Source organism: Xyrauchen texanus, chromosome 38 (genome assembly GCF_025860055.1).
Source record: "Xyrauchen texanus isolate HMW12.3.18 chromosome 38, RBS_HiC_50CHRs, whole genome shotgun sequence".
Classification (NCBI taxonomy): Eukaryota; Metazoa; Chordata; class Actinopteri; order Cypriniformes; family Catostomidae; genus Xyrauchen; species Xyrauchen texanus.
The window spans coordinates 19166274-19454631 of NC_068313.1; the positions used below are offsets into that span (position 1 = coordinate 19166274).

General features: G+C 38.5%; 6 protein-coding genes across 8 annotated transcripts in view; 2 read left to right on the forward strand and 4 right to left on the reverse strand.

The window, feature by feature from the left end:
• Positions 1-90222: 90222 nt before the first annotated feature.
• On the reverse strand, positions 90223-185772 carry LOC127631455 (sortilin-related receptor-like). The gene is made up of 48 exons (XM_052109567.1): positions 185488-185772; positions 165403-165519; positions 160634-160762; positions 158926-159087; positions 158580-158647; positions 149309-149489; positions 135783-135884; positions 135469-135638; positions 132532-132724; positions 131905-132022; positions 129036-129109; positions 128830-128918; positions 128561-128739; positions 128072-128258; positions 124795-124923; positions 123400-123485; positions 120787-120959; positions 115616-115747; positions 115441-115532; positions 114385-114631; positions 114117-114255; positions 112578-112751; positions 112099-112212; positions 111886-112008; positions 111440-111559; positions 111210-111335; positions 110713-110823; positions 110253-110384; positions 109709-109840; positions 107837-107971; positions 107431-107583; positions 107179-107340; positions 105222-105350; positions 104543-104669; positions 104274-104443; positions 102365-102477; positions 102173-102277; positions 100457-100523; positions 100270-100346; positions 100094-100181; positions 99811-99995; positions 94810-94929; positions 94551-94715; positions 94192-94366; positions 93717-93823; positions 93415-93613; positions 93061-93273; positions 90223-92304 (listed from the first exon to the last, which is right to left on the reverse strand). Exons 1-48 carry the CDS (start codon positions 185770-185772, stop codon positions 92234-92236), a joined length of 6645 nt encoding a protein of 2214 aa, XP_051965527.1. The 3' UTR covers positions 90223-92233.
• Positions 185773-193765: 7993 nt separating this feature from the next.
• LOC127631451 (carotenoid-cleaving dioxygenase, mitochondrial-like) lies at positions 193766-221070 on the reverse strand. 2 transcript variants are annotated; one of them, XM_052109561.1, is made up of 12 exons: positions 196486-196522; positions 196186-196378; positions 195881-196092; positions 195688-195803; positions 195498-195600; positions 195274-195402; positions 195017-195162; positions 194742-194909; positions 194483-194620; positions 194194-194376; positions 193987-194097; positions 193766-193882 (listed from the first exon to the last, which is right to left on the reverse strand). In XM_052109561.1, exons 1-12 carry the CDS (start codon positions 196520-196522, stop codon positions 193766-193768), a joined length of 1653 nt encoding a protein of 550 aa, XP_051965521.1. The 2 variants fall into 2 exon arrangements, with proteins under 2 accessions (XP_051965521.1, XP_051965520.1); XM_052109560.1 differs by lacking the exons at positions 193766-193882; positions 193987-194097; positions 194194-194376; ... (7 more) ...; positions 196186-196378; positions 196486-196522 and adding exons at positions 217155-217553; positions 217658-217768; positions 218694-218876; ... (7 more) ...; positions 220702-220894; positions 221003-221070.
• Positions 221071-231667: 10597 nt separating this feature from the next.
• LOC127631454 (succinate dehydrogenase [ubiquinone] cytochrome b small subunit B, mitochondrial-like) lies at positions 231668-235577 on the reverse strand. Its single transcript, XM_052109564.1, has 4 exons — positions 235447-235577; positions 234835-234945; positions 234083-234230; positions 231668-232578 (listed from the first exon to the last, which is right to left on the reverse strand). Exons 1-4 carry the CDS (start codon positions 235493-235495, stop codon positions 232413-232415), a joined length of 474 nt encoding a protein of 157 aa, XP_051965524.1. The 5' UTR covers positions 235496-235577; the 3' UTR covers positions 231668-232412.
• Positions 235578-238748: 3171 nt separating this feature from the next.
• LOC127631456 (L-amino-acid oxidase-like) lies at positions 238749-244132 on the reverse strand. The gene is made up of 6 exons (XM_052109568.1): positions 243923-244132; positions 243047-243159; positions 241675-241876; positions 241381-241449; positions 241143-241279; positions 238749-239929 (listed from the first exon to the last, which is right to left on the reverse strand). The coding sequence occupies exons 1-6, from the start codon at positions 244130-244132 to the stop codon at positions 239161-239163; spliced, it is 1500 nt and encodes a 499-aa protein (XP_051965528.1). The 3' UTR covers positions 238749-239160.
• Positions 244133-255772: 11640 nt separating this feature from the next.
• Positions 255773-261792, forward strand: LOC127631452 (uncharacterized protein NKAPD1-like). Of its 2 annotated transcripts, none has more exons than XM_052109562.1 (6): positions 255773-255848; positions 256452-256530; positions 256614-256690; positions 256808-256951; positions 257199-257252; positions 259990-261792. In XM_052109562.1, the coding sequence occupies exons 2-6, from the start codon at positions 256462-256464 to the stop codon at positions 260408-260410; spliced, it is 765 nt and encodes a 254-aa protein (XP_051965522.1). In that variant the 5' UTR covers positions 255773-255848; positions 256452-256461; the 3' UTR covers positions 260411-261792. The 2 variants fall into 2 exon arrangements, with proteins under 2 accessions (XP_051965522.1, XP_051965523.1); XM_052109563.1 differs by having other exon boundaries at positions 255776-255848; positions 256424-256530.
• Positions 261793-281329: 19537 nt separating this feature from the next.
• Positions 281330-288358, forward strand: part of LOC127631450 (serine/threonine-protein phosphatase 2A 65 kDa regulatory subunit A beta isoform-like) — a 26516-nt gene continuing 19487 nt past the window's right edge. Inside the window, exons 1-8 of the mRNA XM_052109559.1 lie at positions 281330-281456; positions 281957-282047; positions 282394-282494; positions 282581-282813; positions 282903-283050; positions 284218-284373; positions 284486-284600; positions 284694-284764. Coding sequence (XP_051965519.1) covers positions 281379-281456; positions 281957-282047; positions 282394-282494; positions 282581-282813; positions 282903-283050; positions 284218-284373; positions 284486-284600; positions 284694-284764 — 993 coding nt within the window. The 5' untranslated portion in view covers positions 281330-281378. The remainder of the gene's footprint in view (positions 281457-281956; positions 282048-282393; positions 282495-282580; positions 282814-282902; positions 283051-284217; positions 284374-284485; positions 284601-284693; positions 284765-288358) is intronic.

Here is a 288358-nt window from a genome sequence, read left to right on the forward strand (position 1 = left end):
ATGAGAACACTCAGCTCAAACATTCTTACATGGCAGATTAGAGGGACGATGATGAATTTCACAGCTGAGTTTCGAGATTGCACAAATAACCTCAGACCAACCAGCCTGCTCAAGATGAATGAATAGCTCTGATATACTCCACTTCCCTTAAGGAATGACTTTAGTTTTCTGCAAGAGACCCTGATGAGAGTGGAAGAGGCTGCAGTCTGCTGTGGTGCTGTGCATTAGTACTCCGGGCAAGCTGTCAGCCCATCTCCCTGCAGTCTGGCTGGGTGTGCAGCTCTGCAGTATCTGTACATTAATGACTGCTGCTGAGAGACCACCGACTATCCATCCTAAGCAGCCTGTCCTTCACTGTCCTTGGAATTTCAGACCATAAATGAGGAAGCAAAGGAGAAAGAGCAGACTGGAAAGACTGGAGAAAATGATAGAGAGAGAGGAACTTGAATAAAGGAGAGAGGGAAGAAGAGAAAATAGATGGAATGATAGAAAGAAAGAAGTGAAGAAAATGCCCCTGTTGACCCGGCACACTGCTGTTACAGTATGCTTGTCAGACAGTACTTAATTTCGTCTGCTAATAAACAAGATTATTATTGGCTCAAAACGGATGTCCAGAGGCTAGCGAGTCCATGTTACACTAATAGATGAAGTATGAAGTGACCCTACCAATATGAGTCTGAGGTTATGTGTGACTGTTGCTCTACAATCTACATGTTGTCCATATTTGATTGTTTTTGTTTGGATTGGGTGTATATTAGGGATGTGCAAATTACATTATTTCTAAATGGACTAGTTGATGGGTTGTTTAAATGGTTGACTAATTGGTTTTAAAGGGCTAGTTCACCCAAAAATGTATGATTTACTTTCAATGCATCACAAAAGGAGATGCTAAGAAAAATGTCAGTCTCAGTCATAATTTAATTGTATTGCATCTTTTTCCCATGCTGTGAAAATGCACGTGGAGTCATTCTGCAACATTCTGCCTACCATCTCCGTTGGGCTCTCTGTGCCTGTCAACAAACTATATCCCACTCCAAGAAGTTGCATCTCTAAACGTATCTCATTTCAAGCAATGTTGCAAAACAATTAAACCTAAAATAAGAAAAATAAGAACAAATCTAGATAAACAGAGGAAGGAGCTGTTTGCCATTTAATAGAATTCACTCTATCTTCCTCTCTGTGTTTGTTGGGACATGTGTGGTATTCATGATCTTCGGAGGCATAACGAGAGCATTGTACGATTGAGAAACTATTTTGTATGCTTGTGGTTTGTGAGGCAAAACAGTCCCATGAATGCTTGTAGAATGTGGCCTGCTGACACTTCCATGCATTGAATATGCTTTAGCGGCAGGGTTCGTAATCAGGATTGCGTGCTCAGTAAAGCCATCTACATTCATGAGGATGTAATGGGTGCGTTATGAGGCATCATCTTCTTGCTCATTCACCTTTTTTTATAGCGCATTCCCTTCTGTTGCTTTTTTCATTCTGTTGTCATTCAGAGAGTGCAGTCATACAGGCGGGATAAGTCCTAATTTTCCATTACCCCTGGTTTCCTCTCAGCCTCTCCGCTCTAAAGAATTGTCTCATCCAGCTTTTGATCTTATCTCTTCAATTAGTCCTTGGCCTCCCTCCTGCTCCTCAGCTTGAGCCTGCCAAAGCAACATAAGCCATATATCTGCAAGACCCTCTCAGGATGTTACATGTGCTTCTTTTCAGAAAGATTTTACCTTTTTTTTCCTTAACTGTTTGAATGTTTGCGTTCATCTTTGTCTTAAACACATCATCATCAGTCAGCAATCTTAGCTAAAGTGGTTGAAATGTGAGACGGACTCTGCTTACAAGTCTGCGTGAAACATAATTTACCCGGCCGCATTTCCGTGTTGGAATGTGCACCCGCAGATACAGCAACGCACAAAGGTAAAAACTCTACAAATGATAAGCTTGAACAATGTGAAACCTTAGAGCAGAATATTGGGGGCACAGGTTCCAGTGCGGAAGAGTTGGGTTGGTGTGCAGGTTGCAGCAGCCCCGGGCAGGCCTCATGCTGCCTGGTCTTTGGCTGAGGTTCGGAGCAGAGAGGCACAGAGGTGGCTGTACTTGAACAATGAGTTTCTTTGTAAGTCGCTCTGGCTGAGGCAGAGATGTCTTCCCAATATGAAGTTTATCACTGTTCCTACAGAACAAGTCACTTTCTTTCTCTCTTGTGTAGACTCACCTTCTGTTTCATTATACTGCTGAAAAGACCAGCTTATACCAGCATGAATTTCAATTTCTAGTCTGGTTTATGCCTGTTAGAGAAGTTATTTAACAGAAAAACATATATATATTAAGTCAGCCTGTGTGGTCTTTCCTCTAAAGCTGGTTGAACAAGAAAGTACAGCATTGTTGACAAAGTTAAAGTGATAGTTCATGCAAAAATGAAAATTCTGTCATTTAGACAAACTTACACTGTTCCAAACCCTCATGATTAACGTTCTTCTGTGGAACACAAAATTAGATTGTATACCATAAAGCGCATCAGTCTGGTTCCAGAAGTAAAACTCCCATTGATTTTTTTTCCATAAGGGAAATTATTATTAACAATTACTGATAAACCTTGAAAGACAGACCTACCGTGAGCTCCAAGTTTTTTAATTAATTGTATATGTTTCTATTGAGTTATTTAAACTTAAATTTAAAATAAAATCTTATATGTTAGCAGAATTCCTGGTGAAGAACTACACTATCCATGATCCAGCAGAGAAAGGTTCACCAATCATAAAGTCGCAGCCATCAAAGTGCATCATACGAGCTCTTCAGCGCCCATCTATGATGGTATTGCTACACAATCAGTGCTTATATATTTGTATATACCTGAATATTTAGCAATACATTTTATATATATATATATATATATATATATATATATATATATATATATATATATATATATATATATATATGTTATGCTTATAATAGACAACATTAAATCAATAGTTTAATACTTTTCCATGGGAAATACATTTTCAGTTACAAATTTTGCAATGCTTCTTGGGATTGTAGTTAATTCCCTCATTAACCCTCTGGGGTCTGAGGGTATTTTGGGCCCTGGAGAAGTTTTGACATGCCTTGACATTTGTGCTTTTTTCAGTTGCATAAAAGCACATTAATGGCTAAAGTCTGATAACACTGTATTCAGCACAAACTGGGCTACAGTAATATGTGAGCAACATGTATGTACAGGTTTGTATTTTTGAGAAAATAATGTTTATGCATGGTTTTTGAAAAAAATAAAATTTGAAGTCACTGAAATAAGGTCATATATCAGATACTAAAAATTTGTCCACAAGACTTTTGAGAACTGGATATTTTAGCCTAGATTTTTTTGCTACAAAATGATGTGAAAATCATCCTGATCACTCATTCAAACAAAACAATATAGTACTTAAACTTTTGTAAGACACTTTTAGTGTTGATAGGTAATATGCGAGGAGGCGTGAATGATCATGAATATTCATTGTAATTCACACATGAGAGAAAAAAGATGCCTCCCCTGGGCCTATCAATGAGGGATAGAGAATGAATGTAAGAAGACTTAATGATCAAAATCAAGTTTTAAGTAAAAAGAATGAATCTGACTATATATTTTCTTTACATAAAGACTTTACTTAATTTTAGACCTACACTACTGTTAAAAGAAGTCTCTTCTTCTCACCAAGACTGGATTTATTTGATCCAAAATACAGACATAACATTGATATTCTGAACTCTTTTTACAATTTAAAAGAACAGTTTTCTATTTGAATATATTGTAAAATGCAATTTGTGATCAAAGCTGAATTTTCAGCATCATTACTGCGGTCTTTAGTGTCACATGATCCTTCAGAAATCATTATAATATTTTGATTTTCTAATATGGGCATATTTAAAGTGCATTTTACTCATTTAACCTGAACACATATTTGCAAGCACAAGCTTTGTTGATGATAATGAGGCAGCATAAACGCTAGTTAAAATATAATCTAAACCTTCATATAATTTTATATCATATTACATATCATATTTATATCATACAGCATACAATTTAAATACCTGCTTTATCTGAAACAGCATTTAAATGTAACTAAAACTTCCTTATTAGGAGTCATATTTCAAATGTCAATACACTGAATCCTGGCTGGCAAGTCTGGAAACAGTCCCACCAGTAAAATATGTACATGTTTATATAAAATAGCATGTCAACTAATGAAAACTAAATGACTTACTCATCTGAAATTGTATCCTCGGCTGGATCAAGTCTCTCTTCAAAATATAAATGTTCATCGGAGTCCCGCTCTTCTTCTGAGGAAAATGTTAACTCTTCCATACTATCCTGGAGCTTTCTGGTCTGTGTATCGTTGCAAACACGCAGAAAAAGTGAATGAAATGCGTTTACATTAAACCTCACAGTCAGGGGCGTGTACATTTGCCTTGATCGTCTCAGCACATTAGCGTATGAATCTCGCGCTCTGCTGGTGAGTGGGATCACATTACAGATAATTAGACCTGTAAAAAATTTACATCGCTTTGTTTCATACAGATTCCATTGCAGGAGAATATTTGATTTAAAAATTGAATTGTTTTATTTAAAAGTAGATATTTTAAGCTTTCTTTAGACATATGTTTCATGTTTGTGTGAAAAGCATGCATGGAGTTCAAGTTTATTTTTGTGACGTGTTTCAGAAATATGCTCGTGAACACAGAGACTGCTGAAAGCTCATCCTTTTTATTTTCTTTATTTTACAAAAGCACAAGATTTTGTTATTGTGAGTGTACACAAATAAAAGTAGACCCTTTATGGTCTCTAATGATGTCTTACACTTATCTGTATACCCAAAAATGACGGAGTATTTTAAGTTGTTTCTGCTGTAATGACGAAAATATCCAGCAGGACGCGCCGGAGCGTCTGTCGACCCCAGAGGGTTAAAGACGTTAAGTACACAGTCTTGTATCTTTGTTGTTTTGTCCGATTTTCAACAACATTTTTGCTTCAAATCAAAGTTTGTAATGTTGTGATTCTCCTCAGGGCTGTATGGTTTGGTCCATGCCTTCAAAATATTTTATAAAATGCCCAAAAAGCGAGTGGGCACTGTTTTAGGAACTGATGGCTTCAGTCATCACTTGCACTGCATCTTTTTTTCCATACAATGAACGTGAATGGAAGCTAAAAATTCTGCCTAAAATCTTTTCCATTTAAAAAAACAAATTTGGACAGAAAAACATAATAGTTTTGAAACAAAATGAGGGTCAGAAAATGATGATCGAATTAAAACTTTTGGATGAATTATCCCTTTGAGAAACTGGTGGGGACACCAGCATACTAGTGACCAGCTATGCTAGATTTTCAGCAGAAAATAACTGACTGTTTCTCTCTTGCTTTCCTTTTTCCACTTGTTTAAGCAGCCTGCCCTGCACACCGTCTGACATGACTCTTTCCCGTTGCACTTACCACCTCTCAACACAAAAATAAATAAAAAATCACATTGTGGTGGCTTGCAGCCAGTGTGTGTTACCGCACTATTACGCATCTCTTTGGGTGGGTAAAGGCAATGTCTGTATTGGCTGCCCTGGAACATACATGTACAAGTTCCATTCAGAAGTGATCATCCCTTTACCCTATTCCCCTCAATGACATCATCTTTGAGGACTGAAAGCCACTAACACTTTCATCCTGTGATCACTCGTGTGTTGCTCCCTATGTTTGTTTGTTTGTTGTGTTGCGTTCACTTGGAGTGCCATATGCGCAACCGTGAGAAGAGCCACACTTTGCCTGCTGTTCCCTAGGCTTGGCATGGCATGTTAAGCACAAACAACAACAAACACAACTTATGCACTCATCTCATCCATCCATTTTCTTTTTTAAAGCAGAGTTTCCAGGGAGAGTTTGGTGCTGTGTTCCTGCAAAGTGTCTTTTACCACCTGACAGACAATGAATGTGAGGTCATTCACAGGGTGGTGCAGTATTGGGTCTCAGATTCCTCCCGACATGCATCATCAGGTATGTGGCGTTTTTTTTTTTTTTTTTGGCGGATCTGTTTCATCGTCAGCATTGTTTAGAGACTTTTTCTTGGGCATGAGGAGACAGAAGAGCATACGATTCGGTTTCAGTCTGCTTTCTAAACTTGGCCATATGCCCCCTTGTGCCTATTAACTTACTTTCTGAGCAATGAACAGATAATACTTATCCATACAGAATATTACTTACAGTGTTACTGTGCAGAGGCTGCCTATCAGTTTAGGCCCTTTTGCATTTAGCTTGATCAGCTCTTGGTTTAAACAGCTTTTTTCTTGAGTTATTCTGTGCTATTTATTAAGACATCATGCTGTCAGGATTTGGCAGAAGTGTATTTTTATACAGCCTGTCTCTTAGCACGTATTTATACGGGTTTGTCTCCTTTGTACCACTAGTAAGTGGCATATTTCTGGAAGAAGCGCTCATCCTGACTGTGCCTCTCTCTTTTAAGCCAGGCTTAACGAAGTTATCACACACCTTCCTCCCACTGCAAAGAGACAACAGATAAAAATAGATGGCACCAATGCTAGTTAATGCCTGTCGACCCAGACACATTAATTTGCATATCTTTTATGTGTATGTTTAAGTGTTTGTGTGCATGTTTTTCTTTTTCTTTTGGTCTATTCCATCCTCGGTTTCCCTTTTTCACCCTTGTTTTTTTGCACTCTTGTGTGCATTGTGTCTTGTGTTTTGAATCCTCTTGGGGTTTGGGGGTGGGCAGTTCAGAGATCACCAATGAAAGGCAACAGCAGACAGTTGGGTAATTAAGGTTTGGGAAAAGCAAGTCTTTTCTGCCTGTATTTTCTTTCAAGCCTTTTGGAGAGTGTACCGGCTTGTCTGCTCTATCAAGGGGTAAGCATTGAGTCAGGGCTGTAGGACAGCCATCTGGCCCAAGACTACTCCTTTAGTCCTGTGGGAATGCTTTGACTTTTACTCTCTCCTGCCCAAGCCAAACCAAATCGGTGAGACAGTCATGGGCAAAAGACCTGACAAAAACCCATGGCTTTACCGATGCAGTAACATGCTGATTTTCAACACTTGGATAAGTGTCAGCCACTGTGAAAGCTCCTAATTTAATCTCAAGATTTCTCTCATTCAGTTGGTTACTGATATGCCAACAACAACTTTTACAAACTTTACTCTTACAAAAATGCTTTCTTTTGTTAGTGTAGGGACTAAAGTGTTTTTTTACTTTTGGAAAGAAAATTCAACCTGGTACTTAGGACTTTTTATTTGAAAAGATGAGAGGTTGCTGCTTCTAAGAAGGTGTTGCTAAGATACTAAAAATGGTCAGCTCAGTCCTTCATTAAGCTTTTGAATTTTTTTTTACATATATTTATTGCAAATCAGAATTATGAAATAAAGTGATATTCTGGGCTATTATAGCCTGGACTTTGTCACATAAATAAATACTCAAACAAATTCATGCAAAGTGGAAGCATGACATAATTCGGTTCCTGTTAAATGAGCTTTTTATAGTGTAAAATGTTAGGGACTGAATTTACTGTATGAAGAGAAAGAGACAAGTCCATCTCTTCAGAAACGTTTTGGCAAAATACTTCAACAGCATTTTGGTCTATGCAAAAACTCTTTGTTTTCAACATAAAAAAGTGAATGCTGAGTGTTAAGAGGGTGCTATTTATTTTAAAGCCAACTACATTGTTTGAGTTGAGCTGACTCTGGCTTGTCTGCGACGTGGCCTGGAGCGAGCTGACTCTGGCTTGGCTGCTACGTGGCCTGGAGCGAGCTGACTCTGGCTTGGCTGCGACGTGGCCTGGAGCGAGCTGACTCTGGAGCGTGGCGTGGAGCGAGCTGACTCTGGCTTGTCTGCGACGTGGCCTGGAGCGAGCTGACTCTGGCTTGGCTGCTACGTGGCCTGGAGCGAGCTGACTCTGGCTTGGCTGCTACGTGGCCTGGAGCGAGCTGACTCTGGCTTGGCTGCTACGTGGCCTGGAGCGAGCTGACTCTGGCTTGGCTGCGACGTGGCCTGGAGCGAGCTGACTCTGGCTTGGCTGCTACGTGGCCTGGAGCCGAGCTGACTCTGGCTTGGCTGCGACGTGGTCCGGAGTGAGCTGACTCTGGCTTGGCTGCGGCGTGGCCTGGAGCGAGCTGACTCTGGGCGTGGCGTGGAGCGAGCTGACTCTGGCTTGTCTGCGGCGTGGCCTGGAGCGAGCTGACTCTGGCTTGGCTGCTACGTGGCCTGGAGCGAGCTGACTCTGGCTTGGCTGCGACGTGGCCTGGAGCGAGCTGACTCTGGCTTGGCTGCGGCGTGGCCGGAGTGAGCTGACTCTGGCTTGGCTGCGACGTGGCCTGGAGCGAGCTGACTCTGAGCGTGGGCTGGAGCGAGCTGACTCTGGCTTGGCTGCGACGTGGCCTAGAGTGAGCTGACTCTGGCTTGTCTGCGACGTGGCCTGGAGCGAGCTGACTCTGGCTTGGCTGCGACGTGGCCTGGAACGAGCTGACTCTGGCTTGGCTGCGACGTGGCCTGGAGCGAGCTGACTCTGGCTTGGCTGCTACGTGGCCTGGAGCGAGCTGACTCTGGCTTGGCTGCGACGTGGCCCGGAGTGAGCTGACTCTGGCTTGGCTGCGACGTGGCCTGGAGCGAGCTGACTCTGGAGCGTGGCGTGGAGCGAGCTGACTCTGGCTTGTCTGCGACGTGGCCTGGAGCGAGCTGACTCTGGCTTGGCTGCTACGTGGCCTGGAGCGAGCTGACTCTGGCTTGGCTGCGACGTGGCCTGGAGCGAGCTGACTCTGGCTTGGCTGCGACGTGGCCCGGAGTGAGCTGACTCTGGCTTGGCTGCGACGTGGCCTGGAGCGAGCTGACTCTGGAGCGTGGGCTGGAGCGAGCTGACTCTGGCTTGGCTGCGACGTGGCCTAGAGTGAGCTGACTCTGGCTTGTCTGCGACGTGGCCTGGAGCGAGCTGACTCTGGCTTGGCTGCGACGTGGCCTGGAACGAGCTGACTCTGGCTTGGCTGCGACGTGGCCTGGAGTGAGCTGACTCTGGCTTGGCTGCGACGTGGCCTAGAGCGAACTGACTCTGGCTTGCGAGCTGACTCTCGCCTGGAGCGAGCTGACTCTGGCTTGGCTGCGACGTGGCCTGGAGCGAGCTGACTCTGGCTTGGCTGCGACGTGGCCTGGAGCGAGCTGAATCTGGCTTGGCTGCGACGTGGCTTGGAGCGAGCTGAATCTGGCTTGCGAGCTGACTCTCGCCTGGAGCGAGCTGACTCTGGCTTGCGAGCTGACTCTCGCCTGGAGCGAGCTGACTCTGGCTTGGCTGCGACGTGGCCTGGATCGAGCTGACTCTGGCTTGGCTGCGACGTGGCCTGGAGCGAGCTGACTCTGGCTTGGCTGCGACGTGGCTTGGAGCGAGCTGAATCTGGCTTGGCTGCGACGTGGCCTGGAGCGAGCTGACTCTGGTTTTTATAACAAATTTTTTACAAGTTTGTGGTCACAGGCATGGACTGAGACTCAGAGACAAAATCCTTTCTCCTCCTCCTCCTCCTCCTCCTCCTCAATGAGGACGAAGTTGGCGGTGCAGGCTCTGTAACACTTGTAGCTGGCAATGACAAACGTTTGCGGTTATGTGTATGGTCATGGATATACTGCACACTGTTTTACTGCAGTCATTAAACTTATGCCTTAGATGGTATTTCTTTTGACTCAATCACCTAAACAATGTGTTTCATGTGGTAACATCTAAATTATCTGGTTTGAAGTCAAAAATATTCTGTATTATCACTGACATGAATACAATAATTTATACCAACAAAAATAATTTTAAGGGTTTGATGAAGTAGAAATATGTTGATGTTTATAATGATGTTTTTTTTAAGGTAGTTATCAGTTGGAGTTATCACTTTTTACATTTAGTCAACAATTGAATAATTTATTTATTTTGTTCACTAACTTCTAGGCTAATATTAGACGATACGCTTCACTCAATTCAGAACTGTTATCTCAGCATCTAAGCTTAGGGGCTGTTGTATGGATATTTGTTATGAAAAGGCTTTTGTGTCCACAGTAAATAGTGATCATGGTTGTTTAGACAGAAGGTGAGTCAGAAGATTGAGTTCAAGTCTAGCCTAATTTGTGGCTGTTCTGTGTCTTTAGGCTTTGCTCACTCTGCAGGAAAAATCTGATTTATTGAGAGCTAGAGAGATTGATTGATTGATTTTCTTCGGTTGATGAATATTTCAACATCCTGTGTTGGTGCAATGAAACAAGCGTGCGTTCCATGTACTACACAGCTGAGCCCAGCGATGACAGTGAATGGCACCTTTTTCTCTGAATTGAGTGTGCATCCACAAGAAAACATACACTATCAACTGTCGGATGATGTGCGGCCTGGACAGGGCATATATAGTTTGATAGATGGATGACAGAAATTCCCAATTCAACCGTGCTACACATTTTTGCTTTGCCTGTGTCCGGAGAGCGCAAAATCTATCTCCAATGTAATTGGATTGGTTTCGGTTTGTCGAAGAGTTAACTACATTTCTAACTAACTTTTCAATAATAAAGTACCTTTTTTAAAGTTCAATATAAATATGATAATGTTTATAAACAGTGCTGGGTGGATTACTTGTGATTTTTAATCTGGTACTGATAACAAATTACATGACAAAAATACAATCAGTAATGCATTCTTTATTACTAACAAAAGATCCTCACAAAAAGAGCTGCTTATTAAATTTTTAAAAAGTGTAATGTTAAATAAACATTAAATCTCACAGCAATGAGTTTATCAACTCTGAGACATCAAGTTACTTTTAATTGCATAAAACAATAGCAATATTACGAACATTATTGACCATGAAATCACCAGCAGCAACGTTGCTAGGTCAAAGCTTTCATCTAAAAACACTGAAACACTTTTAACCCTTACTGCTTACTGATAGTTCATCACCTATTCCAAAGATGAGGTGCAAGATATTATCTTTTGAACAGCAAGAATATTCTAAAAGAGCAGAATATTTTAAAACAGAAGAGTTCCACCGAGTCACACAAGGAACAATTGGCTCAAGTTTTATGTCATTTTGTAGTTGAATTATTGTGTATCCTGCGGGCTACTGGCGTGCACAGAACAGGGGCAACAGGTGAATCAAAAAAAGGCTGTGTTTAATAAGTAAATATATAAAATGCACGTGCAGCTCCAGTGCGTTAGTGAATTGCGAATTACTATGACACATGTCAAAATTATGGGGTAAAAAAAGACCATGTCTGATAACAAATAAATAAACAAGTGTATTACCATGATGCTTTTTGATAATGATTATCAAATGATTATTTGTGATTAAAATTGTGTACAGTAAATATGGTGTATATACAAGAAAATAGTTAAATACTCAAAAAGCAAACAATTAGTTAAGCATTTATAATTACTACTCATTAAAAATGTTTCCCTTTTTTATCCTTCCGCCCCTGTCCCTGCTAAGGTCTGTGCATGTCTCTGCAGTGGACAGGACCCTTAAAGATGGCATACACTAGATCCTTCGAAGCAGTTAAGTTCAATGGGTGAGCTGAACTGGTGTAATTTCATTCTTAAAAATGAAATTATCTCTATAGATCCAGTGGTTATATGCTGAAGTAGACCGCTCTGTCTTCATCTGACTGGCTAGTAGGGAGTATGAGTTCTGAGTGCAATACACACAACCATTCCCCTCTCTTCCAAAAACACCCAAAACTTACCAAATGTATATCAGTGGCATGCTGATTTAGTTTTTTTTTTTTTAAAGACTGAAAGAAGAGAATGATTAGAAAGATCAATAAATTATTAACAATTTACTGCAGTTGCCTTGTTAATATGTAATCATGTAATCTATAAAAAGTAACTGTAGTCTGATTACGAGTATTTTAAAATGCAATGTAATCAATTAAAAGTACTTGATTTTTTGTAATCTGATTACGTACTCCAGATTACATGTCATCAGTTACTACCCAGCACTGTTTTATAATGTTATATTATTAATTTAAAATACATCCACTCAATTGTGATCCAGGCGATACCTTCTCAGGAGGACTTCCAAGCTATCCTGGGTTTAGGAGCTACTTTTAGTGCTAAAATGCAACATGAATTACTCTAAGATGAACATTTTACGAGTACTAAAAATAGAAGTTGCTCTTTAAATTCCATTGTTCAGACTACATTGATTTGAGTCAGATAGGCCAAAAAAAATCGTAATTTTTTTTCTGCCTGTGTGAAAATACAGTAGCCTCTGTAAATCAGGCAGGAGTTAGAACACCAATGACCCATCCTTTAAATGCATATTAGGGAGCTAAAGCATCTCTCTCGCTCTCTCTCTCTCTCTCTTCTCCTTTTTGGTCTGGTTAATTAAGTTTACATGTTTTACTGAACCTTACGCATTTTTAAAACACATTATCAGCAAATATGAGTGCAAGCAAAATAAGCTGTATGCACTCAGTGAGTACACAAATGCATGAAAGGACATTCATTTGAATTATATGAACAGTCAGCCTCTCTTTAAAACCTTCACTATACAGCATGTGTAATTCACACTTTTCATCCCATTAATACCAGTGCTTTACAATGAATAGCACTGAAACAAGGCTGACAGCAGTCTTCTATACATGCTGTCAATAACGTAAATAAGCTGTGGTATTAGTTAATGGGGACTGAGTACTTGCATACAAAGAAAAAAGTAGCATCTGAGTGTGTTGTGAAATGCAGATTAATGATGCCCACTTTGTTTGTGTCTCTCTGTATCCCTGTAAGATCTCTACAGTGTTGTATTGCATCTGTTCAGCTGAGAGGGAAAAAGAGTTCAAGACTGAATTCAGCTGCTTGGCTTTTACAGTCAATCACATGAGGATTCTCTGACACACAGTAGGTTTGGGGTGAAGCAGCAATGCAAGATCTAACCTAAAGATGATTGTTTGAGCCTTAAGACCTTTGGCGCTCTAGTCTCAGTGTTGCCCCCCAGATAAGTTTGAGGGATTGTCTGAGGGCATTTTCCAACTCGATCTCGAGAAGTCCTAAAAATAGAATGAGACTGCGAAATCATAATATTTGACATGCAAAATGTATGACTGTTATACAAGAAAGAGAAAAAGCTGGGTTTTGAAGTACTGTTCTGATGATTTTCCCCAAAACCCAAATCCCAATGAATGAAACGGAATGCAGGTGTCTCGAGATATGTTATGTTTCTTTCTTGTTTTTTTTACTTGACACGGGGTCTCAAATAGGCAGTGGTCTTGCACGAGACTCTGAAAAAAGTACGATGCAGTGAGTGCAACGGTTAAAGGTCTGTCCAGTGCATGTTTAGAAAGAGTAACAGTGCAGACAAATGCAAAAACATGTGAACAGCCACTAACTCACCCTATACTTTAAAACCAGCCCCAAACCTGATGGTTTGTCGGGAGCTGTTGGACTTGGTTCGGGTTGAAGTACTCTGTTGCATGTGTAGGATAACAGGATAGTGATTTTGGTATTCAAAAACAGGCCCGCCGAACGGTTAACCAAATAGCAACTATCCGTGCACCCCTCTAGTTTTCAGATCTGTAGTTTGCTTTGTTCTGAAACCACAGTAGTGTGCAAAAGTCTTAGGCACATTGTATTTTTCACAATACAAATTTGTCTTAAAATTGATATTTTATATATTCTGCTTTTAATGTATCAGTATGAAATCATTTTATTTTAGATTTCAACATTCCGTTTGCAAATAGAATTGAATATAAAAAGAACAAGGAATCCTACAACAGATGTCATGGCCCCCACAGAACCTGGATATCAACATCGAGTCAGTCTGGGATTACATGAAGAGACAGAAGCAATTGAGGCTGCCTAAATAGATAGAGGAACTGTGGCAAGGTCTCCAAGAAGCTTTGAACATCCTATCTGGTGCTGTTTTGAAGGGAAAGGTTGTCACACCAAATATTGACTTTGTATGACATTAATTGATTAATGAAAACTATTTATTGCATTATTTTGGAAGAAATCTTCACTATGTAAATATTTACACAAGGGCCTAAAACCTTTGCACAGTGCTGTATATACCAGTAAAGATTTAACTGGTACAAAATGTCACTTCTCTTCTCTGTTGCTGTTATGCTGTTGCTGTTATTCTTGCAATAAAAAGACACTTTTTATTGCAAGAATAAAAATAAGCACAGGGGTAGTATATATTGGGGTATATAGGGGATTATACTGATATACTCCCCTATATACCCCAATACTCCCATATATACCCCAATATATACTACCCCTGTGCTTATTTTTATTCTTGCAATAAAAAGTGTCTCATTCTCACAGTCAATTTGCTTAGAGCGTTCTGACTTGAAATCAATTTTACCATTGGTTTGTTACACATCTGGTTAGTTTTCATATTCTATATGTCTAAACGAACCAAACTAAGGTAAAAAAAACCCCTAAAAAACATGGTAGGTTCCCAATCAAATGCTCGAACTAGGTGTGAAAATGTCCTCCAGGACTGCAGGCACTCTGCAGCAGATTTGGTCCAGTTTTCAGTACTTTTATGTTCTTGCTAGGTATATACCGACACGAATCCCAGTTCTTATGAGTGCAGATTTCTGGTAATATGAGGGTTAGATTTAAAAGTGCACTCGTGGCTTCCTTTAAGACGAGATGTGAAGCCTATTTTAGAAGCCTTTTTAATTAATAAATTCCAGTTAATTTGGTGGTTCAATTAAATTTTATCCTTGAGAAAATCAGATAAACTAATCAACTAGTTGTCAACTCACCAATTTCGTTCAACTTCTTTATTTTGGGTGCCTGTTTTGGGGCAAACCTCTTTTAAATGCCCTAAAATTAACCATAATAGAAGGTGGTTGCTGCAGCTTGTTGTAATTAACTTAAATAATGTCTGCTAACTCTGAACCTTTGAGCAGACCTCTCTTCTCTGATGGTGCCACTAATGCTCTTACTGTGCCAGTAACACTAACCCGCCTCACACAGTCCGTACCCCTGCACCCGGCCCACTTTTTACTAAATCAATCCAAGGTGATTATTATGTTTCTCTATTTGTGAGTGTGAGAGGGAACAGGTTCACAATAGCTCCACCAGAACTGCGCTGTATGTGTGTGTCTATGTTGAAGAGGTACAAAGACTCCTTACCTCAGAGCATTGGCATTCCCTGAGCGAATAAGCAGGAGACAGAAAGAGAGAGAGAGAGGTGCACAGTGGGGGTATTCATGGGCCCTGTCCCCACGGGAAGGAACCAAGGTCGAGTATTAGACCCTATTAAAAAACAAAGCAAGCCTGCAGGGGCCTGGCACTCAGTGCATAGAGAGAGAGAGAAAAGGAAAGGCAGTGTATGTTTGGAAGCGAGAGAAGAAATTTAGGTGGGTGTCTATGTACCATTAGCCCTCTGTATTTTCTCCTTAAACAATACAAAGTTTCCTTGACATCTCATGGATAAGATGTTGGAAACAACATTCAGTCAACCTTATTAAGATATTTAAGTAGATATATGGGTGTTTCGGCAACATTGGACAATTTCAGGTCCCATGGGTTGATTTATAATAAAACTAACAGATTTAAACTTTTCTTATTGTTATATGAAGGCTAAATCAAAACTTAGAAACTCTTTACCTGGCCTTCGCTATTTAGTTTTGGAACTTTTAAAATGCATTTTATGTACAGGTTTAAAAATATTTGCCTGGTCACAAACCCAGACTTTCAATATTAAACTCTGAAATCCATAATCAAAATAAAAATGATTGTCACATTTACAAATAATAGCATTAACATGCTTAAAACTATAATAATCTAAACAAAGAGTGAAATAAAAATAAACCATTTCAATATATATTTTGTGAAAATGTTTTCTAGCATTTTTATTTTATTTATGATTGTCCCACAGTCCCAAACTATTTTGCCCCAATTACGTTTTTCCAAAAGTTAGTGTACTTGTTAACAAAGTTTACAAAATTGTCAGTGGAGAGTGTGATTGAGATAAAATATGAGGCAAGTGATGTTTGAAGAAAAGTCAAAGAAATATCACACATGTGAGTAATTTCCCACAAAACTGTAGTAATTACTGCAGTTACTATTTCTGCTATATATAGTTCTGGCACAAATAGTAAGAGTAAAGTATTATGCCATTACAAACTCAGCCACCCTTACTAACAGGTTTCACAAACACTCCCCCATCTTCCAGTGGTTGGTCAAACAGGTAGTCCTGCTCCTCTGGTCATCCTTTTGGTTAAACCAATTAATGCAGCTATGTCAGTCCGCTTGAACGGCAAAGTTGAAAGTGCCACTGAACAACAGTGTGTACACTTTTCGGAAAGTCTACCGACTAATATCTTACTTACACCTATCTCTGCATATAGAAATAGCATAGAAGAAAGTATTTTGCAAATTAAAATTAAATTACACAACACATTAAAGTTAATCTTTTATAGTCAGGTTATCCATGTGTTATACAGGATTCTGCTATGTTGTCACAGTATATCCACTGAAAATGTCAGTTTACAAAAAAGGTGATTATTTAGACAAATGCAGGCATGCGTTTTTAGATATAATACCATATAGAAACTATTTATTTTTAGCTCAATCTTGAAATATTTTACAACTCCCTCCAGCTCTTCAAAATTTTTCCATCAACTAGAAATGGAAAACATGTGTTTCTATGTAAGCGCAGCCAACATCTCCTCTCCCGTGTAGTAGTTCAGTTCTCCATGGCAACAATAGTTACTATGCATGTCTGTAACGATGAAGTAATAAATATGCCATTTTCATAGAATTATGTACTTCAATGTGAGCAGAGATTCACTGTTTAGCTAGTGAATTAGCCTTGAGCACACGTCTCACACTGAGGGCATCATCAACTTTGTGGTCCTTTTCTTCCTGTGGCTTTTTGTCAGTCCTATAGTAAAGGTAAGATTTTTAGAGGGTGGACTGGAGTAACATCTTTTCTTTTTAATTATGGTCTTTAGACTGTGTTCATGTTCAGTACATTGATATGTTATTTTCTCAAATTTTCTGTGCAGATAATCCAACACTTTTGAGTTATAATGTAAATATATATGTAGTCATAATTACTCAACATCATGTTTTTCCAAAAGCCGAATCTCAATGGCTCGTTACTTCCAGAATATAAACACACCATGTGTTTTAAACGTAGTAGTGATGTGCTCTTGATTTTTGTGAAGATACTCACTGTAATGTAATGTATCCAGCCCATAAAACAGAAACATCCTAACCCTAAAATCCTATCTTATGTTTACAAACTATGGTAATTTTAATTAGGATTCATTCACTTGTCCAATAGGAAGTTTCTGTAATACAGCCCCTGGCCAGTTACTAGAATAATGGATATTTATAATTTCTGGTGCTGTCAGCACATTAGAAGTTAGATGCTCTAGTTGTCCAGTTATTATGATAAAATGAAGGTTATATCTTGAAGTGCCTTGGCTTCCTTTAAGATGGGAAGAGGCTTTTAGTCACGATTTTGAAACTCTTTAAATTTAGTTTAGAATAATCTGTAATATATTCTAAATCTTGTTCAGCTTCATTATTTGGGGGCCTGTTTCTGACCAAACATCTCTTAAATGCCCTAAAATTAACCATAATTAAGATGATTTTAGGATCCATTCACTTGTTAGATCTTGACTTTAGACTTAAATTTCTGTTATACGGCTCCTTGAATAATGGATATTTCACTTTCTGGTACTGTCAACGCATTGGAAGTTATTTTGAGTAGTGACGTGATTTTTCTTTTAGTTATGAAACTCAAATTATAGTTCTTCCAAAGACGACAATTCTGTCACCAATGAATCACACTCATGTTGCTCCAAACTGTAGGACTTTCTTCTGTGGAACCCAAAGATGAGATGTTTGACAGAATGTCACCATTAACTTTCATTGTATGGAGAAAGAGTTGCACTGAATTTAAATGGTGACTGAGACAGAAAGAAACTGAAACAGTTTTAGAACTTCATAATGGTGATCATGATGACATCAATTATGACAGAAATTTACTTTTGAACTATCACTTAGTACAGAACAGGATGGAAATATTTTATAGTTATTTCCCTTTTGCGTGTCTCGGCTCTGGGGCCTGTTTCTGTCTCCATTGCACCTGCGCTTTCCTCTCTGGCAGGTAACCTCCTCCCCTCACATCTGGCTCTCACGCTGAAGCAGCAATTTCCCACCTCTCCTTGAATTCCTGGCATGTCTCTCCACAGGCCCGGCATCCTATGGCCTGTCTTGCTTCAGTATCGAGTAACATAAATGTCCTCAGACAATCCGTGTGCATTTACACTTACGCCGCAGCGGTGGGGCCCTAAAGCTGGCAAGGACTTATACTAGTCTGCTTCCAGCTGCAAGGCGAAGCACTCTCAGACTGTTTGTATGTACCCCCCCCCCCAATCAAATTCATTCATATCCTCCAAAATAACTCCTCCTAATTGCCCACACTGGGCACAGATGAAAGGATTTATCACAGAGATTGATTTTATGTGCACTGGGGCCGTTAGTTAAAAGAATCAATGGACTGATATTGTTGAAGTATACATTAGTGGGACAATTAGAAGCCTTGATGGAACACTCTATCTTCCTGTCTCTGCACGCTCTGACGGATCTTTTATTATCAGTTGCACAACAGCTTGATCGCATTACTGAATCGTATCACAATTCAAATTCTTAAATGTGAATCATTGTAGTGGAGCATCAAATGGAATATGCACTTCATGACACATTCTGAGATGCTACGTTGGGTAGAATCACATCATGAATGCTTGTGGCTGGCTCCACTGGGTTACTGCTGTGACCCAGTATGTTTGATGAGTGAATCACTACTGTGACATGGTTCTTGTAATCTCTCAAGGAGGAAGCGGGGTTCAGTTGAACAGTTCTCGTTATTCCTTATTTTTATACTTTTCAGTGTACACACACTAATTGATTTTCAGCACTGCTGATCACACACACATTAAAACGTGTATGTCTCTCTCTGTCCCCTCCGGTGGTCTAGATTGGCATTTAAATCCCTCTCCGCTCTCACTACACAACAGCTGTTAGACGTGATTTCCCACAGGTGTCAATCCTTACCATACTCTCTCGGCCTCGCTCTCCACAGACGTCACTCGGCCACGCTCCCATCACCACAACTACATTCTCAGGTATGCAAAAAGGATATTCAGTGTCAAGTGAAAATATGCTTGCACCATTTAAATAAAGCATTAATCCATGAGAGGCCATAAGATTACCCATGGTATAATCACTGTAATGCACAAACTCCAGTGGCATAAAGTACTCCAAAAAAAAAAAAAGAATCCCACTTGTCCCTCCTTTACTTAAAAAAACAAACAAAAAAAAAACAAAGCTAAAACCTGGGTTACAGTGAGGTACTTGGAAAAGGACGTGAATGGAAATTAATTGGAAGTTAAAACTGTAATAGTTATAGGGGAAAGCATTTGTTGTAACAAAGGGGGATCTGATGTACATTACACATACTTGTTCATTTTTATTCTGCTGTATACCAGCTGGTCAGTTCTGTTGCAGAATGATCCTCCCCAGTGCGCTCCCCGGCCTGCACCACATGTGCCAGATGTGAGGCATCTCTGTGCTCAGTAAACCCCAGACCATGTGAAGTTCATCATGTAAACAAGTTGTCCATGTGTTACTTCTTATAAATTTGTTCCCTCCCCTTTTAGGTTTATTTCTTAAGGCTACCCCATATCTGGTGACTTAAATGGCAGAGAAGAAACTTCTTTGCAGGTCTTCAGACAGATATGTGTGTCTGCTCTTGATTAGAGTGAGGCCGTGTGAGATGATCAGCTCTTTACAAGACATTTGTTTGATATACTCAGTGTAACAAATATGATGGCTTGGAAGATTATGATATTTTTTTTACATTTCAAACAACATGCATGGATTTGCTGAACTTGGCATGTTAATTATCGTCATAGGGGTTGTAAGTGTTTTCAACTCTGGGCAGATGTTTCCTTTAAACTTCCAGAAAAGGAAATCACTACAGTTTGAAATGACATAAATCTCTGTGGCTGTATTTGTGACAGTTTCCTTATTTCCTCATTTCCTTACGAGCTGCACTGTATTTCTTTGTCTTAACACTCCATTTAGTTAAAGCTAAATCGTAAAATGAGTCTTATGTTTCATAAATCAAATTATCTTCAGTTATGTTTAGTCGCTGTCATTTTGAATTATTCTTCATTTCTGTATATTTCATTTTGTCACAATGAAGAACTATGTCCGGTCCTCTCTGTTTAGAGCAAGTGGGAGCATTAGTGAGAGAAAGATGGGAGAGAAAGAGAGAGTTTGTGTGTGTTCTGTCTTTTTCTTTTGCTGCAGACAGACTGGGAATGATGTGCATGATGGGAAGCGGGTTTGTAGGGGACAGCAATGTGGCATAGGGCCAGAATCAATTGCCGGTTTAATGAGATGGCTCGATGCCAGGTTTCCATGGAGCTCACTTTTTCTGTCCTTCACTGGAGGATTTGTAAATTAAAGGGAGAGAGAAAGAAAGCTTGGGAGGGAGTCAAACAGAAAGAATAGGAGGGAGTGGGTGGTAGAGGAGTAGCAAAGGGCACAACCAAAAGAGGGGGCATGGAGCTAGACAGAGAAATGTGCAGTGATTTAGAAAAAAAGGGGGGATGAGAGAGACAGATCCTTGGAATTCTGAAGCTACTGAGAGTTTGGCACTGTGTAATATGGCGAGGGTTTGTAATATGTACTGATGTCTTTAATAAGTACAGCTTTTGGCTTGAACATTTTAGTTTTTGATGGTGAACTCAAGCTCAGGATCTCATAGGGTGCTGGGTGTGGGGATGAAAGTGAGGTCTATCAGTTCTATTGCAGAGTGCAAGCATGGAAGTTCTGATATGATATGCAATTTAAATTTTCTGCCCCCCTGAGCCAAGAATCTGTCTGATAGTCCGTAATGAAATCAGTGCAGTAAAAAGCCTCTCTTTCTCATGTGTTTTAATCTAGCAGCAAAATAACTGTAGCGATTATGTGAAAAGTGCCTAATTAGCATTATAAAACATAGTTTATTTCATGCTTAATTCACTTTGCAACTCTATTATGAGTAGCCTCACACAAGAAGCAGCTTTACTTATCATTATTATAGCTTTTGTTGCACTCCCGGGTGTACATTTTTGAATATGTACTGTAGAAAATTTGAAGTTTGAACAGTTAATGAAGGTCTATTTGATTAGAAAAAAGGCAAGTATTTTCATTTAGGATCTTAATTTTTCCATTCCAAAAGTGCTTCACTCCCAACATTCTCTGTTTGGCTATATTGAATTTACCACCAACTCTCCCACAGGAACCACAAAGTTTTTGGCATGACATATATTAATTTACATCATAGCATGTCTGTTTACTCAGACTTGGATTATTCATTTAATCTCAAGTGACAAATTTATGGCACTCATACTTTATGGCCTTTAATCTTGGCACTGATCATTTATTTTAAATTAAATAAATGTGCACAGGCTATAAGTATACATTTCCATTGTTTTAAAACTACGGCTCCACACTGGCTTTGGAAGGGGGTGTATTGGAGTGGATTTGGGGGAGTAGTGTGAATGTTGCAGCCTGATCTCATGAAAATTATGTGAATGTGCCGACATTTTTGCAAAATAATATTACAAAGTTCCTTGCATTCCACCTTTCGTATCTGTTATGTATACCTTGTCTTGTCTCACTGTTGCCCTTTGTTTGTCATTTTTGTCACTTTTGGAGTTCCTTAGTTTTTACTTTTGTCACCCTTGTAGCTCCATAGTCTCCTTGTTAGCTTTCGTGTTCTCTGTTCATTGTTTTCACCTGCCCTCGTTAGTTTGCCATTGGTTTCTGTTTATTGCCCTGTTATCTTGTTTGAGTTCTGTTTGTTCATTGGCTCCCGTTTTCCCATGTCCATGTATTGTTACCCGGTTGTTTTCACTCCCCTCTTTCAATCGTTGAATGTTGTTAAGCCTGGTATATGTTCCCTGCCCGAGTTCTCAGTTTTGTTTCATCGTGTTTAAGTTTCCTGTTTTCCCATTGTGGGTTTTTCTTTTGTGTTTATTTGTTTGTTTGTTTAATAAAGTTAAGCTGCATTTAGATCCACTCTCCTCGTCTGCCTTCGCTGCCTCCATTCGTAACAGAACGATTGACCATCACACATGTATCTAGCAGCCTATCCGGCGAATTACTGGCTCCTTTGCCTCAAGCAGGGGGACCGCCCCTTGGAGGACCACGTCCAGGATTTTCTGGAGCTGGCACACATCTCTGACTTCCCCGACCACGCCCTGGTGGCATTCTTCCGGGGTAACTTGAACGAATCTCTGAGGGAGCGGTTGCCGCTGGTGAGTCGTTGCGGGACGCTCCTCGGTTTCATGGAGGAGACCCTGTGGGTCAGCGGATCGCCGCTCACTGTGGGCATTCTGGAGGATGATGCTCCTCCCATGAAGATACTCCCCCTGTACGTCACGATTCGTCTCTCCACGCCCGTCCTGACCTACACGCTGCCAACCTCGTCCGCTTCAGAGCCGGTGTGCCTCGCATCCGCGATCCTCGAGCCAGCATGCTCAACTTCGTCTGCCCGGAGGAGGAAGAGAAGACGGGCTTCCGCCTCCCGGCCCACGCCTGCCCCGGTCTGCGAGCCAGCGCCCGCGCCTGTCACGGTGAGCGAGCCTGCGCCCGCATCAGCCACGGTCAGCAAGCTTGAGCCCTCGTCAGCCACGGTCAACGAGCCTGAGCCCTCGTCAACCCCGGTCAACCAGCCAGAGCCATTAGCCCCGATGTCAGTGAGCCAGCGCCTGACGCCTCAGCCGTCAGTGAGCCAGCGCCTGTCGCCTCAGCTGTCAGTGAGCCAGCGCCATTCGCCACCGCCAACAGTGAGCCAGCGCCTGTCGCCACCGCAGCAGTGAGCCGGCGCCTGTCGCCACCGCCAGCAGTGAGCCAGCGTCTGTAGCCTCGACCGTCCCCGAGCCAGCGCCTGTAGCCTCGACCGTCCCCGAGCCAGCGCCTGTAGCCTCGACCGTCCCTGAGCCAGCACCAGTGATCTCGACCGTCCCAGTGCCAGTAGCCATGACCGTCCAAGAGCCAGTGCCAGTAGCCATGACCATCCAAGAGCCAGTGCCCGTAGCCATGACCGTCCAAGAGCCAGTGCCAGTAGCCATGACCGTCCAAGAGCCAGTGCCCGTAGCCATGACCGTCCAAGAGCCAGCGCCTGTAGCCTCGACCGTCCCCGAGCCAGCGCCTGTAGCCTCGACCGTCCCTGAGCCAGCACCAGTGGTCTCGACCGTCCCAGTGCCAGTAGCCATGACCGTCCAAGAGCCAGTGCCAGTAGCCATGACCGTCCAAGAGCCAGTGCCAGTAGCCATGACCGTCCAAGAGCCAGTGCCAGAAGCCATGACCGTCCAAGAGTCAGCGCCTCTCGAGCCTCCCCGGGCTCCTCCTCCCGAGACTTCCAGAGCTCCGCCTTCCGAGCTTTCCAGAGCTCCGCCTTCCGAGCCTTCCAGAGCTCCACCTTCCGAGCCTTCCAGAGCTCCGCCTTCCGAGCTTTCCAGAGCTCCGCCTTCCGAGCTTCCTAGAACTCTGCCTTCCGAGCTTCCTGAGCTTTCCAGAGCTCCGCCTCCCGAGCCTTCCAGAGCTCCACCTCTCAAGCCTCTCGAGCCTTCCAGGGCTCCGCCCCTCCAGCCTCTCGAGCCTTCCAGGACTCCGCCCCTCCAGCCTCTCGAGCCTTCCAGGGCTTAGCCCCTCGAGCCTCTCGAGCCTCACAGGGCTCCGCCTCTCGAGCCTCTTGAGCCTTCCAGGGCTCCGCCTCTCTAGCCTCTCGAGCCTTCCAGGACTCCGCCCCTCAAGCCTCTCGAGCCTTCTAGGGCTCCGCCCCTCAAATCTCTCGAGCCTCCCAGGGCTCCGCCCCTCAAGTCTCTCGAGCCTTCCTGGGCTCCGCCTCCCGAGCCTCCTACGGCTCCGCCTCCAGCGCCTCCCTCGGCTCCGCCTCCTGAGACTTCCTCGGCTCCCCCTCCTGAGCCTTCCTCAGTTCCATCTCCTGAGCCTCCCTCGGCTCCACTTCCAGAGCCTTCCAGGCCTCCGCCTCTAGAGCCTCCTATGGCGCCACCTCCATCGGCTCCGCCGCCAGAGCCTTCCAGGTCTCCGCCTCTAGAGCCTCCTGCGGCACCACCTCCCTCGTCTCCGCCACCAGAGCCTTCCAGGTCTCCGCCTCTAGAGCCTCCTACGGCGCTACCTCCCTCGGCTCCGCCTCCTGAACCTTCCAGGTCTCCGCCTCCCAAGCCCCCCTCTGCTCTGCCTCCTGAGCCTCCCATGGCTCCGCCCCTGAGCCTCCAGAGCCTCCCTCAGCTCCGCCTCTTGAGCCTCCAGAGCCTCCCTCAGCTCCGCCTTCTGAACCTCCAGAACCTCCTTCAGCTCCGCCTCCTGGTCCTCCCGCAGCTCCGCCTCCTGAGCCTCCAGGGCTTCCCTCAGCTCCGCCTCCTATGGCTTCTCCGCCTCCCACAGCTACGCCTTCTACGGCTCCGCCCCCCGGACCGGTCCCTATCCTGCGGCCACCTCCCAGGTCCCCCAAGCCAATCCACATCCCGTGGTCAACTTCCTGGCCCCCAGGACCAGCCCCTGTCCTTCGACTGCCTCCCAGGCCCCCTGAACCGGTCCCTGTCCTGTGGCCACCTCCCAGGCCCCCTGACCCAGTCCCCTCTGTACCCCCCTTGGACTGCTGGTCTGCCCTCTGTGCCCCCTTGGACTTCCTGCCTGCCCTCTGTGCCCCCTTGGACTGCCTTCTTGCTCTCGTGCCCCCGGTCTGCCCGTCTGCTCCTGGTGCCTTCTTTTATTTGTTTCTTTTTATTATTTAGGATCGTCTGGAATCCGATCCTTTGAGGGGGGGCTCTGTTATGTATACCTTGTCTTGTCTCACTGTTGCCCTTTGTTTGTCATTTTTGTCACTTTTGGAGTTCCTTAGTTTTCACTTTTGTCACCCTTGTAGCTCCATAGTCTCCTTGTTAGCTTTCGTGTTCTCTGTTCATTGTTTTCACCTGCCCTCGTTAGTTTGCCATTGGTTTCTGTTTATTGCCCTGTCATCTTGTTTGAGTTCTGTTTGTTCATTGGCTCCCGTTTTCCCATGTCCATGTATTGTTACCCGGTTGTTTTCACTCCCCTCTGTCAATCGTTGAATGTTGTTAAGCCTGGTATGTGTTCCCTGCCCGAGTTCTCAGTTTTGTTTCATCGTGTTTAAGTTTCCTGTTTTCCCATTGTGGGTTTTTCCGTGTGTTTATTTGTTTGTTTGTTTAATAAAGTTAAGCTGCATTTAGATCCACTCTCCTCGTCTGCCTTCGCTGCCCCCATTCGTAACAGTATCAGTTATGTGGTGAAATGTCCACAGTGTGGCGATAAAAGTGAGTTAAGTGTTCTAAATGTTCAAGCAGATGAAGTTAAGGTTAATAATCTGTCTAGTTCTAAATAAACAAAGCCTACCTCCCTACCCCAAAATAGTGTCATAAAAAGCAAATGTGATATGAAAAAAAGATGAAGTTGTTTAAGGTTACTGTAATTCTCTATCAAGTTTAACATCAACATAACCTACCTCACTGCACCAAACATTAAACCTAACCAATATTCTATTTTAGGTGTAATCTTATTACAAAGTAATTTACTGTAGTCATAGTGTACTGCATACTATTTCAAATTCTTCTTTCAAAATCTAATCAGATTAAGGTAACTGTAATCTGATTAGATTTTGAAAGAAGAATTTGAAATTGTATGCAGTACACTATGACTACAGTAAATTACTTTGCAATTAGATTACAAATAAAACTGAACATTGGTTATAATGTACTGTATATATAATCCAAGTAATTTCACTTTCAATTAAGTTAATTTATTTACTTGGGTTATATATACATTTTTTTATAATATTCAACAGTATATGTAGAATACATTTAAAACATGATTTACGTTACTAGGTACATTTGTTTGCATTTTTGTGACAGCTGAAGGGTGTCTGCCCCCTAACGAGTCCCCCTAAAAATAGGAACTATAGATACTTTGAATTCATTTTGCAGAAAACCACAGATTTTTTTGTGAAGTGTTCTAAAAAGTAACTTAAGTCATAAGTAATGTGATTACTTTTATGATGAATTTATCAGTTAAGTCAGTAATCTGATTACAATTTTAGTAATTTGTAGTGAAGTGAAGTGAGAAAACTTACCCAACACACTGTTATAAAAAGCAAATGTGATTTGAAAACAGGTGTTTTAAGGTTACTGTAATTCTCTATCAAGGTTAAAATCAACAAAGCCAACCTCCCTACCCCAAACCTACACCTAACAGACTGTGTAATAAAAAGCATTTGTGAGATGAAATACACAATTGCTGAAGCAACCACGTCATTTTTTGGTGCTTCATTGACACTTTGGACTCACTTTTTAACTTGCATGCTCTTCATGACTTGTTACCCATTCCCTTACTTTGCATCGTGCTTGTAGTTGAGAAGTGAATGCAAATGGAAGAATATATCACCTTACAGGTAATGCTCTATAATAAAAGTGTTTAGCTGTCATTAGATAGCATTGTGTGAGAAACAGGGAACAAAAGTAAGTGTTTATGAAATGATAATCTAGTGATTATTTTTGACAGAAAACTGCTATGATACAACAATCCACGTAAATGTTATAGCTAAATTTGTAGAAATAGTAATGTGATTCTATGAGACCAGGTTGGAATGTTCAGGGCCAGCTTCCACGGTGCCAGCTGGGCCTGTGTTAGATTAGTTGTTTGTAGTATATTGACTGGCTGGTCCTGCTTGCATGTGAGTCAGGTCAGTTGAGGACACACGAGGCTGTGACCCCCTGACTCACTGTGAGAACCACAGAGGTACCAGCTGAGTCACAGTCTGTTTAACCAATTGCTTGCCTCCTGAGGGGTGGAGGGCTGCAGCGATGGTGGCAGTGATGGAACAGAGTGGATTGTGTTGCTTAAGATCATGGACAGAAACAAAGAGACTCTTCATCTCCTTTGAGTCCTACATGCACCATCTTGTATAAAGCTCGCTCTGGCTATACAAGGAAACTATCCACTTATTTGCCCAATACAATCTTAAGATGTGGATCACAGATAACATAAAGTGCAGGAGGAGATGCTTGAAATGTACCGCAAATCAGTGCCAAATTACACTAATTTGTCCGAAAGTGCTATTCTATGATGACTGGAGACTGCATTGTAATGAAAACAAAATGCCACTTTGGTGCATTTTCTTTCCCACGAGATTAACAGTAATTAACTCGTATCACTGCTGGGCAGCAGGTGATGCCACTGCCAGGGACAATAGGCTGAACGGTCACGCAAATATTTGGATGTAATTAAAAGACCGTTTATTTTGTGTTTAACCTTTGTCAGCAGTGTGGCATTCATTGATGTTCATTGATGTTATTTAAAATGCTAATATAGAATGTTATTGAAAAAGTTATAATTTATAATTTAATTTAAAATTTTCTAAAATAATTTATGTAATATATGTTTATTTCTGAGACACATTTTCCATTCTCAAGGTTGTTTTACAAGCAAAACAGTAAATTACATTAAACTGTCACATTACATTAAAAGCAAAAAGAAATTAACAAATTAATCCAACAATAGTTTAAGAGAAACAACCAAGGTTTCAATCGCAGGTGAATTGAGAAACTTTTCAATATTTTTAACATTTTTAATGGCTTTGAAACACCTTAATTTTAATTGATATGAATAGTTCCTATGATGTTAAAATTATTGGGGCTGGGCGATATATCTTAAATAATTATATCTGAATATTTTTCAGCCTATAGACAATATTCAATATATATATATATCGATAATTATGTATTTGCTCTAAAATGGCTAAAATAAAAAAATGATCAGAGGAACCATCATTTCATCCAAACAGCCATAGTAGCCAAGTAGATTCAATATTATTTTAAAGACATTAAATACAAATCTATTTAAAATAATAGTTTTTCAATAAATAAACACTAGGGAGAATGAAATCTAATATTTTTCATTGATATGCACTTTATATTTATATTTTCTCTTCAACGATACATAATAACTTAATAAAAAGCATTACATTTATGTGAATGAACAAGGAGTGCAAAGCTACTTCACTGACCTTATTTTGAAACCCCTGTTGAACATTGCCTAATACTAAATTATTACTGTGGGACATGTCGGTAGTATTATTATTATAATACAATGCTGAATTATCATTAATATTCTGATTGTTAGATTTGTGTTATACTGTACAAAAGTAATATATTTCTGTGCTGTTTACTTCACTTATACCTGGGGCTTTTATTTTGACACCGAAAGTGCTGTCGTATTTACTTCAACTTCAAAAGGAGCTTTTATTTCCACACAGAAAAGGCCATGTGTTTTTGAAAGTTTACAATGCATTTTCTGAAATGCTGTAATCTCCTCCTTTCTGTTATTCTGTTCCGCATTTGTAGATTTGCATAATATCTTGTAGCGGTTACTAATGTTTGGAATTGCACAAATGCTTGATCCTGCATTACTTTGATTTCACAATGCACGCGAACTGATCTTAGAGCGCCGCTATGTGTGTCCACACAGATCAGCGAGTCACCGGGTTATTCTGAATCACACACAGACCATGTTTATCTGTCTTTAAAACACAGCCTTTTATGGATTAATAAATATATGACTAACTCACCATTTTGATATTATTTTGATTAATTGTGTAGCCCTGAAGGATCATGATGTTAGTCTACTGATGCGCTCTTTATGAAACTTAATGGCCAAATGAAAGCACATTAAAATCATCACGATATTCATGATATTGGTAAATTTTATATTGTCAGGAAAATTATCTACATTATATCGTTAATATTTAATATATCGCCGAGCCCTACCAGTAACTGATGCATTATTTACTCGCCAAAGCCAATTTTTAATCGCATGCAGTGCTTTGTAAGTGTTTGTTTTTTCGAGTTAATATTGGACTGGCCACAATAAATCAATAGCAAAAATATGACAATTAACAAAAAAACAGCTGGAGATGGCAAACCAAAATATTAAGGGAAAAAGCTTTTAGCTGATAATTAAATGTGACCTTCACTTTATAGTTGAGAGATGATAGTTGATGATGCCCCACAATCCAAAATTGGGAGGGAAACGGTCACTCTTTGCTGCAGTTTCTGACTCTGGTTTTCTATCTGGCTGGTCAGAAGTGAGGCACAGAGACTGGTGGCACGTTTGCTTGAGGTTTTGGTTAATGCAAGGGATTGGTGGAGCAGTGCCGCAGTTGTGCGTGAGTAGAATATCAGTGAGAGAGGGAGAGGCATGGAATTTGGAGGGGTGAGACATGGTGCCATCTTAACTGAGTCTGAAGGCATATGTTTATCGCCGTCAGGCTGCACACCAGAGAGGCTGTTGCAATGTACACACAACCCCCCATAGACTGAGAGTAGAGTAGAGTAAGTGGTATTGCTTACAGTCAGCCCTCCGAGGAAATGCCACAGCATGTTCGCATAGCTTCTCCCCATCCCCTGGGAAACAGCACATAACCGGCGGGCATTCAGCTCTATTAGGGTGTCAAATGTCAGCTTTTGACGGATGAGCAGAGCCGGCATCTTGAGATTAATGTGTGAAAACTTGAGATGATGAGCCGGTTTTTCCACACTGTGACAATATAAAGCAGTGTTTCTCAACAAGGGGGCTGGGACCCACTAGAGGGCCTCTGCAAACTTCCAAGAGGGTCTCAAGATTATTTAAAATAAGTTATATTGAAATATGATAACATAATTTAAATGATGAAATTAGTTAAAATCATGATGTATATCAACAACATGTAAACTGACAGTTCCTGAAACGTCTGGAATCACAAAATTATTCATGGTAATTATTTTAATCTATTGACACTTTTAGATTCTGGGGCTTTAAAAATGGTCTTGGACAATGGGGGGCCTCGGAGTCAAAAAGGTTGAGATCCACTGATATAAAGTATTGTGTTTGGTCTTCTAACATTGGTGCTTATACTCTACAGCCACCTCCTTCCTCTGTAGAGCTGTAGTTTTGCTCAGTGGTGTTTCTTGCTCGCTCGCGTAAATGTAGGTGTGTTGCTCTGATTTATGTACGTCTACATTGCGGAGCGCTATATTTGAATACTGCTGATCCTTAGAAGATGTGCCATAACAAGAGCCTCTATTCTTAGCTGGCAAGCATCGATACTCTGTGCTGTTGGCTACGGCCCACTCACTGTCGAGGGAACCTCATGCGAGTCATGTGAGTTGTGTTTCAATTAATTCTGAAAGACATTATGACATCATGCTAGAAGTATTTTATGACATCATTAAATAAACATGGAAAGGAAAGTGTTACCATTTGGAGGATTCCCTCAACTCTCAGTCATGTACTGAAGTTGTTTGGTGAAATGGCAAGTCCACCACAAAACAATTTTGCCTCAGCAAACAATGAGTGCATTTACATGCACAATCTTACACCTATTGTATTCTTAATAAGCTTGACAATGAGTGTGATCCTGTTAATGCTTTAAACAGCTTTCCTTTATTAGGGTAATTATGCTAAGTGCAAATAATAAAATGCAACTAAGCAAATAATTGTGCATAATTTAGAGCTAAATAAATTGGATTATCGACTATAAAACAGGTAGAAAAAATGCTTTGCATATCTTTAGTTGTTGACGTAAAGGTTTGCATGTCCAATAAAATTTGACAATCAATATTTTGGTGCGAATTAATCTGTCACTTTATTAGCCCAATTAGGCATATTTGCCAACATGATCTGGTTGCTCAACATCCTTTAAAATAATGAGTGTGTTTACATGCAAACTAATACACTGATAATGACCAAAAATCTGTCTATTAAAAAAAAAAATTACATTTCAAGAAAACAATTTAAAGTGTTTACATGACCATACACATCTTATTGGATATTGCTGCTGCAAGTTAACACCATAACGCTGTATGTTCCAAATATGATACACAACATTTGAGGGTTCCTGTCTCACTCTCTGTTCAAGCTGATGAGCCAAACAACCTATGGTATGTCAGTTTTACATGTTTATGGCACCATCTAGTCATTATTTGTGAAAAAAAAGTGGTTTCAGTGTTTATATCGAACTATTTAAAATTCTGGCAGACTTGTGCGAAAAGTGATGTGATAAATGATTGTAAAGTAAAATTGATAGTTTTAATGTATAATATTGTTACTGATATTTTAAAATGAGTATTTGCTGAATATAAGCAACTTGGTTAAAATGTTATATATTATTTTATTGAAAAAGCCTGTTGAAATCCATGCAACAAATTTGATACAACAGGCTTTTGAGGTATATCTCTCAATCACCATTACATTTCATTAATGGCCACCACCACCACACACACACACAAAAAAAAAGAAATTCCCAGAGCTTTGAAAATTATGACACACTTTTCTAAGATATAATTAAAGTGTGAATTAATATTTCTGTGTATTTTCATATATGCAGCCTGCTCTGTCATTATAAAGATCTCATTATTTTACATTACAAGCTATTATGTCATCTTACCAGAAGTTTTACAATTTCCCTTTTTTAAATGTCAACATAGAGTTTGGTGCATAAAATACATATGAAAGAAATTGTTTATTGAAAAAATTATATTTTATTCATATTGTATTTGATGTGCTGAATACTGATATAATAAATCCTCAAAATTAACCATTGATATTATTATATGGTTACTATTAATAAAACCAACAATATGGATACTACTGTAATGCTGTAGCAAAACCATGGTTAATTGTATCAAAACCTTTGTTACTGACAAAAAGAACAGAAACAAACATGGTTGCTACAGTCATGGTTAATACAATATTACTACAGGAAATCCATGGTAAGTTTTCACAAGGGTATCATTTATTAACAAGGATTAAAGATAATTATCAATGTTTTAACAACTCTGAATTTTAGCCTGTAAAATGGTCACACAAGCCCATTATAATACATCATGTCTATGTTTGTTATTACTTAATGTGAATAACTCCAGATGCTGTTTTTCTGTCATTACCTCAGGAAAGCACTGCTCCCTCTTTGAACGAGCACTATGACTGAAAGGGTGAGTGCTGTCTGCTGGTGTATTTTAGCATGCCAAAAATTTGTTCTGATGGTATGCAACTATTCACTAATATAATTATTTTATCCACTACAAAGCTTATGAGATGCATTAATATTCATGTTATCTAAATAATAAGATCACTAGTTAAAAAAAAAACATTTGGTTACGTATGTAACCTCCGTTCCCCGAGGGAGGGAACGACACGTTGTGTCGGAGAAGCGACACTAGGGGTCTCTCTTGAGCACGGATATCCACCTCTGATCTATGAAAAAAGGCCAATGAGAGTTGGCAGCCGGTATTTGCATGTCCCGCCCCCGGACATACGGGTATTTAAGTGGCGCAAATACGGGAGTTCATTCAGGATTTTTCTGAGGAGCCGGAAATGGTCCGGCCACAACAGTGGCTCGGTTCAGCGACATGGCGGAGGAAAGACACAACGTGTCGTTCCCTCCCTCGGGGAACGGAGGTTACATACGTAACCAAATGTTCCCCTTCTGTCGCTCTCTCCACGTTGTGTCGGAGAAGCGACACTAGGGGACCCATTCCAATCTTGCCATGCGCTGAACCATGTACGTGAACCGCCGATACAGAGGCGAGCAGGGATTTCATCCAGTGCCGCGCATCGTCTGTACCTGGCTGCACGTACCCTTCCCCAATGCCCCATAAGAACATCGGAATCCTTCTAGTTACCCTGGAAGGGGAACAAGGCGATGTTTGCCAACATGGGAACGGGCCAGCCTGGCTGGGCCTCTTTTCTCTCTATGTTTCTCGCATAGAGCAATCACGGCCGGGGCCCTTACACGCATATAGGGAAGGGGGTCTTACCCAGACCCTGCGGAGACCACACCTGCCCTTTTTCTTGGGGAGGAAAAGTGGTAAACACGTCACACAGCCGTCTTAGGGCTCGTGTGGAAAGTATGGTGCGGTAGATCCAGCCTCGAAAGGGGGGAGTTGCTACAGCATGGCGACCGGGGCAGCTGTAACTGCCTAAGGGAGACACGGGGGTCCGCTCGTAAGGGGACAGAACCGTGGAATTACACACAGGGGGAGTCCGAGCAGGAGGCCTTACCTGTGGAGCACCTATACCAGTACAGGGTAGCCATCAGGGTACCCGCAGTGGCTTGAGTCGGCGAGTTCCTCCGCTGAACCGCGGACCCAGAGGGCTGGGGAGGAATCGACCAGGGTCCCGACTCGGAGTGGGGCGCCCTGGGAAGAAGGCGCACTACTTTACCTTGACGTCAGGAAAAGGGCGCTGGGCGCAAGCGATCAACCCGGCCGGTTGGTCTACGTGTTACCGAGTTCTATGGGCTCGGACCTGACAAAACACGAGACGCAACCAACTCGACGCGGAGGTTGTAAAACCTCGCGAAGGTGTTGGGTGTTGCCCAACCCGCGGCTCTACAGATGTCTGCTAGGGAGGTGCCCTTGGCCAGTGCCCACGAGGACGCAACACCCCTTGTTGAGTGAGCTCGGACCCGCAAGGGTAGGGGCACGGCCTGGGTGTGATAAGCCAGTGTGATGGCGTCGACAACCCAGTAGGCGAGCCTCTGTTTGGAGACGGCATTCCCTTTCTGCCATCCCCCAAAGCAGACAAAGAGCTGCTCAGAGCGTCTGGTGCTCTGTGTGCGGTCCAGGTAAATGCGCAGGGCGCGCACTGGACATAGCAATGAAAGGGCTGGGTCTGCCTCCTCCCGGGGCAGCGCTTGCCGGTTCACTACCTGATTTCGGAAGGGTGTGGTAGGAACCTTGGGCACATAGCCCGGTCGCGGTCTTAGGATCACGCCGGACCGAACTCCAGGCAAGTGTCGCTGACAGAAAACGCTTGCAGGTCCCCGACCCTCTTGATAGAGGCGAGCGCGATCAGCAGGGCCGTCTTAAGAGAGAGGGCCCTGAGTCCAATTGATTCAAGCGGCTCGAAGGGAGGTCTCTGGAGTCCTGCCAAGACTACCGAGAGATCCCAGGAGGGAACTAGGCCTGGCCGGGAGGGATTCAACCTCCGGGCGCCTCTCAGGAACCTGAGGATCAGGTCGTGCTTACCCAAAGACTTGCCGTCTACAGGATCGTGGTGGGCAGCAATGGCAGCAACATACACCTTGAGGGTGGACGGGGACAGCCTCCTGTCCAGCCTCTCCTGTAGGAACAGGAGCACTGACTTGATTGCGCATCTCTGCGGGTCTTCAGTTCGGGAAGAACACCAATCTGCGAACAAGCGCCACTTTAGGGCGTAAAGGTGCCTGGTAGAGGGGGCTCTGGCTTGGTTGATTGTATTCACAATGGTCGCCGGTAAGCCGGCTAGCTCTTCCGCATCCCGTCCAGGGACCAGACGTGGAGGTTCCAGAGGTCTGGGCACGGGTGCCAAAGCGTGCCCCGTCCCTGAGAGAAGAGGTCCTTTCTCAGGGGAATTCGCCAGGGAGGAGCTGTCGCGAGAAGTCTGAGTTCCGAGAACCAAGTACGAGTGGGCCAGTAGGGGGCCACTAACGTGACTTGCTCCTCGTCCTCCCTGACCTTGCACAGCACCGGTGCAAGAAGGCTCACAAGGCTCACCGGTGCCAGTGCATCTGTCCCGAGGGGAGCCTCTGTTAGGGCGTACCAGAGCGGACAGTGGGAGGTTTCCTGGGAGGCAAACAGGTCTACCTGGGCCTTGCCAAACCGTTCCCAAATCAGCTGGACCGACTGGGGGTGAAGCCTCCACTCCCCGCCGGACAGGCATTGTCGTGATAGCGCGTCCGCTACGATGTTGAGCTTGCCGGGGATGTGAGTGGCACGCAGCAACTTGAGTCGCTGCTGGCTCCATAGGAGGAGACGGCGGGTGAGTTGTGACATGTGGCGGGAGCGTACGCTGCCTTGGCGATTTATGTACGCCACCACCGTGGTATTGTCCGATCTCACGAGGACATGTTTGTCCCGAACTAACGGGAGGAACTTCCTGAGAGCAAGAAGGACGGTCAGCAACTCCAGGCAATTGATGTGCCAACGCAGCGGGGCCCCTTTCCAACGGCCCACTGCTGCGTGCCCGCTGCACACGGCACCCCACCCGGACCGGGAGGCGTCGGTTGTGACCAGAACTCGTCGGGACACCTGCTGCAGGGGCAATCCTGCCTGTAAAAAGCAGAGGTCTGTCCAGGGTCGGAGTGTTTTGAGGCAGGCGGGGGTGATCCTTACCCGATGCGTGCCGTGGTGCCATGCTTGTCTCGGGACTTGAGTCTGGAGCCAGTGCTGGAGTGGTCTCATATGCATCAACCCCAGCGGCACGACCGCCGCGGAGGACGCCATATGCCCCAGGAGCCTCTGGAAAAGTTTTAGAGGGACCACCGTGCCTGGCTTGAAGGAAGCGAGGCAGTCCAGCACCGACTGAGCACGCTCGCTCGTGAGACGTGCTGTCATTGAGACTGAGTCTAACTCCAACCCGAGAAAAGAGATGCTCGGAGTGAGCTTGCTCTTTTCCCAGTTGACCTGAAGCCCCAAGCGGCTGAGGTGCCGGAGCACCTGGTCTCTGTACGGATGCCGGCTACCCGTAGCGGGGCAAGGGCCGCCTCTGCAACCTTCGTGAAGACACGAGGGGACAGAGACAGGCTGAAGGGGAGGACTTTGTACTGAAACGCCTGGTCGTCGAACGCGAACCGTAAGAAGGGTCGGTGTCGTGGCAGAATTGAGACGTGGAACTACGCGTCCTTCAGGTCTACCGCTGCGAACCAATCTAGATGCTGAACACCAGCCAGAATATTTCTCTGCGTGAGCATTTTGAACGGGAGTTTTAACAAGACCCGATTGAAAACTCGCAGGTCCAGGATTGGTCGTAAGCCGCCGCCTTTCTTGGGTACAATGAAGTAAGGGCTGTAGAAACCCTTCCTCATTTCGGTTGGAGGGACGGGCTCTACCGCACCCTTGGCTAAGAGGGTCGCGATTTCCGTGCGCAGGGAACTGGCATGCTCGCCGTGTACTGCGGAAAAGCGGACGCCCCTGAAGGGGGGCGGGAGCCGGGCAAACTGAATTGCGTAACCGAGTCGAATGGTTCGGTGCAGCCAGCGTGATGCGTTGGGAAGCGAAAGCCACGCTTCCCAGCTCTGCGCTAGGGGCACCAAAGGGACGAGTATTTTGGACGTACCCGGCGGGGCCTCGCAGCGGGGCGGAACAGGTAGTGCAGCATCGGGTGGCTTCGTTGCGGCCTGAGGCTGAGGTGCTGAGAATAGACTCAAAGTACTTACCTTGCTCCGCGCACCCGGTTGGGGGCGGGTTCGTGACTGAGGAGGAGGTCTGATGCTGGCGTTCTCTGGACTCGTCTGAACCGGCCGGCCGGGGGACAGTCGTGGGCAGGCGGAAGGCGGGATCGCCGCGTCCGGCATTTGCGGGCCAGGTGACCCAGAGGCAAAGGAAATAGCTCTTTTATTGAGAATGTGGGTACCACAGCCCCCATCAGGGGGTGTGGCAAATGAAAAAACAAAGTATTCTCCTCCCGGCCCTCCACCGGGGGACGGAGCGGTCTTACCACCTCCGGAGCTAACGTCTTCGGCTCTGGGTCGGCTGTCTCAGGAACGCTTGGAAGCCTTCCGTGTCCTAGAGGGGGTTCGTGAGACAGGGGGCGTGCGCTGCCTGCGGGGTGCTCGACGCTGGGGCTGAGAGTTGGGCCCGGGTTGAGGCGGAGCAGGAGCTGGTTTCTTCGCAGGGGGACGCCCTCGGCGGGCAGACGGGGCAGGGCCCGTAGCGGCAGGTCTGCGGCGGGGCATGAAGTGAGAGATGGCAGAGAACTGTTGGGCGAAGTCCTCGACGGTGTCGCTGAAAAGGCCAATCTTAGAGACAGGTGCGTCCAGGAAGCGCTTGTCGGCCTCACGCATCTCGACCAGATTGAGCCAAAGATGGCGTTCCTGGACCACTAGGGTGGCCATCGCCTGTCCGAGTGCCTGCGCTGTGGCCTGCGTCGCTCTCAGGGTGAGGTCGGTCGCTGAGCGCAGTTCCTGCAGCACATCAGGATCAGGTCCACCCCCGTGGATGTTTCTGAGTGCTTTGGCCTGGTGGACTTGCAGGAGGGCCATTGCATGCAGGGCGGAGGCAGCGCGTCCAGCCGCACTGTAGGCCTTCGCGTTGAGTGAGGATGTTGTCCTACAGGGCTTGGATGGGAGTACGGGGCGGCCACGCCAGGAGGTAGGGCTACCGGGGCATAGATGGTACGCAACTGCCCTATCGACCTGGGGAATCGGCCTGTATCCGTGGCGCTCTCCGCCATCGAGGGTGGTGAGAGTGGAGCGGGTGGCACCTAGACGGGTGGAGAGCGGGGCGTCAGCAGTCCAGGGGAGTCCTTGGCATCAGACATCACACTGTCCGATGCAGCAGCGAGCTCATCTGCTTAGGGCTCGGGAGGATAGACAGCCGGGCCGTGAGGCGAGCCGCTATCGCCGCGAGTGTAGACGGGGACCAGCGAGCGTGTCGGGGAACGGGAGGTTCGCGGGGGGCTACCCGGCGAACGTGGGGGGCACCCGCTGCCGCCCCCAAATCGCCCCCAGCGCCAACCGCATCGTCCTCAATCCCGTGGGAAGAAGGAGCAATGCGGGGTGCAGCTGGGGTGGCTTGCTTTCTGTTGAAAGCAAGCCGCGACCGCAACGTGGTCATGGTCATGTTCTCGCAGTGAGAACATGAGCCATCCACAAACGCCGCCTCGGTGTGATCGCGGCCCAAACACACGAGACAGCGCCTGTGGCCGTCTGAAGCGGAGAGCACTCTACGCATCCAGGAACAACACAGGGGCGGAAGGGCATCTTGAAAAGACGGCGTCCTGAAAAGGACGTTCAACGCCGCTGTGTTTTGCTCTTTTAGAGAAATTACTCTTTTAATAGGAATTTACTCTTTTAATACACAGTGTGTGTGTGTGTCTGCGCTGTCGAAGCGCTCAGGGGCAACAATGCACGCCGTGCAATGTGAAGGAGAAAGCCGCTGTTGTGCGCCGTCAAGATCCAACAGCATGCAGATCGTCAGAGGAAACAGGAACGTTTAAAGTGGTGTGTAACTCGCAGCAAACTGCAGACAGACCATCGGCTCCGAAGAAATTTTCTGAATGAACTCCCGTATTTGCGCCGCTTAAATACCCGTATGTCCGGGGGCGGGACATGCAAATACCGGCTGCCAACTCTCATTGGCCTTTTTTCATAGATCAGAGGTGGATATCGGTGCTCAAGAGAGACCCCTAGTGTCGCTTCTCCGACACAACGTGGAGACAGCGACAGAAGTGGAACTTCAGTTCAATATTCTTGATACCACATCAGTATCGGAAGTATTGATACTTTAGTATCGATCCACCCATCCCTACAGTATAGGCAACATGCAGCGTATACAGAGAACAAAACTACCCTTCAGCAGACAACACAATGCAAGGATACATTCTCACATAAAAACCACAGCTTGATGGAGTGCAAATCCAAACTAAGGGATCTCAAGATGTGTTCTTCTAAGTATTAAACTATGTTTACCTTACACAGTGACCTAAAAATTGTATGTTTATGATGCAAAGCAACCAAACTGAGATGCTCCAAAAGCATCCGTCTGATGCAGGTGTACATTGATGGGTCCTTAGACAAGCCCTCATAATAATATATATATATATATATATATATATATATATATATATATATATATATAATCCCAGGAGATCAGCAGTTACAGAAATACTCAAATCAGCCCATCTGGCACCAACAATCATGCCACAGTCCAAATCACTGAGATCACATTTTTTTTCTCCATTCTGATGGTTGATATGAACATTAACTGAAGCTCCTGACCCGTATCTGAATGATTTTATGCACTTCACTGCTCCCACATGATTGTCAGATTAGATAATCGCATGGCTGATTGTTGGTGCCAGACGGGCTGGTTTGAATATTTCTGTAACTGCTGATCTCCTGGGATTTTCATGCACAATACAATACAAATTTTCAATACAAATACAAAAACATCCAGTGAGGGGCAGTTCTGTGGATGGAAACAGCTTGTTGATGAGAGAGGTCAAAAGAGATTGGCCAGACTGGTTCAAACTGACAAAGTCGACGGTAACTCCGATAACAGCTCTGTAAATTTGTGATGAGAAGAAAAGCATTCAGTTCTTATGAGGGGGGACCTGCACAATATTAGGCAGGTGGTTTTAATGTTGTGGCTGATGTATATAATCTATAAATATTTAAAGATAACTATTTATAATTATTTCATCATTATATATTGAATAATTTTTTTTAAGGTCTTTCACAGCAAATATTTATATATGCGATTGTGATGAGGACGCCCTACTCGTCACAGTGGTTAGTTGCGTATAATTTGATTAATTAATCAGAACGGCATGTAATTAATTAGATAAAAAAATTGAATCGATTGACAGACCAAATTTAGATCCATATTTATAGACCAAGGTAAGGAAGTTATCATGTCCAAACGCTTAAACATTTGGTATCTCTGAAAAGTCCAGAGAGTCAATAATACCCCAAGATTTACCACTGTAGCATGTATGGGCGAAGAGAAACTTAAATAACAAATGTCCTATACAAAAATTAATTGCTGGGCCTCATGAGGATAATGACCTTTAAATCCTGATGTATCAAATATGATTAATAATTTATTTGTATTTTTTACAATTTCTTTTATAGTTTGTCTAATTGTCTAACTAAAAACTGTTTAATGTAAAAAATTTAATAAAAAATTATAATAATTTTCTGACAATTCTTTCATATGTCAGGCTTTACAGGGTTAAAGAAAATATGTTCCAATATACATTATTTAGGGGTTCACTTGCAGCAAGTGTAAACATGGTTTGTGCAGAGCACTATATGTTTTGTATGGTAATTTATTGACTGACAAGAGCATGAAACCATTTCCTATTCTGCCTATGCCATGATAATGATTTGGAATATTGTTGGGCCTATGCAGTTATTGATAATATTAGATTTTTACCAGATCTAATATGGTATTAAACCTTTACTATATTAGGTCTCTCCCATTACCCCGATTTTACATTGTATGTAAATACCTTTACAGAAGTTCTCACTGGCTTATCCAATGTGCGAAAGTATTGTGCGATCCCTGTTTACATTTTTAAGTCAAAAGCAAGTCTTTTGTAGATGTGGTTTTCTTGCATTGTCTGTTTTTTTGAATAAGCAGATTTTTGGTAGTATTGGTGTGCATAGAAACGTACTCAATGGCATGGGGCCAATGAGACTCTTTCAGAAGCTAAACTGACCTGCAGATTAGTATTTATTTTTGGTGCAGAGAAGTCTTCCAAGAAGTATGTGTGTGTTTTCTGGAGGTGTGTGTTCGTGTGTGAGGGTGGGGGGTTTGGTTGGGCGGGCGGACGGGCGGTCGGTCGGTCGGTTTAGGAGAGGGGAGCATGAGCACTGCTGAGGAGTTGTACCTGGGCTGCTCCTCTACAGCTGGGGGAAAGAGAGGCAAGCAGAGGGGGTGAGGTTAAGGGGTGACGGGACTGGTTCACAACTCCATTGTCCATTTGCCGTATTTCCACAGTCTCTTCTTTCTTTTCTGTTTCGCTTTATTCAACAGAGTGAGTGAGTGAAAGTGAGGGAGAGGGCTAGAGAGTGAGTGAGAGAGAGTGAAAGAGAAAATCAAGCCAAATTTTTTTTAAGACTCGATCTTCTTGGCTTTCTTACAAACAGATGTTGCCTGTCGTTTGGTCGTTAAGCAGGCAATATAGAGGTTTTAGTGGGTTTGAGAGTAACTCTTTCTTATTTATGGTTTTATTGCAAGGGAAGTCGATCTGTCACAAACACAAGAATGTAATTTTTTTTCTACGATACATTTTTGTGTGTGTTCTGTAATGTATTTTACCTTATTTTTCGTTTCTTTTTCTCTTTTTTTGCACTTTTGTGGGCCACAGTGGGCATGACTCTCCAGTGCCAGTGCTACAGTGAGCGCAGTCAGTACAAAAGAGATTTTGGAAACAGTAAACAGACAGTCGGTAAGTCATTATCAACCTGCTTCGAAATAATTAAATTCTTTCTATTCAGCACATTTGTTAGCGCAGCTATTTTCTGCTTCATATCGATACTTTTTATTTTTCTGTACACAATATCTGTCATTGTTTTTATTCTAATTGTCATTGCTGTGTGCTCATGCTATGGAGCATAGGCTGATGAGGCCCTATGTATGTAGATGTTTACTGTGTTGATCTATATGAAGTTCTGTAGCCTTTGACATCTCCGTCAACTGAGGTTTAGGGTAATCTTCGCCATTCCTGATGTTTAAGAGACATCGGGTCATTCTCACCCCTGCTGACCCTTCTATTCAGCTGATTTGGAGTTGTCTTTTAACTTCTTGGCATAGCCCCACTAACATAGTTAAAGGATCTTGGCACCAACTTCAAAGTCAGTCTATTCATTTATATTCAAGTGGTGGGAAACGGAAAGGGAACACAAACTGTCAGAAGCTTTTCACCGGAGGTGCAATGCCAGTTCAAATCGACCATCAAATAATTTCACACTGAGCCACGTATTATTAATGCAGCTGGATTTGGCTTTGTGGGCCTGACTTACTTCACACATCTTTATTACACTCAGCGATGGGTTGGTTATTCATGCTCAAAGAGGGGCCTTAAACACTTGGATCAGAAATATCCGCTTTTTTAGATAAATGCTTTTTGACTTGGTGAGTCAATCTTCTAATTTATAGAAATGTAAACTATTAATATTTTCATGCAAAGGTGGAGATGGCTGCATTATTGCCTCATCCCAATAAATGGTATGTGAATAATAACATGACTTTTGAAGTCAGCCATGGAGGTTGACCAGTCATTAAAAATTGTAAACAGTTTAATAGACCATTGATAGACTATTTACTCTATATTATAGACTATAATATTGTATTTGTTTAATAGAAACTGCTATATGATGCTGTGCAAGAAAATTGTTGAATCTCTGTATACATGCATGGCAAGAAAGCAAATCATCTCACACATTTGAATGGGAGTAATGCATATGTTTGGTTTATAGATGTGATGAATGGTCTTTGACATTGCTCAGCTGTTGTCATCTGTGGATTGGACTGTCACTGCAAAATGCGGCATGCTCATAAAACCCATATAAGCAGGCTTGCCGAAAAGGGAAGAGGCCAAAGAGCTGACATGGAAAGAATTAGAAAGACACAAAATAGGAATTGCATTATCTCTACAGTGGTCTTTTTCTATTTTGGTTAAAACTCTAGACTTGGAAGTGCTTGAAGTATCTGAATGTTTCATTATGACTATTCTTGCTTGAATACGGCACAGCTATTTTGTTCATTCAAAACTGCAAAGTTTTGGTGTACATTTTTCCCTTGAGTGGGCTGATTACAGCTTACTTTAAAACTTTTTAAAGTGGTAATGTACAAGAAATTGTTTTTAGTTATTATAATGCTTAAATGATTGATCCAGCTGTTTTATTTTTCAGCTGAAGTTATGATATCAATGTTGAATGATCAAGATTTGTACAAATAATAAATGTGTGACTATATTTTCATGTTTCATGAATGATAATAGCTTTAGTAATTGAACAATTTGGTTTATATTAAAATACTAATATACAGTATAATGTAATAAAGAATAATACGTTTTTATACAAATTATTTGTTTACTGTACAATTGTGATCTCTTTGACAGCTTGAGAATTTCTATTCTCTCTTGCCTTTTTCTTTCTTTCACCTTTGGTATAGCCATTGTTCACAAAAAAAAAAAAATGCTTTTAACACATTATTTCTATATTTGACTCTTTTCTGTGCCTTCAAACAGTTTAGAAATTTGTGCCACCATTTTTAGACCCATTTTAAATCCAGAGTGTTTAAATAGAGGTAGCAACTCTTTTCTTCTAAAGATAAAATATGTTTCAGAGACTAAATAAGCTGGTACTTGCATGGTTTGTTATTAAATAATATGAAAGAAACATGCAATAGCCATAATCTAGTTTACCTGAGGCAGACACTATAATGCATGGTTCATTGATTCAAAATGAAATATAAAACTAGTTTTTAAATCCTTTAAAACAGCTGTATAACAGATACAATATGAAATGTTTGATTTAAAGTGTGACCAGGGGAAAATTGTGCAAATTATTATCTTAAATATTTGTCATATAAAATATCATAATAGCATTATTCTCTTTAAAATGGGTTATATGAACATGTGTTAGAATTATATATATAGCTATAGTATTATTGTAATTTTCATATATTTGTTAAATATTAAGGATTTGTTTTTCTTCTTTGTTTGTAAGCTTTTCAGTGTGCTGTTTACTTGGCTTTTTGATTCATAACCCACAGGAGAGCAGTGAAGACGCATTGGGAGTCATTTACAAGAATATAGTCCAGATAGCTCATTGTGTATTTGTGAATCTCAGATGATCTTGGTGAATTGGGACATTTTCTGTTGTATCCGATCAAAACAGAATGGAAGAAGCAGAGCTTTTTACTTTGGACCCATCCGTCTTCTTGATTGCTAGCTAGTTAGTAGGACCATCAAAAGGAAAATACGTTTTGTGCCTCAGTGTATGAGCTGCCTCAACATGGCAATGTAGGCCTGATTTCTAAACAGCACCTTTATTTGTTTCAAATTTATTGAGAAGAGTTATAGAATTCTTTGGCTGAACATTCGTATTCATCTATAGAAGAATGACTGAAGCTGATTGATGATTTTTTATGTGTTTTTCTTCCGGAAGAGACCTGCCTGCTGACACAAACCCGTAGATCCGAACTTGTGGTGACTGTCCACACAAGCTTGTATCTATAGGTATCTGTCTGTGTGGCCTTCACGCCTACTATTCACAGCGTCATTTTAAAACATCATTCATTTACTAGGATGGGTTTTGAATAGTTTAGTTTAGCAAAAAGGAAACCTTGAAAAAGTTAAAAAAATTCAAATTTACCATAGCGTAATGTGAAAGTTTGTCCTTGGTGTCATTGGTTTGTGTCAGATGATGGCACACCTTCACGTTTTAGTACCTTTTGAGATCCACAAAAAGTCGACAGTGTTTTTCCCTCAGGATCGCTGCGGTGCCCCCAGGGTGAGGTAGTAGGTTGTATAGTTTAGAGTAACATCAAAGGAGATAACTGTACAACCTCCTAGCTTTCCCTGAGATACACACGCTCCTGCCTCAACACCTCACCGAACACAAACCTTCATTTGTATAGCCTTTCTTACAAAGAGGCAAATAAACACCATGAATTTTAAACAAAACGTCTAGGTTACTGTTGTAACCTCCGTTCTCTGATGGAGGGAACGAGACGTTGTGTCGAATGAAGCGACACTAGGGGACTTTCTTGAAGGCCTCGGTTACCTCTGAACTTGAGAAAAGGCCAATGAGAAATTGGCAGACAGTGGGACGCTCCCCGATGCAGTGGTGAATTCATCATCCATCTAAGCTGGTCCGAGGGAGTATTCAGACTGGCCGTGAGGCGAGCCGCTCTCATCTCGAGCCTGCACGGAAGTCAACGAGCGTGCCGGGGGGTCCTACCCGAAACTGAGCCTGCTGCCATCCCCAAATCGCCTCCATCGCCAGCCAGGACGTCCTCAATCCCGTGTGAAGGAGCGACGTGGGGGGGTTGGGGGCGGCTGGAATGGCGTTCCGTTTTAGGAAGGAAAGCCCCAACCGCAACGTTGCCATGGTTAAGTTCTCGCAGTGAGAACAAGAACCATCCACAAACGCCGCCTCAGTGTGATCACGGCCCAGACACACGAGGCAGCCTCTAGGAACTAGGAACCGTCAGGAACAGAGAGATATCTACCGTATCCAGGAACTACACAGGGGCGGAAAGGCATCTTTAAAAAGACGCATCCTGAAAAGAATGTTCAATGCCAGCTGTGTGTGTGCTCTTTTAGAGAAGTAAACTCTTTTAGAAAAATATTCTCTATTCAGAAGCGCTGTCGAAACGCCCAGGGGCAAAGCTGCACTTGCGTGCAGAGAAGGAGAAAGCCGCTGATACGCACTGTAGATCCAACAGTACAATTTATCTAATTATCTAATCAGCCAATCTTGTGTCAGCAGTGCAGTGCATTAGTGGTCTTCATGGGTCCACCCTAACCCGAGGACCCGATGTTTAATATTTGCAGTGACGTGATGACTTTACCAATTGACGATTGACTCTTTTATTTAGAAAGCAAGTGGACTTTTGAAGCTGAAATAATGAGTGTATTATACATTCTGTTTCAATCAGCAAGAGAGGAACAACATGGATATTATTATACCAACTTTCTTGGTAAGCAGGATGGATGGTATGTGTCACGCTCAGGTACAGGTGAGAAGGCTACTAACATTACATTAGGTAAGATACAAAGTTTTATTTTCACAACTTGTAAATTAACTTGTTAATAGAAATTAGCTGTTGGATCTGTGCCGATCCCTCATTTAACAAATTTTTGGACCTGTGAAGACGTCTACAGTGCATAAAATAATTCAGATACAGGTCAGGAGCTTCAGTTAATGTTCACATCAACCATCAGAATGGGGAAAAATGTTATCTCAGTGATTTGGACCATGGCATGATTGTTGGTGCCAGATGGGCTGGTTTGAGTATTTCTGTAGCTGTTGATCTTCTGGGATTTCCACACACAACAGTCTCTAGAATTTACTCTGAATGCTGCCAAAAACAAAAACATCCAGTGAGTGGCAGATCTGTGGATGGAAATGCTAGTTGATGAGAGAGGTCAACAGAGAATGGCCAGACTGGTATAAACTGACAAAGTCTACGGTAACTCAGATAATAGCTCTGTACAAATGTGGTGAGAAGAATTGTAGGCTTGTTTTAGGGGTAGGGGTGGGTTTAGCAGCAAACACACACACATATATAATATTACATTGCAACAAAAATTATTGTTACTGTACATTTATCTGCCTGTTATGTTTATTTGTTGAAACGTGATAAGTTTTAATGGAAGGGGTGGGGCTAAGGGATCTAAAATATCTATGAAAAAGGACAAATTTAACTATTCAAATCATATATATTATAATATAAGATTTGTAAATATTTGTAGGTTTCTAAGGCATTAAATATGTTAAAGCGTTTATGTTTTAGATGCTATCAAGATATTGTATTGTATGTTTCAGCATCTATCCAAATGCATGTGTAAATAATATGTATGAAAATCTACAAATAATAATGAGATCAGGCTGTTGTTTTAGTATCCCATCATAAAATCACTTGTATATTATTGTACATCATCAAAACTGTATCAAATTCCATTTTATTGCATCGTTATCTATAATTGTTAAAGACGGTACTCATTTTAGAAAACAATTCAGCCGCTAATGATGCGTTACCTGATCAAATTTACTTGAAAAATCGATCTTCTTTTATTGCTAATTATTCTTAGAAACAGTGTTAATGAATCTTGAAGTTTTTCGAGCTCTCCATAGTAAGTTAATTTTATTACTCATTAAGTACCCAATTATTCAGAATCACTTTTCATATTTATTTTTCTTTTCTTCACACTGTCCAATTTTGATTCATGTACCACAGACCATTAAAAGAAGATATTGGCTGTATTTAAAAAAGCTGTTTGATGTACAGCATATATTATGCATTCTTATTGTTCATTAAACATAAATAAATGGCTGTTGCATAAATATTTAGAAAGATCTTGATGAATTGACATTGACTACAGTTTATGCTGTTATTTTCTTAGCTTTAATTGATGACTCCTGAGTGAGACCGTTGATCTGTACTGTCTAATTTTGCTCAGTTGTTGGTGTCAACATTAAGCGTTAACAATTTCAGAAGAATAGCCAAATTATAAGGAAGGGTTTGCAATACCATCTTGCAAAGAGATGTTGATGCTGTATATATAAACTTCTAATTAATACTTCTTCACTGTAAGAATTTAAGAAAAAAGCTTAGATGGAATTTTACTGAGGTTGTTGGATGGAGTTTAGTTGTCAGTTTTATGGAGGAGTGGTTTCATGGATAAAAACTCTTGGATGAAGTACAAAGAAAGACTTAAGTTTGTATTTACAGTAACACAGATACATCATGCTTAAAAACACACTTTAGATGACACTTCAGAAGTGGTGGGAGCATGCTGGTGCTGTTTTAACAGTCTCTAGAGACAGAGCAAGACTAAAGTACTGTACGTCACCTTTGATCTCCAAACAATGGAGGTTGAAATAGATTTAGCTGTTTCTATTAATGCTTACGCTACTGCTGGACCTGTCATCATCATATACTATGATAAAAGGCATATCGTCCTTAATGTAAACATATTCCTTTAATGGTGATATTAGCTGCTGTATTGCCAGATAAAATAATATTGTAAGGCTTCACAATTGGGATGAACTGAAGTAGTAGGCAGCAAGCAGATTTTGGTTATTTTCACATGTATTTCATTTTTATATTGGCTGTGGGGGATGACATTTTCTCTATAATTACAACTCAGGGGTATTCATTTGACATTTGCTCTGCAATTACAACACAGGCATTTTCTTGTTTTATTCAATCATAGTCAGCACATATTAAAATACAGAGAAGTTGTTTGCAAGTATGTAATTTTGTTTGCAACTGCACTCACAATACTGAACTGTATGACTGACTGACTATAGAAGAATAATATATATTGCCATTGTTTTTGCTCTCCCGTAATGATCCTAAGATCAGAACATAGGGATGTACATTGGCTCAGTGCACAGAGCTTGAGCAAGATTGAGTGAGATGTTATCTTACTGGCTGGACATTTCATAGGAACCCTCCCTCTCTCTCAGCCTCTGCTGGAGTTCTGGAGCAAAAGGCTGCCCCCCAATGGTGCAGCTTTTCACTACCAGCCTCTCTCTCTCTCTCTACACACACACACACACACACACACACACACACACAAACAGACAGACGTACATTTCTTAGCATCTGATTCTGAGCCCCCCTAAAAGGGCTTATGTATAATCCAACAATGTAGTTTTTTATGTTCTTTTATTTTGCTGTCTTTTTTTATCCTTTCTTTTTTGTATCTCTGTGGCAATACAGCCGCGATAGCACATTCTTATTTTGTGTGTGCATGAGTCTTTAGTCAGCCTGGAGGTCTGTGTGCTGCTTAATGTCAGCTTTAAAGCACAAATCCAAAGCAGATCAGAGTAAGATGAGAGGGTCCAGAGCTCACCAGCGTTTGTAGCTCTCAGCACCTCTCCCTGATAATCACTGGCAACGGAAAATATCTGTGACAAACAAACTGATTTTTCAGATCGGCACTCCCGCTCAGAGGCATTTCTGAATGTTCAGACACTCTCTCAAAAGCTTTGTAGCCATGTTGCCTGTCTCTCGTGCCGACATTCTGAAATACACCTATTTTACTTTAAACGGTTTTCATCCAAATGCTTTGTGAATGCCTCGTCATCTTACTATTACATATTTGTAATTGTGAGTCCATGCAAGACACTTTACAGCACATGCTCGCAGGATAAACAATGCTTACTATTTGATGCGAGTCTCTAAAAAGTCAGAGAATACCTCACAAGGTCTACTCATTTGGTAAATGATCTGCACCTTGATCAATTAAAAATCACATGCAGTAATTTTTCTGGTTGATTGTTCAGTACATACATTAATGAGTATTATCACATATTATAAGTATCACTAAATCAGGGCTTTATTTGGGTCCTAAAGAAGTGCCTTTTCCCTCATTTAAATTCCTCATTAGAACTTAACCACAATGTTTGTTATGTAAGTACTGTATGAAGCACTATAATTACACTGCTTTACTAATGGTCTTGTATTTTACTTCTCTGGAGACACTTCTGCTAAACATAGCTGAAATCATAGGGATTCACAGTGAGCACTTAGCAGACTCTCCTGCTGACTGGATTTATTGGTTGAAATACTCCACAATTTTGCAGGGATGGGCTCATAAACACTTGAGGGTTTGCCACAAGAAAAATTAAAGCCATATCCTTTTTAAATAAAACTTTAAAAATCACAATAGTCTGGTTGTTCCTAAGGCCCACACAGAGCTGATCTCATTCAGTATAATTTTAACAGCTCTGGTATTTTTACCAGCAATCTATATTAAAAAACGGTGATGGATTTAAAGCGTTGAGGGCTGGATCTAAGCTGAGATTATTCCTAACATTTTATTTTTGGGAGTGGCTGCCTCTGGGTGATTTTGTAGCTCACCAGCTCATGTTTTCATCCAGCTGTAAATCACTCTGCTCATACTACCTGTCCACATCTACCTTTTCTGTCACATGAGGAATCTCATCTTGTAAAAACACCTGCACAAGTGTCCACATCTGTTATGCTGCAACTCGAAGGCAAAGCAGTTGGGGAGCTTTTATGTGTGCATGCAAATTTCTTTCACTGATTTTTTTCTTCCCAAACATACTTTATTATCCAATATAATGTCCTGAAAAGACAAAACACAGAAACTGCACATTTTGTCAAAATTGAGTTACAGTAGAACCAAAATCAGGTCTCTTCTGAGTCTGATTTGTCATGTGACTGACTGGTTTGACTTGATGCTCTGATCAGGGCTGTACAGTGTGACAATTTTGGTCGCATTTGCGATTGAAAATTATAATATGCGTAAACACAATTTAACCCATTCATATGTGTGTGTTAAGAGTCATTACTGCCTACGAGGAGTATTGCAACAAAGAACATATACAAAATGTCTGATGTCTGTTTTATTATTACCAAATATTGGACACTTAATCTTTAGTGGATTTCCGTGGTTGTGTTGTCAGTGGCGCGTAATATTTATTCTATGCTGTGTACTAGCATTTACTGGCATTACAGCCCGTGTGCAAAAAAAGAGACCAGAAACTGACACGATCAATAAGAATTAGAAAGGTTATTCTGTTTGCCCTTAAAGTCTGTGAGCATCTAGTTGCTCAATTTCCAGAGGAGAAAACAAATATTTCATTATATCTAAAATATGACTTTGTATCATAATTGTAGTAGCAGTAGCTTAGTAGTATTAGTAGTAAATTGTAGTAGTTATAAATATATAATAGTAATAATAATTACAATAAAAAATATAACTTAAACTATTTTTACCATAATCTTCTATGTGCTCATTTCTTATTTAATTTGTGCTAATAAATGTTGTGTTCACTCGCAGCAGTGCTAACAACTAAAAAAGTAAGCATACAGCCCTGGCTCAGATTTTATAATTCACATTTTGCTGCACAATCAAAAAACGTAGAAGCCATTTTCTCAGTTACAATATTTCCGTAGTTAATGTATTTTGCTTTGTAGGACAGTGTTGTCAGATTAAGCATGCATGTGTGCCTTTGTGACAGTGTGCATGTGTGTGCATGCATTTGCGAGTGTGTGCGAGTGTCTGCTTGCTATAGGCTCTCGGCAGCAGCCGGCACTGTCAAAGGCAGTCTAATATTAGCACCTCACTGATGGCTGGCTGTATCTGGACGAAAGAGGGTGATAAATGAGGATAGCAGTGGTGAGGGGGGGGCAGGGGAAATTTAAAAGGGATAGGAACTCTGTTTTACCATGAAAAAGCCAGCCCGCATGCATGCTTCCATCTACAGCAGAGAGATATATTGCTCAATCTGCATGTGATGGCAATCATAGACTGGAAATTACGCAGAGAGCAACAGTTCCCTGGGAAAGTGTATGAGATCAAAAAGTGAGTCAAGGAAAGAAAGAATGAGGGCAGTGTGGCGCTAGTTTCTTTTCCCTCTGCTCCTGTCGTTGATTTGATCCTAGCGTTGTTGTTCGTCGCAAGCCCCCTACCTGCTTAACTCATCCCTTCCCCATCAGCTCGGGCTGCTCTCCCCCCTCTCTCTGCCCAAGCCTGGGGGAGCCAGTGGAGATTAAATGTAGACTCTATAATCCAAGCACATCATGTAGCTGTGTTTCTAGGGGCTCTTTCTTTCTACCTCACTTTCATTCTCTTTTTAAAGGATAGTGTTTATGATGTCGGGCATGTGATAGAGAACTTCTAGAGCATCAGTGTGACTAGAAATACATGCAAGACCAACATAATTTAGATATGACTTGACAAGCAACAGACTAAAAATAACAACCATTTTAAAAGAAAAAAGGTGGAAATGACTTTCTTAGCCCCTTCACTGTCTTTTTCTACACTCTTTCTCTTTACCTCCATCCATTCTCCTCCCTTTGGGTTGATACTGCAGAGAAGTGGGCCTCTGGATTTAAATGATCACAGCTGTGCGAGCAAATTAATGGATGATATTTCTCAGGGTTTTTTCTCTTTTCCCCCTCTAACTTTTTCCCCTGCTGCTCAACATGGATTTATAAAGAGAGAGAAAGAGAGAGAGAGAGAGAGAGACCAGGGGTGTCACGCTTCTACGTTTCCCCCCTCCTCTTTTCAATTTTGCATGCATCTCATTCTGCTCAACTCCGAGAGAGAGGAAGTGTCTGTGTGAGTGCTGGAAGAGAAAGCGAGAGAGACAGTGAGAGAGGGAGAAAATGAAATGTAAGACAGATTTGGAGAGTGAAAGAGAAGAAGGGGTGTGGAGAGAGAGTGCGTGAGCGGAGAGTCAGTAACGCGCTGCATTGATGCATTTGCTGCGACTCAGCTGCGCTTTTGCAGCGGCAAGTCGTTGCACGCATTTCTTGGCTGCTGCTGCAGCAGTAAGCTGCCTGTTTTCTATCATGAACTCGCGTTGGACCTGGAATAGGGATATACGTGTGAATGGACCTGCCATGGCTGAACAGTGCTGGACGAGCGAGGTGAAGTGAATGAGTGACAGTATCTGTGTAGTGTGTGTGCGTGCCTGCGTGCATGCGTGTGTGTGTGTGTTTGCACCCCCTCCTCTTCTGTAATACAGCATACTGGCATGATTTGCGGGTGTTGTGGCCCTGGCAGTTGCCCGCAGCTTGGACTCCCTCTCATCCCTACGATTTCCTTGTCGGCATGCTCTCCACCTCTGCGGCTTTTTCCAGTTAGCTGTGGACACTGAATAAAGCTGCTCTGCTCCAGTCTGACTTCAAATGCCAGCAAATCCAGTGCTGTAGTATTACCATTAATTTCTTCTACTCTCTACCTCTCCATGCTTCCATTCTTCTGGTTCGTTGTTCAGTTTCGTTTCTTGTGAACAGCCTTCCAGTCGACCTGGCCGTATGACTCTCCCTTTTTCTCAGCCTATCAAATCTACATGTTTTGTCAGTGAGTCTAGCAACAAAAGTTGAAATCTGAGATTTTTCTCTCTCTGTCTCTTTTACTCTCCCTAATTTCTTTGTCTCAAGCAGGCTGGAAGTGAACCATGATCAGCTTTATCCTCATACTCAGTTGAGCCAGGGTGAGTTTAAAGCCATTTTCTCCTCTCCCCACCCACAGCTGTAGCATCTGTTAGTGTCTTCATTACCTTTGTCTGAAGCTGCGCGTGCTGAGCTTCGTTTGGGATCATCTTGCCAGTTAGCATATTTCAGGTAGTATATCACCTCTGCAAACTAAATTATCTTCTTGGATTTTGTGCACAAGGCTGAAAATCCTTATAATGGTTTATTTCATGTAATAGTTCTGTGGTTTAGACTCAAGTAACCAGTGATGTGTGTCAGTGGGACCAGTAGTAAGTCATAGTGGCTGAGATGGAGAGCATTGATTAAAGTTTAATGCCTGGGAAGAGAGCTTATCGAGACAAGAGATGGTGAAGAGTTTACCTGGAGCCAGGGACATTTTCTCAAAGTGCCATATTGTTCGATGTTATAGACAGAGAGGGGGGAAATGGGGGGTGCTGGGGAGAGAAAATAGCGACAGAGACCTAGAGGGAGAGCTGTTTGGGGGAGGGAGAGATGGGTCAATGTTGTGTCTAGCTGAAGGTTGCACTTGTTGTGTCACAGACAGACAAACAAACAAGTGTTGGGGGAATGCACAAACGCTATGAGGAGAGCAATAAACGCTGTTATTGAATGTTTTAATGGGATCATTGCTCTACACAGATGAGGGCGACCCTGTGCTTGAATTGTTTTACAGGTTGGCGGTTGGTCTGCGAATGTGCCTTTCACAATCCCTGAGACCCTAACTTGTGACGTTTTCCTGTTATGTGCACGGGTTAGGCTCTTGGGAGCTGAGAGGGGCACTCTGTCATCAGCCTGTCTGTATCGGAAACAAAGACATTTTAGTGTTACGATCAACAGTGAAGCAAAACTGGCAGCAGAGAGGAAGCAGCTAGCCGGTGGGGGGGATATTGAAGAAATGCCGGCATAATGGTCATGTGATGCATTAGTGGGTAGAATCAGCTGAGGATTCATTGTTGGATGAGGTTAGGAAGAGATCTGATTCCTCTGCACTTTTTGATTTTTATTCATTTGATTGAAGCCATTTTCATGCAAAGTCACATACAGCCACGCCAGGGCCTTAAAAGCATGTTAAAGGAATAGTTAAGAAAATGATGTCATCATTCATTCACCCTAATGTTGTTCCAAACCTGTATGACATTTTTTTTTTCTTCTGTGAAACACAATAGGAGAAGTTGGGCAGAATGTTAGTCTCAGTCACCATTCACATTCATTGCATTGTTTTTCTCCATACTTCCATGGAAGAAAGTCTTATGGGATTGGAACAAAATTAGGGGGGTATCTGATGAGAGAATCATCATTTATGAGTGATCTATCCTTTTAAATATCATACAATATATTTATTTTGCAATGTCACATCTTGTCTTTGCCTTGCCATTTGAGAGCACCACAAAGTACTGTGGAGAGCGTCATGCTAAAAGCTCGGTACACTTGTGTTTGACCTCAGAGAGCCCTCGACTGCACACTATAGATGTGAACCTTATTTTTTGGTTTGCCGATCATGCGTATGTGCTTGTCTATTACTTGCTCTAATTTTCCTCCCAAAAGTGCCTCCGGCTATGTGGCATGGCTTTAGCATGTAGCATGGTTATGTTAATTGTGGTATGCAAGTGCTGACTGGGCCTTAGTTTTTCAGTTGAATCTATGAGCCACTGACACAGGTCTCAGAATTTTTGAATTTCAATGGAATCGTGCACTGGAACTTAAATGGCTATTTCTCCCAAAAATGAAAATTCTTTATGCATTTACTCAGTCATATGGCTTTGGAAGAACATGAGGCTGTCTTTTTTCATAGAAGCACAAAAGGAGATGTTAGGCCGAATCTTTGGACTCCCTTTGCTTTCATATGAAAAAAGTTGCAATCCAATTAAGTTGTGACTAAGGCTGTCAGTCCCTAAAATTCTGCATAAAATCTCCTTTTGTGTTCTACAAAAGAAAGTAATTTAGGTAAGGAACGAACAATATGATGGTGAGTAAATTATAAAATATGTTTCATTTTGGGTGAAATGTGCCTTTAAAGATCCGCAACAGGAAGGCATGCATCAGACAGACACCCTTACAACCAGTTGAAAAATTAGATTTTGGTGAGAAACGTATTTTAAGTGTGAATGATGAGAAATGGGGTTGCTCAAAGTTCAGCGATGCTCTTTTATGATTTGTTATTGATTTGTCCTGTTTACTGAACATTATGGCACATGTCTGGCTGCTGTTTTAAATGGTGTTTGTGGCAACAATTTAACAAAGGAATGATGCGAAACGTGACCACAGTTAAGGAGATAGTATATACTGCTGGCTCTACACAAGCACATTTACTGTAAATTTCCAGAGACAATGAGAGGCTTTACGAGATAAAGGCTCAGCCATGGTTAATGGTCGGCAAGGTGCTGCGGTGAAGGCATCGGCCGTTGCATCATACATGTAATGCTTGGTGCCATCACACCCACATTGCTGTCTGTCTTTCTCTCTCTCTACCCACCATTACACCCACAGCACAGACTTTCTTTCTTTATCTCTCGCCCTCTCTCCATCTCACTGTACCCATCATCACGAACCGCATCAACATTTTTGCAAACAAAATATAATGCTTTACGGTTTTATGTGTGATATGCGTTTTTTGTGAGCGAGAGTAAGCGGCGCAGCACTTTGTCTTGGTGTGTATCCAGGTAGCCATGCTCTCGCTCTCTAAGAGGATTTGTCTGGTACACTCTGCTTAGATTGCTTGCTGGATTTCTGATGGTAAATCATTATGCCTTTGCCACCCACATTTTTTCGAGGCTTGCTGAATTAAATGGAAAACCTTGTAGTGTCCAGTCCCCTCTATTTGCATGTATGTTTAAGTATGGCATAATGTTGTCTTTGCCACTGTCTCTGCATTGCTGATCACTGGCGTCTAGGCTGCAGCTCTATTGTTCAATCCTCTCTCTCTGCACTCACGTTGCACTCCACTGGCATTGCGTCTGGCCCACTTTTAAAGTGGACTGGTGAGCGAAAAAGGAAGCCGTACAATCATGTTTAAGGCAGATTGCGACAGGTTTACTGGCTTAGAACAAAGGCTGCTGCAGTGAGGAAGGTTGTGCAGGTGGAGTATTAGATAGCGCCATGGTGGGTGACGCCCATGGCTGAGCAGCACCAAGCCGTTTGACACATTTCTAAGCCAGACCCATTTGGGTCGGTTAGAGTCGGTCTGTTTGGTCTGCTCAGGCTACATATGCACAGTCTTGCCGATCCTGCCTGGAGTTCTGCCCCAGTTTTCTGTAGGTGCCTATATGTGTCTTTTTGCAATAATTTTTTTTAATTGTAGGATTTTTGCCTGTATTTATAGAATGTTAAGTGTTGACAAGAAACTAGGGATGAGAGAGAGGAGTGGTATCAGGACTTGACCCAAGTTGGACATGATCGTGGGTCCCCTTGTGCCAACAGATCTTATGTGGCTCTATTGCAGCTCTGGTCTAAAACAGTGAAAAGGCAACCTGTTTGTTGGGAAGAAATCATTACTCTGAGTTACCGTTCAACGTGGTTTTTGGAAGTGGAGTTTGTAAAGTGAGGTTTGTTAGTGATGAATGAGGTGGGATGGGGTGGTATTGTGGCCAGTTCTAAAATTCTAAGATAATTTTCATAAAAAAGAGGCATGATGGGAATCAGTTTTGTGGACGTTGGTGCTTAACGATATGCTATTGTGTTTTTCAAAGTGTTCATTTATTTTTAAAGAAATGTTATCATATTTTCCATGCCCACAGTTTTTGTTGGTCAATACTTTGTCCAGGTATAAATGGATGGAGAAAGAAATTCAAATTGATCCAAATCTAGTACTGAAGGGATAGTTCACCCATAAATGACAATTGTTTCATAATTTACATACCCTCATGTCATTTTTAAACCTGTATGGCTTTCATTTGTCTGTGGAACACCAAAAAAGAAGGTTAGCAGAATGTCTGAGCTGCTTTCATTCACACAATGAAAGTGGATGAGGAACATGGTCTGTCTAGCTTGTGCTTGTCTATGCTCCACGCTGTCTATGCTGTTCTAATGGATTCAATGAAGTGGGCAGATGCACAGTCAAATGAATGGGAACATATAGACAGTAGAGAGTGATGCATCTCAGTGATTCTTATCATTGCTGTATAGATGAACATATGTGTTGCTGTCACACCTAAACCCACATGCAACATTCCTGAATACTTTTACCTAGGGATATAGGGGTACTGCTAGTGAACCTATTAATAATACTGAAGAGTACAATTGTGTGTCTGTGTAAAGAGAGGAGTATTGGACTGATATATCAGCCTGGTTGATTTATCATGCCAATATTTGTCCATTTTGATATTACTGGCATTGGCTAAGATACAGTAGCACTGTCTGCTAGCCAACTAAAAGAAGAGTTAGTTCTCTCTTGTTTCAGTTCCAAGACTACCAAATTGTTTGAGTTGGGAATTGTCAGAAAATACTCATTTAATTTTAACAATGTTGTGTCTAGCTTGCATTAAATTGTAGGGGTGGAGAAAATCGTTATTTAAAAGCATTTTGATATTTTACCTCATGATAATGTACTGATATTCCCACAATAAGAATCAACATTTTAGTTAAATGTTCACATTCAGATTTTGGGTCGTCCGACGAGACGAGAATGAATACGAAACACAGACTGTACCATTAGGTAAGTGCACACTCAATTTTTTCTATTTAACCAAAACTCGGAAATTATACAGTAATTGCAGTGATAAGTCCTGTGCAGCTGAATGAGCAACAAGTGAACTAAAGATCTCAATATATCAGTTTTAAATGACTTTACACTAAACATAAAGAATCGCTAAAGCAATATTATTGTATTGTTACCCAGATTTTTATATAAAAGTGTTGCCCAGTCCGTACTGATTCCCACTCCTTTTATATTTTTGTATCATGCATATCTGCATATATGCAGGTCCCACTGTAACTGTATGTGCAGAACTCTGCAGAAAACTCTAGATGCCAGTAGTTCATAACATTCTACACATTCCCCAAATGTTCCACGTTCCTTTATTAATTGGTATTTTTGATTATGATTCCACTACCAATACTTGCAGCTCTGTTTAACAAATTTTTACATGTTTTTATTTATTTCTGAGAATTCCACAGATTTTGCCCAAGAAAATAAATACATAAATCAGCACCGAAAATACAGCAAAGGTCTACATATGCCATCTAGGTCTATGGATACCTTGCTCTTTAGATATTGGGAGCATTGGCCATTGTACCTGGTTGATGGAGAGTCACTCACGCATGTATCTATATACAGTAGAGACATAGTAGCAGCATCTCAGCTGCCTAATTCCATTTATAATGAGAGCTGAGAGAGTTAGCAGTCTGCATGGCCATTTGCGCAGACAGGCAGGCGGGCTGGCACCTCAAACCCCAGTACAGGTTAGAGCAGCTTAAGGATTACCAGCACATGTATTGGAAGATTAATCAGATCACAGGCCAAACCTTATTAAGCCAACGGGGAAATGTCAATATCAAATGTCAATGTCAATAGCGAATATCAACAGTCCTTTCTCTTTCACTCGGTCCCGCCCAGCTCAGGAATGCATCATTTGGTCAGCCATCTCTTCCTCTGACACTGTCTATCCATGGAGCTCACCGTGCACAACAGTATTCCTTTCACTGCACTTTGGTCAGTTGGTTCATGAGGAGACAGGCTGGAAATCCCCTTAGTTACTGTGGGAGTAAGCTGCTGGGTCGGCCCTGTTCTGTCTCATTTCAATGGGCTTTATTGAACTTAATAGCTGTGCTTCCTATTAGTTTGAGATGCCCTTATACTTATCTATTGTCTTTAAGCTTGTTAATTCTATACAATCACACATACACACACACACACAGTATATATATATGAAAATTCTGTCATCATTTATTCTACCTTATGTTTTTCCCTAAGACATACAAACCCATTTAACTTTCTTTCTTCTATGGACCTCAAAAGGAGAATGTTAGCCTTAGCCACCATTCACTTATATTGGAAAAAAATATGCAATGAAATCAAATGGTGGCTGAGCCTAACATTCTGTCTAACAGTATGTGTGTTCAAATGGGTTTAGAACAACATTAGGGTTAGTAAACAATGCAGAATTTTCATTTTTGTTGAACTTTCACTTTAGAAGTTTTGCCTAAATTTTCCAAAATTATGGATGCAATAAATCTAGATGTTTTCAGTATTGTTCTGTAATGTTATTTCATAGTTACTGCTTCAGTATATTATGTTAGAGATTAGTAAAAATATGCAATATGTAACACTAAGACATTGAGCATTCCTTTCCTATTCCTTAAAATGATAATCAATCTTTGCCTTAATGTACATAATTATCTGAGTAATCATGCTTGGTGACTGATTAATTTGTCATTAATAAACATGGTCTCTTTTGGCTGTGGGCCTGTTCCCTCGGGAGTCAGGGATTGTGTAGCTGTGGTGACTGTTGTCACAGCAATTTGCATGACAGTGCTTGATATTTGTTTCTCAGAGATTCCCAGGTCTCATAGTGCCGAGAAAAGCATGTGTTCTGTGTGTGTGCTGCCATCAAACGAAGCACAAAGAAACATTCAAATTATGTTTCTCACACTTCCACAAGCAACTCAAGGAAAGAATGGCCCCAGTGCTGTCTTGTATTTCAAACGGGAATGCTCATTGGTAACGGGTATTACAGATTGCCAGAGCTGTATCCTAAAGCCTCCCCAATTATATGGCACATGTCATACAAAGCGTTAATTCACATTCAATGTCTATGCGTATTAAAAATATGTTGAGCTGTCAAACATATAAGGAACGTGGGGTAGTGTTGTCATACACACACATTTTATGAGACTGGCCTGAGACGTTTTTTGTTAATTCGTTGTTTCAGGACAGAGTTCTTCCTCTCGTATCTCAATCTCATTTGATGCTGAATAAGTCTGGCATCATGCACAGCTGCATATCATTTAATAGGAGTGGAGCTGTCATGCTGCTGTGGCCAGAATAATACTGAAAATGGCTCATCAGTTCATTGTCCAAATGCCAAAGTAATCTTGTGATTTTTTAAGTTGTTATTGTAAGAAATTATTTGTTGTTGTTTTTGTTAGATAATATTAAATGAATAAGGTAGCTTTTAATTCATTTATGCAACATTCATTGTTCATTTTCAAAAATACTATTGAGAAGGAACATATTATAGTAAAGTTTCATAAAATGATATAATGCATAATTAAATAAAGTAGTTGCAAATAATAAAATTTGAAATCTCCTATGCCAGAATTTCCCTTCAAACACAAAAAATCACTTTCACTTACAATGAATATTGTCACAATGTTTTAAAGTTGATTTGTTAAATCTGAGTTAAACCCTTATTATTTTTAATGATTTTGCATTTATTAAAACAAAAGGAATTTATTTATTTGTTGTATTTAGTGTGTTTGAGTTTGTTTTACCAGCAAGTCTGTGTATTATTTATTGTTATACTGTGTATAATTCATTTAGTGTACATTTTTAGTGTACAAATTATTATATAAAGAAAAAGTTTTATTTACAATTTAGCATTTTTCCCCTTTGTTTTTCATCAAAAAAAGTCACTTCAGCAAATATTCTCAGCACTAATGTGTCCTGTTGTTAAAATAGAAAGCATCACAGTTAGGTTTGTTGGGTGCTGTGATGGCAGACTGTCACTGTCTGTGTTTGTGACTATTGACTGACCTCAACAGTGAGACAGAGGGCAGGCTGGATGTGGGCCATTGGGCTGTCCTTTCTGTCCTCTGCATATAAAACACACCAGACTTGCATCAAGAGATGCCGACTTTGCATGGACAGTGTGCCTTCTCCTTTCCTCAGCATCCAACTTGGACTGTGTCTACACAGTGCTGACTTTCCTGATCTTATATTGAGAAATCAGATGCTACCAAAACAGACAGATCTGTTGTGAGAGATTTCCATAAAACATGAGACCTAACATAATATTTGAGGGCTTTTTTTCTAGGCTTGCATTTTGAAGATTTGCACACCTACATTTCACTATTGACAAGTAGCCTACTGAATAAATTCTAATTCAAAATTTGTATTTAACAGTATTCAAACTTTTCACAATGCAAATCATTTCAAAGCAGAAACTTTATTATTTGTCTTATTTTTAACTTATTTATTATTTGTCTTATATGTATAACTGTCTTATTTATTTATAGCAGTACATGAATCTCAGGCTATTCTGTGGTTCTTGAGGTGTGTGTTTGTGTTGGTTTACCTGTAGTTTTGGGACAATTGATTGTCCCCTAAATTAAGCTAAATATGAAAAAAAATAAATGAACCCCCCCCCCCCCATTAATTAAAGGAATAGTTCACCCAAAAATGAAAATTCTCTCATCATTTACTCACCCTCATGCCATCCCAGATGTGTACGACTTAGTTCTTTCTGGAGAACGCAAATGAAGATTTTTAAAAGAATATTTCAGCTCTGTAGGTTCTCACAATGTAAGTGAATGGATGCCAAATCTTTGAAGCTCCATATAAAGGCAGCATAAAAGTTATCCATAGGACTCCAGTGCTTAAATCCATGTGTGCAGACACAATATGATCAATGTGGGTGAGAAACAGAGTAATTGTTATACTAAATTATCCTCTCCTATGCATTAAGACTGTGAATCACCAAAAACAGAAGAAGAAGAATGAGAAAGTAAAACTGAAGTGGAGGTTGACTGAGCAGGGAGGAGAATTTATAGTAAAAATTGACTTAAATATTGACATATTTCTCACCAACACTTATCATATCACTTCTGAATACATTGATTTAACCACTGGAGTCATCTGAGGTACTTTTATGTTGCCCTCATATGGATTTTGGAGCTTCAAAATTTTGGCACCGATTCACTTACATTGAATGGACCAGCAGAGCTGAAATATTCTTTTAAAAATCTTAATTTGAGTTCTGCAGAAGAAAGAAAGTCACACATCTGGGATGGCATGAGGGAGAGTAAATGATGAGAGAATTTTCATTTTTGGGTGAACTATCCCTTTAAGAAGCAGGGTTAAATTTGGGTTACGATTTGTAGCTTTATATAACAGTAGCAAGTGTGGCATGTACTTCATTTAGCCAAGATAATGTCTTTGTGTGTGTGTTCGAAAGAGGTTTTAAGTGCAGTGGGAGTCTGTACAGGTCGCAGTGAAGATGTGTTTGAGGAGAATCGGTGAGATAGCTCAGGGTTTAAGCCTGCTCTTAGTCTGCCATCTCAGTGAGGAAAGCTTCGGAAGATTATCCTCGACAGAACCAAAATAGATTGAGCCTGATTTTCTCTTTTTTTGTGTGTGCACGTTGCCATTTTTCTTTATGTCTGTCTGTCTCCTGCTGTCATTTTTGTTTTATTCTTTTTTTCACCTATCCTCACATGGCTTTTGGCCTGCTTATTGTATTATCAAGCTTCAGTGTCTTTGAGTAAGTGTACATGTAAATGTTAGCTTGTGTGACCGCACCCCATTGATTTGTGGAGAAATGGGCTCCAAACTTCAATTCGCTCCAAATCCACCATTGGCTCAGTGTTCCTTCCAAGAAGTCAGTACAAATTGTTGGGCCTCCAAACATTTTAAAAAGCATCCAGCAAATTGTACAGACAATGAAGCTGTCTTTGGTTTGGCACCCAAACAATGTGTCTTATTTATAGCTCTATTGACAATCTTAGATATTCACATAGCAAGAAATCTCAAGGCTGAATTACAGAAAATGGCATGTTGTTTTTAAAATGTCTTTTCAGACCACCATGAGTGAATGCTCCCTGAGTTTGTCAGTTTAAGACCTGGAGTGATAATAAACCCTTTGTCTGTTTGTGTATGTAATTTACGGTCCTTTTGTTTGGAATATAATGTGCTTTTGTTTCATTACTACACACAAAAACCTTTTAAGATTTGCAATAAGACTAATGTAAATCCTAATGTAGAACCTTGATGTCAGGCACCTCCTACACAAGTGACTTCAGGTCACTGATTTTTGGATATGTGTCACGTCCCATGTTCAAGAAAACAATTGCTGTAACAAAAGGCTGTTACATTTTCAGACCTGCTACAGCAGTAACTCCATAAGGAGGCTTTCTGCATAAACCTGCTGACCCTGCAGAAGAATGACATGCCCGTCTGACTGTAATAAGCCCCCTGTAGGGGCTGGATGTGGGAGCCCGACTTAACCGACTCTCTCTCACCGTCCTAAAACATTTCCAGCTGCTGGCTCTCCTCTCTGCTGGCTCTGAAATCAGTGTCAAATATCCCTACTTTGTCTTGATAGTATTAGATTTGCTAAACGCAAATTAAAATGAATGTTGAAAAATGTACAAATACTACGGCTCTCTGTGGTGGCTTTGTTTTCTTGGTTCACACGGATGAGTAAAGCCAGGTTAGTGGGCAGACAGTTATGGGGGAAGGGTTTTTTTTCTCGCCGCAGGCTTTAGTAATACTATCCATTTCAAAATTTTAATTGAGCTTCCTGCTTTGAGGGTATTTAAAGAAACTTTATAATACAGAACATGTTTGGTTTCAAGAGAACTTATGTTGAAAGAATTTGAGGATATTTTAGGTACACTGAAAAGAAAAGTTAATCTAAAAAAGTCGCTTCATGTGGTAACATCTAAATGAGCTGGTTTGATTCAAGACAAAACTATTGTTTAACATGTCTAAATCAATGTGAATACATTAGGTTACACCAACAAAACTAATGTTAAGGGTTAGATCAAGTAGAAATAGCCCCTAAAGTTAACTAATGCAGAGTGGAATAGATGATTAGCAAGGGGGAAAAATCTATCAAAAACCGCTAACCATTTCAATGTTCAAGATTTGAAATTATTTCTAATTTATAATCATTAATAATTACTAATAACAATAATTAAATCAAATAATTCTGAGAAAATGAACACCAGTCATTCCTCAAACTTTGGGATCACCAAGTAATTATAATTTGTAAGACAACATACTATATATAATCAATGGCAAAGATTAGGGGCTGTTAAGCATTTGTGCTGATTTAAGTGTTCCATTTTTGTGTTACTTAAAAGCTTTCTGTTTGTTTACGGTCACAGGGCAATCCAGGGCACCTTTGTTTTCTTTCAGAGGGGGTAATAAACCCATAACACTGTCAGCCACATTCATTTCTCTGCTTCTTGTTTTTTTTGTACTCATCATTACCGATGTTGCTTTGAACTGTTTTATTTATAATTTTTTTTGATGAATTCTGAAGAGAATCCAGGAAGCACACAGCAGGAAACGACAGCACACAGTATCTACTTCTAATTAATTATGGCTTTTATTAGCCAGTTTAATATCACTTTTTAATATTTTCAATGTGTTGCTATAGAAACTGAAAACTGTTTTTTTTTTTTAACCATAAATTGTGTATGAAAGAATATATTTTCTGTCATTTGTTTTCTTCTCTCCTCTCTGTCAAGCTTGAGGAAACTAGCGGTCAGCTATTTGCAAGTCTCTATAAACGGATACAAAGCTCATCTCAATTTAAAAGTTTCAGTACAACTTTAACTGTTTTTTTTCTCTCCTTTTCTCTCCTGCAGTACATAACAAATCATCAGAGCTGGGATTAAAATTTTGTGAAGGAGCAGCTTTTACTGCTGGAAGACTTAAGCATATTAGCTTTAAAACTAAGATGGGAGTTTCAAGTGATGTATGGCAGACTTCAAATATGTTTTAATCTGTAAGTAGGCATGGTCTTGCACAGGCTATTTATATTAGGACACAGTATTTCTTCTCGCCTGCACTAATCAATGGCTTCTCCGTCTAAACCGAGCCTGACCAGTTATTCAACAACTGCACTTCCTCTGGATTTTAAGAGTCTTCAGTGATACAGCATGTACTGATTATTAAGTGTTAATATCCTTTGTCACATAATTTTAATAAACAATGTATGTTTTAATGGTCATAATGGCACTTCTAAATCTGTGGATGCAGATATGTAACATATATGTTGGCCCTAACTAATTTGGAAACTTAATCACACCTAAAAATTTGAATTTCTCTGCATTTAAAAACAAAATATTAAACCAAGTGGCATTTATTTGGAAGATATCTTATTTGAAAGATTTTTCAAGCTAATTCATTCTCCAAAAGAAGTTTGTGCAGTCAATTTCCCTTTGTCAAACATTAGTGGAACATACCCATAGTTAATGGGTGAGTTCGGAATGACATACTACCATTACTACTTACTACTCTACCATATAGGAGTGGTGGTGGTGTGGTGGTCTAAGCACATAACTGGTAATCTGGTGATCAGAAGGATGCTGGTTCGATCCCCACAGCCACCACCATTGTGTCCTTGAGTAAGACACTTAACTCCAGGTTGCTCCGGGGGGATTGTCCCTGTAATAAGTGCACTGTAAGTCGCTTTGGATAAAAGCGTCTGCCAAATGCATAAATGTAAATGTAAATATCCGTCTATGGCTGAAATAGTAATAGTAGTATGGTAGTATGCTATTCCAAACTCAGCTAATGTGATGAACTACAACTTTAGTTACTATGCTAGAACACCTTAATGAACTTCAGGGGAACTGACTTCATACATCCACTAAATATGGCCTTATTAGAAAAGTGAAGTTAGTTCTGAGAAACGATCTAGCATCATTTATTTGCAGATGCCACTGGGTGTGATTTATTTTTTTTTATTTATTTATTTTTTTGTGCAGAAACATTCATGCATATTTGAGTGTAAAGATACTTTAGGGCCAATGTAGTTCAACAAATGCTGAGATTTATGGTATTAAACAACTAGGCCCAGACAGAACCTATTGACTTGTGACATTTTTTATCTAATTTTGGCAGGAAAACTGCATACATTTGTGGAATCCTGGAGATGAAATTACAATACTTCCTGGTGAAGAAACAACTTAAATCAGTCTAAACAACCTGTCTGATAAATGTGAATGTTTATAATAAATGGATTGGACAAGCATAATTTCAAGTTATGCTTTCTGATTCAATAGCAGAATAATGTCAGCTGCATGACCTCAAAGCAGGCTTTATATTATCATTAGTAGAAATATTGCCATTCAGAACAAAATCCAAAGGATAAATTACCTTTGTATGGCCATAACATGAAAGCAGTCTATATATATATATATATATATATAATAAGTCAAAGCCTAGAAGTAGGACAGCCCTTTCTTACAATTCTAGGGTTTTAAAACTACTTTGAACAGAGTGTCTCCTTGTGTATTGACAATCACTGTTCAAAGGCATTATGTACCATTTAATTGTGCACGCATATGCTTACAATTGCATTTTTTTCTCTTTCAGACACATTTCTGTTGGAAATTAAAATACTGCCACATAAACACTAAAGGCAGTCCTGTCAAAGTAGAATGACTGAAGTGAGGGATTTTTTTCACTTCACAATGATTTATTTGTATGTTTGGAGCTCATCGACATGACTTTATTAGTTGCCTACTACAACAGTTTATAATAAATAAAATTTAGATAGAACACAAATCTTGAAAAATAGACGTTCTCTTTGATTATGCATTGATCTACTACAGTAATATACTGTTAAATCACTGTCCCCATGATAAACCACATGCTGATTCAACTGCACTATTAATTGAAAGTGTTATAAACTGTTGGAAGTCACGCCTGCATGACTCTGAGCTGAATGTTGCTGTGTTCGTTGGAGACAGTAACGTCACTCTCCCTCATTTAAAGTGAAATGTGACAGTGTGATTTCATGCATCAAGGAGGAATCTGAATGTGTTTTCTTGGATTGGCTAAAAATAAAAGATAACAGCTCTTTCCAGATCCAGAAATAGGTTCTCTGGAATTGGATTCCAAGCCTAGCGGTACTTTCCATTTAAACAAGCAAATATGCAGGACATGCATCACCATAGTCATATTAAGAGTGCTACTTTTAAACAAAACTGGAGTCTTATCACTTCTACAAGATGAGTTCCTGACATAGAAAAGGAAGGCTCTGGATCATATACATGACATAATATAAAATAAATTAAAAAAAATATTTAATTTGAAGGCATGAAAAAAATAAATTAAATACTGTACTTAAATACTAAACTACAAAAATAGGTAACGGTTGTTGTTGCTTATATACTTATCATGCACGCATTATTATGTAAATGCCATTGGATCTGTCTATTTGCAATACTGAATCAGTAGAACTGTCTTCTAGATCATAATTATGTCATTAAAGATTTTCTAAAAATAAAATAGTTCTTGATTTGAATTTACTGCCTTATAAAACAGTTTTGCTGCTGTTTATTTTCTCTTTAATAGATCATATGATGCATAAGGACAAACAAATAACTTTTATTATAATTTTTTTATTAAAAGCAAGTGCAGGACTAATTTAGTTTTTAAATCAACTCATTTCAAGTTTATCACAAATGTTCAAATAAAGTTTAAATTTATCATAGATTATATACAGACACACAAATGTGAAATAGTTCACAGAATACAACAAAGTATTTTCCTGTTCTTTTAATGGATGATTCACCTGTAAATATTCAAGGGCATTAGAGATCTGCTCTCTTGTACCTGAATGCCAAATCCTAATGTATATCCACCAACACACACTTAGTCGATATAAGAGTGCTGTGTGTGGTAGCGGCTGTGTGACTTTGATCTGTACATTTCCCTGGTCCTTTGTCAAAAGCAGCCTGAGAGCCAGAGATATGTGTGTGTGTGTGTGTGTGTGTGTGTGTGTGTGTATGCGTGCGTGCTGCAGGAGGGGGCTCCATTGAATTGTTAAATGTGTACAGCTTTCTTCCTCTTTTCTTCCATTCCCCCCATTCACTCTCGTTTTATAATAGTTTTAATATGTGGGGAGAAAGTGAGAAAAAAAAAAATAAGTTGGAGGGGGCTCCCCTGTGTATTAATATAGGAGGCAGGTTCCCACACACAGAACAGTGTGTTAGCCAAGTGGCATTGTCGGAGTGGTGTGTTCCAGAGAGAGCTACACAATGTTGGAAGACATCGTCTGGATTCAACAGGATCTAGCCAAAGAGTTGCACATCATGTTATTGGCTAATGTGTCTGATTCTACTGAAAATACTACTGCACTAAACATGTGTGATCTTGCTATGCACGGTATATACAATAATGAGTGAAATACTGTATTTAATTCATTATTACTCACCCTAATGTTGCTCCAAAACTGTAAACATTCCTTTTTCCATGGAACACAGAAGGTGAATTTATTGCCCAAAAGTCTTGATGATTTATGGAGTGTATTAATGATTTGATTTGAGAGTGTATGACGACTAAAATTTCATTCGGTTGATCACGCAAAGTGATTTTATGGCTACAGAAGACTTCGAATATAGTGCATGAATTGTATCGATTAATTTTAGTGTGTGTGATTTTTTATTTTAACCATTTTTGTCCTTTTTTGAGCTTGACAGACCGGAGGTCTTTCACTTTCATTATATGGCACATAAACCCTGTAAAATTCACCTTGTGTGTTCCACACAAGAAAGTCATACAGGTTTGGAGTGACATTAGGGTGAACGAGACATTATGGGGTGAACTATTTCAGCTTTATTTTCTCTTTGTTCTAAAAACCATATGAGCTGAGGTTGTAAATTAAGCCTAACTCAAGTCATAATGCTGCAGACATGCTGATGGAGGGACTAACACAGCAGAGTCAGAGGAAATTACAGATGATATCGGCCAAGTTCAAATGCACTTTCCCCCCTTGTCCCTCCTTTTCCCTTCCTGTTATTCTTCTCAGCGCACAAACGGCATCAGCTAGGTATGCGTTCATTCATTGTGTATGGCAGGGGGTCTCTCACTTCAAACTGGCCCATCTAAAAGAGCATTGTGAAGTCCTATGGAGTCCCCTGAGCTGTGAGCAGAGCAGACAGGCGTGACCGGGGCGGCAGACATCAAAGTGGCTTGATTCCTGCACTTCCATCCTGCCCACACCATGCCCCACCGCCCTCTCCACCCACCCTGCCGCACCCGCCCGGAACAGCCTTCATTAGGACACTAGTACTTGCATGTCTAGTCATAGACATACCTTACAACCAGGTCCAGACATAACCTATAGACTTGATATTTTTTATTGAATTTTGGGAGGGGAAACTGCATACATTTGAGGAAACATGGTTAAATGTTTAAATGGAGATGAGCTTAGCTTGTCTACCAGGCTAATCTGGTTGGCTCATTTTAGAGTGATTTAGGACACATGTCTGCTGGTCAGGCAAGAAGACCCAACATGAAACAGGATATTGACATGATTTTTTAGAATATTTATGTACCCTGAAATCGACCCATTCTGCTGAATTACTGAAAGCATCATCCCCCATAGGACATTTTTGCATTAATTCAAACAGTGTGCTATTGATAGCATGTTGCACAGGCAATATCCAAGACAGGTTCTGGTCCCTTGGAAACCAGAAAGTTATTGCTTTCACATAAGCAATAGTGAGTGTGATTCAGAGGTTGCATTTTCACTGTAAAATGTAGTTTTTACTCCACTAATGTTTAGGGTTTTGGATACTGTTAATAAAATATCCATTATTTTTGACTGTACATAATTTACAACTAAAAATACAACTTACTATGGCCACTGGAAACTGGTTAACAGCACTCCCAACTTTGGCCACTGAAGTGGTTTGAATTTCGGTAAGCCTAGACTGATTTTAGCAACAGAAATTTTTAACTCAGAATTTAATACTCGCCGAATTAACATTATGATCAGTCTAGGAGGCCATCTGATTGATGAGTTAAACCAGCTGAACACCAGTTTGGGAGACAAGCTAGACCACCTTAAACCTGCTTAGAGCAAATTAGCCAAAATACTTAACCGAAATTGCATGGGGCAGGGAACGTGTAGAACATTACCAACGTTCAAATTCTGCAGAAATCTTAGGAGATTTGTGTGGCGTTCTTAAGGCAATCAGATGTCAAATAACAATGTTTCAACAGGTCCTTGCCATAAACAGGCTAAAAAGACTTGATGCAAGACCCCTTTGGCCTGGTCAATTATGAAGTGGAAAGTCCCAGGGTTCATTGGGGATGCCATCAGGTGAATAGGCTTCAAAACATCGCTGTGGGTGAAAGCATAGTGGGTGGTGCTCCCCAGAGAGCAAGAGGACAGGAGAGCCCCAGCTCTCATTCAGTCCTCTCTGGGTTTGCACACAGCTTCTCAAGTGGCCCATTACCTCCTTGTGGGAAGGCTAAATTGAAGCCGAAATGCGAAGAGACAATGGTGCGCAGAAACCTGTGTGAATGTAAGTATGAGCACAGCTCTTCCCCATGGCATTAATGGTGGCATAAATTACAATAAACTGCTTTGTAACACAGCGATATGGCTCTATATATCTGCTGTGAGCCGGGCCTGCCTCATTAGAGAGACCGTACACAAAGAAGGCAATCAGTCAGGAGGTACACGGCTCACTGCCACTGCTTGCATCATTAGCCATCCCACTGATACCATGTGATACATCCTTGTGCCTCAGCCACTGGCTACATCATGAAAGAGATGGGAAGCAGCCACTGAAGGCTCTGTAGGAACATTATTGGTTTATTCACTGTGCAGGTGCCAAGAATGCATCATATAGAGGGTGGTGTTATAAAAGCAAACTTCTGAAGATGGCCACCATTTGTCCATAAATGAAGTTGAAAATGGTCATTCTTCACTTTTAAAAGTAATTGTCCAAAAAAGGTGATGTGCTTGATTTTTATTTTCTCAATTAAAATCAAAATCCCCTTTCTTATTTCCCAGATTAATATGCAGAGACAACTTTAAGTGAGACAGATTTCAGGCTGATTCCTCCCAATAGTGTAAATATCATGGTGCTTTGAAAACATTGCTTTGTTTGAGCACCAACCCAACACAGCAAATTAGCTCAACCAATGGCATGGTTGTAGGTCGGGACTATCTGTCGGACCAATGGAAAATGGGGGAGTGTTCAGGAAACCTGTTTAATAACAATAGTATTTTTTGCGATTCCTTTTGACATCAATGCCGAGATATTACACACTTAAGTCAAACTTATCAAGTCAAAAAGCAATGATGAATTCTTATTTTTTTTAAATGGTTTTACAATTAAAGTGGAAGGAGGGATACTGTTTAGTGTTAAACTAAATGAGTAAATGAGCTAAATTTATTTTAATGTTGCAGACAACATTTTGTGTGCTTCATGTTCCAAATTCCATAGGATGAACTCATAACAGATTATTTATATCAAATTGGATAGAACTACAATGTTTCTTTGCCTACAGGGCCGTGAGCTAAATCGCTGCATTACCTAGCTACCCCTGTATAACAAACTGTTGCCATTAAGATAAGAACAAGTTTACCGCTGTATGAGCGCATCTGAACTCAATGCACAAAAAACGTGCAATCACATGCCACAATTCAATGAAGTGCACTGCATAAAAAAACATTTTTAGAGCACTGTTTCATAAAATGTTGTTACTTATTTTTTTTAATAATTTATGATTAATAACTTATGATTGTTTTAATGGAATTTTTGCATCTATTAGTAGGTGCTTAAAAGAGCCCTTCTTGTTGGCAGAAATAAATCCACTGATTGCTGAATACTGATGTTCTATGGTAGGTGTAAATCAGTTATGAATAATGTACTATTAAGTACAGCACAGAGTCTGTACCCCTAATTTTCATTCTTTTTTCTATTCCCTTCTCTACCCTGAACTTCCTCCTCACAAGTTCACACACCAGAAGTCCACTGTTTTCCCTGTATTTAATCAGTTTATCTTTGCTATACTGCCTTTTACCTTACATTCTCTTCCAATATATTCTGACATTTTTCACATTCATTAGTTTACATGGGTATATGGGTGTGTGTGTGTTGCCAGGGGATAATAAATCCATCCCCTGACATCAAGGTCAGAAATGTACTTTTTTATTATGGGGAAATATTTGCTCCTCAGATCTGTGCTTATTATTATCTTTGCTTATTATTTAGCCAAATTGAGAGTTCTATTACTACAATGAGTTCAAATAGTGTGATTATTATGTTATTATTATATACAAAGTTATATGTAAATTATATGTTTATTGTAGACTGTCATGACTGCTATGTTGCTTGGAACTGCACACAAGACTTTCACACACTGTTGCATTTGTGTATATGGTTGAGTGACAATAAAGGGATTTGATTTGATCGATTTGACTGTTTGCTTTGATATAAAATATTTTCACCACATAGCAATATACTGTATTATGTTCATGGTGTGAATAAAACCAGATGTTTGTTGGCTTTCTTTACGTAAGCTTATTTACATTTACCTAAGGTTACATGTGCATAACAACATGTTAATACTAATGTTTAAATATTTCTTACTAAAAATCCAAGCTTCAATCAAACATTACAATATCATACACTGAACCTATAAGTCAATTACTGATGCTAATATATTTGTGTTAGATCTAACAACATGATTTCCAGTAGAGTGATCATGCAATTTTTTCTGCACAGAGTTCAATCAACTTAAGAGAAACACCTGTACCATGAAAGAGGAGAGTTTCTCACAAGAGAGAGCCTCAACTTGAATGTGTGACTTTGTTGTGCAGTGAGGCAGTAAAATCTGAAGGCAATTACCATGGAGAGCGCACACTCCTGAACAAGCCAGCCTATGCAAGCACGTTGTGCCCCCTAATGAGGTGTGACCAGACTTTTTGAGTTGCCATGGAAACTCCCACCAAGCCACTGCAATGCCATCAAATCTTCTGTATGATAACTCCCCGGTCGCCTGTCTATAGTAACATTTAATCGCCCAAAGGGAAAGTTATATGTTGATAGTTTAGCTGTGAAGCCAGATGATGTAATATAAATTAAAGTAGGCCCTTACACATCATAAGTAGAATCAAATAAAGAAAAAAATTAACACAACATTATAAATCGAATGCAACAATAATGCAAAATGTTTGAAATGAGGCAGGAATGTATTTGCTGTACATTATATATATCTTTATATTTGCCAGAATAAATGAAAATAAATATTTGTTTTATTGTGCAAGGATATCAGTAACAAAAATATTATCTTTCAAGGTTTAAAAAAAACTGATGTTAGTCACATAAAACAATTTCTGTGATTTAAAAAAAAAAGCCTTAAGCTTGTCCTTGAGGAGCTATTTCCACCTGATCTAGCTTTTTATTTATTTATTTTTTCATGGTTGTTTTGCTGGTGTAATCTAATGTATTCAGACTGATTCAGTGATGTTAAATAATATTTTTGACTTGAATAAAACCAGTTAATGTAGCACATTTTTTAGCTTAATATTTTTTCCAGTGTAGTTTTCATTGTTTAAACCTCCTCTATTGCCTCTATTAAGTTTAAATATATATATATATTCTTTTTATTTTGACCATTTTATGTATTTCAATATCCATGGAATACCTTCTGAAACATGTCAAATAAAAGTTGTATTATTATTATTATTATTTATTTTGCATGTGTTAATAAAAAAAGAGGAAATGCTTTGACAAACACTTAATTTTCTGAACTGGAAATGAGACTTTCTTGTGCTCCTCAATTATTCAGAAATACAAAAAGAAAACTATGTGTGTGGTATGCCATTCAGTTTCATTCAAACACCCATCACTGTGGATTCATTGAACCGCACAGGAAAAAGCCCATCGGCTTTAGAGATCGAAACAAAATGGCAGAACGCTGTCTGAAAGTTACATAGGTTACAGGTCTTGAACACTGTGTTCTAGAGGCAGTGCATACCTAGCGCTGTCTGGTCACTCCTCAGTCATTTTGCCTACTAGTGGCACATTCCTTCCTCTTGGCCAGTCTTGTGTTTATTTCCAAGGAGCTGTCTTTTCCCAGGTCCCTCTTGGCCTCCGAGCGAAGGCTTTTGGCAGAGATCCACGTTGCACAAAAGGCCCGGGCATTCCAGCTGCCTGTCTCTAATCCCTGGTGTCAGCTCGTGTTAATGTTGCAGCGTGAAATCTGAAGGCGCAAAGCGGCGTGGAATATTAAAGAATCATCGTCAGAATTCCTCTGGAAAGGCAACTAGTCTACTAGTGGCATTAGTGAGGGCTGGTGTTCTGCCATCTTGGAGATGAGGGGGTTCGGAGGCCTCCGCCTGAATTGGAAGTGGCCACCACAGCGGTTTGAGGTAATGCAGAAGAGGAAATTGATGAATACTATCCTTAGAGACTTGCTCCACAATGAGAAAAAAAGAGGAGAAAGTGACTGACGCAAGACTAAAGCAGCATTTCCGTTTTTTTTCTCTCTGCCCCTTCAGCCTGAAAAAACAGACAATGGGCGAATGACACGGCTCTGTGAACGGCTGATTATCTCACATCCCTTTGCCTCATCACCCCCACCCCAAACTCCCTGGTCGCTGAATCTCAACAAACGTCATACCTTCTATTGCGAGCCTGTAATGTGTTTTATTTAGCTTTTGCTATTACTTATGTTTTATATACTTTTCTAATTATTGTCGCCTGTATTGTTCTGTTTATGGCAGGGTTGCAGGAAGAACTATATTTTGTTTCTTTTCTTAATCTCTAGGACAGCAAGGACAACCTTGACTTGGCACATGTTTTAATATTATTAAGAAATAAGCTCCAATTGACTTCTTAAAAATGTAATTTTGCAAAGCAAATACTTTAAGTGTCATCCTTCCGAAGATATTGTCCCTGATATGTAAACTAATGTTAATAATTTACCCTATGGATACTACATATTTTGCATCATAATGACCAGAACTACTGAATCTGTTTTATAATTAATATTACACACCAAAAAGTGTGTCAGAACGGCGGTGATTTGTCCATAATCACAATCGTGCTGATATTCAGTACAACAGCTTGAGTGTGATATTGCTTTTTTACATCAGTTCTATCAATAATAAGTTAAACGTGGACACAATATGACTAGTTATTTTGTTTCATTTTGCTCCACTAACGAAAACAGTTTCAAATGGAGTCAGAAAAGAATTGTGCGGAGTGTGAATTGTCCTAGGGCTGTTATACTAAACATCAGCACTCTTAAAGAACCGGAACTATAGTCTTAAAAAAGAAAGAAAAAATAAAGACATTTTTTACAATAATCTATCTTGTTAATATTACTTAGTAATTGCACATTTTATGATTTGGTCTAGTAGTTGTTTTTCCAAGATAAGCTGCTTAGGAATGCTCTCACAGTAGATTGATCACTGGAGTGCAGCTGACTTGACATTTTGTCTATACTGGCTGTGGTTTGATAGCGGGTCTGTGTGGAGGATGATAAAAGCGGGCTGCACTGGGTGGTCAGTGACACAGAGGCAGGTGGAGGGGAGCGCTGGGGCGGTAATGATATACAGGAAGCAGGACAGAGCGAGTGATCGCTGGAGATGGAGTGTGCGATGGGGGCAGAGCTGCCGCTGACTGCTTTCTGATGACTTGTCAGTTTGGGAAGGACAGGCTGTTTGTCTGTGCAGTTGGGCGGGTCTCATTATCACATCAGTGTCATCTTTTTCTGTTTTCATCCAGCAGGCAGATCATACTCCTGTGAGAGGATCACACCAGACACCCTTATAAAGGGTGGTGTGTTGATACATGTATGTTTCCTCTTTATTAATTTCCTATTTTAATCTCCTCTGTCCTTGTTAATTTTCCCTATGTACATTTCCTCTAGTTTCATGTACTTTTCATCTTTTTAAATGTTTTAAAATTCCATTCACAACCAAAAAACGTAGAACATGACTTCATTTTATCCACTGGGAATTGATTGGATAGTGAAAAATGGGCATTCCTTACCAGAATGGAGCCAGACTCGGATGTTGGTTTGCTAAAAAAATGCATAAAAAGCTTTTTGGCTATTGGTTAACATTATCCAATAGCCAGTGCAACCTAGGTAATGTTAGTGCAAAAGGAGAGTCATTTCAGAGGAAGTGAATCCCGGATTGTATTACACTTACTAAAGATAAAGTGTGTAACTTCTGCACCACTAACGTCACCAAAAATAATTTAAAAACTTAATATAAACTACAGTTTAAACTTTACACTTTGGGACAAGATTTGGTATAGACCTAAAATGAGATTGTTAGTGTTGTCAGCTGAGATCTGCTATCAGTAAAACCAATAGGACTCATTCTGAGTATCAGCTTTTATGATTGAAACAAGTTTTGTAGACGTTTGTGTTGTGTGACCTGAAGGAAATTATAAGTATTTGGACCTACTACATTTGAGACAATAAAAATAAACATATATTAGAATGGGTTTCAGAAATGGGATTTTTGCAACACAAGCTTAGTTTTTCAAACCAACAGCAAAGCTTTGAGATGCATTCACAACAGGTGTACACGGACAGATGTCTGTTGGAGCAAGACTTCCAAGTGGGCTTGGGGAGTGGGGGTGGGGCAGGGAGGGCGTTACTGGTCAGTCTGCGAGATGGTGTGCGGCTTTATCATGTTTCCCTCCGGCTCCAGTCTTTGTGTGGGATGTTAAGAGCCAGAGTCTAGATTGCCAAACTGTGTTCTTAACAGTCAGCTATCTGTCTCTCTCATCTGTGGCCTAGATGCGAGCACCATGGCACTATACAAATAAAAATGACTTGACTTGACATTGCTACCTGTTCAAAAACAAGAAAAAAGATGGGGGGGGGAGCAAGGACAAAGCTGGGAGCGAAGCAGCAGAACACAGTGTCTGTTGTGTATGGGTACGGGCTTGGCACAAACAGTGGCTTTTCTGTAAAACTATCCCGCTCCTCCCAGGACTCTGACTGGGCTCTCAATACTGCCTTTGTCCTTTCACATCACCAATGACATTGAGAAGTCAAATCAAGCAACACCTGGCCCCTCAAAGCCTCACTAGCACACGCAGTCTAGTGCTCAACCCTCTGCACTCTTGCTGCACTCTGAATAAGACTAGCACACCTCCACGGGACATATGGAGTTAATTTTATTAACCAGCTGTGGGACCGCTGGATCGAGCTTTCAGAATAGTGATTTTTAGTCCACACAACATTAGCTAATCTCATTTTCCTTGAGCTATCTCTGCTTTCTCATCTTAAAGCCAGGACATCCTGCATTATTGATGAGCACTCTTTTTAAAGCTATTAAAAGATTTGATTCCAGTATTTCTAGGGAGTCCCCATCTAAATCAAATATTCGTTGCATTCATACAGTAAAGTATGGTCACTGAGACACTTTGCAGTTAGGCTATAAGGATACCTGCATATGGAATAGCTTGTGCACTTCATGCAACTGTTGAGAATTTTCTTTCAGAAAAATAGCCGTGGACCAAGGACAAACTAAATTCAATTACAGTGGCACTTTTCACAAAAGTTATTGTAAAGCATTTTTTACTGACTGCCAGGAATGGGATAACAAGGTCAAGCAAGTGTATTAAAGTCCAAGGTTGCAAGCAGGAAAGAAATATGAAATAATAAAAAACAAATCTCTTATTTGTACAGGGATAAATTGAACAGGTGGATACAGATTCATTAGAATTATACTGTTCCAAAAACAACTGAGGAAATGCAATGGAATGTGTTGTAAAAGCAGATGTTTAGCATTTCTAACTTTTGTATTAGTCTCCGTATGTAATATCTTTATGGAATTTCTTGCACTTTTGCTCCAAATATAATAGCTCAAATTCAGGGTCACAGATGAAGTTCAGAGACAACTTTGAGTTGGAGCCCAGCCTGAATAAATTTGAATTCTATAGCAGAGAGAAATACACTGCATCTACTACATAATTACTGAATATTCCAAGTTCAGTACACTCAACAGCATTTGTGGCATAATGTTGATAACCATGAAATATAATTTCGACTCATCCTTTCTTTTCTTAAATGTATTCTATTTTTACTTATTTTTTTGGATATTTGGCCAATATTTGGATTTGAATTAAATATCTTGTTCAAACTTGTGTATTGTTTGAGACCCATGTTGTTTATATCATCGTTTTACGATAGTTTCAGGGTTTACATTATGTCGTCATGGCAACAAAGTTGTAAAATTGGATATAACTTCACGCAGAAAAGATTAGTGTGACTTTATCACACTAATGTAAACACAGATATTGTTTACATCTTGTGGCTAAACTTTTGAAACAATTAGTATTTTAACGTTTACAGATCGGCCCCATTTCAAGTGCCACACTGAAGAAAAAAAAATCTTGCTTTTGTGTGTGTGTGTGTGTGTGTGTGTGTGTGCGTGGTAATATAGATTATGCTACAAATGCTGTTGATTGAGATTAACTTGTGTAGATGCATCAACCATACAGCTTGTGAGTAACCTAATTAATATTTACTTGGAATAAAATCAAATTGTCAACAAGTTAATTGAATTGTAATTTAAAAGTTTAAAACTTTTGTCAATATTTACTCAACCCCATGTGTTTTATTTTTTTTGGCAATATAAAAATACATTTTGAAGAATGGTGATACTGTTTTTTTCCCAATAAAAGTGAATGGGGATGGAGCCTGTCTTTGTGAATGAAAAAACGATAGTCAAAAGTGTAAGTATGGTGGTGAGTGGTGGTGGCGTAGTGGCTAAAGCACAGGGCTGTTAATCAGAAGGTCACAGGTTCTAACCCCACGGCCACCACCATTGTGTCCTTGAGCAAGGCACTTAACTCTAGGTTGTTCTGGGGGATTGTCCCTGTAATAATTGCACTGTAAGTTGCTTTGGATAAAAGCGTCTGCCAAAGGCATAGATGTAAATGTAAGTATGTGATGACAAAATTTAAAATATCCCTTTAATAAATTATAATGGTGGCAAAATGCATACAAAAAGGGAATTTGGATTAATAATCTTTTATGAAAACAATGTTAATATACAATCAAATGATCCATAAATGAATGAACTAGAACTAGAATTACTTTGGAATAGAACACAGTTGCAGCACTAGAGTTTTCTTTCTTTTCTCTCTGTCTTTACTAGGTTAAAAAGTCTGCAGTAGGAAAGGGGAGAGTTAACTGCCGTTTTTAATTTGCAATCCAATCTCTTCAACAAGGAGGGGATGAAAGATAAAAGGAAACAGAAGCCCTGTTGGAGTCTGTCTACAGGAAGAGCCTGATAGAGGTGAGCCTGCAGCAGGCCCATTGGCTGAAGCGTTAGCCAATCAGAATGGCAGCCAGGCAGGGCAAAGTCAGTCTGCCTGTGGCCAACAGTCTTTCTGCGTGTCACTTCACTCTTGTTGAACACAATGTGTCAAGTATCAACTGTACACTTAATTACGATACAGTGGTGTTCAAAAGTCACATCTGGGATTCAAAATCTAATTCAAACCTAGAAATAATCAAAGTGTTAGGGTTTATGAAAATTTTGAAACAAACAAACTTGATGTTGTAGATTGATTTCAAAATCTTTAACATTCTGCACTATTTTTAGACTACTAATCGAATTTTAAGACATTGATATATCTACCCTATTTGTACAAAAGGACAGATTTCCATTTAATCACAAAGATGTTCTTTGGAACATACTCAATTCATGCTGGGATAACATGGATCCTAAGTGCAAGCCTCAAGTCAATGCCAGCTTGAATGTATACTGCCATCAATACAAAAATGTCATTCATGTAAAAATATTTCACTCAAACTTATCTATTATACCCAACATGGACATAAAAAAAAATTATTCTATACTCTATTAATTTAAAAAATGCAAATAGAAGCATTTTCACAAGTGGACTCAGACATGAATTTACATCATGTAATTTATGTCATGTGTAACATGTTCTTTGCACATTTCAGATCACGTACTCTCAGCACATTAATTATTAATGAATATAATGGCTCACTGGTGTTTCTTGTAATATGTATGCACATGAACAATATCAAAGCAAACACACACATGTCTGAGAATGTACTGTATTGAACTTGTGCAGGACTTTTTTCACAAGACTCATAGTGTATCATAGATGTCTTGGCAGGGCTTGTAGAAATTGTATAATGCAGTTCAAAGTACAGTTTTATGGTTTTTGAAAATAGCAAACACCCATGGTTAAATGGTTAAATAGCATGCAATGAAATAGGATGATTTTACTGCATTTCATCCACAAATTCCATAAAATAAGGAACCTTTAATTTTGATTTATTAAGGAGACCATTTTGGTAAATGTTTTTTGTATTGTTTTTGTTAGTCATTTGTATTAATTAACTTCCATTCAAATGCCTCTGAACACTGGAGACTGGAAATACAACTCCTATTAAGAAATATTGCATTCTGTTGGGTACCAAAGTTCAAGGTTGGTGAACTTTGACCTGCAAAGTCGTATGTCAAGAGGTTTGACCAACAGAAGACTGAAATGTCAAACATTGATTTCTTGGCTAAATACAATATATATATATATATATATATATATATATATATATATATATATATATATATATATATATATATACTGTATTTCAAAGTGGCATGTTTTTATTGTTGCAGGAAAGTGGAGTAGATAGGATATTTTAACATTTTGAATATAATATTATTTGCTACTGTGATTTATTATTTGTTAAAATTTGAAGCCCTTGAGTGTGTGGTCATATCCTGTCCGTTGTGGTGTTCAAACTAATTTCACATGCTCAAAGCCTAGTGTGACTGCCGCACATGTCTAATCCTCAATAAAGACATTTAATGGCAATTATTAAGTTACTAAGCAGGATGTACCTTTTGAGTTATTTGATTTTGACATTTGAATCCATGACACGTGCTGTCTGCTTGCCAAACTGGTGGGGGGTGCAATATGTCACCTAGAAAATTCTTTTTTGGTCTCAGGGGATAATTTTGTCAATCCTTTCTTAGAGTTACATAATCCCTCTTTCATTTATTGTGTATAATGTTGTCCAATGGCCTACTCTGCTTTGCCAAGAGGCCATCTAAAAGTGTTCCCTTCCAGCTTTGCCATGTCAAAGTAGGAGCTTTGCTTAGGGCAACAGTACACTCATTCATGTGGCAACTGAAAGTCTAGCCAGCAGACTGTGTCAGTCTGTATCACAATGCTGGAGTGAGCACACATGTCAGCTATCAGTCTCCTCTCTCTCAGGCTCTGAGTTGGCAGTGCTGAGTGAAAGGGTCAATTTGCTGCATTAATGCCATCGGAAGCTGGCGCACAATCATATGGGACAGATTCCAGAGACACTCTCTCTCTCTCCAAACACTGAACAGACCTGAGTCCACCCACAACCCCCCCCAGACACAACCTGCTCACTGCTTCAGTAATTTACTGGAATTAAGGATCAGGGGAGGCAATTTGGTGTTTTCCTAAAACTCGGAAGTTGGCAGCAAAAGCTGATAAGAAGAATGCCAGATACATTAGTGAGAACGCTGGAGAAACAGAGGCCTCGGACACAGGTGTTGTTACTAAAGATACAGGTTCCTGCTTACGTTACAGCCAAAGACACCAGTGGAAGTGAACAGTTATGCAAAAATTATGGCTGTGATTTTATCGCCAGTTCGTTCAGAAATGCATAACCTACTTCCGGACTCCAAAACAAGGTGCAGTTTGATCTTTCAGTACCCTGTTTGAGCTAACCTCGCTGAAAAGACCAGCTTTAACCAGCTCTGGTAAACTGCTAGACCAGCATAACCAGCTAGGACCACTCATGTAGGTCCATCTTGTTTATGCTTGTGTAGCTGGTGGACCAGCATTGCTATGTTGTTCATCAAAAGAAACAAAGGGCTTGTAAAAGGGCTAGCATGGTCTTTCAACTGCAAATGGCTGACCAAGGGTGGCTTGAATGTCCTTGCTGGTTTATGCTGGTTAGTGCTGATTTGGTGCTGGTCTACCTGGTCAACTAGCATAGCCATATTGTTTATCAGAAAATAATGCTGGTAATCAGCATCGTCTTTTTGATTAAGCTGATTGACCAAGGGAGACTTGAACGTCTGAACTAGTCATAGCTGGTCTAGCTGGTTAACCTGCAGCTATGTTGTTCACCAGCACAAAATTCTGGCAACCTGTATGGTATTTCCACAATAAGCTGGTTGACCAAAGGAGGCTTGAATGTCCATGATGGTTTATGCTGGTTTGATGCTGGTCTCTTTGAACGCCACTGGTATGTCTGTAACATCTGCTTCCCCACAGAAGACAGCTCAACTCTGTTGCGGAACACAATATTTATCAATAATTCTTGCACAGCACACTGACCCCATTGTCCCTTTCACACAAACCAACTAAGATGTTTGCAATGACTCTTTCTTCCCCTTTTTCACATTCACTTTTTCTGTCTCCTGTTTAATGCAAAATGTGTTGCTGCATTAATGGAATCTGAAAATAAGCAGAATTGCAGTCCACGCCACAATGGTTTGAAAAAATGTGCCCATAATGGAGTGAGGGTGTCATTTGCTACAGTGGGGTGGGGGAGATTAAGCTCCGTAAGCGAGGAAATGACAATATCTACAGTGCCCTGGCAGTGGCTGCAGTGCCGAACCAGGCGCCACCATGACTGAGCGCTGACACACAGACAGAGCAGACGAGCACTGACTTAGAGGAAATATCAATCTTCACATTCACAGAAAGCTCTACTCACACAGCCAGAGGAAATAATTATGTTTCCTATGTGTTGCTCACAATGATTCGCTAAAAGACGAAGGAAGTAATTGATCACTTGCCTACAGCTTTTTGAAGTTTAAAAAACTTTCTTCATTTCCAAATTAATATGCAGAGACATATTTAACTAAATATTTATTTAAATTTATATATTTATAATTTATTTAACTATACAGTAAATAAACTATTTGTAGGTTGATTTCACCCCAAATTATGTGAACACTGTGGCAGTATCAAAACATTGCTCAGTTTGTTTAAGCAGCCAGAAACAGCAACATTGGCTCAACTAAAGACATGAGTGTTGGTGTCTGGCAGAACTAGGCATGCAACGTATTTGGTTATATGGTATATCACGGTGATTTACATGCACAATATTGTTATCATGGGTACTTCAAAATACTGCAAATAATTCTAGATAACCTTTTAGCCAAATTGTTTAGATTTTTCACACAGAAGTCTTTATCCCAGCAACGACCCAAGATTTTATCCCAAGATTCACAACCCTGAGTGTATGCGATAGAAATGACGCATATGCACTCTGATGTAAATAAACCAGTGTGGGCTAGAAGTATGGCTAAAGGAGGAACGCAGCCAACCCTTTATCTGCATTCTATTAGTGTTGAGTCGGAAGTGTGGAAGTATTTTGGGTTCAATAATAATGCAGAGGTATTGTTGGTTGGAGATGATTTCCCTTTTGTGTAAAACGTGGCAGAAAAGTTGCATCGAAACACAGGAACACCTCCAACATGTTCGCTCATCTGCGGGACAATCATCCTATGCAATTCAGTGAGATCAAGGTAAGTTGTTACAGTTCTGGTTGATTTCCAAACTGTTTTTAAAAACTGAGACAACACTAAGAGACATCTAGCTAAGTGACAATTAAGATAAATATATATATATATATATAACTATTTACCATGATAAAAGCTTCAGAAATTATTGTGACGTGAAAATATGATACTGTCACATGCCTAGGTGGCACAATCTGTTTGTCTGACAAATGGATAATGGAGCAGTGTTCGATAAACCTGTTTAAAAACTTGGAAAAATTGTTTTGTATGCCACAGAAATGACATACTTCACCATTACATTAGTTGCTCTAACTTATGTGGTCTGTATTCATCTCTGGAAACAATTTTATTCATATCAGAAGTTTGCATGTAGCAATAATGCATAAAACTAAGTGCTAATATTAAATAAGGGACAAAAATCCAACATATTGTGAGTGTTTGTTTTGTTACATCTTATGTGCTATAAAATGCTGAAAGTAGATGGGGATCATTTTGGCATGGTTACATCCGCACTCTGTGCATTAAAAAGGTGCTAACTATACCTCCATTTGCCAGACATACTCTGTAAATATTTACAATTAATAAAAAAAATCTGCAGCCAGCCCAATAAACATTAGTTGATTGTGAAAGGCTCACTGAAGATTAATGTGCTTTTGAAAAGTGTAAATAGCAAAGAAGTCCCTTTTGGCTGTTTGTTTGAGGTTTCATGCAGAAAAGAGGATGGAGCTGGTATCAGGAGAACAGTCTATGTGCCTGGCCTTGTTTGCCTTTCTCACGCTCATCAGCAGAGCTAGTAATGTTCCAAATGTCTGGACTCATTTAGCTGAACTTAAAAGGGATGAAAATGTTTACAACAGAACACTGCTTTGCCACTTGTAAGATCTGTCAACTTATAAAATGTGTCAATGTTATTTTTCTGGAAGTAGTAGGTTGGAAACTTAATGTAAAGACCCCATGAAAACTCACCACACTCATAACACTAAAACATCTGACATTTTACAAAAAACTCACCTGAAACTCACTGGGGTTTTCTCAATTAATGTATAGGTCAGATGGAACCAGGGTCAGAAATAAACTTTTCCAATAAGGGGCAATATTTGATTTCCAGGGGGATTTTTTTTCTATTCTAACCGTATAAAATTGCCCTGTCATCCTTTTATGTAATAATTTAAACAACTCAATTTGAAAAATGGCATGTTTCAATAATCTGTACATTGCATATGTTCATTGTTGTTTTTTGCTCATTCACATACCGTATTTCCAATTTTTTTGACTATTAAATTAACAGCAGTAATGACACACAGGTGGAGGTGATTACCTTGTGAGCGGAACAAAAGAGCGTCTCCAAGGAAATGCTGATTGCTCCCCTCCCGCAGCAAAGGAAGACACACGAGGCGAACAAAAACAGATAGACATACAAAACGAACTGCCAGATAAGCCGGAAATGTGACAGCACCCCCTTCCCTAGGGACGCATCCCCTGAAGGTCCACCACGATGCTGAAAGAATTAGTTGATGAGGGCGTAATCCAGGATATCATGAGCCGGAACCTAGCATCTGTCTTTCGGCCCATAGCCCTCCCAGTCTACCAGTCAACCAGTCTTACGTCAAGAAGACGTCTAACAGAGTAAGCCGGACCCCTATCTATTAGATGAGGAGGCAGGGGAACAGAGGAGTCGGGATGAAGGGGGGAGCGGACAACAGTCTTGATTTTAGATACATGGAAGACAGGGTGAATTTTACTAAAACGGGTTGGGGGTTAATTTGAGACAAACCGCCAGCTGACGTAGCACATCAGATATAGTAAATGGTCCAATAAATTTAGGTCCCAGCTTATGTGACGAAAGTCAGAAAGGAATGTCCTGGGAGGTCAACCAGACCTTCTGTTCACACATGTAAACTGGGGACTTAGAGCAGTGATAGTCAACTAGTCTGGAGGTGGAAGCCAGACGACAAGCTAGAAGTCGCCCCAGCTGTCGGCAGAATTCTGCCCAAAACCTAGACAAAGATTGAGGTCCCATGTCAGAGACCTTGTCCGTCAGGAGGCCATGAAAACAGAAGACGTGATCAACGACTACAGCCACTGTTTCCCTCGCTGAAGGTAATTTGGGGAGGGAAATGAAATGAGCTGCCTTTGAGAACCGGTCTACTACAGTAAAAATAACTGTATTGCCATTAGAAAGGGGTAATCCAGTAACAAAATCCATGGCAATGTGAGACCAGGGTCTCGAAGGAACTGTCAGCAGCTGAAGGAGCCCCGCAGGGAGTCGACTGGAAGACTTGTAGTTAGCTAAATCTGGACAGGCCGAAATGAAACTCTGTAAATCCCACACCAATGAGGGATGAGGGCCACCAGAAACATTGCTTAACTAATGCCTGGTATGAGTAGCTCCTTGATGACAGGCTATGTTAGAAGAATGACCCAACTGGAGGATGCGAGTTCGGACCGACTCAGGAACAAACAAAAGCAGAGTGGACTTTGACTCAATATCCCAGGACACCACTGCCACCACCCTATTGGGTGGAATAATGGTATCCGGGGAAGTTGAGGTGCTCTCAGTCTCAAAAGTGCAGGACAAGATTTACCGTTCTTAAACCCGGGGCGATACGAGATAGAAAATCAAATCTGCCAAAGAAAGGTGCCAGTAAGCCTACCTGAAATTTTGTCATTTTGTGGTGCGGATGCACATAAGGTTCTTGTGGTTGGTCCAAGCCACGAATGGAACCCCTGAACCCTCCAACCAGTGATGCCACTCACCCAATGCTAATCTGACAGCCAGTTACTCCCTATTCCCGATGTCGTAGTTTAGTTCTGCAGGGGTAAGGCGATGAGAAAAGAACGTGCAGGGGTGTATCCTCTGGTCCGACAGAGACCTTTGGGACAAATTATCCCCACCCCCACCTCTGAAACATTCCACTTCCACCACATATTGACGAGACGGGTCAGGATTTACCAGAATGTGAGCTGAAACAAAGCAGCTCTTTAGCTTTTTGAAAGCAGACTATGCCTGCTGGGACCAACAGAAACAAGTTTTGGTGGAAGCTAGGTCCGTCAGAGGGGCAGCAGTCTAACTGAAATTCTGGATGAGCTGCCAATAAAAACTGGCAAATCCCAGAAACCACTTGACTGCTTTGCGAGAATCTGGGACTGGCCAATCCACAACTGCCTTTACCTTGGCCGGGATCATCCGGATACCATTGGGCGAGAGGATGAACTTCAGGAATGGAACTGACTGTGCATGAAACTCATACATCTCCACCTTGACGAACAAACTATTCTCCAGCAACCACTGCAGCACTCTCCTGAAGTGCTGGACATGGTCACATGAGTTACTAGAAAGAAATTGGATATCATCAAGATACACAAAAACGAATCGATTGATACATAATTGATGAGTGCCTGGAGACGGCCAGGGTGTTGGAAATGCTGAAAAACATGACCAAATATTCAAAACGCACCGTAGGCATTTTAAAAGCAGTCTTCTGTTCGTCCCCCTCCCTGATCTGAACAAGGTGGTAAGCATTGCGAAGGTCCAACTTTGTGTAGACAGAAGCTCCCTGCAAGAGTTTGAAGGCCAATGACATCCCTAGCAAAGCATAACGATTCTTTTTAGTACCTGCAGTGAGAGACAAGACTGCCGGCACTTCAGACAGGATGTTGGGATGCCACAAGCATCTTCAGAGCTTCACAGCTCCATCCCTGGACCTGAATCAGCAGCTGGGCTGGAGGTGGTAAGCCAGCTCAACTGTGCCCAGTGTTTGTGGAGACTTGGCTGGTGCTGATGGAGACTAGGTGACACCTCTCCTAAGCTAAACATAGCATCCAGAGTGGGGCCATTTGTAACAGTAGACACAGCAGCACTGTGTACACTTCAAAGCTTTGCCATACAAAATGGAGGCCAAAATGAGGGAGAATTTGGAAATATTAACTAAAGTAAAGCCTTTATCGAAAATTTCCTGGATGAGAATTTGTGAGGTGGGGACCCTGTTCGCTTAGCAGTCAGTGAAACAAACTGTTCCAACACAGCTGGTTTCCATGTTGCCTAGCTTTGTCCTGGCAAGCATTCACTAAATCAAGGGGAGTTTTTCAACTGAAAGGAGAAGGAGAATTAAAGGGGGTGGGGGGTTCTCTGTTTGAATGCTCTAAAATGTTGATGCCTGTTTGGCCATTTGAAATTGGTGGGATGAACTTTGGATAATGGGGTGTTTCAATCAACGGTTCCCAAACTTTTAGGTGCATGCACCCCTTTCTAATCACTGACAAATGCCAAGCACCCCATCCCCCTTTCTTGACTGAACCCCTGTGGTTGGTCTGCGCACCCCAGTTTGTGAACCGCTGCTTTAAATAATGTATGCACACTTCACTAAATTAAATCAAACCTATGCTTTAAAAAGGCCTTAGCTATCATATTTTTTTTCTTGTGAAACCAAAATGAGTCATTTCAAAGTAAACCTATGAAAAATGGTTTTCTCCATTTCTTATACTCATAAACTGAATGCCAAAACCTTTTAGACTTGCACTTAATGCCCCTTGGATGGTGTTGTGACAGCAGATCTCCCAATCACAAGAATTTATATGAAAGGGTCAAGGAAGTTATATCACTTTAGAGCCGAGAACAAACCGCCTCCAGCATTAGGCAGAGAGGAAGTCATGACCCATAAGAGAAAGGCCCAAATTGCTGTCAAAAACACTGAAGGTAATTTATATTAAGATTCAAAGCTGTGCAAGAAAAAGACAACTTTTTTTGACATCCATTTAAACTTTGGTTCTCCAACAAAGAGCATTAAGACTTACTTGTTATCGTCTTGTGCTGAACCTGCCCTTGACCTTATTTCGCCACCTGCTAGATGCCCTTTGACCCCTGGGAGGGTGAGGATCAAGAGGCTTCTGATGTTTCTGAGTTATGGTGGCTGACCTAGCTGGACTGGATGCTGCTGATCACATAAACACAGGATGTACTGGCACACAGAGAAAATCAGGTCTGTATGGAAAGAGGTCACAACTGTATTAAGGGACCGATGACCAGTAAATCTAAACCGGTACTTCCACAATATCAATGAGACCTACTGATTTTATCTGATTGGTTTTATCTAAACATATGAACAATATAAATTAGTACATACACACTGTAAATGAGCTGAATTTTTTGTAATTACTGCTGTCAATAGAATGCATAATACAATTATAAAATGTATAAACATTATTAATGTAAAATATATAAATTATTGCAAAGGTAATCTCTAAATTAAAAGTTTAAAATGCATCTTGATATGTCTGATTTCATAAATAGATACTTTTATTTTATTATTTTAAATGTGATGATATATTCTCAGATCAAAATTTTTAAAATTATCTCTTTAGCTTTTTACTATTTCCTGCTTCTCACCACAGTCATGCTTGGGTGTCAGAAATCCTACTCTATTAATTAATAAGCTGTAAGTATTGGACAGAGGAATGAGGCAAACCAAGAAAAGAAAAAAAAAATCTTAGATTAAGTGTTCCAGTGAGCTACAGTGTTTAACAATACACATAAGGACCTACATTTTAGTCAGAGGGTACAGCAAACAAGATGGACAGGGTCATTTCTACATTTTCATATCTATTTTTAGACATGGACCTTTCTGTCTGACCTTTTCTTAAAAGACACAGATCCATTACCACATTGACCCCATGTAATTGTTTGCCCCCCCTCCTCAAAAAGAAAGAAAGAAAAACAGTCAAACAGAAAGAATGTAAGACAGACAGAAAGAAAAATAGAATGTAAGACAGACAGAAAGAAAAATAGAATGACAGACAGACAGAAAGAAAAATAGAATGACAGAAAGAACGACAGACGGACAGACAGAAATAATGATAGACAGACAGAAAAAAGAGACAGCCAAGACAAAAAGAAATAATGAAAGGTAGAAAGTACAAAAATAGAATGACAGAAAGAACAACAGACAGACAAAAAAAGAAAGAATGCAAGACAGACAGAAAAGGGCAGACAGCCAGACAGAGAAAAGAAAGAACGAACAGGCAGACAGACAGAAAGAAAAAGAATGAATGCAAGACAGACAGACAGAAAAATAGAATAACAGAGAGACAGAACAACAGGCAGACAGAAAGTATGCAAGACAGACAAACGACAGAAAACGAGACAGACAGATAGAATGCATGATAGACAGACAGCAGACAGAAAAAAGATAGGCAGACAGGCAGAAACAAGAAAGAACAAAAGGCAGAAACAGAAGAACATTACCTCATGATGAAATTTTTCATGACAGCTTCAAAAATGTAGCTAAAAACTTTGAGGAACAAGAAATTCTTATAGACATTTGAAAATTCTCTCGAACCTGCAAACGAATACAGAAAAGTCTGTGCAATAAATTATAGAAATTGTGTTTTCGGTTTGCGTTCTGTTTTTATCACATAGCAAGAGAAAATTAAGAATTCAGTATAAAGGTTTGATCAGTAATCACTAGTTTCCTGTCTTCTTTTGGTTGAAATAGATCTTCCCGCCAAACCGATAATTTGACATCGAAGGCGACGTCAGACGTAAATGAATGCATGAGAGACCTCTGGTGGTGGTTTAAGGAAGTGGTATTAACAATAAATTCAAAATAAATATTTTTTTTATATATATATATATATATATATATATATATATATATATATATATATATATATATATACACATACACACACACACACATTTTCAAATGTACCGCATCATTAACGTATTTTAAACGTTCAAATGTATACGTACTTCATGGTAGTAATTGTTATAATGCCATTACAGATGTTCATCCTGTTTGTGTGAATAAGAACTGTTTACCAGATATTCACATATTACTGTAAAACAAATATCTAACTAATATTAGTTATATTAGAGAGAAATAGCAAAATTTCTCTCACGAACACACGTTAAAGCTTAGGACAAGTTTCTGATTAAATATATAGTAAGATAAAGAGCAAACAGTCTCTCAAGACTCAAGCGTTCAACTGTGAAACATCAGAGCCGCGCGCCTGATGACATCACAAATGTAAACATCGTCTCTCCATCTGTGTTGAAGGCGTGTGAGGCGAGGATAAATAAAGGACAAGTTCAAACAAACAGGGACAGCAACATGCTGTACACAAGGACGCCTCACCTCAATAAACATGTCTTATTGTGGCTCAAATAAAGTCCACACATCAGTACACACAGGGCATAGGTCCACATGCTGAAACTGGCAAATAAAGCAAACTGTTTTCCTTGGGTGTCCTAACTTTCGAAATTGCCTTTTCTATTTCAAATGATGTGTTATCAAGCATATAAATAGGTCAATTTGTGTCAAATTTGGTGGGGGAAGAAAACATTGATGTAGCTTAGTGGTTAATGATATGGACTATTCAGATCAAACCCCAAATGGGCTTTACCCCAGGTAGCTCTAGGGAGGTTGTTTCTCTAAAAGTACTAAGTTGTTTTGGATAAAAGCAGGACATAAAATGATCCTAGAACGAGAAATTGAATGTTGGTTGAGATTTTGAAATTCATCCTAATCTAAGGGGGTGTATATGATATGGTACCTTTAAGATGTGGAGGAAGGATTCAAAAGATTCTTAATTAATCCTTCATTAGTGTCTCTGACACACAAATTAACATGACTGATGTCCACTTGTGGGTATAAATTATAAGATGATCCCATTGCTTGACACGGTAAGAAGAGCCCAATTCAACAGTTTTCCACATTTATTTTATGATAAGAGGTTCATAAAACATCTCAGACGTACCACTTAAAATATTCTTATCTTTAAAACCCTCTGTAGGCAGGCGAGGGCATAGATTTATGCCCTTGCTATGCCCATGTCACTGCTCTAAAACGTTTTACATCTTATTGAGCAAAAAAAAATGTCACAAATGGATGTGAATACGAAACACAAACAATACAAAGAAAATGGTGGCTCAGAATTTACACAAGTGCTGCACTGGAACTTTAAAAACATTTTAGAGTGGTAATTCACAATACAGTATGTCGATACACACATTTACTATCACCTTATTCCATCTTTTACTTTTTAATTTTCTGTGAGCGTGTGCATGTGTGATCACATTGACGTACTGCTACATACATTACTCAGTGTGTTGTAATAAGGCAATGTGGTACTAAAAGAAACAATTTCTCTGAAAACTACCATAATTATTATTGACTCTATAGTTTTGTTTAATGTTAATAAAGAATGGAGAGGGTATTATTAATAATTAACACACACAGTTGAATGTAAACGGCCCATAAACTTAATTTACAATCCTATAATTTAGTCATTTTAGTCAAAAATGAAATTTTGTAAAAAATGACAAATCTGTCATCATTTAATAACCCTCATAGTGTTCCAAACCCCTGTGAGAAATTTTGAAGAAAATTGATGCTGCTCTTTTTTTTTTTTAATAATGAATGTGAATGGTGACTGAGGCTAAAATTCTGCCTTCGGTTTGTGTTCCTCTGAAGAAATTAAAAATAAAGTAATTTAGGTTTGGAAAAACATAAGGGTGAGTAAATCATATTTTCATATTTCATACTGACATGTTTGGGTAAATTGTTCCTTTAAAGAAAAAGGGGGTAGACTGTAACCATTTTTCTTTTATCTGGTCACTTCAATACAAGTTACAAGAAAAGAAAAAAAAGAGAAAAAATATACATTCATAAACAAATCTTTTACATAACACCCGCAATTAAGATAAAACGAAACATGGATTTAACCTCTTCACAATGTATAGGGAAGGCAAGATGGCTACTCTCACCTCTGCTTTTATGTAAGCTTGGCACAAAAGACTAGAATGAAGCCTTATGCTCGGACAAGAACTGCACAGGCTTCATTGCAATTTGGAACTACTTTACAGAGTCTCAGAAACAAACACACTGCGCTGCCTGTGGCGGTGTGACTGAAACGCTGGTACAATCTACATTAACCCAGTTCCCTGAGAACACTAAAGGACTAAAAACAATGGCAGCACACTGGATATGCAATAATATTCTTTGCTAGATAAAATGAGTCAGATAAAACAAAGTAAAATAGCAGACAAACTATGTTACAAATTTCACATTTTCAAAAAGCAGAGGGAATAAACCTATTGCAGACAGCAAAAAAATGAAATAAAAAAATAAACAAATGGATACAAAGTGTAAACAAGGTACTGTGGACAAATGCAGGTCTACTGACATAAAGTGACACAAATCGAGCTTATGTAGCAAAAATAAAATCCTGTGCAATTTGCAGTCGACAGCCTACATACCTCCTTCCCTTATCATCAGCATTCATTGTTCCATTTTTTCATCTGTACACATAAATGAGGTTTGCTTTTTACTGAATTTTTTCCTTTTTTGTGTGTTTTTTGTTTGTTTTTGCACTGATGTTGTACCCACATCTAGGTGCATATTTTGGTTTTAAGCAAATGTATTGCTCGTGTGAGAGCTTGTAGTAGAATAAGGGTCTTTTCCCTGTTCAGTGACTCAGTTAACAAACTCCTTCACAGTTTGCTTCAGTTAATGCCTACAAAGTCAAATACCCACATATATTGTATATAAAAAAATAAGTTATTGCGCATCCGAAAAAAGTGCATCTTATATTCAAAAATATCTCTTTTGCTCCATGCTTTCTTTTCTTCCTTCGTGTCCTGAAACTCAAATCCAGTCTTTCTAATGTGACGGGGGTTCGAGAGGAAGAGGGCTCATGTGAAGAAGAAGAGAAAGAGATATCCAGCTATGCAATCACCATGGGAACATCATCTGAAAAGCCACTGATCATTGGAGCATCTTCATCATCATAATCACCTGAACAAATGAGGAAAAAAAAAAAAATAACAGTCTAGTTTAGTTTTTTTTTTTTACTGTAAAAAGTAAACTGAACTAACCTGAATTGAAGAGGTCGAAACTAAATAAAAAAAAGAACTGAACTAAACTGAATAGAAGTGAACTTAATGAAACCAAAACAGAAGAAACTGAATTGAACTGAAAAATACTGAATTGAAAATAGAACAAAACTAAACTGAATTGAAGGGAACTGAACTGAACCAAACTGAACAGAACTTCAATAACCTGAATTGAACAACTGAAGTGTACTGAACTGAAGAGAACTGAATTAAACTGAATTGAAGTGAACTGAACAGAACTGAACAAAACTGAACTGAATTGAACTGAAGAGAACTTAAACTGAATTGAAGTGAACTAAATTAAAATGAAGAGAACAGAAGTGAATGAAACTGAATTGAAGTGAACTCAACCAAACAGAATAAAGAGAACTGAACTAAACTGAATAGAACAGAACTGAAAATAACTGAACGAAACTAAATTCAAGAGAACAGAATGGAATAGAACTCAATTAAAGAGAACTGAACTAAACTGAATTGAACTTAACTTTACTAAACTGAACTGAAGATAGCTGAACGAAAATGAATTGAAGAAAACTGAATTGAGGAGAACTGAATGAAAATGAATTTTGAACAAAATTTAAGTGACCTGAATTTAATTGAAAAGCAGAAAGTAGTAAAAAAACATTTTAATAGACAGGAGACATTAGTTAGATTTTACCCAGCTCATCGCCTGATGAGAAAATAGCAGAGCCCAGACGAGAGTTGTAGTGGCTGTTAGCGAAGGCTGTGAAGCTGTGCTGTAGCCGACGATGTCTGAGGTAAAGCACCACCAGACCTCCACACACACCCACTAACAGCAGGAACAACACTGGAACCACCACCGCTGCCGTGTCTCCTGATTTACCTGATTGAGCTGCAGCATCATTGGGCCCTGAAACACAACATAAAGGTGTCAGGAGCAACGCCTTGTTCCACGAATGGCCACAGAGAAACCCTTTATTTCGGAAAATAATTTTAAGAAAAATAAAAAAGCAAAATTTCAAATAAACAAACAGTTTATAAAAGCTCATGCCTGCTCCTTTCCCCAGTTCATCATATAACAGCACCGCTGACTCTCCGCACAGCTGGTTGTTGAGTAGGCAGCACGCACGCACTGAAAAAGTGTAGTTATGGCCCACTAGCAGGCTGTTGATTCTGAAGAAAGTCTCTGTGGTGTTGCCCAAACACGAAGACGAGTTGGTCACACTATCATGCGCGTACACCTCATAACCCTGAGGAGTCAGTGATCATTAGTGCTGTGGTGTGCAGTATTTCCAGTGTAATTACAGGTGTATGAGTGAGCATGTAGTATATTGAAAGGTTCAGGTCTCTAACCCTGCTCTCATTGAAGCTTTGGTCCTTCACAGCCAGACTCTTCCAGAAGAGGAACACATGGTCCTGTTCTTCTATGATCTTCAGGGCCTCAGGTGCAGGCAGAGGAACTGTGTGGATAAAATGGATTTAAAGAAAAATATAATAAAAATATTGAACATATGCACAGCAGGAACCCAAAGTCTGTGACTACTACTGAAAATGCTTCTGTTATGCATTTTGTTACATATGCAAAATTTGTTACAATTTTCTTCAGTACAAATGATATAGTCAGCATAGCAATTTCAGTGAAAAGCTGAACTGTTATTTTGTTTGTCTCCCTTGAACTTTAATGCTTTATTCAAGATGGCGTGGACTCCACAGGTTTGTGCAAAGCATATGGATCCATGTTATCCCCACATGAAAAAAATAAAAAGTTTTTTTTTTTTTGACAAAATGTTCTTTTAGACTAGAATATTATAAGACGAGAGGGCCATACCGGTGTTGAGCGTGTAGCTGGCCTCTTTGCTCATATTAAGTAGTCTGATGGTGATGCTGTATCGTCCTCCAGGCTCCAGGCCCTTCAGCATGTACTCCACTGTGTTATTCTGAGTGTTCACCTTATAGTCCCGCTCCGTTTTACGAACCGTGTCTCTCACATGCACTGCATATGTCTGATACATACACACAGAGAGATGCTTTTAACACTCAACAGTAGACTACCCTATCTAAAATTTAACTAAACAATTAAACTGTTTTATATAGAGAGTTTGGGGACCCCTGGTCAAATGTGTAAATGTATACAAACAAGCTAGTCAATTACAAGATGACAAAGGACCAGAATTTAACTCATCGTACCAGAGGACTGCCAGGAGAATCATACGGTGGCTGCCACTTCAGAGTGGCCTGTGTCTTATCCACTCGCACTTTATGCAGGTTTCGGGGTGGCAGTCGCTCATTGGGGATCATTTTCACTACGGCATATTCAGACGGAGGACCAAGGTATGGAGAGATCACCCTCACCTGAAAACCACACACACATTTAGCATCTGCACACATGCTGTTATCATGAGGACCAATGGCATACTCAAAAGTGAGGACAATGGTGGATGCTAACCAGGAAGAGGTACTGCTCATCGCTGTCTACGATGAGAGTCAGGCTGTTGGAGGTGGTGATCTGTTGGTGAGGTCTGCGGTACAGGTCCAGGAATGAGGTGGCGTAGAACAATCCATACATCTATTCGAACATATACAGTAATACACATGAACACAATCACATACTTTATATCTGATATCTACCATAATACGCACAAAAATACAAATCTCGCTACAGTAGTAACGAGTAACAACTTTATTCAGTATCCGAGTACTGTCACCACAGTTAACGGGAGACTGCTGTGAGTGATGTTAGCCTAATAAATGCATCTGTGAATTCTGTATTGAAGTAATTTCTTTACAGTAAGTCTCCACCTACCAGACCCAACCAGTAAGTGGCGATATGCACGAAGAATGTGAATTGCAAAAAACACAAAAGAAGAATCTGGAATTAAAAGTGAATGTGCCTTATATATTGACCTATTTCTCACCCACACCTATCATATCACTTCTGAAGACATGGATTAATGCATCAAAGTTCTGGCCACCACTCACATCAGCAGAGCGGAACTATTCTTCTAAAAATCTTTGTTTGTGTTCAGCAGAAGAAAGAAAGTCATACACATCTGGGATGGCACGAGGGAGAGTAAATTCTGAGAGAATTTTCATTTTAGAGTGAATATTATTATAATTTTTTGCAATATAACAATAATCCCAGTAGTTTATTTCATCAAGCACTGTTTTAGTAATTTGTATCTTTGTTCTATTGTTTTATTTGATCTATGGCTTATTTTGTGTTACTACATTCTTCATTGTATTTCTAACTGTTTGTTTTAAGTTCAAATCTTAACTAAGAAATACTGTTTAAAATGAAAAATTAATTAAACTTCTACTTTTATGTTTTAATTTGTTAATTAAAAAAGTTGTGACAGTATGAAAAATGCTAATAAAAACAAAAAAGGATTGATTTGTAAATTATATTCACCCATGTTATATTGAAAGCACTACAACTATACATTATATGATGTTTTCTTGTGAATTGTGTTTGGAAAATGTACAGAAACTTCAAATCAGATGATTAAAACACGCTCCAAAAAAGTTGGGATAGTCGAATGTTTACCACTGTGAAACATCAGCATTTCTTCTAATAAAACTTATTAAGCATTTTGGCACTGAAGACACAAGTCTTTACAGTTTAAAAAGTGGAATTTTCCCCCATTGATCCATTATGCAGGAACAATTGTACAGGGTCTTAGTTTCCATATTGTGTGCTTCATAATGCACCAAACATTCACAATTGGAGATGGTCAGGACTGCAGGAAGGCCAATCTAGCACCCGCACTCTCTGCTTACACAGCCATGCACTTGAAATCTGGGCAGTAGTAGTTTGAAGTTGTCCTGCTGGAAAATGCAGGGATGTCCCTGCATACAGTTGAAGTTGAATAACGTTTATGCATGGTTTTTGAAAATCTAAATTTTTAAGTCACTGAAATAAGGCCATATAACACATACTAAATATTTGTCCACAAAATTTTGAGAACTGGATCTTGTAGCCTAGAGTTTGCAACAAAATTATGTGAAAACCATCCTGATCACTCATTCATACAAAACAATATAGTAATTGAACTTTTGTAAGACACTTTTAGTATTAGAAAGGTAATATGTGAGGAGATGTGGACTATCATGAATATTGAGGTGATTTACACCTGAGGAGACAAAAGACCCCTCCCCTGGGCCTATCAATGAGGAATGTGACAGAAAGAGAATGAATGTGAGGAGACTTAATGATCCAAATCAAGTTTTAAGTTAAAAGAAGTAATCTGACTATACATATTCTTTACATAAAGACTTTACTTAATGTTAGACCTACACTACCATTTAAAAGAAGTCTCTTCTGCTCAACAAGACTGCATTTATTTGATCCAAAATACAGTAAAAACAGTGATATTTTGAACTATTTTTAAGTCAAGTCAGTTTTATTTGTATAGCGCCTTTCACAACACACATCGTTTCAAAGCAGCTTTACAGAAGATCAGGATTAACAGACGATAAAACTGTAATGTCTATAATGTCGATGAATCATCATTGTGTAATTAGATAAAATACGATTGTTAATCGTGTTTAAAAATTATTAAATAATAGTTGTATTAATAACTGCAGTGAGCAAGCTGTAGGCGACTGTGACAAGGAACATAAAACTCCATAAGATGTTGATTAATGGAGAAAAATAACCTTGCGAGAAACCAGACTCACTTTGGGGGCCAGTTCCCCTCTGGCTAACATCATGAATATAATGCCAATATTACTTATCTATAGTTAAAGTCATGGTTTAACATTATTAAACTAAGTAAGTGTTAAGGGTCAGTGTTTAAACAAATATTTTGTAAGAACTGTAAGATTAATGACTAATGTCTTTGAAGTCTATCCTTGATTAATTGCAGAAGTTCACAAATTGTCCTTGTTAATTGACTGATGAAGGCTTTTGTTGGCAATAGTTAGTCTATGCATTCCATTTCAAGATCGTATTTTACAATTTAAAAGAACAGTTTTCTATTTGAATATATTGTAAAATGCAATTTGTGATCATTGCTGCAGTCTTCAGTGTCACATGATCCTTCAGAAATCATAATAATATTATGATTTTCTAATATGGTCATATTTAAAGTGCATTTTACTCATTTAACCTGAACAGATATTTGCAAGCACAAGCTTCGTTGATGATAATGAGGCAGCATAAACACTAGACAAAATATAATCTAAACATTCATATTATTTTTTATATCATATTACATATCACATTTATATTATACAGCATAAAATTTAAATGCCTGCTTTAGCCGAAACAGCATTTACTTGTAACTAAAACTTGCTTATTAGGACATATTTCAAAATTCAATACTCTGAATCCTGGCTGGCAAGTCTGGAAAAAGTCCCACTAGTAAAATATGTACATGTTTATATCAATTAGCATGTCAACTAATGTAAGTAAAACAAAATGACTTAATCATCCGAAATTGTATCCTCGGCTGGATCAAGTCTCTCTTCAAAATGCAAACGTTCATCGGAGTCCCGCTCTTCTTCTGAGGAAAATGTTAAATCGAAAAATGAATGAACTAGATGCTTTTTAAGGCACAGTCGGGGGCGTTCATCATTTGCATTGATCGTCTCAGCACATAAGCGTATGAATAGTGCACTCTGCCCGTGGGTGTGATCACACTAGGGATAATTAGCTGAGCCAGAAAAAACTGCACATCGCTTTGTTTCATATAGATTACATTGCAGGAGAATATTTGTTTTAAATTTGAATTGTTTTATTTAAAAAGTAGACATTTTAAGCTTTCATTAGACATATGTTTTATGTTTGTGTGATAAGTATTTGCAGAGTTTCAGTTCATTTTTGTTACGTGTTTCAGAAATATGCTCGTGGAGACAGACGTCTGATAGCTCACCCTTTTTATTTTCTTTATTTTACAAAAGCACAAGGTTTTGATGTTATTGTGAGTGTACACAAATAAAAGTAGACACTTTATAGTCTCTAATGATGCCTTACACTTATCGTTATGCCCCAAAATGACGGAGAATATTATGTTGTTTCCCGCTGTAATGATGAAAAAATCCAGCAGGACACACCGGCTTAAATGCACAGTAAACTTAGTGTATGTAAACTTCTGACCCACTGGAACAGTGATTTAGTCAATTAAAAGTGAAACAATCTGTCTATAAACAATTGTTGGAAAAATGACTTGTGTCATGCACAAATTAGATGTCCTAAACAACTTGCCAAAACTACAGTTTGCCAATATTACATATGTGGAGTGGTTAAAAAATTTGTTTTTAATGACTTCAACCTAAATGTATGTAGACTTCAACTGTGTCTGTCTGCATTCATGGTGTTCTCACAGATGTGCGAGTTACCCATGCCACGGGCACTGACACACCCCTGGCCTATACCGACACTTGCTTTTGGATTTGATGCTAATAATAGTTTGGATGGCCCTTTTCCTCTTTGGCCTGGATAATGCGACGACTTAGTTTTTCAAAAACCTTTTAAAATGTGGACAAGACCAAAAAACACAATACCACTGTTCTACTTTCCATCTAATATAAGACCGAGCCCAGAGAAGTCGGCAGAGCTTCTGGACCGTGTTGATGTATGGCTTCTGCTTTGCATAGTAAAGTCTTAACTTGCATCTGTGGATGCAGCGACAAGTAGTGTTGGCTAACCAAGGTTTACTTAAGTTATCCCAAGCCCATGTTCATGAAATCCATTACAGATAAATGCAGTTTTTTAAGACAGTGATGTCTGAGGGATCAAAGATCATGTGCATTCAGAAATGGTTCTCGTCTCACACGTTACGCACCAAGATTTGACCATACTCCTAGAATCTTTTAACTATATTTATTTGTGAAATACCCAAACCCCTTCCAATTTGTCTATGGAGAACATTGTTCTCAAAGTCCTGGATTATTTGCTGAAGCATCTGTTGGCAAATTGATAAGTCTGGAATGATACTTGCTCTTGAAGGTCTAGGCTGTTTTTGGAGGCTGCTTATATACATGACACGATTGCCTCACCTGTTTAATGTCTCCTGTTTCACATCGCCTTGTTATTTCAACTCGTCAAATTTGCATTAGTCTTAAATTGCCCGTCTCAACTTATTTGGAGCGTATTGCAATAAGCTGATTGAAATGACTGTACATTAAAAAAAAACTATGAAATTCACAAGATAAAACATAATATATTGTGTAGTAGTAGTGTTTTCAATATAGCGAAGGGTGAATTTCATTTACAAATCACTCCTTTTTGTTTTTATTAGCATTTTTCATTCAAACTGTCCCAACTTTTTCAGAATTGGGGTTGTATTATAAATAATATGTAAACAATAAATTAATATATAATTTAAAATTAAGGAGTGTATTTATTAGAATATTCATTTTTGCAGTGGAAATAATATTCGTCCAATTCTGGTTTAATCTTTTGAAGTTTTGTTATTGTGCTCTGTATATGCCTATATAGTCTTACATCAGCCTGAGGACCGGTCCAGCTGCAGTCCACAGCGGTCTGGTTAAGTGCACGGGCCTTCAGTGAGGGCTGATCAGGTCTAGCACCTTTGGTCTTCTGGTGGGACAGAGCAGTAGGACTATCTCCATAATCTGTGTGAGCCCACACCGCCACCTCATACACCGTCCCCGCTGTCAGGTTTGAGGCTGAACAAGAAACAATAGAAATAATCACAAACACATGTAGTGTATCTCCCTGTGGAAATGCAGATGGATGTTTGATAACTGATGTCTAAGGTGTTTACCTTTCAATGTTCCTGAAACTGTGTAATTCCAGCTCTCCTTCACGTGTTCATCAAATATCCATGAAATGATGACAACGTACTCCATCACCTAAACGTGGACATGACAAAAATTAAGTTAACATCAACGGAATGGCATAAATGCAATCCACATACAGAGGCAAAGCAAACGGTCTAACCTTATAATCAGAGGTGATGGACAAACTCATAGAGTCTTCCGTGAAGCTAGTGATCTCAACAGTAGGTGGAGACAGAGCTGAAAAGAGAGATTATACAACAATTTTTAATCAAAAGCATAAATGTCCTGCAGGGGGAGGAAGCGCTCTTCGGTTAAAATTTCCATGTTGGATTTACTGCCATTATTACCTCTTTGAGGAACAATGGATTTAATTTCTGTCCAGTTTCCAACCCCTCTGCTTGTAACGGCAGCCACCTAAAAAAAATGTAACGCAACAGATTAGAATACTGTGTGATAGGAAGAACTCTTTTTAACAATAAAAGGTAATAATAAACAACAGTCGCAGCCCATTTAACTACTGTGATGTTTACAAGTAAATAGTTTTACAAGTAAGAGACACATTTAAAAAAATTAAATTTGAATTTAGGCTTCCACAGCAGAATGAAGCCAGAGAATTACTCCCACTTTTAAGGAGGCCTTTTGATCATTTAAATGTATCCCATTGGTATACAGCTTTCAAATCAGTATTTAGCATTTTTGGCAAAAATGGATGCAAAACCTACAACAGTAATTGCCTAAATCTATTGTTTAAAGGGTCAAGAAACCCCAAAACACATTTTTTGATTATTTTGACACTAGGTGTGATACTTGGTGACATCAGCTGAAAATTAAAGTCATTATAAGCCAGCATCACACTATACTCCAAACAACTTGATTTTGGCTGAGGGTGTCACATGCAGACTTTTTTGCGGAGACCTCTCTCTCTCTTCAGTCGGAGGTATGACACACTTTCCGAAACAAAATGGAGTGGTGACAAACATACTACCTCCACAACTCTCTCTCTCTAATTCACTGTCATGTGGAGCTCGCAGGAATAAAAACAGGAGTACAGCATGAGCATAAACATTTATCAGACCTGTAGCTTGCTTGATTTGCTCCGAAGCACGGGCTAAAATAGCTACAATGTTGCATTTTCTTCATGGTTCGGATCGCTTTCACAATTTTTACCTGTGTCTGTTCTGCCACTATCTAAAAGAGGGAAGCGATCGTGAAGATAGACCTATTTCCAATATGGCCACCAAAATGCTATTTCCATATTTTTATGAATTACAGTGAATTCCTCTTCTTCCAGGTGGTCTCGGGCTGGATGTTTTGGTCCAGATCAGAGTGCGATTGCCATGCTCATATATGCCTATACGAACCAAACTAAATGAGAAAATGCACCAGGTTCCAAAACAAACTTTACCTTGTGAAAATGCGTGTTTGTGCATTTATCCCATTGATGCTTGTTGTAGAACGTGTATAACCACATGCAGCTTTCAGTTTGTGAAGTTCAATAAATGATGCGCATCCGCTTTCTAATGTCATTTAATGTAGGAAAAAAAATGCAGGAAAAATGCTCGGTGACAGAATCACTTTGAATTACAATCAGAGTTTGTGATGATATGCAGCTGTGTGCGATGAATATGTTCAGATAAGCTTGACGTCAGTTCTTCAGTAAAAGAAAAAGCTCACTGGTCAATTTACGAGAACACAAAACTCCGCCTCAGTGACAGAAGGATTTTTTCTAACAGTTTTGATGTGCTTTTCAGTGGCTGGAACCATTAATTCAGCAGGAAATCCAGACAGTCATGTTATTAACAACCTCCCGTTAAGAGACACTAATGTGCACTTTGTCTCCCTCCATCTGGAGGGTAATTATGTTAATGAAGCTCACACCTGAAAATCACTGTGGAGCAAGTTACCACACTTTTTGATGAAAATTTTTAAACACCAACTTCTTTTAAATTATGTGCACTGATGAATCGTGCACAATAAGACCGGGAGCATGCAAAATGTGTAAAAGGGGCAAATTTGATTCCATGTTGACTTTAAATCAATGTGTGATTCTCATTGTGTCTCACCCTGAATCTGTAGAGCAAACTGGGCTGCAGGTTCTTCACTTGTGCAGTAGTGACAGAGCTCCGCTTAGAAAACCACTCTGCACTGTTTTTTTCACTGTACTCCACCTGTACAAAACATACATGACATGAAGTATGTATAGATTCATTCTTTAAAGAACTTCGGCTTTGAATATTTGAAGGCTTCACACTCACAATATACTCCCTGACAAGTCCGTGTGCTTTATCCGGGGGGCTCCAGGAGCACAGCACTGTCCCATCCTGTTCGTTGCCACAGCTCAGCTGCAGACCCTGTGGAGGGTCCGGCACTGCCACACAAACATATGGATTAGAAAGAACCAGTCTGCATGCATTAAAGAAGACTAAACTGTTAATACTGTCCAAACCAGGCATGATATAAAGAAGCAGTTTGCTTTGGTTGGGATTTAGTGCAGAAACTTGCATTCAATAATGATTGAAAAAATAAATAAATAAATAAATATATATATATATATATATATCTCTTTACACACGCACACACACACACGCACACACACACACACACACACACACACACACACACACACACAGGTGGCCAAAAGTTTGAAATAATGTACAGATTTAGCTGTTTTGGAAAAAGATTGGTATTTTAATTAAGTGGCATTCAACGAATCACAAAGTATAGTCAGGACATTACTGATGTAAAAAAAACAACAGCACCATCACTATTTGAAATTTTTTTTTTTTTATCATATCTAGACAGGCCCCATTTCCAGCAGCCATCACTCCAACACCTTAACCTTGAGTAATCATGATAAATTGCTAATTTGGTACCTGAAAATCACTTGCCATTATATCAAACACAGTTGAAAACTGTTTGGTTCGTTAAATGAAGCTTAACATTGTCTTTGTGTTTGTTTTTGAATTGACACAGTATACAATAAACTGGCATGTCTTAAGGTCAATATTAGGTCAAAAATGGCAAAAAAAGAAACAGATTTCTCTAGAAACTGAAGGATATACAATGCTTAAATTGAAAAAACCGAAGATTTCATACAATGGTGTACACTAGTCTTCAAAGACGAAGCACAACTGTCTCTAACAAGGACAGAAAGAGATGTGGAAGTCCAGATGTACAACTAAACAAGAGGATAAGTACATCAGAGTCTCTAGTTTGAGAAATACAGTTGAAGTCAGAAGTTTACATACACTTAGGTTGAAGTCATTAAAACAAATTTTTTTAACCACTCCACAGATTACATAATCGCTTAGGACATCTACTTTGTGCACGACACAAGCAATTTTTCCAACAATTGTTTACAAACAGATTGTTTCACTTTTAATTGACTGTATCACGATTCCAGTGGGTCAGAAGTTTACATACACTAAGATGAGCAGCTTTTAAGATTAAAATTCCAGAAAATTATGTCAAGCCTTTAGACAGTTATCCAATTAGCTTCTGATAGGAGGTGTACTGAATAAAGTAGTGATCCTAACTGACCTAAGACAGTGAATGTTTTCTACGATTAATTGTCAGGAATTGTGAAAAACTGAGTTGAAATGTATTTGGCTAAGTTGTATGTAAACATCTGACTTCAAATGTAGATGCTTCACATGTCCTCAGCTGACAGCTTCATTGAATTCTACCCGCTCAACACCAGTTTCAAATTGGTCTGCATGACTGTCGTCCCAGAAGGAAGCCTCTTCTAAAGTTGATGCACAAGAAAGCCTGCAAACAATTTGCTGAAGACAAGCAGACTAAGGACATGGATTACTGGAACCATGTCCTGTGGCCTGATGAGACCAAGATTAACTTATTTGGTTCAGATGGTGTCAAGCGTGTGTGGCGGCAACCAGGTGAGGAGTACAAAGACAAGTGTGTCTTGCCTACAGTCAAGCATGGTGGTGGGAGTGTCATGGGTATATATATATATATATATATATATATATATATATATATATATATATTTACAACATTTTTGATTAAACAAAATCTTATTTATATTAATATATTTTTATTTTTCATTATTATTTCTTTTTTAAAAGATATATATTTTGCATAAAATTTCACTTGACAAGTCACGCTGGGTAACGACACAGTACAATGGTAATTTTAAAGACTTACATCCTTCTGGTGTGCGCAGTGTGAGCACCTCATTGGTCCTGTGCTGCTTGCTGAGACACTGAGTCTGCACCTTCACCTGGTAGGTGGTGTCCGGAATCAACACGGTCAGAGTGGCACTGCCCTTATTGCTGTTTGTGTCCATAACAGTCCATTGCTGGACACCCACCTGCCTGGAAATCAAATACAGCCCTTTTTTAATGACCCAAGTGAACCCGAGACATTTTCACTGCAGTAGTGTCCTGCTGAAAGTTGCTGAGTATTTTTGATACCTGTAGTAGATGATGAAAGAGCAGGAGGTTGCGGGCATGTTTTTGGGTCTTGACCAGGTGAGCGTCACAGCACCAGAGAAGTTGGCACTCCACTGCAGATTTTGAATCTTGTAGACTAGCGAATCCACTGAGGGAAGGTGAAACAGTGTGATTGAGATATATATATATATATATATATACCCTGACCATTAAATGCATGTACATACTGCGGTATAATACTGTACTTGCTGTTGTCAGCTTTGAATAGTATCTAGATTTTCCTGCATGAAATACCAGTGATCACAAGGCAGCAAAATAATAGTGTTAAATTAAGTAAGCTTCAGTAATAGGCTTTGGTTCTGTGTAAATTCATGGCAATCAGTGGAAGTCTTGTTTTCTAATGGCTGTGCACTGAACTGTACGCCACCTTTGCTGTGTGAGGTTAATATGGTAAAAAGATTAAAGGAGGACCAAAATATTATGATGGCACCAACGCTGTCTGTTACATTTTGAACTCTAAACATTCTATTGCTGTAATTCAAAGCGAGCTTTAATTTCACATTTCTTAAAAAGTAACCCCCCACAACAACAAAAAAAGGCACACCAAAGGCTGAAATTATATACAAAAAGTTTGAATGGGTTGAATTGCTAAATGAAACAAGCACTATAAATACACCAGCAATGGTTCTCAGTTTCTCACCGGTGCAGTTGTCTTCATCGCTGTGATCAGAACAGTCCATAAAGCCATCACACCTCTCACTATTGAGAACACAGGCCTCACCATCCGCACACAGGATACCGTTCATACAGAGCAATGGCCCACGAGTTGCTGCAATGAAAGAGGAAGTTCCAGTTAAAAGTCCTGAGCTTCATAGTAAAACCATAGTATTTTTTAAGTAGCTTTGAGCACTATGACAGTATAATGAAAAATGAATATAATCATTGAGACAATAATACCATGGTATTTTTCTGATAGTGAATAGTCTATTAATTTAAAGAAAAAACAAACTGGGTTTGCCTGAATCAGAAAGCTCCTCAAGTTAATGGCAATATTCTATAAAATTTCTATCACTGAAAACGACAAGCTAACGCTCCCATTATAATTAATAAAGCTGTCTACACTGCAGGTGTGCCATGTGATGTCGGAAATGCGGTAGCAATCGAGTATTATGAACTTGCAACACAATACACAGAGTGGACATTTTATCTGACCTGTGTCGGTTTGCATTTATAGTTTTGCGTTGGTGTGTCATGACTTGGATGCTCTGGAGCGAATTCAAAACAAAATTTTTACTCCCTAAAAAGGGTACTGCTGCAGGAGGGGACACCACTCGAAAGCTTGTTCCAATTGAAAGTGAGAACATGAATGGGCCCTTCCACAAGATGGAAGTAATTCTGTTCCCTTCAGAATACCCTCTTCGATTCTGCACCTCGGAGTGAGTAGGGCATAGTGAGGATCACTTGCGACTGGAATCCGTCCCACTCTGCTGTAGCATATAATGTTAAAGGCACCTGCGCTTCATTTTCTTTAATACGCCTGATATTTACAGAAATAATATTAATATTTAAGAAATTCATAATAACACATTATTACTGTCATTGTGAGATTACGAGATTTTAATTTGTTTTGTTTTTTTAATCATTTTCATTTAATTATTAAAATGTCTACTTTTTTCATGATGACCAAAAGGGCACCTTTAGATTTGTGAATGAAAGGGGCTTGTGCCCCTGCTGCCCTTATTCCGTGTACGTCACAGATGTGACTTATGCCTTGTTCTGCACTGTCACTGCTCGTAAGATGGGGTGTTCAAGCGAAAACAGGTCCACCACAGCGATAGTAACAAGAAAACTCAACATAGCTGCACACAAACCAGAGAACAGAACTTACTAAACATGTCTGAAGAGTTTGAAATTGAAAAGGAAAAGCATTTCTATGCCCAGCCGTATTTGTTAGAACTGGGATACTTTCACAAATAAATATATTACATTTTGGTAGGTTTCTCACCAAACCTTCTCATTTGCCCTAAGAACAAGGTATGAGTCAATTACAAAAAGTTAGCAGACTTCTAAATTATACTTTTGCATCCTTTTGAAGCTTGAAGACTAGATTCCATTGTATGACATCACTGAGCACAAAATGTTTTCCAAATTTCTCCCTTTGTGGTGAGAAAAAAATAAGTAAGTCATATGGGGTTATAACAACACAGGGGTGAGTAAACAATGTCTGAATTTCCATTTTTGCATGTACTATTCCTTTAAATAATATATATAAATATTTTTTTTTTAAATGGATGAATTGGACCAGAGTGTGGTGGAAAAAAAGCCAACAAGTGTCCAGCATACAGTATATGGGTACACCTTTATAAAAAGTATCCCTGGTGTATGCGTCATGAAGCTGGTTGAATGTCCAGTGTGTGCACAGCTGCAATCTAGGTAGGGTGGCTACTTTGAAGAAGCTAACATATAAGATAGCTTTATCTTATATGTTATTTATGATCACTGCATAATTTACATCCTTACATTTGTGATATTTCATAGTTCAAGTACTCTTCTCTTACTCTAAAATGTGCAAAATACTACTAATAAAGAATGGCTACAGTAGAGGTGTCCAAACATTTGAGTGGTAGTGTGTATGTGTGACTCTGTGATGCACTTACGACATTTGGTTTCATCAGACCCATCCTGGCAGTGAGGGTGTCCGTCACAGCGCTTCCAGTCAGCGATACAGGTCGGGGGCTTCAGGCAGAGGAACTGATCTTTAGTGCAGCGGCCTGATGGGGGAGGTGCATGAGTTGCCACTGGAGTCACAGAGCCATTGGCTGAGAGACAGGAAAAAAACAGAGACGGATGAGTACAGATGATAAGGTAAGGAGGCAAGGTTTATTGTAAATGCAGGGTAGAGAAAGCACCTGTGGGACAGCCCACTTCATCACTGCCATCAGGGCAATCTGCATAGCCATCACACACCCAGGTGTTCACAATGCACACGCCAGAACCGCAGCGGAAATGATTGGGAGCACAGGTTGTTTGGCCCGGAACAGGTGTATGAGGTGTTCCGCCACCTGAACAAACGCACAACATATTTTAATTAGGGTTAATGATGTAAAATAAATGATCAGAGGCCTATTTTTTTATTTTTGGAGCTGAATATTTAATTTTTTAATACTTTGAAAAACATATGAATCGCAATTATATATATTAACTAATTGACGGCCCTAATTTTAATGAATCAACTGTACCATGTCTCTTTTGCAATTAAAAGCCAATTCAAAGCTAACAAAGAGTGAGAATATGATACTGGTCTGATTTGTGTACCTGAACATTGAGCTTCATCTGACCAGTCACCGCAGTCATTTTCCCCATCACACTTCCACCAGGCAGGCACACAGCGGCCATTCTTACACTCAAACTGGAAGTAACGTGAGCAGCCAGGCTCTTCGGTCGGGGAAGCTGATCCAAGAAGCACACATCAGTCAGACATTAGCAAACATGGCTAGACATTTTTTTACGTGGATCAGAATGTATGAGTGTGGCGTGGTCAAGTGCCCGTCTAGAGAGAGAGAAGCGGTAAGGGGACTTACACCTGAGCTAAATTATGACTAACACCTGTCTCTAATTACAGTGAGCAAGGAGTGAGGCATAAAAAGAGCCACACTGCCAGCAGGGAAGAGAGAGTCTGGGTCTGGAAGCCAATTGTGAAGCTGAAGTGTATTTTAAAGTAAAAGCTTATCGTGAAGCTAGAGTTTAGTGTAAAGCAGTTCAATGGAAAGGAGGCGGCGAGAACTGGCTTGACAATATAAATAATAGCTTTAATAACACACAGAGCAGCTGCACGTCATTCTCTCTCTCTCTGGAACTGTCGTCACTGGCTGCCTTTATCCCTCACGCGCCACCATCAGGCTGTTTGGGAACCGGGCGTGCGTTGTTCCAGCCCTGCCCCACCCTCCTCCACTCTACAATGAGCTTTTAGCTGTCAAGGATAAACTGGAACTTGTTTGGGTGAAAAGTGCTTATCGATAATGCACAATAGTAGAAGGTTTTGCTCATTTATTATTATTTATTTTTCACATAAAATCACATTCCTGGATAACATACAGTCAGTCGGTCATTACTGCAAAATTAACTGCTTTAGTGGTGATGCTATTTATTTTGTGATAATGACACTCTAACAGGTCATAATTTTTACTGATTTTATTAAGTTGTTTAATGTAGAAATGCAGAACTTATATGAGCTGTATAGGAAGCCAAACTCACTTAAATGAGAAAACTTAAAAGTGTGACCTAAATGAAACACGTAGCATTATCTACATGGATTAATTTACTTGCATGACCCACTGTGCGCATAGACAAGTTTTTGCCCATAAAACACAAAATAAAACTTGGACTGCATGATAGGGCTGATTCATACAGATTTCCCGATTCAATTCCAGTCCGATTCACAAGCTCTCGATTTGATTCCAGGTTCAATTCATATGGGTATATTTAAGTTATAATGTTAATTTTGCTTACATATGAAATTAATTCTTCACCGGCTAATGCTGTTAATTGTAAAGGGGAACTTTTAACTAAGTACTTCATGAAAATATTTTATCACCACATATTTTTTACTTTTACCAGCAGTTCAGGAAGTATCACAGAAGTCTTTGGGTTGAGCACACATTAACAAAAGCATGTCTTCCTCATCTGTGCTGTGTGTGATTAGAATTAAATGTTTCTTTTTTGTTGTTTTCGATCAACATCTGGAAAGACCATAAAGAATTGAAAGGGTATAAAAGAGACATTATTTAATGATAAATGGATTGCGTGGATATCATTTTGGACACACAATACAAGGACGTGTCAAACTAAACTTTTACTTTCAACACTCAAAATTTGGTCGCATATGCAAGCATTGCGGCGCAGAGTAAAATACCAATATTGTGATTTAAGAATCTATTTCAAAACCACAAAGCATCGGAAAATCTATATTTTTCCCAGACCAACTGCACAAACCATAAAACCTGAACAACCATGTGGGACTTTGGTGCAATGTAACAAACTGATGAAATTTGTCCCTGAATTTGGCTTTGGTCTGCTAAGAATTGTTTATATGACAGTGATTAACATGAAACAAAATAAATGGCACTTCATGCTAAAAGGTTGACGACCACTGGCCTAAACTATAGTGTTTGTGTGTGCATTGCTCACCACAGTTGGCCTCGTCCGAGTAGTCACCACAGTCATCCATGCCATCACATTTCCACTCCAGAGTCACACACATTCCATTGGTGCAGTGGAAGTTGTAGCCATCGCACGTTTTCTCAAACTCAGGATTAGTTGCTGTGGAGGGAGCAGAAAACATGTAAAGCAATCATTCCAAAGCAACATGAACATGTAATAACAAATCCTTTGGTTATAGAGCTGCTCAGTCATTATTAATTTTCAATGGAATTTTAAAATAGCGGTTTTCTATTTAAGAATAAAATAAAGTATGCGGTTAAGATTACTTAAAGAGACTTTCCCGTTGGATGCTTATTTTTAAGTCATTTGCATCCTTCCATAGCCAAAATCTTATTTACACTTTATTCATCAAACACATAACAGTTAATTTAATCCTTCATTTAATTCAGTTAATGTGTTAATATACTGTAATTCTCTTTCAGTTTTAAGGCTATGAACTGAAAAGCTCTATTTCCTTTAATAAATGGGTTATAATGGTAACATTAATCAGTTAGCAAAGTGTTGGACTTACAGCACCCAGCATATGTTGCATCCTCATCGGATCCATCGGCACAGTGCCGAGTACCATCACACACCAGAGACTGGAACAGACACTGTGCTCGGTTCCTGCACACAAACTCCATGTACCGCGTACAGAGCGGATCTGCAAGAACAACGGTACCTTATTATTCCAAGTAGGTATAGCTGTAGCCCAGAGATCTCCACATGGGGGTGGGAAAGAGGGTGGGATTACTGCAGAAGTGGGTGGGGTTATTCAAGAAGTGGTTTATGCTAGCTCCAAATGGGTAGCAACACTTCCACACGTGGTTGGGTTTAGGTTAGGGCTCTTTGCTGGCGGCTTGGAGCTCCCAACACTTTTTGGAGCTCTGTTTGCTGCTTTACCCATCTATATAATTTCCTGCAGCATTTCTGAGATTTAAAATACAACATAAACAGCATTTTCACTTGAGTTTACAATAAAATACACATACCACAGTGTTGCTCATCGGCGCCCCCTACACAGTCCTCCATGCCATTGCAGTGAACACTAGCAGGAAGGCAGGTGCCGTTAGTACAAAGGAAGCCATTGCATTGTTCACCCCCTACAGAACAAAATATATTAAATTACATAGAACTTACTAAAATATCCTGGACTGCTCGCTTACATTAAATGAAAATGAATTAAGATAAAAGCACCATATAACAGTTAATAAAAACAGAAGCCTGAACTGTACTCTAAATCTGCTGAGGCCATTCTTTAATAGCATTTTTTTTGTCCTATTTGAAACTCAACAGCCTTCATCCCAAATCATTTTCATTTTATAAAAAAAAAGAGCAGCCAGGACGTTCTTCAAAACTTCTCCATTTGTGCTCCACAGAAGAAAGTAAGATGTATTGGTTTGGACTGACATGAGGATGAATACAAAAAATAACAGAATTTCATTTTTGGGTGAACAAACCAAAAGTGCTATATGTTCAAGTGACTGACCACAGTGAGTTGGGTCCTCATCTGAGCCATCCTGACAGTCATCATCTCCATCACACACCCAGCGCTGAGGGATGCAATGACCTGTGTGACATTGGAAACTACTGCTCTCACATGTGTGGTGGCCCTCTATGAGACACAGAGACAGAATAAGAAAACATTTAGGACATGTACATGTACCTGATTTGAGTGCATATTTGCATCTGTGTCCAAATAGGTCTCTGTTCTCTCACCAGTACAGTTGGCTTCGTCTGACCAATCCCTGCAGTCATTGTCCCCATCACAGCGCCAGGCATCCCGAATACACACACCTCTTGCGCAAGTGAAATCTCCAGGCCCGCACTGATGAGACTCTTTGGAAAGGAAGCAGACTGAATATTACCCAATGTTTGTATAAGGGTAGTGGATGTATAACGTGATGTATAACTATTTTGTGTTAGAATATTTGCAATGATAAGGAAATCTGCATGTTTTAGGGGCCGGGACTATTTTATTTTATTACTATTTTATACTATTTAATTTTTAATGACAGAGTGACTGTAATTTTGTTTCATAATTAATTTGAGGTCATAAAAGCTGCTTGCAAAATGCTATTTATACAGTTTCAGTCAGAGTATCATGTCACACTGCAGGATGTGTCGACAACCAATATTTAACTAAAATACATCCACACACATACCACAGTGCTCCTCATCACTGTTATCTCCACAGTCATCCTCGTGGTCGCACTTGAAGGCCAGTGGGATGCAGGAACCAGAATCCACACAGCGGAACTGAACCGCAGGATCACAAGCAGTTGTGGCTGCAGAGAGAGAAAGACAGATGAAACATAGCACATGCACATCTGTGTAATGTATTTGAGACGGGGTTGGGGGGTGGTGCTGTCACTCACGGCACTCCTGCTCATCACTCATGTCGCCACAGTCATTGTCACTGTCGCACTTCCAGATGCTGCTGATGCACTTCCCATTGGAGCAGCGGTACTGGTTCGGCAGACAGGTGTGTTCTGATGGGCAAACATCAATATAAATGTCAATCATTTTACACGTTCACAGGGCAGGAAGCTGAGAGTGTGATAGCTGAAGCGGATCATTCATGTTAAACACCATATTCAGCTTCACAAGAGCAGTCTATTGTTAGTTTGTTGTGCACTATTTTGATACTGCTGTTCTGCTCCATCTCTGATGATAATGGTCTCAATGGTATGATGGATAATGGGGTTTTGAAAATGGGGAGCATCTAATCCAATTGCTAAGTCTGGTGGAAATTCCAAGGACCTTTATTTTGAACAAGCTTTTTGCTGGTTTAGCATTTAGATTTAGTAATATCTGTCTTAATATCGATTTAAGTCATTGTATGTTTGTATCATACCTGTCTTAACGCATGTGTTATTGCGGAGCTGGTATCCACTGGGACACTGGCACTGGAGCTCTCCTGAGGGCAGGGTCGTGGCAGAAACTACATCTGGACACACACAATGATGTTTGTTTCCAGGCTGGGGAAGACACATCAGACTGCATGGCTGGTCAGAACAAGCATTTAGACCTGCAGGAGAGAGGGATTCTTAAAAAAAAAAAAAAATTCTAGAACCTAATTTAACCAGTTGTGGTCACGGTATAAAGACCCCATTTTAATTTCAAGACTTCTGTGGCTTTAAGTCCATGTCTATCATGTATATTAGCTTTGGAAACATCTATATGCTAGTGTGCTAAAATAGACTAAATCAACTTTTAGAAGATTTAAACAATTACAATTTACTTTATTTCTCTTCCTGTAAAAACAGATACAAATGTTTGACTTCTCATCTCTACCGAGCACACACAGTAATAGTGATGTCATAAGTACTGGTCATCATCAGTGTTCCTACAGTACCGGTAGTACCAAGCACCAACTAAATTCAATACCCGCTAGCTGTCTGACTTACACTGGACGAATGCTCACACAAAAATTTGACATATATTGGGGGAAAAAATAAATGCACACATTTAATCAAATTAAATTGTGACATGTACTAGTGTAATTGTTAATAGGACATGCTTAAAAGTGACTGTGTGAAGCAGACTGCTCTTAACTCCAAACTCCATATGAGATGACAGAGCAGAGCACTTATCCACTATGCAGTGCATGCAAACTATACATTTATACAATTACATCACAACATTTGTCTTTAATTATCACACTAGGACATGTAGCGAACTGTATCTTGACAAGTAAAGCTTCCATCAAAACACTCCTCAAAATAAAAGCTCACACCAAAATAAAAGCTAGCCTGAAATTGAAGAACTTGTGACAAAAATAGATGACTATAGTAAATTGTTCACTGCAGTAATAATAATAATAATAATAATAATAATAATAGATAGAATTATACTTATTATTCTTTTTCATATTATTACTCATGACATAATACTAATAATAATACAAATAAATATTTCACAAGCAAGAGTGCTGTTGTACTGAATAAAAGTTTGGTAAAAACAAATGCAATGGTATGTTGAATAGTAACTGCTCTATATTCATTGCTTAGAAATTTTAGGAGTTAATTTAATTAGACCCTATTTTGATGATGAAATCATGGAACTCTTAAAAAAATCGTTACTGGTATCGGTATCGACTACTGAACTTGTGGTATTGTGACAACACTACACGGTAGTATACACATTTTTGTCCAATAAAACGCTCTGTAGAATGAGAACATCTCCCTCTATATTATAAAAACCACCTGCAAAAGGAAGAGGCTGGAATTTGGAATTTATTAATTGTGATAGTGTATTTCATCTATCGTTCACAAGTCCTTATGTCCCATAGCAACTTCTAATTTCTATAGGAAATACGTCAACACAGGACAGAAAACTGTGCTCCGTAAAACCACTTCATGGGGTCTTTAATGTCACTCTCTAAGGAACTAACCTCTGTTTTTCCCCTTGTAGAAGATCTTAAGATCCATTACTCCTGTCAGTCTGCCCACTAACAACTCACTCTCCGGTGAGCCTGATTTAGGAGCTTTGAAGATGCCCATTTTGGACCAGTCATCCCAGTACAGGTCATTCTACTCAAACAAAGAACAGTATGATATTCACAAATATCAAAATTATGCTTTTGATCATCAAACACAAATTAATAAGCAGTTGTATTTCAGTTGCAACAGTCCCATGCAGTGTTAAACATCAAGGCCTACCTTAAAAACAGCAATAGCATAGGGGTGAGGCAGGCCCTCCATTAGTACAGTGCGGTGACCTCCATTGAAGTCGGATCTCTCGATGCGGTCTCCGTACGCCTCGGTCCAGTACAACCAGCTCTCATCGGCTGTGATGCCATTGGGCCAGCGAACTCCCTCTGATACAATACGGGAAACGTTGGAACCATCCATCCAGCTGCGATAGACGCCCGCCACATGATCGCCCCAATCAGTCCAAAACAACAAGCTGAAGGAGCCACAAAAAGGTCAGGTTTAACAGGATTATTATAGTTTTTTTTTTGTTGGTTTCACACACACACACACACACACACACACACACACACACACACACACACACACACACACACACACACACACACACACACACACACACACACACACACACACACACACACACACACACACACACACACACACACACACACACACACACACACACACACACACACACACACACACACACACACACACACACACACACACACACACACACGGCAGTGGTGGCTCAGTGGTTAAGGCTCTGGGTTACTGACCAGAAGGTCAGGGGTTCAAGCCCCAACACCACCAAGACACCACTGTTGGGCCCTTGAGCAAGGCCCTTAAACCTATCTGCTCCAGGGGCGCCGTATCATGGCTGACCCTGCACTCTGACTCCAGCTTAGCTGGGATATGTGAAAAATAAATAATTTCACCATGTATATGCAGAAATGTATGTATAATGTGTGACAATTGATCAATTAAATTAAATTATTGTAATTCAAATTTGTCCTAATCAGTTGTCTCATTTGATTGTTTTCATAAAAAAATTCGTTTTTTTGTTCTTTATATTTTCAGTTAAGTTTTAGTTTAAGTATTTTAGGGTTGCCAATGGTAATAACTTAATGGACCATTGCAAATAGTAGTATTTGGATGTTTAATAAAGGTGGGTTATAATGGTTTCAAATTTGATCAAATACAGTGTATCAAAATCTATAACTACAAATAATTACTAGTCATTTGTATTTTATTTTAGTTGTTCGATTTTATGAACTGTACCTCTCTCCAGGTACGAGAGTCAGAGCTCGTGGGTGCTCCAGAACTGAAGAGTTTAGCAGAGTGTGTCTCAGATCTCCGTCGGAGTTGGACACCTGGAAGATAGAGCATGTAAAAATGACTACATGAACAAACACTGTTCATTCACATTGCCTTAGTTGTTTCTACCACTGATTACCTCAATTTTCTGAGCACCAGCATCCACCCAATACAGCAACCTGCTGATGGGGTCAAATGACAGAGCTTCCACATTTTGTAGGTCCTTTTTAACAATCACTTCCTGTCCTGAGCTTCCATTCAAACACAGTCTCTATGACAAAAATATTTACACAATATTAGACACACAATATTTACAGTTGGGTCTAAAAGTCTGAGACCACTAATGAAAATGCTTCTAAAGGTGCAGTCACATTTGCACGGTGAAATTCCGTGGGTAAAGTCGACGCCGAAATCTGTAATTTATACTCTGTGAGAGTGAAGTAAAATACAAACTCACTGCTAAAATTATATCCTTGTTCATTGTATATGTTCATATATATATATATATATATATATATATACTATATATATATTAGTAAATGTAAGTATTTGGTATTCTTTAAATGACAGCATGCATGCAAGCTGACTTGGATTTTGTGCCAAACCTGACGATCCATGTTATTTCTGCATGATTTTAAAATGATCAAAAGAACATCCTGTGTGTTTCAAAGGAACCAAGGAAATCTGGCCTTTTGTACAAAGGAGTTATCATGGTAAAATACAAACATTTACTTATCTGCTTATTTTACTAGATAGAGTGCAGAATTGTATATCGTAACTCTACGTATACTTTACATATATGAAATTACATAAATATTTCAATAACAAAAACCAGGCATGCAAACTATGTTTCCCCGTCTGTCGCTCTCTCCACGATGTGTCGGAGAAGCGACACTAGGGGTCTCTCTTGAACGCCGAATATGCCTCTGATCCATTGAAAAAAGGCCAATGAGAAGTTGGCAGTCAGTATTTGCATACCCCGCCCCCGGACATACGGGTATAAAGGCGAGGCAAATACTAGAGTTCATTCAGAAATTTTCTTCGGAGCCGATGGTTATGCACGCTGTTCGCAGTGAAACACACCCGTTCCTGTATTCCTCTGACGCTACTGCATGCTGTTGGATTGAGGGCGCATTACAGTGGCGATTCTTCTCCTTGCACGGCAGTACATATTGCCCCTGGGCGCTTCGACAGCGCAGTATAAAAACTCAGACAAGTTTTAAAAGAGTAATTTTCTTTAAAAGAGTGATTTTCTTTAAAAGAGTGATTTTCTCTAAAAGAGCAAATACACAGCGGCGTTGAACGTCCTTTTCAGGACGCGTCTTTGTAAAGATGCCTTTCCGCCCCTGTGTAGTTCCTGGATGCGGTAGAGTGCTCTCCGCTTCAGACGGCCACAGGCGTTGTCTCGTGTGTCTGGGCAGCGATCACACCGAGGCTGCGTTTGTGGATGGTTCATGTTCTCACTGCGACTCGCTTACAACCGTAAGCAAGCCACTCCAGCCGCACCTCGCATTGCTCCTTCTTCCCACGGGATTGTGGACGGTGCGAGTGGCGCTGGAAGCGATTCGGGGATGGCAGCGGGTGCGGCTCCGTCGGGTACCCCCCCTCGGACCACCCGTCCCCCGGCACGCTCGTTGACTCCCGTCCGTGCTCGAGGCAACAGCAGCTCGCGTCACAGCCAGCTTGCCTATCCTCTAGAGCTAGAGGTGGATGAGCTCGCCGCTGCATCGGAGAGCGCGTTTTCTGACGCAGATCACTCCCTTGGGCTGCCGCCTTCGGGCCAGCACGCTCAAGCCGAGGCTGACGCTCAGATGTCCGACATGCTTTCCCGGGCCGCCGCCAGCGTGGGCTTGGACTGGAATCCCCCGTCCTCCCCACAGCCATCGCGGTTGGATGACTGATTCCTGGGGTCCCGACGCCGCTCACGCCTTCGGCATGTCTCTGTCCCCTCGCGTCTTCACGAAAGTCGCAGAGGCAGCTCTTGCCCCGTTCCGAGAAGCCGGCATTCGCATACTCAATTACCTCGACGACTGGCACATACTAGCCCACTCCCGAGAGTTACTATGCGCTCACAGAGACCAGGTGCTCAGGCACCTCAGCCGCTTGGGGCTTCAGGGCAACCGAGAAAAGAGCAAGCTCACCCCGGTCCAGAGCATCTCCTTTCTCGGCATGGAGTTAGACTCAGTCTCAATGTCCGCACGTCTCACCAACGAGCGTGCGCAGTCGGTGCTGAAATGCCTCGCCAAATTCAGGCCAGGCACTACGGTCCCTCTAAAACTCTTCCAGAGGCTCCTGGGGCATATAGCATCCTCCGCCATGACCACGCCGCTGGGGTTGATGCATATGAGACCGATTCAGCACTGGCTTCAGACTCGAGTCCCGAGACGAGCATGGCGGCACGCACCGTGTGACAATCACCCCTGCCTGCCGAAAAACACTGAAACCCTGGACAGACCTCTGCTTTCTACGGGCAGGAGTGCCCCTGCAGCAGGTGTCCCGACGCGTCCTGGTCACTACCGACGCCTCCAGATTGGGTTGGGGCGCCGTGTGCAAAGGGCACGCAGCCGCGGGCCGTTGGAGAGGGGCCCCGCTGCGCTGGCATATCAATTGCCTAGAGTTGTTGACTGTTTTCTTTGCCCTGCAGCGGTTTCTCTCATTAATTTGAGACAAACACGTCCTAATCAGGTCAGACAGCACCACTGCGGTAGCGTACATAAATCGCCAAGGCGGCGTACGCTCTCGCCACATGTCATGACTCGCCCGTCGTCTCCTCCTTTGGAGCCAGCAGCGACTCAGGTCGCTGCGTGCCACTCACATTCCCGGCAAGCTCAATGTGGTAGAGGACGCACTGTCACGACAAAGCTTACCCAGCGGAGAGTGGAGGCTCCACCCCCAATCGGTCCAGCTGATTTGGGAACGGTTCGGCAGAGCCCAGGTAGGCCTGCTTGCCTCCTGAGAGACCTCCCACTGCCCAATCTGGTACGGCCGAACAGAGGCTCCCCTTGGGACAGATGCGCTGGCGAATCCCCCTGAGGAAAGACCTTCTTTCTCAGGGGCAGGGCACGCTCTGGCATCCGCATCCAGACCTTTGGAAACTCCACATCTGGTCCCTGGACGGGACGCGGAAGATCTAGCTGGTCTACCACCTACCGTCGTAGACACGATCAACCAAGCCAGAGCCCCTTCTGCCAGGCAGCTTTACGCCCAGAAGTGGCGCTTGTTCGCAGGTTGGTGTTCTTCCAGGGCGGAAGACCCACAGAGTTGCGCAGTTAGGTCGGTGCTCTTATTCCTGCAAGAGAGGCTGGAGGGGAGGCTGTCCCCTTCCACCCTAAAGGTGTATGTCGCTGCTATCACGGCTCACCACAACGCAGTAGACGGCAAGTCCCTTGGTAAGCACGACTTAATCATCAGGTTCCTAAGAGGCGCCTGGAGGTTAAATCCCTCCCGGCCAAGCCTGTTCCCCTCCTGGGACCTCTCGGTAGTCCTCACGGGCCTCCAGAGACTTCCCTTCGAGCCGCTAGAATCAGTTGGACTCAGGGCCCTCTCTCTTAAGACTGCCTTGCTGATCGCGCTCGCCTCCATCAAGAGGGTCGGGACCTGCGAGCGTTCTCTGTCAGCGACACTTGCCTGGAGTTCGGTCCGGCAGACACTCATGTGATCCTAAGACCGCGACCGGGCTATGTGCCCAAGGTTCCTACCACGCCCTTCAGAGACCAGGTAGTGAACCTGCAAGCGCTGCCCCGGGAGGAGGCAAACCCAGCCCCTTCGTTGCTGTGTCCGGTACGTGCTTTGCGTACCTACCTGGACCGCACGCAGAGCTTTAGATGCTCTGAGCAGCTCTTTGTATGCTTTGGGGGACAGCGGAAAGGAAACGCTATCTCCAAACAGAGGCTTTCCCACTGGGTTGTAGATGCCATTTCATTGGCTTATCACACCCAGGCCGTGCCCCCCCCTTGCGGGTCCGAGCTCACTCGACAAGGAGTGTTGCGTCCTCGTGGGCACTGGCCAAGGGTACCTCCCTGGCAGACATTTGTAGAGCAGCGGGTTGGGCGACACCCAACACCTTTGCGAGATACTACAATCTCAGGGTTGAGTCAGTTTCATCCCGTGTTTTCTCAGGTCTGAGCCAGTAGAACTCGGTAACACGCTGATGGGCTGGCTGGGTGAATTGCTTGCATATACGCCCTTTCTCTCGCTTGAGGTAAAACAGTGCGTCTTTTTTCCCAGGAGACTCCACTCAACGCGAATCCCTGGTCGATTCCTCCCTAGCCCTCATGGGTCTGCATTTCGGCGGAGGAACTTGCCGACCCAATCCACTGCGGGTACTCAGATCTACCCTGTACTGGAATAGGTGCTCCACAGAGCAGGGACTTCTACGCGGACTACCCCTGTGTGTATTTTCCGCGATACGGTCCCCTTATGAGCAGACCCGCATTTTCCTTGGGTAAAGTTTCGGCTGCCCCCCGGTCGCCATGTGTAGCAACTCCACCCTCGCTGAGGCTGGATCTGCCACCGCGCCACTTCCACGTTTCACCTAAAAACACATGTGACGTATTCACCACCATACCTCCCCAGTTGGGCAGGGGTGGTCTCCGCGGGTCTTTCCCCCCCTGAAAGTATGGGAAATTGGGTAAGACCCCCTTCCCTCAGTGCGTGTAAGGGCCCCGGCTGTCTATTGCTCTATGCAAGAAACATAGAGAGAAAAGAGGCCCAGCCAGGCTTGGCCCGTTCCCAAGTTGGCAAGCGTCGCCTTGTTCCCCTGCCTAGGGTAACCAGAAGGATCCCGACGACTTTTCTGGGGCATTGGGGAAGGGTACGTGCCCTGGCACAGCTGGTCGTTTGGCACGTAACAAATACCTGCCCGCTCCTGTGTCAGCAGAACACGTACACGGCTCAGCGCATAGCGGATTTAAATTGGACCCCTAGTGTCGCTTCTCCGACACAACGTGGAGAGAACGACAGATGGGGAACGTCTAGGTTACGGATGTAACCTCCGTTCCCTGATGGAGGGAACGAGACGTTGTGTCTTCCCGGCCACGTCGCTGAGCCGAACCGCTGTAGTGGCCAGAACCATTTCCGGCTCCTCAGAAAAATCCTGAATGAACTCTAGTATTTGCCTCGCCTTTATACCCGTATGTCCGGGGGCGGGGTATGCAAATACTGACTGCCAACTTCTCATTGGCCTTTTTTCAATGGATCAGAGGCATATTCGGCACTCAAAAGAGACCCCTAGTGTCGCTTCTCCGACACAACGTCTCGTTCCCTCCATCAGGGAACGGAGGTTACATCCGTAACCTAGACGTTAGTCACCTGTATGGTGTCCAGTGAAATATCAGCCCAGTATAAGCAGTTCTTCTCGTAGTCAAAGTCCAGTGCCACTGCCTCATGGAGACCAGAGAGGGGAAGCGGCTGGTCAGTGCCAGTGGCCAGGTCATAGCGGTGGATGGAGCTCTCCACCGCATACAGGATAAACTCATTACTCTCTATAAATGAAGGCAAAACAAGACAGAAATTACACACATCACACTTCACAAAAATTAAAACTCTGCCATCATTTACTCACTCTTATGTTGTTCCAAACCAACAGAAATGTCTTTCTTCTGTGGAACACAAAAAGAGATGTTAGGCAGAATGTTCAGACTCTGTCACCATTTACTTTCATTGTATGCAACAAAAGTAAATGGTGACTGAGGTTAACATTCAGCCAAACATGATCTTTTGTGTTATATGGAGGTGAGAGAGTCATGGGTGTGGAATGACATGAGAGTGAGGACTGTAACTGATGCTGTAACAGAAATGTTTGGACGAATCATCCCTTTACGAGGTGAAATAAGACTCATCCCAGAGAGATCAGTGGGCCATAAAATCACTTTTGATTTATTGCTTTCTTTATAATCCATTTGCTTTCAGTTTTCTTTTGGTTAAAAGTTGCACCATGTAAAAATGTTCATGTAATATTTGCCTTTCTTTTGCCAATGTGTGAACGGCTTGTAACGCAACTTAAAAAAATTAGCCCTTCCCGGACTTTCTAGGTTGCCTATTAAAGCCCGTAGACTGGTTTTCATGTGAAGGGAGTGGGTAGCTTTTGCCGGGAAAATCCAAAGGATTTGACGATTATGCACGCTCCCAAGAGCCTTGCCTCAGTAATAGCTTCTTTTCCCCTAATCAACACCGACAACAAACTGCAACACTAGGGAACGTTATCTTAGAGATGGAATCCAGCAAATGTCTAGCTCTCAGCACAACGGGCTATAACAAAAAAAAAAAAAATGTATCAACTGAATACTGTCTGGCTAAGCGGGAACGTGATCGTGGTCGAGTGAAAACTAGAGTGAACATCGGCAAGGAATTTGATTCCTGGAGGGACATTTGTTCGGTTTTGGAGATCTAAACCGACCCTGAATTGGTGTTCTTCTTATAAGACAGGTAAGCTTACATAACTGCAAAGCATGTGAAATATAGTGCCATAAGTATTGATCTGTGTAATTTGAGCTAACTTGATCTGGCCTGCTAACGCTGACAAATTGCAAGCTACCTTGCTTCGAAACTTTAAAATAATTTCAACGATTTTCTCTTTATACTAACAGTCAGGTTAATGTCAATGTTAATCTGTAATTATTCAGCCAGGTAAACTACAATAATACATTAAATGAATGCTAGACAATGTTCAAGATAATGCAAAAAGCTCCAATCGTTAGTGTAACGTAACTTGGTTATACAAAAAAATATATACAATCTATATTTATAAAACAATAACACATCGATATATCAACGCTGTGACAGTTGTGATGGAATCACATCAATACTGAATCGTGTCAACCTATTTATAATGTACAGTCTATTTTATAAACAGCTAGTGTCATCATCCAACAAATGTAGCTAACAGCTATTGATAAAGCTGGCTAGCTAGCTAACGCCGACATAGGCTATCGTATATATGCAGTCAATGTATCATGCAAAGAAAAGTGATTACTTCAAACTACAGTCTTGCAAAATCAGACCTATATCCACACTTTTGTTTGTAATGAAACAATCATAGCTGTGTCATTTTAATCTGTCAGCATGATTCCAGTGAATAACCTTCAGTCTCTTTGTTTTGGTCGATGCTTGTGTCCCTATGGAGTGTGTAGCGAGCACGAGCAAAATGTATCTGGCTGCAGTTTACTTAACGGCCACATGTATCATTAATAACAAAGGTTTCTGAATCTTACATACTGCATATTTAATGTTACCTATTAAAAATAAAAAATAAAAATGGCTACCCATTTCACAGGACCAATTGGATCCCTTCTGTTTTATTGCAAATCGTAAAAAAAATAAGGCACTGTTTTGAGTCATATCACTTCCTGCCCACACTGGGTCAAAAAGGTTTCCCTAATACACATTTTTCTCTTGCCTTCTCTCTAGATGCAGAGTTGAGCCAATCAACGCGGCCACTGAAGCATGGTCGAGAGGCTCAGCACCACAATACCAGAGAGAAGAGGCAGTCTAGACAGCGATGGCTCTTAAGTGCAGCTCAGTGGGGAGTTATGCTTACAGCCATTTTAAGACTGACCACTAGGTTAATCAAAAATTTTGCATTATAGCAAAGTGCAACTGACAAAGAGTTCATGCCAGTTCATCGAGAAAAATGTTAAGCTAATATCATAATATTCATTTTACTTAAATTATTCAATGTTAAAATAATTGTTCCTATCCCATTTAATGGTGCTATACAAATGTTGTTCAGTTTGTTCGAGCAACTCGACCTCCTGACTCAGCAACATCGACTTAACCAATGGCATGAGTTTGGCCTTTCAGTTTGATCTTTTTAGAAGTTTGAACCCGTTTAGTAATTATGGCTCCATAATTCCTTAGGCTTGTCTGGTATTGTATAAAAAGGGCTCAGAGAGGGAAACTGTTTAAGCAGAGGAGCTCTCTTACCTCCTACAGGACAGGGGAGCATTTCTCCATCGAGCCGAGCTTCAACATCTCCTCCACTGCAACTGTCTCCAGGAACCTTCCTGTATCTACAGCACCAGACAACACAATAAAATTAGGGGTTGTTGAACTAGAAGGTTAGTTCTGCCACTAGATGACATGCTGGGTCACTAGGATCAGGAGGACAACAGGAGGACATTTCTGTGCACAAACTGTCCCATTGTAGTGGTTTGGCATTTGTTTTATAAAATAACGTAAAACAACTAAACATTCATAAATATGAAAAATATTTAAAAAGTGAACCTCGAGCAAACTACACTATGTTGCAGACATTGGAGACACTCTGACGTCTGAGTTCAGGCCAAAAGTCTTAAGAATCTCTCTAAAACCTATCATGTGTCACCCACAGGCTGACAGAAACTATAAGTGAGTGGGACATGATGGTTCGGACACAGTTTATGACAATGCAAGAAACATATATGTATATGTTCTCTCCATTATGGATATATTTCTCTGCATTCACACACTGAAGAAAAAAAAAACTGTTGTTGCATGTGTGGGGAGTCATTTATATAAGGTAAACACTGACCAGCCAACTACTTGACTACATTTCTGGATGACTAGTAAAAATAACTGGTTTACATTTGATTTAATTAAACATGCTCGAATTTCACAATTATGAAATGAGTTCAAATAATGCCAGTGCATATACAGTTGCTCTGCATTTTACCAAACTGCATTGTTTAAAACTGGAAGTTATTAAAGTTCATACTCCATCTCAGTATTAATTTAACATGTACATTTTTGACAGATTACTCAATTAAGTTTTATGGAAATTGAATGAATACATTTAAAATGTACATTTAAAAGTGTACAACTTAAAAGCAAGCCGGAATAGTTTTTAGTGGTACCAATAGTTGACACTAGGTGATGCTGTTTTTACATAATAATGAATTCAAGAGTACTTCTTGCTCTTTAGATGCTTTCAAATTATGGTGAGAAATTCCAAGATTGTCTCAAACTTATTTGCATATAGAATGCTAACTCCATTCATCATGTATTATTAGTAATTAACATCACTTCACCATCTCCCAGTAATAATTCTCTATAAATGTGATTAACCTCATTTCATCCAGCTCACATCTCAACTGACTGAACTGGAGATCTAAACTAATCCAGCTATATTCGGTTCAAGCCGCAGTCTATGTTCTAAATAAATCTTCTCCTCTAGACTGCAGATAATGAGGAAAGAGCGATTCGGGGTGACACAGCAGTGGCAGATCTATTAATGCTCTCGGGGTGCTGATGGTGGCGGCTAACAATTTGTATCCAGGAGGATTTTATTAGCTGGAGTTGCTAGCAGGAAATGATGACACCCTCACCCTTTTGTGTTCTCACCCTTTGCTTCGGTGATACGTGGTGCCCACCGGACAGGGCACTGGAGGGGCGTACAGGTTACCAGAGAACTCAGGATCAGGCATGCACACCTCGAGAGACAGATCCTCACTCAGCTTAAACCCATAATCACTGGGAAACAGAAAGAACACACAGTCAACTATGTGTTTAGTGCATGTATGGAGAGTTCCAAATAACATGAGCGTGCAGCCTTTTTTGTTTATTATTCCAATTGCAACAACTACTTAATCAATGTTAAACTTCAGAGAGAGAGAGAGAGAGAGAGAGAGAGAGAGAGAGAGAGACAGACAGACAGACAGACAGACATAGTTGAACTCAGACGTTTACATACACCATAGCCAAATACATTTAAACTTGATATTGATTTATTGTCAGTCAAAGTCTTTATTTTGCATGACAGTATGTTCATTCACAATTATTACTTTATAAATCACTACACCATTACAAACACATACAAATAAATAAATAATACGACAGTCGTCTATGTACAAGGTAAAGAGCATGGCAGCACTAACACAGCCCTGGGGTGTTCCAACATTTGTTTTAACTGGCGATGACAGGGTTTTGTTCACTTGGACCCTATTTTTGAGAAAAGAAGAATACCACTGAATTAAATAGGGATTTACAACCAACCGTATGGTATGCTTGGGGTCATTGTCCATTTGGAAGACCCATTTGCGATGAGCTTTAACTTCCTGGCTGATGTCTTGAGATGTTGCCTCATAATATTCCTTTCTCATGATGCCATCTATTTTGTGAAGTGCACCAGTCCCTCCTGCAGCAAAGCACTCCCACAACATGATGCTGTCACCCCAATGCTTCTTCGGCTTGCAAGTTTCACACTTTTTCCTCCAAACATAACGTTTGGTCATAATAGCCAAACAGTTAAATCTTTGTTACATAAGACCAGAGGACATTTCTCCAGAAAGTAAGATCTTTGTCCCCATGTGCACTTGCAAACTAGTCTGTCTTCTTTATGGTGGTTTGGAGCAGTGTCTTCTTCCTTGCAAAGCAGCCTTTCAGGTTATGTTGATATAGGACTTGTTTTACTGTGGATATAGATACTTGTCTACCTGTTTCCTCCAGCATCTTCACAAGGTCCTTTGCTGTTGTTCTGGGAATGATTTGCACTTTATGCACCAAACTACGTTCATCTCTAGGAGGCAGAGTGCATCTCCTTCTTGAATGGTATGATGGCTGCATGGTACAATGGTATTTATACTTGCATACTATTTTTTGTACAGATAAACGTGGTACCTTCAGGCATTTGGAAATTGCTCCCAAGATGAACCAGACTTGTGGAGGTCCACAATTTCTTTTCTGAGGTCTTGGCTGATTTCTTTTGATTTTCCAATGATGTCAAGAAAAGAGGCACTGAATTTGAAGGTAGGCCTTAAAATACATCCACAGGTACACCTCTTATCAGAAGCTAATTGCCTAAAGGCTTGACATAATTTTCTGGAATTTTCCACGCTGCTTAAAGGCACAGTTAACTTAGTGTATGTAAACTTCTGACCCACTGGAATTGTGATATAGTCAATTAAAAGTGAAACAATCTGTCTGTAAACAATTGTTGGAAAAATTACTTGTGTCATGCACAAAGTAGGTGTCCTAAATGACTTGCCAAAACTACAGTTTGCTAATATTAAATCTGTGAAGAGGTTAAAAAAATTGTTTTAATGACTTATGTAAACATAAGTCACAATAACAACAAAACCTTGTGCTTTTGTAAAATAAAGAAAATAAAAAGGGTGCGCTTTCAGCAGACTCTGGGTTCACGAGCATATTTCAGAAACACGTCACAAAAATGAACTGAAACTCCGCAAATACTTATCACACTTTTGTATTTTGAAGAGAGACTTGATCCAGCCGAGGATACAATTTCGGACAAGTAAGTAATTTAGTTTTCATTAGCTGGCATGCTATTTTATGTACATATTTTACTAGTGGGACTGTTTCCAGACTTGCCAGACAGTATGCAGAGTATTAAATTTTGAAATATGTCCTAATAAGCAAGTTTTAGTTACAAGTAAATGCTGTTTCGGCTAAAGCAGGCATTTAAATTGTATGCTGTATGATATAAATATGATATGTAATATGATATAAAAATAATACGAATGTTTAGATTATATTTTAACTAGTGTTTATGCTGCCTCATTATCATCAACAAAGCTTGTGCTTGCAAATATCTGTTCAGGTTAAATACGTAAAATCCACTTTAAATATGCCCATATTAGAAAATCAGCATATTATAATGATTTCTGAAGGATCACGTGACACTGAAGACTGCAGTAATGATGCTGAAAATTCAGCTTTGATCACAAATTGCATTGTGAAAAATTAGTTTACACAATGTTTTTACTGTATTTTGGATCAAATAAATGCAGTCTTGGTGAGCAGAAGAGACTTCTTTTAAATGGTAGTGTAGGTCTAACATTACATAAAGTCTTTATGTAAAGAAAATGTATAGTCAGATTTCTTCTTTTAACTTAAAACTTGATTTGGATCATTAAGTCTCCTCACATTCATTCTCTTTCTGTCACATTCCTCATTGATAGGCCCAGGGGAGGGTCTTTGTCTTCTCAGGTGTAAATTACCTCCATATTCATGATCATTCACGCCTCCTCGCATATTACCTTTCAACACTAAAAGTGTCTTACAAAAGTTCAATTACTATATTGTTTTGTATGAATGAGTGATCAGGATGGTTTTCACATCATTTTGTAGCAAAAACTCTAGGCTACAAGATCAAGTACTCAAAAGTTTTGTGGACAAATGTTTAGTATGTGTTATATGGCCTTATTTCAATGACTTAAAAATTTAGTTTTTTCAAAAACCACACATAAACGTTGTTTTCTCAAAAATACAAACATGTAAACACGTTGCTATTATTTTAGCCCAGTTTGTGCTGAATACAGTGTTATCAGTCTTTATCCATTAACATGTTTTTAAGCGACTGAAAAAAGCACAAATGTCAAGACATGTCAAAACTTCTCCAGGGCCCAAAACACCCTCAGAACACACTAGCAATGTTTCCAGTAAACATAATTACTATTTATATAAAAACACTCCTAGACCTGATTAGTACTCTTCGTTTTAACAAGCCAAAAAGGCATGTATTTTTATAAGCTTTTAAGAACCCCATAAGTGATTAAATTAACAACAATCGAGCACTGATTAAACATGAGCACCTCTGTGAACATATGTAAATATGTTCTCAAATATACAGAATGCAGATGGAGGTGATTTCAGCTCATACCATTCATAGTCCTGACGTGTACAGGAGCAGTTTGACAGAGTTACAGGCCTGTCGAAGTCCTCGCCGTTGAAGCAGGTGGCGTGAGGTGAGCGGCGCTTATACGCCATCTCTCTGCCCAACAGACAGTCATTTCCCCTCTCATCAGACGGAGACCAGAGTTTATAATCACCCTCCAAGCATGGCACACCTAAACACATATAATTCCATAAATTAGTGTTTATTTTTTGTGTTGGTCCAGGACCTGCATGGACTACTTTTGTGAAATTTTGGGGTCTTTTTTTACGTTTAGTGAGGTACTATCGATCGTCATTGTATTGAAAAGATACAATATTAATTTAGTTTTGTGCATTAGAAAGTAAGTGATTTGGGTTTGGAACAACATTTGGGTGAGTTAATAATGACAGAATTGCAATTTTTGGGCAGACTATCACTTTGAAAAAACTAATTTCTATGTACATCCAATTTAAACAAGTGGAGTTTTAATCTCACCAAGAACATCACTGGCGTTGACCTGCACGATGAGCCAGCTGTGTTTCTGGTCCGCGTAAGACCCGAAGATGGTGAAGATGGTGCTCTTTTCCCCCGGTTCTGTCAGCAGCTGGTAGACATATACATCCTGCTCAGAGAACTGGAACTCTTTCCAGGTTTCCCCCTCGTTTGTACTGAACCTGCGCCAGCAAAATGCAGACACCGCATCAGTACCATCAGTACAGCTTCTACTAAAACTGTATTGACAATAGATCCTTAGACAGACTAACTTGAGTGTTCTTGTGGAGCCGCCCTGTGCGATAGCCATCAGGATCCCTCCATGATCTCCCCAGGTGTAGAAATGAGGACCAGCCAGGGCCTGGAGAACACACATATCTATTAAAAATGACTGGGAATATAAGAAGTGCTATCAAAGCATATTTGTGTAAGATTATCATGTTGAATGGTTCTAGTTTGTGATACTTTATGTCCTCACCTCTCTCCACCTCACCCCAGCACTGCTGGATACATAAACACTGGGCTTGTTGGCCAGATTCTTCCCCACAGATCCTGTGCAGAGTGAGAGAGAGAGATGGTAATTGGTCTGCACTTATATAGCGCCTTTTTAACCTTAGCGGTATTCAAAGCGCTTTACTCTGCGTCTCATTCACCCATTCACACACACATTCACATTCACAGTTCATGCAAGGCACTAGCCTGCCACTGGGAGCAACTTGGTGTTCAGAATCTTGCACAAGTTCACTTCGCCATATGGAATTATGTGGGCCGGGAATCGAACCGCTAACCCAACGATTAGTGGCCAACCCGCTCTACCACCTGAGCCACAGCCGCCCATACGTTGAATCTTTTTCTGCGTTTTTTGACATTCGATATCTTGATGGCTTTTTTATTAGAGCAATAAGTCATTGTAGGCAAGTAGGTGATTTCATTAAGATCTAAAAAATACTTCTAATACTCTAGCTAAAATGATCAAGGCATGTCTTCCACAACATTTTTAATGCAAAAAACATAGGAAAGAACGATTTTGTAATCTTTCATTATTCAAATATATATTTTCAGGGCTGACAATTTAACTTGTTAATTCACAGTGCTTAGTAATATTTTAAATTTGCTAAATAATTTGGTTAATTATATATATATTCAAAATTATTTAAACATATTTATAAACCATATTTAAAGGAATATTCTGGGTTTAATACAAGTTATGCTCAACCAAAAGCATTTGTGGTATAATGTTGATTACACAAAAATATATTTAGACTCGTCATTCCTTTTCTATAAAAAAGGAAAAATCGAGGTTACAGTACGGCACTTACAATGGAAGTGGATATAGCCAATTTTTGGACGGTTTAAAGCACTGATATATATATATATATCCTCATGCAACAGTAATCTGTCAGCAGTTGAAGCCACCGGAAGTGTTCGAGCAGCCATCTTTTTATGCCCAAAGCATCAATGACTGAAACACCCGTTTCACCGTTTTGTAGGGAAGACACAAACAAATTTACTAGTTTTGAACAAATTCATTATAAAAAAAAAAATATTTAATTAAGAAAGACGAAAAGGGAACACAAAATTACTCGATGGGCAAAAAAATCGAAATACACATGTAAATTAATTTTCAGAGGAACTCATCTACCAGACAGTATGCTGCTATAAGACAAAATAACAGATAGAGCTCCATCACAAAAATAACACTATTGTTACCTAAGCTCAAATTTTGAGGAAGAAACCTGAGAAAATGCCAAGAAACAAAGCTTTACTGTCTTATTCTATACTTTGTGACATGGAAACATATTTACTGTCTGTCGCCATCTCTTGCTATTCACAGCACTGACTTTAGAACCTTGCTGTCTCTTTAACATGCATTTTGCTAATGCATTAACACAGGTGTTTTTCCATTCAATCATTTTGAGTGCTAATTTAACTTATTTTACATTCATGTCCATAAAAGAGATATGCACAGTAAGAAAGCACTAAACACGTTTTTTTTTTTTCAATGAGGACCATGTTGAGGTGGCATGGTCACCCTTGGCTGGGTAAGTCAATGAGTGTGAGGGTGTTTGTATGTGATAATTAGCACATCTGCGGCAGAGAGATAGCAGCCGAAGCAGGCAGACATTTTCGCAAGTCTCCTTTGACTCTCGTCTTCCTGCACGCACATTATCTAATAATCATTTAATTAAAGGTCTGGCTGTGGCTGGCAGACATAGAGAGCAAAAGATACAAGAGGGAGGAAGTGCCTTCCAAACTGTGTAAAGAGGGAAATCAATGTTTTCCACCAGGCGTACAGGGGTGCACTCAAGTCAGACTTATGAACAACTTGCATTTGCTCTCTATCATTACAGTATGCACTGTGTTCTCAACAGGGGCCCACACACACACACACACACACACACACACACACACACACACACACACACACACACACACACACACGTTACAAAAAGTATTCCGAAGATGAAAACTAGAATTGAAAAACAATAAAAACAAACTGAAACTGTGTCCATGTGTGTATTGTACTTTCAATAAATGCAGAATGGCCGGAACTAATTAAAAATCTCCCAAGACTGACTTTTGGGTCTGGATTCACCAAAAATCTGCTTAAGAATAAATTATAAATTCTGAAAAAATGTTGTGCTTGATGAGGACATTAAACATCCCTTAAACTGTTTTTTTGAGAATATAATATGTTCTTACCTTTAATCTTATATTAGAAAATAAGATGAAATAATGTAATTTTTAATAATGTTTCGTGAATTCATTGCCTAATTATCAGTGTATTCTGCCTAATTACACAGGAAGGGAGCGTATGATTGACATAAAATCAACCAACCAAAGTTCACTTTTTGTATGTGAGGTTTAGGCGCAGGTAAATCTGAAATGGACTGTTGAGGCCATTTGAGGTCAATTAAATGCACTGACAAATCCAACGTGCAGTGTTATCTGACAGTGCTATCGGAGTGGATGCAGTCCATTCTGTTGAATCCAAAGTGAAGGAAGCCAAAGTGGTTGAATAATTAAAATAATTTCAATTAACTGGTAAACACTGCAGCTGTGTTTTTGTGAATCGAAGAATTGAAACTATTAATACATCATTCAAATTAACAATTAAAAAAGTTTAAATAAACTGAAAACCAAAATAAAATAATTTTTTTTAACAAGTACAATTTTTGACACTCATATTCTCTCTCTCGCACCCACATCTTGGTTAATAAGAGCGGAGAAACAAGAACAGGAAGAAACAAAGTAGCTAGAGTGCAAGCCTGCTCGTATTTCCTCTCTCTCACACACACATACGAGAGTGTTTAACAGCAGAGCAGAGAGTCGGTCATGTGGCCCACCTGTTGCCATGATGAGACCAGGTGCAGACTTTTTAGAGAGAATAGGGATCCTGCGCAACTGAATATTCAGCAGCTGACTCCACCGTTGGGCCAAGTGCAGAGAACAGCCATTGTCCAGCTGAGAGAGAAAGAGAGAGAAAAGTGAGAGATTGCCAAGATGTTATTGGTCTTAAAAAACAGCTCACCACAAGTGTCAAATAAAAAACATGACTTCCCACCTCAATCGCATAACCTGCTTTTGCAAACACAAAAAAGCAGCAACGCAAATACATGCTTGCCCTCTAATGGTCAAAAAGAAAGCAAAAGTGTGTGAACCCCATACTAGATTGGGATGGGTATCAAGTGACTGCAATGTTCGCTCATGAAACCACATTAACTCTCATGTTCTGTTTGGGGTCTGAACCAAAGGCCATTTCTATTGAAAAAAAAAACAACTTAACATTTATATATTAAGTTGATAATACATGGCTTTATCTAATCTTATTAGAACTAACCATATTTCAACTTGACCAAATAAATCAGATGAAGTAAAAACAGAACTTGCTCCTTTTTCTAATCCAACACTCAACCAAGTACTCGGTTGTCGACTCATGTAGTCAAAATTACAAAAATAGACACCCTTCATACCTGGCAGTCTATGGATCCTCCCAGGCTGTCTGCTGTGGGTGGCTGCAAAAGTTCCCAGGTTCCTCCTTTATCAAAAGTGATGACTGACCTCATGTTGTCTTCAGTGACTGAGCCATTGATCAAAGTGGCCACAAACACCCCCCTCAGCCCCTCCACCCGGTGGAGATCTGCAAATGGCTCATTGGCAAAGTACCTACAAATACACACACATACGGTACACACCCATTAAAATTAGCATCATGTAGGGTTGTGCAGTATGCAACACAAAAATGTACAGTGATACCAAACAACAGTACAGTACCGATATTTTGCTAATTACGATATCTTACGAAAACATACTTTGACAGTTCAGGCAGTTTGATGTGGAACATGAAAGCAAAGACAATGTTTAGAGGTGCAAAAATGTGTCAATACATGGTTTGAGAATGAAAGTTTTATGCACTGAACATGAAATGTAATAACTGATTATTAATACTAGAATAACGCCCACTGTGTATAATGTATGCTCTCACAACAATGTGAGACTGAGGAAAAAAGGCTGAACTTTATAAAAATTAGCTACCGAGATGGACTTTCTGTATCAACATTTCTACTCACGAGTGCCCATGAGCAAAGTATGTTAACTGTTATGTTCTTGTTCAGTTAAAATGTATTCTGTATATGTTCTGGAATATCTAAAGAATTTATAGAGAAAAGCATTTGGAAAATATGCTGAGACACACGCCTTGTTATGATCATTTGTTCATATGATATATATATTATTAATAGAAAGTTAGTCGTCTATGACCTTGTATGATTAAAGAGGGCCTCATATGTCTGTACATGAAAGATTTCATGTACATTTCAATCTATTACACACATTCAACAGTCTACCTTCTGCCTGTTGCATCAAGGCATCAATTTAGTATTACCAAGGTGATACTGAGGCAAAATGTTGGTATCGATCAAAACACAGTAATTACATGTTTTGTCGAAGCTGAAATGGTGTCTCTCAGACTATAATCTGTTCTGTGGCATATGGTATTTGTCTTAACAATGCTTAGATTCAGTGAAAGCGTAGCAAGACTAATTTATCCACATTTGACTGGATAATCAATCAAAAAATTATATTTTTCTCAGTTTCGCTGTTGGTGTAGATACTGCCTTTTGGCAGCCTACATCAATATGGCATTCATATCTGCCATGAGAGGTGGTCTTTGAAAATGGCAATGGCATAAGAGCCAAGCACATAACATCTGCATTCCGCACTGCAGTAATTGCATCTGTTCTCTCAGGCGGCCGGTGCTAAGCTCAGTGGTTTGGCGGTGGGTGAGATCTCACTTTGCCGCAGAGTAAAACAATAGCACGTCCTTGGGAAGCTGTGTAGGAATGATGGATTGCTTTCTACTGACAGTGTGAGCGGAGAGACTGGTGGGTGCAGACATAGCTCTCGCATTATAGAGACAAGACATCCCTAACCTGCTTATGAAAGGCGTGCTGAGCCAAAATGGATTTGCAGCACCAATGAATGTCCGTAACTAAACCAAGAGGAGTTCATGTCAAGGTGATGAGGCCATGAGCTGCACAAGACTGGGGGTTAACGTGATGTAGCCATGTAGGACATGTTCCTGAATTATCATTCTTGTTGGTCCTGGGACAACATTCAGCATCAACCAGATTTAAGGGTTAGGTTTAGGGTCTGCATCATTCAAATCAAACTATCACTTCTCTTTGAACTGGGGGTTGTTGTTAGTTCTAGGTCAAAGTCACTTTAAGTTAGGTCACTCGGTGGCCATGTTTAAAGTCCTTTCCATGGCAAGTCACTTAACTTGGCGGCCACCTTTCGAACGCTCCCAGACAGCTATTTTCTATTGATACAGTTCTTTGTTGATTGACGGGCACTCTCTGCATCTAAAAGGTGATTTGCTCTTTTACCTGTTACGTTTCTACATCCGCCATATTGGGCGTTCTAATTTCTCCCATTCATCTTAATACAAGTGCTCCATCTCGAGCTAAATAGCCTCTTCCGTTTTCATTCAACGCTTGACATTATTTTCTATGGATATTTGAATGGTAAAATACAGAAATCAAAAAAAATATTGGTCATTATAAGCAAATCAAAATCACCAATTAAATCTGACAACAATCATATGATAAACTGTCCTTCTTAAGCGCAGATCATGGTAAAAAAAACATTATTTTTCAGGCTGGTCCATATAATGCGAATGAGTGTTCTTGATGAATATTGACAGCAGATTGTTACATCTTTCTATATTGATACGAATGCTCCATAATTTTTTTAAATTAATAAATATTTACCATTATTGTTTCAGAACATCCAGAGACCTCATTATTTAGTTAATTTAAATTCATCAAGAACATCCTAAGACCTTAATGAAAACGCATACTCTTATTGATTTGCAATTAATTACTGTAAAACAACAATAGCTAGGAGTTTTTCTCTTCTCCAAATACATTTTTAATGTTTATTGTGCAGTGAGCACATTACTCCCTTTCTAGCCTGGCAAACACATTTTCAGCAGTACTTGTCATATGGAGGTCAATGCGACACTTAACGCTTGCGTTGTATACCCGACATGGGTCACGGGGAAGCCCCTTTATGTTTCATTTTAGATTAAGAGGTGTTATGCTTTGGTTTACAGTTAGGTATGTGGATTGCTTTGGGGCTTCAACAACTTTTATTTTAACCAATTATTACCCACTGATTTGATTTTATGGGTTATGATTAGGGTTAGATTAAATAAAAAAGGTCCTATCTTTAGGGTTAGGAATAGAGTTAGGCCTATGATTGTTTAGTAGGAATGTTGTCCATCAAAGTATGTTGATCCAGTAACATGTCCAACATGGGTGAATCATATATATGGTAACGTCCTCAGTGGAAGTATAATATTTTGCACAAAGCACAAAGGCCTCTCACACGGTAATGTTCAGCTGTACCTAATGAGGGTGTTGCTCCCTGAGCCATCAGGACTGTAGTATAGCACATTCTCCAGGGACAGAGAAAAGGCCAGACCCTGTGTGTCTGAGATGTACAGGTGTGTGATGTTGTTATTGTGGTTCACACACACGAACACCTGGTCCTCCGAAGCATCTGCTATGTAGTACTCCTGCAGGGCGAGGCAGGGAGAGAGAGAGAGAGGAGAGAGAGAGAGAGAGAGAGAGAGAGAGAGAGAGAGCAGGGGATTGCAGACAGGTAAGCCACATGATGCTTTTACAGTCATGGCCATAAATCTATGACAGTAATAACTTACTGTAATAGGGTGGCGGGTGTTAAACTGGGCTGCTCTCATTTGCTGGCGATTGTAGGAAACCCACAGTTGAACAGACTGAGGTTCATGACGTCCCAACAATTTCTGTGAAAACACAATTGACACAATGAGCTTCACTATCAAATTTCAATATATAATAGTTCTTTATGTAATTGACCAGTGCCTAAATGTATATCAGTGTGGATTTGTTTTTGTGTTCACTTGTTTACCTAACACAAGGTTTGAATTTCCAATTAATTTACATTACATTATATTATTTATGAAAAATAAATACTAGCTGAAACACATCTTGAAACTTTAACAATAGAGGTCTAATAGATTCTAACTTTAGATAATTTCATATGAAACTGAAACATTTTGTCAAAATATAACAGTTTCTTTAACCTGAAACAAATTTGTAAAGGTGATGTGTGTAATGATTAATATTTGTAACTATTTTGTTTAAGGGGCCACATCTGGCTTTAAGTAGTCCATGGGGGGGCAACATTGTATTACTTTTGAGATACAATGTTCTGGATTGATTTGGTTTCTGTATCTTTTAAGCACAGAAATAGTTGTGTACTAAATTTTCTGAAGTGTATCTGTGACTAGTGAGACTATTCTGCAATTGCCTAAAGTATTGTATTGCTCTACAAAGGTAGATACTTTTCTATCAGGCATTAAATAAACTGAATAAAGGCGGAGATTATAAATGTATTTTGCCATCTCTACTTCCCTGTAAATTTATTATTCAATTTAAATAATAAAAAAAAAAAGAAATGTATAGAACTTTTAATGTTTGTCACAAAGCAGGCGAGTTTACTTGATTTTTTTTTCTAAAAATGTACCTGTTTACATGCTAAAAGAGTCTTGGTTGCCAGATTGCACAAAATAAGTATAACATTGGGTGGAATATTTCCAATTTGCACAAGTATAAATCTCAAACTGGGGGTGTTTCGTCTCTTATTTGGCAACCCTGAGCATGTTAAACACTTGTGGAGATGCGTTTAGGTCCCAATGCAAGTTAACTGAACTATCCAATGAAAAATAAAAACGCTTTTACGATAAATGAGCCGCGGGCCACATTAAACCATGTGGAGGGCCTGATCCAGCCCAACTTGGGCGGCCACCGAAATATCTTCAATGGTAGAACCCTGGCATTGCTCTTCCCCTGCTGTCCACGACCCAGTCCGAATAGACCAGTTGAGAAACACTGCTTTAACTCAAACTCATGTGAGACCCCCTCGCCTTGCTTTTCTCAGACATTTTCTCCGCTGCGCGTGCGTGCGTGTGTCGCAAGTTGACGAGTCTGACAGGCAGACAAGGAATAAAGGAGATGTGCACGCGCATGTGAGATTCTCGGTCCGGCTGCATTTTTTTCTCAATACCAAATGTACATGGTATGATAACCGTCAATTTTCAAAACGTGGCATACCGTGAAACCGGTATACCGCTGCGACCCTAGATGTCATTTGCCCAGCCAGGACTGTATTCACTGCTGGGCGTGTGAAAAATATATTTTTATATTTCTAAAACTGTTGGTTTTTCCAAAGATGAAAGAGTAGGGAAGCTGGTTCTAGCAGTAGGACTTTGCTTCTGTCTAGTCAGAGTCCAAAATGAGCAATGTGTCATGGAGGGATTAGTGCTTTCACTCTTTCTTCTTCAACATAGCAAGGAAACTGGGATTTATCGGGTCAAAAACATGTATTGGTTAAAGAACAAAAGGAAAAAGCCTGACAGATAAGAGAGAATTTATGGGCACGATCATCCCGACTAACAAGATTAACCACTTCCTTGTATACTCTAAATGGCAAAAAGGCTCAGTGTTTTCTTTCTCAGCTCTCCGTGCAGCCTAGTTTTTAATCACACGATTTATGCTATTGATTTATCTGGCTGTTAACGACTGACTCGAGGAACAGACTGAAGTACCGTGCATGCAGCCAAAACACAATCTGGCTTTAGAGAGTCGAGAAGGAGATCTTGTGAAATAGATGTTGTTGCCAGGAGAGCTTAAGAGGGCACAGATTGTTATAACAACAATCTAATCAAACAGCAGTGACAAACACATCTAAAGCCAGGGGAATAATGGGAACACACGTGAAAAAGTTATCTAGTAATGCCGAAATTTCATGGCATTCTTGGTCTTTGAAAGTGGCAAAGACCAATTTCTGTACAGTGGTATATTTCAATGCCATTACTTAGGGGAAACCAACCTTGTACGTTATATATATATATATATATATATATATATATATATATATATATATATATATATATATATATATATATATATATATATAAATAAAATACATGTACGTATGTATGCATGTATGAATGTTTATGTATGTATGTATGTAACAGTGTGGCAGGGAGAAGGGCGGGACCGGGTTGTGATGCTGCACACCCAGCCCCAAATCAGGCTAATCAAGCCATCGAGAGGGATAAAGGCGACCGGAGGCGGCAGTTCCTGGGAGAGAGTGTTACGGGCAGCTGCCTGGCATGTGTTTGTCTTTTCGTTTAAGTTAATCATTTAATTATTATTTATATTGTTAAGAGGGTTCTTGCCTCCTCCTTTCCATTGAAATTATTTACAATGTACCATGGTACTACTATGGTTTCTTTAAAGTACCTTGACTTATCATGTAAATACCATGGAATGTTAATGGAAACCCTTCTTTAACATAGTATATACACTGGTGGCCAAATGTTTGGAATAATTTAGAGTTTTTGCTCTTATGGGAAGAAATTGTTACTTTTATTCACCAAAGTGGCATTCAACTGATCACAATGTATAATCAGGACATTAATAAAGTGAAAAAATACTATTACAATTTGAATTTTTTTTTTTACTTAAACTACTTCAAAGAGTTCTCATCAAAAAACCCTCAACGTGCAGCAATGACATCTTTGCAGATCTTTGGCATTCTAGCTGTCAGTTTGTCCAGATACTCCGGTGACCTTTCACACCACACTTCCTGTAGCACTTGCTATAGATGTGTCTTGTCCGACACTTCACACACACCTTACAGTCTAGCTGATCCAACAAAAGCTCAATGGGGTTCAGATCCATAACACTCTTTTCCAATTATCTGTTGTCCAATGTCTGTTGGTGGCTTTTTCTTTGCAATTCTTCCCATAAGGCTGCACTCCTGAGTCTTCTCTTTACTGTTGTACATGAAACTGGTGTTGAGCGGGTAGAATTCAATGAAGCTGTCAGCGGAGGACATGTGAGGCGTCTATTTCTCAAACTAGAGACTCTGATGTACTTATCCTCTTGTTTAGTTGTACATCTGGCCTTCCACATCTCTTTCTGTCCTTGTTGGAGCCAGTTGTCCTTCGTCTTTGAAGAGTGTAGTGAACACCTTTGTATGAAATCTTCAGTTTTTGGCAATTTCAAGCATTGTATAGCCTTCATTCCTCAAAACATTGATTGACTGATGAGTTTCTTTTTTGCCATTTTTGACCTAAAATTGACCTTAAGATATGCCAGTCTATTGCATACTGTGGCAACTCAAAAACAAACACAAAGTCAATGTTAAGCTTCATTTAATGAGCCAAATACCTTTCAACTTTTTTGATATAATGGTGTGTTTTTTTAGTACCAAATTATCATGATTACTCAAGGTTAAGGTGTTGGAGTGATGGCTGATGGAAATGGGGCCTGTCTAGATTTGATCAAAAACAACTTTTTTCAAATAGTGGTGCTGTTTTTTACATCAGTAATGTCCTGACTATACGTTGTGATCAGTTGAATGTCACTTTGGTGAATTTAAGTTCCAATTTCCTTCCGAAGCAGCAAAATCTTTGGCTGCCAGTGTATATCAAATTACCAAGGAAAACCATCATTTAAAAGTCACTTAATATAGTATCAAAAAGTATAATTGTATGACCATATTTTTTTGGACATTGAACATAGTACCACTAAGTTATATTTTTGCACATGTATCAAGTTAGCACCATAAAATCAAAGTGCTATGGTATTATTATCTGATACAGTACCACAACACTTTTTTTGTAATGGGTGGATGGACTGTTTTTTGATTATGCAAATAAATGTATCAAGATGCAATCTCAAAGGCTGAAAGGTGGTATTGTGAATTTCAATAGCATCATAACTACCACCTTTCTGGCAGAGGTGCTGCATGGTTGGCTGCACAAGTTGTGTGTGTGATTGAATTGTTAACGAATCCTGTCAGGTGGACAAAGGTCGAATATTTTCTCCCAAGGTGCCATTTGCACCTGACACGTACATCCACCCTTCAATTTTAGCACTTGAAGTATCATTAAGCATTCATATTCAGTTCCCCACAAACCTCTGTGAGCAAACGTCATCTCTCATTCTGACACCATAGCAACAAAGTGTCCCTGACAACAAACTTGACTTCAAAATTCACCTGTAAGAAGCCTTCTATTCTTACATGCCAACGTGAATGGGATAATTTTTTGCACAGGTGGTCTAATGAAACTTTGGCTTTGGAGTCACTTTGGCGTCATTGTGGAGGAGGCATTTAACAATACCCTGGTAATGAAACCAAAGCAGATACTGTAATAATGTGTCACTGTGTTTCCTGCACTGCGTTTCACAGACTTCGCAAAAAAGACTGGTACGATTTCAGTCTGACTAAAGCATTTACTTAACATTTTAATAAGACAAATTATTGCTTTTGTCAGAATGACATTTAACTTTTAAAGTGCATGTAAATGTGCTGAGTGTGTACCACTAAAACAGTAAATAGAAAACACAACATTATACTGTGTTGTTTTTACTGCTTCGTTGGTTACATGCCAAAACAAATGAAGTGTGACTAGAGAAGCCGATTCAAGAATGAATTACTGAGTCGATTCTTATATTGAATCAGTTAAAAAGACACAAATTATCAGTCTAAAAAAAAATCACTCTATAGTTGTATAGTTACTGAATTAACATCTGAATCACTCACTCGAATCAAATGTGTTGTTCAATATACACATTAAGATACACATACAATTGTTCTGTTGTAATAAATGTAGTATGTTATTAGGACCAATTTAATGCTGTCTCTGTGATTGAGAGTTAATGCTGTGATTGAGAGTTAAATTCAAACTCTCCTTCCATCTTCCATGACAATGTGCCATGCCACACAGCCAGGTCAATCAAGGTGTGGATGGAGGACCACCGGATTAAGACCCTGTCATGGCCAGCCCAATTTCCAGACCCGAACCCCATTGAAAACCTCTGCAATGTGATCAATAGGAAGATGGATGGCCACAAGCCATCAAACAAAGCCAAGCTGCTTAAATTTTTATCCCAGGTGTGGCATAAAGTCACCCAACATCAATGTGAAACACTGGAAAGAGAGCATGCCAAGAAATGTTGTCAGTACTTTATAGAATAAAAAAATGTATTTGAATTTTACTCAAACACATACATATAAATAGTCAATCTAGAGAAACTGATAATTTTGCAGTGGTTTCTTAATTTTTTCAGGAGCTGTATTCCTTTATCAAAATTCATTTTAAACTCTGAAACCAGGTTATCACTGAAACAGCTCGCAGGGCTAAAAGAAGGTGAGGACGTGAGAGGAAAAAAGGCTCAATTATTACTAAGTATCTCTATAACATTATGGATAAATCCATCAGATGATAGGATCTTGGTTTCCACAGCTTTAATTAGTCTAAGAAGCTTCTCGCTGCCAAAGGCTCATGTGATATTCATTATAGTAATCCTATTAGCTGGCTGAAGATAGAGGGACTCAGCACAATGAGAGCAAGAGAGTGAGTCACAGAGACACATTAACTGAAAGAAAAGAGGATGAAAAGACAGAAAAAGAAGTGATGTGACATCAGCGATATCTGTGTGGCAAGATACTTTGTGTTTGGTCAGTGAGCTGTGTGTGTGTGTGTGTGTGTGTGTGTGTGTGTGTGTGTGTGTGTGTGTGTGTGTGTGTGTGTGTGTGTGTATAAGAGAGCTCCAGGGCCAGGACTGGCCTACAGGGTCTATGCCAGGCCATACACAGCCATCAACAAGACAAGGTCTCAACAAGTCTGTCACTTTTCCCTCCCCTCAAGCGAAGGGTAATTTACAACCAACCTAGCCAGAAGAATTACAGACAGCTTGCACTGGCCTATTTACTCTTTGCCTATCTTGTCTATGATACATATTTAGTGGGTTGTCTGCTAGTCATTTAGTTACTCTTAAGGAAGCTCTGTATAATTAAGGCCCTTGCACACCAAACACAAAATTGCACAGCGTTTTGTCGCGTGATCAACATTTTGAATTGAAACAATGGAATCCTAATGAGCCATTTACACCTGAAGCGAGCAAGGCTTTTTTTTTACATTGAGTGTACATTTTTTTTTCTTTGTCCGGTGATGAAATACTTTGACCAATAAAATATGATCTTTGGATGTCAGAAGTTGCTACAGTAACCAAAATCAACGCTCTGGTGGCACTAAAGCACAGAAAGCTGTTATGACCACCATCATTAAACACTGAAGGATCCCCAGGACGAAATCCTGAACCAGCAGTGAGTGTATTCATTACATCAAATATCTTTAAAACAGAAACAGTTTTCTTAACAAATAATATTGCTTCATCGCATTTAAAAAACAATCTGATCTTAAATGGATTTTATTCAACATGTATTCCATATTGCTGCTTTTTTGCCTTTGCATTTAATCATACGAGATTTCTCACATCTCTAATTTAATATATATTGCGGCATCTTTGCCTCTGTATCACTATTTTAAAGATACCTTTTCGGATTCATAATTATATTACTACTATTGCTGTGACTGTCAGTGCACTCTGCTAGCCTTTGTTTGTATAGCAAAAATGTGGTGGTTTCTGCACAAAATTATGTAATCGTTATTGCTGTGCTATCACCAAATCGTTCACAGCTGAGCTGTCATTGGTATTTTATAAGTGTATAATTCGCTTCACCTCCTGCGGGAATAGGCTTTCAGACTGGTTAAGGCTTAAGAGTCATGTCCATCAGACACCAATGATTCAAAATTCTTAAGCTGCGTTCCCACTACTGGTTGCCTATTAATGTTTATAAATGACATTCACGGACGCCCTTCCATTGCTGTTGACAGCGAATCAGTGAGCTGCTGCAGAGGGTGGGTCCCCTGATCTTTCCATTACTGCAGGAGCTGAGTGAGAGAGAGAGAAGGATCACTTCTCTTGTATTGGCTGTCGCTCCCGTAAGTCGCTCTTCATTTTGAAACTTGTCTCAACTTTGTTGCGTCGCTGGACACACCCACATCTGGTCGCCAAAGGCCGCGACAGCTCCTGCCGCTGGAAGTCGCCAGCTCTCATTGAAAATGAATGGGATGGTGTCGCTGTCTCCCGCAATGTCACTGGCAGTGTGTACACAGCTTTAAAAGGCCTTCACACAGGATGTGTTATTGCATGCAAAAAAATATGCTGGACGAAGCACACTGGAACAAAACACAAAACAAAGTCTTGTGACACTGAATTATTTTAAACTTGACTTAAGTTTCATGACTTCAGTCTAGGGTTGGGATTCGAGAACCGGTTCTTGATCAGAACCAGCTCCATTCTTTAAAAAAGTCCTGGAATCCTATGATCTTTGTGACTTTCGGTTCCATTAACTACCAATGTATTTGATTACCGATCGAACATTTCTCGTGCTGGCTCTTTTGAAACTACAGCTTGAAACATACACTACCGTTCAACATTTAGGGTTACCTACTAATTCCTTAATTTTTTGTTATTGTTTTTTTCACATTTTAGAATAACAGTAAAGTCATCACAACTATGGAATAATAGAAATGGAAATATGGGAATTATGATGACTAAAACGATCTAAATTAAATCAAAACTGTGTTATATTTTAGCATCTTCAAAGTAGTCACCCTCTGTTTAGAATTTACAGACATGTACTCTTGACATTTTCTCAACAACTTCTTGAAGTATCACGCTGGGATGCTTTTTAAACAGTATTGAAGGAGTTCCCATCTATGTTGAGCAATTATTGGCCGCTTTTATTAATTATTTGGTCCAAGTTATCAAATTAAAAAACTTTTTTTTGGTAAAAACATGGTGACACAATTATATTTTTGTCTACAAATCTAATTTCAAACATTTAATCATACGCCTTCAGATCAAAAGATTTTTAAGATCATGAGAAACATTCCAGTCAAGTGACCCCAAACTTTTAAACGGTAGTGTATATGCTTTCGGGATATTTTGATTCACAAAATAATTATTAAAATGATCTGGTTCTTTTGAATCTATAGCATGAAACATACAGTGATAGAAAATATCAATCTAATGAGCTGGTTCTTTTGAATCTACACTGTGAAATACTGTAGACAGCACTTCCAGTACAGTCCGGTATACAAATAAACGTATATACTGATGTGCAAGTTATGAATGTCAAGCTCTAAATTAAATAAGAAATGTGTAAGTCTCACAAGCCTGAAGTACAACATTAGACAACAAAAAAATAGTCTAAACTGTCTCTGGAACTGTTACTGTTTATCTAATGATGACCCATGTCTCTATTAAACCAAGCAGTGCAGTTACTGAGTGGTTGTTCATATGACAATGTATAATTAAAGATCGACGAGGTTTGTTGTAATAAGTATAATTTTATAAAAGATTAAATTAATTAATGAAATAAGCCATCACATTTCTTGCTGGTTTAGATTTGTTAATTTAAAATATAGTTAGGATCTATTATTGGATTGTAGATTGCAAACACACCTTTAAAAAGAATTGTATTAAATGTATTTTTGATTTATTATATCACTCTGTAGAAGCCTGAAATGATCTCATCATTTGGTAGCAGACAGCAGAAGGTAGTAAATACATAAATAATTGCATTTCTCATTCCCAAATAATAATTTTTAAAAAAGGTACTAAAAGAATTACTGGAATCATTACTGGAATTGTTAAGGAACCGGAATTGTTAGGAGGAATCGGAACCGGAATCGTTAAATTCTTTACCATTCCCATCCCTACTTCAGTCGTCATTAAAATGTAACACTCATGGCGAGAGATGCTAAAAGATGTTGCACGTGTACATAGACCAACAGTTAAAATATTTGCTGATAATTCTTTTAGAAAAGCAGTGCTTTTTATTGGCTATAGCAGGACAATTTTAAAGAATTAACTTCTCAGAGAGAGTTTTAGCATACTGACAGTGCCACAGCTACTGTTATTGTTAGGACACCAAAGCACAGTGTGTTGTCAGCATGCTAAAACCCATTCTTTAAATGCATCCCCTTTAAAGCACCTCTATAAAAATACCAAAGTAAAAAAAAAAATAAATAAATAAAAATATACATAAACTCCCTATACGGCTAGTTGGTTGTTGATCATCCGAACCTATCCCTAATCTTATCATGGACATCTATTTACTGTCCTTGTGATAATCTTGTTTAATTAGTTTAGCAGACAAACCCACAAACCCTAAAAGGAGTTGAACGGTCTAACCATAATTACCACTATGACTATCCTGTTGTAAATCCATCCACTCAGCAAGCAAAATAACCAAATCTATTAAAAAAACTTCTCTGAGACTGTGACTTCTCTGAGACTAGCAAATTTCCAATAGCCGGTTGTGGAATGGTCTGAAAAGTCATTTAAAACATGGGTGCATTTTTTCTCTTTTGTTCTGTGCAATGCTTCAACACCAAAGGTATGCTCTATGAAATGAATTACAGATGGCCTTCAAAACCAGTGGCATTTGAGATCCTGGCATTCATCTTCCATGAATGAGAACAACTGGAGCACGCCATTTCTTTATGGTATTCTGGTCCCTAGATACGGCTTTGGTCCCTCCTTCAATGTAGATCTATGTGATTTTTTTGGCCTTTTTTTGTCGTATTTGTTTGTTTTCTGATTGGTTCTAAAAATAATAGCACACCTCTCCTTAACAAGCAATTATAATTAATATCTGGTGCAAAAACAGTGCGGGACAAATTAGCCACCAATTTTTAAATCTGCAGGGTTTAAGCAGATATATATGTGCTTTCAACTATAAAACAGCAAGATGGAGCACAACGGAAAGCAGCAAAATGCAGGGGGTCTTGAGACAGTTTTTGTCTTACAATTTTACTAGAGTTGAACTACTATTAACTTGACACAGAGCCTTAAAAAGCGGCACGAGATGCTGTAAAAAAACAGTATGACACGGCAGTCAATAATAAAGAAACTAAGTAGTTAAATAACTAAATGTGTTATTCTTGAGAACTACTTTGTCCTCTATGTGATTGTGATCCTAGAATTTATACAATTTTGGGACCTAAAAAATGGCTTGCGTTTCAAAGTTAAAGAACCCCTGGGTTATGGGTTTCAATTAGCTGTTGCTTTAACGTTAAGGTAAAGCAAAGTGATGCTCTATTAAACAAAATGCAGATCTATGAAATTAGATACAGATGGCATTGAAAACCACTGGCGTTCAGGATCTGTAGTGCACAATCTTCCATAAACAAGAACAATGGGAGTAACTATAAAACAGTTTCTTGTTATAAGACCAGCAGCACTCACTGGCATTAGTACAGTGAAGTGTTGAAGATAAGACCATATGGCGGCACTGGGCAACAGAACGCCTATAAGCGGTGCATGAGTGGTTAGAAGCACCCCAGGGAAACCAAGCCACAACTTCATTAAAGGAACATAGATTAGAGCTGTCAGGCAGGCAGAACCTCCGCAGTGCTCTCGAGAAGGCCAGTGATGATGCTATCTGCACAGCACCGCTCATAAACAGCCCTCAAACTCCCACTGAGTCTCTGGTTTCCTGAAACTGCATTGAGATTCTTGCCACTTTAATGGGTGATTCAGGTCGTCTTCTTCAATACCCAGCATGGCAGTGCCTTATGTCATCTGACAGATGCTTCATCTAGTTCTGAGCAGTCAACCATATGCATTGGGATGAGGTTGGTGAGATGCCAGCCTACACTGGATGGAAATGATTAACCACTGAGTACACTCAAGTGTGAGCGCAACAGTGAAATGTAACACTAGCTGTGGTCGTCTTAGACACAGAGTCTAGACAGTCATTGTTTTTAGCAACCAAGTATGCAAAACTTAATGGAGGCATATCATATCAAAACAAACATTTCAAGCAGTATATTGTTCCCATCTTGGACATGATGCAAGTATGAGAATTTGATAGATATAGCCTTTGTCCCTTTATGCTACATTTGTTATTTGTGTAGTTGCTAGAGTCATTAAGCAAATTGCAAAGTGACTTATGCTTGTTTACAAAGGCAGCAAAATGTAGATTTTTTTTTGGCATACGCCACTCAAGTCTGTTTTGCTGTTTGTAATCTGAACAACTAAAAAAACACTCAAAACCTTATATTTACAAACCTGATCAGAAGCACATCCATATAGTGTTAAAATATGTATGTATTTATTTATTTATTTGGAACCTGTCTCAGTCGGAGCGGATTTCAAGTAGTTTTTTTTCAGGTCACACAAATCGTGTAATATTGTCTGGAGCTTACATTACTATTGCAACTGATGTAGATATCGACATTGATTACACCAGACATTAGGGCTGTCAAATCCCCTCAACAGTTCCCTGTAAATCTTCTAATGATAAAAATGCAAATATCTTCTATTATAATCTGCAAATATATATATCTCGTTTAAACAGTTGTAATTCACGAACCTCACGAAAATCCAGTGTTTTCTTCCATCGAGCACTCATCTGATATCTTCCTATGAAGCGTGTATCCTATCAGCCAGAATCAAAATGTCAGGATTAGGAACAAAAGTTCCTTTCATTCACAAATCATGACGGTCTGACCTGTGACAATCCAAACAGGTGATCCAGGCCGTTTAAATTGTCAGAAGATTGTTGCTTGCGCTGGATTTGCACGAGCGCATGAGTACATTTCAAGGCTGCATACAAAAATGGTAAAATCCTGCCTCCGGAGGCTGTATATGGAGGTAGGATGAAACTAAATTTCTTTTCAAACTGTTTGGAGACCATTTTCCATAAGAGTTCCATTCATTAAAAACTGCTGTTTGTTAAACCATTAACTGATTAGGTAGCAAGTCAGCTGCCTACATTTTCGGATGCAGCCCAAAGTAAAAGTGTGTGATATATCGGCATTGTATCAACCTATCGGCCACCCTGCTCTCTGGATATCGGCATCGGCCATTAAAAAAACCCATATCAGTCAACCTCTACTTATAAGCAATAATTCTCAGATTAAGCAATGGGCTTTTGCCAGTAGTTCAAACTCTCAATCGGTTCCATTCTGTTGTGTTCCATCTGTTTGAACAGCCCCTGGCCTGGGATCACAGTCTGGGCTACTTCACCACCAAGTTCAGCAGAATACCACTGCTATCTAGAATATTGCTATCCTACATACTACTGTAATGAATCACTGTTGTGATTATGGAGCTTGAGTCTGGGGTAGTATACTGTTGCATCAGTGCAAGTTTAATACCATGTTAACCGTCTATTGAAGCGTTTTCCCCACTCATTTTACTTTTGAATTAACATTTGAATATATGGGCTGACAAAAATGTTTTATTTATTTATTTTATGCACAGTTGAAAATGGAATGATCTTTTTTAACAGCCATGAAAGTTATTTGAAATAATTTTACACAATGCTGGATAGTTTATCTATTCTTTCCACCCTCTTGTGGACTAAGGAAACAAAATCAATTTGAAAATCAGCTGACTTTAAAATTCTAATTTAATTCTCATTTTGAAAATATTTGAGATAAATATTCGAATGTAGTTTCTAGACATCAACTACACTGTCTGAACAAATGGATAAAATTTGATCACATGCAAATCATTGCAGACAGCTATTCTAAAGGCCAAAATATACTCTACATAAGTGCATGAACGCAAACACTTCTAACAACACAAGCTCTATTTCGTGCATCAGACCACAATTCACAATACACAAGTATTGCATTCTAAGCATTATCGCAAGTGCGTTCAGTGTTCTAACTGACGTTCATAAATTACAGTCATTGAAGTTCTCTCACGATTCTTGTGCTTATTTTTAATATTATTACTTTTACTTCTACTTGAGTTATTATTTTTTTAAAGTAATTGTACTTTTACTTGAGCTACTAAAGCTTTTGGCTTCTCTACCCACCTCTGATCATTCACCACTACAAACACCATCCTTATATTACCAGATCAAACTTAATGAGGCAGCCACATCCCTGTGAGTGATATCAAAGTAAGTTCATCCCATAGTTGCCCTTTTGTGTTCTTATAGAGCGTCATCTGCATGGATTACCATCCTGCCACAAAGGGCAGCAAACCTCCTCATCCATCTCTCAGGCTTTGAATGAGCCTGTTATCACTGTCTGTACATCTTGAGCAGGATCGTTCTGAAGAGTGTTTACTCACACTCACAGGAGAGGCATTCAGCTGAGGTTGGCACAGATCTGAGCCTCTGCACTCTCTAAATGTTCTGTTTTTCATTCTAGCTCAGCGCTGCTTATTCTACCCCTTCTCTTGCTATATAAAAGCCTGAAGCTACAAAATTATCCTTTGATTGTATCTAGCTCTGGTCTCCTGGGTGAGTCCTTACCCTGGTGGTGGTGGCAAACATGTACTTGTCTCGTAGCTGGAAGCTGTCCACTTTCTCCAGGATTACTCTACGATTTTGCTCGGTCTGGAAGAAGTCTGTGCTGCTGAGGATGCTAGAGTCTCCTTGGGGCTCGTTCCGCTGGACGAACACTGTGGTGGGGTTGTCGTATGGCTCTACACCCCTGAAGGGATGCATAGACAGACAGACATACTTAGACATTTACTACCAGTAAAAAGTTTAGAAACACCAACTTATTGTTAAGTACAACATTTTTCCAGGATTTAGAATAATAGTAAAGTCAGAACTCAATCTAATCTATGAAATAACACAAATGGAAGTATCTGAAAATAAATAAGCAAATTATACTTTAAAAATATACAATTATGAATGAATAATTATGCTAATATAGAAATTATAGACACAATTTGTAATATACACTTATCAGCCACAGCATTAAAACCTCTTGCCTAATATTGTGTAGGTCCACCGCGTGACGCCAAAACAGCGCCAACTCCCATCTCAGAATAGCATTCTAAGATTACATTCTTCTCACCACAATTATAAAGAGCTGTTATCAGAGTTACCATAGACTGCATTTCTATCAGCAGAACTACTCCTCACTGGATGTTTTGTGTTTCTGGCACCATTAAGAGTAAATTCTAGAGACTGTTGTGCATGAAAATCCCAGGAGATCAGCAGATACAGAAATACTCTAATCAGCCCGCCTGGTACCAACAATCAACCATGGATGGAAATGCCTTGTTGATGAGGTCAAACAAAGATTGGCCAGACTAGTTTGAACTGACAAAGTCTACGGTAACTCCGATAACAGCTCTGTTCTCAATTGTGGTGAGAAGAATATCATCTCAGAATGCTATGCTGAGATACAGAAGGTGCTCTTTTGGCAGCACAAGGGGGACCTACACAATAATATGCAGGTGGTTTTAATGGTATATGTAGGTGTAATATATATATATATATATATATATATATATATATATATATATATATATATATATATATATATATATATATATATATATATATATATACACACACACACACACACACAGTATATTATATTTTAAAATTTGACAAACCACATTAAACATTTTTTTTTTTAAGAATTTAAGGTTTTGTTTTATCAAAAACAACAGGATACCCAAAACAGATAAAAATTAATTACGTTTTTCCAAAAAAACTGCCAATTGCGACAACTTACGACTATACTCACGTTTGCTTTATATAAAATACATATGTAGGCACAATTTATTTTTGTGTACTAACCTAATTTCCAGAATGTATGCATTAGACTTTAGAAGTTTTTTTAAGATCATGAGAAATCTAATACAGTCAAGTGTGTCCAAACATTTGACTGGTAGTGTACATGTACATGCACCCCCCTCCCCCAAAGGTTTTCCAGACAAATCGATATACAACCACACAAACAGAGCTGTAACATTATATGTGATAAAAATCTGCTTATCTCTGACAAGCCAATGCAAGCAGCTTTTCAAATTTCAACTAACACAGAACCAAAGTGGCAACCAATTGTCCTCATCTGTCACCAGCACAATGTAACTGATAAATTATTCAGAGTGAGTGTGGGCGATAAAGACTACAGACAGGGTGGACAGGGCAGCATTTTAAGGGAGACGCAAGAGAAGGCTGCATGTTGCTGCTCTCCTCTCTGGACCAAAGGCCTGAATTCACTGATCGTTGAGACAGGCTCTTAAATCTCCAAGCTAAAGGATAAAGCGATTATCCCAAAGGGGAACAAATACACAAACCACTGTTGCTTTCCTTCTGTTTCATGACTGGGAGTTCAACAGCAGGGTAAGAGAAGGATAACAGGCTTACGGATCTTTTAACTCTTCTGCTGCTCAGCCTTTGGTTTGTTCAGATTAAGGCTGAAAACCTATTGAGCGCAGAGTGGATTCAGTCAGCAAACTAGATGATTCACACCCAGGAACACACACAGAGTCTGTTTGTTTGACCTATAAAAATCAAAAGGCAACCTGTTTGACAGAACTTGGTTCTACCTTCTGATGGTTAAATGCAAATTTGCAAGAATACATTTAAAAGCACTGAACATTTCACTAGAAAATAAATAGGATGTTTGAAAATTATCATTAAGGATCCAGAATGTTTAGTCGCATTGCTATGCGATTGCAACTAGGGTGTTGGCTCGTCGCAAGTGGGGGTGTAACAATTCCCTCATCTCACGATTCGGTTCACAATTCTTTAAACTAAGTCTGAATCACTAAAGTTCAGATTTTTGTATTTATTATTACTTTAAAGACATACGCAAAACTCCTTTCCTTTAAAAGTGCTGTCCATAAAAAGATTCATCAAAGATGTACTGGGACTAAAAATCACCCCAGAATAGGGCAATGGTGACACAAAATGGAAATATTAGCTAATAAATCTGCTTACTGAAAATATGGAATTATGTTTGATACATATGCTGCTTACACACACTCACTGATTACATACATTTAAAATATGTTAAAATGTCAAATAGTCTCTGATTACATCTAAATTTTCTTTCCAAAAATACATATTTAATGAAAGTGCAAGCCTATCCAGTTGAATAATATAAATTTATTGATGAAATAAAATCAGACATGACAGTTGACATTAGGATCATATTACCCCACTGCATTATTATCCACAACATTCTGCATCTTATATAGTAAATTAATATGGCACTATCATTAAACCTCCGTAACCTTCTTGATTTACAACTTTATTGCTTTTTTGCATAGATTGAGACAGATAACATTTTGTCAAAACGTCTATTAAATTATGTTACTTTTTAATACCCTTATGCCCAGATTTTGTATATCACTGAAATAAGCATTTTTTCTAAGCAAAATTTGTGATTCTCCATTTATCCATTATCATGTAGCCAAAGATATTGTATGATGAGTTTGAAAACTGAAACTAATTCCATGTAAGCAAATGTAATACTAGGAAAATCAGGAGCTGGATAGAGACGCGCTTTTCAGTGCGAGGGATCGAATGTCCATTTGAAAATATATATATATATATATATATATATATATATATATATATATATATATATATATATATTATTATTTATTTTATTTTTCAAATGGACATTCGATCCTCGCACTGAAAAGCGCGTCTCTATCCAGCTCCTGATTCTCCTAGTATTATTTGGGATTTTTTTCATTCCCCATTTTATTGAACGGCAGTTAAAAAATTGTAAGCGCATTTGATTCCTTAACACAGAATTTGAGGCCTTGTGTCTATAGCACATATCACAGACCAAAAGTTTGAAGCCCAAAGTATACTTCTATCAGACGATGACAAATTTTGTCATCAGCAGTGTACTTGAGCACTGAACGTGCTGTAACACAGTTAATGATGGGCAAGGAGGAGGCGAGAACCGGCTTTTCAATATAAATAACAGTTTTAATGATAAACTTAAAAGAAGACATAAACACACATAACGGACATGTCCGCTAACGATCTCTCTCTCCAGCACGATACTCTGCAGTCGACCTTTAAACCTCAGCGGCTTGATTAGCCCAATACGGGACCGGGTGTGTATGATCACGACCCGGCCCCGCCCTCTGCCCTGCCACAGTGCACAGCTCGATTTTTCTAACCACGTGTCTTTTGCAGAATGCGCATTCACCTAGATTTATTTGAAACTAATTAGTGGGTCCAGAAGTTGGCTAACACTAACATTTGAGCCGTTGCTGTCATGAAAAAGCATTAGGAGATGATGTAATCGCCTGTAAACAACAGTAGACGAAAGTAAATAAACAATGGATGTGCACATGAAGAACATGTGTGTGTGGAGTACAGGAGATCCCTGCATTTGTATAACTTCAGTTTGAAGAAATATAAAGACATCTTTATGGGTCTAAACTCCTGAGGAGAAATAGTCCGGCGTCATATCCAACAGTCATAGCATGGCCATAAGCTAGAACATAAGAGCTCATGTTGCCACAATAGATACACCAGTACACTTATAGCAGCATTGTTAGAGCCAGCCACCCAGTCATTTGTGTTGGGCCACTGCAGTGGGCCTCATCTTTACAGGCACTGACTGCCATTACAGCAGATTAAGTGGGCCAATGTTGGGCAGACGCAATCAATTATTAACACATAATGCATTCTGGGCTTCATCAGAGAAGCTGAATGTTCCGCAATCAACAGGCTGTCTTGACTGCAGCCCTCACACTTGAGAACAGTGACTCCTTTTTTTTTACCACCACAAACCAGCCACAGAGTGCACAGACGTTGACCTGCTCGGTGCATGTTACGCCCTCTAGGCGTATGTGTTTTGTTTTTTCTCTGTGTGTTTTCTGTTGCAGGAGCCTGCCCCCCATTGGTTCATCCATTTCCATTTGTTCCAGCCAATCGCCGCCTGTCTTGTGTTATAAGCCAATCCCACATGGAAACCTGAGATTGCCCAGGTCTATAATATTCAAGATGGCTGTTATACAAGAAGACCTGTTTTGTATTGCTTGTGGTTTTTGTTGTGAAGATTTTAAGTTTGTTTTCTTTGCTTTGTTTTCTTTTTTGACTTGGTAAGGTCCTTGGACCTTTCTTGATGCTCGTTTTATTTTTGAATTGGAAACAGGTTAGGGGCCCTGCACATAGTGGGGGCTATATCCAACATGTAGACCTTAACACTGTCTAGTAACACACGGTATTTTGTTTTTAGTTAGAGTAGGCAGATTAATTTTGTGTTTTTGTTCTCAGTAAGCCTTTTCTGCCTTTAGTTAGATGGTCTTTTTGTTGGCAACACTCTCGTTCCCTTTACACCATTTTTGTGTTTTCTTTTGTTGGGACATGTTTATGTAAATATGTAAATACGTTTAATTATTCTCAGTAAAGCCTGCTTATTGTGCTTCAAGCCTGGTTGGTGGTCTGCTTAAGCTTCTTTTCGGTTTATTTGCACAAGATTGTTCTAGTTGGTTCTGTTCTGGTTTATGTCCCTTCAATACCCCGAGACTAATAGGGATGAAACTCACATGCAATAAAGTAAAAAAAAAATTCTGGCAATAAGACATTATTGTATTTAAAGTTGAAGTTAGGGCTGGGCGATATGGCAAAAAATATTATCACAATATTCTTTTTCATATCATTTGATATCGATATTTATCACGATATTCAATCACATTTGCACACTGCAATTGTTTTTTAATTTACAAAAAAAGAAGAGAAAAAAAAATCCTAAACAGTCTAAATAGTCTTTACAAAACTGCGTTGGGGGCCCAGACACAGCCAATGCAGTAGTGTCTGAGGGATCTTCTGTGAAAATATTACAATATTTTATAGAGTTTATCAATTCAATATAAAAAAAAATGTAACACACATTTTTTTTTTTTTCATATTTCTTTACATACAGATATCCAAGTATGAATAGAAGCCCTTGTGACTGAGGAATGATACTGTATGGGGGGGTTCAGGGGTATCTCCAGAGAGAAACTTTTGAAAATGTTAAATTCTGAATGATCATTTTTCTATTTTCATTAAAGTGAGAAAGACTAGGCTACAAACTAGTAATTGTTTTGTCATTCATCCTTGTCAGAGATGATGAAATCTGAATAATTTCACAAAATTAGAACAGATATCTGTTTGTTAATTATTAAAGGCTTGGAACATGCTGATTAATAAAACTACACCTAGAAAGAAAAAACTTTATGGTCTAAAGGTGCTCTGGAAACACGCATCTCATGTTTACGCACCTGTGGGGAAAAGAGGAAGCGGGTGCGGACCGGGACAGGGCATCAGTGAAGCGTGTTTCAGCGCTAGAGAAAAATATTAAAGAATACAGCGCAGATAGATCAGATATGATGTAGCTGGCACTGCTGTTTTGTCGCGCTGCTCACTAGAGACGATGAGAGGGTGCAACTGTCGTCATGACGTCTTGCAGTCAAGATGGAATCAATCTGGGGTCCGGATCCGGAACGCAGTGACAATAGCAACTTCATACAGTCTGAGGCTACATTTCCACTGAAGCGGAAGAAATCCACACAAAGCCACTCCCAACGCTAGGGAACTGCTTGCCCCACGCTGCTGTCAATTTTACAATCCACCTCGTGAGCTTGACGCTCAGCTTCCATAGGAAGGAATTGAAAGCGCTTGCTCACATTCGCTCAAGCACGCGCCAGTGGAAACATACGATAAGAAAGTCAAACTGCAAGTGTTTTTAGCAACACGCATGTCTAGATGTAGAACACAGGCTAAATAAAGGAAAATTACTCAAAAGCTTATCGTGGAGTAATTTTCATGGAGTTTTTTTATTGCGATAAATATTGATATCGTTTTATCACCCAGCCCTAGTTGAAGTGTGTAATTCATGCACCACTAGTGTAAAAAAACTAATTGCAAACATAGTTTCCCAAACACCTTTTTTCTATTTTCATAACATATTTCACAATTCAGGAAAATCACCATAAAAATTACTAACTTACAATTGTCTCTACATTTGGAATGGGAGAAAGTATTTTAATATTGAAAAATTACCGACTTCACTTTTAAACTAAAGTTAATAACATCATATTCATTATGGGCTGTAGTCTGAACACGCTAATTAGCTCCGGACTTCGGTTGGATCCCATCCTGGAGCAAAATGTTTATGAACTTGGAGCGAAATAAGCCCTGCTCAGTTATTTCTAGTTGCTGCTTGCTTTCGATGCCAGCACCTGATTGTGCACACCTTCAGTACTGGCTGCAACCCAAAGCAATAGTTTCACATTCCTCCATAAACTCTTGAATTGAGTGAGGCAGCACAAAGCTATCAACCCTCTCCAAATTACACTGAAGCACAAATCCAGTGTGGAGTAGAATGAAGAGCACACACTGGATTTCCCAGTGAACTTCCTGAGCCTCATCCCTTAAGCTGTTTTGAAATCACAATAATGAGCTATAATTCAACTATCTGTGCAATCAAGTAGACTGGAATATGAGGATATTGGCAATCTAAGCAGATCGTACATACACAGACACAAATAATTATAAACATACACGCTAGATAAAACTCCATGAAAAGATTTCACGATGGACACAGTCAGAGCAATTTGCATCTACTCTTGCAAAGTGCTTAATTGTACATCTAGTGTTAAATAGTAACTAACTAACAGCTGGGACAACTAGGGATGTGCACAAGTAATCAATAGGGGTGAAACGGTTTATCGTGGCATGATATATCGTGGTTCAAAAATGTCATATAATCAGAGACATGTAATTAACATGTAATCAGAGACAACACTATTTTAGAAAAACACAAAATTAGAATTTGAAATATTTTAAATGTATGTAATCAGTGAGTGTGTGTAAGCAGCATATGTATCTAACATAATTCCATATTTTCAGTAAACAGAATTATTAGCTAATCATTTTGGTGTCCTTGCCCTGTGGTTAGTTTAATAAACCCTGTTTAAGGCTAATTTAATTTTGAAATATTAAAACTGACTACTTTATGGGATTGCCTTTATGGGATTTATGTTTAATAAAGTACATAAGGTTTTACATTAATCATGGATTTTATTTTTATTCAGGAATCAATCAATAAACTATCAATATTTTTGCATTAAAAGAGAACAGATTTTACACAGAAGGATGTAACCGGGTAAAAGGGAAAGGAGGCGGCGAGAACTGACTTGACAATATAAATAATATTTTAATGATCAACTTAAAGCAAAAGACATACAACACAAACGCATACAGGGCAGCTGCCTGTTGCTCTCTCTCTGCCGATCTGCCGCCTCCGGCCACCTTTATCCCTCTCATCAGCTTGATTACCCTGATTAGGGGCCGGGCGTGCATCATAACTGCCTGGCCCCACCCTCCTCCTTGCGACAAGGAAAACTAGCTTTGTCCATAAATCTTTAGGGCTTAAAAGCCCTTTATTCTATATAGCATTTACCCTTATGAAAATGTACTATAGTATTTATAGTTTAAACAGCGGTATTTAATTGCAACAAGACTATGGTAACCTCAGGTAAAACTAAGCATGGATCATCACTACTGACAAACTTATTTTGTAAAGAAAAACATTTTTCTACACATATTTAAAACTATAAAAACAAAATCAAAAGAAAAAACATATATAAACCGATCAGCCACAACATGAAAACAACCTGCCAAATATTGTGCAGGTCCCCCCTGTGCCGCCAAAACAGCGCCAACCCGCATCTCAGAAAAGCATTCTGAGATGCTTTTCTTCTCACCACAATTGTAAAGAGCTGTTATCGGAGTTACCGTAGACTTTGTCAGTTCTAACCAGTCTGGATATTTTCTGTTGGCTTCTCTCATCAACAAGGCATTTCCATCCACAGAACTGCCACTTACTGGATGTTTTTGTTTTTGGCACCATTTTGAGTAAACACTAGAGACTGTTGTGTGTGAAAATCCCAGGAGATCAACAGATACAGACATAAACAAACCAGAACCGCCAGGCACCAACAATCATCCATGCTCAAAATCAATGAGATCACATTTTTTCCCCATTCTGATGGTTGATGTAAACAGTAACTGAAGCTCCTGACCCGTATATGCATTATTTTATGCACTGCACTGCTGCAACACCATTGAGTAGATAATCACAGTACAGTTGGTTTTTACTATAGTAAATTCATGATAATGGTGGTGATGTGTGAAAAGTGTGCTAATTTATATCGGTGCATGTCACAATGTTCTCTCAGCATCATGGCTGTTTTGTTGGGCTGTTTGATGTTTGCTCTCCGAGAGGTTTGCACCAGAGAATTCTGTGCCGAATTAAAATGTTTCCATGACTAACGCTGTGCTTCTCACTGGTCCTCGTAGGCTCGCAGCACTGTAACGTGAGCTGTGAGGTTGAGAGCTCGACACCGGTCCGAGAGATGCGTAAGCGAAGCTGCTCTATGCTCGGGCTGCTTTGTCCACTGATTCGGGCAGCGAACAGCCGTTTCATTCCACTTTTTATGCATTGAAAACGGCAATGCATAAATGGAGAGAGAGAGAGAGTGGGAGAGTTGGCCAACTCTGTAGTCGCATCGGCTGGAAAAACAGTCGCAAAATGACTTGTTTTTCACAATTTCACAATGATTTAGAGTTTTAAGTCAAGTCTCAAGTCAATTATTTACGAGTCCGAGTAGAGTCGCAAGACATTTTTTTTGCGACTTAAGTGCGACTCGAGTCGGATCTGCAGACTTGAGATTCCACATCTGCTATGTATGCTCGGGGTGAGTGCAAATGTTGTTGCTGTTCTTTTAAAAAAAAATGCCTACAACACTGATCTTACCACAAGAAGGACTTCACATGTTCCTGAATTAATACCCACGTCTCACCAAAGTCATCGGATTTCCACAGCTGCCAAAGAAAAACAAAAGAAACACAAAGAGGGATGAGTGGTTCAGGAGGCAGCAGTTTCTTTTATTACATGCAATATCATTCCACATTTTCATTAATCAACTTTCATATGAAAATTGTGGCCGATATCATATGATATTGTGGCAAACTCCAATAGCCAAAAGCCTAAAATAACAGTACCATTTATCTTACAAAAACTAGACACAGCTTACAAAAATGTAGACACCTTTGTCTAAAGTTATAAAGAACACTTGTATCAGGTGTATCAGTAAACATACCTGTTTATTTGGATGTGAACTGTCATAACCCAGCACCAGGTTTGGCCTCTTACTATGCAGCAGTAAATCTGTGGGCTTGAATGTGATAGAGAAGCCCTGGACACTTTTACAGAAGTCAAAGGTGTTCCACAGATAACTGTTTATGGTGTCAGTAAACAGGTACTGGAAGAAAAGAAATGAAGAAAAAAATAGATAAAGAAACTGCAACTTCAGCAAGCATAAAACAAAATCACTTTATGAATTGGTCAACAGCACCATAGATGTTCTCAGAGCTGCATGGCTATATTCAAGATAAACTGTATATTGGGGTTCAACAGTCTGAGACCACAGACAGACACAGAACCCCCCTCCCAACACAAAAAATACCAAATGTAAGCTTAAGACGTTTTGATTTTGTCACATTTCCTTGCTTCATCTGAAGCATACAAGATGTTTTTTGGAACACTCAAATCATGCTGGATAATGTGGATTATCAGATTATTTTGTACAAACCTGTGAAGTTCATGCCAGCTCCAGAATGTGCCGTCATTAAAGCAAAAATAGGACATACCAAATATTCTGAAATTTCAGAATTCAGTTCTGAAAGTTTAATTATAATTTTCACACAAATTTTTAAGCTCATTCAATTTCTAATAACTAAAAAAACATGTGGATTTACATGTGGACTACTGTATATTCCATGCATTTAGCTCCATGAGCAACCTACATCAAAGTGTTTTAGTAAAAAACAAAAAATTTAAATAAATTTAAATAAATATATATATATATATATATATATATATACACACACTCACTTAAAGGATTATTAGGAACACCTGTTCAATTTCTCATTAATGCAATTATCTAATCAACCAATCACATGGCAGTTGCTTCAATGCATTTAGGGGTGTGGTCCTGGTCAAGACAATCTCCTGAACTCCAAACTGAATGTCAGAATGGGAAAGAAAGGTGATTTAAGCAATTTTGAGCGTGGCATGGTTGTTGGTGCCAGACGGGCCGGTCTGAGTATTTCACAATCTGCTCAGTTACTGGGATTTTCACGCACAACCATTTCTAGGGTTTACAAAGAATGGTGTGAAAAGGGAAAAACATCCAGTATGCGGCAGTCCTGTGGGCTGAAAATGTTGATGCTAGAGGTCAGAGGAGAATGGGCCGACTGATTCAAGCTGATAGAAGAGCAACTTTGCCTGAAATAACCACTGCGTTGCTGCTGTGGGACTCTGCATATATATATATATATATATATATATATATATATATATATATATATATATATATATAAGGCATGTCAAACAGAAATATGTGTAAACTACCTTTACATTTTTAACTCTTTATTACTATAATTAAGACATGATGTAAACACACTATTAAAATGTTGAGAAAAATAACTCAAAATAATGTACTGACTCAAACGGCAACCAAACAACAGTTTTTTTTTTGCCATTTTTTGAAGTAACACAAATTGGCCTAATATTTTTTAATCCACGTACTGCTGTAAATTGTATTTTTGCTCAGCCCTTGGAGTTGTTCTCTTGAATTATAACACCATCTGTGGGTGTATAAGTGATTGGAGTAGTAGAATGTCATAGCTGCAGATGGCTTGGAAGTGGCTGACATAACAGTGGTCTTGTACAACCTTGGCTTAAATTAACAAAGAAAATAGAACCCAAGGATGTCACACTCAAGTTAATTTAGTTTCAATACTCACTCGTTTATTGTCCGCAGGGCTGTGGTAGAACTGGGAGATGACCTGTTTCTTGCCCTCCTTGTCCCCAGACAGTTTAAATCTTTCTGATATGTGGGTGAAGGTGGTTCCATAGTCATAGGACACATACACCTGTTGAATGTACAACACAAGAGTGTAAAACTTCCAATCTGACTCACAACTGTTGAAAAACTGGATGATGTACCAATATGTATGAATCTGTGAAACAAAACCTGCAATTACAGTTGATGTCAGAAGTTTACATACACTTAGGTTGAAGTCATTAAAACTAATTTTTTAACCACTCCACACATTTCATATTAGCAAACTACAATTTTGGCAAGTAATTTAGGACACCTACTTTGTGCATGACACAAGTAATTTTCCAACAATTGTTAACAGACAGATTGTTTCACTTTTAACTGACTATATCACAATTCCAGTGGGTCAGAAGTTTACATACACTAAGTTAATTGTGCTTTTAAGCAGCTTAGAAAATTCCAGAAAATTATGTCAATCCTTTAGGCAATTAGCCAATTTGCTTCTGATGGATAAATTGGAGTCAATTGGAGGTGTACCTGTGGATGTATTTTAAGGTCTACCTTCAAACTCAGTGCCTCTTTGCTTGAATCATGGGAAAATCAAAAGAAATCAGCCAAGACCCCAGAAAAAGATGGTTAATCCTTGGGAGCAATTTCCAAATGCCTGAATGTACCACTTTCATCTGTACAAACAATAGTACACAAGTATAAACACCATGGGACCACACAGCCATCACACAGCTCAGGAAGGAGATGCACTCTGTCTCCTAGAGATTAGCGTAGTTTGGTGCGAAAAGTGCAAATTTATCCCAGAACAACAGCAAAGGGCCTTGTGAAGATGCTGGAGGAAACAGGCAGACAAATATTTATATCCGCAGTAAAACTAATCATACATCGACATAACCTGAAAGGCTGCTCAGTAAGGAAAAAGCCACTGCTCCAAAACCGCCATAAAAAAGCCAGACTACAGTTTGCAAGTGCACAAGGGGACAAAGACCTCTGGTCTGATAAAACAACAAATGAACTGGTTGGCCATAATGACCACTGTTACGTTTGGAGGAAAGGTTTGCAAGCCGAAGAACACCATCCCAACCGTGAAGCATGGAGCTGGCAGCATCATGTTGTGGGGGTGCTTGCTGACGGAGGGACTGGTGCACTTCACAAAATAGATGGCATCATGAGAAAGGAAAATTTTGTGGATATATTGAAGCAAAATCTAAAGACATTAGCCAGGAAGTTAAAGCTTGGTTGCAAATGTGTCTTCCAAATAGACAATGACCCCAAGCATCGATCCTAACCGACCTAAGACAGGGAATGTTTTCTAAGATTAAGTGTGAAAAACTGTATAGTTGAACTGTATTTGGTTGTGTGTATGTACAGACTTCAACTGTACTTATTCAGTAATAGTGTGCATGCACATTTTTATATATAAAACTTTTGGATAAAATGTGCAAACATTTTCACACACAAATCATGCAAAAAATGTTTTCTATAATTAGGACAAAAATGTAAATATCTCAACACACAAACAGAAAAATATGAAAAAATTAAAATAAACAAATAAAAATCACAGGACTCATCAACACATGAACAAAGCTAAAAGAACAAATTTCTGTGCATACGCAGCTGTTGTGAATCTGGCAGAAATGTTGTGCAAGATCCTGTTCTGTGCACTTAATTAAAAAAAACACCTCGATAATTTAAAAATTGTACATGGTGCTTTCTGTACTGATTTCGTCTCCCTGCTTTTCTATAAGAACGGTCATGGTTGAATAAGCTATAATTTCCTGAACTGTGCCATCATAAATGCACTTCACGGGTGAGCAGATAACAACTCTAGCCCCTCATAACACTTTTGTTCATGCATTTCCATTAAATAATAAGTCAAAATCATTATTGCCACGCAGATAAAAAGAAATTGCATACAAGTAGGGCTGGGCTATGGCAAAAAAAATGAAACCTCGATTTTTATCAAACTTAAAGACGATTTACAATTAACAATTCTATTTTTTTAAATGTACTCCCATGATTCAAATAGTTTGTTCTTTATTTGAATGCAAGGAAACCTGGTTAAAGAAAACCAAGTTCTTTTTATTACAGGAAACAAAGTTGTGCAAGAAAATTTACAAACCACAACAAACTACAGGGACATTTTACAGAAAAAGTAAGACAATCACTGGTCCATGAAATTTTTTTCTGGGGATATTTCTTTTTTTTTTTTTTTTTTTATAAGCTAAAAGCACCAATTCTAGCTATTTTAGTGATTCAAGTTTAAGTTTACAATTTTGCAGAATTAGCTGAAAAATAAAGAGTATTTTGGTGAGGCTTGCTTCCATTTCACAAATTTGTTCAATTTTATTAACTGATTAGTTCAGCGACCCCTTCTGGAAATGTCACTAGGTGGCGACAAATGAGCGTCTTACGTGCTATGAGTGAGTCAGTGAATCATTTTGAGTCGTTCATGACCGAAATCTACCAAGAGACTTTATAGTGTTTAATCGTTAAAAGAACAAAGCAGATCTATAGTCTTCCTTCAGTCTGAGCATTATTTGTCATCCAAAAAGACAACAATAATAGTGAGTTTAAATAACGCCCTTACCTTCTCCTTTATTAAAACTTGCATGACTACAAATCTTCTGACTTCAGTGTAAGAATTATAAACACAAAGCTGATCTACGGGATAATTTTTCTACACTGACTTTCAATAATGTTCTTTTGTAATTGAAAAGTGCATTTCACATGAGTTGAATCAAGACATCAACACTCCGTTCAAGGACAGCCTCAAGCGCCACATCGCCCTCCACATGACAAGAGTTGCTGAAAGCATCACAGAGGGGCGATTTTACAAGTTTGCCACATAAAAAGTGGGATGTGTGCACAATAAACATTGAAAACATGTATTTGGAAGAGAGAAAAAAGCTTGCAGTTGCTTTGATAATAAAGAAGTAATAAAAGGACTCGTTTATGTTTTGATCTAAGCATTTTCTTGGTGAATTTAAATTAGTTCAATAACTGGGGTCTCTGATATATTTGTAAACGACAAGGTAATATTTAATTAAAATAAATTATGAGACATTCATTGTCTCTTCACAAATTTGGACAGTTTTTAAATATTTCCTGTTGCTTAGTACTCTCAAAGACATTATTGGTAAAGCAAAAACGTGTGTGTGAAAAACACTGGTGTAAAGTCACTTGATAGATTTCGATGTATTCTGCAGCGCTGACACAGAGTCACGTGAAAGACCCTTAATAAATATCATCAGACTGATGCATTTAACTTTAAAATGTACAACATTTTCTTATGGGGAAGCATGCCACCCGACCCCCCCAGAGGGTTCGAAGTCCACCCACAACAGTCTCACAAAATCATGTGAGAAAAACTGGATGATCTAATGAAAGTAAAGGGCACTGAAGCACCCAGGGAGGCCTTTTATCAGTATTACTCAGAGAGCACAAAAAAGCAAAGCTTTCTGCTCGAGATATTCTTTCATTGGCACTCTGGAAAAGAACTGTGATTGGTATCATGCAGTGCAGAGTCTAACCAGAGAAACAGGTAAATCTAATGTTAAAAGAAGAAACCCGTAGGATATACAGTGGGGTTCAAAGGCTGTGTCCATATTGAAAATCTGGGATTGAAAATAGAATTTAAACTGAAAATAACCAGAAAATAGAAGGATTTTGAACAATGTGAAACCAATAAAATTTCGATGTAAAATTAAAAAGAAATATATTAGACTCTGCACTATTTGCCATTAAGATTAAGACTTTTGAACCCCACTGCATGTTCAAAATTCTGATGTGTGATGCTAACTGTCAGGGTCTCCACACTTTTCGGCCAATACATTTACATGACATTTCCAGTCATAGACATTTCCGTGACATTATAAGATCATATTAATTTTCATGACTTCTCCAGGCATGCAAATCACAATTTTGCTGGTATTTCCAGGTAGGGCTGGGCAAGCAATATTGTGAATATTGTGCTGTTTTTAATGCACTTCTGATAAGCCCATTTAGGTTTCATAAAGTGACAGTTAATCAATATAACATCAAGACTGCGAGCTGGTCATATACGTTTATTAAACCTCAAATGGCTGCGATTAAAGACAGATAAACATACATTCTGCATTATATAATAATAATAAACTTGCCTTGGGTTCCACAGTAATAATGTGTATTATGCAATATTCAACAGGGTTCCAAAAAAATAAGTGTGCAAAGTAGTTTTTGCACACCTTGTTATTCCACAAAAATGTAGTCATAAAAATATATGGCGGTAAATCACGTTTTAGAGACTTCAATGTATTATTCTATATGAAATATAGAATAATCTATCAATTAAAATGATTCAGTCTAATTCTCCCTTTTGTTTATTCAAGTAAAAACTATGGGAAACTTGCCTTCATTATGTTTAAATAGATTTTTATTTTGTGCCTTTAAAATGGTAAATCTACTTGACTACAATTGCTGTTTGGATGAAATTGTGGTTCCATTTGGTAAAAAATAAAATCACAGCAAATACATATTTATCGAGATCATACATCAAATGTCGTCAATAGGCTGAAAAATATCTAGATGTAATTTTAAGCCACATTGCTCAGTTTCCATGTTTTTCATGATTGTTAGAACCCTGGACTGTTTCCATACATTCCAGATTAAACAATCTGGGATAAACTGTGCAAAGAAATAGTCAAAAGACAACAATACTCAACACAAAAGAAGTATACTTACAGAGCTGGTCTTGGGGTCTGTGGCACCAATGCTGTCTCTTGCTAACGCTACTATGACATCACTCTTTTCGCCGGCCCAGTGGACAACCATCTGATTATGAGAGTCATTCAGGTTGGCCTGCAAATGCAGATATGATGTATTAATCACAAATGATAAGCATATTTCTCTAAATTAAGTTGACTGGCTTCAAATAAACTTTAACATTTTGTTTTATGCATTTATTCTGCTGTGTTCAGACAAGTATCAATCTCTACACCGAACAAATCAATTTTAAATGGCGTAACAGTGTTTCACAACTGGCTTGAAGCTTATTTTCAAAGCAGTTTCTCTGTTTCCGCATTTCCCACAGGGTAATTTTCCACATTTTCCCATATTACATTACTAATATATAAACTAAAATGAATGTGCATTGCAGGTGTAACAGACAGAGAAGCTTTCTACATGAAAATAGACAATACCATGCACACAGACACAGCAAAATCCAGCTGAACTAGACCACAGGCAGGAAAACTGAAACTACGGGCTGCGATGTCCCAATTTGATCCATAGAACAAAGAAATGCATTTCATCTTTTCATGTCCACCCCCTCCCACACACACTAAGAACAGCTCATCTTTAATTCAAACTTCTGCTGGATGGAATGATATTCCGGACATTATTCAAAAGGAATTGCAAATTGTATTTGCAATTGCGTTTTCAATTTGTGGACGCATAAAATGTGACATAATCCAAACGCAATTGCAAATCGCGCATTACGGTTTGCATTTTCGTTTGAGCGAACGCACAGTGACTGCCAAATTTCAAATGGAAAAGCAAAGTCCGTTTGCAACTGTGTTTCCCATATCTTACGAGTTTTGGCCCTGTCATATTTAAATAGCAATTTCAATTACCACGTCTGCTTTTTCACTTTCTCAGCGTCGCGTATGTAGCCAGCCAAAACTCAAATGGAATACTATTTTTTTTATTTATTTATTTATTTATTTTATTGTTGCAATATTAACAAACAGAACAAGACGATACATACAAGAAATATAAACAATCTTTCAAAACAAAAGAGAAATTATGGTTCAGAATACATTAAGAGAGGAAATGTGAAAGAAATGTAAATATATTCAACAATAGTCTAAAAAGAAAAGAGAGTAAGAGAAGAAAGAAAAAAAAAAGAAGAAGAGGGCACAAAAGAAAAAAACATTAAGAGAGAATATTAAACATGGCACTAATTCTGGATGTTTTCATTGCTTTCTTGTTAACAGAAGTTGAAATTGTATTTAAATACATCTTCAATTCTTCTTTGAAAAAGCTAAAGTGGGGTTTACTTTTTATATATTTACATTTATGGATATGAAACTTTCCAATATATAAAAGAAGGTTTATACAAAAACATGCATTAATTAGATTCTTGTCTTTAACATAAAATCCAAAAAGAATGTGTCTATATGATAAAGGACAATCAGAGCATCAATATTGTTCCAGAAAGACCGAGTAAAAAGACATTCCCAAAACAAATGATCAACAGTTTCAGAGGAGGCTTCACAAAAGAGCAGGAAGTATCAATATCATTTCTACATTTCTTTAAAAAGTATTTAACTGGATAAAATCTATGAATAATTTTATAGGATATTTCTTTAACTTTATTAGTTAGAAAGAATTTCTGAGGAAGTGACCAAACATATGACCATTTAATATCATCAAAAGGTTATTCCAATAAGAAATGGAGGAAGGAATTGAAGTAACAGGGTCCAAAAATAATGACCTAATTTTATAATTGGATTTATGTATTGAAAAACAAATAGAACCAACCACAGTAGATTCAGGGCTAGGGGAGAAACAGAAGTCACTGTAGCACTATTATTGTTTCTAAACAGCATACAGATTTCCAAAGAGATGGCCTTGAAAACTATATTAAATTCTTTACTAGATACTGGGAATTGGTATCCTGAAACAAAATCGGAATAATTAAATAAATTACCTTCAGTATCAAATAGCTGGTTTACTAATATCACCCCATTATTGAACCAGTTTTCAAGAAATAAAGACTTCCTCTTATGAAGAATATTACAGTTGTTCCAAATTAAAAAATTATGCTTGTAAATAAGTTTCCAAGCCATAAGCATCTGCTGATGATAATTGGAAAGTTTGACAGGAAGTTTACTAATTGAATAATTGCACATTAAAAGAAAATGTATACCTCCTAATTGAGAAAAAATATATCTTGGGATTATACTCCAAATAGAAGATTGATTGTGAAGGAAACGTTTAAGCCAATTAATTTTAAGTTATTGTTAAGAGAATCAAAATCAATGAAATTTAAGCCACCTTTATTATAAGAATTCAAAATAACTGATTTTCTAATACTCAAATGGAATACTAATTCCCTTAGTATTTCCATTTCCGATGCCTTACACAGAAACCTGTCAATCAGGGTCAAGGGTGGGATTATGCTAAGGGGCGTGTTTGTCTTGGGAAGTGACGTCACTCACAGTCGACGGTCAAGAGGTGATGCCCTGAACAGACGCCGGTTTATCAAATCAAATCACTTTATTGTCACACTACCATGTACACAAGTGCAACAGTAGGTGAAATTCTTGTGTGCAGTTCCGAGCAACATAGCAGTCATGACAGTGACGAGACATATACCAATTACAATAAACAACATACTTACACAAAACAATTTACAAATCAAATGTACACATACTTACACAACACAATAATTATATACAATGTACAGTAAACAATACACAAGTAGGAGTATATGAAATATATATATATCTATGAAGTAGTATATTGAGGAGAATATGTTGACAGTCCAGTGTGAGATTATAGATGAATAAAGTGCAGTGCTAATTATAGCATGTCAATTGTGATGTCAATTCCCAAGACAAACACGCCCCATAGCATAATCCCACCCTTGACCCTGATTGACAGGTTTCCGTGTAAGGCATCGGAAATGGAAATACTAAGGGAATTAGTATTCCATTTGAGTTTTGGCTGGCTACATACGCGACGCTGAGAAAGTGAAAAAGCAGACGTGGTAATTGAAATTGCTATTTAAATATGACAGGGCCAAAACTCGTAAGATATGGGAAACACAGTTGCAAACGGACTTTGCTTTTCCATTTGAAATTTGGCAGACACTGTGCGTTCGCTTAAACGAAAATGCAAACCGTAATGCGCGATTTGCAACTGCGTTTGGATTATGTCACATTTTATGCGTCCACAAATTGAAAACGCAATTGCAAATACAATTTGCAATTCCTTTTGAATAATGTCCGGAATATCATTCCATACATATGATCCTCAAATGAGTTGCCCTCTGATATCTTCAGCCAGATAAAAAAAGAGGCCTTGCAGAACAATGTCTTTGTAATGTAAAAAAGGCAAACATCACTTTTCCTCTTTGTCTAAGGAAGAATGCTGTGGTTCATTAGCAAACAACAGGTTTACTTGCTCAACATTAGCATGTTAAACCACTCAGGACTTGAAAGGTAAATACCACTTCACAGAGTACAGAGGTGAATTGTGCGTAATTTGTTCTTGGTTAAAAATACTTTTACCATCCTAGTTTAATGTGCAGAAACAAGTGGTCGACGATATATCGCAGAAGATATACCGTTAAATCAACCGATATTCTCAATTTTTTAATTAGCGGCATTGGCTGATAAATTTTCCCCTTTAGCCAATTTGTTTCTTGAGGGCACTGAGAATCAACTGCTTGCATGTGATGCGACTGAAACATGTAAACGACCAGTCACCTTTTGTTTTGTTGATACGTGCCATTGTCTTACTACAATAATAGACCGGTGTGCAACACATATCAGAGCCACGACAGACGCGTTGATTCTCCCTCTCACTCCTCAACAGTTACCTGTAACTTTAACAGTCTTGTCTAATGCTAAAAATGCAAATATCAATACAACTGATATCATATACCATCTACAAATATGCGCATATCTTGTTTAAACAGATGTAATAAACCAACCTCACACAACTTCAGCAGATCCAGCATTCTGTGGAGCGCTCATTTATTTACCTCTAAAGCACGTATTCTAACAGTCTCTCTTCAACAGTTCCATGTAACTTTTCTAATGATAAAAGGCAAATATCAATAAAACTACTATTATATACCATCTGCAAATATGCATATATATCTCATTTCAAAAAATGTAATTCACAAACCTCAGGAAAATCCAGCGTTTTCTTCCCGTCAAGCACACATCTAATATCTTCCTCTGAAGCGTGTATTCTATCAGCCAGAATCAAAATTTCAGGATCAGAACCAGAAGTTCCTCTGATTCACAAATCATGAAGGTTAGTCTGTGACAATCCAAGCAGGTGATTCAGGTCCTTTAAACTGTCAGGAGATTGTTGCTCGCACTGGAGCTTTAAAGTAAAAACGCTTGACGTCCGCTACAAGTAAATGTCTCTTTCACTATGCACTGTATATGCAACAGACCTTTTTCACACTCTTGGGTTTTTAAACGCAGAAGAAAACGACTGCAGGGTAAACTTTGATAGAGGTGAATGGGAGATCACCGTTAATATAATATTTTTAGTTACCTATTTGCTCCAAGAGCAAAAGACAAAATTCACTATTATGTTTGAATGACTTTCCAGAAGAGGAAAAAAATAGAGAGCAGTGGATTTAGACAGATAGTCAGATGGGAGAAGATGCCAGATTTACGGTCACTCTCTCATCAGCTGTAATAGAAACCCACTCCCAGCTGTAGTAATTTGTAGAGGTCGACCGATTAATCGAGCTAAGGAGCTAAGTTCCTTGGAGAAAACAGTAAGGATTAAATTTGTATAACTCCTTTATATTCAATTAAAAACTTTTGATATGTTACTGCCAACTTCAAGAAAAAACATGACAAACGCGATAGTTGACATGACGTTCGGCTACTTTGGATATTGATAGCTAGTTGAAGTTGCATTATCACAGCAGAAGGGTTGCTATCATGTCACAATAAGTAAGCAAGAATTTTGCAATTACAGACAGTGAATCTGAGACTTTTATTTGTTCTGTTTGTGTGTCTTATATTTGAGAGGGTTGTCACTCAATGCAGAGAAATAAGTTATAAAAAAGATACCAGCGCACTATAGGCTAGTGAAGGACTGGCTTTGGTAAGCTCGGACGTTATCGGTTCTGCTGTCGGTACTGGAGAAATTAAGAAAATACATTTATTATTGCTATAAAGAGAAAGTTATTTTATCTCGCCAGCCATTTCTATGTATAATAATATGAAACCATTTGTCTGTGATGCAATTTAGCTATTCGCAGTCAGAGAGAGAGAGAGAGATCTCGCCATGAAAGCACAAAACGAGCCCTGCTTAATGAGTGACAGAACTAAACATTCAAACATAGCCTGGTTACACTTTAGATCTGTGATATTAGTCTGATTTTATTTTAGATTTCGCCTTCCAAAGATTATAAAAAGAATATTTATACATAAGCCGCATTCTGTCTAGCACAACTTCCTTAGAAGTTGTGCTAGACAGAACTAAAACTCAAACTTAACGTCAGAATCAGCACGATCAGTGATTGTTGTAAAATGCAGTCTAGCTACTGTTGCTAAATTGCGGGACGCGTATAATAATAAAAAGAGCGCAAGAGATACCGTTCCCAAGGCAGCGCGCACTCCGAAACAGACCGCAACGAGACAAGCAAAGTATAGGCTATTTTGGGTTTCATGTGCGTGTCTAAACGATCAACTATACACAAAAATATGTCAAAACGACCGGCTTGGAGATTCACTTACACAGTTTATGTCTTAAATGGACGTAGTTATGGAAATAGTTGGGAGAAAATATGATGCATCAGGAGCCTATTAGATCTGAACTCGGTCTTAAAGGGGAAGCGGTCTAATAAACATGCTGACGATTGAGCCATTACTGCGAATCAAACAACAAAAGGCAAAGAGAAAATCACTTACAGCTCTTGAATGAATAACTTCTGCATTAATAAGCATTAATCTATCTATGATAAACTATGCAGTGTTATTTTACAATTGATTACTTTATTAGATTTCTTTTTAGACCACACCTGAGCAGTAATGTTAGTAGACCTTCCTGAAATTAAATCACTGTGCCTATATAACGTTTATCTTTGTTTAATATATATATAACAAAAAGACTCATTAAGAATACCGTTAAAGTACCGGATCAATAAGCAGTATCGGTAAGAGTAGTAATACCATTAAAACCTTAACGATACCCATCCCTAGTTATGCCTGTGCTTCTCTTGGATGCTCTGAATATTGCATTACGTGTCTGGATTGCCCCTTAAAGCTGCATTTGGATCTCAACCTTCATGTCTCGGAGCAGTTCGTAACACCTGCTTTGTTTATTTAATATATTTGTTATACATTATTTATACAATATGTTTTTACATTATACATTTTTAATTTAAGTGTACAAGTGCAGATTGGTCAAGTGATCAATAAATGTATTTGTTGAGAAATTTTGTCTATCTTAAGTAATTATCTGTGTTACATTTTATCTTTCAAATAAAAGGTTCAAATAAGAGGCTAAAAACAAACATATCGGCCAAATATCGGCCAAAATAAATTGGCAGCATTAATCAGCCATCGGCCGACCCGGATTTCAAAAGATCGGCATCGGCCTGAAAAAACCCATATCGGTCGACCTCTAGTAATTTGTTTATTAAAACGAATTCCAGGGTAATATAACACAAAGAATAATGTTATAAATTTGAACTCAATATTTAAACAATTCAGAATATGAAAACGTTTGTTAGATTTACGTTGCTAAATAAGGCAGAAACATGTAATCACAGTCTGTGAAAAAGGTCTAGTGGTTTTATTCTGTATTTTTTGAGAAAATGCGATTGCTAACATGGACATGCAATCCATGGTTCCTGGAATACTGTGTGTTTAGTTATTTCATTCTTCCTAATATATTAACAATTTCTTCATGTGCAAATAACTTACTAAAATTTGATGACTAAACTGAAATCAGAAGAAACTGCTATCTACCATTTAAAATGCAATATTATTTTTTTAGATTATTTTTTACAAAGTAAAAGTTTAGTGTGAAATTGAGTAAATATAGTTTATTATAGTAAATATAGAGTTTTATAAAAATGTTTGCAATTTTATGTTTAAGTCATTTACTACATTCAAATGTGTGATATATCTGCATTGTATCAGCCTGTCGACCACTCTGCTCTCTGGATTTCAGCATTGGCAATTAAGAAACCAATATCGGTCGATTACTAGAAACAACTGTAAGTCAGTCATTTGTATGTTTATTGCCCCTAAAAAGTAAAAAGAAAGAGCATCCCGACCAGCCTGACACAGCAACATTGGCTCAACCAATGGTGCGAGTCTGGGTGGGACTCTCTGTTTAATAGTTTGATAGTTCAGGAAACCTCTTTGAAAACAATCATTCAGTGCATTACCAAGCATTTAAGATTTATTTCAGTCGGACCAAAACAATAATGCATCCTTTTAAAATGTCATGTTAACACTTAAGTATCGCAGTCAGATTTTTGCCAGACAATGTGATTGTAGCTCGGCTTCATCCAGTATGTAAAAATGTTTATCAGACCACAATTTGTCTAGGTGTTGTCCACGAGCTCCGAAAGACAGAAGGAACAGTAAACATTTTTAAGACGTTGCCAAATAGCTAGATAAAGTGGACTACACAAAAAGCCACAGAAGCTTGTTTTTAACTATGCATATAAAAGTGCAGAATGTTTTTGCAATTCCATTTGGTGATACTAGTGGTGCAGAAATAACACACTTCACCTTTAATGCAAACACCCCATATGTGTGTGTGTTTTTAAACCAGTTAAAAAGGAGACCATTTCTATATGTTAGCATTTCAATTCATCAGTATGTCACGGGCTCAGTACAAAAAGGGAAGCATTGATATTGGTTTGGATAAGTTTTAGGTTGTTTTGACTAAATGAATAGTGACTTTTTATCTTGAACTACTTTACCTTGAATGTAGAGTCATATTTTAATTCACTATGACATAGCAGTAAATCTCCCAGCCTTTTTGGCAAGCTGCATTCTAGTACAACACTACTGACTTAAGGAGACTGACAGAGCCATTAAGTAAACATACCTTAGACGTGACTTTAGACATAGCTTTAAAACACTAAGTTTGGTTTGGCTCTATTCATGAAACTTGATAGCTGCATAATCCTTAATTATCCAAAAGAGTATCATAATTTATTAAAAGAAATAGTTCACCCAAAAATGATAATTCTCATAATTTACTCATCCTTATGCAGTCTCAATCTCTTTTAAACTTGTATCCACTGTAGAATATATTTTGATGAAGATCTGATGTGAATATATCCATGCAATGCTAGTCAATGGGGTCCAACACTCCCAAGTTTCAAAAAGAACTAAAGGTCCATATGACTTTAATCCACGTCCTCTGAAGTGATACAATCAATTATGGATTAGTAGACTAAAATCTGGCTCATTCTTTATACTATAAATCTTGACTTCTGCAGTCTCCTAGGCGCGAAAATTATTTAAACTCAATTACACTTCCGCAAACTTGTGCGCAGTGTTTGTGTACACGGCCCGTCGATTTTGACTGCATAATGTATACATGGACAGACAATTGAATTTTGTAGCTCAACTACGCAAAAACCTGCTGTAGCTTGATCATAACTGTGTGTGTAAACGTACTCCGTTATTTAGTTAGACACTATGATATAAACTAAGAGACCAATTCTCATAACCAAAATATCAACAACAGCTGAATAGTTGCTAAAACAGTTCAACATCCTCATCAGGATGTGTGTGTGTGTGTGTGTGTACTAGAGCTTTCCCACAACTGTGCCAACAAACACCATGACAAAGCAAATGGTTGCAACCTGATTCCATTTTACCCTACCAAACTCTTAGTGCAAGATGCCGGACTCTTAGAAGAGGGGTGTCTGCAGTTGTAATGTGTGAATTAACAATGTGATCTCATTAAAACTTGTATGTAAAATTTGGTTCTAGCAAATGTACATTCTCTTGCGTTTGCATAGACACAGAAACTTACAATATTGACGTATTGACAGCATGTAAACGTTATCATTTTACGTATTAATACCTATAGAAACTTTCAAATGTTTACATGTACTGTGTTACATAATCAGTTAAATATATTTAATTTATAATTACTGAGATAAGTTAAATGCCGTCACATTTATTTAATGCAGTTGACATTATAATATGAAACTGTAATGGTTTCATTCAGTTTATTCATTTTAATCAAATTAATAAAAACACTGTTTCGTTTAATCATTTCATTTTATTTTTGTTTGCCATGGGACACAAGGAGTTGCGGCTGCCATATTCTGTGATGTATATGTTTGAATGAGGAATGATAGCATCACTCTGGAGTGCATCAGGTGAAGATTTATAGTGATTAATCATTTAAATTCCACCTCACACAATCCTATTGTATGCTGTCAGAAAGCACATCGGTTGCAGCACATCACCCTTTGGACTACTTTTGTACTGAATTTTGCTATTTTTCTGAATAAATTATTGGGATTAAATGCCTCTGGTTATGGTTAGGTTTAGGAGTAGGTGTGGGATTAGTGGTTGTAAATTATATATAAATTAACATGTCAATATTTTACGTTCTAAAGCTGTAAATACATAAAAATGTTTACGTTTTAGTGTCTATTCAAACGTAAAAACATGTATGTATAATGTTACAAATAGCTATGTATATTAATGAGATCAGGCTGGAATTAGCACCTCTAGCAGCCAACCGCAGGGTAACTCATTGCAATGGATAGATATGGTGCAAGATGTTTTTGTAGACTTGTAGAACATTTGTCCATTAATGAGTGTGCTGCTCATGCACTTACAATCAAAACTTACAATCAAAAATTATGATTGTAAGTGCATCCATGAACAAGCTGTTGTATATTTGCAGAAGCTTTTTGGTAGATCATCATTTCCTTTAGTTATATTATACAAAAGAGCTAAAATGCCATATATGGCCCAGAATATGGGGTATAAGCGAATATAAAATAGTGGAAACGTGATTGCTTATTTTATGGAATAAACATCTTTATCTGTCAAAATAAGCTGATGTGGTGAATCTCCTGAGATATTGATGACAACTCTTATTTTAAAGGATCATCACGTCATTAAATCCATTTTTAATGTTTGAAATTATTTTTTACACATTTCACTAACAGGTCATATTATATTGGAAATAATTTTTTAAACATAACTTCAGCCCACATGGCATGTCATTTCAGAATTTATATGTCAAATGTATATTAACAAATAGGATTTATTTTTTAGAATATATAGAAGATTAGTAGCATAAAGGGATATGGACAATATAACATTTAATGGACAAAGATGGTAAAATTTTTAATTATAGCTATTTCTGTAGTAAATTATTTTAAATTGCCCTCAAAAGCTTTATAATTCAGTTGTTAAAAACATTCCATGCAGGCCAGACTTTTAGAAGAGAGTTAAAGGGCTGTCTGCAACTTCAAGCTATACTGCAACTGAACATTCTGCTAATCTAACACAGCCCTCATTTATACTGACACGGCAATATCCTGACTGCATAGACAAAATAAAACTGTTAATTTCTGTGCAAATAATTTCAAGTTCCTTCTCAATTTTCTTGATGAAATAACAATGAGAAAAGAGAGACAGCGAAAATGAAATAATTAAAATATATTCTGTTTCTAATATATAATTCAGCAGAGACAGAGAAGGGAGAGAGGCAGGATGAGTGAGTATAAGTGTAGAGAAGTAAGCACTTGGGTACCTTCGCTCATCACGGCAAGCATTTCACTGCTTGAAACAATGACATTATCTCTGTAGCACTAACGTGTTGGGCCAACGGACCTATTTTCCTGCAGGCTAGTTCACTTCTGGCAACCAACAATACATGATTCACCATCAATAATATGGGTTAACCACACATTTCATTTTACTATGCCATAACCAAAAGAAAAAAACAAGGAGTCATTATCTTGTTAAAGCCCTAAAGTACAGTTAAAACCCTTTTTCATTACTGCACTATAGACATGTAGCATATGGGACCATCACAGACCTTGCATGACACAGATTATTTAAAAGGTGCTTTCAGTAGACTGGAGCCAATATAAAAAGTTTTACACATTAACGAATTAATTGTGTTTTTGTGAAGTTTGATCCAATTGGTGTACACACATGAGATGAAGACTACTCATAATAGTTTTCTAAAAAAAGTGCTTTATTCTACAAGGCGTGGGTCACCTCCTTCAATGTCTTTCGCCATGTTGAAATCACATGACCCACAGTGTTTCACTAAACATTGGCTACCACCTGTGTAGATACAATTGGCAATGCTTAGAAAATTGTTGTTTTGTGAGGCGAAGAGCAAAAAGAATCAGAATGAGCTTTATTGCCAAGTAATCTTTCACACACACACACACACACGGAATTTGTCATGGTGACGGAACACAATGGAACATACTTATTTATTGTGCTTTAGCAGCAGAGACAACGGGAGATCCAGTAGCTGTACTGCCAAAGAAGCAAAAAAAGGACTGAAACAACTTGCTTTAAGCAAGAAGACAGAAAGACCGGCAAAGGCAAAAAACTAGAGTAAACATCGGTAACGGTAAGGCATCTACATCTTCATTCATTTAGTGCAAGTAGCTTGGTACAGCGATTGTTGTGGATTTTGTGTAAACCATGATGTTGGTTGCTTGGAAAGTTCTTCAAATACAGTATTTATGGACATGCTAAATTATATCATCAAAAACAATTATAATCATTCCTTTACCATAACATTCTGTATCGCTAGATAATTTAGATTTTATGCTAAGCAGTTCTCTTATAAAGGTAGAAATAATGTGAAACGTTGACAGTCTCCAAAGTTTATATGTTGATTTGAGGGACAATAATAATCTAACCTTAACAGTAGAAGCATGCTCACTTGATTTCTGATGTTTGTTTTTAGGCAATTATATTATAGGAGTAATAAATAACTTTAGAAATGATCTCAAACTCTGACATTCTCCAGATGCAAATTATATTCCAAAGCTGACAGGGGCAACAGAGACAATCATGCTGATCCACGTTGAAAGATGGCAGTATAGCATCTAACACACCTGTAACCTCGGTGCTTAAAGCACACGACGTAGAGCAATGCTAACGCTAGCTAGAGAACTACTGATTGCCCCTTTAAAGGAAACATACATCCATACATAATGAATATATACGTAAATTTACTCTATTCTCCTTTGATATTCACTTCACAAAATATTAATAAATTACATCTCAATCCAATCATAGGCTAAAAGATTAATTTTGGGTTGATCTATAATTTTAATTGAGATGCATTTATTACATCATGAACTTTTTTAAGGGAGTTACAAAGAATATATGATCATAGCCAGACTGTTTAGACAAGTTCCAGTAATACTCCCTGAATTATTTGAAACATTGTGGGACATACATTTTTTATTCATTCTCATTATGCTTGTTTCTTTTCTATTATTTCTTATTAACTGTAAATTGCTTTCTCTAAATGAACCAAACATGTTCAAATGCTTAGATAAATTGTTTCTCTTTTTGTAGCCAAGTTGACTGAAGTTACTTTGTATGGAAATCTCTGGCACGGTCAGAGAGGAAAAGGGAGGCAGAGAACTGTGTCTTATCAGAGGACACAGCCGAAGAGTGAAAAACATCTTATTATTATGGAATGTGCTGAGGAAGACTAGTGTGGATGAAGAATAGAGCATTTCAGGACAGGAACCTGTCCTTGTAAGGTGAGGAAAGATTGGAGGTTCCTTGTAAGGTGAGGAAAGATTGGAGATTCTAATTACCTTTTATATTTAGCCAATCATTTACGGTAGTTGATTCTTTGTCTTTTAAAAAATGTATATGCATGATTGTGTTCGATAAATATTCTGTATTTTGGAACTATCCTTTGTAGCTCTCTGAGGTATACTTTGGTAGTAGGAGGGCTGCCCAGGCTTGTGAGTAAGAATAAAGAAAATCTTTCTTCTTACTCACTCTTTGCATAAGTTTAACCACTGGAGTGACCCGATTAATTTTACAGGTGAATTTCCACCACAATATTCATGCCCCGATGTCTTTTGACCAATTCTATTCACCACCAGGCTTTTAAAACTTTCGATTAATCACTCCCTTTCTTGCCACAAAAAAAAATCCTGAGCCTGCTTAGATAAAACAGGAATAGTTTTCTTTGCATTTGCAACATTTCTATAATACTTCCTACAAAATAATGGGAAAGAAAATGATAAACAAGAAGTTATTGAGAATCCAGTTTGTGTATATATATATATATATATATATATATATATATATATATATATATATATATATATATATATATATATACATATATATATACATACATATACACACACACACACACACACACACACACACACACTTCCAAAGGAAATTTGTACTTGAATTCACTCAAGTGGCATTCAACTGATCACAAAATATATTCAGGACATTACTGCTGTAAAAATCAGCACCATCACCAGGGGTGGACAAACAATGATCTTATGTGAACAATATCACAATACAGGATTTGATATACAGTAAGTAACCTCAATTTAAATCGGCTGTTCGGTTTATCTACAGAAATTGCATGTCTGATGGCAGTTTTCTATTTTTTTGCCATGTTTTTCAGGCTTTGGAATCGTGTTAAATGTGTGAGGATATGAATATATTACAATGATACATGACACACAGGCATACTGACTGAAGTTAAAAATGGTTTTGCCAATATGTCAAAAAGAACCTACATATATTTCTTCACTTTAAACCATAGATATACCTTTATAATAACCTTTAGTAACATTAACAAACATTATTACAATATGTAATGCTTAAAAAAAACTACAGTACAGGCCATAACAAGCTATTCTGAAGAACCCGTAAGAGGTAGCCTGCTTAGTGATGTCACAGTAATTTCATCAAATAATCATCATTAATAATCGCTATTACAATATGAAGGCCAATAGTCAACAATTATGATTTTTGGGAGTGGCACCTGTGGTCATGTGAGTTTCCGGTGTTCAGTGTGTAAATCAGGTGAAGATGTATGCCGAGCTAAATACTATACAAATTGTGCCGTTGTGATTTAATGTGCTGAGTAATGTAATTTTTCCCACCGTGTCCGATATTAATCAGTGCGACACACATTGCAAAAGGCGTGGGCATTGTCGATATGGCTTCGGGAAATGAAATTCAATTCTTCCATCCAGCTGTTGTTAAATTTACATGTATATTTAGTTTTTTTCACCGGAGCACCAGCTGAGTCTTCTCCTCCCATCTACCAGTGATGCTTGATTTAACATCCCGCGTCTACTACCTGCGCAGGTATCAACAGCGCAACTGGGTTGTAGGTTGCCAGATTGTGGTCATAAATGATTTGTAATTTGTATGATGTGTCGATTGTGTGAGTAGGCTGCGTTTCATTCAAGATCTGCCAGCTTGACCACCTTGGAATAATATATTGATGTGATTATTCATATAACGTGGTTTGGGCCATACAAATAGGAGAAATAACAAAACGGGAGACTCCCGGGAAAAACGGGAGTGTTGACAGATATGGTTACAAGCTGTTCCCTCCTCTCAGGGAACCGAGGTTACGTTAGTAACCGAGTCGTTCCCTATCGAGAGGTCTCTCCTATTGCGTAAGTAGCTTACGCTATGGGAACACCATGTAAAACGCCGTGCGTGCTGACTTCGCTCTATAAAGCCAGAGGCAGGTGCCTGAGCCTAAAGCAAAGTGATATTCCATGAGCCGGCCAGCGGCGAGCTATATAGTGGGGTATGACAGGGCGCCCTTGCCTTCAAGGTGGGGCGCTCCTTGTACAAACACAAGCACATATCTCATGTACTGAGCTTTTGTGTACTGGTACGCATAATAAACCCTCTAAGTCAGTCAGAGACGGACCTTATAAGGGAGGAGATGATGCCCAGCATATACATACTCAAGTTCATTCCACAGTCAGACTGATAGAATGTTGGAATGCAGTGAGGGGACCTGTAGGTTATAAAACCTGATAAATGTCGAAGGCGAGGCCCAGCCTGCCGCCGCACAAATATCTTCAATGGGTATCCCACTCGACCATGCCCACGAGGAGGCCATGCTCCTCGTAGAGTGAGCTCTGACGCCTAAGGGGCATTGAAGGCCCTTGGCTCCATAAGCTAGCGCTATAGCATCCACTATCCAGCGCGATATTCGTTGCTTTGAGACAGCGAGACCCTTAGTTCGGCTGCCAAAGCATACGAATAATTGTTCCGTCTGTCTGAACAGGGCAGAACGTTCCAAATATACTCTGAGCGCCCTGACCGGGCAGAGTAAATTTGCATCACCTTCGTCTGCTGAGGACGATAAGCTGCCAGAGATATCACCTGTGCTCTGAAGGGTGTAGAGAGCACCTTAGGAATATACCCGTGCTTTGGCCTAAGGACAACTCTGCAGTCGTTAGGTCCAAATTCCAGGCAAGCAGAGCTTGATGACAGCGCGTGCAGGTCAGCCCACTCTTTTAACTGAAGCGAGTGCCAGCAAGAGCGTGGTTTTGGCGAGAGCTGCTTGAGGTGCACGGTTCGGAGAGGTTCGAGCGGGGCACCTTTGAGTGCGTCCAGGACCGTGGCCAGGTCCCAGATCGGCACCGAAGGTGGGCGAGGAGGGTTCATCCTCCTAGCACCTCTTAGGAAACGAACGATCAGATCGTTTTTTCCTAATGAATGTCATTTATCAGGATTGTGTGACGCCGCTATGGCAGCCACATAGACTTTGAGCGTGGAGGGTGTGCGGCCCGCCTCCAGCAGCTCTTGCAAAAAGGCGAGTACACTTGGTATCTCGCACGTTTTGGGGTTCAAGCTCTTGGTATCACACCAGTCACTGAACACTTTCCACTTTTGGGCATACAAGCGCCTCGTAGAGGGGGCTCGCGCCTCAGTAATGGTTTTCAGAACTCCACTGGGGAGGTTCTCGGGAACCCGTTGAGGGGCCATGCATGGAGGGCCCACAGATCGGGGCAGTGATGAAGAATCATCCTGCTGGCCTGTCCGAGGAGGTCTTGCCTCTGCGGAATCGGCCATGGGGCAGATTTCATCATCTGTACCAGCTCTGAAAACCACGTCTGGTTTTTCCAGAGTGGGGCTACCAGGAGCACTGCACATTTCACCTCCCTGATCCGACCGATGACCTGAGGCAGCATCGCGATCGGGGGAAAAGCATACAAGGGGCGGCTCGGCCAAACTTGGGCGTAGCGTCCGTGCTTTGAGAAGAGATGGCAGTGCGGCGTTTTCCTTGGAGGCGAAGAGGTCGACCTCTGCCTTGCCAAAGGTTCAGCCATAACCACTGAACCGTCAGAGGGTGGAGAGACCATTCTCCTGGGAGAACTTTGTCTCTGGATAGCATGTCCGCTCCTTGGTTCAGGGCGCCTGGCACGTCGCGCTGCCCTTAGCGGCGCAGGTGGTGTTGTGACCACAGGATGAGCTCCCTGGCCATAGAGTGCAGGGAGCTCGACCTGAGTCCACCTTGGCGATTTATATCATGAAACTACCGTCATGTTGTCCGTTCGGACCAGGGCGTGTTCATTTGCAGGTGCGGAAGCAGGGCTCTGAGAGCCAAGGTGACCCCTTTCATTTCCAGACAGTTTATGTGTAGGCGCTTTTCCGGGTTTGACCAAAAGCCGGAAACAGGCCTGCCCTCAGTAAAGGGCCCCCATCCTATTTTGGAGGCATCTGTCGTGATCATTTTTCTCCGCGTATTCACGCCCAGACTCACGCCGGTTTGATACCAGTTTATGGCTTTCCAGGGCGTCAGGGCTTTTATACAGCCATGATTCGCTCTGATCAAAAAGTGGCCCGAGCGCCACGCATGAGTGGGGACACGGCTCTTGAGCCAGCGCTGGAGAGGACGCATGTGCAACAATCCTAGCTGGAGTACAGCTGATGCCGAGGCCATGAGACCGAGCATTCTCTGAAATCGTTTGACGGGGGCGTGCGCGCCCGTTCTGAACGATGTTGCAAGGCGTCGAATAGAGAGCTAGCACTATTCCCAGAAAAGAAATATTCTGGCTGGGGGATAGCACGCTCTTTGCAAAATGTATTCTCAGACCCAGGCATTGTAAATGGCTGACAGTCCAAGATCTGTGTGTCACTAACTGAACCTCTGATTGTACTACGATTAGCCAATCGTCCAGGTAATTCAGTATCCGCACTCCCCGCTGTCTCAGGGGGGAAAGTGCCGCGTCCATACATTTCGTGAATGTACGGGGGGCCAATGATAGGCGAATGGTAGTACTGTGTACTGGTATGACTGTCCCTCGAGCTGAATCTCAGAAAGGGCCTGTGGTGAGGCGCTATCGGGATGTGAAAGTAAGCGTCTTTCAAATCCACTGATAGAAACCAATCCCGGGCGAACTTGCGCGAGGATATGTTTGGTTGTTAACATTCTGAACGAGCGAATCATTAGCGCTTTGTTCAGATGTCTGAGATCCAGGATGGGGCGAAGGCCACCGTCCTTTCGGGACGAGAAAATAGCGGCTGTAAAACCTGCCTCGCTCAAAGAGGGAGGAACAGTTTCTATAAGCCCTTCTCTATCAGTTTGAGCACCTCGGTGCGTAGAACATGTGACACATCTTTCCTCACTTTCGTCTCGACTACCGCTGAAAAGCGGGTGGTCTCTGGCGAATTGAAGTGAGTATCCGTGTTTTATTATGTTCAAAACCCATTTCGGCATGTCAGGGATTTTTCCCAGGCTTCTGCTCGCACAGATATGGGCTGAATGCGGCTGGGGACGTGTCGCAGTGACGTATGGGCCCGCCAGCAAATCGCTTTGTGCTAACACAGAATCTACGGCTCTCAGAGGCGCAGGTGCGCGCTGAGCAGCCGTATTGAGTGCCGAGTGCAGAGGTGCGTGTGAGAGTACAGGCACATGCGCTATTTCCAAAATGCTCACAGCATAAGTCGTAGAGGTGCTTGAAACTGTATGAACAGTGTTTTGAAGTGGGGGTGCATTCATCATTATGGGCACGCGCGCCACATTCATAAAGCTTTCCGCATTTAGCGGGGAGTTTCTTAGCTCGCGCATTGCATCTGTGATGTTTCGCGGCATAGCTGTTTGAAACTGTGTGGGTAGTTGTGTGTAGGGGTGCGTGCAATCGGCAGGCACACGCTACACTTATAGCACTTCCCGTATTTACTGGGGAAGTGTTTATAACTGTGGGAACAGTGCTTGTGTGTAGTGGTGCATACATGACAATAGGCACACGATCTACATTTTTGAGATATCCAGCCTGAGCTGGGGAGGTGTTTGGCACTGTTTGGACAGTATTGATATGTGGGAATGCGCACTTTAGTGTGGACATGTGAACCCTTAGTGACACAGGCAGAAAATGACTCTTTTGGTGATTTCTGTGTGTCGCCGAGAAAACGGCGTTTCATTGCAGGTGAGCGAGTTTTATGACTGGCCCATTGACTGCTGTATAGACATTTCCAGCCGTCTGTAAGGGGACTGGGTAATGTTTTAAATGTTTGCGAGGGAGCGGTCCGGCATTTGCGAGACGCGTACTCCTCTCTTTCTTCCTGCTGCTAGGAAGACTTACGAGGCTCTGTGTTCAGGGTGATTCTGGGTCGAGGGCCTCGTTGCTCCTGCGGCTTTCTTCGACCAGCGAGCGCGAGCGGCGTCGAGCGTCCTTTTCAGGTCTGCTCTTCGGCTGGGAGACGGGCGGCTCTGCCCTGGCTCGCTGCTGCTGCTGGGGCGGTTTTTGAGATGAGCTGGAGCGCTTAGGCAGGAAATGATGCATAGCTTGCGAATCCTTCCACGCCTCAGTGAAGCGCTCCGTGAAATCTCTCACCGTAGGTCCGAACAGGCCGCTCGGAGTGACAGGTGCGTCAAGGAAGGGTGCCTTATCCGCGTCCTTCATCTCCGTTAGTGTTAGCCACAGATGGCGCTCAAGGACGATCAAATTAGCCATGGCCCGGCCAATGGATTGGGCGGTGGCCTTTGTGGCTCGCAGAGCTACGTCTGTAGCACTGCGCAGGTCCTTAAAAGCGTCGGGTTCAGGTCCAGACTCATCCATAGAGCGGAGAAGTTTGGCCTGAAACACTTGTAGAACCGCCATCGAATGCAGCGCTGATGCAGCTTGACCGGCGGCGGCGTATGCGCGACCGGTGAGAGCTGATGTGGTTCTGCACGGCTTCTTGGCAACCAGTTATGCCTCTCAGGTTTGGCCATTACTACATAACAGGCTGCTTTCAATCAGTCAACAAACATCAAAATCAGTTAAAAAGAACATGCATGGGCATAATCTGTTTCTAAGGGACATACAACCATGATGCTCAATACACTGACATTTGTGATAAACACTTCAGTCACAAACATGTACTCTTAATATATAACAAAATATACAATCACATAAAAGAATCAACAACTATTAGATGCCCATTCCGGGGTGTAGATTCCAGGGGGGAATATAATCAGCACAATCTATATTTATACAATGATCAATGTAAACATGTAAATTCTTCACACTTGGCTTATTCTTATTCATGTATTGGAGCATCTGGTAGGCAGCACTGTGTGTTCTGGAATAAAAATAAATAATTAAATAATAACTTCAAATCATTAATGTGCATTAAGTATAACGTCATAAAATACATAATGCTTGCTGAGCTCACTGTTTTTAGTATTTGTTTATTAATATTTGAGCGAGGCTCATAAGCAAGGGTATGCCTTGTTTGATATCAGGTACAAGAGAAAGCGGAGACTTTTTGTACGGAGGGATGAACCCTGACCGCTCTACATTCACTATACATGACGAGTCATTTTTATAATCGGACGTCCAAAAACGACCTTTACTTTAACAGCAGAAATTATAGATATTTTGCATCATAAAGTCGCGTGGGAAAAATCTTCTTGACACAAACAGGTCAATTACACTTCTATGGGTGCAAACACAACTACAGATATATCTGGGAATAATGAGTGCAATGTTTTAGGGGGTTGTGCAAAAGATGAGTGATGATGATTCTACAGTGATTACCTCCATGTAATTCACGTATAATTGATTTAAAACTCACTTACCCTTCCATAAACCTTTGGTACGGGTGCTTCAGCAGCATTCCGCCGAACGCGATGTTGATGCGCGGCTGAAGCCTCCCTGACTTCCCGCTCCAGACGCACGACACGACTTTCTGCATGCTCCCGGTGTGCACTCACTAATGAGAAACCCTGGTCCTGCGGAAGCATGAATCTCTGGTCATGGTGAAGCCGAAGCGAGGAGGAGATAGAGCCAGGAACGAGTGTTAATAAGAAATATATGGCACAGCCACTGAACGCCAGCATCTTGCGTGTCTGCCCTGACGCCATGTTCGTGTATGTTTGATTGTAATACGTGATTTAGCGCCTCTACCGGTCAACTGCAGAGTAACTCATTACCATGGATACATCTGCGCAAGATGTTGAACATGAACAGCACATGTAAAGGTAGACAAAAATAACCTAATCCTCACTTTCGTTTTTCCCTTTAAGAGTGTGCTGCTTTGAGAACAATTATGATTGTAAGTGCATCCATGAACAAGATGTTGTATATTTGCAGAATCTTTTTGGTAGATCATCATTTCCTTTAGTTATATTTCACAAGAGCTAAAATGACACATATATTGTCCAGAATATGTGGGGTATAAGAAAATTTAAAATGGGGAAACTTCATTGCTTATATTATCTAATAAACATCTTTATCCATGTACATATGCAAGGCAAGCTTATTTATATAGCACATTTCATACACAATGGCAATTCAAAGTGCTTTACATATAAATTTTTAAAGAAAATACAAGATACATAAAAAAAAAAAAAAACAGTTAAGAACACGAAATAAGAATAAATAGAAATAAAATAAAGTTGAAAAAATTTAAAATTATTAAAAGGAATAATAAGAAAATGAATATTAAATTGATAGCACCATCCATAACCAGTGTTGGGGAGTAACGGAATACATGTAACGGCATTACGTATATAAAATACAAAACATAAGTAACTGTATTCCACTACTGTTACAATTTGGCGTGTGAAAAAAGCTCGCTGAGGATCTGAGGATCATCAGAGACTCCAGCCACCCGAGTCATGGGCTGCTCTCACTGCTACCATCAGGCAGGCGGTATCGCAGCATCAGGACCCGCGCCAGCCGACTACATGACAGCTTCTTCCTGTCTGTTGCAAAGTCCACAAGTGGTTCCTACATCACACTCAAACCTTTATGCCCAACATGATGGACAGTGCGCACCCCAGCCACTGACACCATCCTTGGTCAATATGAGGCAGTCTTGGCAGTCATTGGAAGAGATGGCTTCGTCAAGCACATCCGACACAGCTTCTAGAGGTAATGGCCTTCATGAGCGGTTCCAAAAGGGCACCCGGTCCTTGGCCTGATTCTGGCAAAAGAGGTGATGATGGGGTTAGAGGGCCTGAACACTTCACTGCAGGGGAGAGGGAAAACAGTTGGAGGCATGTTAAGTGCAGTTGACTGTGTGAAAAAACACTTTCAGAGCCAACGAACAGAAGAAGCATTCATCACAGTCTACACCAGCGCAACTGATCTGGTTACATCTTTGGACATCAAACCAATAAAGATGCCACACTTACGAAAGCCACAGAGGAGACATGCTGGCCCAGCTGAGCCGTTCCATCCACAGATCAGGAGTACTACCGTGTACAGTTCTTCCAAGTCTTTGACATTGTAACAACACAGCTGACAAATCGGTTTGAACAGGAAGGGCTACATTTACGTTACTGACCTTGAGTAATGTAACTAAATATGTTACAAATTACATTTGACAGCATGTATTCTGTAATCTGTGGTGCAGTTTTGTGGCCCGTTCTGCACAATGTGGCGGCTCATTTCAGTTTAGTCCTGGTTCTCCCAATGGCCAGTCTGCCCCTGATCGGCCCCAAAGTGCGTCGGCCCACAGGGAAAATGCTTGGTATGCCAGAGTATCAATCCAGCCCTAGATAGATATATAGGCTATATATATTGCTGATTACTTAGCTTTTCATCAAAATAAACTGATGTGCTTAATCTATTGCGATATTGATGCCAACCATGGGTGTAGCAGCCGCGAGGGGACGTGAGGGACACTTCCCCCACACTCTTTAAAAAGGTGATTTTGTACCCCACACTTTTCCAAGTTAAACCCATACTGAGTCTAAATGGTGGATTTGTATACAGTACTGTTTGTGTTTTGTTAATTTGAGCTGTTGAGTGACTATCCAGCCAATCACAGGTGAATTTCATGAGCCGATAAAACCTTTATGTAGTAGGCCATCAGCAAGACAGTCTAATCAACGCATCTCCATTCATTTCTACAAAGTTGCTTTCAATAATGCACATTTATCCATGTTTTTATCACATTGATGCTGATCTAAATGAATAGTCTAGAGTTGATGAACACAAATATGAGAGATATATATTGGCATATCGTTCTTGATCGGCAGCATTACATAAAATTACCTGCATAAAAAAAATCAAAAGACAATCCTTCTTTTAAGCACACATTGTAAGTGGAGATTATATCAGTGCATGAGTCTTCATTAAGTTTTGCATTTATATTATATTTGTGAGGTAAAAATTTGATCGGTTCTTTTTGTCAATTTAAGCAGATTATTAGATCTGTGTTAAAAATGTAAAGCTATATTATCAACTCCTGTTTTTTACCTCTATGTTGGTGTGCACTAGACAAACTGTAGGAAAAAAGATTGATCTGCTGTGTTCTTAGAACACTTGTGCATTATACTGAAGTGAACAGATATGCAGGCATGCTTTTTAATACATTTTACGGACGTTTAAAACATTCTTTGACGTTATTGAAACTCATTATATTACTGTTATTGTTGTCTTTTGTCTAAAATGCATGCTCAGCGACTCACCAACTGTAGGGAAATTATTTATTTGCTTTGTTCTTATAATGCTGGAGGTCGCTGTCCTTTTCTGCGTGTCGCTGCCCCCTTCGGCATATCGTGGCGCCGTTTTGTGACCCGTTCTGCATAACGCGGCGGCCCATTCGAAATTTGGAACAAAAGCAAGTGCTCCACAAGATGCCCTTTATTTTTGTAACTAATTAGGCAAAATTTTGTTATTAATTTGCAATACTTTCATTTAAAATACTACAAATATTAAATAAACATATACAAGTAATATATATATATATATATATATATATATATATATATATATATATATATATATATATATATATATATATATATATATATATATATATATATAGGCCTATATATAATTATATCATACTTATATATGAATATATACAGTAATATATTAATACTGCACTGTAAGTGTTGGGTCTTTGCGAGCCAGACAGCTACTTTTTTTATATATAAGATTGGTGGCATAAAGGGATATGATCAGCAGTATTACATTTCATGTACAAAGATGGAAATATTTTGAGCAATTTCTTTAGTAAATTCGTTTTAAATTGCCCTCAAAAGTTTTATAATTGAGTTGTTAAAAATATTCCTTTATTTGATTGGGTTGATTAAAAAAGCATCTGTTGTATCTGTTGTTATATTGTGATGTGTTAAAAGTAATGGAAAATTCACAAGCCAAAAATAGTTTTTATATTAGACAAATATTTTATAGAACCACTAACCTTTTTGTTGACTGTTTTCTTGGTTGTTGTTTAAGTTGCGAACTTATATACAAGTTATTGTATTCTATTCTCAGTCTATATTATAAGATGTTCTCATAGAAATGTGCCTTTATGTTGTATTGTGTACGTATTACAATCAAACATACACGAACATGGCGTCAGGGCAGTCACGCAAGATGCTGGCGCTCAGAGGCTGTGCCATATATTTCTTATTAACAATAATAATAACTTTATATTTCTTGTGCAACTTTTTATTATTTTGGGGAAGTTCCACATACATAAAAAGAAATGGTCAGGGTCCAAGCCAAATTTCATTAATTTTCTCCAGGAGATCAAGAACTACAGCACCTGTTTGGAGAATATAGTCAACAAAAAAGCAAAAAAGACTTGTAGTATTTTTCGTGGTTATCTTTTTGATTAAGGAATTACATTTTCTGTATATATTTGTATACTGTTGTATATTATGTTCTGTTAATAATAATTAAAAAAAATTAGATATATATATTAACATATATATATCTTATTAACACTCGTTCCTGCCTCGATCTCCTCCTCGCTTGTGTTAAAAGTTAACTTTTACAGTATAGACCTAACTGTCCAACATCCCCATCTACTGGTCAGATTTTCTGTATTCGTTTGTAACGCTTTTTATTTATTTTATGTATTTATTTATTTCATTGTGATTACTTGTATATAATAAAAGTGCCAATTGCCATTAGACAGCTAGGTCAATTGTTTCACTTTATTATTGATAATTTTTCCTAGTGAGCAAGTAGCCTACAAGACGACACTGACCAAATCAGTCGACAAAAACAATTTTTTTTAGTATTACTTTATTTTGTTACACTTTTTTTTATTTTTATTAAGGTTTATTCATTTATATATCAATTTATTATGTATTTATTATTTATTATAATTTTTGTTTTTTTAATGACTTTTCTTAATACATAATTTAGCTATAAGCTATATATTTTTAAATAGTCTTTTTTTCGAGCGAGTTTCAATCGTGAAGGGTCGTGGGAGGAGATTTGATTCAAAGCCATCAGATCTGTCAAGGCACACACACACACACACACACACACACACACACACACACACACACACACACACACACACACACACACACACACACACACTGTGTCATGTCCAAAACAGTCACGCGAAAGGCGTTGGAATGGCGCGTTTATGGTCTGTGTGCGCGCGACTATTTACTGCTCCACACCACCAGAAAGCGTCGGTTGGTAAAGTGGCAGTTGAGTGGGAGGTGAAGTTATCGAAGAAGGGTTGATTTCTGGTATTTATGTTTTGTATCTCCCTAACAATTAAAATTTCATTCCTTTTTTTGTTTTTTTCCAGAGATAATGATTTTCCACAAGGGTAAAATTAAGCTAGTCAGCTTATCTGTCAACCAGATAATTTGGTGATTTATTTACTAAAATGTACTTGAAAGTGAAATAGCCTAAGTATTTTACTTAAATTGTACTGTCAATGTCAAGAATAGGCTAAACATATGACTGTTTCTTCAGTGGGTTGTTAAAGTATTTTTGGTTTGTTCTGCTCACAAAACATTGAACAAACATCTTTCCAAGAAATTCCAGTTGACAAAGAACTCCAGACAACATGAGTTCTGGAAATTTACATGTGACTTAACACTGGTGGCCAAAAGTGTGAAATAATGTACAGATTTTGCTGTTTTGGAAGGAAATTGGTACTTTAATTCACCAAAGTGTCTTTAACTGATCAAAGTATAGTCAGGACATTACTGATGGAAAAAATTGCACCATCACTATTTGAAAAAAGTAATGTTTGATCAAATCTAGACAGACCCCATTTTCCGCATCCATCACTCAAACACATTATCCTTGAGTAATCATGACAAATTGCTATTTTGGTGCTAAAAAAATCACTTGCCATTATATCAAACACAGTTGAAATCTGTTTGGTTCATTAAATGAATCTTAATTCACTTATGATTTTGAGTTGCCACTGTATGCAATAGACTGGCACGTCTTAAGGTCAAAAATGGCAAAAAATAAACTTTCTCTAGAAACTCATCAGTCAATCATTGTTTTGAGGAATGAAGGCTATGCAAAAGATTTCATACAAAGGTGTACACTACAGTCTTCAAAGACAAAGGACAACTGGCTCTAACAAGGACAGAAAGAGATGTGGAAGATCAGATGTACAACTAAACAAGAGGATAAGTACATCAGAGTCTCTAGTTTGAGAAATAGACGCCTCACATGTCCTCAGCTGACAGCTTCATTGAATTCTACCTGCTCAACACCAGTTTCATGTACAACAGTAAAGATAAGACTCAGGGGTGCAGCCTTATGGGAAAATTTACAAAGAAAAAGCCACTTTTGAAACAGAAAAACAAAAATAAAAGTTTAGAGTGGGAAAAGAAACACAGACATCGGACAACAGATAATTGGAATAGAGTGTTATGGATGTGAACCCCATTTAGCTTTTGTGGGATCAGCTAGACTGTAAGTTGACAAGACATCTATGTCAAGTGCTACAGGAAGTGTGGGGTGAAATGTCACCTGAGTATCTGGACAAACTGACAGCTGGAATGTCAAGATCTTAGTTTAAGAAGTTCTGATTTTTTTTTTTTTTTTCAAATAATAATGTACATTTTTCACATTATTAATTTCCTGACTATACATTGTGATCAGTTGAATGCCACTGTGGTGAATAAAAGTACCAATTTCTTACCATAAGAGAAAAATGTGTACATTATTCCAAACTTTTGGCTGCCAGTGTATTGTTTTTGATAGTTTTATACAGTGCATGTCATTGAAGATACGGTAAGTCTATCCCTTGCAGACTCGTTTTCATTCATTTTCATTGCACAGCCTGTCAAAAATCAAAAATGGCATTTCTGTAAATAAGGTCTATTGTGATCTATTGTCAATTGTGACAAAATATCTCAGATAGACATTCTGGCAATCAAGAAGACATTATGTCCACGCAAAATGTATATCTACTGTATATTCAAGTGTTTTGTATATCCCAAAATACACTTGTCTTGTTCAGACAGAGGACAGTAATGACACAACGCTGTCACAAGAGCACACCGAGCAACAAAGAGGCGTTTAAAGGAGCAGAGATGAAGGTGAAAATTTTTTTAACTGTTATCACAGAAGCCAGCTGTTATGATTACAAATCTATGGCGAGATTACAGCCAGATGTTGATCTCTATTCAGTTTTCTTGCTGTCTAAATTACCTGATGGCTAGCTTATCTTTTTTACTAATGATCCTTTTGTGCATGTAGGTTGAAAAAACAGCTACATATTCTGAAACATCTTCGATAAAAAAGAAAAAGGCAAAATATTCCAGATCTCCAGCTGGGACAATGTCTTATAGTTTTGAAGCAGTTCTGGCAGGTGCGTCCTGATTTTTACTCATGGTAACAAATAATTTAAGTAAACCTTTGTATTGATAATTCGTTTTATAAGAGGTTGTTGCATATTGTAATATGTCATGATGAAATTTATTTTAGTTACTATATAATAATGTTTTAAACAAGAATTGGCTCTCACATTAATATATATTAATCATGTGAGATATCTTACTATTTTGTTTTCATTTGAAATTTTAGGGGCTAACCGAGAGGCCAGCATGCTCTTTTCGCAGTACTCTGAGGTCTTAAGGTAACTGGATAGATTCGCACACCTCCCCTGTGTCTCTTCAGGTGTTGATTTATAATGTTCGCATTCAAATATTAATTTCAGAGGTTCTCTTTTAAGGGAAAGAGCTAATGTGGATGTCTCACAGCTTGGAGAACTGGAAGATATTCTTTCTGAAGCCAGAAGCTTGGAATCCCATCTTAAAGAGAAGAAGGAACACCTGAGACAATCTCTGGCTTTGATCTCTGACAAACTACAAGGATAGATCTTTAGTTCGTTCTAATGGTGTTATGTGTAGAGTGATTTAAATTATATCCTCTTTTGAATATGCTCTATAAGAAAATAAGACATTGTTAAAATATGATTGTAAATGTTTATGCTATACGTTGACAAAATTAGAAAAATGATTTAGGGTTTTCTCTTGAAATAAAGCTGATATTTTGTGACATCAAACTGTAGTGACATGTATGATAAAAATGCGGACAAGCATTTATTTTTTACATTTATTCATTTTGCAGATGATTCATTCAAAAGTATTTACAAATTACTATAATAAACAAGTAATTCAAGGGTGAAAACAATTAAAGTGCTATGCCAAATTCACTAGTACAAGTATTATAGCATTGCAATATTATCATGATTATATTGTTATATTAATTACAGTAAATATATGTGACAATTAATGTGGAAAATATATTCAACTGATATACTGTAGCAAATGTATATTAGCTAACTATATATAAGCCATTTGCATTAGACACTGCAATAACACTGTAGATGCATTTATGTTGTAAAATGTAAAATGCATTCTGTTTAATTATAACATCAATTTTAAAAGTATGAAAAGGAAACAAGTGTAGAACCAATGTAGATTTGTATACATGATCTTAGAATTTCGTTTAGAAAATATTTCAAAGATTTAACATTTCGACAGGGCTAGACAATCCAGACACAAGAGACAAACTGATCATTACAGGTCAATAGACATGAAGCACCTAAGAATATTGCATGAAAGCCACACTATGGTAGTGTAACCTTAGGTTAGGACTTTCTTAAAGTGATCCTCAGTTTATAGTTTGGAAAGCCCCATGAAATCCGTAAGGAATGTTGACAGGTATCTCCGCACGACCCAGTTCCTCAAATGTTTTTGCATCCAGCACCAAAAGGAATGTGCTCTTGTCCTAGACAGATAATGACTCGTTAGTATAGCCTGACATTTTGCTCACTGTTCTGAAAAACTAACAAGCTCTTTTTAATCACCACTGAGGTATGTAGAATGATGTACCTGATTAGGAGATATGACCACAGACAAAATAACTCCATCATCCTCCTCAACAGCATCAGGTGAACAGACAAAGATTGGCTCAGAAGGATACAGGCCTGCATGTTGCCACACCTGTGTGACCATCATCATTTCATTAAACAGTGTTTACTGTATGAGTTCCAATTAGTGACATAATTTCTGCTTATAAACTTAACACCATTAACTAACCTTCATTTGTTTGCTTTGAAGGTCCATTTTAATAAGCGAGTCTCCAACCAGGTGTCCAAAGCCACATCCATAGTAGTAACGGTAGGGCCGGGTGTTGCACTTTGAATAGTTGATTTGTGGCAATTCGATACCTCCATATTCATGAAGATCCTCACCATGAAGTTCTTCATAAGTACAAAAAACCTTAAACAAAAATACACGGAAAACACTTACGGTACATGTTTCTATTAGAATAGATCATTAAATAACATCTCAATAAAATACAAAGAGGTTAATCACACGAACCAACCTTGTTCTTGTCTGTCTTAATGGCTGTGGCAGTGCTGTTCAAGCGTGTGTTGAGATTTTGCCCACAGGGTGTGTCACTATCCACATTCACCGGTAGGACAAAACGGCGGGGGAAGGTTCTGCACAATGTGTTGTATACCTAGTAAAATGACCAAGTAATTAACCAGCAATTACTGTATAATTGCCACTTAAAGTGATGTGTTCAGAAGGAACAAGACGGCATTTTCACATAGATGTATGACATTTCTTTAAGGTTTTACCTCATCTAGAGCATCCCCAGACTTTTTCAAATTCTGTATCATGTAGTTGCTCAATGTCTGACCATCATCAGAACAGCAGATGTCCATGATCAGGAAACCATTTTCTTCATAACAATTTATCTGATGAAAGGTTGACAAAGGCTTTGCATAATATTTGACGAAGCTCAGCTGTAACAAAATAAAGGACAGAGACATTCATTCATGCTTTGGAGAGAGCCAAAGCTGATTTTTAAATGACAGTTTCACACATCATGTTACTAGTCTGCAGTTTTTACCTTTCCCGTGTGCTTATTTATTACGTGGAAAACCGTGTTCAGGTTGGAGTCCCAATATAAGCCATCAGTAAACCCATTTGTCAAAATCTTCAAGAGATCCATTTTGATTGGCTGTTCGATGAATACCACATAGTTTTCTGACATGGCTGCAATAACAATGTAAAATCTCAATAGATTTATGGTTGCCAATTTGCTTTGAAAGATGCATATGAAAAAATATATTCACCAATGACAGATTATGAGCACTGTTCACTTACCAAAGCTATGATAGTAGGATGGTTTGGACTTGTCCTCAGAGGGGATAGAGCAAACAACTGTGGCTCCTTCCAAAGTATCCTCTGGATACTCTTTCTTTGGGGGCACTCTTATAATATTGTAGAAGGCACCTGAGAATAAAATCGAGAGCTCAAATATGAAGTTCACTTTTAAACACTACCTATCTTTTATTTGTTCAATGAGTCTGACTAAACTGCTGACAAACCTTTAGGGGTGTAAGAGTTGCCCATGTTGTATGTGGTTCCATCAGGATCCATATGGGGGTGAGCTGTGGCTCCATTAACAGCAATGAATTTACTCCAGTCCACCTACAAACAATGATTTCCTCATTTCACTTGGTTTGTTCTCCATACAAACATGTTTTACATTTTACGATTTAAAAAATTTGTGCGTACCTTTTCTTTGGTTTCAAGTGTCTTTGGGTCTATTTTGTGCATGAAGTTTGTCTCTGTGCTGACATAGTAGTCTCCTTTGTACTGGACAAAACTCACATTTGCATTGTCGGTTGGCTCTTTGAGGGAAGAGAAAGTTGGGAAGTTCACAACATATTCAGGCCAATTTAATCAGATCTGGAGAATTCATACTCACTTGGTAACTCAAAGCGAGAGAGAAACCGCTGGAAGAAGTTCTTGCAGGGGTCCGGTATTGCAACCGTGCCAAATTCCGACACAACAATGCGGTTATTCTCAGAGTTTTCCTTGTAAGAATCACTGTTCAGGAAGCGGCTCATGTATGTCACTTTTCCATCTTCAATTTGGAACTGATGCAGAAGTGCCATGCCATCAAACCAGTGGTTGAAACTGAGGAGCAAACACAATAGCTCATTTATTTTCCAGTGTTTAGTATAAATTGGTATAAATCTACAAGGTTATTAAGGAACACATGCTACTCACCTGTTTTTTCCAAACTCAAACTTTCCAGGTCCATTCCTGAGTAAATTGCCTTTGATCCATGAGGGGATTTTACCAGTAATTTTGGTTGCGATTGGCTCTGGTGTTTCATCCACTGAACACACCAGCTTCTCAATGCATTGGAGACCATGCACATCTGTGAAATGTTGATCTTTACTCTTTGTCTTCTTCCAGCCTATTTGGAAAAGATTCAAAGTGTTTAAAATCCTCCAAATTACATGTTGGCCACAACAAAAAATTGTTGTGCTCTATTATTAATTTCAGACAAGAATTGTGTCTTACCAGGACTACTTCTGTTCAGGTGGTTTATGGTAGACATACTGGTCTGCTTGTGGTGGCTTGATGAGTTGAAGATGAGTACGACTTTACTGCTGCCAGGACTGTCTTTTAAAGAGTCACATGGTGCTTATGCAGACCCCACCAACTGATGTCATTTTTTGCCTTGATCATCTTATCTACAGATTGATAAGAATGAGTTGTTTGGATTCAGTCCTGGATCGTTTTCACAATCTTAACTAACCGATTTAATTATTCTTTGAATGCTCAAATGCTGCTAATGAATAGCCTGATAAATTTCTGAGTGGATGCTAAACTTAATGTTTAAGGTTTCTGCAATAGATTTAACATTGGTATCAGATAATTGTGAAATAGGGATTGATATTCAAAAAGGGAAGGTAGAGAGAATGGAGAGATGGAAGTTTAAAAAGGCTAATTGGGATAAATATAAGAAGATTTGTAAAAAATCATCCATGTTAGGAAGGGGTTTTGGATAAAATGGAGAATGGAGATGAATTTAATACAAAAGTAAGTAAACTGATATGGAGAGCAGCAGAAGAAGTAATTGGCAAAAAGAAAGTAGGAAAAAGGAAAAAAGTGGTTCCTTGTTGGAATGAAGAATGTAGTGAGGTAGTGTCAAAAAGAAATAAAGCTCTTAGGAAAGTAAGAAACTTGAACTATGTTGACTTAATAAGCTATAAGAGGGCACAAGCAATAGTAAGGCATGTAATAAGAATAGCAAAGAGGAAATATTGGAGGGAATTTTTTGAAAGCATTGAAATTAATTATATTTGGGGGATAATTAGGAAGATGAGTGGGATTCAAAGATATAGCAGTATACCAGTATTAATAAATATGGATAAATTAGCAGTTACAGATAGTGAAAAAGCAGAAGTATTAGCAGAAACATTTATAAGATGCATAGTAATGACAATATTTCTGAAGAAATGAGAAAATATAGGGAACAGTGTGTGAGAGTTAATACAACAATTTTGGAAAAAGAGGGTATGAAGGTAGTATAATAGAGGCAGAGTTTTTATTATTAGAAATGAAGAGAGTGCTCATGGGAGTTAGACAGACTTCTCCAGGAAAAGATGAAATTAGTGTTGAGATGATTAAAAATGTATCGGAAACATCATAAAAGACAATACTGGGTTTATTTAAATATAAGAGGGTAATTACCGTCTGTGTGGAAACATGTGACTATAGTGACGATTGTTAAGCCAGGGAAAGATCAGTCTTAATCAAGCAGATATAGCCCTATAGCACTGACCTCAAACTGGTGCAAACGTATAGAATGAATGGTAAATGGTGTCAATATTGATTTATTTTATTGAGGGAAAAGGGTTATTTTCCCAATAACATAGTGGTTTCAGGAAGGGGCGAAATACAATGGATTCTGTAATTAGTTTGGAGACAGCAATAAGAAATGCTCATGTGAATAAAGAGGTGATAGTTGAAGTATTTTTCGATATAGAAGAGGCATACGATATGTTGTGGAAGGAAGGTTTGTTAATGAAACTTGATAAAATGGGAATTTCAGGAAAGATATATGATTGGATCAAAGATTTGTTATTTTATAGCTCTTCATACAAGTAAGTACTCACAAGTATATTCTATAGAAAATATTCTATAATATTGTTTAATATAATGATTAATGATATTTATTGACAAATAGACATGGGAGTAGTAGGTATATCATTGTAAGCAGATGATGGTGCATTATGGAAGAGGGGCAGAAATGAGACATATGTAGTGAAGATCCTGCAGGGGGCAGTAAACAAAGTTAAGACTTGGGCAAATACGTGGGGTTTTCGGTTCTCAGTAGCGAAAATCCAGTCATTTGTTTCACATAAAAGAGGAAAAACCCTAGAGTGAGTATTAAAATGTATGGACAAGAGCTGGAAAAAGTAGCAGTAATAAAATTTAAGGTATGTGGACGGACTCAAAATTGACAATTGGTGTACATATTCAAGAAATAGTAAACAAATGAAAAAAAGGAATAAATGTAATGAGGTGGTTGGCTGGTGCTGAGTGGGGAGCTAGTAGACAATCGATAAGAAAAATTTACAATGCATTGATTAGATCTGCAATAGATTATGGGAGTTTGATACACAGTTCTGCATCCACAACATGGCTTAAAAAGATTGAAGTAGTTCAGACTCAAGCTCTAAGGATAAGTTGCGGAGCATTTAGGACATCTCCAGTGTCATCAATTCAAGTGGAGATGGAGGAAATGCCTCTAGATTTTCGTAGGAGAACATTAAGAATGAGCAGGGGTGGAAAGAGTACTGAAAAATCATACTCAAGTAGAAGTACTGTTACTTCCCAAAAATTGTAGTGTGAGTAGATGTAGGAAACTTAGATCTCATTGTAGTAATACAACACTTCTGCCATCAAGAATTCCTCTGTAGGAATAAACTTGGATCTCGATGTAGTCTAGAATACAACACCTCTACCATCAAGAATTCCTCGGTCCCTTTCAGTGCATGCCCAGCTAAGTGCAATCGGGAGTCCGCGTATCTGAGGAGTTCATGAAGGGAGAAGAAAGAACAACAGCCAATAGTATAGTGATAGCAAGACTTGCGATACAGCCAAGGACAATACATTTTTACTGGAATAGCACGGGAACGGTAATCATATGAGGTCAAGCAGTCCTAGATATTTGTTATGTCCGACTGAGATATTTGGCTCAAAGAAAGTAGTATGTGCTCGTTGGAGCACAGACCATTCCAAATGAGGATAAGACAAGACAAACTAACAGCATCTATGAAGGTCATGGACTCTTCGTGCGTGTGGTGTGATTCTGTGATTCGCACACATACATACAAAGTTAGATGTCAAAATAAAGACAGCATGTACAATTTATATTTCTCACAGTAGAGTAAAAGTAACTGTCCTAAAAACTACTCAAGTAAGAGTAAAAGAGTAGCTCATTTAAAAGTACTCATGAGTAGACCCCGAAGCCGCCGCCAGGCGCCGCCATTTAGAATTTCAGCCGCCGCCAGCCAATAATTTCGTAAGCCAAATTGAGCCGCCATCTGATAAAGTTTGGCTGAGCCGGCTAGAATTATTTGCATCAAATAATAATTCTATCACATTGAGACATACACACACAAAATATATAAACAATACACGATATCTATTTTCCCACTGGATTCATAACAGCACAGTCTTGTGCTCGTTGCTACGATCCACAGACTCACAGTGAATTGACGACCAATTAAAATTGCTCGTTTTCCGTACAGAAGAAGCGATGCATTTTTTTCTCGCACTGAGGTGAAATGGCGGAAAGAAGCAAGCAAGGTAATTTTGATCTCACTTCTCACATACTTTCCTAATTCCTACTTCCTTTTTTTTTTTTTACTTAGGCCTACCCAGACTTTTGTTAAATCTTCAGGGCACGGTTGCACAAACACCTGAATCAAAGATTGATGTTATGAACCAAATATTCTGGAACGGAGAGATTTATAGCACTGAACGTGATATTACTGCAGTAACAAACCACCGTTTCCACATTGCTAATTCACGACGCATGCTTCAGTGTACACTGAAGTGAAATGTGCAAAACTGTGTCCAAAATAATAGGCTACTGATAACAGTGTGTGTTTATATTAAGGCGAGACACGGCAGGCAAAAACATCGTTTTTTTTTTACTGGTCAATTTTTAGATTTTTGGATATTTGTTTTCAGTAACATGTCTTCTTTCAGACTTGTGGTGAAAAAAAGTCCGAAATACACATTTAGGTCTTTATTTTACTACACTTCGTCTGTTTGCGTAGCATACAGACTACAAAATAAATATGTACATACGTTGTGAAAGTAAAATCTGGTGTTTTCTTTATTACATTGTATTGGATTTTGTAGAAATATAGTGTAAGCCATGCATTGCTTGGAAATATTGAGATCTAGTAAATCAGTATAACATAGACATCTGTAGACATGAAGTGGCAGCTTCAGCCATTTGCAGCTATGAATAGTTTGGCGGCTGCAGCAGCCATTTAGGTTTTGGCTGAGCCGGCTAGCCAGCCAATAACTTCATCAGCCAGCCTTATTCTCAAAACAAATGGCTTCGGGCTGTACTCATGAGTAGTGCGTATTGAGTACAGAGTTGCAAAACCTATGCCCCATTATAATGAACACTGTATGCCAGCTTTTAAAATACACTTATAAACTCTAGGGATGTGCACGAGTAGTCGAATATTTGAATATTCGTTATGCAATAATTATTCAAATAGTAAAAATACTATTTGAATTTCGCAAAGTTGTGCTTTGTTGGCCATATATACTGTGAGATGCAGTGTCACACAAACTAAAACTGGCAGTTATAACAGAATGCACTGGGTGGCGCTGTTGAGTGTGGACACAAGTTGATCACATTTGTTGAGCAAACGGTTCTGTCAGTATGTTCAGATGGACACCAAAAAAGCAGGTTATTGTGAGAATATGGCTTACTGTGAGAAAGCTGGGTTCCTGTTTAAATGTACTGGATAAAAGGTGTACAATATGACGGTACTTAAATATTACCATTCTGTTCCTTTAAAATGTATCTCGTACCATGCCTTTAATAGTGCCATCGTATTCTTTTAAAAACGGAAATGAAGCGGCATATCCGGGAGGTAATTGGAAGTGTATAAAAATGACTGAGTGTTAGAGGAAAGGGGCTGAGTAATTACGGAGATAGGAGAAACCAGGAAGACTAAACGCAGCTTCCCAAGGACTGCTGTCTCGCTGCTGAAGATTCGGCGAAACCTTTGCACCTCGCAGTCACTCCTGGCAGAGCGTTTTCAGTGCATACGGCGGTGGGAATTAACACTGTCAAGTTCCATTCATTGCCTTGTCTGGACGGGATTACTAAGCGCACTGCTCACCTCTCAGTCAACACCTTGATGCTCGCTTCTGGTCACCTGCGCGCCCGCAAGCCACGCACACAAATTACATGGTAATGTACCCACCCATGTACACTGACATTACAGACATGCTTTCAATATAGTGCAAGGGTGAATTACATGTTTCTGTGTTGTAACAACTTTCTTTATTTTCCATTCCTCCTCTCTGTTGTTTTGAATCTGCTGAGAAATGCTACTGACTCCAAGAGCTCTCATATATGTGCAACTCATCAGAAAGCAGTGTCCCTGTAGCAACATATTCCCTATGACACTTCTGTAAATAACAAACATGGCATATGAGAAAGACTTTGCTAGCTGAGGTAAGGGACAGCCCATCATTTAAACTGGTGTGTATAAATGAGTATAGTTTACTGAGCTTGTTTTTCTCAACAAAATCATGACATGAGATACAATATAATCATGATAACTATTATATGAGTGTATACACACGTCCTGTATGTTAACTGCGTCAGTCTACTTCATTAGCCGTTTCTTTTTCTTTGCTTTGCGTGAGCTTATAATTTGAAGCTTGTTTTTTTTTAATGGTGACACAACCTTTGACTTAAAAAAAAAAACATTTGACGTCTCTTTCTCATTAATTACCTTGATTTAAATAATAGAATATTTTTTATGAGCTTAAATATTAAAATACCAAATGATTAATAAATGCCCATCCCAAATAAACATTACATGAATCTGATTCCAAAAAACAATAATAGGGTGACATGATAACAGAAATGGAGATTAAAAATGTATTTTCAATTCACTGTTTCATACATCACGTTTTAAAATGGTGATCAATTACATTAAAATCAGTTTATGTGTAGGGTCTAAATTTCCTGCATTGAGTCATTGAGTCTGTCCTCTGTACTTCAATAACTGTCTGGTTTTGTGCAGCTAAATCAGACATCAGAAGACAACAGAGGACAGTTCGGACTGCTGAGAGGATTATTGGTTGCCCCCCCCTTCAGGAACTATACACTTCCAGAGTGAGGAAAAAGGCTGTAAAAATCACTCTGGACCCCACTCACCCAGCCCACTACCTTTTTCAACTGTTGCCTTCTGGCCGGCACTTCAGAGCTCTGAACACCAGAACTGTCAGACACAGGAACAGTTTTTTCCCTCAGGCAATCCATCTCATGAACAGTTAAATTGCCCCACTGAGCAATAATTATGTGCAATACACTTAAGTCTATTTATATAATCCAACATATCCACTTCTGCCATTACATACATTGCACTGTACATGATATACTGTATTTTTGTTCTTTATGTAATAGATTTGCACTACGTGTGTGTATGTGGGTATGTATGAAGGTGAGTGAATGTACATATATGTGTAATTTATTTTTATTCTCTTTTTTATTTTTTTTATTATCTATGTCTTGCTGCTGTTTTTTAGTAATGTTTGTACTGTTGTACACTAGAAGCTCCTGTCACCAAGACAAATTCCTTGTATGTGTAAGCATACTTGGCAATAAAGCTCATTCTGATTCTGAATATTTAATTCCTTTTTTTACTATTAATTCTCCTCCCAGCTCAGTGAATCTCCACTTTAAATTTCACATTGTTCTTGTGTTTTTAGTGATTCACTTTCTTAATGCATATCACCACCTACTGGGCAGAGAGAAGAATTTATAGCAAACAATTTCTTAAATATTGATCTGTTTGCACGTAGTGCAAATCTATTACAAATCCGTTATATAAAGAACAAAAATACAGTATATCATATCAATTCTGAAGTCATGGATTAAAACCACTGGAGGTGTATATATTATTTTGTGCTGCTGTTATGTGCTTTTTGGAGCTTCAAAGTTCTGGTCACTATTTACTTCCATTGAATGGACCTACAGAGCTGAAATATTCATCTAAAAATCTTCATTTGTGTTCTGAAGAAAGGGATGGCATGAGAGTGAGTAAATGATGAGAGTATTGCTGTACAAATGTTGATCTTTATAAAGGCTAAGCATAATTATATATTATTTTATCATCTCTACTTTCCTGGTAATGTATTATGCCAGTTAACACACACTCTACATCTGGGGTCGGCTATTATTAAAAAAACAAATAATATTAAAGAAAAAATATTATTATTAAAAATGTCACTGATTTATTCTATTACATTAATACTTTTAAAGCTACTAAAGTTATTCAGCTCATTTTATTGCCCAGCCCTATTGATAACATTGCATTAATCTCTCACAGCACCCCAATAAACACAGTGATAGATTACAGGCGTTATAGACACAGAATCTCGTAAGCAGATATATGCAATTTACCTTCATATGTTTCTTCAAATTAGAGGCAGGATTAATGGAGGCTGATATCTGGCTTCAGCAAGTTAAACTCAGATGACTTGATCAAGTAATTGCCTTTTTCACTGCGAAAATACCTTTCCGCTGCGGCCGTGATGTTCAGGTGTTAAGTACAGTGCACAGTAAAAGTACAGTTACAGCTCTTAAAATGCACTCAATTAAAAGTAAAAGTATACAAATTTTAAACTACTTAAAGTACAATTCTTGAGAAAAAGTAGTTAATTGCTGTAACGTGAGTATTTGTAATTCATTTCTTTACACCCCTGGAATTTATCGATATTCTCAACTCTCTTGGAGTCAGACAAAATGAAACAGGACCAACTCTTTGCTATAATCATATGCTAGATTTAATTCTTTCATATGGATTTGATGTTGATAATATCGAAATTCTGCCGCAGAGCGATGACATCTTGGATCATTACCTTGTCTCTTGTATGCTGCAATCAGCAAATGTCACTCAATCTACACCACGCTATCATTCAGGTAGAACTATTGACCACTAAAGATAGCTTCAATAATAATTTTCCAGATCTATCTAATTTACTCAGTAAACCCAAAGCCTAGAAGAACTTGATGAAATAACAGAAAATATAAATGCAGTCTTCTCTAGCACTCTTTATAGTGTCGCCCCCCCCTTCGTTTAAAGAAAACGAAAGAAATAAGCCCTGCACCATGGTACAATGATCACACTCATGCATCGACAAATGGAGTGCATGTGGAAGAATACAAAATTAGAAGTATTTTGTGGTGCATGGAAGGATAGTGTATGTAGCTACAGACAGGCACTAAAAGCTGCCAGGTCAACATATTTGAGTAAACTCGTAGAAAATAACCACAACAATCCTAGGTGTTTATTCAGTACTGTGGCTAAATTGGTTAGGAATAAAGCCTCAACTTAACCAAATATTACATCGCAGCACAAGAGTAATGACTTCATGAATTTCTTTACTGATAATAATCATAAATAAAATTGGAACTATTCAATCATCTATCATAGCACCTCAGAAAACAGTGTCTCATTATTTTCCTCACGTGCAACTTCAATCATTCACTGTCAAATGTCATGAAGTGCTAACAAAACGTATTGAAACATCAAAAGCCACAACATTTATGTTAGATCCAATACCAACTAAGCTCTTAAAAGAGGTATTTCCTGTAATTTCAGAAACTCTTCTTGATATTATTAACTTGCTATCCTTAGGACATGTCCCAAGAAACTTTAAAATGGCAGTTATCAAACCGCTTATTAAGAAGCCACAACTTGATCCTGGAGAACTGGCTAATTATATACAGATTTTAAATCTCCCATTTATGTCGAAAATACTAGAAAAGGTAGTGCCCTCCCAACTATGTTCATTTATACAGAGAAATAGTATATATGAACAATTTCAGTCAGGATTTAGGCCTCATCATAGTACAGAGACTGCACTTATCAGAGTTACAAATGACTCGCGCTTCTCATCTGATCGTTGCAGCATTTCACTTCTAGTGCTTTTAGATATTAGTGCTGCATTCGACATGATAGATCATGACATCATGACAGACTCTTGAATAGGCTAGAGAATTATGTTGGAATTTGTGGAGTTGCATTAGCATCGTATAGGTCCTATTTATCAGACCGTTACCACTTTGTCGATGTAAATGGAAATCCACAAAATGAGGTAGATCCTTTTCGTATTTGGCTACTAAACTATGGAATAGTCTCCCTAACACTGTTTGAGATGCAGACACACTCCCTCAGTTTCAGTCTAGACTAAAGACTCATCTATTTAGCCAGGCATACACCTAATTTATCCTTCAACCCACAATTAGGCTGCTTTAGTTAGGTCTGCCGGAACCAGAAACATTGATCATGAACTCTGCAATAAATTGAATGGCATCTATGCTAATATTATTCTATTTGTTTCCCTGTTTCTCATCCTCGGGACTCCTATCCTGAGGTCACCAGAACCGGCTGTATCCATCTCCGTTCCTGCTTGGTGTCAGACTCCACTGCTACGTGTCACTGAATAATGATGACTAAATGCAGCCGGTGCCAGCCAAACATCACTTCAGTTTATTATGATGGACATCAGAGGATGAACTGATGCCAATTCCAATCATAATACATGGGATACTTCATATGCCAGTGCCTGAACCTTGGACTTTGGAAACACCTCACGGAAATTACCGGCCAGGTTGAACTACGTTGCACCTCACTGATCTCGGCCTGCATCACCTCAGTCTAATGATGGATTACACTATTGACATGGAATACATAGACTATCAATGAATTACCAACAAAACCCTTCATCAGCCAACTAACAAGGACAATTGCATCAATGTGAACTTCTGCAGTTAATCCAGGATAGACTTCAAAGACATTAGTCATTAATCTTAGAGTTCATACAAAATCTTTGTTTAAACACTGACCCTTAACACTTACTTTAATAATTTTAAACCATGACTTATCTATACATAAGTAATATTGTCATTATATTCATGCTGTGTAGCTAGAGGGGAACTGGCCCCCACAGTGAGTCTGGTTTCTCCCAAGGTTATTTTTCTCCATTAATCAACATCTCATGGAGTTTTGTGTTCCTTGACACCGTCGCTTCATCTTGCTCAATGGGGCATAAATACAGTTATTTAATTACCTATTTTTAAACACAATTCACAATCATAATTTATCTAATTACACAATGATGACATATACACACACACACACACATAGTTTAGATTAGATTAAACTTTATCGTCATTGTGCCCAGTACAAGAACATAATTTATTATACATAAATGGAATCTCAAAGGCAATTATTTTAGTTCAAAAGCAGTTAACCATCATACAGGTCTACCCAGATTTCAATATGTTGAGGACTTACAGTATTGTTCATTGCCATTATAATCTAATAAATATCTCCTTATTGTATTAAATCAATCTAATCTGTTTGGGAAATTCCCAAATCAGCAACAAATTATGTCATAACTTCTCTAACCTAAAAAACAAATACATTTAATAAAACAAAATATTGAATCAAATTTTATACCACAGAATCTAAACATGCTATTGTGAACTACTGATATTCTTTTAATTATTTTTTTCTTTTCTTTTTGCATTATTCATTAGATTATATTAAATTATTGTTTATTTATACACATTATTTTGGAAAATATATGAGAAATGCTTTAGCAAAAATTGTTGTCATGCAAATACTGTTCAAGTCATTGAAAAATGGTTGAATATTCTTAAATCAGACTCAAACTCTCAGTAGCCTGATCTTAACAGGTTATGTTGTTCCAATAGATAATACAAATTATCATTTTAGTACATATGTTGTTTTTGTCTTGGTATATGAGCCAATATCTATAAATGTTAAGTCTGAAAAAGATAAACCATTTAAGACAATAAAAATTAAATATAAGTATAACAATTTGGCATACATTATATGAATGCTATTCACATCTCAAGAAAATGTCATCATCATGTTGCCACTATAGAACAAGACCTCAGAGATGGCAATAATGAAAACAAAGAACATTTTAGTTTATTCGATGTCTGCCACAATTGGGTTTTACTTAAATAAAAAGTAAATTAGGCTATTACCTTTGATTCAATACCACAATACAGACCTCACTTTGGTGTTAAGCTGCTTAAAGGCAATATTCAGGATATATTTAGTAGGAAGAAACGGGATAAATGAAAGCCATAGTATAAAGATCATTCTGGGGGTGTTGTGGGGACAAGAAATGTATAGTTAAAGCAAAAGAAAAGACCTTAAAGTGAAAAAGTCTGATTTAGGTAACAGCTTAACACATGTTAATGCAATTTAAGGTAGAAAAAGAAATGTGTTAGGTTACTATTTTATGAGTGGCTCATGTTTCATGAAGAATCTAGTGTTGTACAAATAAGGGTTTTCATCCAGTGCAAACCACAATAGATCAGAATTACGCATGGGGTTTTTGTCTGCACCATTCAACATTATGTGGTGAAAATATGAGATAACATGTTAAAAAGTTCTCTAAAAGCTCTACAACCCTTCATTTGAACACATCAAATTGCAGATAAGCCTGTTGAGTTGATGAAACTTGAATTGCAGCATAGCTATTTAAGTTTTATTTTTTTAACCACTTGTTTTGACTGTTTTGCTCTTAAAATAGAGGAAACTGGGGTCATTTGTAAAATGTTCACATTTTTGTGTAAAGCTCAGGAATCAAATTACTACAGTACACCACAATTGTTTTTGTCACAAAAGAGGTATATTTTTCTGTTAAGTGTTGTGATTATGCCAACTGCCAACCAAATATTTCTTCAATCACAATATTTGACGATATTCCAAATCTTCCATGCTGCAGGGTCAGTTGCAAGTTTTTTTCTTCTTTACATTACCTTTATCTGGCAGTAATGTACTTTTTTATCATACAAATTTTATTACCAGAAAAAACACTTTCCTCTTTCAAACAGATCTCTTTTTGCAGTTTGAATTGCAGAATTACACACAAACATCAATGGCTGATTGATAGGTGATGTCTGACAAATAGACTTAAATGTTGACCCAGACAAGTGTTTTCAAACTAAATGTTCACCGATTATAATATAAATGATAGTTTCCTGAAATTAATCAGATTTTTGTGACATTTGTTGCACAGCCTTTGATTTGTTGACCCTTTGTGTGCCCATTGTTTGGATCCTCAACACTGCTCAGAGGGGCACATAATAGCTCCCATGGCACATAATACAGAATGGCAAATAGTAGAAACAAAATGGTAAAGCTTAATCAGTTTAATACAAATCTTACTCAGTATTTGTTTCACTTATTATTAATCATTTTAAAGTATATATAAAGTTTCTCTTCAATCAATTTTATCATGGCACATAGTTTATAAACACGGGTTGGTTGTAACACTATTTTATTTGCTAGTTATTTCAGCACTGACACTTGTCAATCATCTGATAGCCAACTAGACAGTGATGAAAACAAAGTTATTTCTGTTTCATTTGAATGAAAACTGATCACAAATTATCTTCAGATTTTACATTTACTTTCGATCCTCAAAAACAGACTTTTGGGAAGTCTGTGCATGTGAAGTGGCATCACTATAGCTTGTTCCTGATTGAAGTGAATAGCAGTGTTACCACAGACCCTGGAATTCGCTATGTCCTTCAGACATAAAAGCAAGCTTACATTCATATTATAGCATATTTTAGCTGTTAGATATTGCTGGATATTTTTTATAATATTTGTTTTTAATTATTTGAATAAGAAGAAATATCAACCAACATGACTTGTGTTTGTTAACTAATGTTGGCCATAGATAATTCTGAATGAATATATATATATAGGGCTGTCTATTTAACGCGTTAATTCAGTGCGATTAATTTTACAAAAAACAAACACATTTAATCGCAATGCACCCCCCCACCCCCTCCCACCTCCACTCTTGCATTTCCCAAGAGTCCTGAGAAATGCAAGCTTGTAGTACCACCTGTTTACTCCAGAGGGCAGTAAGTGGAATTTCAGTTGTATGAGTAACACACAGTTTATACAGTGAAGAAAAAGGCAGTGCGATCCAAACATACAAACATGCTTTACGTTCTTGCGTTCAAAACACTTGAAGGAGTTAGTTCCCTAATGCGAACTAAGGGATCTCAAGATGTGTTTAAAGATTGAGTATTAAACTATATTTAACTTGAAACAGTGACCTAAACATTTTATGTTTATGATGCAACGCACCCGAGACGCTATACAAGCATGTCTGACGCAGGGTGTGGCTGGATTGAGAAGGTGAAAAATTTGGAAATTACCCCATAAATATTTAATCACGAATAAAATCAAAGAAATTTCCTTCAAACTTATTTGTAAGTACTACCTCACTAATAATTTTCTTGTAGATAGATTTAATTTTGATGTCGATATATTCTGTACATTTTGTGGTCTGCAGGAGGAATTTTTTTTTTATTTATTTTGGAATTGTCCCTACTCTAAAAGATTTTTAGAGATCATATTATTCCCAGCTTTCAACTTTGTTTTGAAAATGTTTTATTTGTTTTTTTTAGCTATGACATGTCTCTTCATAAGGAATATTATTTGATTAATGTTCTGCTTTTGTTGGCAAAGTTTAATATTCATAAATATAAGTATGGTGGTTATAAACCATTAGTTTTAATTATTAATTCAGAGGTTCAGCAATACCTAAGAACAATTTCCAATTTGAGTAACAAGCTGTAAAGTGTATTGAAATATGTAAACAATTTGATATTTTTAGTAAACTGTTTATGTATTTATTTTCCTTTTTGTTGTTGTTTGTTTTAATATACCTCTTGGCTCTAGATGTAAAAGTTTTTTAAGCATTAATAAAAAAATAAAAAAATAATTTTGACGCAGGTGTACATTGACGGGTCCTTAAACAAGCCCTCATAATAAATCTCCAACTGATTGACAAATTCACTTGTGAAATGGATTGCTGTGAACTGTATGCCAATGATTGACTTATGATCAATAATATGGTGGTAAACAATACAATGTATTCTAAAGCCGCTTTTTGTATCGTCTTATTAATGATTAAGAATGTAATGCATTTTAATTATCTGAATATTTTGTATTTAAATGCACTCACTCTATCGCACCGTTGTCACGAAAAGAGAGCTGAGCCGAAAGGCAAAGCTCTCGATCTACCGGTCAATTTTTGTTCCTACCCTCACCTATGGTCATGAAGGTTGGGTCATGACCGAAAGAACTAGGTCGCGAGGACAAGCGGCCGAAATGGGCTTCCTCAGAAGGGTGGCGGGCTTCTCCCTTAGAGATAGGGTGAGGAGCTCAGTCATCCGTGAGGAGCTCGGAGTAGAGCCGCTGCTCCTTTGCGTTGAAAGGAGTCAGTTGAGGTGGTTTGGGCATCTGGTAAGGATGCCCCTGGCCGCCTCCCTAGGGAGGTGTTTCAGGCACGTCCAGCTGGGAGGAGGCCTCGGGAAGACCCAGGACTAGGTGGAGAGATTACATCTCCACACTGGCCTGGGAACGCCTCGGGTCCCCCAGTCAGACTTGGTTAATGTGGCTCGGGATAGGGAAGTTTGGGGCCCCTGCTGGAGCAGCTGCCCCGCGACCCGACTTCGGATAAGCGGTTGAAGATGGATGGATGGATGGATGGATATATATATATATATATATATATACATATATATAATTTTTTATATTTAAAGATAACTATGTATAATTATATATTGATATAAATATGTATAATCATTAAATATTTAATTATTGTTATATAAGGGGCTTTCACAGCAAATATTTGTATATGCGATTAATTAATCGGGACATCGTGTAATTAATTCGATTAGAAATTATGATCGATTGACAGCCCTAATATATATATATATTAGGGCTGTCAATCGATTACAATTTTATATATATATAAATATAAATATACAACAGTTAGTTCCGGTCCTCTAATCTGATTGGACGAGAGACGTTCCATGAGCACTGATGGTCTGACAGCATCAGCACTCCGACACTTCACTGTGTGTGTATCACTCCGCTCCGCGTTCATTCTGTTCTAAACTAAATTGTAAGAGCAGTGCAGATGTGTTAGGAGTTACTGTCTTTATTTTTGAAATGACATATGTTAGCCAGCAGGTGGTGGAAAAAGATTATTTTTGTGTGTAATATGAGCCAGTTCGTGACGTGAAGTGAATCCGTTAGTCATTGTTTACATAGAACAGCTCTTTATGATCGCTGTATTACTAATACATTTCCTAAGCTAGGAAATAGCTTTAAACGTCTTTAAATGGACAACTTCAGGATTAAAGCTCATGCTGAGAGACACAACAGACTGATTTATTACAGAACTCAAGGAGCTTACCTTTTATCGGAGTTTCCACATTGGATAAATACTGTTTAAAATGCCAGAGGACATCACTGTTTCTATAGTGAATGACTCTTGAGCACCGGCTACCACGAAATAGAGAGGAATACTCCCACTTGGACATCTATTTCCACTGAGAAAGCTGATCTTCAGAAAGCTGACAGCATCTCCGAATGGGTGTGGCAACTGGTGATCCACAGGCTCCATCTCTCTCTCTCTCTCTCTCTCTCTCTCTCTCTCTCACACACACACACACACACACACACACACACACACACACACACACACACATCCAGCTGTCTATCCTTGTTTATTCAATGACTTGTTAGAAACAGCACAAGTCTTGATACTATTTCTGAAGTGAACCTTTTGAATTAGTAATGCAGGCTTGGACGCATCATTGTTCATATTCATGTTTTGAACCAACAACGGCAGATTCTGATTCGTCGTGTAAGAAAGTAGATCCATGCACAAATGTGTTTTTATGACCTACTCGGTTTTTCCTAATTTTTTAAAATGTACTTGTTCATTGAACTATTGTATATAACCAATATCACACTCGCAATCATGCTATATGGCCCTACATCAGCACTGCTGTGATTACCTACAGCCGAATCACAGCAGTGCTGATGTAGGGCCATTCTATGTATTCTAAACACAGCATATCACAAAAAATTGTGTTTTTATATTTTACTGTATGTTATATGTTATGAACTCAGTTGAAGTGTTTTGTGGATTATTTCTTTAGTATTTATTATCATTGCAGTATTTTGTTTGCACTGTTACTCATTTCCCATTGTTGTGATGTAATGGTGACCCTTTCCCAATGCTCATTACTGACCATGTCAAAGTGTAAATCTACCTTCTATCTTTTAGGTGTGCAATATATTTTTACTTTCTCAACTCCAGGAGGAATGCTGTGAGCAGCTGAACCCACTCTATATTGCTTTCTTGGATCAATCTAAATAATTTGATTTGTTTGTAGGGGTTGCCTCTTTCAGATTATATGACAGAAAGGCTGTCCTCCAAAGCTATAAAGTCTGTTCAGCCACAAAACTATCCTTAAAAATCCATTAAGAATCAAAACTATTTCTGCCTGTTTTCAGGACATCAAAGCAATTACAATTGCAAATTCCCATTGAAAAATTATTTAATTGTGTGGAAATAAAAGCATGCTAAGTTACTGAGATGTGATGCTGAAATATTGTCAATGTGCCAATTCTACAGGTGTTAAGGTCAGTCATGGATGACTTGTGAGGGTGAAAAGTTAAATCCTGTTAAATATTTTACCATGCTTATTTGTCAAGGTCTCTACAAGCAACTAAAATAAGTGCATAGCATCAATTTAGCATTTGAACATTTGCGAAGCACAGTAAAACATAATGTGCTCATGATCAAAATCATATTCTATTATCATGAAAAGAAATAAAACTTTATAAATTTTTCTAAGAATTGTATTCTGCACATATTATGGTGACACTGCATGCCCACATTTGAGCCAACAGATACTGGCTGGCAAAATATATGGGCAAAACATATGCTCTTGAAAAAATTAAGAGGCTGCAGCAAAAGTACCAGTTTCTCTGGATTTACTATTTATAGGTATGTGTTTGAGTAAAATGAAAATGTGTGTTTTCAGACCTCGAATAATGCAAAGAAAACAAGTTCATATATATTTTTTTAAACAACACAATCCTAATGTTTTACCTTAGGAAGAGTTCAGAAATCAATATTTGGTGGAATAACCCTGATTTTCAATCCCAGCTTTCATGCATCTTGACATGCTCTCCACCAGTCTTTCACATTGCTGTTGGGTGACTTTATGCCGCGCCTATCGCAAAAATTCAAGCAGCTCGGCTTTGTTTGATGGCTTGTGGCTATCCATCTTCCTCTTGATCACATTGCAGAGGTTTTCAGTGGGGTTCAGGTCTGGATGTTGGGCTGGCCATGACAGGGTCTTAATCCGGTGGTCCTCCATCTACACCTTGATGGACCTGGCTGTGTGGCATGGACCATAGTCCTGCTAGAAAAAACAATCCTCAGAGTTGGGGAACATTGTCAGAGAAGGAAACAAGTTTTCTTCCAGGATAACCTTGTACATGGCTTTATTAATGCGTCCTTCACAAAGACAAATCTGCCCGATTCCAGCCTTGCTGAAGCACCCCCATATCATTACCGATCCTTTACCTGGTCATCTAATCATTAGACGGAGACCTACACAGGCCTTTAAGCCACAGTGTCTTGCACCTTCTGTGAAATTTGGTGGAGATCGGTGATGATCTGTGGGTGCTTCAGCAAGGCTGGAATCGAGCAGATTCGTCTTTGTGAAGGACGCATGAATCAAGCCACGCAATGTATACAATTGCCTGGAGGACGATGCTTGGCAGCTAACAGTTACTATCCAAATCTAAAGTAACTGCGTAAATCCATGTTTTTGTGTACAGAATATTGGATGAGATAATTTGTGTGGTGGCCATTATCAACACTACTAAAAACAAATGTGTGATGAGGAGTGGCCAGGCCGTAATGATGGACGCCTGGCGCTGAATGAGTCCAATCAGCGGGATAGGGATAAAGAGGAGCCAGGGATGTCAGCTCGAGAGACAGAGGGAGAGAGAGACGCATGTGGCAACGCTGTCTGTGTGTTTTATGTTATGTTTATGTTATGTTTACAAAATCTAAATATTTAGACCTAACAATAACAAACACATGGAAATTTTGCCTGGCCCGTAAATAAACTCAGAGAAAACAAAACTGGCTAACTATGCATTAATAAACACAGAAATCCCCATTAGTACAAAAATATTTATAACTGTAATTAAACCCATTGCACTGTATGGCAGCGAGATGTGGGGTCCACTTTCTTGCACAACCAGATTGGGTAAAATAGGACAAGCATCCAATTGAAATTATAAATGCAGAGTTTTGCAAAAGCATATTTAAGGTGCTTAAAAAAGCACAAATACTCTGACCCATACATTTCTGGAAACATATACAAACAAGTGGCCCCCTTTCCTTATGTTACAATGCCCTGAACTGACAAGAGATTACTAATTCTGATAATCTGTGACCCTACCAAAACAAAACGGTGGGTTGCAGTGGACAACAACAACACAGCCAGCTTAGTCTCACGTGAAATATCAAAATCTAACATTAACATCATGGGCCTACTGGAAAGAAGGTCTTTCCTCAGGGGAATTTGCCAGGGAATTTGTTTCTCGTCCTCCCTGACCTTGCATAGCACCTGACTTGAGTCGCTGCTGGCTCCAAAGGAGGAGACGACAGGTGAGTTGTGACATGTGGTGGGAGCGTATGCCACCTTGGTGAATTATGTACGCTACCGTGGTGGTGTTGTCTGATTTGATCAAGACGTGTTTGCCCTGAACTAGCGGGAGTAACTTCCGCAGGGAAAAGAAAACAGTCAGCAACTCCAGGCAGTTGATGTGCCAGTGCAGCGGGGCCCCTTTCCAACGGCCCGCAGCTACGTGCCCGTTGCACACAGCGCCCCAACCCAATCTGGTCGAATCGGGACACATGCTGCAAGGGGACTCCTGCCCGTAGAAAGCAGAGGACTGTCCAGGGTTTGAATGTTTGGCGGCAGGCGGGGGTGACCATCACTGTGGGGGGTGAATTAATTTCGTCTTCCTCTTTCCCTACAGTTAAAGGTGAGCCACATAGTTTAAGAGCCATTTCCACGTACTCACATAATTTCCAAAGAGGGTCCTCCAGAGGTAGCTGTGCCTTTAATGCTCTATTTAGACTGACTCTGAAGAAGGATTTCAGAGCACAGTCATCATAATGTACCACATTTGCCAGCTCCAGGAACTCATGGACATGATGGTCCCCAATGGACAGTCCCCTTGCATGAGGAGGATTATTCGTACAGCTGCTAGATCCATTTGTGAGGTCAGTTCTTGTTTAAGGATATGCAGAGATAAGATGAGAGACAATGGATCTAAATGAAGGCTTTTTAAATGGAAATTATGTAGAAGAAGATACAAACTACGTGGAACATAAGAACTGACAATAAGTGACTGAAACTGGAGGGTATATATATATATATACATACAAACAGATGACTGATGAGGGAACAGGGAACAGCTGAGGAAGATTGAGGGTAGGTGAGAGACATCAACAGGTTCATGCTGGGAAGTGTTGTCCTTGAGCACAGGGGGAAACTAAACAAAAACTGAAGTGAACTGAACGTGAAGGGGAAACACACGAGGCAGTTCGTGACACTGCAAGTACAGCTGTTATACATCAACCAAAATAAGATGCACAATTTCAAGAATAGGCTAAATGAATGCTTCTATATGTCCTTCATACTCAGCGTGTAGATTTGCATCCACGGTGGTCAGAGGAACATAAAACAGGAGGTCTCAATTGAAAATACGTGAGGTGTGGATATCATCACTTTTTGTTGTCATTTGAACTGTTATCACAGAAGCCGTGATGATTGCAAATCTGTGGTGAGAGATTACGGCCAGATGTTGATCTCTTTTTAGTTTTCTTGCTGTCTAATTTACCTGATGGCTACCTTGTCTTTTTTACTAATGATCCTTTTGTGTATGTAGGTATAAAATGCAGCAAACTTTCTGAAATATCTCCGATAAAAAAAGAAAAAGGCACAATATTCCAGATCTCCAGCTGGGACCAGGTGATATTCCAGGTGCGTCCTGTTTTCCTCATGGTAAAATATAAATTAAGTTACTCTCAAATTTCATGAAATCTTTTTTAGTTAGCCAACTTTATTTGAAAAAATAACTGGCTTTTACATTGATAGAAAATTGCAGATACTATAGGCTATATCAATAATTTACGGTATCTTACGTTTTCATTAGATTTTTCTCCCTTGAAGTTTTAGAGGTTAACCGAGAGGTCAACATGCTCTTTTCACAGTACCACAAGGTCTGAAATAACTGGACAGATTTGCACACCTCCTCTGTGTCTCTTGAGGTGTTGATAATGTTTGCATTCAAATATTAATTTCAGAGGTTCTCTTTTAAGGGAAAGAGCTAATGTGGATGTCTCACAGCTTGGAGAACTGGAAGATATTCTTTCTGAAGCCAGAAGCTTGGAATCCCATCTTAAAGAGAAGAAGGAACACCTGAGACAATCTCTGGCTTTGATCTCTGACAAACTACAAGGATAGATCTTTAGTTCGTTCTAATGGTGTTATGTGTTGAAGAATTTATATTACGCATCTTTTTTTTAAATTTTTCCACAAGCAACAATCCACACTGTTAAAACATTGATTGTAAATACATAACATACTGTGATAAAATTCAAAAAATGACTTAAAAATGCCTATATTGTACATACTGTATAAGAATGTATTATCTTTATTAATTTTAGCAGATGATTTTACCCAGAATGATTTACAAATGAGAATAAGCTAATTCTGTACCAAATTTCAATCAAGTACTACAAAAAGATGTAATTATAGAATTAAAGTATTGACTCATGAGTGATAATGTGTTGAATTTTAATTACAGTAAACAAATATGAAATTTAACATACAAAATATAATCAACATTAATAATACATTTATAATAGCAAAATATACTGTAAGCCATACAAATTAGAGACTGCATTTATATTTTAAATAAAATTAGTTTAATTATAACCAGATTTTTTTAAAGTACATTTATTATAAGGAAACCATTTTAATTTACAAAAGAGTCTTTGCAGGTTTATATAGACAATATTAATATTCATTCAATAGTATATTTCAAAGATGTTACATTTTGACAGCACCGGACACTAACCAGAAGCAAGATGCAAATCAATCTACAATAGACATCAAGTACTTTAGAATAATACATCAAAGCCACAGCATGGTAGTCTTAAAGTATGGCTTCTTATGTCTTAAATTATAGCCTTTAAAAAGAAATGTCTCCTTTTTAAAGTGATCCTCAGTTTATAGTTTGGAAAGCCCCATGAAAACCGTAAGGAATGTTGACAGGTATCTCCGCACGACCCAGTTCCTCAAATGTTTTTGCATCCAGCACCAAAAGGAATGTGCTCTTGTCCTAGACAGATAATGACTCGTTAGTATAGCCTGACATTTTTCTCACTGTTCTGAAAAACTAACAAGCTCTTTTTAATCACCACTGAGGTATGTAGAATGATGTACCTGATTAGGAGATATGACCACAGACAAAATAACTCCATCATCCTCCTCAACAGCATCAGGTGAACAGACAAAGATTGGCTCAGAAGGATACAGGCCTGCATGTTGCCACACCTGTGTGACCATCATAAAAATATATATTAGTTAAAATAAAAGTTACTATTACTACAAAATTTCTAGTTATACACTTAACACCATTGAAGGGGTACTTTACCCAAAAATCTAAATTATTTTATTTACTCACCCTCACCATCACAGGTGTATATGACTTTCTTTCTTCACCAGACCACATTTGCAGAAAATTAGAAAAATATCTTCCTTAAAAACCTTAAAAACCAAAGTGGATGGTTTGAAGCTCCAAAAAGCTCATAAACATAAACATCATCCATGCAACTCTAGCAGTTAAATTAATGTCTTCTAAAGCAACACGATTGCTATTGGTGCGAAAAATATAAATATCTAAGTAGTTTTTATCTACTCTATAAAGCAATTCTTCTGGTCAGCAATGGTATGCTCTAGTGACACAATCGTGTTTGCATGTTCCCACCAGAACTGACTCATGTGCGACACACCCGGAAGAACAGCACTGTTTACAACTGAGCAGGAGGAACGCTGTACAGAAGCTTTGTTGGTTTTGGTTTAGATCTGTATTTGTATCTAAATGTGAATTTGTCACACGAAAGACTACATGAACTCTGCGCTCTCTTGAATAGCTGCTGACTGGGAGCAATGTTTTATGTAAAAATGTACTTAAATATTGGTTTTCTAAGCAACAAAAGCAATCATATCACTTCAGAAGACATTCATTTAATGAATGAAGTCATAGGATTGAGATTTAAGCTTACTGTCTGTGATATTTGGAGCTTCAAAAGACTGATCACCATCCACTTACATTTGATGTAACTACTGAGCTAAGATATTTTTCTATTTTTCTTCAAATGTGTTCTGCTGAAGAAAGTCATATACACCTGGGATGACATGAGAGTGGGTAAATGCTGAGAGAATTTTCATTTTTAAGTGAACTATCCCATTAACTAACCTTCATTTGTTTGCCTTGAAGGTCAATTTTTATAAGAGAGTCTCCAACTAGGTGTTTGAAACCACATCCATAGTAGTAACGGTAGGGCCGGGTGTTGCACTTTGAATAGTTGATTTGTGGGAATTCAATACCTCCATATTCATGAAGATCCTCACCATGAAGATCTTCATAAGTACAAAAAACCTTAAACAAAAATACACGGAAAACACTTACGGTACATGTTTCTATTAGAATAGATCATTAAATAACATCTCAATAAAATACAAAGAGGTTAATCACACGAACCAACCTTGTTCTTGTCTGTCTTAATGGCTGTGGCAGTGCTGTTCAAGCGTGTGTTGAGATTTTGCCCACAGGGTGTGTCACTATCCACATTCACCGGTAGGACAAAACGGCGGGGGAAGGTTCTGCACAATGTGTTGTATACCTAGTAAAATGACCAAGTAATTAACCAGCAATTACTGTATAATTGCCACTTAAAGTGATGTGTTCAGAAGGAACAAGACGGCATTTTCACATAGATGTATGACATTTCTTTAAGGTTGTACCTCATCTAGAGCATCCCCAGACTTTTTCAAATTCTGTATCATGAAGTTGTTAATTGCCTGGCCATCATCAGAACAGCAGATGTCCATGATCAGGAAACCATTTTCTTCATAACAATTTATCTGATGAAAGGTTGACAAAGGCTTTGCATAATATTTGACGAAGCTCAGCTGTAACAAAATAAAGGACAGAGTCATTCATTCATGCTTTGGAGAGAGCCAAAGCTGATTTTTAAATGACAGTTTCACACATCATGTTACTAGTCTGCAGTTTTTACCTTTCCCGTGTGCTTATTTATTACGTGGAAAACCGTGGTCTGTGTGGGGTCCCAATATACACCATCACTAATTCCCTTTCCACGCAGTTTGCCTGTCACAATCTTCAAGAGATCCATTTTGATTGGCTGTTCGATGAATACCACATAGTTTTCTGACATGGCTGCAATAACAATGTAAAATCTCAATAGATTTATGGTTGCCAATTTGCTTTGAAAGATGCATATGAAAAAATATATTCACCAATGACAGATTATGAGCACTGTTCACTTACCAAAGCTATGATAGTAGGATGGTTTGGACTTGTCCTCAGAGGGGATAGAGCAAACAACTGTGGCTCCTTCCAAGGTATCCTCTGGATACTCTTTCTTTGGGGGCACTCTTATAATATTGTAGAAGGCACCTGAGAATAAAATCGAGAGCTCAAATATGAAGTTCACTTTTAAACACTACCTATCTTTTATTTGTTCAATGAGTCTGACTAAACTGCTGACAAACCTTTAGGGGTGTAAGAGTTGCCCATGTTGTATGTGGTTCCATCAGGATCCATATGGGGGTGAGCTGTGGCTCCATTAACAGCAATGAATTTACTCCAGTCCACCTACAAACAATGATTTCCTCATTTCACTTGGTTTGTTCTCCATACAAACATGTTTTACATTTTACTGATTTAAAAAATTTGTGCGTACCTTTTCTTTGGTTTCAAGTGTCTTTGGGTCTATTTTGTGCATGAAGTTTGTCTCTGTGCTGACATAGTAGTCTCCTTTGTACTGGACAAAACTCACATTTGCATTGTCGGTTGGCTCTTTGAGGGAAGAGAAAGTTGGGAAGTTCACAACATATTCAGGCCAATTTAATCAGATCTGGAGAATTCATACTCACTTGGTAACTCAAAGCGAGAGAGAAACCGCTGGAAGAAGTTCTTGCAGGGGTCCGGTATTGCAACCGTGCCAAATTCCGACACAACAATGCGGTTATTCTCAGTGTTTTCCTTGTAAGAATCACTGTTCAGGAAGCGGCTCATGTATGTCACTTTTCCATCTTCAATTTGGAACTGATGCAGAAGTGCCATGCCATCAAACCAGTGGTTGAAACTGAGGCGCAAACACAATAGCTCATTTATTTTCCAGTGTTTAGTATAAATTGGTATAAATCTACAAGGTTATTAAGGAACACATGCTACTCACCTGTTTTTTCCAAACTCAAACTTTCCAGGTCCATTCCTGAGTAAATTGCCTTTGATCCATGAGGGGATTTTACCAGTAATTTTGGTTGCGATTGGCTCTGGTGTTTCATCCACTGAACACACCAGCTTCTCAATGCATGGGAGACCATGCACATCTGTGAAATGTTGATCTTTACTCTTTGTCTTCTTCCAGCCTATTTGGAAAAGATTCAAAGAGTTTCAAATTCACAAAATTGCACAAAATGGCCACAACACAACAATTTTGTGCTCTATGTACAAGTATATTAAGAACTATGTCTTACCAGGGCTGCTTCTGTTGAGATGGTTTATGGTAGACATGGTCTGCTTGTTGAGCTGACAATGAGTAAGATTTCAAGAGCTGTTCTCGAGATGATTCGCTCCCTCTGCTTCCAAGACTGCATTATAAAGACATCCTTTTGGATCACATGGTGCTTATGCAATTAAAAAGTACAGACAGCCCACCAACTGAGGTCATATTTAATCTAGATCAGCTCATGGACAGTTCAGCTTGACAAGAATTCAGTCCAGGATTATTATTAATATCTCATTCAACTGAATTAATTATTCTTTGTGTGCTCAGATGCTGCTAATGCATTTATGAATAGCTGGATTAATTTCTGATAGGATATTTATCTTACAGTTGCAGCTAGAATTGAACAGCCAGTTATGACAAAGTAAGTGTAGGCCTTTTTAAGTGAAAAAGAATTAGAAGTTAACCACACAACAGAGCTAACCATATTTTAAAATGTTGAGAATAAATAATAAAATACTTAATATATTTAATAGCATTTCAAATCTAATAAACATCATCCCTTTCTATGAAATCAATCTAATCGGGTTGGGAAATTCCCAAGTAAGCAACAAATGCTGTCATAACATCACTAGCCTCAGACTGAAAAGGGGAAAAAACAACATTATTGAATCTAATGACTCAGAAATCTCTGTTATGAAGAAATCAGTAAGATTGGATTCATACCACAGGATCCAATGGTCAAATCTGCTACCATGAACTACTGATTTTCATAAAATGTCAGTCATTTCATGGGTACCATACATAGTTAAAGTAAAAGCAAAAACCTTCTAGTAAAAAAATTCTGATTTAGGTTACAAAATAGTCCTTTTTAAACAAGTTAATGCCATTTAGGATAGAAAAACATACATGTTATTTTTGTCTCTTGAGTGCCTCATGTTTCATGAATGGGCCTTGTGTTGTATAAAAGAGTGTTTTCATCCAGTGCAAAACTAAATAGTTCAGAATTACAAATGGTTTATTTTTAGAATAACCATATCTACAGTACATTACAGCATTATATAGAATTATGTATGTTCAAGTATGGTGAAATACCATCGATACCATGAGAATAATACTTCAAAAAGTCTTTGAACACACCAAGTTATAAATAAGCAGAATAATCTAGTGCAAATAGAGACAGATAATGACACAAAGTGTAAAAAGCAACAAAAAGCATCTTCTTTGCACTAAGTGCAAATATCATTAGATGCAATTTGTACTCTAGTGAAAATAGTGGCAGATCCTATTACACCTTTAAATACTAACATACAGTATAGTGGCATCACTGGAGCATTGTTTTTGTGTTTATTTAGATTTCCTCAGACACCCTATACCAACCCCTAACCTTCCCTAAAAAAAATTAACCATGGTTTTACTAAAGTAACCATAGGATCACCATGGCATTTTGTAGTAAAATCATAGTAACCACAAAATTAAACATGGTTACAACATATTACTGTAGTAACACCATGGTTAATTGCCTCAATAGTTTCCACCACAAAACATGGTTACTAAAATATTACAGTAAAACCATGGTTAATTTTAACCAGATCAAATCCTTCTCTCAACTCTCTGACCTTCACTGTGGCCAAATCACTGTGAGGAATAGTATTATAGGATCATATACCCAAATCTTCAGCATGACGAAGTATTTTCACACCTTTGTTACACTCTGAGCTACTACAGCAACACAAGTGGATCACAGTTTGTCATGAACTTCTGTGTTTCCACCAGACTGTTAGAGTGCAAAAAGTCACTTCTTTCTACATTCTCTAATACTGTCTTTGAAGTGATGAGGCGAGAGAGCAGGATCTAAATGCAGCTTCTGTTTAATCCACAAAGAAGATGAGAATACATAGAAGACAATAAAAATAAAGGTTACAAACCATAACAGTTGTGTGTAGTGAAATTCACACAAATAACAATGATCCAGAACTGACAATGAGGGAACAAAACTAGAGGGTAATTATACAAACAGGTGATGATAAGGAAATGGAGAACAGGTGATGAAGATGGGGAACAGATGGCAGTGATGAGGGCAGTGCAACATGGAAAACGGAGTTTATGGCAAACTGATGACATAAGACAAAAAACTATTTCAAGATAAGAGTCCTTGCGAACATAATAGTAATACACTGTGACAAACAGACTAAATGCCTGACTCGTGGCTGTCTTGAGCTTGGTCTCAGCAATGGTGGGCGAAGTAATAGTAAATAGCCTTTGCCAACACGATGGGCTATTTACATTTAATGTATATAGACACTTCATTTTTTTAGCATATTACCATTTTTATAGTATAATCATACTACTGATAGGAATGAACTTTGCATAATATATTTACCATTGCTCTCTACATTACAGGGGAAAATAAAAATGACAACATGGTTGACTTTGGTTGCAATTTTTTTATTGAATTCTTATCATAAGCTTTGAAAATTTGACCTTTAACAAAGCAGTCTCTAAACTAAGATATGGTTTCTAACAATTTTTGTACACAAAATCAAAACAGTAGAATATTATCAACTGGATTTAGTTTTTTGCCCTCATTTAAGATTAAGATTCAACTTTATTGTCATTGTGCAGAGAACAGGTACATAGCCAATGAAATGCAGTTGTTTTCGCATATCCCAACTAAGCTGGGGTCAGAGCGCAGGGTCAGCCATGAAACAGCGCCCCTGGAGCAGATAGGGTCAAGGGCCTTGCTCAAGGGCCCAGCACTGGTATCTTGACGGTGCTGGGGCTTGAACCCCCGACCTTTCGGTCAGTAACCCAGAGCCTTAACCGCTGAAAACAAACTACGTAAATGAATGGTAAATGCATGGCAGCACAGGGTGCCAAGCGTTTACCATAAACTGAAATAACAGTTTTAGACTGTGAAGTGAATTAACATGTTCAGAATGTAAAATGAAATAGGTTTTTCAAACATAAACTAAAATAACATGTTTAAACAGTAATTTCAAATATAGGTAGGTTAAAACGACATGTTTAAAATGTAATTTGAAAGAACATGTTTCAACTATACAATTAAATGATTTGTTTTGATTGTTCATTTAGAAAAAAAAAAACATTTGTAGTCCATTAATGAAATAAAACACATGTTTTCCCTATAAATAGAAATAACATTTTTAGACCATTAATTAAAATACAACAACAACATGTTTTCACTGTAATTACTGTGTCAACAATTACTAACAATTACATTTCAACTGTTTAACCCTAAGAGTTAGGATTACTCCACCATGCATTTTAAACTCATTTAGAATTAGACTAAGAAACATTTAATTTCAGGAGGTTTTAACCTCAAGCTTGACTGTACAACACACACGAGTGGTGACCCCCAAAACCCCAACACTGATGAAACACTTCTAAATCTCTACATAATAGAACATTACAAATCTCCACCTTTATTCATCTTGCACAAAAACACATAAAATTGCTCTTAATTATTTTTATCCATGGTTAAGTAAATATACAGTTCACTGATATTTATATTATTAAATGTTAAAAACTTCATATGAGCCTTTTGGTACTACAAATATCTGTTTTTCACTTTATCTGATTTTTTATTTTGTTTTATATCTGTATTTTTAAACACTGTAACTACAAAAGGATTAAGTTAATCATGAATTACCTTTCCAGGAACAATAATTAAATGAATATACATGCATAGACAGTGCACAGTGTTACAAACACAAAATACCATCCCAGTAACACGTGTGACATTAAAATAATGTAATAAACATGAACTAAACTACATATATAAATATATATAAAATATAGCATAGAAAACCCCATTGCACATAAATGATATAACAAAATAAGAAGAAACATATATTTCCATAAAATTCAATGAAATGTGATGCTCATGCAGGGAATTCTAGGAATGTCCATTTATTGTTTTTCACCTTGATTTTAACAATAGTTTAATGTAAAAGTGCATGTAATCTCTTATTAGACATAGTATCAATGTTTACCATTAATTATTTTATATCTAAAAGCATTTTTTACAATATTTTACTATTATTACATGTATTACCTTATTAAATATATTATTGTTTTTTACTCTATATATTAAGGTAACTGTTACGAACGCCGGTGAAGGCGCCTCCTCAACCGGCCACCGGAGATCGGTTTCACCCGAGTATTGACTATTAAACTACATTTCCCATAAACCCACATACCTGGCGTGATTACGCTCCAGCTGACTGTCATTAACTTCACACTAATTAAAAACAGTGTCTTCATGTTCATTCATTGCGAAGTCTTGTTTTGCTCCAGCTGCGTTTCTGAGCGTTTATCACTGTTATTCCTGATTCTCTGTGTTTTGACCCTTGTCTGATTATACCGTCTACGTCTGTCTGCCGCCTGCATTTACTGAGTTTACGCCTGACCCTCTACCATTGATAATTACTGCCTGCCCTGATCCCTTGCCTGTTTGACTACGATTCTGCCTGCCTGTACATTCCTGTTTGCCTGCCAATTACCTTCGCCTGTACTTGACATTGCCTACCTTAATAAATCGCTGATGGATCCCAACCAACCTGAGTCTTCATTACAGTAACTACCTGTTAACCAATTAACATTTTTACTGTAGAATTATTACATAATCTTTCAGTTAAATTACGGACAGTATTTACTGTTATAGGAATCCCAACATAAATGGATAAAGTAAATTTACATGTTACATTTCTACAGTAATCTCACTTAGTGAAATTTTGCTTGATTTCATTTTAATAAAGTAAACTGAATGAGCAGCAAAAATAAATTTTACTTTGGAGTTTACTAAACTCCAGTTTAATTGTAATTTCCAGTTTTGAGTACAGCATAAACTAAATATCGTGTGCCGTAAATGTTATGTCAAATAAACTTCAAAACGTAACATTATACGTTTTGTTTTCAATGAGCAATATTTATTGAGAATGTGAATTTGGTGTGAATACATTTATTTTTTGGGGAATTTTACACTTTTATTTAAAAAAAAAATGTATGTTAAATTATACTGTATTTTCTCTGTAAAAATGAAAATGTTTACACTGGAAGAAATCTTGCTTTTATGGACATATTTTTAGACATCTCAGGTTTTTCCACGTGTGAAAAACATGAGGTTAACCTTAATTTAAAGGAGAATGCGTGTTTTTGTCAGTAACATATAATCAGTTCAGTAACAGGGAATATTTAAATTTCGATCTAATAATTGTATTTTAGGGGAATTTCACACTTTTATTGAAAATGGGGAATGAATATTAAATTAAACTTTATTTTCTCTGTAAAAATGTGTACTTGCTTATTTTTATTATTGGGGGTGACATCTAAGCCCCTGCATTGAGGTACTGTAAGTAAAAGTTTATATCCGAATCTGGGTTGCTAAAATTGTTGTATGTATTCAGTTGAGTACAGTGTTTCAAAGATGATCCATCATGTCTACAAAAGTGAATTTGACCTCCTTAACAAGCTGATCCAACCAAGTCCTCTGGCTATTGCAGAAAAAAACATCTGTTCTTGAAACTGAAATAAGTAAATTTAATAGTATGAAAGAATGAGAAATGTTTTGGCCTACTGAACAAAAGCATCATGTCTTTAACTCTCTTCATGGGGATTTCCGTGAATGTAACAAATTAAAATATGAATCATTTACCCCCTGGGACATTTAGTGCTATTAGAGTACATGAGCTCTTTTAAGATCTAATTCATAACAATGTTGGAAGTTATAATAAAATAGAGTACTCCACTGAGGGTATGCACATAGCCCTTTTAAAAACAGAACATTATGGTGGCCTGGGTTATAATTGGATGTAGCAGCACTAAGACTGATTAATTGATGTTTTTTCTTAAGGTAAAATTAAAACAAGAACAAGGATTGTAAAGTAACAAATTACAAACACTCTTGTTACTGTAATTAAGTAGTTTTTCTCAGGAATTGTACTTTTTAAAGTATTTTTATGTATTTTTAATTGAGTACATGGTTAATTGCCTCAATAGTTTCAACCACAAAACATGGTTACTAAAACATTACAGTAAAACCATGGTTAATTTTAACCAGATCAAATCCTTCTCTCAACTCCCTGACCTTCACTGTGGCCAAATCACTGTGAGGAATAGGTGTGAATATGCAGGGTTGCTTATGTGTTGACTCATGCATGTGTATGTGTGCATGTATGTCTGTTTGTGTGTGTACATGTCATGTGCAGCATGTGTTTTTACACAACTTTACAGCGAGTGGATAATTTCTACCTCCCTGCTTGTGCTGGAAAAAAACTGAGTATCCTTTATCACTTGCACATCTGTTGCACTGTGTCTATGTTTAATTGTGTGCAGTACATAAAGAACATAAAAGAGCCGTTTATGAAGGCATTTCAACGCCATTAATCCGCGCGCTTTATTGACGCTAGCACGCGCGATAGATTAAAGCCACGCGAGGAAAAATAACTCTATGGAAAGCCAAAAGGGTCAGAATTCACGTGGTTTGTTTCGCCATATTAAGTTTTGAAAGGTCACTCGTTAAGTTAAGGCCTCATTTGCTCATGTACATAACTCCTCCTCTATCGCGTTTGTATGGCGTTTAATATGGACAAAACAGCGCAAGCGCAAAAACACAGCGCGCAAGTGAATTTCAACAGTGTGAGCACCATGACACAGCTCGCACGTAAAATTTAAACCTGCAGAACTTGCAAATCACAAATTCGAGCACAAAAAATATGATTGTGCACACAAATTAACAAGTCTCACACACGCGTGAGTTATTTTCTGCACACAAGTCGGTTTTGACACTCAGGGGCGGGCCCAATCTTTTCTGTTAACAAATGTTATTGGCTGCTGACCAAATACTGTATTGATTGGCTGCATCTCTTCGAATCTCTCGTGATTGGCTGTTGTTGGACGAGAACAGACAGAAAGCGGGAACTTTTTATTTTTGACAAGAAAAAACATACAAAACTCTCTTAATGGAGAAATAAGAAATATACATCAATTGGAACAATACAATTATTGTCAGTGTAAATGAAAGAAAAGCGTCCCCTACAAAATACTGATCAACAAAAAGCAAACAACTACGGAAGAGGATTAGGGCCAAGCAATAATAAAAAAAATAAAGCCATCTCGAGATTAAAGTCATTATAATGCGAGATTAAACTCGTTAAATTTCGAGAAAAAAGTCGAAATACAATCTTGAGAATAAACTCATTAAATATCGAGATTAAAGTCATTATAATGCGAGATTAAACTCGTTAAATGTCGAGAAAAAAGTCGAAATACAATCTTGAGAATAAACTCATTAAATATCGAGATTAAAGTCATTATAATGCGAGATTAAACTCGTTAAATGTCGAGAAAAAAGTCGAAATACAATCTTGAGAATAAACTCATTAAATATCGAGAATAAAGTCATTATAATGCAAGATTAAACGTAACGAGTTTTTTCTCGAAACACAACGACTTTATTCTCGATATTTAATGAGTTTATTCTCAAGATTGTATTTCGACTTTTTTCTCGAAATTTAACGAGTTTACTACTCATCAGCCTCTACATTAATTCATTATATAGATGAAATGCAGGCTCAGAGAGGAAGCCAGTCAGTCTTGGGGCTGGGAAAGCAGAGCAGGTGCAGCAGAATAAGGCCAGGTTAGGAAATCAAGTGTACATCAAATATAATATTATTACAGGAATGTCTCTCTGAAATGTTTGATTCTGATTTGTCAGTTGCAACATTATATGACCGATAATGATCGCCGTCAGTAGCAAGGCTTTATAATGACCGCGCATCCAGCCCTTCTTTCATGTCTCTTATCACACTTCAGATGGATTCGCTCTTGTTTTATTCAAACACAGCTAGTGTCATCTTGCCTCTCATATATATGGCGTTTAATATTGGACAAAACAGCGCAAGCGCAAAAACACAGCGCGCAAGTGAATTTCAACAGTGTGAGCACCATGACACAGCTCGCACGTAAAATGTAAATCTGCAGAACTTGCAAATCACAAACTCGAGCACAAAAAACATGATTGTGCACACAAATTAACAAGTCCCACACACGCGCAAGTTATTTTCTGCACACAAGTCGGTTTTGACACTCAGGGGCGGGCCCAATCTTTTCTGTTAACAAATGTTATTGGCTGCTGACCAAATACTGTATTGATTGGCTGCATCTCTTCGAATCTCTCGTGATTGGCTGTTGTTGGACGCCATACGTTTGAGGGATCTACGGCAAGTCGGAAGATTAAAATCGTTAACGGCAACGAGAGCCTTTGTTTCACATTGCAAACGCACATTAAATGACTGCAGCAGACTTTTGGCTAACTAAGCTGGATATTCACTAACCAAGAACCTATTTACTAACTTTAATTCACAAGTTGGTTTTCACTTAGCCTGCTGCAGTGTGTGTGTTGCTAATATTACAGAAGTAGGCCTATTTATTTACTGTTTACAGATATAATTGCTGTTGGCCAGTTTGTCAACATTTATTGTTATTATGCAAATGTATTATTGCATGAGATATTGTCAGATTCACATGGAAATCTTAGGAAGATTGTTTATTTAAAAGTTTCATCTGCTGCTCTACAGACAGTCCTGGATATCAACCATTGCTGATTTGTAGTGTATACATAGTTGATGTCTTCTTGTGATTTGTTCTTTAACACAGATTGCAGATATTCTACAATATATATTTTTTTCTATATTATCTTTTCTATATTTCTATAATTATCTATAGTCAGAATTTGTTTAAGGTAGGTGTGGTTATATTATATAGTGATAGTAGTGATGCAGGCCAATATTTTGCCCCTTCTGAAACATGGGATACGTCTTCCGACATGGTTGTGTAAGAAATGAGAAGCTACACAGTGCACCAGTTAGGGTAAAAAGAATTGTTGCCAGCTGAAACGTCATAATCACTGCGATAATGATCCGTTTATAGGCTCTTAAGTATCTGCTTATTAAATCCAAACAGCAACTTTTCTTTTTTGGCCAGGCAGTGTATTTGACTGCATAGTGTCTGATAAAAACAGGTCTTAAACCAAGACATCCTGTGAGAACACCAATCATGAATATATATATATATATATGTCAGCAGTCATGAATCATTTTACTCTTATGGTAACCCCACTAGTAACTGTACTGCTACTACTGCACCCAAATCTAATGTTTGTATTAGGCATGGACATTAATTAATTTAGTAGTACAATACTCTAACACAAAACAGGTGAACATTTCTTGAAATTTAGAATATAAGTGCAACCTTCAACCTTTTAACCTGTTTTTCTTCAAAATAGCACTATGCATAGACAACAACAACATCTAGATAAAATAAAAATATCATGCATCCAAGGTGCATCCACAAATGAGTTGTAACTGCAAGGTTTAGGTGTGATGCACAGGCACAAAGGAGAATCAAATTGCAATATTCAAGTAGTGATTTTACTGTTAGTATATTTCAAGCTGAATGAATACTTGATTAATCCATTACTAGTGCACATCCCTAGTTTGTATGTCGTTTATGTGTTAAGTATGGATTACATCATGCACCACCTTGATGCCATGAAGGACACACACACACACACACAAAAACACAGAATGATGCCTCTGACGAAGACGGCTACTTTTCAATGGAAGCATTGAGTCTGGTTCATCCCCAAATGTGTCTGCATTGGATGGAGACTTGGCTTCTGCCTCAGATGAGATGAAACCGCTACACTCATTACCTTCAGTGAAAAAGCTAAGCCTCAGATTGAACACACCCTTGCCTGCCTCTGCAGCTTGTGAGCACCTTTTAGTTGTGCTGGATAGCTGTTCACACCTAATCGAGCCAGGCTAGACTGTATACATTTCGAGAATCAGCTCATTCTGAAACTTTACAATAAAATTAAAATGTAGGCTCATTGTTGACCTATTCATTAAAATAGCTGCAAGTCTGCAGCCATCATGTTCAAAGCATTGTCAGTTTATGCATATGCATATTCATTTGTGCTGCCTAAATCCCATTCTAAGGGTTTCCAGGATAGAAAATGTCTAAAAAAGTGATGGAGGAAGGATGAAACAGCACCACTTGTGAAAGAGTTTGCCATTCCTATGGTGCAAAACAATGCCACCTAATCATTGTGGACTACATTAAATAACTTACTAAATCTTTATTACAATCAAATAACAATTCTATTAAATTATCTAATAACAGTGAAAAGTATCCCATTTTATTCAAGTGTTAATTTATTTTAATGAACATTTATTTATATATGTATTTGAAAGATTAAAAATATATAATAATCCCATGAAATATGTTGTGCTTCTTGTCCACCATCAGCAGCACTTTACAGAGACCCTAAAAAACGACACTGACATTTTAAAACCTGCTCATTAAAGGTTTTGAACCTTGAATTTTGTGATTCATGATGCAATGAAAATGTATTTTGGGCTTCAAAGAAACCAAACAGTCCATAAATCTGGCTTCATTTTTAAATGTCTTAAGGTGCACAATTTTACGTAAAGCTTTCATCTAAATAAAAATCTATTAATACAGATTTATACTACAAACCCCTAGAATTTAAACAAGAGACAACTGCAGATATACTTGATCATGTCTGAGCATTAAAATTGCAAGCCTCTCCAAATTACATTCTTATAGAGTTCCATTTAAACTTTCATCAGCCAGAAAGACACAAATTCAAAACGATTTAAAAGTTTTTACTGTTTGGACATGAGCTGACTGTTTACAATTTTAAGTGTCACACAACTGTTTTAAATATGTTAAAAGCAATTTAAAATATAGGAATTAATTAAACTGTGGTTAATAACAGCACATATACATATTCCCATTGAAAAATTATTGAATTGTGCAGAAACACAGGCGTGCCAAGTTATTGACATGTGAAATCGAAATACCATCAATGTGTCAATTCTCGAAAAGGTCAGTCTTGGAGGATGTATACGAGGGTGAAAAGTTCGAACTTGTTATACATTTACCCATGCTTATTTGTCAAGGTTTCAATAACGGCAACTAAAATAGGTGCATAACATCAATTTAACATTTGAATATCTTTGCACAAAGATAACATGATCAAAATACTATGGCCAAAACATACTATACCTTTTTTTCCATTTCTTTTTTTGTTCCTTGTAAAGGTATCTTTTTGCAATTTTGTAGCATTACTGTAGTGATAGTGGCAACCTCTTCCCCAATTTCTTCAGATGGATGCATAATAAATACTGATTTGCCATACAAGAGACTGGACAACATGCAGAGATTTTCAAACTGACAGCATTTATAATTAAAAACACTTGCGAATGCAAACATGATATTTTGTCAAAAATTATATATTTATAGAATTTACAAACAATATCACGAACGTGTACAATTGACTAGATGAAGAAAGCTTAACTCAAACCATCCCCCCAGCCCTCATCTCAGTCCAGTCATTTACTCCACAAGAGGGCCACAGCTTTACAAATCCCCACATCATGGTAGTTGAAGTAGCAAAGGCCAGCAAATGTGACAGTCGATAGAATGAAGAGGCTGGCGTTCGCTGCCTTGACTTTAAAGTCTCCATGGACGTAGTCTGTCAAAACCTGGCCAATCCCCCTGAAATAGACACAGGACAGAATACCTTAGCCTTTAGTTAAAAAAATTGTGTACTGTCATTTTCATGAATTTCATAAATCTTCAGTGAATGCAACTTATGAATGAATTAGTAGCATCTGTGTGCCCAGATTTAATGCAGGGCTTCTGCAGGTTTTATGAAGCAAAATTTAAGACAATTTTTTTAAATGAGGGATAAAAAAAATTGCATTTTGATTTTATTTAGTACTGCCCTGAAGAAGTTATATGACAACACATCCTCACATATATACCACATGACAAAATAGTACCTGAATTTACACACATGATCCTGTTACGAAGTTTACATTGCCTTGGTTTCTAATATGGTGTGTTGCTTTCTCGATGATCAATAACTGTTTGTTTAATAATTGTTCATGAATCCCTGCTTTGTCCTGAGCAGTGAAGATGTCCACATTTCTTGAGAAAAAACCCAACTACAGTAACATTTTTGGTTTTCTGCATCTTCTACACATTTGAGTTCTTCCCAACAGTGGCTATAAATGAGGCAAAGATTGACAATTGATGGATTAATACATAACTATTACAAAAGATGCAAACAATTATTGATGCTCAAGAAGGCAACATAAGAAGAACCAAGGGGTGCAAACTTTTGAACAGCATGATTGTGTAAATAAGAGTCATTTTGTGTTATGAAGCTTTTGAAGGGCAGTACTACATACAAATTATAATAGGCTATTTGTATACATACTTAAAGGGGTGCGGAAACTTATAAAAACAAAAGGGTTATGCAAACGTCTGCACTTAACTATAGGTTATATAGTTTGTGTGAAAATTTATATTTTCAAAACTGTTAGTTTTTTCACAATATAACCACATTTTTGCTTTTTTTATTTTTATGTACAAATTCCATGTAGCCTATCCTACCCATATGATATCATATTGCATGTGTAATTATGAAATGACTTGTCATTTCAGGTACACATTTTAACACAAAATTCACAACATTGCAACCAAAAATTCAAAATACAACCCCCACATCTGAATATATAAGTGCTTGTACTATGTAAAAAGTGCAGTGTAGTTGTCTAAATGTGACATTGTCTGATTTACCTCCGTGCTTTTGGGAAACGAACATTAAAGAAAAATAATCGCTTAGATATTCACGTGTTGCACAAAGAAATAGATCGGCTTCTTTCAGCTCGTTGTTGAAAACACATTTTTATTGGTGCATTTCTACTTGTGCTGAATGACAGGATGACAAAGAGTGTGTGCCAAGCGTATGGCGTCATTGCCATGGTATCCAGATACATTTCAGTAGATTTGCAGAAAGACTAGAATTAAATTATCAAGTCAACGTGCAACGCTTTGAAATTGCTTCTTGTAGAGCGGAGGAGGGCGGGGCCGGGCTGGAATGACGCGTTATGCAGAATGGACCACGTTATGCAGAACAGGACAGTGAACAAAAGTTTCAATATTTTACTTCTGTCAAGCAGTAGTAATAATAAAATACCAAAAATGATCTTACCAGTGACCATGTAGAGTAAGTGCAGCTGCTAAGGAGTAGTCAATGGCAGGGCCTGGGAAATAATATGCAACAGGCATCAAGCCCAAAAGAATTACGCTCAGGGCACGCTCTCCCGTCCAGTGCAATGAAGCACCTTTGGTCCCAGAAGCTGTTATAAAAGGGGGAAATCATCCATCAAGAACATATCCACATTATGTTCTACCACATCATCACTATTAAGTATTTTAAATGGCATATTTCTCTCTTTAGGGTTCTTTAAACCTTAAATCACAGGCTGAAGTAGTTTCACTTTAAATTTATATCCCTGAAATTCTATTCCTGGTCGTAGAAGAAGATTTCCATCTTTTTCTGTTTTAAAAATATCAGTTTACATTATCCACTATTAAGTGACAGTTCAATCCTCCTGTAGCCACAACAAAGAAAGAAATCAATTTATTTTAAGGATCTGGAATAAAGCCTCGGTGACCCACTAACTGATGCTATGAACCTGTCACTCTGCCATGTTTACTTTGTAGCTCTATTAACAATGTTTTCAATTCCAACTACACAATAATGATGTGTTAAAGTAATCAATCTAAAACTTGCGCAGTCAGACAATGTTGTTGACTATTAGGCTAATAAAATGGGATGCAATTACAGACCTTTGGACCAGGGTACATTTTAGCACCTGATGGGATACAAGCTTCATTGCATGGCAGAGCAACCAAAAATTTTTTTACAAAAATAAATGATATACAACATAAAACACAAACCGTAGTTGGAGGGTGTTCCATGTATCTTTGCTGAGACTAAGTATGGACAATCATGATCCTTCTTCTGTACAGCCAAAGGTCTGATAAGGGAGGTAGAGCGAAATAATAGAGCTGGGGAGATACAAAAATACAGGGAATCATATTGCATTGATTTCATTCAGAATTCTCATTGCAAGTGTACAAAATCAGCTATTTGGCTATATCATGATGCAGGACCTGTAAAAGTCATAAACTCTGATTTTAAACTTCTACATAATGGCCAGTCATGATGCAAAACAATGCTTTGATAAAAGTAATAAAAAGCACAACACAAATGGAAACGAGGTAAGAATCTAACTGACACCCTTTGATGTACAGCCCGTGTATCTGAAATAATAGGGTGAGCTGGGTAAATTACCGTCCTCGGAAACGAAAAGGGACGACCAGCTTGAAAAATATTTTGCAGGGTTGTTAGCATGCTAGCTATACAGTTCAAGTACGCTTACTGAGATTTACATGAAACGTAACACTGCTTCTTATTATTTACGACTTGAAGGAACATAAAACGTGGCTAAACAGACGAGATACAGGGTATGATGATAAGCAGCAAAAACATGAAACAGAGATACTTACGCCTGAAACCTCTGTGGCAAACTGAACTTATCCTGACAAGTGCCGCCATGATTCTCACAAACAAACCAAGGTCACTGGAATCACCCGGATGTCCTTTAATGTTGACGCTGCTGCCTGAGAGATTATTTAGCAGATGGAAGAAAGTTAAAAGAGCCAATCGCCTTTTAGATACAGACATTGCCTGTCAGTAAACTCGCTAACGCGCATGCGCATTAGCTTTACAAAGAATCACAATGTATGATTCCAGTATTGTCAGAGTTTAATGCTGATTTGAAAAATGTTCTTTGTTCGTAATCTTGACCAACTGTTTTTGATATTTCGGTGTTCTCCCATTCAAGATAGGAGCTGCACTGGCATGACTGGAAATAGCCTCCAGAGAGCGTCCCAAAGATGGCTGATAGTGGACTGACTTGCTAGAGACTTAGGTTATATTAAAATGTAACGCTAGCTGGTAGCTGTGCAGTATACCTCACTCCCCTGGCGTCAAGAGGTGCACTAACGACTGACATAAGGGCCTGTATCCTTTAGCACACCTGCCTCCAATGCCGAATACTGGGGCGCACCATATTTTATACTGTACCGATACGTGTTATTATTCTTGTGACCCCATATGCATTTTTATCAAAGTACCCTTTGCTATATTATCCATTCATTAATCCAGATATAAAAAGAGTAGTTAGCTTCTTGTAGCAAAATACATGCTCAAATATAAATAGTATGTATATTTATGCAGCAGCGCTCTTTACTCATTTCACTAGCAGAAAAACAGATGCATACTCAGAAGGCATAAATAGCAAGGACGATTATAATGAAACAGCTATGCCAAATTAGGTAAATAAATGCTCTAACAGCATTCAGTAGTTTAATCACTAACAGCTGAATTTGTGGGCGGGAGACTGGTATAAATGTTTGTAGAAACGCCTACTGTACAGGGGTGACATGTTTTTGGTGCATCTTTTTTTATGAACTCTGTGTGTGAGACCTTTAGTCGGAAGTTCGTCTCACTAAATCGATTCAGCCCGGCTCCAGCTCTAAGATGTAAGGTGGGCCATATGACCCGCCGGGTGGCCCGAACAGTTGGAGGGATGGGTTTAATGATTGGTTGGCCTGGTGTGAACAGGCCTTTAGTGCAAAACATTTGCCCACAGCAGCCTAAATTGAGGAACCCTGCTCTAAATGTGTACTCAGTAACTTTTTGCTCGCACGTTGTAAGTACAGTGACACCTAGTGGTGTGGATGCAGCATTTAGTTACAGCAGTTTTTAGTTACAGATGCCACTGTAGAAATTCACTATTCACAATCAGCTATGATTAATTTAATCAAAGAGTGAAAGTGTCCAATAAAAATACGGTTACTGAGATTAAGCAAGTAGTATTCAGCTGGTCGTGTGATTCTAAAATGGCAGCCCCCATGAGGGCCCCCTGCCCCATGCAGAATAAACCAGCTTTTATAAGGTTACTGATATGACTGGAGTCCTCATCTCATGTGAGTGCTCATGATTATATACACACTGTATGTTTAAAAATGACAATTAATTTATTTTGGAGTAAACATTTTTAATGGGGAAAAAATTAGATTTTATATATATATGTATATATGTGTGTGTGTGTGTGTGTGTGTGTGTCAAAATGCCACCTCGCTGGCCCAACGGCAGAATCCAGTGATGTGATAAGGTATCTGCGCGTTCATCTTTGGGCATGTATGGCTGTAGCATTATAACTATTTGAGTTAGATAAGACCGAATCTGACTCCTATTCCTATTATTATTGATCATTAATTGACATCTTATCTAGATTTTGGATACTTGATTATTCTATTCAATTCTATACTTTTAAATTGCAGTCATTCATTTGAAATTCGGTCGCTTAGGGCCTCGTTTCCTGTGTCGGACATGTGCACGGGTCCCACGGTCACAAAATTTTTAGTAATAGATAACTACTAATACTATAAAGATTACCACCGCAGCCTATCTAGTTTTTCTAAATAGTAGTTTTGCTTAGTTTCTATAGATCTGTATACACTTAATTAATTTAATATTATCTCTAGACAGAGGTAAATGGCTAATAGTTTCTATTTACACTTAAATAGAATAATATTAGCATTAAACAGGGGTCATGACTAATACTATATAGACATGTTGATCAACATTACGTTGTCCCAAATAGTACTTTATTTAAGCCTTTACAGTCCATTACACTTAAATAAAGCCAAATGTTTATTCAAAAAGCTAAGATCCCGGTTGATGTGCTTCATGCGGCCTCAAAAACTGGATCTTAGTATGTAAAAAATCTTATCACAGATTTGCAGTAATACGAATTTAATGTAATCTACTAAATCAATAATTTCAGATTAAATCAGAATAGAATCAAGTTTAACAATTTATTAGTCAGGTAAATATGTATCAAGCTAATTACATAATTCAGAAATAATTCATACAAAATATCTATTTCTCAAAGATTAATCTTAAGAGTAACAGATGCATACCTGACTTCAGCAAAGTATGTCGTTTGAAACAGGGATTTCTGGCTACAGATCATTTCCAATTAACAATGTGCTAGATTTCCTTAAATACCCAGAACTCAACCAAATAGAATGACAATAAGATGAGGTTTGGAAGTCCTAGGGTCACACCTTATCTGTTAGGAGGTAGGCACGCCCCCAGAATTGGTCAGAATTCTTTTAAATTCTCAAAACTGCGTTATGTATTTTACATTTAAAGTAATGAGACCTTCGTCACACTTTTCAATGACCTTTTCAATGATATAAAAAATGAATAGTCAGACATATTATTAGGCATTTGTTACCTACATGAATTAAGTATTAGTTAAGTATTATTTGTGTATTAGGGGGATTTTGAGCTGAGAGGGACATGATGGACATGAGGGGGGAGTAGGAGAGAGAACAGATGTGGATACACAACAATGAGGCAATTCTTGCTCAGTTGGTGGTGAGATGGTATCTTTGCAAGAAAGTTTCTGTGCTGATTTTCTCATAGATCATACAGTTGCTATTTGCAGCCCTGGGGATTTCTGTCCTTTGAATGCAAACACCTCGGCACCCCGCATTACATATACTGTATATAAGAAGACAATACATTTGTTTTTACAAAAACAGCATTTTAGTCATCTCTGAAAAACATTAAAGATGTTTATATATTCACTTAACTTGTAAATGTACAAAATATATCACATAAACACTACACAAATAGATTAAGGAACTAAATTTATATTTTTACAATAAACATAAAGAAATCTATACCAATACTGTTTACAGTATGTTCAATACGGTAATAGCATTCTTATTTTTTTTTACAGTACAAATGTTCTAAATAAAGGTCTGCACAAACTTGGCTTTGTGTGGTTTGGAAGCATTGACACGTTGTGTTCAGCAGAAGATATTAAGTCAGACACATCTGGGATGGCATGAGGGCGAGTAAATGATGAGAGAATTTTCATTTTGGGGTGAACTATCCCTTTAAGGTTACATTGGAGTAATGAGTGTCATGATTCTCTCTCTAAAAGCTTAGAAGGTCACTAAAATCTAATGTTATATACTCTTACACTATACCAACGATCTACAAACAGATTTAGTAACGTTTAATTTAACAAAAACTGTTTAAATCATATACTGTCATATGTCTGTCTATAATGAAGATCATATGTTAATATTTATTTAAAGACATACCATCATGTTTAACTTGTATTCTTTTGTTTCCTACTTTACATTGTTATTTATATCCTTTGCAGCTCTTAGAGCAGATTTCATGGCTGTCTCAATCCAAGCATGGGGTCTGGCTGTATGCTCTCCAGCAAAGTAAATCCTCTTCTCATGCTGTACTAGAGGCTTATCATAGTCACTCATCTGAAATGGAGTGGAGATGGCAAAGGCCCCATGGCTATAAGAATCCAGTCCCCACTTTTTCACAACACCTCCGGTGCAGAGATGGCGAATGTGTTCGCCATGGATCTTTACTAGGTCATTCAATACCAGAGCCTTCAATTCATCATCCAATAGAGTCTGGAGGAGTGCAGCATCATCCGAGGAGGTGTAAGATGCTAACACAGCCCCCCCTGATGTCCCAGGGAAGCTATGGCTGGGGTAGTAAATGAACCGTGATGGCAGATCTGTAATGCTCTTCCCACCCTTAATGCCATCATCATCCTCCCAGAACTTTTTGCTGAAACTTAGCACCACTTTTGTTGAGCTAGCATAGTGCAGTGATCGCAGTGCCTCCATCTTTTTGGACGATAAAGGGGGGTTAAAATCAATGAAGAGCGTTGCTTTGGCCGTGGCTGTCACTAAGACATAATCGGCAGTAATGTTCGTCAGAGTGGAGGGGTTACGCCAGTCTTGGTATGAAACTGTCACATTGTTCTCCATTTGGTGGATGGCCTGGACTTTTGACTTCTCAAGAATTGTAGCATTTAGCGCAGTGTAGAATGCATTCGGAAATGAATCAAAACCACCCTTAAATTCATAATACCTGAAAAAGTGTAATGTTTGACATAATTTGTGCTGTAATAAAAGTTTATAGCATAAAATGTGTATTTTACATCAGTGTTTCCCAACCTTTTAAAAGACTAAAATATTCTACGGCACACCACTATCCCACTTAGGCTAACCATCGTCAATATTTTTCCTTTTCAAGAACTTGTCCATGTTTTCAGTCCGTTTTAGTAGCGTGTTTAATTGTAAAGTTTGAAATTCGGCTATGCAAAAAAAAAAAAAAAAAGTCACATACAGTTCTTGCGTTAGACTTTCTTATCATCCGTTATTTAGACGGACAGGGTCGTAAAAATTCCGTCACAATCTATTATTACCCATCATATTAGTTTTCATATTTAAATGATAATAAGACATTTAATTGCTTTTATTTTCATTCACATTTCCAATTTGAATAATGAACTTACAAGACGAGCATATAGCGGATTATGCATTTATTTATTTATGAAGAGAACAGATGAACAACAGAGAAACCACAGGAAGCAGATTATTTTTTTTCCCCGCAGTGAGAAACAAGACATATGAACAACGCAATATTACAAAAAACAAATACGATTAAAATGTGTTTTGAACAGAAACAAAAAATTATATGAACAGCACTCAATCGACAACTCAAATCATCCTCCTGGTCCGCTTCGACTTAAACTGTGTGCTCGCCTGTGCGCCTCGCCTCGGACAGACAACATCTCGTGGCAGTTTTAATTTGGTTCTGGAGGCTGAACCCAGCGTCAAGCGCCGCATCGCCCTCCACATGACAAGAGTTGCAAAAAGCGTCACAGAGGGGCGATATTACGAGTTTGTTACTCGTACGACATTAATGGTGAAGCAAAAACGTGTGTGTGAAAACACTTTGGTGTAAAGTGACGTCACTTCATAGACTTCAGTGTATTCTGCAGCGCTGACGAGAGTCATGTGAAAGACCCTTAACGCCTATAATTATCAGTCACTTTTGCACATTATTCATTGCTCTTCACGATCACAAAAGTGACCGATTATGGTTTCAAAACGGAGAATTTCTCCAAAAGGTGAGGAGTTTGGATCCCTGAAATTATTATTTGTTTTTTTGTGGAATTTTATAATTTTCCACGGCACACCTGACAATTTTTCGCGGCACACGGCACAGTGGTTGGGAAACACTGTTGTACATAACATGTAGAAGCAACTAGTTTGGGGTAGTGACGATAATATCTTACATTTCATTGTTGCTTATATCAGACTGAATGTAAAGCATTTCAGTGAGGGCTGTGTAGTAGAAGCTGTTCTCATTTAGAATATCTCCAATCATTCGCAGAGCTCCTCGACTCAAATTTCCCACATTCACTAAATACTCCTGTAGCAGACCAGATTTAATTATTAAGTATTATAATTGGGCATTAGAAGTTAATTATAAATAAAAAAGTAAATCTGACAATATATTACAGATATTATTACCTTAACAGAGTATGAATCATATGTCTCCAGCATTTTCTTACAGCCCATTTTCTGCAGATCATCTTTTAACTAATAACAGAAAAAAGAATGAAATTATCAACAGAGAAAAGAAAAGGAAAAAATACTGATTATTGAACTATATATATATATATATATATATGTAAGTATAAAAAAGTATTATTTTTTCAATAATACCATGTTCTGACTCAATCCCACTCATTTAACCAAAACATCCCAAAAATTAGCTGGACAGATAGACGTGTTTCTAAATGAGATTCAAGTTTTTTAATGCACCTTGCCCAATGCCATGTTAAAAAGCTGACTGGCACTTTTCCCCTTCTCCCATTCATTCAAAGGGTAGTTCAGAACATCTGGATTCCGCTTTACGATGTCGGTTTTGTGACGCATACCATTTATAAAATAGTAAGTATTATTGTCTTCCTGCACAAATGTCCCGAGCTTCAGGCCCAACTGTTTTGCAACTGTTAAGAGAATCCTTTGAAGAACATGAGACAATTAAAACAGGTTAATCAACTTCATAGTTCCAAGCAATTTACAAATATCATACAAATGTCTTCAGCTCCACCTTGTAACCACTAGATCATCATTGGTTTCCACATGCTCATCTGAAACCATCATATATAATCAAATCATTGTATTTGGTTACCATTATCCTCCTTGTAAAGTCTATCTGTTATAAACTGCATAGCTGTGACTATACCTAGCACTCCGGGTTCTGATTTTGTACTTGCACACTTGTATACTGGTTTTTAGATTTATATTGTCTGTTAATCATTTTGGATGACCAGGTATTTGCCTTTTGATGCGTACCTGCAATCTCAGTTTTGTCATGTTGCATTACCCTTTGAATAAATATCTGTACTTGGATCCACACTCTATGCCAGCTTTATAGAATCAATTCCATGCCACAAGGAATTAAGGAAACAATCAAATTTACATACATGAGATCCACCTGCATGCCTGTGCTCAGCCATGATGTTTGATCCGTGTCTCAAGCTAATGACGTAACTTCCAGAGAGGCATCACTGAGCCCGTTGTACACGCCCCAATCCCCTGACTCCACCCCCATGTCAAAACAGTGCCATAAAGTGAAACGCAGAGAAAAGTGAAGCGCAAAGGCAAAACGGTATCACAAGCTCACACGTGATGGAAATGCAGATTAAAAGGAGCATTGCAAAATAATTAGTAGGCATTGCAAAGAAAAAGATGTGTGGCAAAATCATTGCTGCCTAAAAATCTGTTGCAGAGATAAAAAAGGATAAAAGATCTTTAGATTATTTTACAACAGTCATTGATTTTTGCAATTAATTACATTTTGGTTTTTGCTATATTTTATTTATATTTTGCAATTTTTATTTTTGTTTGCAAAACTTTCTTTTTTCTCTCGATACTTTATTTTACGTTTGTGATACTTAATTTTTGTTTTAAAATTTTTTTTTTTGTTTGCTCAATACTTTTTTTTTTTGCAAAACTTTATTTTATCTTGCAATACTTTATATTTTTGCAAATATATGTGGCATGGAATTGATCCCATACAGCTGCATTACAGTGTAACACTGATTATTATTGTTCTGTTACCCTCAGAAGTGTCATGATATGAACAAGGTCTAGGGAGATTTGACTAAGATACAGGACATTATCTTACTTGTGAAAACCTGGGATCCTCATGGCTCCGAGTTCTGCATACCAGCTCTCTTTCTGATCCCTATATGTGTAAATTCTTCCACCTATACGTTTACTGGCCTCAATAATTGTCACCTAGAAGAGCCAAGAAAAGAGAATGAGCAACAGTACAACAAAACTGACAATCTACAGAACAATGCTTTATCTGAAAATAATTTAAAGGGTTATATTGACCAATTATACTGACTAGTTAGTACTTAAGATGAGTGATTCGATGACACAACAGACACATAATAAACATAATCATGCAGTGCTTTTCCATCCAAAAGAATCCCATATATAGCAACTTTTAAATTTTTTCAACATGGTTATGTATGTAACCTTGATTACGTTTCAATCACACACAAAAAAAGAAAAGGTATTACTTCCTCTACTGTATATTAAGCTAAGGATATCCATGTTGTAAAGTATGGAGTTGTCATTTTGGATTTAGATGAAAGTACAAGTTCTTATGAATGGTCACAACCTCATGACAGAAATAAAGAAATTCACAAATACCTATGTCATGTAGGATGAGAGGAAGGTGTTAGAGCAATGCCAGAGGCTAAAATACTAATCTTATGGTAGTATGTGGAAGAAAGAAAAACACATTTTACATGTTTTTGCACATCTCTTGCAACTTGACAGAGAGACAGTAGTTTTCAGTCTCTCCACATTCACCATTTTTATATTTATATAGCCCCAACTGTACATCTTTATTTCCTTTGGACCCTTTAATTTGGTGTCAGCATAGTTCATATATATGGACAACTAAAAATGCCATAGACAATTATTTGTGTTAGCTAAGAATTGGGTTAGCAACACAATTAAACATGGTGAATACAGATGATTCTGAGACCTTGTGCCCTGCATCCTCCAGAAACTTAGCTGCAGTAAGTCCAGCAGCACCTCCACCAACAACTATGACATGCTGAGGAGTCTTCGTTGGAGGGAGACCCAGCTCCGCTATCCTCAGAAGGTCGTCATAATCAGAGTCTTGCAAACATTTGAAAAGGGGATCTTCTGAATGTCCATTGACGTGGTACGTGAGAAACAAGATCAGGGCCATCATTGTAAATACTGCAGACAAATTATTACAATTTAAAACAGTACAATTAATCACAAAGTTCTTCTGGACAGTACAGAGATATTTTCGAAGTTATAGACCTTTTTTTCAGCAGCGAACGAGTCTGTGAGGTGTAGACGTTGCCTACAGTCTCATCAATGGTTTGTATAGCAGTTTAAAGTGTTTTTGGACAAAACATTGAAAAACTACCACTCAGTAGATGGGATAAAAAACAGATGGGATTTATTCAGCTTTATACCGTGGTTGTCATTGAAGACATGGTAATCCTCACAGCCTCGGTAATTCCCGTTATAAATCAAAGATGGCGCTGCTGTAAGTTTAAAATCTTTGTTTAGTGAACTACTAAGTTTACGTTTACGGTTTAAGACTGCATCATCGTTTGGTCTGACATATTAGGCTAAATTATTTAAAATCTACCTACACATATCCACATACATTGTACAAATTCTTATATTAAAATAAATAAAGTTTTGTTTGCAAAAGGGAAAAATGAAAGCTGAACTGCAGCAAAAGATGCTTCGTAAGTGCTGCCAAGATTTCTATAACAAAGTTAAAAAAAAATATATATATTTTTTTTTCTTATTTACTCAATACAGGAACATTTCTCCTCATGTGACGGGGCTTCTGTTTACTTTCTTTTGATCGTCTTTTTATTAATGGGAAAGCAGCATACCTCTTTTTTGATGTCACAAATTAGAATTTATGCTCCGCAACTGATATTACAAAAAATTTAATAAACGAAAGGACATGTCACTTGAATACTCACTGTATTTACACATGGTCAAGTTAAACATTTTGAAGCGTGCGCACCAAAAGCCGGAGCGTCTAGCACAGGTTCTATTGTGCACTGTGGAAAATGAAACCTAAGGAAAAACAATTGTGACAAGTGGAGAAGCTGTTATCGTTTTTTCCAGCTGTGCAACAAAAAAAAATTTTTGGGAAATATATTATAATAATATTATATTTTTTCACAAATGTAAAAAGTCACTCACATCTACTAAAATTATTTGACTAATGGCTACTCACCTTCATAATGGAGAAAGTGGTCCAGTTACTTTCTTTGCTGCTATAGATGATATATTTGAGTTCACTAAGTAATTCTTAAAGTGGATTGACTGAAGAGATGAAGAAGACGAATGAACTTACTGGACTGGCTATTCTAGCTATAAATATGTTAGATAATTTTGTCATTCAATGTATTTAATTTATTTTCTTGATCTGCAATCCCCGTCTCCATGCGGCTCAGCTGAGGGAAGAAAGAAATGACACAGAGACCCAATGCCATCAAATCCTAAGGGGCTGTGTTCAAAGATCATTCTTCAGCACTTCATTATATGGTCCAGAAAAACCACATTCCATTGGACCCCCACCAATTAAATAGTTCTTTACCTTATATGGGGGTGACATACATGTCTGAGCTATGTGTGAAACGTGAGAGTAGAGACAGGAAACACATTTCTATAGAAACATCCTATTCTTGCAAGGGGCAGCTTTGCTTTGTGATGACAAGTTGTTGAGAAGCCTTAATTATTTCATATTGCCCACTTTGATCCTGAAAGGATCACGTAGCCTTCTCAACCAACTTCAGTATCAGGTATACGTACATAATGGAGCATGGTGATATTATGCCTGTTTATCATCACATTCAACTTTTGTAATTGTAGCAAACATGGGCCAAAAATTAATGTAGAATGCATACATCAATCGATATAATGGATGACATCCAGGGCGTGAACCACCCAAACATATTGAAAAATGTCCCCATATTCCCTGATTTCCGGTGTTATCAGCTAATTCTTTATTCAACTTATCCATTTCCTTTCATACCTTCATGAATTCACCATCACCATCAGTGTGACCCAGGATGTATGTACAGCATTTGTCACCAAACATTTTACATCCTTCTCCATCTTTAGCCAAGAGGTAATCCAAACATGTAATACCTCTTCGCTGTCCAACACTGTCTAGATATACTTCAGGGTCACTTGAGGCATCACCTTCTAGGTACCTTCGTTTCCGGGTGTTTACCCGTACCTTCCCAACAGAAACATCTTCCTGTAACATTACCATAAAACATAAACCATCATATATTATTTCTAGGAATTGGAATTACACTTGTGACTCCTTGCTGTTGTGTTGATACTGAACGGGCATAGGCAAGCACGACCGCCTGCCATATGCAGAGTGTCAGTAGGAATGTCTTCATGTTGACTGTTCCGGGTCCCTCCTCAGGTCCTCCTAATTTGCAGATTCCCGGTTGGGCACTGGCGCTGCATGTTCAGCTCCTCCAGTGCTTTCACCTTTCACCTTGAATCAGTAAGGCCCTCCTATGGAGCAAGCATCACGTGGCTTGCGTGGCTCCACTGTGGTCGAAGGTCAGTTAGCACCCCCGTTCTGGTCACTGGCAGTACAGTAGTTGGGCCCACTTTGGTTCACCAAACTTCGTTGATTTCAGACATTTCACCAGAACCTGCTGATTTTTAACAAATGGATGAGTAGGGCTTTCTGCAGGCAGAGGGAGAGAGAGAGATATCATAATTTATGCCATTAAATATTTTAATGAGGGAATACACATATTCTGCAATCACCACCTCCTTGTCACATATGGAGAGAAAGGCAGTATGGCCTTTGAAAGGTCTACCCATTAGTATTTCAAATGGAGAGATTAACAACAGAGGATGGTGACATTCTGAACTCAGTCAGCTGAATCTCTGTATTATTTATTTTGCCAAATTTTCACCATTTTATAATTTTACCTCACACACGGAAAAGCTTCTGTCCATTTAGAAAAATGGCCCATGATCACGAGCAATAATTTGTTATTCCTGCATGGCAGCATATATGTAAAATCTATTTGCAGGTGTTGGAACAGCAGTTCCGGGTGTGGTAAGGAGTCCTGCTTCGTAGGATGTGTCTGTTGTTCTGTGCACACGTTAGACATGAGTCCAGGATTAATTTTACTTGAATTATTGACTGGATAACTTTTTCTTTTGAAACGTGCAAAATACTGTGATAATGTCGACAGAGTATTACTATTTCGGTCTTGGACAGAGCCTTAACAAATTATTCTGGTCTGGGCTTACCACAACTTCCCTTGCAGCCCACTTTTCTACTTCATCAGCATACTTTAGAGTCTGTGTATATATCAATTGATTTAAATTTAGCCAAATGGCATGCTCTGATTAACGCAAACAACTCAGCAGCTTGTGGAGATTTATATAAGAGCTAATAAGCTTCAATAATTACATTTGGAAGTTCCGTTACAGCATAACCAAACCAGTATACAGAATAATTTGGCTTGGAACAGGACCCATCAATGTACCTATGGTCCCCCTCCTCCAGGGCAGATGATCAAACATCCGGCCTGCATAAAGTACATGTTTTCAGGCGATCGATGCAATCATGTGTATCGTTGGAAAATTCACCTTGAGTCAGCAATTTGTGTAATGACAATGTCGGGCCGTGTACAACGGAAGTTGGTTTATTTGTTTGATTAGCAATAGCCAATAAAATAACTTTTTATTGTTAAAATAAAATTTTGTCATATAACGAGCAGTTTGGCACCCATTCTCAACAATAATTCACTAAACGCAAGAAGCTTTGCATTTCAGTCTTTGTTTTAGGGTATTGGAAGGTTGTAATCGTCTTCACTCTGTCTGTGGAGAGACATACTGTTCCTTTCTGTAGTTCATGACCCAGATTGACCCAGAGTTCAGTTTCACCCATTGCAGCTTTTCTTTTGATGCCTTGAAGCCAGCATTTGCTAATGCATTGCACACAATAGTAGAATCGGCTGTGCATGTCCGGGCCGGAAACCAGCAGGCGAGTCTCTAAATTCCTGGGACATTCTGTTACTGCTGGCCTCCATATGTGAATGCGAACAGCGGCTGCGTAACAGGCATGAATGACACTGAAGAATGAAGAACACAAATTAATAATTGTAAAATGAGTGTGGTCTGCTGGAATTTAGTTAATAGTAGTGAACACATCCGGCACCACTGATGACAATGGCATTAATTTTTTTCAACTCTTGCGTTAATCGCCATGTATTATTAGCTTTCTTCATAGGATTAATTGGTGATTTATATGATGAGTGAATGGGTTTCAAAATACCTTGTTTTCAGACACTGTATTATACCTTTTAATACCTTTATTTTGACAGAGGATACTGGTTGCAGTATACTGGCAATTTAGAGCAGAGTTTGGCAACATATGGTCTTACATCAATAAGGCCTGCCTCATCTTTGTGGACGGCCCATAGCACTGGGTCGACGTTGAGCATTTCCTGTTTCGCAGCAGAAGTTTTGACAGACGTTGAGCTACAAACATCTCCGCGATGTCCTGTATTCGCAGACTGACAATGCTGAGGGAAACAGCAATTGTAATGAGTTAGAATCAGAAGTTATTTTTGCCCCAATTTTCTGCATCGGATCACAGACCAGTAGGCAGAACGGAGAGTCAGGCAAAAGTACAAAATCATGCATCTGGAGATGTTACGGGTAATTTTGGTGTCATATGACACTTCACAGGAATGCCATTCATTCCCACAGAGTTTAGAGTGCATCCCGTAATAGAGCCGTCATAGGAATGCGCTGTTAATGAACTTTTAGATGCGCCCGTATCGATGATAAAGGTATGCGATTTGGTAATTCTTTGCATATAGCCAGCGTCTCTGACAATGTTAGGGAAACGATTTGATATCCATCTGGGTACTTGATAAAAGGAAATGCAGATATTTTACCTTCGCTCGTATCTTTCTTTGAATCTGAATCGAATACGTCCGCGGCTGCAGTGAATTAGTTGCCTTTAAATTCTGTTAAATCGGGATACAATAGTGCGCATGGTGTCTTTGGGAGGTTAGGGGTTAAAGCTTTGTTCAGGACAATATCATATTTAGGCGGCTTGTTTTGAAACAGAGACCGCTGCGTGCATAGAGACAGAGCGTATTTAGTTAATCCAACCGTCTCCATTGACTTTGCATTGCGAGAGGCTGCCTCCTTGTCATTTATGATTTATAACAAAAAACAAAACAATGTCTAAAAGCTGCTGTGTGACAAGGTGTACAGCAAACAAGCTAAATAACCCAGAAATAAATTTTTGTAAGCTGTCGACCCCAAAAAACGGTTTGTTTCAGGATATAATAAATGGATTAATTGAGACAGAGCGCAACTAGTTGTCATAATCTTCAGATTATGATGCCTTGCGCCCTGTCTCTATTTGATTAGTCTCTTTTCTTTCAGGACCCTTGTCCCAGAATGGTTTTATTTTCTTCCACACCTGGTATGACTTGATCTAACTAAGTGTGGCAGGGCGGAGGGCGGGGCCGGGTCGTGATTCTACACACCCTGTCCCTTATCAGGCTAATCAAGCCTCCGAGAGGGATAAAGGCCGACTGCGGAGGATTGTGCAGGATAGAGAGATCGTTGTGTTTGTGTCCGTCATGTGTTTGTGTCTTTTTAAGTTTATCAATAAAAATATTATTTATGTCGTCAAGCCGGTTCTCGCCTCCTCTTTGCCCATTGAACTACGTTACCCTGGTGCCGAAATCCGGGAAGGAGGAGGGATACGCCATAGTAGAGTTCTCGCCACTACCATCCACCCCAACGGAGCAACCGCTGCCGGGGGACGAGGAGCCCGGCCGCCGATCGCAAGGGGAGAAGGGGCTCCTAACCAGTCAGGGCCGCTGCCAGGGGCGGAGGAGTCCCCTACCAGCTGCTGAAACAAGGCGGGGTCTGAGACAGACTACCGCATGGGGGTCTCTGCCGACCACCTGGAGCGGGAGAACCGCTGCCAGGGGCGGGGAAGACCCCTTCTGTTCCCCAAGAACGCGGCAGGGCATTCCATCCGCCAGGGGCTGGAGGACTGCCTCTGATCCGCCCAGAGAGGCGCGGCTGTCATCCGTTAGAGAGTGGAGGAGCATTAATTATTTCACAAAATATGTCTAATTCTCTCTCAGACTAATGAATCATGTGTGGGCTCCTTCATTGTGCATGAAATATTTTCCCACACAGACTCAAGATTCAACCACACTGAACAAATTAGATTAGTGCGCTTTAGTATTCATTAACATACCTCATTTCCGCCAGAATCAATCATTTCGAATCACTCATTTATGAATTTATCTTATTGGCTAAAGCATTCACTTTTTGTGTTGTAAAGTTTCTCATCAAGTTTGCAAAGATTTGCTTGTTTCTTCTTTTTATGGAACCTTCAAAATCACATGCAAATACAAATTTGCATCACTTATATTCAGGGTTGGGGAGTAAAGTAATACACGTAACAGGATTACGTATTTAAAATACAAAATATAAGTAACTGTATTCCACTACAGTTACATTCAAAAATATTGTAATTACTGAAGAGATTACTTTGCATTTTTATTGTCATTTGCTTCATTTAATATTTAGTCCTTTCAGATGGAAAACATTTATACACATAAATTATGTGACCCAAAGGGCATTTGAACAGCAGTGAAACACTTTCTTATGATGTGTTACATTCATACGAGTAGACAGAGAAATAAGTTTGAAGTTTGGAGAAGAAGAAGAAAAATAAATAAATTGTCAGCTTTTCACTAAGCTAAAATGCTATTTCTAGCCATTTTACATGCACATGTTAACAGGCACTATCATGTTTTTTTATCAAGAAAATTGTTGTTGGATCACAATTTCTTTTTTTCTAGTAAAACCTTTGATATTCAGGCTGAAATCGTATTCTTGATAATCATTTTTCATTTTCCAGTAAAAATATATATATAAAAAAACAAGATCAGTTTGATTTATCTTGTTTTAGAAACAACACTACATAAGATATTTAGGTTTTTCAGAGAATGTATTTTTAACATGTGTATTTTTTTAGAGTTTGTATAGTCAAAACAAGTGCTGAAGAAGTAATCCAATGTATTTATAATACATTATTGACCTTGAGTAATCTAACAAAATATTTTACAAATGACATTTTACAGCATATATTCTGTAATCTGTAGTGGAATACATTTCAAAAGGAACCCTCCCAATCCAGTTTATATGTCTTGATTTGACCAATCTGCCTATTGGGTGTAGTCTCGTTTTATAGTTACTCGTAGAAATCAATAGAATGATGGTGATGCATTAAAGCCACAAACTTTCCGAGGTTGGACATTATGATTGCTGTAGGCAAAAGTAGCCAAATCACATGTTTATCTCTTTAATTGGTCAACATGATACAGACAGCTTCTTTACTCTTGGTCACAATTATTTTATTCCTATTAACCCAATTCTTCTGTTTCTTGAGTAAGATCAAAAGACTGCTCACAGTCTATGATTTCTATCCAAATGGCCTCTTTCCTTATAAGGAATAATGTCACAGGATTAGGAGCAAAGGCTGGAGCATGTGAACATGTCAAATCCAGTCTGCAAGTGACATGCTGATGACCAGCACGTCCCACAAAGAATGCAATGGAAGCCATCTGAAGCCATTCTACTTAATAAATGCTTGATTGTGAACAGTAATTATAGTGTTTGTGGTATAATCCGAATTCCGATGTTGGAATAAATTACATTAAAACACTGGAATAAAAAGGGAGATTGCTGGATGCAAATTGTTAAAAATTATTAATAATTGGAATTGGAAATACAAGTGAACCAAAATGATTGCTGCTTATTTGCAGTTGAACATGTCAATTTCTAGACACGAACCATTGTTATTGAGATTTCAGACAAAGCATTTGCTGATTCATATCCACCCAGTCGAATTTTCTATAAAGTCTTGGTTTATTAAAGGTTTATATATCTTGTGTTAATCTGCTCAAGATTCATCGACCATTCCTATTGATAAAATACTCTTATTGGCACAAGCTGTTGGTACAGAAAAGAAAAAAAAAACACACATTGCAATCCATTCAAAGGTTATTAGATAAGATGTGATGAACATGTTTGGTTTTTCCCAAACATATCTGGCAGAGATCAAATCTCTTCCTTATTCCAGGTGGGAAATAGGCTTAATGTGGTTTAATGTTAAGTTAATAAAAGGTGCATAAATAATGAACCAACTTTTGATGTGTGAGCTTATCTCATTATTTAAATAGTGGAAACAGGTGATAAATGATAATATGATAAACAGGTGAGACATTTTCTGTGTAATAAATGGGTCCTTGCGATCTATTTATCACATTAAGGAATGATGGGGGAAAAAGTCATCACACAGTGATAGATTTGACTAGACTACTGTTCTTAATTTGAAGTTCAAGGGTGGGTTAGACCCTTAGGGTAAGATGACTTGGGGGTAAGAATTGGGGCAAAAGGCCCATATGGCATGTTGTTGCTGGTGTTATTATTATTATTTTATTTAATATTTATTATAATTTAAGAGGTCATTGTAAAAATACCAAGATTTAGACATACATTTCGAACAGTTTCCTTATTCCAAATTGGCCAACTATGTGGAATATATGTGTCAATATGTGTCATGCTGGACAATGCTGGACTACACACCCTAGACTATAAGGTTGTAAGCATGATATTTAAAGGTGTCTTGCTGGTCTGAGTCAAATAAGCCAAAGTTGAAGTCTCTACGATGTTGTGGTGCAGAGATATGTGTTTTGCCTTTTGAGTTTCACCTTGGTAACTGCCTAGCAACCAGGTGGGGTAGAGACTTTGGTTTTCTTTTATTTGACTCAAGGTAGCAAGCAGTATTTTGAGTATCACCTTGATAACTGCCTAGCAACCAGATGGGGTTACCTTAGTAACAAGTATCAAATAAAATATCTCTGCACCAGAATATCGTAGAGACTTTGGGTTACTTTCATTTTACTCAGGGTAGCAAGGAGCCTTTTGATTATCACCTTGGTAACTGCCTAGAAACCAGATGGGGTTACCCTAGCAACCAAGTAACAAATCACATATCTCTGCACCTGAACATCGTAGTGACTTCAGATTTCTTTCATTCGACTCAGGGTAGCAAGGAGCATTTTGAGTATCCCCTTGGTAACTGCCTAGCAACCGAATGATCTATCTATCTATCTATCTATCTATCTATCTATCTATCTATCTATCTATCTATCTATCTATCTATCTATCTATCTATCTATCTATCTATCTGATAGAGTGAATGGTCTTATAATATTTAAACTTTGAACTTTTAAATCTATTACTTAAACTTGTAACTACTTCAAACTTAAAACCTTCAAACTTCAAGCTTTTACAGCTACTTCAAACTTTCACGCTTTCTCAAGCCAACATCAAAGTTTGGATGGGGACCAAAGGTAGGGTTAATTTATGAAGACCATAGGAGGTTTAGAGGCCAAAGTATAGCCTACTTAAGGTATCCGATACTAATTGCTTCACGCACAGTATGCGTGATGCAAATTTTATCATCATCAAATTTCATCATCAGCTCATCTCTGTGCATCATCTGAGCATGTACATGCCAGTGACTGTAATAATAGAGTATCACAAAGTAGCTGGAACCAAGCTTTTAAAACAGTAATATTGTAGTAACTACAGGGCTGGACTGGTAATCTGGAATACCGTGCATTTTCCCGGTGGGCCAATGTGCTTTGGGGCTGATCAGTGGTGGACTGGCCATCAGGAGAACTGAGCGGGCCGGTGGGTTGGCCGCGAAATGTGCTGAATGGCTGCGATAAGCTAAAATGAGCTACCGTGTTATACAAAACGTACAACAAAACAGTGCCAATTTTCTGCGATATGCAGAAAATGTATAATTTGCTTTAACTGCTTAATTTCCTCATTACACATGGCCTATACATTTGTACAGACATATATTCATCTATACATAATACAATGTTCCTATAAACCCATTCTTTCATACTTTTTAAACACTCAATTTTAAACATTCTCTCAAATTGTTTACATAATTGTTGTATTTTTAGCATGTTGTCATAAAACCATAATAACCACAAACTATATATATTTTTTAATTATTACTGTATTATTGCTATGATTTTACTATGAATATCAAGGTAAAATATTTTTACTGTAGTAAAACCATGGTAAATGTATTGAGAGGGCACTCAAAACTTATTGCGAGGGAAAGCAAACTATTGCGAGAAAATGCAAAACTTGTGAGGGCACACAAATCTATTTCAGAAAAAAAAATGTTCCTCTGTACTCCATAGCGGAGTATACTTTGGCCTTCATAGCCTCGTTGTCTTTACCTTCAAAGATGGTGTGAATGGCTGCTGTGAATAAGATCAATACTTTGAAAAGCAACCTGGTCGACCGGACATGAGCTGACTCAGAATGCACAAAAACAAAGTATACCCTGGCCTTAACATACTAAATCCTTCGGGAAACCCAGCCCTGATCTGTTACCACACATTGATGCCGTTTATAATGCCAAAATTGCCAGAGTCAGAACATTTAAAGTGCTTTTTTATTGGCAGATGCTATTTGCACCCGGGTGCAAAAAGTGGTAATTGCTATATATACCCCAGTACAAACAGTGGCAGACATTATTTGCACCCCAACACTGGTGCAAAAAAATGGTAAATACTAATTGCACCCTGGTGCAAACTGTGTCAGATACTATTTGCACCCATATTTAAATACGGACGTACAGTATGGGCATCACTGCAGTTTGTTTATTGTGTTTTTTAGTCCCACAGACACACTACACCTCTACCCCTAAACTTAACCTTAACCTTACCTTAGAAAAATAACCTTGGTTTTACTACAGTAACCATGTGCAACCATGTGGGACTGAGTGCAATCGACCGAGTGCAATCGACAAATCTCACCTCTGCATAAAACCCTTCTCTGCACTCCCCGAAATTCACCATGACCAAATTCAATGTAATGAAATCAACCTTTACATTAATTTGTAGCTATTATTTTAAGTAGTATTAAAGGAAATATTAAGAGTGGGAAAATGAGTGGGATAAAATGCAGATTCAAACCGCGGTCACATGTACACATTCACACAGCATCTTTACACACCACGACAGCAACATCTATAAGTTAGTTTGCCGTATACTTCTGTGGTTCCACCGGACTATTGGGGTGCAAGTAGCTGCCCTGTGTGGCAGATGCTATTTACACTGGGGCATTTTTTATTTCACTCAGAACAGGCAAATAATGAGTGAAACACACACACACACACACACACACACACACACACACACACACACACACACACACACACACACACACACACACACACACACACACAATCAATTCTCATATTTTGATATTCTCATATTTTAACATTATTTCAAAATGGTACCCACATATCCTACTCAAATGTATGTGACATCAAATTAACAAGAATTATGTCAGAAGTAACCCAAAAGTAATCTAAAAGCAATCAGATAAGATTACCTTAAAAATGTACTGTTCAGAAGAAATCTATCCAGCACTGGCTATAATCTACAATCCTAAATATAATAAAGTATTTTTAAGTTTTGATAAGCATTTTTTAAGTGTGGCATTTTACAAATATGAATAATATATGATCATTAATAGTTAGTAAAATATATTTCTATTCTAGTGTTTTAAAGGATTGTTCATGTTCAGTTGTCAAATAAATTTTATTTCACGCAGGGAGAACTGATTGTTAATTACGACCTTTATTCTGAAAAAAAAAAAGGTCGAAGCTTTTATTTTGAAATAAACTATAAGCGGATGTAGGGCGGAAGTTAAAACAATCTACTTACTTTTGATGCCACGTTCACTGCATTTCAAATTTACTAATTAAATCAAAGGTCAGTTCATCCCCTTTTCTGTTTTGAACACATTTTTAACTTTTAAGGCTTTACACTTTAACTACATAAACGTAAAATTGAACTGAATGTTTGTGCAAGAGGGGGCCGAATGTAAATTATCAAGCCAAAAAGTGTAGTGCTGTCTGTGACACTGGTATAGTTGCAAATCTAGTGTTTACAGCGGTGTTTAATTACCTTCTATTGCTGCTCTAGCTCCTTGGCATGCTTGTTGGATGTAGTGAAGGTAAAAACTATCTGGCTACTTAGAAACCTCCTTAGGTTGGTTTACTTCAAAGTCAGAGTTAAGCCTGTGATAAAGTTTAAAGGTATAGTTCACAAAAATAAAAGGTTCTGTCATCATTTACTTATCTTCATGTTGTTCCTAATCAGTATGACTTCATTCCGTGGAACACAAAAGAACATTTTTAGTCATGTTCAGGGATCAGTCATCATTTACTTTCGTTCTATGGAAAAAATGAAAGGTCACACAAGTTTGGAACAACTTAAGGGTGAGTAAATTGTGACAGAAGTTTCGGGTTAACTGTCCTTTTAAGTATCCTGAATATATCTTTTAGGTGACTCGGACCTTTGCTGTCTTTGCAGGTTTGATATCATGTCAAAGGTCCCTGTGGGTAAAGTACTGCTTCGAAATGTCATCAGACACACAGATGCCCATAACAAGGCATGTAAACTTTTCTGCATTTCAAAATGTTTTTATCAGTTGAACTTGCTGTCCTCTCTTAATAACCTATTGTTTAACTGCAGATTCAAGAGGAGAGCGAGATGTGGAAGCTGAGGGGTCTTGAACGACAAACCTCATCCACACATTTACCAAAGAACAGGTGAACAACTGACTGACAGTCACTCTGCTACTGCTAAAGCTGCTGTGGCAAAACCTTTATTTTTTTTCAGCTGCTGATGTCTTTAAGCTTTAGTTACTATGCATAACTCTCACTTAGGGGCCGAATGCATTGTGACCGCCATTTAGACTCTGAGGGGTCCACGCGAGACAGACTTGGTGAAAGGTTGTCTGAGAGGGATGAGGAGGCGGCACGATACTGGACACGAAAACTTTATGAATTTGAAGCAAAAGATCCTGACAGGTACTTCATGCCATTTTGGTTCTTTGTGTGCGTTAATCATTATGTTGGCTTGATAAAGCTAAATGTCTTGATAGTTGTCTGTATATCCATCAAACTTCAAACTATAAAACTATTTTAAACTTTCAGACAAGGCTTTGTCAAGCCAAAATCAAAGCAAACATTTGTCTTGGCAAGCTTTTAGTATCTAGTTTAGCATGATGTTTGTAGGCACTTCCAGTGAGCAATCAGCCATGTTCTGTCTTCTCAGGTGGGGACATAGTGGTTTTAAGGAACTTTATCCTGAGGAGTTTCAGTCTGCTGGGTAAGGTGCAATTATCCTGACACCTCATAATAAATATTCAGCATATGTTTATGGTGATCACATGTAGCAAGGATGTTTATAGTCAATATTACTTTCCTTGACTGCAGGGTCCAAAAACATCACACCTGTCAATATGTGCAAAATATACTAGACATAATGATTTCTTATCGGCCATGAATCTTTATTTTGCATTAATTAGAAATATATATTTTTTTCTTCAATATTTAGCTGGGGTTTTTTTCCCTTGCGTATTTATGAAAAATACTGTAGGACATCATTGTGTTACTCGCAGCATATTTTTATGAAAATGTCAAGACAAATATTGATTTTGTTCTGCATGTGTTCATTTCAGTTGCTTAATTTGTAGCCAAATGGAGTTCTGGCAAACTTTAGGTATCCTGTATAAACTTCTGATGGTAAAATTTCCTCTTGAGGTAAAAGTTGGGTTAAGAGATGTGACCATGTTTTTCTTTAGTAAATGTTTTGCTCATGTCATCCGCATTAGCGAAGGACTATTATTTTAACTTTTCTCATTAAAGGGAAATTTCACTCAAAATGTTAAATCCTGTCATCATATATTCATTGTCATGCCATCTCAGATGTATATGACTTCTGCAGAACAGAAACAAAGATTTAAAAATATATCCGCTCTGTGGGTCCTCACAATGCAAGTGAATGGTGACTAGGGCTGAAACAATTAGTTGACGTTATCGACAATTGTCGACAAAAATTTTCATTGTCAAATAGTCGTTTGATCTCATTTAACATAACATTACATCACATTAATCTCTAATAATAAGGCGCAAGAGCAGCACTGAAGAATTACCCAGTCCAGTGGTATGAGGGAATCATAATGCAAAAATACCAAATAATTAAATACAGAAGCACTCCCATTTGTGGAATAAGCTCTATAAAGGAAACACCCTGGCGTTACATCTTAAATGCAGTTATATTTAATGCGCTATAGCTTTATTAAAGTCCAAATAATACAGAAGCAGATCATGTAAATAAAAAAAAAATCAGAAACTGGCATTTCTCTGTGTGGTCAGCGCTTCTTCTATGAGTTGTGAAATGTCCTGATCTAAGGGGGAGAGATTGAAACTACACCCGTCTGATGCACACTCTGTCGCGGGAACGCTCATCCCTCGAGTGTGCACACTTAATGCAGCTAGATTATGACATGATGGCTCGTGACTTATTGAATCATAATAAATGTCACTGTGCATTTCTTATCATGAAGAAAATACACAGATTTATTAACGAGAGAGATTTTTTTTTTGTGAGTTAAAGATGGATTGAAGTGAACAGAAAGGTGAGAGAGGAAGTCTTCACCCCATTACACACTGCAACAAAATATGTTTTTGATTTGTTTTTGTTTTTTCCAATAAAAATATCTAAAACTCCTTTAAAACAATGTACATTTACTTTAGGAACTATACTGCAGAAGAAAAATTGTTATCTGAGAACGTTGAATATAATATTAAAAATACAAATATTTTAAAATATAATTTAAAGATATAAAATAAAATATATTTAAAATGTCTAAAAATCCTTTAAGAAAGATGCATTCACCTGAGAAGCAGCATATAAGCTATTTAGACTTGCTTTTAGAGAATAGACTAAAGTATATTTTGTCTTTACTGCACTCGCAGAAGTTTAAACAAGTAATAAAATACACTTATATACAAAATACACTTATATTTAAGATTTATTCTCTTAAAGCAAGTCTAAATATCGTATATGTTGCTTCTCAAGTAAATGTAGCGTATTTTAAGGATTTTAGACCATTTTAAATGGAAAACAAGACAAAAACAAAATATTAAATAAAAAATAAATAATTGTTTTTTGCAGTTAATTTTTTTTACTGAATTTAACTTAATAAAAAATGTTTTTTCGCTTTAATTCAGTGAATGTCAGTTAGAGGTATTTTTAAAAGAAGATTTTTTTCCTTTATTATTAGTAAGCATGTTTAATACAAAATTTTAAGTCACGACACAAGCTGAATAATCGGTTAAGAGCTAATGATTAATCTTTGCAATAATAGTCTAATAGATTAATCAATTATCAAAATAATCGTTAGTTGCAGCCCTAATGGTGACCAAAACTGGGAAGCTCCAAAAAGCGCAAAGGCAGCATAAAAGTAATCCATAAAACGACTGTGGTTTAATCTATGTCTTCTGAAGCTTAAGTGATCTGAGCGTGCATCAAGCACTTGAAAGTGAAAGCTAGCTTGATATCATGATTGTGCCTTATGACTGCTATGGTAAGATGTATAGTGAAAAATGAGATATATATATAATGTCTGTTCTAACCCAAAACCGATTAGATTGCTTCAGAAGACATGGATTAAACCACTGGAGTTGTAAGGATTACTTTTATGCTGCCTTTATGAAATTAGAAATAATAAAGTTTTTGTCACCATTCACTTCCATTTGTATGGACCAACAGAGCTGAAATATTCTTCTAAAAATCTTAATTTGTGTTCAGCAGAAGAAAGAAAGTCACACACATCTGGGATGCCACGAGGGAGAGTAAATGAGAGAATTTTAATTTTTGGCTGAACTATTCCTTTACGTTTCCGGACACTGTTTTAAACTTGCCAAAGCTATGTTATACTTGAATTGGATGTGTGGAAACTGTTTATTTTGGACCCTGCTTGACAGTGTAGTTTTTGTAGCCATGTATTTTTCATTTGATCTTTTTTACAATGCCATTTAAAAAAATATATTTATCACAGAGAGAAATACTGCAGAGACCGTAAACACAGAAGGAAAAAGCACAAGAACAAACTAGATGCTGACATGGACAAGAATGCCAAAAAATCATCTAAGAAGAAGAAAAAGAAAAAAGAGAAAAAGAGGACGACGACTGTGGAATCGGGCCCTGAGTCCGGCAGTGATGCAGAGGACAGCATGAGGAAACAGAGGAGGAAGAGGGGCAAAAGTAAACGTAGAAAAAAGGAGCACAAATGCAAAGAGAGAACAGAGGACAGCAGCACGGAGGACAGCCAGTCAGACAGAGCAGCAGGAAAACAGACAAAAACACACAGAAAAAGAGATGGCACTAAAACAGACACACGGAGTGAGCCTCAAAGGAAGAAGCGGAAAAACTGGAGAGTGGCGAACGAGGAGAGATCAGAGGAGAGCTCTGACGCTTGAATTTTTTATCTACCTGACAAAGTTGACTGATATGTGTTTGGACAATCTTATAATTGATAAAAGGGAAAGTTCACCCAAAAATGAAAATTCTGTAATTTAATCATCCTCGTGTCATTCCAATACCGTACAGCTTCCGTTTCCTCGTGGAACACGAAAGGTGATGTTAGGCAGAATGTTAAATGACAGTCTCGGTCACCATTCAATTCCATAAAAAATATACAATGAAAGTGAATGGTTACTAGTCTAACATTCTGCCTATAATCTGTTTTTGTGTTCCATGGAAGAAAGGAAGCCATACTTGTTTGGACCAACATGTGTAGTTAAACCAATAGTTTACCCATAAATGAAAATCCTTATGCCATCCCAGATGTGTATAACTTTCTTACTTCTGCAGAACACAAATGAAGATTTTTAAAAGAATATCTCAGTTCTGTAGGTCCTCAAAATGCATGTAAAGTGAATAATTACCAAAATCCAAAAGCACATAAAGGCATCATAAAAGTAATCCATGTGACTCTAGTGGTTACATTAATATCTTCAGAAGCGATGTGATGGGTGTGGGTGGGTGGTTTGTCCTTTTTTTGTGTGTGTGAAAAATCTCCACTTTCACATTCTTTTGTTTTTGGCGATTCTCATTCTTTGTGCATATCACCCCCTACTGGGCAGGTTGGATAATTTATAGTAAAAAAGAACTTAAAAAATGAAAGAAATTTAAAAATGTATCTCCTTCTCACCCACATCTATCATATTGCTTCTGAAGATATAGATTTAACCACTAGAGTCACATGGATTACATTTATGCTGCCTTTTATGTGATTATTGGAGCTAAATGTTGGTCACCATTTATATACATTACGAGGACCTAAAGATGAAACACTCTTCAAAACTATTTGTTTGTGTTCAGCAGTAGAAAGTCATACACATCTGGGATGGCATGATGGTAAATCATGAGAGAATTTTCATTTTTGGGTGAACTTTTTAATACAGAAAGAAATCATTATTATTTGGGTGACTGATCATTCGCCAATATGTTTATACCTTAAACATAAAACAGACTTTTGTTGGTTTTTGCCACACAAGGTTAGCTTATCGAATTTGAATGAGGTTTTATATATTTTTTTCTAAATATTTTTTAGAAATCTTTAAATAATGTTTTATTACTTGTACGACTGAACAAATCTTAACTTCATGCTAAAGACTCAAAAAATGGACATGTCAGGGTTACATTCAATGTTATGCTTTTATCATACTTTCATACTTGAACTTGCCATTTATTAAAGTACAACAATATTTTTGGTATCTTTGCCAAACATTTGTTGTGTATGTTTAGTGTGTGTACTGATGAAAGGCATAGTGCACCCAAAAATAAAAATGATATGTTCATTTACTCACCCTCATATCGTTACAAACCCATATGAATTTTTTCTTCTGTGGCGCACCAAATGAAAAGTTTAGCAGCCTTTACAAGCTGCTCTGTTCCATACATTGAAAGTGGAAGGGCTAAGTAGCTGTCATGCTACTTAAAATGCAAAAAAAAAATAAATATAATAATAATAATCTTTAAAAGTAGTGTGTACCACTCATGCTCTGTATTCCAAGTCTTCTGAAGACATTTAATAGTTTTGTGTAAGTTATTCTCTAAAGCCTTGAACATTTAGCTTGACAGTCGTTGTCACCATTCACTTTCATTGCATGTAAAAGAGCTTGGACATTCTGCTATAAATACAAAATATTTTGTTCCACTGAGAAAGAACATCAGATAGATTCCAAAAACATGAGGGTGAGTAAATGATGACTGAATTGTCCTTTTTGGGAGATCAATTCCTTTTGCTGACAATATTTGTGTCAATCAGCAATGACCCAGGAGGTGGCACTATTGCACCGTGAGACTTCAATCTCAAACAGAGATTGCCTGATTGTCTTTTAATCAGCTTTATTGCCAAATATGCTTACACATACAATGAAGCTGTCTTGGTGACAGAAGCATCCAGTGCACAAACAATACAGCAACAAGACCGATATAATAAAAAAAATAGAATAAAAAGTGAATAGAAAATGTTTATAAAGAAATACACAATAAGACTATATATATATATATACACACACACACTACCGGACAAAGGTTTTTAAACACTTGAATGTTTCTCGTGATCTTAAAAATCTTTTGATCTGAAGGCATATGTTTAAAAGTACAAATTAGTTTTTAGACAAAAATATAATTGTGCCACCATGTTAATTTATTTAATTATAAAACTAAAATATAATAAAAATAAAAGGTTTTTGAAATTGATGATTGGACCAAATAATAAAGAAAAGCAGCCAATAATTGCCCAACATAGATGGGAACTCCTTCAATACTGTTTAAGAAGCATCACAGGGTGATACATCAAGAAGTTGGTTGAGAAAATGTTAAGAGTACATGTCTGTAAATTCTAGGCAAAGGGTGACTACTTTGAAGATGCTAAAATATAACACAGTTTTGATTTATGTTGGTTTAGTCACAACATAATTCCCATATTTCCATTTATATTATTCCATAGTTTTGATGACTTTACTATTACTATTTACTATTATTTATTTACTATTTTTCTGAAATGTGAAGAAAAAGAAAATTATTATAAAGAATGAGTGTTTCAAAATAATTGACTGGAAGTATATATATATATATATATATATATATATATATATATATATATATATATATATATATATATATAATGTATTTACAATATACAAATACAAATCTGTTATATACAGATGCAAGGGAATGCAAAGGCAGAAGAGGTATGTTGGATAATATAAAATGACTAAGCTGTGTAGTGCACATAATTATTGCTCAATGGTGCAGTTGTAACTGTTTATAAGATAAATGGCCTGAGGGAAAAAAAACTGTTCCTGTGTCTGATGGTTCTGGTGCTCAGAGCTCTGTAGCGCTGTGTAGAAGGCAACAGTTCAAAAAGGTAGTGGGCTGGGTGAATGTGATCCAGAATGATTTTTACAGCCTTTTTCCTCACTCTAGATGTTTATAGTTCTTGAAGGGAGGGCAGAGGGCAACCAATAATCCTCTCAGCGGTCCGAACTGTCTTTTGTGGTCTTTTGATGTCTGATTTCGTAGCTGCACCAAACAAGACAGTTGCTGAAGTGCAGAGGACCGTCTCAATGACTGCTGAGTAGAACTGTATAAGCAGAGTAATCGATTTTATTTTGTTTGTTTGCTTGTAAACACCTACAGTAAATGTTGTTTGTGTACAGTTCATTTCCAGGTATTTGCGAATATTGGATATATTCCTTGTTCTACTTTTTTTTACTGATAGATTTGCACTATTTGTACTATCGAAAGTCAAGAATTCATGTCATATAAATGTAATTACATCTCATTAAAGCTGACTTTGGATGGGAGATGCTATGCAGCAGTCACATAAAGAGTCCTTTCAAATGTATTGGGTTATTTGATTTGAATGACCCCTCACAAGAGTTCACTTGTTTGTGTTTACTGTGTTTGCTCACTTACACAAATTACACGTGCATGGTATGAGCATTACGTAGTTGTGTGGGATGACCACTCATTATCCTGATCACCGGCTGCCATCTCCTGTTCTGTTGTAAACACAGAGCACTCGGCGTAAAGAACATTGCGTCTCTATAGTAATAAACACTGGGCTTTCTTAACAGCCTGGCACGGGGCCTTGAAACAACTAAAAAAATGATCATACACAATCAAACTGCCAATGTTTATAATCAAATTAAATGTGGCCAGCTCTCATCAGCCATGATTGAGCTGTTCATTGTCTTCAGTAAAACGAAATATATTAGGAAACAGCTCAGAAGAACACGCTGTTCTGGATTCATTTTGCTGTAGGGAATTTCAGGCTGATCTGTCAAAGGATGTGCCCTTTATGGGCTTTTTGTGGTTTTTGCTGGTAGATTGCCTCAACAATACTGTAAAAACACACTGTTTGGCCCAGGATGGGGTTTCAATATTTTAATGTAATTTTTTTGGTGTGCTTTTAATTTGTATTAATGTTCATTAGTTTATCTTTGTTAGTTTTAGTTTTATCAGTGCTTTCTAGTTTCAGTTTGGTTTTATTTATTTATTTTATTTGAGTATTTTAGGACTGCCAGAATTAATGCATTAATTGGTTTAATTTGAATATGTTTAACAATGTTACATTTCTCGCAGGGGCATCCAGTTATAGAGCCATTTTGATGTTTAATGAAGGTAGGCTGTAAAGTCTTAATTATTAAAATACTGTTGTAGTAGAATAAATTTAATTTTATTTGGAGCTAATTATTTTTATTTCAGTTCCAGATTCAATACAAGTTAAGCTCAATCAACAGCATTTGTATCATAATGTTGATTAATTGTGATAATGTCACAAATAATTATTTCTACTTGTCCCTTGTTTATTTAAAAAATAAATAAAATACAGCACAAATCGTGATTACAGAAGGCATTTACAATGGAAGTGAATGTGGCCAGTCCATAAACTTTAAAATACAAACTCTTTCAAAACAAAACAAAAAGTTACATCCAATAATACAACTTTGTTGACTTGATGAGGTAACATTAGTAAACCCTGTAATCTGGTTGTATCATTATACATTTGATCAAACTTAAATCATGTTGACACTTATAATGTTTGTGTCGTGTGGCAATAAAACAGTGTGTGTCTGAATGTTTATGGACTGGCCTTATTCACTTTGTGAGTGCCCTATTGAAACCGCAATCTTTCTTTTTCAATAAACGAGGGCAAAGTCTAAATAAATTTTTGTTTCAATCAAGATTATGCCACAAATGCTGTCAGTTGAGTTTAACTTGTTTTGAATTTGCAACATTAATGGAATTTTTTTTAATTTTTATATATATATATATATATATATATATATATATATATATATATATATATCTGTGCAAATACATCTACTGATGCTACTGGACACATCTTCAGTGATGTTCCTGGAATCATTGGGTGTTTCGGGTCTCTCAACATCATACACCCTCATCCAGGTGACCCAGCTGTGGCTGATCAGACCCCAGCTTGTGTCCAGTTGGCAAATCTAGCTACCCTGCCCCCATGGATCTCCTCTCTTGAGCCATAGCCATCTTGAGGCTTTCTCTGCCACTTCAGTGGTATTGCGGATGGCTCTTCTCCTCCGACTCCATCAATGCCTATCAGACTAAAGGCTCTGGACAGGGATCGGGCTATAAAGCCCCTGCATCCTACCTCTATTGGAAGACACCTTGCTCTCCATCCGGCTTGTCGACACTCGCTGACTAGTCCTTCGTACTTGGTAAGCTTTCTCTCAAAGGCCTCCTCCAAGCGATCTTCCCAAGGGACTGTAAGCTCCAACAGAACCACTTGTTTGGTGGACTCAGACAAGAGAACGACATCTGGTCTTAAGGAGGTGGTCACAACGTGGTTGGGGAACTTGAGTTGCCGCTCCAAGTCCACCAACAGCTGCCAGTCCCTCGCAGTGGCCAGGATGCCTGCAGATGTATTTGCGGCTGGTTTTGGCTGCTCTCCAGCTCTGACGAAGGTGATGGTTTGTTTGGAGGGCGGGAGCGCTTTGCCCACTCGACTCCTGTAGCAATGGCTACATCAATGGCCTTCAGTACCTGGTCATGCCTCCACCTGTACCTTCCCTCTCCCAGTGCCTTTGAGCAGCAACTCAGAATGTGCTCTAGGGTTCCACGCTTGGAGCACAGTGGGCATGCTGGAGACTCCACTTTGCCCCATATGTGAAGGTTTGATGGTTATATGACTTTACTTTTGCCTTAAAGGAACATCTGTCTCATATGTTTTATTATGATGTTTATTTGATCTTTAATAAGTTCCCAATTACCCCACAGTTATTCAATAAAGGGTATTCTTGTGTGGGTTTTGTTCCTTCTTCAAGTGAGCAATGTCAAAACTGCCTTAAGCCGATCAATCCAGTAATCCTTCTTATTGAGTTCTGCTTGCACAGTACCTCAGATTTACATCATGTTGTGACTGAGTAGGCTTGTCTGTATCAAAACGTACATGGTATTACCAGACATTAGGCTGTAATATAAAAGGTTATTGCACACGGAAATGATCTGCACTTTTTTGGAGGCACTTAAATCAGATATAATATATCTGCCTGTATGATCAATTGTTTTGGCAGAGATTATGTAGGCCTATATATGACATTAACACATGCTTGATTTACAGAGTGTGAGGATGTAGGAGAGTGTGCATCAAAGTGTAAATTGTACACTGGGAGTCAATACTCGCGTTTGATAAAACCTCATCCAGATTCGTTGTAGGCGGTTTATAAGTATCATCTATCAGAACCAGAAAAGAGGTCATATCCTGAAGAATACCACAATAGGCCAAACAGAGGAAGTACAATTCATTCTCAAATTTGATGATTAAGTGTGTTGTTTTCCTCCATCAGGTATGAAGCAGTTACTTTATCTCTTATGTAGTCACTATTTTATTCTGATTTTCTCACTTTTAAATGATGACATCGTTTTTAATGTTGGGTAAACTAATCATGTAAGCAAAGGACCTGATCAAATTTGTAATTGTCCAAATTCTATCTATAATATTTCTTTAGGTGATGCAAGTGGTTTAAGCATGGTAGGCTAGGCCCCTTGGTGCTCATTAACGTGTCCTATGTTGAGAATCTTTCAAGGTTAATGGACAGCTTCTACAGCCCGTACACTGAACATGTGCTATATCCCAGATTGCTCTTCAAGTCAGTTGTGCATCAAGGCTGACCCTCTTGCACACTTTGCTTCAATTAGCCACCAAGTGAATCATGGGTCAATCTGCTGCTATGGAAACCTGACTTAAATATTTGGATTCTCTTCACACAAGCAGAGGCCTCACCAACGTCCATGTTTTTTACAAAGTGATTAATACTTTGATTAATTAAAACAAAGTATTCTTAAAAAGAAAATGTAAAACTTCTCAAAAGATGGGTCAATTCTAAGGACAAACCTAGGAAAATGAGCACACCACATGTTTTCATCATCTTGAATGGATGTGAAAATACATACAGTATTAATATAGAAATGAAATTTTACTCTGAGTGCATTTACATATGCATGATCTTATATAAGCCTGTTCTTGATGACTATGTGAGCTGGATCCCGCTGCGGGTTACTTAATTTGAGATATAAAGTAACAATTGCGAGATACAAAGTCACAAATGCAAAATATAAAATAAAATTTTTGACAAATAAGGTCACAGTTGATTAATTATAAAATCATGATTGTGACATATAAAGTCTGATTTCTGTGTGGTTGAAATGGTGAGATATGGAAGTCACATTTGTGAGATATGAAGTCACAGTTGTGAGATACGTAGGAAGTCACTGTTGTGAGATCTGAAGTCACAGTTGTGAGATCTGAAATCACAATTGTGAGATATGAAGACAGTTGTGAGATCCGTAGGAAGTCACAATTGTGAGATATGAAGCCACAGTTGTGAGATATGAAGTCATAATTGTGAGATACGTATTAAGTCACAATTGTGAGATAAGAAGTCACAGTTGCGAGATAAACATGAAGTCACATTTGTGAGATACGTATGAAGTCAAAGTTGTGAGATATGAAGTCACATTTGTGAGATACGTATGAAGTCACAATTGTGAGATATGAAGTCATAGTTGTGATATTTATAGTCACAGTTGTGAGATATGAAGTCACAGTTGCGAGATATGAATTCATAGTTGAGAGATACGTATGAAGTCACAATTGAGAGATTTGAAGTCACAATTGTGAGATCTGAAGTCACAATTGTGAGATGTGAAGTCACTGTTGCGAGATGTGTATGAATTCACAAGTGAGATACGTATGAAGTCACAATTTTGAGATATGAAGTCACAGTTATGAGATACGCATGAAGTCACAATTGTGAGATATGACGTCACAATTGTAAGATATGAAGTCACAGTTGTGTGATATGAAATCACAGTTGTGAGATACGTAGGAAGTCACATTTGCAAGACACGAACAAAATCACAATTGTGAGATATGAAGTCACAGTTGCGAGATACGCATGAAGTCACAGTTGTGAGATACGTATGAAGTCACAATTGTGAGATATGAAGTCACAATTGTGAGATATGAAGTCACAATTGTGAGATATGAAGTCACAGTTGTGAGATATGAAGTCACAGTTGTGAGATACGTATGAAGTCACAATTGTGAGATATGAAGTCACAGTTGTGAGATATGAAGTCACAATTGTGAGATATGAAGTCACAATTGTGAGATATGAAGTCACAGTTGTGTGATATGAAGTCACAATTGTGAGATATGAAGTCACAATTGTGAGATATGAAGTCACAATTGTGAGATATGAAGTCACAGTTGTGAGATATGATGTCACAATTGTGAGATATGAAGTCACAGTTGTGAGATATGAAGTCACAGTTGTGAGATATGAAGTCACAGTTGTGAGATACGTATGAAGTCACAACTGTGAGATATGATGTCACAATTGTGAGATATGATGTCACAATTTTGAGATATGAAGTCACAATTGTGAGATATGATGTCACAATTGTGAGATATGAAGTCACAGTTGTGAGATACGTAGGAAGTCACAGTTGTGAGATATGAAGTCACAATTGTGAGATATGAAGTCACAATTGTGAGATATGAAGTCACAATTGTGAGATATGAAGTCACAGTTGTGAGATACGTAGGAAGTCACAATTGTGAGATATGAAGTCACAATTGTGAGATATGAAGTCACAGTTGTGAGATATGATGTCACAATTGTGAGATATGAAGTCACAGTTGTGAGATACGTATGAAGTCACAATTGTGAGATATGAAGTCACAGTTGTGAGATATGAAGTCACAGTTGTGAGATATGAAGTCACAGTTGTGAGATACGTATGAAGTCACAACTGTGAGATATGATGTCACAATTTTGAGATATGAAGTCACAATTGTGAGATATGATGTCACAATTGTGAGATATGAAGTCACAGTTGTGAGATACGTAGGAAGTCACAGTTGCGAGATACGCATGGTCACATTTGTGAGATACGTATGAAGTCACAATTGTGAGATATGAAGTCACAGTTGTGTGATATGAAGTTACAGTTGTGAGATACGTATGAAGTCATAACTGTGAGATATGATGTCACAATTGTAAGATATGATGTCACAATTGTGAGATATGAAGCCACAGTTGTTAGATGTTAAGTCACAATTGTGAGATATAATGTTGGATTTGTGAATTGTTAGGGCTGTAATTGCGAGATATGAAGTCAAAATTGCAAAAAAATGTATGTCACAAAATAACCTCGCAATTGTGATATATAAAGTTGGATGGCCAAGATATTATGGCTGCTAGTGGAAGACATAAAGTTACAATTATGTAATGGAAAGTCGATTTTGTGAGATATAAAGCTTTCATTGTTATATATACAGGAAAGTCACAATTGTGAGAATGTTGGATTTGTGAGATATTATGGTTACAATTTGCAAGATATAAAGTCACAATTGTGAGATATTAATGTTGTGATTGCGAGATATAAAGACACAATTGTGAGATGTAAAGTCAGATTGTGAGATATAAATTTGCAATTGCAAGAAATCAAGTTGGATTTGCGAGATGTAAAGTCACAATTGCGAGATATAAAGTCATATTTGGGACATATTAAGTCAGACTTCTGAGATTTATATTTTAAATTGCGAAAAATAAAGTCACAATTCCATATGTAACCTCACAATTATAAAATATAAAGTCATATTTGAAAGATATAGAGTCACAATAGCGAAATATGAAGGTTGATTTGCGAGATATGAAGTTGCAATAATGAGAAGTCGGATTTGCGATGCAAGTATATTTCTCGCAAACCCAACTTTACATCTCACAATTGTGACTTTATTTGTCGCAAAACCGACTTTATATCTCACGGATGTGACTTTATACTGTATATCGCAATTGCATCTCTATATCTTGCAAATCCAAGTTTATATTCGATATATATATATATATATATATATATATATATATATATATATATATATATATATATATATAACCATTCTAAGATATAACCTTGATAACATGATTCCGTTGCAAGGGTGTTCTGAGTTGTTGCTCTTTTGACTTGGGACATTAAGCAACAACTTACCCACCCCATGGCTTTCTCATCCAGTCCCTCCTATCATTGAACTCTAGGGGATTTTTTAATCTGTTTCATCGTCCGCCATGCAGAAATTGTAAGTCTGATTGCGTAGAAAAGTAATAGTGCAGCCCTTCTCAACAAGCCACATAATGTCTGTAGCACAAATGTCCATTGCACAAAAACGTTTAATAATTATGTATGAGCAATAATAGTGATGCTTGCCTTAACAAGCACCACAAAATATGTAAGTGAACTGTAAAAACATGAACAGCCTGAGGACCCATTACAGGCTTTCATAATAGCACTTGCCTGACCTTTGTCTGAAAGATCACACCCTGCTTTGTTGATTCATAACATAAAAGGTGTTTGAGCAGCCATTAGCCGCTTATGTTCATTTCAAAGTAATCCAGGACAGAAACTGTCTCATGTCTGTCTCATCCATTCTCAGAAAAAGAGGGGAATCGGATGCATGATCCAGAGGGAAAATAGCTTTCAGAGCTTTCAAGAGCCTTTGATTTGAGCAGTCAACCCCTGCTTTGCCTCACTTTCACATCCCAGCTATCACATCTCTACCTCCGGGAAGCCGAATTGACGTCAGCAAGTGTCAGCTCTGCCTCTACTGCTAAATGGCTGCGGTAATTGATTCAGAAGAGCAGAACAAGCTTCCAGCTAATTAGTCCAAGGCAGCAGCTGCTCTCTTTCAGGTCTCTTCTCTCATCTTCTCTCAGTTCACGTCAAACAAACAGTACAGCGCACTTTTCTAAGCAGTGCAAATATGAGGGGGAGGTTGGCTTATCCATCATCTGATGGATGATTGAAAAGTACCTGGGCGCTCTACTCTCTATGATTCTGTAATGTCTAGTATCGGCATTTCATTGCAGAGAAGTGAAGGGATACTGTATGTCTTTTTAGAATTATGCTTCAACGCTGTTGAGAGATGAGACATTGATTTTTCATAAAGGACTTTACTAGATATGCAAGTATTGATCAGGAGATAAACATAAAGAAATTGATGAATTGCATAATCTGTAATTCTGGGAATTCTAACTAGATGCTGCATATGTGAACATGGGGGATAGGCAGGTTTGGATATTAACAGGGGCTCAGGGGCAAAAATGCCACTTCATGCCACTTAAACATGTCCTAAGGCAGGGGTGGGCAAACGTTTTGGCTCAAGGGCCACACTGGGTTTTAAAATTTGACAGTGGGCCGGCCCAGTAGCAGATTATCCCAGCAAACACATTTACATGGCAACATCTGACGTTCTGACAATTAATTTATGCTATAGATATCCCCCATTTAGCATTGTTATGTTTTGAGGTTCATTTTTAATTAGTCAGATAATTATATTCTTTTTAAATATTGTTTATCCTTAGTATTATTTAATGGGCCTAACAGTAAATTAGAAACAAAACACCAGCAAGTGTACACTTAGAAGAGTAAAAATGACTGAAGGTTACGTTAATTCAGCTTTATTAAAACTGCATATGGTAATCAAATTGCACTTCATACACAAAAGTCATACATTTGTGAGAAAAAAAACTAAATAAACGAATATACACATTTATTTTAAGTATAATAAATAAAACATAAAAAACAAAGGCAGATCAGAACATTTAATGAACAAAACCGGGTTCTGTACATGGCAGAGACGGGAGCGTAGTCGAAAGCCGGGCGATAAAGGTCGGTAACCGGAAGCAGTCCAAGACATCTACAAATCCAGAGGAGCAAAGAAACTAAATATCAGACAAATCAAATGAAAAACTAAACAGGTGTACAAACGGTTACAAACATTTTTTTCCCTCTGAGTTTCCAAAAAAGGAAAAAACATTAACGTGCAACAAGGAGCCTATGCACTTAAGTCGCTGTCTGTTCAAGGAGTGCTGAAATGTCAATGATTCAATCGTGCCAACGTTCTGTTTGCTGGGATATTAGTTATAAATTACATATGAAACTCAATACCTAAAAAGTAAAGATTAGCCAACCTACCTACCTTATTCAGTTTCAGTGAGAACAATGTTGTTGATCACCCTTTTTTGCCAGCGCATCGAAGTTTGGTGTCAGTTTAGTTGTGGCAATTCTCAGGACCGATCTCAGGTGATCATCAGTTAACTGGGATCTGTGGCGTGCTTTGTTGATGTTCATCACGCTGAACGCCTGCTCACACACGTAAGTAGAGCCAAACAACACCAGCATCTTCTGTGCCAACTGTCGGATGTTTGGAAACTTGGTTTCATTGAGTGAAGCATAAAACTTATCCACTTTCAAGGAGTCAAACCTCTCCTTTAGGATGGAGTCACACTGCAGATCTATCAATTCCAATTGCAACTCCTGCGGCGCTGTTTCAGAGTCCAGTGACAGGGGACATGACACCAGCTGAAGTGACTTCTCGATTTTTTTCAAAATCAGAGAATCGACGGAAAAATTCTCTGTGCAGGACATCCAGTGATTTGCTGTATTTCTTCGCATGTTGAGAGGCCTCTTTCAGCGTCGCTAGTGTGGGGAAATGAGCGAATGTGTTGTTTGAAATTTGCCTTGAGAATAAAGTCAATTTGGTTTTGAAGGCTTTCACATTTGCATGCATGTCATGCACAAATTGATCTTTCCCTTGTAGCTTCTCGTTCAGCACGTTCATGTGTGCCAATATGTCCACAGCGAACGCAAAATCACAAAGCCAATCTGTGTCGCTCAGCTCAGGAAAATCACCAGCCTTCCCCATTAACTCCAAAAATGAGCTTATCTCCCCTTTGAGCTCCCACACTCGCTGACATGCTTTCCCCAAACTTAACCAACGGACATTAGAGTGGTACAGTAAGTCCTGGTGATCAGCATCAGTCTCTTCAAGGAATTGAATGAACTGACGATGGTTAAGTCCTCTTGCTCTAATGAAGTTTACAAGCTTTACGACTACCTTCACTACGTGATCAAGCTGCAAGATTATGCAGTGCAGGAAAATGATATCCAATCAGGGTTTTCCTCTTTCACCTTATCCTGGATTCTTTTCAGCAGCCCAACGTTTTTCCTGTCAAATTTGGCGATCCATCTGTGGTGACATTCACAAGTTTACACCATGGTAACTTAAGCCTCTCGATGACACCAGTCAAGCTGTCATACAAGTCCACTCCTCGTGTTGTCCCCTTTATGGACTCCATGGCCAAAAACTCCTCCGTGATCTCAAAATTATCGTCACTCCCTCTGATAAAAATTAAGAGCTGCGCGGTGTCATTTATGTCGTTACATTCGTCCAGTGCTAACGAATAGAATTAAATGACTCTGCTTTTTTGTTCAAGTCGCTGGTCAAATCTTCATCAATTAGTTGTATACGGCGGGTCACTGTTCTGCGTGATAAACTAATTTGTTCAAATTTGTTTTTGCTCTCTGGACACAAGAGACTCGCAGTCTCTACCATGCATTCTTTCAAAAACTCCCCTTTGGAGAAAGGCTTGCCGGCCATTGCTAATTTGAATGCCAGCAAATAACTTGCCTTGGTACTTGACTCCTGAATAGTAGCTTGTCGAAGAAAAATATTTTGCTGAGCCTGTAAATTGGCTGCTAACCTCTGAGCAGTAGCCTTCCTTTCTTGCTCTGACTGGTTGCTAACATAGTTAGCATGCTTGGTGGAAAAGTGGCGGCTGATATTGTATTCTTTGAAAACTGCAATGGTTTCTTGGCAAATAAGACATACAGCCTTTGATCGGACTTAGGTGAAAAAATATTTAGCTGTCCACTCCTTATTAAAAATGCGGCACTCACTGTCCACTTTTCTTTTCTTTGGTCCACTCATTGTTAATTAAAAAATTCTGTCTCACTCCGCAGCGTGAGTTTTGCAATGTAACCGTTATTTAGTCACTGTATGGTTTCCATGGTGATGCGTCATTGCTTGTCACGTGACACACCGCAGCGCAGCCACAACAGCGCTGAATGAATTGATCTGCTTTATTCAAGTATTGCAGGAAAAAGGCAAAATAAATGCAAAATTTAAGACAATTTTCTAAATACTCGACGTGCCGGATTAAACAGCTTAACGGGCCGTATGTGGCCCGCGGGCCGTAGTTTGCCCACCCCTGTCCTAAGGGGTGCTAGGGGGTGGGGGGCATTGACTCCCTAGGTTTTCCTTGTGCCCCCTCAGTCGGACACCCCAAAAATCACATTCTAGTACCGGACCTGCACCAAACGTGACAAAAAATGTCCTGGAAATTCAAAAAATGCCCCTCTATTTTTTTTTCATTTGTTGCAGATTATACTTTCTATTATATTCTATTCTAGTTAGTGACTTATCACTGTCTAATTGGAATTGGTGAATTGATTATGTTACCTGATATAAATTACACACAGTAAACTGTGTGGGATCGTCTGACTACAGAGAACCATGAACAATGTGTCACATCTCCTTAAATACCCAGATAATTCAATATGCTTACCAAATGGTGGTGTCTGTCATTATAATTAGATTTTGGTCCCCTATTGAGGGGGTTCCTGTAGATTTACATACAGGAGGTATGGAGGATCTGGGGGAGGGCACACCTTTAAGGGGCACACCATAGTTCTCATATTTTATTACTTCTTTTAGCTTTTCATTATGGCTGGGAGGATGAGACCAGTTTACCAGGCACACTGAGAGACTTTAAATTATACCAAACATGTTATTGTTACTTTTTTTTAAACACTTCACATTGCATAGGTTTTTAGTGAGCTTTAAGTGAGGAGGAGGAGTGAGATGAAGAGACTTTAGAAGGGAGAAGTTAGCTGCACAGTTTGTTGCATCTCGGATGTTGCTGTTACATATGCATGAGAGAGTTCAGATGTTAATTCTCATGAGAGCCTTTTGTTTTCTCGAGGAGTAGCCCAGACTCACTGGCACCCGCCTTACATACATCTTATCACATAACATTTTAAATCTATTTATTGAAATTGAGAATTTATGTTAGTGATTTAATGGGAAGAAATGCCCCTGAAAATCAAATCTGTGGTGTATTTATCTTCTGATAATGGAAAAATACATTTCTGAAAATAAAATAATTGTTGTGTGCCTGACTGTTCATATTTTACTAAATGTGTTTTAAAACTTCAGAAGTTTTATCAGCTGGAATTGACAATGTCTTTTGATTTCAGATCCAAATTTAAATCTTTATGCTGCGGAATAATGATCAGGCTTTTGTCTACACTGAGGAAGTGCTCTTACAGGTTATACAGAGATCAAATGTAAAAGTACAGAAATTGTTCTTGTTTTTGTTGACTATGATAACTCTTAATTGATGTTTTGGCAGTAACAAAGTTTCATCCAGTTCACAAACTGACCATTTTGTGTTAGGCAAGTCAAGCAACCCCTCACCTATATCTCTCCTCCTTTTCCTGTGACCCTGAACCATAGTTCCTTTCCTTTGCTTTGTTTCCCTCGCCTTGTCTACTTGCTCATTAGTGTGCTAGCTATTTTTGAAGAATGACTAACCAACATCATACTCATTGTGCATCCACAATGTACAGTATTGATCTTTAAGACTGACTTGATTGGTCATCACCAGCACCATTCAGTCTAAATTGCAATATCCACATTGAAAAAACGATTTGTTGGCTCAACCAGGGGCGTTTTTAGAGTTTGAAGAGTCTAGGGACTTAGCCTAGAAAAAGACCCACCACACCCCAAGCACAAAATACAGCTAAATGTCTTTCCTGGTGTCTCCATCTATTTGTTGACTGTGTCTCTCTTTCCATGTGTTTCCATCATATTGTACTATTTGTTGTCTTTGTGATTTCCTGGTCTCAATCGAGTATTCAATCCAATCAAAGATTTCAAACCATTTGTGTTATAAGGCCCTTTTTTGCAATCCAAAATGTTCAAGGGGATATTGAGGTAGCTCTACTTGTTTAGGGCCTGGGTTCGGGTCTCCTAAATCAGTACCGGTCCGACCAGTTGCCCCAGCCTGCTGCTGTTCTCATCTGCCCTCACTCTTGCCGCTCAACAACCGTAATATATGAAAATAAATTGCTTCTACTTAACAACATACATATTTATAAAATGTTTTGCTTTACTTAATTTGTATTATTGGTGTACAACACAACATATCAATTATAAGGTGATCATGTACTGTACATACAGTAAGAGAAATATTGTGAGTTCCATGAACTTTTCTGGGTTAAAATTTCATAAAATCAACATTTAAAGTAAATGAAACGATTAAGTACATAACTAAGATTGTGGGGAATACCCGCAAGTCCTTGTGCTTGAAGTATTTAAGCATGTTTGTTTGGTCAAAAGGAACTTAATAGGGCATTTAATTAGTTGTTATAAAAGATTTATAAAGATTTTTTATAAATCTCTTTTTAGTGTTATTGATTTTACTGTTATTAGTTTAATAGCCCATTAGGGTGATTATCTCTGTAGTTAAGTTGGATGCTCTTCAACCCATGTAAATTATATTTGCGCATGTGAATGTGCATTGCTGAAATGTAGCTTCATCTGCACTACATTGGAGAATCAAGTTTAATGACTAATCCCAGTCATTATTTTCCTTATATTACGTAGAACAAATTATATGCATGATAACAATGTGTTGTTAGTTGTTGAATCTTACTCGTGCGACATACCTTTTTAAGTAAATAAAGTTGAATGTACTGATACATTTGTGAATGTCTAAAAAGGGTTTTCTATATGCTGACATAAAATGACCATAAATTGAATTTACTTAAAAATCATGATGCAAAAATGCAAAGTAGGCATTTGAAATAAATTCAACTCTTTTTTCAGTGCAGCGCACATCGTAAGGCATGAGTCATTCATTCTACGTTGGTAGTTGGGCTAACAGTGATATCTGTGGTTGAGGTATATGATTAATTGTATTACCATTGGACAAACTCAATCCAATCAACTGCTGACAATACGTTACACCCACAAGGATATGTTTATTTCCCCACAGTTATTATGTGTTGGCTTAATACAAGTTTAGCTTAATTATTGAAAAGCATAGTACTTTTGTGATTTAATGCATCTTATGTCATATATTTTATTCCCATGCTCACCAGTACATATGTGGTAATTTTACAGATATTTAAAGAAATCTCAGCCTTGAAAATTGAACTGTAAAATTGCAGAAAATTGCACATCAGGGATTTCCAATGTAATTTTGGAGAAAGACATTAGGGAACAAGAGAGCAAAAGGGATTCATTTGAAGACCAAATGTTCTTTTCCAGGTAATGACTACAATTTATAAGCAACAGTACAAGTACAACATATAATCAGACATGATGAAGTTATTTATGCAAACGTAGTTTAGCCAAGACATTGTTCCCTCGTGTATCCAGAGAGAAGTAAAAATGGAAAGTGATCTATGGCAGAGCTGGTGTAAATGTACAATACACTCACCATAACCATATCAAATATGAATATTAGTTAGTTATTCGTTCTTTATTGATACAAATTCATATTTATAAAATATGTATATAAAAAACGTATTTAGCATTTTTGAGTGTTTTGAGCAAATTCCATAAAATGTCTTCCTTACATAATTTTCATTTTTAGGTTTTTAATTTCATTAGCAAAAGATCAGGACTGCCTTTCCCAAAACATTGTAAGCCTAAGTAGATCATAGAAACCATTGGCGCCAATAGTCTCTATGATCAACTTAAGCTTGCAATGGTTTTGGAAAACAAAACACAGATTTTAAATTGTAATCTTTCCATCAAAAGTTAAATATTTCATGTTCTTTTCTGACCTGATTTGGCAGCACCTGATTTTAGTGTTTCTGTCAGCATGATTGTAAAATTTGCTATGTCAGATGTTCTGCATGCTGACACTGGTCATATGAATACACAAAAGGGCATTCCAGCTTACTGTTCATGTTCAAGTGTGAATGAAAGGTAGATTGATTTGAACTACACTTAAAAACTGTCTTTGTTTCTTTGTGGTTTATTAGTTCATGCCAACCTGTTCGTCTTGATAGCTGTGTGTTTACATTATTTTTGACATCAAGACTGCTGAAGAAAGCCTGTTTTAATCTGAGGATATATCTAGTGATTGAGGATGGCGAAAAAAAAGAAATTATACCGTATATGTATGTCCTCATATTGTAGAGCTTTTCCAATTTCTGTTACAATTTAAACTTAAAAATGCTTAAAAAAGTGCAAAGCCATATGAGTTTTAAACAACATGGGTGAGTAAATGATTTTAGAATTTTTTATTTTGGAGAACTAATCCTTATACATATACAGCCGTTACAGTAATCTAACCTCATCTTTCATATACCTCAAGTTTAATTGTAGCTAGATTAATTGCAATGTAATTTAATTGTCATGGGTACTGACAGCTGAAATGTCAAAGATGTTTGAAGCAAAATGTAAAGGTTTATTCTAAATCGTTTGTGAATAAATGAGCAAAAACAAACGTGTTCCAATTATCCTGGCTCACCCTACTATAAAGGACTATGGTCTTCCAGTACAGTATGTGGATCAGGCTTGACACATGCTTTCTGGTATTCATGATCAAAAACAATTCCTTTGGAAAACTTGTTTTCCCTCATCTGTGCACACAGACTGAAGCATGCATGCACTAAATATCATGTTTATGTTTGAGATGAGGGCATGGTGGTACGTGCTGAATCTGTTTCTTCCCAGTGGTTCCTAAAAAGTGTGGAGCACATGAAAGAGCTTATCCTGATGTTATATAAACAACAAAATCAAAGGGTGGTCTGCGCACACCTGGAGGGGCCTGGACCTTTGAGGAGAGTGCACAGGAAACATGCTCTAACATTAATAAGCTCAGAGTGGAAAGTATGAGGGAGGCATCTGAGGAGAGTGTATACAGTCAATGTGAAGCAGGGCTGGATCAGAGACAGCCTGATGTGAGAGAGGAATGCTTGACGTCATCCACAGTGGCCTACAGCTTCATGATTATTAACAGCTGACAGCCCACCCCCACCCCCTTGCTTTTTAGGGTCATATACCGAACAATATAGTAGTTTTCCCAGAGCTTGGCAAGTGTAATATTATTAGTTAATATTATTATTAGTAGGTTTCTAAAAAAAACTGATTCGAAGATTTAAAACATTTTAAATCCCCAAACTGCCCACAGTCAATATGAACAAATGTAACCTTTGAAAAATTTAACCAAGAATACCTTCTGTTTTTTCTGTCCCTAAATGAACTAAATACCATGTAATTGATTAATTAATCTAACTCTGGTAAAATCTCGCATCATACATCAAATCCTTTCTTACAGCTGACTCTTTTAAATCTTGTCTAAAGACATAATCTTTGAGGCAGAGCAATTACAATGGTGCTCATGAGTCTTACTGAATGTATGATGTGTGTTGATATGTTTCTTACCTTTTTTCTTATTTATAGCTACATTATTTGATCTGTAAAAATATATTAAATTGCTACATTGGTCTGTAAATCTGCGTTGAAGCGATGTGCATTGGGAAAAACGCTATACAAATGAAGGCTATAGCATTTAATTGATCTGTAAAGCAGATCAATTAACTTTGGTTGCTTTCAAATGGACTATAAAAAGTCATTAATGGTGCACTCCCCATTAAAGGGGTCATGACATGTATTTTTTATTTGTATTTAAATATGTTCCTTGATGTTCACTTGTAATATTAGTAATATATTTGAAAAATATCATCATCTTTCACACTCATTCTGACGCTCTGTCAGAAACGCTTGTTTCTGGTGCTGCTTCCCCTTTAAAACTTGACAGTAAATGCCCACTTTTATGATTGACTCTCTGCTTCTGACTGACTTGCTCTCTCCTTTGCCATCTCACTGCTCACAGCTAATGGACGGGGCAACGGAAGTGATAAGGTAAAGTAAGCGTTGATGTGTTGTTGTGGACAGGGTTGGAAGGGTTACTTTTTAAATGTATTTCACCACAGATTACAGAATACATGCTGTAAAATGTAATTTGTAACATATTTAGTTACATTACTCAAGGTCAGAAATGTAATCTAAATACTTTGGATTAGTTCTTCAGCACTGGTAGATTTTTTTCACTTGTTTTGACTATAAAAACTGACAGTACATCTCTGAAAAACCTAAATATCTTATGTAGTGTTGCTTCTAAAACAAGATAAATCAAATCTTTACAGGAAAACAATAAAAAATTGTTATCAAGAATACGATTTTTGCCCTAATATCAAAGGTCTTACTATTTGATTGTACCTTGCAACATGTGCATGTAAAATGGCTAGAAACAGCATTTTATCTTAACATAAAGCCAACAATTTACACAAGGTTTATTTCTATTTCTTCTGATCCAAACTTACTTCAAATTTAATTCTCTGTCTGCTCATATGAAAACTTAAAGAGTAATAATACATTCAGGCAAGTGAATACAAATCTGCAAATAAATATAAATACACATCCACACATAACATTTTATTGAAAATGAAGTCTGGAACATTTAAAGTAATTGTTAAAAACACAAAATTAACAAACAAACAAACAAACAAACAAACATTCTGAGTATGTGCAAGATACCCACTTTACCCACTTTTTAGAGAAATCATATTGTGTTTGTGATTTTTTTTCTAAGTAATGCTGGTTATTTGTACATTTTTCATTTATAAATGTCAATGCCAAAACTTCAATTTACCGTTTTTAGAAGAGATTTTATTTGTAATAATTTTTCATCCTTTAAATATATAAAAGGTAAACAATCCTGCAAATTTATCAATGTTATACCTTTTTGTTTTTAGAATGTAATTGTTATATAAAAAAGAATGTTCCCCTATGTTTCTTTTTATCAGATTTTTTTGACTGAAGGACTTTTATTTTCTCGTGTATTCTCTCACATCCGCAGAGCGGAAATAGAGCAGCACGAGCAACTGTGTCCATCAACCAAGACGAAAATGGCAGGAGTAGAAGGCGACGATTCACTTTATCCTATCGCTATTTTAATCGACGAGCTGAGGAATGAAGATGTTCAGGTAAATTTCAGTTCAAGAGAAGCCGTGGTGGATCACCCGAAAAACACGCACAAATAATTAGTTAGCTACTAGCTATCTTCACTCAGACACCAGCTACCGGGCGCATGCAAGCGAAAAGAAATCGCCTATTCTCGCCTTTGACTGGATATTTTAGGAAATGGAATGTGTTTTCTGATTTTTATTTTCATAAAGATGCCTAGTTGATCCATATAATAACCCCACTACCCAAATGTCCTGCTGGATGTTGTGGATCCGGTCACAATGATCCAGTAGTCGGCCGGCTACAGGAAGTATGAATGTGTTTCAAAGGCTGCATTTTGGGCGTCACTGACGTGAACATAAGGTTTTGATACGGTGATTCAAAGTCATTTTGTCACATCAATAAGGCCTAGATGGTTTTGGGTAATGAAACACATCGGCAAATGTAAGTAATGCAAGGTGTTAAACCTTTCATGTTATTAATAATAATAATAATAATAACTGTTCTGTCGCATCCACAGCTGCGGTTGAACAGTATTAAGAAGTTGTCCACTATTGCCCTGGCTCTGGGTGTGGAGAGAACAAGAACTGAACTACTGCCTTTCCTCACCGGTAAGACCTCAATCCAACAATCTTTAGTTGCTCTGATTTAAATTAGCAAAAGTTGTTTTGATCCAATCTTCAAGACAGATGAACTGCTCTTAATTGGTCTTTTTAAATGTCATTATTTTATTGTTCTTTTGTTCAGAAGAAATCTATTGATGAATTGGATGTTGTGTCTTTATAACTTAAGTTATAAGTAAACATAAGTAAAAAAAAAAAATTGTAAATGCATGTTAAGAAAACATTTAGCAAGATTCACCTAAAAGGTTTTTGTTTTTTACTGTTTTCTTTCCTAGACATTAATTTAATTGGATAATATATACATTTGGACTAACTGGCATCTTTTCATCTGCAGACACCATATATGATGAGGATGAAGTGCTTCTTGCCTTGGCTGAGCAGCTCGGGAGCTTCACCGTGCTGGTCGGAGGCCCAGAGTTTGTGCACTGCCTTTTGGTAAGTGGTAAGGGGTGATATAAATTAGCCGTGTCCTACATGAAGTCAAGACATGTTTTCATCTTTGACTTATTATTTCTCCTCAGCCTCCTCTGGAAAGTTTGGCCACTGTGGAGGAAACTGTTGTGCGGGACAAAGCCGTTGAGTCTCTGCATAAGATCTCTCAGGAACATTCCCCTGTAGACTTGGAGGTGCATTTTGTGCCACTTGTGAAGCGGTTGGCCAGCGGGGACTGGTTTACCTCCCGAACATCTGCCTGTGGTCTGTTAAGCGTCTGCTACCCTCGTGTATCCAGCACTGTTAAATCGGAAATCCGCCAGTGAGTTAAACTGATGGTTTTCAAAATCACATGACCTAGAGACATGATGTTATGTTCAATAATATTTAAGATTTTCATTGTCTTCACAGGCACTTCCGCACCCTTTGCTCTGACGACACCCCCATGGTGCGACGTGCCGCTGCATCTAAACTTGGCGAGTGTGCAAAAGCTCTGGAGCTGGACTATGTTAAGAGTGACGTCATTCCTCTTTTTACAGCGCTAGCATCTGATGAGCAGGTACAGTGAAATCCACCTGCATTCCCAAGTACAGCTGTTTGGAGAGGACAAGTCTAGTTCCAGATCTAAAAATCCCATTCATGTGCTCATAAGAGAAATCATTTTTTAAAGGAATATTACGGCTTCAATACAAGTTAAGCTCAATCGACAGACATGAACAATATAAGTGTAAACATGAGTTTATTGTGATCTAATGTTATTAAGTAATATCCAATTTTACAACTTTGTTGCCATGATGATGTAATGTCAACAAACCCTAAAATGACTGTAAAAATGACAATTTAAACAACTTTACAGCTCTAATTCTTCTGTTAAAACTCATGTATTATTTATGTCATTGCTTTTATAAAATTATAAGCTTCACATTTCTGCCTTTTAAACCCTCCAAAAAATTGTCCATTACATTGTAAGAGCCTCACTGTAACCTCGATGTTTTTTTCTTTTTTTAAAGAAAATGAGGGATGATTCGAAAAACCTTTTGTGGTGATTAACATTATGCCACAAATGCTGTTGATTGAGCTTAACTTTTATTGAACCCGGAACATTCCTTTAATGATAACTTGTACATCTGTCAAGACAAACTTGCCATGAGCGCTGAGGTTAATTGATGACTGATGCTTCGGTACAAGCCACTAGTCAGAGTGATATTAACTTTTTAAAATATTTATTTATTTTCTAATTCACACGTCATAAATGCCCAAGTTCCCAGTGAAAACCTACTCTACCCAAAATCCTGATGAGAGATTCACCAATCAGAGAAGGCATTTATGTAAAAGAAATACTTATGTAAATATCAGAATATTTTCAATAAAAATAAAATGTGTTTTTTTTTTTCTTCTAATCAAAAACTGTACAGTATATTTTATGTTGTACAATGGTTGTTCACTAGATCATGGGATTGTAGTGTCTTCAATAAACACATCAAGCACTCAGTATACTGTATTGTACCTTTGTCATTTTTATTTTCAAATCCTTGTGAATTCACCTGTGTTGTGATTCACCTCAGAGCTGGTTTGTTTGGTTCATGGCTTGGAACTCATTTTTATTTATTTTTTATTTTAATCCCCATTGAGAAAATGAATGGGAAAAATACTTCTGGAACTGAGGCGGTCATTGTGCTCTAATGCTTTTTATTGGGAGAACAAACATTTTTACTTGGTTTTACAGGACTCTGTGCGGCTCCTTGCAGTAGAGGCTGGGGTTAGCATAGCCACCCTGCTGCCACAGGAAGACTTGGAGTCTCTAGTTATGCCCACTCTCCGTCAGGCCTCAGAGGACAAATCTTGGAGAGTGCGCTACATGGTGGCAGACAAATTCTCAGAAGTGGGTACTTGGAAACTCAAATCCGCCCTTGATATTGATATTTCACCAGGGTCCAGTATGTTTCCGCAACAGTGTTTGTGCTAACCCTAGTTGTTTTTCTGTTTGTGTATAGTTGCAAAACGCTGTTGGCCCAGAGATCACCAAGGATGATCTGGTCCCTGCATTCCAGAACTTGTTGAAAGACTGCGAGGCAGAGGTCCGTGCTGCTGCAGCCAACAAGGTGAAAGGTGAGGTTTCCCTCTGCCAGCTTCCCAAAGCCTGATGTCTCAATGAAAACAGTCTCACAAAAACATTATCTGATGCCCTGTTTATCTTCCCAGTGTTCTGCGAAAGTTTACCCGAAGACAGCAGGGAAACGATCATCATGACTCATATTCTGCCATGCGTCAAGGTATGTATTTTAATCTCGCCTTCTTGTTTATGAAATCGCATGTGTCTCAACTGTTATACAACCCAGTGGATGCCAAGTTCTCAAGAGGGGGTACTTGGAAAACTCAAGCCTATTTGTTTTTTGATGATGTGAGATCATATCTGGGCAGGTGTCCAGGTTGTCTCTGCAAGAGTTCTTGCAGTTGGTCTGGTTGATTTCTGTTATGTTAGAAGTGGTTACAGTACATATGCCATAAATACGTGGTACCATTTTTGGTATTGTGAAATAATTATTGCAGAAGTTTCATACATATTTACAGTTGCATGAAACTCAGTTTAATAATTTTTATACTTTGAATGAATTACATCGTTGGACTGTTGACTCTATCAGGAGGTCATGGGCAGCAGGGGTCACTGCTGTTATATCTTTAATACCTGTTAGATCCCATGTCAACTGTGTATCTCAAAGTTTACTAAAGCATCAGGCTGGGATTAGTTTTTTTAATTATATTTGTTTTCTGGTTTGCTACGCTTAAGACAAACCCAAGCAGAATAACTGAGGAGCTGTGCAGAAATTCCCTTATTCTGTTGCTAAACGTTTTGTTAGCAGTTATCTTAACTTTTTAGTGGACAGCCCAAGCTTACCTTCTCATTAGCAATAGAAAGTGATTTATTTATTTCAATCATTTTAATTCAGTCATTTGTTGGTTTGTAACGGTGTATCGTGGCATGATACATCGTGGTTTAAAAACGTGATGATGCGTATCGTGGAGATTGGGCATTTTATTATTATTTTACAAGCATCTTTATCCGACGTCCTACGCCTGCGTTACGAGGGCATGCACATGAAAATTGCTTCAATGCACACAAGGAGCACTAAAATGAGATTACTAGTTGAATCTGTGAGAACTGAAAGTGAAACCATGTAAACAAATGTAACACAGGGTGCAGGAGAGAGCGCCATTTTAGGATCTGATGACCGTCTGATGCGTTAGAGAAATTTAGGCTACGTTCACACAGTCAGTGTTTGGGACAGACATCCGTTTGCTTACAGGTTTGAGTCTTGAAACTTTCTGTTCATACAACCACGTTCAATAGCAGTTCGAATAAGGTCCGTTTGAACGAACATCCAAAGTCAAGCCCGTATTCTAACAGAACCGTTGTCACAATGACTCAAGTAAATATCAAAGATGGTGACGTCCATAACACTGGCATGTCTAATCAAAATTGACACCACGTTATTAAATAAACCAGCCCAATCGAGGCATGAGTTCATCCAACAGATCTTAATTAACCGACAGCAGCTTTGAATGATTTTTACCGTGTGCAGAGTGCAGCTTTATTTGCGCAACTTGTCTCCGTGAGTTAACAAAACCCCACACGAGACACATGCATGTACATTGCAGCATGGCTCTCTCACATTAAATGACATGACTGACAACTAGTTATCCAGTAAGGTTGTGTTCATACAGTGCAGGTTTGCTGAAAATGCAGTTGTGAGTCCTGAAAATTTGCATTTGTCATGAGGTTTAATGTTAGTGCCATATTAATGTACTATATATAATGCTGAATATGTATAATGATGTCAGATGTCATGTCTGATTTGATTTCATCAGGGTTTTAAGTAGGAAAATTATTTAACTGGATAAGCATGCACTTCTCTTAAATGTATTTTTCATAAGAATATTTAGATAATTCAGAGAAAATATTACTTTAGAAAAATACAACTTGAATTTAAAATGCATGTAAACAGTGACCGTGTGTAAGCAGCATATGTATCTAACATTATTCCATATTTTCAGTAAAGCTAGGGCTGGGCGATGAAACTATATCGATATATATCACGATAAAGAAAATCCACAATAAGCTTTTGAGTAATCGATAATGCGTGTCGCTAAAACGCAAGCAGTTCTGCTTTCTCTGGCTGCGTTTCCACTGGGGCGCACGAAATCCGCTCAAAGGCGCTCGCAAGGAGAGAGGTTGCTCCGTACCGCTGCCAATTCTACGATCCACCTTGCGAGCATGACACTCTGCTTTTATAGGAATGAATTGAAAACGCTCTCAGCTTTGCTCACAACGTGCCAGTGGTAACGTAGGGTCAGACTGGATGAACTTTCTAATGCTAGCTGCTTTGCTAACAATTAGGTTACGTCGGATTCCAACCGCACCGCAAGACTTCATGACAACTGTTGCATCCTCTCATTGTCTCTAGTGAAGAGCGCGACAGAACAACAGTGATGTGGACAACAGCTCTGATCTTTCTGTGCTGAAATCTTGAATGTTGTTGTTCTCTAGCAACAAACATGCATAATTTATTATTATATTGTGATAAATATTGATATCGAACAATATGAAAAAGATTATCGTGATAACAATTTTGGCCATATCGCCCAGCCCTAAGTAAAGCAAATTTTTTTGCTAATATTTCCATTTGGTATCGCCATTGCCCTGTTCTAGGCTGATTTGTTTTTAATTTTTTTTTAATCCCAGTGCATCTCTGATGGACTGATATATGGACATAAATCACTTTTAATGACTGCAAAATGTTTTAATGTTTTGCATATGTCTTTATAGTAGTAGTAATAATAAAACTTTCATTCTTGAACTTTCACGATTCAGGCTTAAAGAAACTTAAACTAAACCGCAAGCTCAGTATTGTGAACTGAACCGTGAGATGAGCGAACCGTCACACCCCTAGTTATTTGTTTGGACATAATGAAGTTCCAGATCCATGTGACCCATTTATACATTTAACACAGATTTACATCAACTTAACTTTTTAGTCTGAAATTATATGACAGCCTCCACCGAGGTGATGTGGATCTGAAAATGTTATAATTATTAATTTAATATATTTATAAACAATTCTAGAATTTTTTTTATAAAGTTTTTATGGGTCAATTTGATCAGGTTCAAATAAAGACTTACGAGAAAGCTGACATATGCCAGAAAACGTGTATTTTAAAATTGTAATGTATTATCAGAATGACACCAGAGTAGTGTTGTCACGATACTAGAATTTCTAACTTCGATACGATACCTTGAAAATATCGATATTCGATACGATTTTCGATACCACAGAGAAAAAAACTGCCACAATATTAAGAGGGTAGAACTGTCTAGAACATGACAATGAGGTATATTTTACATGAACAAAATGTCCTGAGGTGTTGCACTTGTTCAAAAGCCTCTCAGATTGCCATACATTCAAAAACCAATAAAGTGCAAGTAAATAAAAAGTGCAATCTTTTGTATTTCCAAGTAAATTCAAATCCAATCTCAATGTCAACAAAAGATACTTAAACGTCAAGGGGGGTTGGGGTTGACTAGCTTTCATAAGGTCTCTCGCTCTCTCCTCTCTGCCGTGCACGCTTATGTATGTTGTGTGGCGCTATCTATGTTATGCGTGCAGTATGTTCTGTCTTGCATGTGCGCTATAGATTCCGGAGATTTGAACTAAATTGCGGGCATCAGGGAGAAGCTATCAATATGCGGGAGACTCCCGAACTTCCGGAGACTTGGGATGTCTGGCTTCATATCAAAAATATTTCCAGATAGCACTCCTGCTGTGTTCTTTATCAAACAAAACTGGTCGCGGGCGCGCATGCACTCGCCA

Bases quoted from the DNA above. Each gene is read 5' to 3' on its own strand.
- LOC127631455 (XM_052109567.1), bottom strand. From the start codon at position 185,772: ATGGCGTCAGGGCAGACACGCAAGATGCTGGCGTTCAGTGGCTGTGCC. The intron at 114,632-115,440 runs GTACAGTTCATA...TGGCTCCTTCAG, and splicing joins ACTCTCGTACCTGGAGAGAG to CTTGTTGTTTTGGACTGATT. The intron at 111,560-111,885 runs GTATGTGTGTGG...TCCTTTCCAAAG, and splicing joins CAGTGATGAGGAGCACTGTG to AGTCTCATCAGTGCGGGCCT.
- LOC127631456 (XM_052109568.1), bottom strand. From the start codon at position 244,132: ATGGCCCTGATCTTGTTTCTCACGTACCACGTCAATGGACATTCAGAA. The intron at 243,160-243,922 runs GTCTCAGAATCA...TGGCTCTTCTAG, and splicing joins TGGAGGATGCAGGGCACAAG to GTGACAATTATTGAGGCCAG. The intron at 239,930-241,142 runs GTAAGATATTAT...ACACTTTTTCAG, and splicing joins GATATAAGCAACAATGAAAT to GTATTATGAATTTAAGGGTG.
- LOC127631452 (XM_052109562.1), top strand. From the start codon at position 256,462: ATGTCAAAGGTCCCTGTGGGTAAAGTACTGCTTCGAAATGTCATCAGA. The intron at 256,952-257,198 runs GTACTTCATGCC...CTGTCTTCTCAG, and splicing joins GAAGCAAAAGATCCTGACAG to GTGGGGACATAGTGGTTTTA. The intron at 257,253-259,989 runs GTAAGGTGCAAT...TATTTATCACAG, and splicing joins GAGGAGTTTCAGTCTGCTGG to AGAGAAATACTGCAGAGACC.
- LOC127631454 (XM_052109564.1), bottom strand. From the start codon at position 235,495: ATGGCGGCACTTGTCAGGATAAGTTCAGTTTGCCACAGAGGTTTCAGG. The intron at 234,946-235,446 runs GTAAGTATCTCT...GTATCTCCCCAG, and splicing joins TTGCCACAGAGGTTTCAGGC to CTCTATTATTTCGCTCTACC. The intron at 234,231-234,834 runs GTTTGTGTTTTA...CTTTTATAACAG, and splicing joins TGGAACACCCTCCAACTACG to CTTCTGGGACCAAAGGTGCT.
- LOC127631451 (XM_052109560.1), bottom strand. From the start codon at position 221,039: ATGTCTACCATAAACCATCTCAACAGAAGCAGCCCTG. The intron at 220,116-220,203 runs GTACGCACAAAT...CATTGTTTGTAG, and splicing joins CACTTGAAACCAAAGAAAAG to GTGGACTGGAGTAAATTCAT. The intron at 219,410-219,516 runs GTAAAAACTGCA...ATTTTGTTACAG, and splicing joins TAAATAAGCACACGGGAAAG to CTGAGCTTCGTCAAATATTA.